The sequence below is a fragment of the Anolis sagrei genome, chromosome 5 (assembly GCF_037176765.1).
Source record: "Anolis sagrei isolate rAnoSag1 chromosome 5, rAnoSag1.mat, whole genome shotgun sequence".
NCBI lineage: Eukaryota > Metazoa > Chordata > Lepidosauria > Squamata > Dactyloidae > Anolis > Anolis sagrei.
This window is the reverse complement of record NC_090025.1, coordinates 155571489-155777633: the sequence shown is the minus strand read 5'-3', so window position 1 is coordinate 155777633 and position 206145 is coordinate 155571489. Positions and strand designations below refer to the sequence as shown.

The 206145-nt window shown below is 40.6% G+C and overlaps 2 protein-coding genes across 6 annotated transcripts; one reads left to right on the top strand and one right to left on the bottom strand.

Annotated features, from left to right (window-relative positions):
• The first annotated feature begins 251 nt into the window (after positions 1-251).
• Positions 252-119289, top strand: CDK17 (cyclin dependent kinase 17). Of its 2 annotated transcripts, XM_060777279.2 has the most exons (18): positions 252-563; positions 41739-41835; positions 51471-51619; positions 69193-69357; positions 73665-73798; positions 87680-87805; positions 95377-95433; positions 97577-97691; positions 99325-99419; positions 101092-101154; positions 105126-105249; positions 107543-107663; positions 107972-108069; positions 108326-108431; positions 111134-111176; positions 114314-114404; positions 116080-116157; positions 117562-119289. In XM_060777279.2, the coding sequence occupies exons 3-18, from the start codon at positions 51502-51504 to the stop codon at positions 117597-117599; spliced, it is 1572 nt and encodes a 523-aa protein (XP_060633262.1). In that variant the 5' UTR covers positions 252-563; positions 41739-41835; positions 51471-51501; the 3' UTR covers positions 117600-119289. The 2 variants fall into 2 exon arrangements, with proteins under 2 accessions (XP_060633262.1, XP_060633261.1); XM_060777278.2 differs by lacking the exon at positions 41739-41835 and having other exon boundaries at positions 253-563.
• A 5234-nt stretch (positions 119290-124523) lies between these two features.
• ELK3 (ETS transcription factor ELK3) lies at positions 124524-199668 on the bottom strand. Of its 4 annotated transcripts, XM_067469132.1 has the most exons (7): positions 199182-199668; positions 181419-181508; positions 171956-172172; positions 157512-157720; positions 154693-155490; positions 142479-142601; positions 124524-127225 (listed from the first exon to the last, which is right to left on the bottom strand). In XM_067469132.1, the coding sequence occupies exons 4-7, from the start codon at positions 157716-157718 to the stop codon at positions 127127-127129; spliced, it is 1227 nt and encodes a 408-aa protein (XP_067325233.1). In that variant the 5' UTR covers positions 157719-157720; positions 171956-172172; positions 181419-181508; positions 199182-199668; the 3' UTR covers positions 124524-127126. The 4 variants fall into 4 exon arrangements, with proteins under 4 accessions (XP_067325233.1, XP_060633264.2, XP_060633265.2 ...); XM_060777281.2 differs by lacking the exon at positions 171956-172172; XM_060777282.2 differs by lacking the exons at positions 171956-172172; positions 199182-199668 and adding an exon at positions 196822-196888.
• Between the last annotated feature and the right edge of the window lie 6477 nt (positions 199669-206145).

Here is a 206145-nt window from a genome sequence, read left to right as displayed (position 1 = left end):
CCATACAGCCATGAAAACTCACAGCAGCCCAGCTAAAGTATAGACCTAGCGTGGGCAAACTTCGGCCCTCGAGGTTCCCATAGATGTACAGTCCGCCCGTGGGAGTGAAAGCGGTCCCAAGCGGCGTGCATCCCACAATGCGGAGGGCGCTTTGCAGGGCGGCCGCGATGGGCAAGGAGCTTGCCGGCCGCTAAGCGTCGCCCTGCTGCCTCTCTCCCTCCCTCCTTCCTCCTCCTCCTCTCCTCCCTCCTCGGTGTTGCTGGGCGGCCGCTGCCCCTTTGCTTCCTTCCTCCCTCCCTTCCTCCTTCCCTGGCTGGCTGGCTGGCTTCATCCGCCCCGTTTGGCGAGGCTCGGAGCGCAGCAGGGGCGGCCGGGAGTCTTCCCTTTTCGTCTGCGGCGGGGAGGCGGGGAAGCAGCCATGTTGGCAGCGCGGGGGAGAAAGTGAAGGCGGAGGAAGAGGAGGAGGAGGAGGCTGCGGCAACACCACCGTGAGGAGGAAAGGAAAGGAGAGGAGAGGAGGAGACCCGGAGCGGCACGGACCCTGCGCGGCTCCTGCTCTGCTGGTGAGTGACTGGCGGCTCCCCTCGGCATTGTCTGGCGTTTGGCGCAGGAAGGGCTCGCCGGCAGGGAGCTCAAGGGGCCACCCGGGCCAACTTGGTGCGTAGGGAGCTTGGGAAGGGGGCCCTCGCAGGCAGGACAGGGAAGGCTCCCCCCAAAGCCCCGTCCTCCTCCTCCCCCTTGGCGGCAGGAGCGGGGCGCTGCGGGGATTGTTGTGTCGCCTTGCCTCCTGTCCGGAATGATGTCTGGGGTGGCCTTCATCCCTATCTCCAGGTTGGATGCCCGTCTCGAATGCCCCCCCCCTCCACCCCCCAGTATACAAACAGCTCTTGTTTTCATGTTGATGGTTTGGGCTCCATCCGGAATTATTAGGGTGTGCGTTTAATCTGTATCCTGGGATGGATGACCATCCTGATCCTAAACTTCCTGTCCCTCTCCATGTATTTCTGTGTGTGTGTGTGTGTGTGTGTGTGTGTGTATGTATGTATATAATCCAAAACTTCCTATCCCTCTCCATGTAGGTGTATACACACACACATATAGTGTGTATATATACATCATCCTGAACTTCCTATCCCTCTCTTTTTGTGTGTGTATATATGTGTGTGTGTGTGTTTGTATGGTCTTGAACTTCCTGTCCCTCTCCATGTATTTATATGTGTGTGCGTATGTATGTATATAATCCAAAACTTCCTATCCCTCTCTATGTATTTGTATACACACAAACACAGAGACACACACACATAGTGTACATATATATACATGATCCTGAAATTCCTATTCCTCTCCTTGTGTGTATATATGTGTGTGTGTGTGTGTGTGTATGGTATTGAACTTCCTGTCCCTCTCCATGTATATATGTATGTGTGTGTGTGTGTGTGTATATATATATATATAATACAAAACTTCCTATCCGTCTCCATGTGTACATATTATATATTATAATATTATATAATATGTAGATATATATGTATATAGATATGATCCTGAACTTCCTATCTCTCGCCATGTATATGTGCATGTTTGTATGTATATATGTGTGTGAATTTGTGTATGTATGTGTGTGTGTGTATATATATATATATATGAGAGCCTGAACTTCCTATCCCTCTCCATGTATATATGTATGTATATATACATATATATGACTCTAAACTTCTTCTCCCTCTCCATGTATATATGTGTATATGTATGCTCCTGAACCTCCTATTCCTCTCCATGCATATGTGTATTTCTATGTGTATATGTATATGTGTGAGCCTGAACTTCCTACCCCTCTCCATGTATATATGTGTGTGTATATGTATATAAATATGATCCTGAACTTCCTAACCCTCTCCATGTATATGTATGTATATTTGTATGTAGATATGATCCTGAACTACCTATCCCTCTCCATGTATATAATATGCATGTGTGTGTATATACATTGTCATACACACACATATGTATGAATCTTTATTTACTTTTCTTTTATCCTGGCAAACAGTGACATGGCACAATACAGTAGTATTTAATGACAAGACAAATGCATATACGCATGAATATAAACATTAAAAAATTAAATATCTGTGTCATGAGTTGAAAACATAAAATACAATTACAATTAAAAAGCACAGCCCTCCAAAATCCTGCTCTCATACATTTCCTGTTTGCATGCTCATGGTTTTGGCTCTTATGTGGAATTATTGGGGTGTTTATTTGATCGGTATCCTGGGATGGATGTTCATCCTGATCCTGGACTTCCCATCCCTCTCTATGTATGTTTTATAAGTATATGCATCTGTGTGTGTGTGTATATCTGTATGTGTGTGTGTATGTGCGTATATATATAGATACATACATACTTTATTTTTATCCTGGCGAACAATGACATGACACAATACAGTAGTATTTAATGACAAAGCAAATGTATTGTGCATATAGTTATGATTCCCCCACCATCCAAACTTTTTGGGGTGTGCATGTTTAATCTGTATCCCAAGAGGGATGTCTATCCTGATCCGGAGCCTTCTCTGCCAAAGAATATTGGTGCCTCACCAAAGTGTATAACTCCCATAGTTCCATAACATTGAGTCATAGCAGTTAAAGTGGTGTCAAACAGCATTCATTCTACAGTGTAGATGCATCCTTTGTCAACCAGAGGAAGCTCTGGACAGTGGTTGGGTGGAGCTCCCAATTGTCGACTCTGAAAAGCAGGAGCCAGTATAGAATACAGTATAACGACACTGGCGGATTAGGAGCATTGCCCTCTCCTTTGTGTGTGGGTTGGGTGCATCTCCCAGCGGTCCAATCTGAAAAGAAGATCCAAAGAGGGATCTATTATTTCTTCGCTATAGAAATAATACAGTTTGACACCGCTTTCACTGTCATGGCTCAGAGCTGTGGGATCCTCAGAGTTATATTTTTCAAGGACTTTTAAATTCGTTGTGCCAAAGAGTGCTGGAGCCTCACCAAACTTCAACTCAATTGTGCATTAAGCATTTAGATTGGTCATTCACACAGTAATTGACTATGGCTGCATCTACACCAGTGTTTCCTCAACCTTCCTAATGCCGTGACCCCTTAATACAGTTCCTCAGGTTGAGGTGACCCCCAACCATAAAATTATTTTCGTGGCTACTGGCGTGAGCCTCCCTCTAGCCTCGCACGCACTCCCTCACCTATGCACCACGCTGCTATTTTCAGAACACGCCTGCTCTCCCCTCCCCATTTGGAGTCTCAGAAAAAGCCCTTCCCTTGGCTGAGAAGCCAGTTGAGAGGCCAGCCAATCACAGCGGAGGAGGTTTTTTTGGTGGGAGGATTCACCGTCTGTTTCCAAAAAGAAAGAGAAGGACAGGCGGGGAGATCTTCAGCCTTCTCTGCCTAAGGAGTTCCTAAGACCACCAGAAATACGTTTTCTGATGATCTTTGGTGACCCCTCTGAAACCCCCTTGTGACTCTCCAGGGGTCCCTACACCCAGGTTGAGAAACACTGATCCACACTGTAGAATGAATGAAGCTTTGCACCACTTTGACTGCCATGTCTCGATGCTATAGAATCCTGGACATTGTGGTTTTTAAGAGCTTTAAGCCTTCTGTGCCAAAGAGATCTAGTGCTCACGAAACTATAACTCCCAGATTTGCATATCGTTGAACCAAGGCAGTTTAAGTGGTGTCTAACTATTCATTCTAGAGCAGTGTTTCTCAACCTGGGGGTCAGGACCCGGGGGGGGGGTTGTTAAGGGGTGTCAGAGGGGTCGCCAAAGACCATCAGAAAACACAGTCTTTTTCTGTTGGTTGTGGGGGCTCAGCATGGGAAGCTTGGCCCAATTCTCTCATTGGTGGGTTCAGAATGCTCTGTGATTATAGGTGAACTATAAATCCCAGCAATTACAACTCCCAAATGTCAAGCTATATTTCCCCCAAACTCCACCACTGTTCATATTTGGGCATATTGAGTATTTGTGTCAATATTTTGTTCAAATCCATCAGATCCATCATTGTTTGAGCCCACAGTGCTCTCTAAAGGTTGGTGAACTATAACTCCCAAACTCAAAGCCAATACCCACCAATTCCTTCCAGTATTTTCTGTAGGTCATGTGTGCCAAGGTTGGTTCAATTCAATCGTTGGTAGAGTTCAGAATGCTCTTTGATTGTATGTGAACTATACATTCCAGAAACTACAACTCCCAAGTGACAAAATCAATTCCCCCCCAACCCCACATATTGGGTATTTGTACCCAATTTCGTCCAGTGAATGAAAATACACTCTACATGTCGGATATTTACATTACAATTCATAGCATTAGAAAAATTACAGTTATGAAGTAGCAATGAAAATAATGTTATGGTTGGGGGTCACCACAACTTGAGGAACTGGATTAAGGGGTCGCAGCATTAGGAAGGCTGAGAAACACTGTTCTAGAGTCTAGAGATGCACGCTGTAACAATGCTGGCAGATTAGGAGCGTCGCCCTCTCCTTTGTGTGCGGGTTGGGTGCTGGGGGGTGGGGTGGTGGCAGCTGATAACAAAAGGACCCTTTTTGGTAGTCAGCTCTGCTAGCCTCGATCTGGGACTTGGTGGTTGGACCGGTCATCATCGGGCAAGATTTAATTCCTCTTGTTTTGTGCAATGTGTTTCCTGATAACTGCCTCTCCAATATCTCTTGCTTTCAGTGCCCCATTCTGTCATTCTTTCTTAAATTCCAACAGTTCTTTGCCCTTCGCTCCCCTGACTTTCTTCCTGCTGCAGTTTTTAAATGACAGGATATAGGAACATTTTTTGACCCTGAACCACGGTGACCTCCTCCTCTCCCCAGGCCCTTTCCTCTTTGGGATCTGTAATGTCATAGATCAGCTTGAGCAAAAGAGCCTGTTCTGCAAGAACAGTGGAGCCTACTTGGTATGAATCACCGTTTGAACATTTGTGAAAACCAGCATGCTGAAGTGTTTTCAGAAATGAATTAGCTTCCTTTTTTGTGCTCTTTGGCTGGCCTTGTTCACCCACTTCTTCTTTCTCTTCTTGTTAAAAACATGTTTGAGTGGTTTAAAACTGAATTGGCACCTTGTTTAGGACAGTACTGTTTGGCAGTGCGGGCAATGCATGGCAGTAGCTGGAACCAAATCATTCCATTTTGCTCATTGTTTGCGTAGTACAAGGGCGGTTATGTGGATGCAGTCATGTTGAAGCCTATGGTTGTATGTCTTGATGCACAAGAATTGCATTCCTTGGCTTTCAGTGCATGATGGGCAAATACTGTCCTTTATATGGAAAGCCAGTTACTTCTGAAATTAGATTGTTCTTCTTAAGTGCGGAAAAGGGCAAGGGAGGTATGATGTTCATAATTAAGGTATATCGATTATACATTTTATGAAGAAAGTGGGCACAAGAGGCTTCCTCGCCTCAATATACAAATTTGTAGTCATTAATAAAGATAAAGGTTTTCTCTTGACATTAAGTCTAGTCATGTGGTGCTCATCTCCATTTCTCAGCCGGCGTTGTTCGTAGACACCTCCAAAGTTATGTGGCCGGCTTGACAGCATGGAGCGCTGTTTCCTTCCCACTGAAGCAGTACCTATTGATCTACTCACATTTGCATGTTTTCGAACTGCTAGTTTGGCAGAAGCTGGAGTTAACAGCAGAAGCTCACCCCGCTCCCCAGATTTGAACAGCTGACCTTTCGGTCAGCAAGTTCAGCAGCTCAGTGGTTTAACCCGCTACGCCAGCAGGGGCTCATTAAATAAGGCTAAAACAGGCATGGGCAAACTTCGACCCTCCAGGTGTTTTGGAATTCAACTCCCACAATTCCTAACACCTGAAGGGACAAAGTTTGCCCATGCCTGAGCTAAAACATGAGGAAATTGAAGGCAAAGGGCAGGAAGTACCTTTGATGGGTTGCATATTTAAACTGTTGTATTTGCTACCACAAAATGTAGGACATGTAGATGGCTTTAAGCAGGCTTTCTCAACCTGCAAACCATGCATGGCCTGCTTGCAGCTCAGGATGCCTATTAATGCAGCCCAATGCAAAATTGTAAACTTACTTACAACATTAAGTAAGTTTACATTAAGGTTTTGTTTTGTAACTTGATTTTGGAGTTCTTGAGTGTGAACTTGTAGATGACAATGGAATAATTAGAGTATGTTACATCTACAGATTAGAGTATGTTACATCTACAGATATAGGAACTTCCAATGGCACAATAGGTTAAACCCTTGTGCTTGTAGGACTGGCTGACTGGCAGGTGGCAGTTTGAATCCGGGGAGTGGGGTAAGTTCCTGTCTGTTGAGCTCTAGCTTCTCGTGCAGGGACATGAGAGAAGCCTCCCATAGGATGGTAAAACATCAATCATCCGGGCATCCCCTAGGCAATGTCTTTGCAGATGGCCAATCCTTTCACACCAGAAGCAACTTGAAGTTTCTCAAGTCACTTCTGATACAAATGACACACAAATCTACAGATATTAGAGTATTATCCATAGTTTGCAATATTAATAACAATCAGTTTATCCAGAAGACCTGCCTGACCATTTTAAAAGATCACCTGACCAGGGTGGTGCATAATTAAGATGTTATGCAATGACCTTTTTTGCTTATCTGAGGTGGTGGATATCACAAAAATTATGCACGGGGTCTTCTTATTTTTTATTATTCATCCGTTCCCATTAGTGTTCGCATATTTTTGTATGTCCCAAGACAATTCTTCTTCCAATGTGGCCCACCTCTACTTTAAAGGGTACTTAATAGACACTTGGAAGGTAGAGCTATCAGTGCTTTCATCATGATGTAAAAGTAAAGCATGTGCTTTCAAATTTCCTATCTACCTACAGCTTCTACAGGAATACTCAGAGTGAGTTTGCCATTGCCTTCTATATGCCTACAGTACCACCCTAAGCATCAGTGGCGATATACCTCTTAAAACATGATTCCAGGGAAACATGAGTCTGAGAGTGCCATTGTGCTCAAATCCTGTTTATAAGCTTCTGATATGTATTTGGTTGTATCCTGTGGAAAGAGAATGTGGGACTCAATGGCGTATTGGCCGGCTGTCATTCTCTGTTGAGTACATAGTCAATAGGCCACTCTAGGATTGTTTCATGTACTGGAAAGTTTGGAGTGTAAGTAGTATAAGACTTAATCTATATAGCTAAGCAGAGATTTGAACCTGTCTTCTTATATCAAAACTGCACATTTGTATTCTCCGCAGCATGCTGGCTCTGTGCCAAATTGTATTCTGTTTTGATGCAACATTAAGTTTGCAAAAGATGTTGGGCTGGAGATGGTCTTAAGCTCTAAAATATTTTTCTCTCTTTCTACCGTTCTCTTCATCAGTAAATGTAGATGGTGATTAGTGAAGGGAGGGTTGACCAAGCTATCGAGTAAGTAGAGCATAATGCTAAATCCTCAAATGAGAAAACTGATTGACTGTCAGTCCACTAGTGCAAGTCCCCTATTTGTTTAGGGAAAATATTGGGGACTTAGGCTCGGTTGTGTTTTAATACTTAATGGTCAATATTTTAATGTATTTTTATGATCTTGTGGGTTTACTTAATGTTACTTGTTTGTACTGTGATTGTTGTTGGCATCTAATGATTGCCAGTTGTAAGCCGCCCCGAATTCCCTTTCGGGGGTTGAGAAGGAGGGGATATAAATGTTCGAAATAAATAAATGAATAAATAAATAAAAAGAGTTGGGACAGAATTGTGAGTTGTTAACTGCGTTTTGTTCAGGAATACAGCACACTGGATTTGCTCACCAAAGCCTGCTTCCCAATAAATTATACTTTCTGTATAATATTTAAGTTACAACTTGGAATATTTAGTTCCTTGTACTACAACTCCCAGAACCCATTAGCCAGCATTCTAATGGCAAGATTTGGGGTCTTGGACAAGAAGGAGACTTTACTAAGTTCTGCTTTGCCTGAATAAACCTATTTTATATGTAATTCTCATTAATATGTTTCTTTTGGATTTGCAAGTACACAATTCCTGATTTCAGTACAATTGTTCCATGCCAGAAATTCATTTTTAAGTGATGGCAGTGTGCTTGCTTTCCACATGCCTGTAAGAGAAATATTAATTCCCCACTGTAAGTAGTGCATGTATTTAAAATGATTGTATTTAGAATGATAAAAAAATAAAGATCAAATGGAAGAAATTGGAATGCATATGCAACCATTCTCTTGTCACTCAAATACTGGCAACGTTAGTCTTTAGAGTTGATGGTTTTGTTGAGCAGCTGTATGAAACATTTCAAAAACTATAGTGCAGATAGTACTTTACAGTGCAAAGCTATGTATGTATTCTCAAACACAAGTGGGTTCAGGTGTAATTGGACTTGTATCCAGATTCTCGTAATATACTCTGCTTGCTTTGTGCCAGAATAGACTCTCTGGATGCTTTTGACCCCATTAACTGTAACTGTTATTGAAGAAAGATTATGTGGAGCTTCAGCCTTGAAAGATCTTGAGGGCCAATGTTGCCCATCCTTGTATGCACACATAGAAAGAAAAGTACATACAAGCAAACTTTTGTACTGATGAGATGTTATCTCCTTGAGGAATAAATTGGTGCATTTCTTGTTTCGACTGATCTGTGTGTAGCCGCAGGTCCTCTGCCTGAGTACGTGGTCTCAAGAAAGTGGGGCATCTGCTGAGAGGAAGTGAGTCAGAGACTTGGCCTGGGAAGAAGTTAGCAGCCACTACCTCTCTCTATAACTGCAGCCCTATTCCCTGGAGCTTAGTGTACATAATGGTACACTAGAGCCCAGCAATCGGACAAGGCCAACAGGGCTGGTTTTTGTGGGTGTGGTGGAAGAGACACCATACTGTCTCTTGCGTTCAACCTCTCCAACCCCAGAGAGCTTTCTGAAAGAGTTTGTTAGGATAAGACTGTTATGTCTGGGAAAGGCTGTTTGCCTGTGTGAACTAAGTGGAGCCTTGCTTGCTTGTATGCTTGTTATGATTTTATTTTTCTACAACACAGCTTTCCAAACTGTGTGCCGCGACATGTTCGTGCAGTGGTTCTCAACCTGTGGGTCCCCAGCTGTTTTGGCCTTCAACTCTCAGAAATCCTAACAGCTGGTAAACAGGCTAGGATTTCTGGGAGTTGTAGGCCAAAACACCTGGGGACCCAAAGGTTGAGAACTACTGCATTAGTGTGTCGGCTGCAGTATGTAGATGTGTTGTGCGAACATAACATGAAACCATTGCATCTATGTGAAATAAGTAATAAATCATATATTTTAAAGAACATGAATGAAAGGTTTTCATGAGATATGCTGTGTCCATATGCATTTTGTTATCACGATTTATATATGTGTCCGTATCTCTTTTAAGCAGTTGGTTTAACCTCTGGTTTGCTAGTACAACTGAATTACTGTGTTGCATAATTATGCATGTCTAAAAGGTGTGTCACCAACATGAAATGTTTGGAAAGCTCTGTTCTACAGTATTATGTCCTAGGGAGTTTGAGCTAAGGTGGATTGTTTGAGCTGAGTGGAAGCTTGCTTGAGGGCTCCTTAGGGTTTTGTGGGGTTTAGCTCCAGAGCCTCTGCCTGATCACATGGTCTCAAGGAATAAGGCACCTGCTGAGAGGAAGTGAGTCAGATATTTGGTTGGAAGAGGAGCTAGCAGACGTTATCTCTATATAGCTGAAATCACAGGAGTTTGGCTAACAGGTAAGACCAACATAAGTATTGTGTGGTTATTTTGGAGTGGAGACCCAAAGTTCTGATTCAGTGTCTACATAAGACTATTGAATATTGATGGTGGCGCAGCTATAATATATTTGTGTTTTTGTCAGATGACATGGGTAGCTGTATCAGGAATATGTTCAAGTTGGTGGTCCTGTTGGAAGAGAAGGTTCAGCAACTTTATGTCCATGTATCTATTCTTCAGCGTATTAGGTTGCATGAGATTTTCTTGGACACAGCGGAACAGACTGTCCTGGATGAGGAATAGGATGAGGATCTTTGAAGAGGGAATTAGGTTCCAGACTAAAAAGATAGACTTTTGGAGGAATGTGACACTTAGAAGGGCCAGAGTTATTCTATGAATTTGGAGTTACAGTTTTCTCCATTGTCATGGTGCTTACAAATAGCAACATGAATAGCAGCACCTGTCCCTAGAGACCATGCAAATGACCCTGGAAGATTCAGCACATGAAATGGTCTCTGCCAGTCCTCAGAAGAGATGTGTAGTAGTGCTAAGATCCTCCCTACTGAGAGAAACAGAAACAATGACTTGCAAGACTGATAGGATGACTCAAAAATGTGCTGTTTCCCAGGGGCAAAAAACCCATGATGTAACAGAGAGGCTGGCAAGGTTTGACAATCACTGTGAGTGTTACCCCTGGAAACCAATGACACTGTGAAGTGTCACCTTCAGGATATCACAAGGGATTATGAGGCTCTGAGAAGGAAGTTGAAGGACCTCAGTGCACAGGTTGCTATTTCACTTCTCTCAGTTGAAGGACATTTCCCAGGAAGTGAGAGGGGAATAGTGGAGATGAACGTTGACTCCACAGATGATGCCTCTGAGAACAATTTGGCTTTTGGACCATTGTCTGTGGTTTTGTGAAGATGTATTTCCGGCAAGTAATTGACATTGCATCTCTCAGCAGTTGGCAGGAACATTTTTGCTAAGAGACTCACAAATCTGATCAGGAGGGCTTTAAACTTAATTATATGGGGAGGGAGAGAGTATCCTTGAGGGCAGATATTTATTAGATGCTGGAAATAATAGCCTGCCTGTTATAAAGAGAACTGGGCCAAGTACGAGAACTCAACAATGGGAGAGAGGATCTTAAATAAGCATCTAGGATAGGCCTGCATAACCTGTGGCCCTCCAGGTGTTTGGGACTCCAACTCTCAGAATCTTTTGGGAGAATGACCAGTGGTCTTGCATGTCTCTACACTTTTGTTGGCGAACCTTTGAGAGACCAAATGCCCAAACTGAGGGGTTTGAGCACTCAAGAGATGAGGAAGGTGGCGAGTGGGGGGAGGGTTGGCAAACAGGAGCAGGTGAGCGTGTGAAAAGCGACTGGGAGGGGGGGGGCAAGCAAGTAAACAGGGGCGGGCAGATAACAAATGGGTGAGCAGACAGGGGCAGCACATGTGTCTTGACTTCACCACCACTGCTCTACACTGGTGTGGGAAATAAACAAGATGAAATTGAACTCTTCATACAACAAAGTAAACATGATACAATAGGCAACACTGAAATCTGTATCTGTGGGATAAGTATCATCACTGGACTGTAGTAGTAGAGGGGAATAACCCATTTCAGAGAACTAACCAAACAGGAAATGAGGAAGAAAAGCATTATATTTGAAGGGGTTTTTTTTTTTACATCTGTGAAAATATCCATGTCTTAACATCTAGAATCTAGGTTGAAAGAATATGGGTAAAATTAAGTGGGAAAGAAATAACAGGGATGTCATTGTGAGACGTCTGTTACACATCTCCAACCCAGATCAACATCTTGGTCGATGCCTTTTTGAAGCAAATGACCACACATTCAGAAAGGAGAGATGTTGTAATAATGGGAGATTTCAACTATTCTAATATTTATTGGAAGTCAAATTCTGCCAAGAAGATAAGGTTCAACAAATTCCACACTTGTTTTGCAGACATTCCCATTGCCTAGAAGGAAGAAGAGGCAACAAGGGCATTGGATATTTTAGATCTGATTTTAACCAATCTTGTTATGACCTTGTTATTGAGCTGGAAGTGGAGGTTTCTTAGGTGGAAGTGACCATATTCGCTTGCAGTTTGCAGTACAGGGTCAGGAATAGTAAAGGGAGTTCATGATTGGCGAGGAATCTTAAAAGTGAGATTTTGAAGGCACAGTTTTAAATAAGTTCAGTAAGGAGCAAAATGGATGGTGTCCACATAATCCAGAATGGGCATCTAAAGAACTCTCAGTGGAGCTAAAATGGTAAAACATCTTGTAAGCTTGTTTTCTGTTGCTTCAGAAACACAGACATGAAGCAATGGATTCAAACTACAAGAAGTGATTCCACCTAAACCTGAGGGAAAACCTCCTGATTGTAAGAGTTGTTCAGTAGTGGAAGATGCAGCTTCAGACCATGGTGGAGTCTTCTCTGGAGGTTTCTAAACAGAGGCTAAATAACCGTATGTCAGAAGTGCTTTAACTGTCTTCCTGCATGGCAGGGTGTTGCACTGGATCACCCTTGTAGTGTCTTCCAATGCTATGATTCTGTGTGCTGTTATCTGCACAATTACTGTTCATTTCCAAAGCCTGCCTGCATGCCTGCCTCTCTATAGGCTGCTTACTTCTGCTACTTATTTTACTTAGCTTCTCTTCATACCTTGTGGTTGTCTTCCATTGTCTTCCTTTGTGCTCTTGAAGGACTGTTGTATTGGTTACATCCCCTTAAAGTGTGTTCTGTACAGCCACTTTTCCATTGCCCTTTTGACCTGCGTGCATTCTCTAACTCAGGATTTGTATTACCTGACATGCAAGACAATGTGAGCGAACATACTTTTAAGATACCAGTCAGTATGTGCATAAGCATGTAATCCCTCTTTGATTGTCCAGATTGAGTATCCTCTATCTGAAATATTTGGGACTTAAAGTATTTTGGAATATTTATTTATTTATTAATTTTAATGCCTGCTTTTCCATATGTGGAACTTGTTTCCAAAAGGTACCAAATCCACCGGAACAAAATTTCCAAAAATTGAAAGAAACATGCTGATGACATGCATTTTTTGCTATAAAATTCAATTTTCCAAGCCTTGTCCCAAAATGATTTGATACTTTTTGATGGATTCAATCTGTACATAATATTCTACAACTAGACAGCAATGTGCTGACACCTATAATTCATTTTTCAATGTTTTTGGTATTTGGTACCTTTTGGAAACAAACTTCCATATGCCTTATATACTTGAGTATAAGCCTGGTTTTTCAGCCCCTTTTTAGGCTGAAACTCCCCCCCCCCCCCTCCCCAGCTTATACTTGAGTCAAAGTTATTTATCAGTTTACTCTGTTATTATTATTATTATTATTATTACATTTATTATTTTACTCTATAATTACTATTACAATTATTATTTTACCTTATTATTATTACATTTATTATTTTGCTCTATTATTGTTATTACATTTCCATTATTATATCTATTATTATAATTATTGTAATTATTTTTAATCATATTTATTATTTTACTCTCTTTATTATTAATGGAAGGATACACAAGCACATTTGCATTGAAGAAGGTTAGAAGAATAGTTCAGAGTTGCACAGTCTTTTCTTAAATTACAGTTTTATGTAAATATTCAAAAACATTTAACCTAATGATGCACCAACTAATGTAATTTTATTGGTATCTAGTTTTATTTTGAAATTTACCAGTAGCTACTGAATTTCCCACCCTCGGCTTATATTCGAGTCAATACATTTTCTCCAATTTTTTATGGTAAAATTAGGTGCCTTTGCTTATATTCGGGTTGGCTTATACTTGAGTATATAGGTTGGTACATAATGAGATGGCTTGGAGATGGAACCCAAGTCAAGATACAAAAATCATTTATATTTCTTATACACAGTGTACACATAGCCCGAAGGGAATTGTATACATTATTTTATTACTCTTTGGTAATACCAGACGCTTATTACTCTTTGTGGGTGTGCTTGTGTCTCTTCCTTTATTACTGCCTTTATGTAGTTTGGCACTTTAGTTAAGGAGTATACAGTTGCTTCTACCAGCTTTTTCTCTTGATGTAGTAGTGATGCAGAAAGTATTGCTCTAAGGTCACATGAAATACAGTAAATATTACTTAAAATGGGTAAGGCATCCTTTATCCAAAATGCTTGGTATCCAAAATGTTTTAAATTTCACATTCCCCCCCCCCCCCCAAAGATTTTGGAATACCTCTACTTGCATATCGATAACTATCTTGGAGATGGGACCAAGCCTAAAGAGGAATTTGTGTGGGTTTCATATACACTGTATACAATTGCCTGAAGGTAATTTTATGCATAATATTTTTGTCCATGAAATAAAGTTTGACCCATCAGAACGTGAAAGATGTCACTATTTCAGCTGCCCATGTGGATAATTTTGCATTGTAGAATATCTTGGATTTCAGTATTCTGGATCAGGGATGCTCAACTTGTCCTCAATAGCTGGAGTCTGGAGTGTACCAGGCAGATGTTTTATCACCACTTGGAGCAATAAGTAGTTCTGTACACATTCTTAGCACTATACTTACTATACATATTTCCTGAGAAATAAACTTCACTGCATTTACTTAATAAGTTAATGAATATCCTTACTAGAAAAGTGAGGGTAGCATTGTTATGTGTGCATTTAGAGCATAAATTTAACTATTAAAAACAGGTTAAGGGCTTGCTAGGTCTATGCTGAATGCAAACTGCTCTCAACCAAAGAGAGCTAGAATGTATTTAGGACTGGCCAACCATTGAATTATATGTCCCTCTGTGATACTGAACTTTTAGTATAATATACAGGATTGCAGTGTTAGAACATTTCCTAAAGGTGTCTTAACAATAGCTGTAAGACTGAAATTGACTTCCTTAATTTGTATTGAGGGTGGATGTTGGTGTTGTACTAGTTTATAATTGTGGGTTGTGGCAGAAAACAGTATATAGCTTGTACAGATGTTTAGCATAGGCTTGGAGAGAATTTAACAGTGTTTTGCTTGTTTTGTTTTTTGTGCCATATATATTACCGCTACTGTGCTTCAGTATATATACGTGTGTTGGCATGGAAAGCAGTGTTTTGGTCCAAATGTTTTATGAAAGCAGCTTGACAATGTTAACCAAGGTTAGGATAAGATTCAAGTTATGATTTGAATTGTGAAGTATATTTTGGCCCTATTCCTTCTGCCTCTGTGACAACCAGAACCCATTGAAAAGAAACCTCAGATTTGCTACGCTTTGTAATGTAATGTAATTGACTTTAATTTAGTTGGTTTGAGAAATTTAAAGATAAAAGTGCTAAATGTGTCCTAAAATATTTAGTGCATCCTGATTTTTGATATAATACTAATAGCAAATCTTTATTTATACCCCGCCACCATCTCTCCGAAGGGACTTGGGCAGCTCACAAAAGCACTCTCAAGTGCCGCATATAAACAACAATACATAAGTATATACATAGTGACATAAATATCAAAACAACAATGCACATAAAATCCCACCTAATAAAATTGTAAGAACTGTAAAAATTAAAATATATATAAAATGTCCTAAAACATAGTAGAACCTGCGAATAATTCTGGCTATTTGCAGTAACAAATCAAAGTGCAGAGTGACAGAATCAGTGGATCATTGAACTGACCATAGATTACACAGGGTCAAAGGCCTGTCTGAAGAGCCATGTTTTTAAACTTGCCCAAAGTTTTGAAGAATGGGGGTTAATCTAATATTTTTAGGGAGGGTATTCCAGAGCCAGGGAGCCACTACTGAGAAGGCCCTCTGTCTCGTCCCCACCAACTGCATTTGAGATGGTGGTGGGACCGAGAGAAGGGCCTCCCTGGCAGATCTCATTGCCCATATTGATTCATAGAAGGAGACATGGTCTCGAAGATAGGTTGGACCCAAAGTATATAATATGTGTTTTGTATGTATAAAATATGCTTCTGGTAACTTACATATTCTAGTCAAAGAATCAAGGGTAACAGGGCTAAGTGACATACTTGACTGAGACTATGAAGAGCTGCCAATAGTCCAAACAGACAGTGGAGAGATGGATGGGTTATTGCTCTGTCTTAATACATAATCAAAGTAGTTTTTCAGTCTCTTTGGCACCTCTGTTTTTAATGTGAGACTGGTGCCCTTCTAGGTATCCTTTCATAGGCAGGCAACACTTTTTTTGGTTTGTTTTGGCAGACCTTGGGAAATTGCTAAGGGGAAATAACATTTGCAGCAAAATGTGCTGGATTTGATGATGTCCTTTAATGGTTTCTAATTTTAACAGGTTTAATTTTTTTTGGAAAAGTTTAGACACATTTTACATTTTTAAACATTTCAGATTTTAGCTGTGTTTTTTGTTGTAAGCTGCCTTGAGTCCTGAGCTGAGGAAAAGGTAGACTATAAATACTAACAACAATATATCTTCATCATCGCCTTCTTACATGAGATTTACCAGATGTAAAGGAAAACCAATAACTTGGGGTTATATTTAATTTGCAGTAACATTTGTTTAAAAGGTCTGTGTGGAACCCGTTTGCAAAGTAAGAGTAGAAGTTTTAAGAAATGTGGTTCAAGTAATTTAATTAATCTCAGAACTGTTCCTTATTCTGAGGCCTGGCCATTTCCCCTTTTCCTCATGCAGCCAGGAGGAAAATTTTTGGAAAGCTTCAGCTTTTTCTTAACCCTGGTATGCAATTTTATCCAGACTGACAAACTACTTAACATTAACAGAGGCATGATTCAAAGCAAGCCAACTTCACATTAACCATACTTTGTTGGCTCAGATGAAATCAACAAATGGTAGTTAAGAGAAATGGAAAGCTTCTGAATGTCTTTTCCCAGCTACCTGAGAGGAAATGAGAGAAGCAAATGCCTGACTTTAAGACTCATGTGCCAAACTCAAGGCCAACGGATGGAATTCCACCCGCCCTATTATTTTATGTGGTCCTCCAAATGCTGGGCTGCAATTCCTGTATTCCTCATCCTTAGGCATCGTGACTAGAGATGATGATACAGTAACATCTGGAAGGCTGCAGTTTTTTCTGTGTCGTCAGGATAGTGGGGTATCCACAAGGTGTGTGGATAGGATGCCTGATTTTAAAATATCATTTACTCTTTCCACAATCCCAGAGCCACCAGTGCTTTTGGGTTGCAATTCCAATTATCCTCAGTCCACATGTTGGATAATCAAAAGTGATGGGAGTTGTTGTTCAGTAATATTTGGGGACTCAAACTGGGTAAAAACTAAAGAGAACTGCCCAATATGTAAAAAATATTACAGTTGGCCCTCTCTATCCAGATTCTCCAACCATGGATTCAGTGGTCCTTTGAAGGCAAGCATAAGGCTGATGTGGTCTTTGATGAAAATGGGTTTGACACCTCCATCTTAAGATTTGTCTAAGCCAGTGGTTCCCAAGCTGTGGGCCGCGAGATCTAAAATAAGGTCCACAGCCAGAGTGCACGCACCATTGGAGGAGAGAGAGAGAAGGAGATAAAGAGAAAGAAGGAAGGAAGGAGGCCAGCACAGTTGCTCTTGCCCTCTCGCAGCTTTGCTGGCGCCGTTGGAGAAGAGAATGAGGAGATTCCCTTGAACTTATTATTATTATTATTATTATTATTATTATTATTATTATTATTACTAGCAGCTCCCATTGCCGGACATCAGTTGTAATGGGAAAGCAGCCCTTTGTAAGACCATTTAATATCCCAAAGTTGTTGTTGTTGTTAGTTCCAACTGCCAAACACAAGAGTTGTAATGGGAAAGCAGCTCTTTGTAAGACCCTGTTTAGTCCCTAAAAGATGTTGTTTTTGTTGTTACTATTATTATTATTGTTGTTGTTGTTGTTGTTGTTGTTGTTGTTGTTGTCTTTAGAGACAGTTTCTTGGGTCTTGTGCTCCGCTTTTTGTATTTATTCAACCTCAACCTCAGCTCCCTCCCCTAACACAGCCCAACCAAAAATAAAGGTTTTTTTTCTTGGTGGCAATGTTTTTAATCCTACTCCTGGGGTTATTTGAGGTTCTGGTTCAGAAAATTGCATTGGATAGACCACATCAGCTTTAGATTATTAATTATGGTTTTCTGTGGGCAAGCAGATGGTGATTACTGTATCAGAAACTAGAGCTGATGTGGTCTGTCCCATGCAGTTTTCTGAATGAGCACCCCAAATAACCAAACCGAATCTAAAGTTCACCAAAAACTGATTTGTAACCCTTTTGGTACTAATGTTGGAGAGTGGTCCCTGGTCAAAAAAAGTTGGGAACCACTAGGCATAGTCACACCACACTAAATTGGTGTGGTCTAGGCATAGTCACACCACACTAAATTCAAGGTGAGGAAAGTGTAACCCTTAAAGCCCCTGCACACACCCCATTATTGAAGCAGAAATGCTTCGAAAAAGTAAGTCAATCCTCCTAGGGACATTTAAGAATGATGGATTAGTTAAAACACCTTCCAGATTCTGAATACTTGAATGTGGCTATAGCAGTAGCAATTTTTAGCTGCTTTTCAGCTGAAAATAGGGTAGCACAGCCTGTTTCAGCACATGGAAATAAATTGTGATTCCTTTCCTCCACAAAAATGTTATCTTATGGGTCCAGAAATGTGAAGACCCCCCCCCCCCTTCCCTACCATTGTGGAGATTCACCCAAGGTGGAGGAGTAGGAAAGGGGGGCACTTTGGGTGCGAGCCACAGTGGCTGGAAAGGGTGAAGGGGTATGCCCTGAATCCTTTCAACCTCTGGCAAGGGAACCTAGTAAAGATGACGAGTTCGGCCAGGATTAGAGCTGGCTACACTCCTTCCCCCCCTCTTTTTTTTTTGGCAAAAGGGAAGGGGGGGGGGAGGAAAATGACAGGAAGTTGGCTCTTTGTTTGCTTCCGCCCTTCCAGCCAGGGCAGGGCTCTGGGCAAATAAATCAGAGGCTCAGAGATTTGGAGCACTGTGTCTATCAAGCACCTCACCCATATGATTGCTCCGTTAATGTGGCGTCTGAGCACAGACTTTGATTCTGTCTGTAGCTCCTAATAATTAAAACAATAAACACAACATTTAAAAGGTCATGTAAAAACATGTTAGTATACTTAGTTGAGTTTCAGATTGGCTATACACCAGAGATAAGATTAGCAGTGATCATACAAATAATTTTGGTTTTCTGTTCTGCATTCAAAATAACTATGCATGTTGTTGTTCTTTCTTTCTTTCTTTCTTTCTTTCTTTCTTTCTTTCTTTCTTTCTTTCTTGAGAAATAGATTTTAACATTCATATTTTATTCCCTACTTCTAATTATATATAAGAAGAACTAGAATGAGGTAAAATGCTTTACGATATTTATGCCCTTGGATTTCCCAGTGAAATATTTTCAGGTGACAGTGTGCATTTGCTTTGCCCAGTCCAGCTTTTCAGGCAACAAATAATAGGGCTTCTGTCATTTCCTTTCAGTTCTATTTACTGGCAGTGCAAGTTTTCTTAATCCAGGCACACCCTGAGTTTCCTTTATGCACTAATCCAGTTTCAAACCTTGTCCTCTGAATGTTGTCCCTGTTTATTTTCTAGTAACTATATGCTTTACCTTGTACATACATTGTTGTTTGAATATTAATTATAGATAGCTTTGTTTAACATAAAATTGGATGACAATTATTAAGTGGTTAATCAAACCTATGGTTGTTTTGCCATTACTTTACTGAATTTTTCAAATTTAGAGTAACTATGTAGCCTCAAAGGTGGACATATTTTGTGAAGTCAGTAGTGAACATTAGAGTCACCACAGAGATAGCACTAAGGGTGCTTCAAAGCAAGGCTTTTACCATACAGTTTCACTGCCTCATTCATTTAGTATTTTAGGTTCCAAACAATGATGGCTTCCACTTCCGCCCATGTTTTCCCACCAATTCTTCTGTTTTTTTTGCTTTACAGAAGAAAAACCCATTAAGGAAGGGAAAAAGGAACAGATGCCAATTTATTGGTAGCAATAGGAGCATCATAAAACAAACAAACAAAACGTCAAAAGGTTAACAGGTGGAAAAGGCAGGGTTTGATAAAGGGACTAATTAGGATGAAGTTAAATTGAGAGCATATTTCTAAATTATGTTGATCTTGTATTACGAAGGCTTTATTTCATATTGTACATTTATGTAGTTATTTCTGTCCTTCCTTTCCGTGTGATTTTTCCAATTTACCCTATTCACTGTAAAAATTATGTGGGTGCAGATTGAATGCCAACTCCCTGTGAATCATGGTTAAAAACTAAGAACCAGTCTTGGGAATGCACGCTCTTTCTTTCTGTTCCTACTCCAGCACAATTTTAATTGAAATCTTTATACCTTGTCTAAATATCCTAAAGGAGGGGTTCTCAAACTGTGCTCCATGGAGCCACTGAAGCTCTGTGAGTGATAATGAGGGGCTCCACAACACCATGCTGCTTCTCGCCTCTTCCTCTTTCCTCCTCTTGAAAAATGCAGAGAAATTAAACGTTTGAAGCTGCCAAAACATCAGCAGCAGCAGTGTCCCCCTGGGGCAAAGATCCTTTCCCTCCTGCCTCCCTTGCTGCCCAGACTCTTTTTCTTAATGCCCAGACCCTGCTTCCCCACTTTATTTGCTTCCCATACCCTATTTCCCTCTCACCGCTCAGAGAGGGATTTGAGTGTGGTTTTCCTGCATGGCAGAAGGAAGTTAAACAGGATGGCCCCTGGGTTTTTTTTGCTGCTGTTGCTGCTGCTGTTGTTGTTACTACTACTACTACTACTACTACTACTACTACTACTGCAAAGGCTGGGTGGCCATCTGTTGTGGATGCTTTGAATTTGTCTTTCCTGCAGATCAGGAGGGGATTTATTTATTCATTTACAGCATTTTTATCCCGCTCTTTTCAGCCTGAAGGCGACTCAAGGTGATGCACGGATTGGCAACAATTAGATGCCACAACATACATACACATGTCAATTAATAACAATTAAATCACATAATAAAATCCATATAAAACCATTAAAACTATAATAATCAATGTATTCCAGATTGACTGGATGGCCTCTGGAGTTGCTCCTCCTCCTCCTCCTACTACTATTACAAAGGCTAGATGGCCATCTGTTAGGGGTGCTTTGATTGTGCTTTTCCTGCATAGCAGAAGGTGTTGGATGGATAGCCCCTGGGGTCTTCCACTGAAATACTGTTATGTTGGTTAAAATTGTTCTTCAAAAGTTTGCCTATACCTGATATATTATATTAATAATATAATATGTAAACATTTCTTGGGGCTCCACGAGAAACTTTAGCTTCAAAAAGGGCTCTGCAGCTGAAAAAGTTTGAGAACCCTTGTCCTAAAGGAACCAGATATGATCTGATCTTGGATTCTGATGGATTGATCCTGTTTAGTACATAGAGAGGGGGACAGCGAGTGAATAGCAGGTGCTGTATTTCAGAGAAAACTGCTTTGTTTTAATCCCCTTCCAAACTGGGTTATCATGTCTGTGTAGAACCGCCGTAAGAAAACCGTAAGAAAACCGGAAGAAATTCATGGGTTTATCGTAAATTAACAAGTATCTTGAAGGTGTGTGTGCTCATGTGCATATACACACAAACAATATCTCAGGAACTCAGGTCAACAAGCAGTTAAATGAGACCAACCTTCCCTTCTGTTACAGTCTTAATCACGGTTGTTTGGTGTGTACATTCCCTTTGTCTCCTGCCTTTGATTCAAGGAGTTCACCATTAAATTTCTGGATATCAAGTATGTTTGCTTATTTTGTAAGATAGGAACAGGTCGGTATTAACCGTAGCAAGTGCTAATGCAGATATGCCACTGACAACATGATAAGGTGCAAATTTATGTTTGAATGGGCCTATGCCGGAGATTGTATCTTGGCTTTATGGTCAACTTCTGGCAGACATTAATTATAAAGTTGCACTGAAGAACCTGCACGTGCCTAGAGAAATGATATCATAGAATCATAGAGTTGGAAGAGAGCTCATGGGCCATGCAGTCCAACCCCCTGCCAAGAAGCAGGAAAACCGCATGCAAAGTACCATGACAGATGGCCATCCAACCTCTGCTTAAAAGCCTCCAAAGAAGGAGCCTCCACCACACTCCGGGGCAGAGAGTTCCACTACTTTCATAGTCAGGAAGTTCTTCTTAATGTTCAGATGGAATCTCCTTTCCTCTAGTTTAAACCCATTGTTCTGCATCCTAGTCTCCAGGGCAGCAGAAAGCAAGGTTGCTCCCTCCTCCTTATGACTTCCCCTCACATATTGATACATGGCCTTCATCATGTCTCCTCTCAGCCTTCTCTTCTCTTCTGTTTTTTTTTTTTTCAATTGCATGGAGGCAGCAGTGGAGGTAGGAGGAAATAGAGTAATATGCCAGTAATCAAATCTGCTAATGCTTAACCCCCAAATGTGGTGGGATTACTGTAATTGCACTGGGGACGAATGGAAGCCCCCAGTGGCGCAATGGTTTAAACCTTTGTGCCGACAGGACTAAAGACCGACAGGTCAGAGTTTTGGTTCTGGGGAGAGCTCTGATGAGCTCCCTCTATCAGCTCCAGCTCTCCATTTGGGGACATGAGAGAAACCTTCCACAAGGATGGTTAAAAACATACAAACATCTGGGCATCCTCTGGGCAATGTCCTTGCAGATGGCCAATTGTCTCACACCAAAAACTACTTGCAGTTTCTCAAGTTTCTCCTGACCCACCCACACAAACCTGGGACCTAATGAACTACGTACATTAACTTTGATTGGATTTGTTTGTTCCAGTGAGCTTCAATGGAAGAACAGGGTTTTCAATCAAGTACTCCAGCCTAGTAATTTTTTATTTTGTTCATGCTAAAATGTACCCAGCAGTGCCCAGGTCCATACCAAAGGGGTATTTTAAATCTTTGAATTCTTATAATTATTTCTTCTAAGATCCCTTTCCCATTATCTCACGCTTTTTTAAAAACTCAGAAACCTTAATTGGCTCTTTTCCTGTTAACCTTTTTTCTGCTTCAGGAATCTCTCCAGCATTTGCTAGAGAGCCTGCTACTCATGTTTTCTAGAGATTTAAACATTATTTCCTGGTGAGTTATGCTAGTTCTCCATTGTTTTGCCTTTAGGAAGACTCCCAGACTTGAAGCTGACCAGTGTTACTTGGACATGTCTTATATGCAAACTGTGCAAGAATTAATTGTTATTATCTTCTGCCAATCAGATCGGAGTTCTTCCCCTTGCTATTGTTCCACCTCAAGTCTTTTCTCTTCCTTTCCATCTCTTTCTTTACTGTGTATAAAGTTAATGAGATTCACCTCCTGCTGTGAGTCAGCGGGAATTTGTAATTTATTCCAGAGTTCAACAGGGTGAATCAAAATGTGAATCCTGCTGCTCGGTTGCAGTGGTTGTTTCCTAGTGCTCCATATAATTGCCAAAGGTGGGAAAAAACCCCTGGTCTTGGTACTCACGACCTGCTCCTTTTCAATGCATTTTAAAATGTATTTTCTTTTATGACCAGCTGTAGGTAAAGTATCGTTTCAGACTCTTAAATGCAACTACTATCCTAGCTTGACCAGAGAGGTTAGAAAAAAGTAATGATTTTTTTTTCTTTTTCCTATTAAATGGGAGGGTAAAACCTTTTAAAATAAGAGGTCGACAACTTTAGAGATGGGTGATACATTTAAACAAAATGCATTTATTTACAAGGCTAGCTTGTGTCAATTTGGATCTCCAATAATTTTCCTGAAACAATAACAAAAAAACAAAACAAAAACCCCAATCTTTTTTAGGCTTGCCGGAGTAGCTTCCATGGGTTAGGGCAAAGGGGGAATTTTATCTTTGAAGGGCTCAATTTCCTTTAGAGAGCCACATACCATTGTTTTTGTTGTTACTTACTCACTCCTTTGCAATGGATTGAGATGTGGAGAAACATTAAAATACCATACATAGTATCAGTTCAAATATATATGTCAATCAGAGGCACCATGCTGCTCCTTCTAGCTTTTTATTACTCCTTTTTCCTTCTCCCTCTCCCTTCCTTTTTTTTACTTCGAAGGGGCTTCTGTTGAGCTTCTCAATGTATCCAGGTCCCAAAATGTTTTGGAATTTAGTATTCAGTGTTTGTTTATTTCATGTCAAAAGCATTGCATAAATAAGTATAAAACTAATAAAAATAGAGGGAACACAAGTAGTTAAATAATTTTTGACCAGAAATGGTTAACTGCGAATGCTTAAAACAATTCTTCCTCTGTGCATGAGGCAGGGCATTGTGGACAGGTGCAGAGTTGTCACAGAAGATGGAGAATATTCAGTGAAGTTGAGGTAATATTGGAGTTGATGGTTAGCTTCTAAATAGCAACTCATTCTTAGAATTATGACCAGCATTTTTTTTGAGTAGTTGCTATGTCCAGACAGCTTTCAAGGGCAGCCCTATGTATTGCACACCACAGCAGTCTAACCTGGGTGCTACCATGGTGTGCTTGTAATAACAGTTATGTTTGTCAGTGAAAACGTTGACAACTACCTACTTTTCTGCCAATATGTATCTTAATGCTGTTTGTGACTTTCAGAATATAACATTTTTAGAAAGGCATGACCTTTTAGAGACCATAACATTTTGGAAATCTCCATAGCCTTTTTGGAAGCATGAACCTTTTGGCAATTAATTGACATTCACACTATTTGGAATAATCATAACCCTTTTGTAAAGTATGATCTTTCTGAAAAGAGTTAAATACTCGTTTGAGTGAATCTTCTCCTTAATGGTAAATATCCACTAGTATTCATGCAGGGCAAATTAGGCTTCTCGGTTGTTAGACTGATATACATAGTTATCTCTTTGAACTGTTAGGAACAAAGATAAGCCAATGCACAAAATATGTAGCAGATATTCAGAAGTGTTATTTTAGTTGCCCAAAAATATCTACTCTCCCATAAAATATACTGCTTTTAAATCATGCTCTCAAGAGACCAAAAATAGGTAGACTTCGTTAAATGTAACATAGTTGATTTACTTACAAACTTCATGTATTCAGCATACAGGTACATTTCTTATTGGTTGAGAGTTTAAACAGTAACTTCTCTAAAGCATTCTGTTTCAGTCTCTTTGTTGTTGCATGCAGACTAACATTCTCTTCAGTCTAATATATTTCTTAATGGTATATTTGATTCAATAAAGACTGACTAAACACCCCAGCATACTGACACTATCTATTTCTATACTTTACTGTACTGCTTCTGATGCAGACTCTGACTTCTAAAATGGAGTCTCAGTTTGAATAGTCCCAGATCTGATCACATGGTCTGTAGTCTCTTCCACAACCTCAAACAACATAGAGTTCATGGAAAACTGCATATCAAAATATACATACAATATAGTAAGCAGTCTGTGTTATATACATACCAAATAACTAGTATAGGAGGCTTGTAGAAGGTTGCTATTTCCAACAAATATTAGCTGTTTTGCTATGGGGAAAATTCAAGAAAAGTAACTTTTCCCATTAATTGAGAGGGAAACCCAGACATTAACTGTAGCTCTTCTTCTTACTTAGGCTTAACCAGCTGTTTTCTTGATCTGTATCTGATGGCTGCTGAGTAGTTTATTTGTTCAGACAAAATTGAGAAGTGATGAATCTTCTTATCAAAGATTAGTTGTATCAAGTTCGCTTCTCTTCCTACATAAAGGCTATCTTTTTGCTGTGAGTAGGTAATATATACTGACATAGTATAGTAAGGAAATTTTCTTTTATACTCTTGTCTCTATGGAGCATGGCTGGACTTTTCTTCTAACTTTATCTGTATTTATGTTGATACTGGATACACTGACAAATGTGGAGAAGAAACTGACAGAGCAATGCTGCTGTGCCTTCTCTCTTGTTTCCGTGTGTTTGGCATGGGAGCCTCTAAACCTTCAAATGAAAAATTTAAAAGGAAGAACAGGTGCTTGGGACGTTGAAGTTTTATGAAGTCTCAAAACACCAAAGATTTAAATGATAAAAACTGTGAACCATGATGAAAACTCTGAACCAACAACATCAAAATGAAGTCAGATTAGCAGAAATTATTAACAAGGAGGTAGGTATACAAGATGAGAGAGGGAGCAATAGTTTGCTTTTGCCTGAGCTTATTGGGAGGGACAAATTTCCACCCTTTTCTTTCCACTGAATACTTTCCCATTTTGAACTCAGTTTGCAGCAATTTAAGTAAATTGGGGACAAAGGAGGAAAGTAGGAGAAGAACAGAGAAACAGGGACATTTTTAAAGCACCTGAAAAAAATGAGATAGCAAAGGATTGCTTGGGACTGTGTCTACCAAACTGTGACCACTGGAATATATGGAGATACAGTATTTCTAGTCTACTGTTCTAGTTACTGAGACTGTAAACATAGTTAAACTTTTATTTCCCAAATGGTGTGTACTGTGCTTTCGTCTGATTGTGAAATGGATTTTACAGTGAAGCCAAAGTAGGAGAAGCCAAAGTAGGAGAGTATCTTGTATAAACCAAAAACATTGACAGAAATGTCTCTGTATTGCCTATATTTTCTTTTATATACTATGGACAAAACTTTTTCTTACCATAGTCTTAAGCAGGGGTTCTCACACTGTGCTCTGTGGAGCCCTTGATAGTGCAGGGCTCCATGGTGCTATGCTGCTTCCTGCCGCTGCCTCTTTCCTCCTCCTGAGGATTGCAGGGAAATTAAAGTTTTGAGCTGCTGGAAACAACTGCACCAGCATCCTCCTGGGGCACAGACCATTTCTTCCATGCCTGCCTCGCTGCTCAGACTCTCTTTCTCGCCATCCAGATCCCCCCTTTCTTTGATTCCTATTTCCCACCCATTGCTCAAGGAGTGCTTTGATTGTGTTTTTTTATGTGTGGCAGAATGGGGTGGACTGGATGGCCCTTGGAGTTCCTGCTGTCATCATCATCATCATCATCATCATCATCATCACAAAGGCTGGATGGCCATCTGTTTTTGGGTGGTGTTTTGATTGTGCTTTTCCTGCATGGCAGAAGGGGGGTTGGACTGGATGCCTCTTGAGGTCTTCCACTGAAGTAGTGTTAAATTTATGTTGGTTAAAATAGTTCTCATTTTAAATATTGTATTGTCCTTTCTTACCATCCCCCTCCCCCACTTTTTTTGCACTCTGTGAATTAGTTCACACAAAGACTCTACATCCATCTACCACTGTCACAGCCCATGCCTGATAGATGGAAAGATATACTGTATAATAGATTATAATATATAAAGATTTATTGTGGCTCCACAAGAAACTTTTGCTGAAAAGGTTTGAGAACTCCTGATCTAAAGTGTGGCACTTGATAGAGCCAAATTGAAAATTTTCACAGAAACATTACAAACTAAAATAGCTAATTTGTTTAATAGAGACATCTCTACATTGAAATGCTTGAACACTTCTCAATTTGGAGCTGTCCTCATCAACCAGAAGCTTTGTAACCTAACAGAGTAAGAACTGAGTAAGAATATGGGGGTCCTATATGGCCATTCAATCACATATATATTTGGGCATTATGATTGTTCCCACCGAAAGGAACCAGATCTTGGAAATTAAGCCAGGTCGTTCTTAGGTTAGTATTTGGGTGGAAGGCCACTAACAAATATCAAGTGCTGTAGGCTATATTTTAGCAGAAGGGACATGCAAAACCACCTCTCATTATTCCTTGCTTATATATTCCTTGTCTATGACATTCATGGGGTTGTCATAAATCGCTAGGTGACCTAAAGGCACATACACACATAAGTTGTCAGATCACTGAAGCACTGCCCCAATGCTGCACCTCCCATCTCATTATGTGAAAAGTTAAGCACCTCTTTTACAAATTGATATGTATCGAAAAAATTTAGAAATAGACTATATTAATGCTATCCATTACATAGCTAGGTGGTCAGTCAAAAAAGTAGAAACTCTAGTGAGATAATGCAGCCTTCCACAACTGAGAGTCTTTCAAATGTGTTAGCCTACAATGTATTGTCATAGACTTTCATGGCCGGAATCATTGGGTTGTTGTGAGTTTTCCGGGCTGTATGCCCATGTTCTAGAATGTCAGGAAAGAATGCTTCTAGAACATGGCCAACTCACAACAACCCACTGTTGGCCTACAACTTCCAGAATCCTTCGGATAGTGCAGGCCAAATTAATGTATGATTTTTTGTTGTCTCAAACCTGTGAGTCTGCACTGACCACCTGATGCAGTTTCAAACTGCATTATATGGCAGCGTAGATTGGGCCTAAATATTTACTAAAGGGAAAAATGAAGTTCAGAATGTTGACTATTGGAAATTGAGAGGAAGCCTTTGAAAAAAGAACAAGAACAGCATCCGGTATTACTTAAAATGTATTTTGTGTGATGTTGGGCTTTATGCTAAGAAGCAAAGCTAGAGGTGGTGATTTGGACCTAAATTGTGACTCAGTTCAGCATAAAAATCATAGTAGACTAATCTTGAACAAGCACCAGTAACCATTTTGATGGACTGTCCCACTGATTAAAAGTATGGCCAGCCTGAAATTTCCTTGAGGGACGTTCATTCCTACATGCGTTGGTTTGTGGTCATTTTGGCCCTTATTATCACAATCTTTGCAGGGATATTTGACTGCAGTCATTTTAAAGAAAAGAGATATGATTGTCATTTAGATTCCAAACCCAAATTGGCCAGAGAGCTTTTCAGCACTTACTTTCCTCAGAAGTAGGACCTCAGTCATAAGTTGCTTAGGAGCTTAGTTTTTGTAGTTCTGATTAGGTATTTAAGACTGCATTTAAGATTGTCGGATTGAACATTTCAAAGTCCACATTATGAAATGTTTAATGAAGCAGACTAACATAACTGAATAAACTACAGCTATTGAATGCCATCTCTTATTAATGTGTAGCAAAGGAAAGCAAAGGATACATTTTGGGAGTTGATAAATAAATGATTAATATCTGGCTTCATTAATACAGTTGTCATTCATTCCCGTTGGTTTTAAGGGGAATTTGTCATTCTTGAATGGCAGCATCTCTTTGGCTTTAGTGTAAGTCTTTAGTGTAAGTTAATTAGTGTGATACTTTGATTTGCTGTCAATAGTTTTGCTAGTTACTTGAAATCTGCTGCATGAATCTGGATATCCCCATATTACTTAACTTACCATAGAATCGGGACACTTTGAATATTAGCAAACTATTGAAATGAACAACTTCATCAAGTCTCCCTATAGGATCTATAAAATTCCTAGAGAGGATCTATCTTGTCATATGTGGCTAGGTGAAACTGCAGGTACCAATCCTTCAGATATGGAGATTGTACTGAACAGTAGCATGAGAAAAAACAATGTAGAAACTTTATTTGGCTTTTGGAATTTGGAAAGGAAAAAATGTTAGCTGGCTTTATCCAAAAGGTGTGTTTGAAAAGAAGAGGCAATCTATTTTGGTAGAATTGCACCTAATAATAATTCGTTTCATGTTGCTGACTGTGAACACTGAATCATGAGTAAATGAGAAATCAGTCTGAGTTTTCGCTTTCGTCTTTGGAAGCACATGTACGAAGTGAACCCTTTCCATGGCACACTTCCCATGCTTGCTTAATGCTCACCGGGCTTGTTAAGAATTCATGTCAGGAGTTCCAGCATATGATTTATGCTGTGTAAATCATAAATACTTGATTTGGTATTTTCACTGCTCATTTAACAGAATATTCTGGCAGCACTTGAGAAGGAAACCAATCCCCTGAAGAACTTGGTGCTATCGTCAGCAGTATCTCCTCATTAATGCTGTCTGCAGTCAGGGCTGCGCTTGGTCTGCTTGCTTTTGAAATAATGTTTTACATGATGAATAAAGAATCCTCTGTCTTAGTTGTTTCCAAGTACCAGGCTTTTGTCAGAAAGTGAACAAGGGTGGCATGTAAATACGATTAAGCAACTGTGGCATTTGCTAAACTCTGTTTAACAAAGCTATTCTTCTCTTGCCTCAAACCAATATTGTTATAAACTTGAATGCTTTCAAATAAAGGTCGTGATCTGCCTTAAATTTGATATGTGAAGCTGACTCCTTTTCAGATACCAAAAAAAGTCTTTTGTTAACAAATGATTGGAATTGATTAAGTCAACAGTTAGAATTATTTTTAAGGCAAAGAATTGAAAACCGAGTACAGCAGAATCTCGCTTATCCAACCTTCGCTTATTTAATGTTTTGTATTATCCAACGCAGTCTGCTTCCCACCCAGATCTACAGCTGTTTCAATATATTGCAATGTTTTGGTGCTAAATTCGTAAATACAGTAATTACTACATAACGTCACCGTGTATTAAACTGCTTTTTCTGTTGATATGTTGTAAAACATGATGTTTTGGTTCTTAATTTGTAAAATCACAACATATTTTGACATTTAATAGGCTTTTCCTTAATTCCTTCTTATTATCCAACATTTCTGCTTGTCCAGCATTCTGCCGGCCCGTATATGTTGGACAAGCGAGACTCTACTGTAATACTTATCTTTTCTGAAAACCAGGATAACTTCAATTTATTACTCCAACTTCTAATAATACAAGCAAAGTCTGCTGAGATTGCTGATAATTACCTATTTATTAGACATAAATTTTTTAAAAGTAAATAAAATATTGATTTTATACTATTGTTTTTCAGGTTTCCATCATACATAAAGTACGGATTTCAGTTAATAAATGCATACATTATGCTAATATTCTATTTCATAAGCCAGTTACATTCCTAATCAAGTAGTTTTTCAAATTAGTTTAATGTCTAGCTGCCATTTTTTAAAAAATAACAGATTTCTTTTATTTGCAATCATTTCAATCTTGTCTACACATCCCATTTCACTTTCAATGATACTTTCTGCTGGATTGGCTATATCTCAGAGCCCTTCCAGACAGTCCCTATATCCCAGGATCTGATCCCAGGTTTTCTGTTTAATCCAGACTATCTGGCAGGACGGACTCATATAATCCAGTTTAAAGCAGAAAGCAGATCTTGGGATATAGGGCCTGTCTGAAAGGGCCTTCCGTGAGTCCAAGTCTTGTGTATTCATGTAACTTTCCAAATTTCCTGCTAATGGGCAGTTCTGACGTCTGTCAACATTTGGGGGTACAAATCTCTAGGATAATGAGTGGTTTCCATCAATACATATGTAATGTAAAGTTATGATTGGTACTAGGAGTGATAGATAATTAGAAGAAAGTGAAGAAGGGCCTTTTTGTGAGACTGTTTCTTAAGTTTACATAGACATGTGGCTAACCAGTTTACATTAAACACTAAACTAATCGGGAAATCTGCTATTGCAAGACATCCAATGAAGTGGTTTAAAACCAGTATATAAAAAAAGATTAGGAGTAAGTATGTTCCAGTCTACTTGGAATACATGAAACTCATTCCAGAAGTGTGTTTAAGAACTGGTCCCAAGAGTCCAGAGAGGCTTGACCATCATCCCACTTTCTTTGCTAAAGTTAACTTGTACCCACTATGCTTTATTATGTCAATACTAAATATCTTTTGTAGCACTTTATTCATTTATTTACAATTTATTTATTTACAATATTTATATACCACTTTTCTCAGCCCGGAGGCGACTCAGGCTGACTTTAAAGACTAACTTAGAGAACAAATTATGTTTATGCTACTAACTTTGTTGTCTGTCTTTAACATCGTGCAAAAACCCTTTGTGCATTGATATTCCAGACTAACACGGTTAAATCTTTGAATGCTTACACTGTCTAGCAGAAAATCATAGTATTTCAAGCACTGTATCATTTCCCGTTTGCTCTGTAATTTTGTCCATCAAGTAAGTGTTGGGAGGATAAAGTATTGAGAAAATTGTCCAGACGCTTCCTAGATTAGACCAGCCAGCAGGTTCAGTTGCACAGATCAGCTTGCCATTTGTAATGTGCAGTGATCTATTTTGTCATAATCAAGCCCTGCTTACATCAGACAGCAAGTTTCTGATACCTTGGATAATTTAGTGAATGACTCAGATAGCCTGGGGACATTGACAGAACTAGCATCTGTAGAAGATGAAGCGTGCAAAGGCAAAATGTTTGGATTTTAATCTCCGTGGGATTTTTAGAGTGATAAAAGGGGGAATCAGTGGCAGGCTATCAATTTTGAATATTTTGGATGGGTGGGGGAGAAAGAGAGCAAAGCCCTGGGCATAATTAAGTGATTCTTATATGCAAGATAGATCAGCTGGTTCACCAGAATAATAATAATAATAATAATAATAATAATAATAATAATAATACAGTTTTCTCTTCTGTTTTGACCTTTGAATTTTAGCAGGATATTCCCTATTTACATTCATAAAGGTAAAGCTTTCCCCTGACATTAAGTCTAGTTGTGTCCTACTCTGGGGAGTGGTGCTCATCACCATTTCTAAGCTGAAGAGCTGGTATTGTCCATAGACACCTCCAAAGTCATGTGACCAGCATGAGTGTATGGAGTGCCGTTACCTTTCTGCAGAAGCGGAACCTATTGATCTACTCACACTTGTCTGTTTTCGAAATGCTAGGTTGGCAGAAGCTGGGCTTAACAGCTGGAGCTCACCCTGCTCCCCAGATTCGAACCACCTCCCTATTGTTCAGCAAGTTCAGCAGCTCGGGTTTAACACGCGGCACCACCCCGGGGGGGGGGGGGCATATTTACATCTATATTGTTTGCATATAGAAAGACAAGAGTGCTAAGAGATCAATTTTCCTCTGTTGTACTTACCTATCCTTCCGTTAATCCGTTCCTTTTCTTTCCATTCATTTTAACTAATACTCAGTGCAGTGTCTCCTCATAATGTCTGGGAGCAGGTGCAGTATGTTTGTTTCTAACCTGCATTCAACTATTTTGTTCTGTCTTTTTTTAAATACAGTGTATGTCACTGGAGGATCTGGAAAGCTATAGCTGTCCCAGTATAAGTGGGATTGCTGTATAAAGTGGCCTAAATAAATGTGGTAGTCCTGTATAGAGAAAACCCCTTGAATTAGAGAAACTTGTGCTATAACTGACTTTTCAAATTTTCATGGATTTAGTGGAATTAGGAATTGGATTTAAATCTATGTTGTTGTTGTGTGCCCTCAAGTTATTTCTCACTTATGGTAAGCATAAAAAGACAGTTTCTCAGCGACATTTGTTCCAAATGGGTTTACCAGAGATTTTCTCTGAAGCAGCAAAAGTGTAACTAGCCCAAGGTGACCCAATGGATTTCCATGACTGAGCAGGGATTCAAACTCTGTTCTCCAGAATCATATTCAGCTTTATATCATATTATCCACTTCATCACACTAGAGAAAAAATCCACTTAAAATCCAGTGTCTGCCTCCTGCAGAATCCTGGGGTTTGTAGTTTAGTGAGGTTGTTAAAGGCTCCTCCCTAAACTACAAACCCCAGAATTCTGCAGGAGGCAGAAACCGGATTTTAAGTGGATTTTTTATCTAGTGTGAAGAGGCCCATCTAAATGGTCACATTTGTAATTTAAATAAATAAAAAGTGATATAAAGGACAGGTGTATCCTTACAAGTATTTGTTAAAGTGTATGAGAACTCCTTTGTATTTAAAAAAATCAAGCTGTTAAGTTCAAATTGGCTTTAGAAATCCTTTTTAAACTTAAAAAACAGGATAAGCAAATATGGGGAGTAGGTTGAATAGTAGTATTGAGTCCCCCTTCGGGGGGAGAAGGGCAGGGTATAAACATAGGAAATAAATAAATAAATAAATAGTATGAAGTTTATTGAATTACTTCTGCATAGGACTGAATCCTATTTGCATAAAATGTTTACCATGTGATTGTTAAAATAGGAAAATAGTGTGTGACTTTTGTTGAGCATCACTTTCCCCCCTCTTCTTCTTAGACTTTGAGATCAGAATGTTTATCAGAAATGCAGAGTAAAAAAGATGCAATATTGCCCCAACCCAGTTTTCTGGGTTGGGGCAATATTTTCTGTGGATCCCTTGTGTCATATTCCAGTGAAACCTATGTAAAACAGTAGCTTGATGTGGAATTAAAGACAACAGAGATGAGAGGTAACAAATAAATGAACATTACCAGTTACACTGGTGGCACACTAATTTATGAGACTTCTCCACAAATACATGCAAGATTATTCTAAAATCTGATATTGGCAGACTTAGTAGTAAGTCAAATATTGTAAAGAGCCCCCCCGGTGGCTCAGCGAGTTAAACCGCTGAACTGCTGAACTTGCTGACCAAAAGGTTGGCAGTTCGAATCCGAGGAGCGGAGTGAGCTCCCTCTGTTAGTCCCAACTTCTGCCAACCTATCAGTTTGAAAACATTCAAAGGTGAGTAGATTAATATGTAATGCTTCTGCGGAAAGCAAATAACACTCCATGCAATCATGCTGGCCACATGATCTTGGAGGCATCTACGGACAATGCCGGCTCTTTGGCTTATAAATGGAGATGAGCACCACCTCCCAGAGTCGAACACTACTAGACTTAATGTCAGGGGAAGGAAGCCTTTACCTTTACTAAATATTGTAAACCTTTGTTAAAAACTACATTTTTAAGCTGTACAGATTAATAAATCAACGATACTAGAAATTGTTTTAGTATATATTGAAAATGTTTCTCATATCATGTTTTTAGAAGCCATTAGGTACCTCTTAAAGTTGCATATTGCACTGCTGTAGGGTCATAGTTCTTTCTGGCTGTGCCTGGGAATTCATCTTGTGGTGATGATGTAATCAAGGCTCAAAATAGATGTGGTTGTAGTGGAATCCCAGACTTCTGTTTGACATGAGTCTCTACAACATAAGCAGGAAACTTTGGCCTCCTTGGTTTTTTAAATCCAAGCAGGGAAGAACCGTGGGAGCTCTAGTCAAAAACATCTGGAGTGTTACCCCTGCTTTGCAACATACTTCCGTTCTATATATGCACAGTCTGCCCAACATTACAATGGGCACTTTGCTAGTGTTCAGGCGATTCCATATATTCTGCCCATGGTTCAAATAAAATTTTTGCTGGTGTTCAAAACCAATTTGAAATACTTTATCAATGTGTCATATCTGTGATCAGACCACATAAGGGAAAGAGAAGACTGGCAAGCATGTGTTAGTAGCAAGGAGAATGAGGTACATTTTAAGATGCAAATAATTAGAGTTATAGGATGCCAGCTGGATACAAAGTTAGATAGAAGAAATATGAAATGCTTTTTGGGAGCTGCACATATAAACTGAAACATTCAGGTTGTGCAATACTACAAAGTGTATGTGTTCAGCATGTGAACACTCATTTATGCTGGGGTTTTTACTGTATAGTCTATAGTGAGAATATCTGTAGTTCATGGATTTCATGAGAAAGTATTGTTATGATTCCCCACTGGCAAAATATTTTTTGAGTGCTACATATCCCCCAGGATGTTGAATCATTCTCCACCATGGTTTGTTATTTTATTTATATAAGTAAGCATAGGTTTCATAACAGGAAGAAAAGAAACAAAATAAACTGATCATTACACATTTGTATTTGTTTGAAGTGGTATGAATGTGTGAAGTTTCCTGCTTGTGTTGATCCCTCCCGAGTAAATAATAGTGTTGTTATTTCTTGTTATTCCCTTTAAGTATCATTTTATTTCCCCTTTACTTACTTACTTAGGTGATCCCTTGTTGCCCGAGTAAGATTGTCCTCCAAGTCCGATGTAGTGGCGGTGGGTACGTAGGTGACTATGTAGCCCTATTCTTGACCTGCATGTTCTCCCGCAGTGAGGGCATTGGTTAGCAGTTCTGCGTTCAGGACGTTCACTATCAGTGTTTTCTATCGATGTCCGTACGTTCCATGTTCCAATGTTCATTTTGCTTTTGGGCCGCAGGGTGGTGACCCCATTGGACGCGGCAGTCCAGTCAAGAGTAAGAGAGGCAGACTATGTTTAGGGCACCTTATCTAGCCCCTTCCCCGTGGGGGGTGAGCAGAGTGGATCCTAAAAAGGGCTGCTCAGTCATTACTACTCAACTGCCTCGAACCCTGAGGTAGAACGACTGAGTCCATATCCACCACCCATGTACCAGTCTGTGACTAGGGGCGATTTCACAGACCTGCCCCCGTTGTCACTAGCTGATCACCATGGGAATTTTGTTGGTTTGTGTTTTGCCTGTGCGTGAGTTTTTTTAATGTGTGGAGGGTGGTGCACAGCCAGTCAACAAGCAATCTTCACTGAGTGAGGTCCCATCCAGTGGCATGGTTAACATGATGACCGTGGCTTCTCAGTCTGTTGCAGTCTTCTTCTGCCTTCACAGCCGCTGTAACATGTACCATGTTATCCTCCGCCTGCTCTGCTGTTGAGGTCTTTGGGTCTTCGGACTGTGCTTGGTCTGGAACCTCTCTTGCGGCCACTCCCGGGAGTGCAAGACTCCAGTTGTTGTGCCCGCAGGTTCATTGGAGCACGCAACCCCCTTCACCACAACAAGGTGACAGTCCATTGGGGGGGGGGGTCTACTTTTAATAACACTGTTCTATATCAGAAAATAATAATGAAGATTTTCTCTATCTCTGCTGTATAAAAGTAATAAATATGCCCCAGTCTTGCTTGAATTTATTCAAGGATTTCTCCTTAAACAACACGGTCAACTTGGCCATCTCAGCTAATTCACATATTTTCATGATTTTGTCCATCTCTTTTTCTATCAGCATAAATTGCAAATCTTTGTCAAGCTCTTGTATTTTTTTAGCTAAACAAATATGTTAAGGATAATTTTTTTTTAAAAAATGATACAATGCTCTTTAAAATATTTTAGAAAACTGACTAAACTGAATACAAAATCCGATCCCCCCACAAAGGATTGCTTGTAATAATAATTTAGTATTTTCCTTTGTAGTATTCTTAATTAATAAAAAAACAATGCTAAGCAAAATGATGTCAGTGGGAAGTGAAGACATTCTGCAAATGGTACAGTCAGATTGCATCAGTGACTGACATCTATAGAATGCCCTCGTTCTCTCCAAGTGCTCTGCATTTGTCTTGCAATAGCCACCTGCATATGAATGAACACATTTATCTACAGTGCAGCTGCTGGGGAGTATAGATATAGCTATTATTATAGTCAGCACTGTAAGAGAAAACAAATAAAGCACTTTTACTGTATTTGAATTGCTATGATATGTCCGAAGCTTGGCTTTAGAATTTCATTATAATGCAATTACATATACATTTTACAAATACTTACATTTTAAAAGTGTTTCCTGGATTTAGGAAAAGTCACTGTTATTCTCATCATTGTGGTTTAAAAAAAAAACTTCAAAGGCATTCTAATATTTTAATAACGGCTCCACGTGTATATTTATTTATGAAGATCTGGAGTACATTTGTCAGTTGGAGTTACTTACCTAAATGTTTGTGAACTTTGACATTTCACTTTTTTTTCCGTGTCTGGAGTGACTTGAGAAACTGCAAGTCGCTTCTGGTGTGAGAGAATTAGCCATCTGCAAGGACGTTGCCCAGGGGATGGCCGGATGTTTTACCATCCTTGTGGGAGGCTTCTCTCATGTCACTGCATGGGGAGCTGGAGTTGGCAGAGGGAGCTCAACCCACTCTCCCCAGATTTGAACCACTGACCTGTCAGTCAGTAGTCCTGCCAGCACAAGGGTTCACTGAGGGCTCCAGAATGTATTTTACTTATACACACCGGTCATTCTAAATGTCTGATTTTGTTGACACTGAAATATAATTGAACAATACCCATTTGACAACATTCAAAGGCCACTAGCAGTAGTTCATCAATACTTAACATATCTGAATGCTTGATAAAATCAAGATGAGGCTGTTGGCGTCCAGATATAAATGACAGTGTATTCTGTTAATGTACAGCTGAAATCCATTTTCACGAGAGCAAACACACTCCTGCTGCTGCCCTTTTGAGCCATCTGTAGCAGATTTTAAGGATGTGTGCGAGTCTAGAGCAAGAAAGGGAAATCCAACTCTTTCCGTTTATGAAAGTTGTGCCATCAGTAGAAGATCAACATTGGATCCGTGCTTGTGCCTGTACACAGTATTAAAGCAAAACAAACAAGATAGTTACCTTGCAGTGTGAAATAATTGAAATATGAAGTAGAAAGAACAAGAATCACCTCTGTGCTGCTTGAAAACAAATGCCTCTATTAGATGTTTTTCATGTTTTGATTGCACAGAACAGCCAAGCAGCAAATAGATGTCAGTGAAGAATTATCTGTTTTCTTCCAACAGACTGCCTGCTGATTTAGGTTACCATGTGGATAAGTCAAGTAATGCATGGATGTCAAAGTATATATTTTTGTAAGGGGTAAGGTCTTGGAGCCAGGGTTTTAGAAATATATACATATAATATTTATAATATTATAATGTAATACAATATAATTCTAATTCTAATGATATTATAATTATGTATTTATATTACATGTAATATTACCAACAATATTACAATATAATGGTATAGTACAATATAGTAATATATAATACTGATATTGTACTATGTTAATAATATAATATATTGTATGTATATATATATCTTGTAAGCCACTATGACCCTTCGGGATGAGAAGGGCAGCATATAAATGTAAATAAATAAAAATAGAAGTCTCTTTTTACAAAGCCTCTGAAAAACAATATTCTTTTTGCAACTGCCAACCCTGCTTTTTTATCTTTTGTCTAGCTCAGTGGTTCCCAACCTTTGGTCTTTCAGGGGTTTTGGACTCCCACAATTCCTAACAGCTGGTAAGATCACTGGGATTTCTGGGAGTTGAAGTCCAAAACATCTGGAAGACCAAAGGTTGGGAACCACTGGCATAGACAGAAGCATTTTAGCATCATTGTTATTGAGAGGATAGCAAATAAAGACTGGAGTAACATAGACTTTAATTGTTGTGTTGCAGCAGCCGATCTGAAGAAAATAATACAATAAAGCTTGCACTGAGAAAGAACGAGATTCTGCTGTAGACAATCCAACCTTAGCTGTATTTGACTGCTTACAACAGGCAAAATAAATAACAGCTGCCCCCAGAACTCTTTACTTGAGCATACATGAACAGCAAAGCAGATAACGTTATTTCACCAGAGGCTGCAAAACAATTTTTAAAAGCATGGAAATTTATATCTGCTGCCCAAAAAAATAGATCATAAAAATGGAGGCTAGTGAGAGAAAAAGTAATCCCTGTATGCATTTGGAAGAAGCTTTCAGGTGGTTCTATAGAAGGTTCAGAGTGTTTGTATTTATTTATGCTTATTATTTATGCTTATAGGAGCCCCCTGTGGTGCTGTAGGATAAACTGCTGACCTGCTGAACTTGCTCACTAAAAAATCGCAGGTTTGAATCTGGGGAATGGCATGAGTTCCACTGTTAGCCCCAGCTTCTGCCAACCTAGCAGTTTGAAAACATGCAAATGTGAGTAGATCAATAAGTACCGCTCTGGCAGGAAGGTAACGGCACTTCATGCAGTCATACTGACCACATGACCTCGGAGGTGTCTACGGATAATGCCGGCTTTTTGGCTTAGAAATGGAGATGAGCACCACCCCCCAGAGTCGGACATGACTGGACTTAATGTCAGAGGAAAACCTTCACCTTTACTTATGCTTAGTCTTCCCATGTTATTTCTGCCTTTGATGCCAAATTTTATTCTAAAGCAGTTATGCCCATGAACATATCTGCTTTGTTACCTAAGGTATACCCGTCATATTAAATCTAACCTGCTTCTGGTTATGGTTGGCCAATATAAAATTGAGTAGACATTAATAGATGCTGAGAGCAGTAAACAAAAATACTTCCTCCAGTAGTTCTAAATAGGGCCCCCTGGTGGCGTAGTGGGTTAAACCGCCTAGCTGCTGAACTTGCTGACCGAAAGGTTGGCAGGTTCGATTCCAGAGAGTGGGGTGAGCTCCCACTGTTAGCCCCACCTTCTGCCAGCCTAACAGTTCGAAAACATGCAAGTGTGAGTAGATCAACAGGTACCGCTTCTGCAGGAATGTAAAAGCACTCCATGCAGTCATGCTGGCCACATGAACTTGTAGATGTCTACAGACAACGTCGGCTCTTTGGCTTAGAAATGAAGATTAATGCCATCCCTCAGAGTCGAGCATGACTAGACTTAATGTCAGGGGAAACCTTTGCCTTTATCTTTAGTTCCAAGCTGGTAATTATATTTATCATAGAATAGTGTTGAATTAAAAAACAAATCAGGCAACCACATCCTATTGTAAATGAGGGTAAAACTATTTCTTAGATAAGGTGAAAATGAAAAATCTCCTGCCATTAACAAAGTGACTGGTTATTGTAGGTTTTTCAGGCTATATGGTCCTGTTCTAGAAGCATTCTCTCCTGACATTTCACCTGCATCTATGGTAGGCATCCTCAGAGTGTAAGGTTGTGAGACAGACAACCTCTGAGGATGCCTGCCATAGATGCAGGTGAAACGTCAGGAGAGAATGCTTCTAGAACATGGCTATAAAGCCCAAAAAACCTACAACAACCCAGTGACTGCAGCCATGGAAGTCTTCGACAATACAATAGAAGTGAATTTCTATTGTCATTAATGAGATGGTGACAGTTGGAAAGCTGACTAACCTTATGATACTAGCATGGAATTTCCCCATTTTCAATATACTTTAGCATATGTTCTTTAATTTCTGTATAGTTGCTGCTTCCTAACAGTTCCACGGATCACTGTGAAGTTAATTCAGATCATCAATTTAAAAAGGGGGTGAGTTGGATTGTTAATGGTTGTTAGTCCTCAAGAAATATTATTTCCCTCGATAGAAATTTACTGTCTCAATTAGCTGTGGTAGTTAGGATGATAGGAAATGCAGTCCTAACAATATCTGGAGTTAGTCATTTCTGCTTTAGGTCACATCCTAAAAAATATACAGCTTCTACATTAGCTGAAAGGATATGGGAGGAAAATGGAATTTTTATCCAGTTGCATATTCTGATGTGATATGCATTGTGACCTATGCATGCACAGCTCCCTCTGCATCACTTGGACGGTTATCACTGACTTCCTGACAAGTTTTGAAATTGAAGAAATAACCTCTTTCTACATACTGCTTATGCCACGGTGGATCTGAAACCTCCCATATGAGCCTGCCCAAAATGTGAGATCTTTCAATGATGCATGTTCCCACTCTGAAAAATTAGATTAGTGAGTTCATGAGAAAGGAATTTGTGTGTAGCAACAAACACCTGGATTGTGGAACACCTTTCCACGCCAACTCAAGTGGATTCATTCATGATGGAACGTATGAAAGGCAGGCAAAACTGTTTTATTTTGGCAGACATTTCGTTTTTTAATTCTTTGTGGTCTATTTTTAAGACTTTTTGTTTCTGTTCTGTTATTATATTGAGATTTTTGTTGCCCCTTGCTTTGTGGGCTCTGGGAGATAGAGTTAGGTGATGGAACAGCTACATTGTCTGTGCCGAAAGCTAGAGAACAGCCACATTTTAAAAATCTTTTATTCCAAAAGTAGAGTGATTTTGAAGTTCTTATAAACTCTGGCCAGTTTAATCATATTGGGAATAGGTGCATTTCTTCAGTACTAGGGATACACAAATGCAGTGGGCCTTTTCTCTTCCCCCCCCCCCCCCCCACCGGCCTTTCCCCAGCTGCTCTTGCGGATCAGGAATGCAGCCAAATGGCATAGAACAGGCGCAGGGGGGCCAGGGCTTTGGTGCAGAGGCAGCAGAAAGCATTGATTGGGAATGTCTCCCTCTTACGTAAGAGTGTCTTTGGATCCAAGTTTTTCTCTTTAGGGATTTGGAACCGTGTCACAGTAGTTTGTCATAAACCTCATTAGACCGTCTGGCAAAGGACGGCTCACCAGTGAGCTGCTGAAAGGCATCTGTTCGCTGGGAAAGAACTACTGCAGTCTCTTCAAATTGTGACATCAGCAGAGAGCCTTGCCTGCTTTCACTGGCCATTTGTTTTCCAGTGTTCTGCTGCTGACTCTGATCATTTCTGTTCCATTATACAGATATTAGCTGGCTTTAAATTACTGTTTACATGTTCCTTCTTCCCTTGTTTTTTAAAATTATTATTATTACCATAAACAGACACACAAATACCCCTAATTTTATTATTCTTTTTTAGATTGTGATATATTTGAGATCTGTCTCGTCACTGAAATGTAGGAAGTCTTGAGTATTCTTGGATACAGAAGTATATTGGATTGTCCATAACATTTAAGGTAAAGATAAAGATTTTCCCTTGACATTGTCTAGTCACGTCCAGCTCTGGGAGTTGGTGCTCATCTCCATTTCTAAACCGAAGAGCCTGTGTTGTTTGTAGACACCTCCAAGGTCATGTGGGTGGCATGATTGCATAGAGCACCATCACCTTTCCGCATAAGCGGTACCTATTGATCTACTCAAATTTGCATGTTTTCAAACTGCTAGGTCGGCATAAGCTGGGGCTAACAGCAAGAGCTCTCCCCACTCCCTGGATTTGAATCGCTGACCTTTTGGTCAGCAAGTTCAGCAGCTCATTGGTTTAACCCACTGTGCCAGCTCTTGTTTTGGTATGGAGTCCTAGATTTAGGCAGAGCTCTATCTGGCAACTAATGGGATGTTTTTGTTTCTTGTGTACTTTAAAAAAATTGTGATAAAGTTTGATCTTTTCTTTAGTGAAGGAGATCAAGGTAGAATTGGGTGCCTTTGAGGATCCCTTAGCTGTCCAGATGTTTTAGACTGCAACTCCCATAAACCTTCACCATCTGGCATGTCAAATGTGAGGCTTGTTATTCAAATGTGTCTTATTATTCGGAAATATAAATGAAAAATTCAAATCATTGTGCAAAAAATGGGGCATCACTGTTTGCAGCTCTGCACTTAATAGTAAAGTGAAACACAAAGCTTTCTTGTATGTCATTTAAACGTTGAAATTGTATGGTATTAATTCCTGTTAATAGCTGCTCTTGTTTTATAAAATTGCACTTTGTCAAATACTTGCTGCTCTTTGGTAAAACTTGCTATTTAATCGCCTGATGAATCGTGCTAAGAATCATTTGGTTCTCTTGTTAACTGTTGGCAGTTTTGCAAGAAAAAGAAATTAAATCCGTGCAGAAGAATGCAAACACTTTTCTGCAAAAGTGCACGGACTTGCATAATTGAGACTAATATCAATGCATCTCTGGTAGGGCCCCCAGAAACATTGCAGTATTTGTTGGGTGTGTGTGTATGGTGTGTGCTTGTGTGTGTGTGTGTGTGGGAGGGGGGGTACTTTTGGTTTCATAGATTTTTTTCTATCTGGAAGTTGGCTGATTTTTTGATATTATTGGAACAGGTGTCGAGTTGCAGTGTGGACATCATAAGTATTGGGTTGCTGTGAGTTTTCCAGGCTGTATGGCCATGTTCCAGAAGCATTCTCTCCTGACATTTCACCCACATCTATGGAAAGCATCTCCAGAGGCTATGAGGTCAGGGTTAGGGTTAGGTCTGACCTCACAACCTCTGGAGATGCTTTCCATAGATGTGGGAAAAATGTCAGAAGAGAATTCTTCTGCAACATGTTCATACAGTGTGGAAAACTCACAGCAACCCAGTGATTCCGGCCATGAAAGCCTTTGACAACACATCATAAGTATTGCTTCCAAACCAGCTTGAACTAATGCTAGCTTCATATAGAGAAGATTGGGCTTTCAAAGTGCATTTAGAGCTTTGGAAGTTTTTTAGTTTGTTTTCAATTAATAATACCACTCAGCCATCAGCTACAGTTTGGACTGACTACATCGTCACTAGTGTGTAGAAATGAAATTAATTTTTACCAGGAATCTATAATTTCCATATTTTGAATTTTAAAAATAAGATTAATGATAGAGAGGAGTTGTTAAACATTGCATTTGACTGTGTGCTAAACTATAATCCTATAAAAAAAGTTGGATAGGATTGCATTGCAAATTTCTAATCTTGAAGAGGATATGCATTTAAAACACATCCTATTTTAGTGCTATGTTCATTTCAGAGTGAAGACATATGACAAAATATATGTATCAAATTCTATTTCCCCTCCAATTTGTATGAATAAGATAAGTGAATAAAGTTACTTTTTGCCAGATTAGTAATATTTCTGCTGGTTTATGTGGTGACTCATAGTCCCTGTGGACGAGAATTAATCTGTTGGTGTTGTTGTAACTGCCCTGCTATTAGAGGTTAGAGGAAGCCAAATGCAAACTCCCTGTGAAGGAATCTGGCCAAGAAAACCCCATGATAGGCTTGCCTTAGGGTTACCATAGGTGGGAAGTGACTTGAAGGCGTTCGACAATAACAACAATTAAGAGTTTATTTGGAGTACATACACATTTGGATGTCACACTAAGCTGTGATAGTTGTTGGCTTTGGGCTGAAATTGTCAACTATAAAGGACTAAAACATGATTTATGTTGTTGAGGGCTTTCATGGCCAAAATCACTGGGTTGCTGTGAGTTTTCTGGGTTGTATGGCCCTGTTCCAGAAGCATTATCTCCTGATGTTTCGCCCACATCTATAGCAGGCACCCTCAGAGGTTGTGAGGTATGTTGGAAACTAGGCAAGTAGGGTTTATATATCTGTGGAATATCCAGGTGGGAGAAACAACCCTTGTTTGCTTGAGGCAAGTGTGAGTGTTGAAACTGGCCACCTTGATTAGCATTGAATGGCCTTGCAGCTTCAAAGCATGTCTGATTCCTGCCTGGGGAAATCCTTTGTTGTGAGGTGTTAGCTGGCTCTGATTGTTTCATGTCAGGAATCCTCCTGTTGTTTGGGTGTTCCTCTTTATTTACTTTCTGTTGAAATTGTCCACCTGCTTGTGGGTTTCAGTGGCTTCTCTGTGGTGGTGGTTGTTAGAGTGTTCCTGTGTCCAGGTTGGTTCATCAGATGCTCTGCTATGGCTGACTTCTCTGGTTGAATTAGTCTGCAATGCCTTTCATGTTCCTTGATTTGTGTTTGGGCACAGCGTTTGGTGGTGCCTATGTAGACTTGTCCACAGTCTTTGAAGCTGCAAGGCCATTCAGTGCTAATTAAGGTGGCCAATTGCAACATTCACACTCGCCTCAAGTGGAGAAGAGTTCTTTTTCCCACCCTGAACTCCACCAATGATGGTATTGAACCAAACATGGCATGCAGGACTCCCATGACCAACAGAAAACACTAGAAGGGTTTGGTGGGCATTGACCTTGAGTTTGTAGTTCACCTACATCTAGAGAGCACTGTGGACTCAAACAATAATGCATCCGGACCAAACTTGACACGAATATTCCATATGCCCAAATATGAACACAGGTGGAGTTTGGGGGAAATAGACCTTGACATTTGGGAGTTGAAGTTACTGGGATTTATAGTTCACCTACAATCAAAGAGCATGCTGAACTCCACCAACGAGAGAATTGGGGCAAACTTCCCACACAGAACCCCCATGACCAACAGAAAATACTTAAGGCCATCCTGTCCAACTCCCTTCACCAGGGCAAGAAAACATCATCAAAGCCTTCCTGACAAAGAGCCATCCAGCCATAGATATAGATAGATAGATAGATAGATAGATAGATAGATAGATAGATAGATATGATTCACATACAGAGAGATAATAGCATCATAGATTTGAAAGGGACCCCTAAAGAAGGACAATTATATGTTGCATGTTCCAGAGTAGGCAAACCAGACACTCTCCATATCAACACTGACAAAGAAAGAACAAGAAATACTGTTTATCCAGAAGCATAAAGAAATTTTATATATTAGAAACCAACACTTTCTCATAACTTTATTTTCCAGATCACCAGACTGGGCCACAACAGTGCGTGGCAAGGGACAGCTAGTAAATAATAAAAATGCCAATTTTCACTATGTTTGTGTTTCCAAAAAGGCCTTACATGGCTTTAAATTGGCACAGGAGACCCAAAATGAGATAGAAAGGCACATTTCAGGGTTTTAAAAAGTTGCAAAAATTATTTTTGATCCCAAGCACTTGGTCATTCAGGAACAATATTTACTTGAATTTTCATTTTGCAAAATTATTATTTATGACCCTGGGTGACCCAAGGAGCCACAAAAATGCTGAGAGGGTTGCATGCACTTTCCCCACCCTGGTTTATAATAAGACAAGAGTTCAGACAAAAGTGGTTTTTGCCAGACAACAGCATCTATGGCTTCTAATTCAAGTTTCGATCTGATTTCCTAATCATATAGCCTAGTCGCAGGGAAGGGCTCCCATTCCATGTGCACTGAAGTATATCTAGCTTCAAGTGTTCAGCTCATTAGCGTCATATCAAAAATACAACAGATTGAAAATTACAGTTAAAAAATTAGAATGTTATTGTCCCCGAAGTTGATAAAACAGTTAGTAGAAGCATGAGAAGTCACCCCAAAGATGAGTATTAGGCCAAAGACTGACAGATTTCTGATCGTGTCCAAATCATGATGGCCTAAAGTGCAACTAACCTGTCAACCTCTTCACTGCATAGATCACATAAACAAATTATTCTGTGAAGCTTTTTGTTCAACTAATAATGCAAAATAACAGAATATTATCTAGTCCTGTTTTTTATTATTATTATGTTCCTTCAAGTTGTTCCCAGTTTGGGGTGACCCTAAGGTAACCTTATCCCAGAATTTTCTTGACACTGGTTTTTCAGAGGCTGTTACTCTGAGGCTGAGAGAGTGTGACTTGCCCAAGATCATTCAGTGGGTTTCCATGGCTGAACAGGGATTCAAACTCTGGTCTCCAGTGTCATGGTCCAGCACTCAAACACAACAGTGGCTCTCGTGCCTATTTTGTCTTTGCTTTTAATTTGCTTTTTCTTTACATTAATGAGAAATAGATTTCTAATTGATTTTTATTCCATTGTTAGGTTCATGTAAAAGTACTTTGTCACCCCAAATGACTTTGTGTGTGTGTGTGCGTGCATGTATGTGGGTTTTTTTCACTGTGAGAACTCTGATCAGACAAATCAACATTTTACTAATTACATTATTACTTTACGTAATTAAATTACAAAGCTGATTCCAAATTAAGTTTTATTATAATGTTTGATACATTTTGCTTTCATATCTCATGAAGCCCTATGTGAAATACTGTCCAATTTTAAGCAAAATGATATAAGGTTGCTTTCAAAATGCTGACTAACACTTCTAGAATAGGAAAATACCTTTATCCAGCTCTTTATTACTCAATTGGTTTAATTGCTTACCTGTTGCTTGGAATGGTAGCCATCAAACTGTGGTTATAAATTAAATTTGCACTAGGCATTTGATTAATTGAAAGAGCAAGAGGGGATTTGAATCACAGTTAACCCTTTCCCTGAGTCCTATATGCATGTAGAATGTGAGAAAATGTAAGATTGCATTTTCAATAATTCCTCAGTCCCCAAAATTCCTAAGTCAATATTCCCACTGGTTGTGTTGGTAAAGAAATCATGGACATAGTTATTTAAAAAAATCCTTTGAGCTTTTACAAAGACAGGAATAGAATTAGCTATATCTTACTTATAAAGGAATAACTCAGGTAAGCTGCTAGTGTATGGGAGTTGCCGTCTATTATTTACTCTGATTGCTGAGTAAGTGTTGGGTAAAAGTTCCTCTAATCAATGAAATCTCCAACTTCTTTGATTTTTCCCTTCGGCAATTAATTCAAACATCATACCTACATGATTGTATGCATGAACTCTTCTTGTCTCTTCACCATACTTTTTACGCTCTCCTAAAACATGGTTTTGGTCTTTGTTGTATTTTATCTACCTTCGAGCCCACTTCCCATCTTAAAAACCATTGAAGTCTATCCTTTGTATTATTTTATTCACATATCACATTGAAACACCAAGCAGATGTGGAATAGAGACAGAGAACCTATTTATTTTATTTATTTATTTACTGCATTTGTTGACCGCCATTCTCAGCCCCAGGGCGACTCACGGCGGTGAACAACATATAAAAACCGTTTACAATAGGCAATATCACAACAAAACCAACATAACTATCAATAATACAATTACACTAAATCATCCGCGCCGTCTCATCGTAGAATCATAAACCAAACTTGTTATCCATATTCCGTTCCGATCATCATTGCCAATTGTTGTAGCACTTAGTCAAACGCCTTCTCAAATAACCATGTCTTTAGGCTCTTACGGAATGCCATCAGGGAGGGCGCCTGTCTGATATCTACAGGGAGGGCGTTCCACAGCCGGGGGGCCACCACTGAGAAGGCCCTATCTCTCGTCCCCGCCAGACGTGCCTGTGAGGCAGGCGGGATCGAGAGAAGGGCCTCCCCAGACAATCTCAAGGTCCTCGTGGGCTCATAGGCCGAGATGCGGTCAGCAAGGTATTTTGGGCCGGAACCGTTTAGGGCTTTGTAGGCCAGCACCAGCACCTTGAATTGGGCCCGGTAGCAGATCGGCAGCCAGTGGAGCTGGAACAACAAGGGTGTTGTGTGCTCCCTGCGTCCCGCTCCTGTTAGTAACATGGCTGCCGCGCGCTGGACTAGCTGAAGCTTCCCGGCCGTTTTCAAGGGCAGCCCCACGTAGAGAGCGTTGCAGTAGTCAAGGCGGGATGTGACCAGAGCGTGTACTACCGTGGCCAAGTCAGACTTCCCGAGGTACGGGCGCAGCTGGCGCATGAGCCTCAGCTGTGCAAATGCTCCCCTGGTCACCGCTGAAACCTGGGGATCCAGGCTCAACGATGAATCCAGGATCACACCCAAGCTGCGAACCTGTGCCTTCAAGGGGAGTGCGACCCCGTCCAGCACAGGCTGTAACCCTATACCCTGTTCGGCCTTGAGACTGACCAGGAGTACCTCTGTCTTGTCTGGATTTAATTTCAGTTTGTTCGCCCTCATCCAGACCATTACAGCGGCCAGGCACCGGTTCAGGACCTCGACAGCCTCCTTAGTAGCAGGTGGGAAGGAGTGACAGAGTTGGACATCATCTGCGTACAGATGACACCGCACCCCGAAACTCCGGATGATCTCACCCAGCTGCTTCATGTAGATATTAAACAGCATGGGGGACAGTATAGAACCCTGTGGAACCCCACAAGTCAAAGGCTGTGGTGTTGAACAGGTGTCCCCCAATAACACCTTCTGGGTGCGGCCCTCCAGAAATGACCGGAGCCACTGCAAAACAGTGCCTCCGAGGCCCATTTCCACAAGGCGCCCCAGAAGGATACCGTGGTCGACGGTATCGAAGGCCGCTGAGAGGTCCAGGAGCACCAACAGGGACACACTCCCCCTGTCTAGCTCCCGGCACAGATCATCCACTAAGGCGACCAAGACAGTCTCAGTTCCATGTCCCGGTCTGAAGCCAGACTGTGCCGAATCCAGATAATCCGTGTCTCTCAAGAATACCTGGAGTTGTGAGGCCACCACGCTTTCCATGACTTTGCCCAAAAAGGGGAGATTGGAAACAGGCCGAAAGTTGTCAAATTTAGTGGGATCCAATGATGGTTTCTTCAACAGCGGTTTTATAATAGCTTGTTTTAAGCTCGCTGGAATTTCGCCTTCCCGAAGGGAAGCGTTAACCACCACCGTTACCCACTCAGCCAATCCCCCTCTGGCCTCCTTCAGAAGCCAGGATGGGCAGGGGTCTAGGATGGACGTGGTGGGCCTCATTCCTCCAAGTATCTTGTCCACATCCTTGGGTTTCACAAATTGAAAGGAATCCATCAAAATAGGACAAGCAGGTGCTCATGTCACATCCTCAGAGACTGCATTTAACATGGTGTCCAGACCGGAACGGATCAAAGCGACTTTGTCTGCAAAGAACCGAGCAAATGCTTCGCAGCGCGTGGCCGAATTGTCAGGGCTCCCGTCTGAGGTGGCGGGGGTTAAAAGACCTCTGACAATCCGGAACAACTCCGCCGGACGGTTCCTTGCAGACGCAATAGTGGCCGCAAAGAAAGTTTTCTTTGCGGCTTTTATTGCCGCGGCATATGCCCTTAGAAAGGACACAAACCGTGTTCGGTTTGACTCGCTCGGATCCAAACGCCACACGCTCTCTAGTTCCCTCTTCCTTCGCTTCATCACTGCCAGCTCCTCAGTGAACCAAGGAGCTGGTTTAGCTCGGCTACTTGAGAGGCCCGCATAAGTCATTTAAAGTTTCGTAAGATGTCCCAAACAGTGATGCTCTTTTACTTTGCAGTCCAGGAAACAATCACACTGAGATTTCTTCCTATGAAGGCTAGATTAGGTCAGTAGTTTCCCAAATTCTTAGAGTTTGAGAATTGATGGACTAGACCACTGTTTCTTTAAACTGAGGGTCTCGGCCCCAAATGGGTCCCCTTAACTCAATGTTGGGGGCCACAAAAAATTTGGCAACAGTAATTTTTTTCTGAATGTCACCTAGTGTCTGTTTTAGACATTTACATGAATCTGTTGTGCAGTGTTTACAGTGGACTCTGCAGAAAATGCTTCAGCTGTACTTTATAAAGAAGAAAATCAGCCCATTTAGCAATAAAATAATAAAACTTTATTAATATACCGCTCTTATCTCCCCGAGGGGATTCAGGACGGTTTCGAAGTAACATCACCAAAGCATACAGAGTAAACAACACAAACATGAACAACAATATAAGCATAAAAATTATCACAACATATATATATATATATATATAAAAATAATCCCGCCTGTTCAAAGCAGTTAAAAGGGCCGGGTCGAGGCTAGTGAAAACTTTACTAGTATGAGGGGCCTGTATGAGGGGCCTTTACTAGTATGAGTTGAGTACAGTGCTCTAACAGGCAACAGCAATAGCAGGTATGGGTCTGTAGCTGCTCATTTCCAGGGCCTATTAGAGGAAGTGACTGGGGTAGATAGGTAGGAAGAATAAGGCCATATTCAACATTGGCTAGGGGCTGGACTAGAGCTGGACATTCTCAAAGACTTGTTGACACCACCAGGTCTTCAAGCTCTTAAGAAAGGAGGGGGGATGGGGCCTATCTTATTTCCCTTGGAAGGGCGTTACAGAGGCGAGGGGCCACCACCAAGAAGGTCCTCTCTCTTGCCCACCAACCATACTTGTGAAGGTGGTGGGAGCAAAAGGAGGGCCTCCCTGGAAGAGTTTAGAGTTCACAAGCCTTGCAGATGCTGATTTGTCATCAATAAATGTTTGAATGTTATACCTATTTTATATACCTATCTACCCAGGGTCAAGTACACATTTTTTGGGCCGAAAGTGGTTATAAGCGGGAAAAGTTTAAGAAGCTCTAGACTAGATTGCACTCAAACTAGAATAGACCTGTTCTTTTCATCCTTGGATGTTCTTGGATCGTGACTTACACATATAGCATTGAACCTTGCCTTGTATGCTTAATGGGAAAGTGTATTGATGGGTAACAATTACATCTAGCTCGGGCATGGGCAAACTTCGGCCCTCCAGGTGTTTTGAACTTCAACTCCCATAATTCATAACAACCTACAGGTTGAAGGGAGTTTTGGAAGTTGAAGTCCAAAATACCTGGAATTCCAAAGTTTGCCCATGCCTGGTCTAGCTTCTCCCACTGCTAGAACGCAGTCTTGGAGATCCCTCCTAAATTAGATTACACCCCTGTGCTGACTTTTCAAGCCTCATTTGAAAATTTTGATACAATAAGTGCTATGTAGTTTGTTTTGCCGGAGCATTATATTATGTTAACAGTTATGCAAGTCTTGCTAGGATGGGTCCAAAAGTATTGCAGTAATATTTAAATGGATTAGAATCATTACTTCTGCCCAGCAGCAAATATTTTAATTTAGAATTCAGCTATTCTGTTAAAATGACTGAAGTTTGCAGTGGCACAAGTAAACATGTTTTCCCTGTATATTTCAAGTGCTTTCCTTTAAATTCTTAAGTGTTTAAAATATCAACTTTTTTATTTTTCCAGGCTTCCTTAAGCCAGACGTATTGCTGATAGAATGAAAAAGTTCAAGCGGAGACTTTCTCTAACGTTGCGTGGGAGCCAGACTATTGATGAGTCGCTTTCGGAACTGGCCGAACAAATGACAATCGAAGAAAACAGCAGCAAAGATAACGGTAAATCTAAACCATTTGTGAATGCTTCTGTTGAGAAAACAATGTTGTTAAAGTTACAAATAATGAATCTATATCTTCTTTTAAGAAAGTATTCGTCATACTTGCTCTTCTACTTATTTTTTGGTTTATTACAGAGTTGAAGTAAATGCTTCGGGCTATGAATGTTATATCATTAAAATACTGGGCTATAAATATTATATCATTAATATAGTGTTCATACTATGAATATTATATCATTAATATACTGGGCTGCAATAATGTGATACAGTTCATTCTTAGTAGCCCTGTAGAAGCCGGCATCTGTGTTCTTTCAAGAATAGTTAGATCAAATGTGAGGGATATCTGGCCTCTTAGACTACAGATCCTAAAAACTCTAACTAGCAATGAAATTGTTGAGAAATCATAGAACTTGTCCAGCCAAGTCTGAAGTCCGGCATAATGTCTCATTCCTTATTTAGATTTTTTTTTGAATTATGAGTTTTTGTTGCATGTACCCTCCCCTACGTTTTGTTCCATTGCAGATTAATGTTATTTTTCTTTTTAGATAGTGAAGGCTTTAGTATCAAAGTGTTATATAATAATAATAATAATAATACTTTATTTATATCCCATCCCATCACCCAATATGGGACTTGAAGCTGCTAACAATATAAAAGACAAATATTTAATGTCAACAAGTGCATAAATACAGACATAACTTAATAAATAGCATTTAAAACCCAACACCATTCAATAATTTAAAAAATCATAATAAACAATATGTTCTCTGCAACACGAATGTGTCTAATAAGCCCAATATATATGTTATTTATTATTATTTATTTATTTATTACTTGCACTTATTGACCGCCACTCTCAGCCCTAGGGCGACTCGTGGCGGTGAACAGCAACATAGAAAAGACAGTGTACAATAAATCACGACAACACATACAAACTACTACTACATAACATATACTTATGCTAAAAATCCGCTTCGTCAAATCCTGGGGTCATAGTCAATTTCATAGTCATGGTCCATTCCAGTATCGTTCCAATGATAGACACTCAGTTGAAGGCCTGCTCGAAGAGCCAAGTTTTCAGGCTCCTACGAAAGGCCATCAAGGAGGGCGCCTGTCTAACTTCAACAGGGAGGGTGTTCCACAGCCGGGGGGCCACCACCGAGAAGGCCCGCTCTCTCGTCCCCGCCAGACGTGCCTGTGAGGCGGGCGGGACCGAGAGAAGGGCCTCCCCGGATGATCTCAAGGTCCTCGTGGGCTCGTAGGCCGAGATGCGGTCTGCAAGGTATTTTGGGCCGGAACCGTTTAGGGCTTTGTAGGATAACACCAGCACCTTAAATTGGGCCCGGTAGCAGATCGGCAGCCAGTGGAGCTGGGACAGCAGGGGCGTTGTATGCTCTCTGCGCCCTGCTCCTGTTAACAACATGGCTGCCGCGCGTTGGACTAGCTGAAGCTTCCGGGCCGTCTTCAAGGGCAGCCCCACGTAGAGAGCGTTGCAGTAGTCGAGGCGGGATGTGACCAAAGCGTGTACCACCGTGGCCAAGTCAGACTTCCCAAGATACGGGCGCAGCTGGCGCACGAGCCTAAGCTGTGCAAATGCTCCCCTGGTCACCGCTGAAACCTGGGGCTCCAGGCTCAGCGATGAGTCCAGGGTCACACCCAGGCTGCGAACCTGCGCCTTCAAGGGGAGTGCGACCCCGTCCAGCACAGGCTGTAACCCTATACCCTGCTCGGCCTTGCGACTGACCAGGAGTACCTCTGTCTTGTCTGGATTTAGTTTCAGTTTGTTCACCCTCATCCAGACCGTTACAGCGGCCAGGCACCGGTTCAGGACTTCGACGGCCTCCTTAGTAGCAGGTGGGAAGGAGTGACAGAGTTGGACGTCATCTGCGTACAGGTGACACCGCACCCCGAAACTCCGGATGATCTCACCCAGCGGCTTCATGTAGATGTTGAACAGCATGGGGGACAAGATGGAACCCTGAGGAACGCCACAGGTCAACGGCTGTGGCGTTGAACAGGAGTCCCCCAATAACACCTTCTGGGTACGACCCTCCAGAAATGACCGGAGCCACTGCAAAGCAGTGCCCCCAAGACCCATCTCTGCAAGGCGCCCCAGAAGAATACCGTGGTCGACGGTATCGAAGGCCGCTGAGAGGTCCAGGAGCACCAACAGGGACACACTCCCCCTGTCTAGCTCCCGGCGCAGATCATCCACTAAGGCGACCAAGACCGTCTCGGTACCATGTCCCGGTCTGAAACCAGACTGTGCCGGATCCAGATAATCCGTGTCTCTCAAGAATACCTGGAGTTGTGAGGCCACCACACTTTCCATGACTTTGCCCAAGAAGGGAAGATTGGAAACAGGCCGAAAGTTGTCAAATTTAGTGGGGTCAAGTGATGGTTTCTTCAACAGCGGCTTTATAATAGCCTGTTTTAGGCTCGCTGGAATCTTGCCTTCCCGAAGGGAGGCATTCACCACCACCGTTACCCACTCGGCCAATCCCCCTCTGGCCTCCTTCAGAAGCCAGGATGGGCAGGGGTCTAGGATGGACGTGGTGGGTCTCATTCCTCCAAGTATCTTGTCCACATCCTCGGGTTTCACAAACTGAAAAGAATCCAACAAAATCGGACAAGCAGGTGCTTGTGTCACATCCACGGAGACTGCATTTAAAGTGCCGTCCAGCCCAGAGCGGATCAAAGCGACTTTGTCTGCAAAGAACCGAGCAAATGCTTCACAGCGCGTTGCCGAATTGTCAGGGCTCCCTCCTGAGATAGGGGGAGTTAAAAGACCTCTGACAATCCGAAACAACTCCGCCGGACGGTTTTTTGCAGACGCAATAGTGGCCGCAAAGAAAGTTTTCTTTGCGGCTTTTATTGCCGCGGCATATGCCCTTAGAAAGGACACGAACCGTGTTCGATTTGGCTCGCTTGGGTCCGAGCGCCACACGCTCTCTAGAACCCTCTTCCTTCGCTTCATCGCTGCCAGCTCCTCGGTGAACCAAGGAGCTGGTTTAGCTCGGTTACTTGAGAGGGGACGTTCCGGAGCGATCCTGTCGATTGCCCTGGTCATCTCCCCATTCCAGAGAGCGACCAAGGCTTCGACATGGTCACCTACCGAGGTGGCGGGAAACTCCCCAAGAGCCGTCAGGAATCCATTCGGATCCATTAGTCTCCTGGGGCGGACCATCTTAATGGGTCCTCCACCCTTGCGGAGGTTAGGGGGCGCAGTGAGCCTAAATCTAATCAGGAAGTGGTCGGTCCATGGCAACGGAGAGATAGACAACTCCTCCACACCGCCACCCTGCTCCCATCCCTGGCAGAAAACCAAGTCCAATGTGTGTCCAGCACAGTGGGTGGGGCCAGTTATTCGTTGGGACAGCCCCATGGTTGCCATGGCGGACATGAAGTCCTGAGCCGCTCCTGTGAGGGTTGCCTCGGCATGGATGTTGAAGTCCCCCAGCACAAGAAGCCGTTGGGACTCCACCGCCAGGCTCGAGACCACCCCCGCTAGCTCAGGTAGGGAGACTGTAGTGCAGCGAGGTGGACGGTACACTAGCAGAATCCCTATTCTGTCCCGGTCACCCACCCTCAGGTGGACGCATTCAAAATTTGTGGTCTGCGGGATGGGGCTCCTGGTTAGATGGATGGATGGATGTTAACTTGATTTTCCAATATAACATAACAGGTTATTGCGTAACAACAAAATAGTTCTGTGATATTCATTTATTACTATTTTTATTTATCATTGTTTTTCACTTGATAAATATTATCAATTATTTTTGTTTATTCTGGAGTGGCAAATTATATCCTGTTTACCTTATGCCACCTCCAAGCTCCTTGTTGCAGCTTCTACCAGAAAAATATATAAATATTTAAAAAATTTAGAAGCCAAAGTCCTATTAAATAATTTAATCTATGTTGAAGCTACAGGCAAATCCTATGATGCAGCTGGTGAGTTAGTCAGTTACTTTATCAGTCACTGACATCTGCTCACCTGAGGCCCTAAAGGCAATTCGGAATGGCATAATCATCCCTTCCAGTTGCATAAATTGGAAGACATGATGATGGCGTATTACCCTCCATCTTCACTCCTGCTTTAACCAAGGGGTGCATCTACACTGTAGAATTAAGGCAGTTTGACCTCATTTCAACTTCCATGACTAAGTTCTATAGAATCCTGAGGTGTTTAATTTAGTGAAGCAGGGAAGACTAAATACTTTGTAAAACACAAAATGAGACTACCTTAAGTAGGAGGACCTACTACTGCAGAGAACATCAACAGTTCTCTTGTGTGCAAACGATATCTTTGATTAATGGTCACATTAGATATGGTATTTTTATCACATCAACGTGGGCATATGTTGTGAGTCATGTTGCACAGTTCACCATCCAAACGGTGGTTATTTTAGAAATGCCAGGATGAAAACAGAAGAGGGTTCCAGTACTTCGAATAGTTGTGTAAAACGGGGAATTTCAGTAGATATTGTTTGTCACATAACCAGAAAACAAGCAACTCCTGCTGAATTTCCCTCTGAATGAATTGCCCATAAAGAGAGAAAGAGCTTATGTAGACATATATATACGTGTCTGGAGCAGAATAATCTTTGCTTATATGGAACATTTCCTTCTACAAACAATTCAGTATTAATACTAACCTATTTGATTTATTACACAAACAAATTCTGGTATTCACATGTGCCTTCCTTACCGGGTAACAGGCAATAAGGAAACTAAACTCTTATATATTTACTGCTTTTGAAGATAAGACATTTATTAAGTCATTGCTTGCACTATCACCCCAAACCTTTAAGAAGCAGACTCTTGCTGCTAACATTTCTTTTTAAAGTGACTCTTTGTATGTAAGAGCTAGAAGAAGAAACAAATCACTGCAGAAGGGAAGAAAATGTTCTGTGAATGTGGAAGAGTGTGTAGGAAGGAGAAAAAAGGCAGGACGGATGCAAATAAACAGTAACGCACGAGGCATAATGGCAGAGTAATCAGAAAGTGCATGAGATTCTACATTGCTTTTCCTATAGACATGATTGGGTTTTAGACCTTTTTTAAAGCAAACAGTTCAATTTGGTTTTTAAAATTCATTTTCTGAGTACAAGTTGCATGTTAAGCTTGTAAAAAGTACAGTCTATCAAATTCTTTGATAAAGGAAAGAGCAGAAGACGGGTTTTGTAAATGTATTGTCGAAGGCTTTCATGGCCGGAATCACTGGGTTGTTGTATGTTTTTTCGGGCTATATGGCCATGTTCTAGAGGACAAAGGACAAGAGGGATCCTCTCACTTCTGCAGGAGTCTACCATATATCATGTAGCTGTGGACAAGTCTACATAGGGACCACCAAACACAGCACCCAAACACGAACTCTAGAACATGGCCATATAGCCCGAAAAAACCTACAACAACCCCGTTTTGTAAATGTTCCTATTCTTTAGAGAGGGTCATATTTTATAGTTCACTATTTACCTAGCACTCCTAAGTGTTTGAAGAACTCCAGACAGTAGTTCCTACAAAGAGGCCGTTTTCACACATTTAAATAAAATCCCAGATTTTCTGCTTTGAACTGGAATATATAGCAGTGTGGACTCAGATAACCCAGTTCAAAGCAGATATTGTGGGATTTTCAGCCTTGATATTCTAGGTTATATATATGACTGTGTGGAAGGGCCCAGAGTTCCAATATAGGGATAATCCTCTATTAACTCCAGGTTACAGATTAGAGTGAATTTAGAGAAAATGTGTTTGCAGTTAACAAATGAAAATATTAGATTATTTTTTCTAATTAATATTTATCTGTAATTATTACATTAGGTTTATATTCATTTTTTTGGGTGTGTGTGTTATTAAAATATTTATGTTCTGCCCCTTATCACAAAATCTTAGGGTGGAATGTAAGCCAAATTATTTTAAGCAGATTAAAACAACATTTCTAAAAAGTGAAAACAATAGCAAAAAATGTAATATGTCTAAAACAAATTTAATATTTAATGGCCATGCAACATTACAGAACTGGACATGGAAGTTGTACGGACGTTTGGAGGTCTCATTTTAATTAGTTATGCTTATCACCATGAAGGCAATGCTTTGCTTATTCAGACTATGGATCCTAGCATACACAAAAGAGACATCATGGCAGTAGACGTCTGTACCTGTACAAAAATACAGTTTTCTACATCTGTGTCAAGCATTTATTCATTCATTGAATTTGTATTTACTGTAGTTCTTCGATTCTAAGGCACCATTGATTGTAAGATGCTCACTAATTTCAGTACCACCCACAGAAAATACCTCTATTTATGTATGTAAAAGAGCACCCACGGTTGTTAGACACACACCAATTTGCATCTTAGCCCCCCATTCCACCCCAAGGTGAGAAAAGCTGTATACAAATAAAATAAAATAAAACAAAAATAGGCCCCTTCCACACAGCTGTATAAAATCCACATTGAACTGGATTATATGGCAGTATGGAATCAATCCAGTTTAAAGCAGATATTGTGGATTATCTGTCTTGATCTTCTGGGTTATATGACTATGTGGAAGGGCCCTTAGAACTGAAGCAATACAGTATTAAAATATTTATATCCTACTCTGTAATTTAATGTTATGGGACAGATGATAAAATAATGACAGGTTATTAAAATTTTTGGTTTAACACAGTGGGTTAAACCACTGAGTTGTTAAATTTGCTGACCGAAGGTTGGTGGTTTGAAACCAGGAAATGAGGTGAGCTCCCGCTGTTAACCCCAGCTTCTACCAACCTAGCAGTTCGAAAACATGCAAATGTAAGTAGATCAGTAGGTACTACTTTGGCAGGAAAGTAATGGTGCTCCATGCAGTCATGCCAGCCACATGACCTAGGAGGTGTCTATGAACAATGCCGGCTCTTTGGCTTAGGAATGGAAATGAGCACCACCCCCCAGAGTTGGACATGACTAGACTTAATGTCAAGGGGAAATGTTTACTTTTACTAATTAAATTTTAAAGAAATTTAAGCAATTAACAGGGGTCCACAAACTTTTTAAACAGAGGGCCAGGTCACAGTCCCTCAAACTGTTGGAGGGCCGGATTATAATTTGAAAAAAACATGAATGAATTCCTATGCACACTGCACATATCTTATTTGTAGTGCAAAAAAAAAACACTTAAAAACAATACAATAATTAAAATGAAGAACAATTTTAACAAATATAAACTTATTAGTATTTCAATGGGAAGTGTGGGCTTGCTTTTGGCTGATGAGATAGGATTGTTGTTGTGTGCTTTCAAGTCATTTCAGACTTAAGTTGACCTGAGCGAGGGCCGGGTAAACGACCTTGGAGGGCCGTATCCGGCCCCTGGGCCTTAGTTTGAGGACCCCTGAATTAAGACAATGTAAGCAGCATATGCAACAACAAAAGCTCACAACTAATCAAGCTATGGCTGCTGGATCCAAAAAGCTTTGAAAAGAGACAGATATTAACCCAAAGAAGAGCCAACTATTGTTGTTCATTCGTTCAGTTGCTTCCGACTCTTCGTGACCTCATGGACCATCCCACGCCAGAACACCCTGTCGGCCATCACCTCCCCCAGCTCCTTCAGAGTCAAGCCAGTCACCTCAAGGATACCATCCATCCATCTTGCCCTTGGTCGGCCCCTCTGAGCCAACTGGCCCCACTCAAATATCCAAATGGAAAGACAATTATGGTTGGCATAAGTCTGAAACGATTTGAAGGACACTGTAGATCTTGAAGAATTACAGTGATCATGATAAAGTGAGAGCATATTGCTGGTTTTTCCCCCCTGGACAGTGTTCAGTAATCATACATAAACATACATAACTAGATACTGTCTGCCGCAAGGTAAGGAGCTGAATATATCACTATAGTCTCTTGATTGCAAACGGATTTATTTCAACATCTTACCATAAGAACTGCTTCCTGATCTTGTTTCTAAGCAACGGCTCTGAGCTGCATTGAGTGAGAACATTTTTGTTCCTCTGGAATCTGTTGTTTCTACTGCTTCCATCATCTCTTTGTTATGAGGAGAGTGTGAGCAGTGTTACCTGACTGGGTCTCTCTTTCTGCAAAATGTTCTTACTGTCTATTTTAAGCCTCCTACGGGCCATCCTGAATTGCTGCCTCCCAGAATATTTTCACTCTGATCTGAACAGATTCAATTGTGGGTAGACACCAGCCTCCTTTTAGAGGACCAGAATATCCTATTGCGGTGAGCGACTGCCAAGAAAAAGCTCCTTAGAGCTTCTTGACGCACAGAAATAAAGCTACTGCCCATTTTCCTAGATGGCTAGAATCCAAAAAAAGTAAAAAAAGTAATCTTCTGGAGTCCTTTGTGGCATTTGTGGGAAAGTAGTAAAAAGATTTCATTGTTAAAGGCAGACTGCTAAATATGAACCAAGGAATTAAATAATTTAAAAATGGGTTCAGTTCTGAGCGTGTAGGATATATCCAGGTGGGAAAAGTGGTTTTCATTATAAAATATTATAGCTGGTCAGGGGCATTGTCTTGAATGCAGCATGATGTAGCACAATGCTTTCCAACCTTTTTTTGACCAGAGACCACTTTGATCAGGGACCACTTTGATCGGGGACCACTCTCCAATACTTTAGTACCAAAAGGGTTACAAATCTGTTTTTGGTCAACTTTAGATTTGGCTTGTGGTGCTGATTCAGAAAATTGCATTGGATAGAGCACATCAGCTCTAGTTTCTAATGCAGAACATAATGCCTTGGTCAGCAAAAGGGAAGAAAAGAGCAGAAATAAAATAAATAAATAAAGAGAAAGGAGGCTCGTGGACCAGGTTTCCGTCTTCACGGCCCACTGGTGGTCCACGGCCCACAGGTTAAGACCCACTAATGTACCAGCTTTAGTTTGATGGTAAGCTAGTCAGAGACTGACAAAGGTCTGAATAGGAAACCATTATTATTAAGCATTGAAACTTTGTATGGGTTCTGTGTTGAAAGAAAGGTGAGATATACACGAGATACCAATAATGAATAAGCAATAAATCCTGTAACATATCATACATTTTTATTAAATCAAGTTTAATGACAAAACTAACAAGGTGTTTGCTTGTTTTTCCATTTGATTAATTGGGACATTAACTTGAACAGTATCATCAAAAGGTGATTGTATACAAGGCTGTTACCATGCAGTTGCTGTGCATCATTTTTGGAATTTTACAAAAAGTTGTCATCTTCCATTTATCACCCTCCTGAGTTTGCCACAGATTCTAGTCTCTTTTTTCTTACTGTAAAAAATCCCTATGGAGCGATCATCTGGATTGGTAAAGGGTAGATCAACTTGAGATCTGTAGCTTGTAAATACAGTTCATTACTGATACATGTAGATGGCAAGGAAACGCATCTTTGCAGGATTACACTGATAGTTTTACTCTCACTTGAACATTTGTTTTAACTGTTTTCTATGACGAATTCCATGTCAACATTTCCTTCATACAACGTTTTGCATATTGCCTTTTGTTGAAGATGTGCAGCAGACTTTCTGTTAACTGGCATCCATGGGGATTCATAGAAGGCAAATAAGTGGTTTCTCGTTTCTTAAAAGTTACTATTAAAATAGGCCTAACTTATACTGTACTCCATACTATACTATACCATAAACTCTATATTGACTGTATTGATATAAGGCAGTGGTTCCCAGTCTGTGGTCCGTGGACCACCGGTGGTCTGCAAGAACTAAAATATGGTCTGCAGCCATATTGTTACTACACTGTTGCAATGAGAGCAACTGGTCTTTCTAAACGCTCTTATAGTGCCAAGGCTTATTAAATATGGTTTTCTGTGGGCGAGCAGATGGCGACTACTGGATGTTTCTGTATCAGAAACTAGAGCTGATGCCGATCTAACACAATATTCAGAATCAGTATCCCAAATAACCAAACCAAATCTAATGTTGACCAAAAACTGATTTGTAACCCTTTTGGTACTAATGTTGGAGAGTGGTCCCTGGTCAAGTGGTTCCTGCTCAAAAAAGGTTTGGGAGCCACTGATATAAGGTAAGGTCAAAGACAAATTTATATATCTGCTAAAAATCTATCTTAATTTTTTTTCAAGCATTTTTTTTTTTTTTTTGCCAATTGCATAAGAGTTCTGGTTGCTTGAGTTCCAGTTAACTAAAAGACTACTGTATATGGAACAAAATTACAAATAGGGTGAAGTTGGTTTTGGGAATCCCTTTTTTCATTTTTGGTTGCAAACTTCCCAGTGGAAATGAATGTTTTCAAGTCCTCTGAAACAGCATCCCTCAAAATGATACCCTCCAGGTTTGTTTAATTACAGCTGTCATCACTCCCTACCCAGTGATCCTGCTGATTCAGTACAAAGGAAGTTTGTAGCCCAGTACTATCTTGGAGAAGGGTGGTGTAAAGAAGAAAACTCATGCTGAATCACACTGAAAGGCAATCTCATCCACCATCCTCTTTACACTCACAATGGTTCTCCATGGGGAGGCCACAAACAAGACACAACAACAACTGCATTTTTTATCTTGTATTCCCTAGAAATCAGTATTGAGAGGAGTTGTGCCTCTGTCCTGCAGTAGATAGGTAGCCTATCAGACTGCAGTCAGTCATGGCCACATTATACACAATGGCATAGTAAAACAGTGTACCTTAAATAAAATGGCAAAATCAAGGTTTGTTATTTAGATTTAGGGGGGTGGTTTCAAGCTGTAGATGATTGAATTTGTGGATAATAAATCTGTAAATATAGAGGGCCAACTGTGTATACTGTTGACTTTTGATTGTAAGTGTACAATAGGTTATCTTCCTATTTATGTTGCACATTTCTTGATATCTATCTATCTATCTATCTATACATATAATAAAAGTCAAAGTTTGTATGTGGTGGAAGTGTGGCGGTGTATGTGCCGGCTTTATGATTGGCTGCTGCTGTGGTGCTATTTGCATATGGTCTCTGATTGGCCGGCTTCAACAGGAGCCCCTGGTGGAGAAAAGGGTTCATGATAGAAACAGAGACATGAGAGAAGAAAATTTGCATATGGTCTCTGATTGGCCAGCCTCAATTCCAAGATTCCAAGATGACAAAGAGAGGAAATGAAAAGGCCAGGGGCTGTATCAGACAATTACCAATACAGACCAAACTCCATGTCTCCATGACGCACTCTACATCCTGGTGCAGTTTGAAGGAGGATGCACCATGGACGATGGGACTTGCAATACCTGCACTCCCTTCCTAAGACCATTACAACAGCCAACAATGGTTGATCAGGACCACAATTTACACAGAGAGCCCACATGACCCACTCTACATCCTGGTGCAGTTTGAAAGAATTTGACAATGGATGATGGGACTTGCAGTCACTTCACTCACTTCCTGAGACCACTGAGACCATCGCCAATGACTGATCAAGACCAAACTTGGCACACAGAGTCCCCATGACTCACTCTACATCCTGGTGCACTTTCGAGGAGGACAGACCATGGATGATGGGACTTCAACTACCTCCACTCCCTTCCCAAGACGGCTGCAACCGTCATCTAATGTCCGATCAAGACCAAACTTGGCACACAGAGCCCCCATGACCCACTCTACATCCCGGCATGGGTTGCCAGCAGCGCCGGGTGGGCGTGGCCAAGGAACGCTGGCGTTCTCTGGCCACGCCCACCCGGCGCCTCTCCGACCATCGCTGGAACCCTCTGCTCCGGCCGCTCTGGTCTCCAAGAAGGCAGGTAAACTACAACTCCAAAACCAAAGGACACTGCCCACCAAACCTTTCCAGTATTTTCCATTGGTCATGGGAGAACTGTGTGCCAAGTTTGGTTCAATTCCACCGTTGATGGGGTTCAGAATGCTCTTTGTTGTAGGTGAACTATAAATCCCAGCAACTACAACTCCCAAATGTCAAGATTCTATTTTCCCCCAAACTCCACCAGTGTTCACATTTGGGCATATTGTGTATTTGTGCCAAGTTTGATCCCGATCCATCATTGTTTGTGTCCACAATGATCTCTGAATGTAGGTGAACTACAACTCCAAAACCAAAGGACACTGCCCACCAAACCCTTCCACTATTTTCAGTTGGTCATGGGAGAAATGTGTGCCAAGTTTGGTTCAATTCCATCGTTGGTGGGGTTCGGAATACTCTTTGATTGTAGGTGAACTATAAATCCCAGCAACTACAACTCCCAAATCACAAAATCATTTTTTTGAGTGAAGGACATACATTGTGTTGTTAGGTGTCTTGTGTCTAAAATTGGTGTCAGTCGTCCAGTGGTTTTTGAGTTCTGTTAATCCCACAAACAAACATTACATTTTTATTTATATAGAAGTGTGGGTCTTTGTTTTTTGATTTTGGGGGGGGGGGGGGGGTTGCACTGCAAATAATATATGTGCAGAGTGCATAGGAATTCATTCATGTTTTTTTTTCTTCAAATTATAATCTGGCCCCCCAACAGTCTGCGGGACTGTGACCCAGCCCTCTGTTCAAACAGTTTGGGGACCCCTGCTATGGATGATGGGACTTGCAGTACCTAAACTCACTTTCTGAGATCACTCTGACCCTCATCCAATGACTGAGCAAGAACAAAACTTGGCACACAGAGCCCCCACGACCTACTCTCCATTCTGGTGCAATTTGGAGGAGGATGGACCACAGATGATGGGATTCGCAGTACCTTCACTAACTTCCTGAGACCACTGCGAGCCATATAAATAACTGATAAAGACCAACCTTGATTCATAATTCCTTTCTCAGATAACCCGGGCAGCGCTGGGTCCCCAAGCTAGTGATGAATAAAAATAGGAAGGGTGTGGAGAGTTACTAATTGACTGATACAATCTTACGTGTGCCAAGCATTCAGGATGCGCTCTGTCCTCTGCCCAAGTGTAGCAGATGTGGAATGCCTAAGAAGGCACTTCATTGCTTGCTTGAAAGAAGGGAAGGGGAACAGCTGAACATTACTATTTAATGAACCCAAATGGATTGCGGTTGAGCAATAGGATATGCCTCTTTTATTTAAAAAAATGCTGCTAACATCAGTCATTCTGTCGGAAGCTTTTCCCTGAAGTCTGTAAGTGGTTGATCACTGCTGTTACTTTATTGTGTTACACCACATGTTGTGGCGATGCCAAATATAAGACAATATATTGTTAATACTAACTACTGTATATAATCAAGTATAAGCCGAGTTTTTCAGCCCTTTGTTTTAGGCTGAAAAAGCCCCCCATGGCTTATTCTTGAGTCAAAGTTATTTATTATTTTACTAGGTGGTTATTATTTTTATTACATGTATTATTTTATTATTTTATTGACACAAAAACACAGTAGGTCACAGCAAATGAGATATATATGCTTGATTTCGTATCACAAAATCACAAGTCAAAGACTTCCCAAGCGTCTAGGACTGTGTGGTGTATTTTCGAATGATGCACGCAGATCCAAGTAAGGTGGCCTTTTGCAGTTGACAGATCATGATTTTGTCAATGTTTATTGTTTCCAAATGCTGACTGAGATCTTTTGGTGCAGCACCCAGTTACTACTACTACTACTATTATTATTATTATGACACAAATACACAGTATGTCACAGCAAACGGGATCTATATGCTGGATTTCATATCACAAAATCACAAGTCGAACACTTCCCAAGCATCTAGGACTGTGTGATGTATTTTCGAATGGTGCGTGCATCAGGTGGCCTTTTGCAGTTGACAGATCGTGATTTTGTCAATTATTATTATTATTATTATTATTATTATTATTATTTTACTCCCTATTTTTATTAGAAGAATACGTAAGCACATTTACATTGAAGAAGGTTATAATAATGGTTTAATCAGAGTTGGACAGTTGTATCTTAAATTAGTTTTATGTCAATATTCAGAAACATTTAACTTACTGATGCCTCAATTAATGTAATTTTATTGGTATCTATTTTTATTTTGAAATTTTCCAGTAGCTGCTGCATTTCCCACCCTTGGCTTATCCTCAAATCAGTACGCTTTCCCAGTTTTTTTTTTGTGTGGGAAAATTAGCTTCAGCTTATATTTGGCTTGGCTTATACTCGAGTATATACAGTATGTGCTTTCTGAAACTGCTTAGACAAGTGGAGTGCTTTGATGCTTTTGACAGGGTTCTTTGTTTCTGTCCTTTCTTTCATAAATATCTGATAGTTTAGAGGTTTGGGAGAAATCCAAGGTAGGTGGATGGTGATGAGAAAAAGAAGGGAGGCTTACAGCTTTCCTTCAGTGTGTGCGACTGAGCCATTGTTCCTAAAGAGTTTCCCATTCTCCTTCTCCCCTTCTATCCTCTTTGCCCTTTTTACCTTCTAGCTTCCTTGGCTTTCCTCTTCTCTTTTTCTGGGCTCATCCTCTACTGGCGCCTCTGTAATAGACAGATGAATCTATTGGCAACTGGAAATTTTAAGCTTGGAAGGCTTTTTGCAGCCTGAAGCTAATGGCCTGACTTTGCGCACGTCTTTGTTAGGTGCTTAAGGGATTCTATGCAGTAAGCCAATGGGTTATCCAGGTGAAGTCTTCCTTCCAGCAATCTATGTTCTGGGGAGAAGTATGTACTGATAAGATGCCGTTAAAACTGTAATAATACCATGATGCTACCAACATTTGATTTTTGCTCAGATAAAGCCACTCAAGTTTGTAAATCCAAGCTTTTAGAATATAGGAGGAAGGGATACCCGTATCATCTAATCATATAACTTGTTGTACTAGGTGATTCATACATCCGTATGGGGAAGAGGCATTAACATATGTAGAAAAGGCATTTCACTTTCCTAGAATACCTAATCATATTGATAAGACACAAGGGCCCTGAGTTCAGGGTTACACATTTTGTAAAAAAAAATAGCTAAAATTACAAGCTGTTCAGTGCATTGCAATATTCCACAAAGGAGTAATTACCATCTTGAAAATAAGTTGTCTATGTAGTGTAAGTATGTGTGCGTTGCTGAAGGTAGGCAGATTGCAGTACACAATTGTGTCCTTGTATGGGAAAAAATATAGCTTGTGAAGTAGCACATTTACTGTGAATGAGAAAGTGTTTCTGCATTCATTAGGAAATTTTAGTTGATTATCTTAATTATAGGCTTTCAATCCAGAGCTCACACACGAACATACTGGGAAGCCTCAATCCTATGCATATTTTCTTGCACAGTAGAACTTTACCTTCAGAGATTTATACAATTAGACTATGACTGTTGGCAAACTTTAAAAGAAAATATGTACCTGACAATGTAGGGTTATTTTTCACCAATCTTTTTGGCATTCCTTTTTAGTTTTAATTAGAGGTTCTTAATGGGTATGTTAAAATTACTTAGCACTGCACATTATTTAATGATGGAATACATCTGTGTAATTCAATATAACATGAAAAGCTTTAGAATTCCTACTACTTGATGTTTTCTGTAAACTGTGATTTTTAAGCCACTTGATGACAGATCTGTTATCAGAGTCCTCATAATGGTGTATCCCAACTTGATGCCCTCAAGATATTGTCCGCCACTGTGCCATTCATCGCAAACCAACAAGGGCATTAGATATGCTAGGTGGGGTAAGGGAGTTCCAAGCCAGAACATCTGGGAGTTTAAAGGAGATTGGTTTTTTTTTTTTTTTTTACAGAAGGCAATCTACTTTCACACCAGGTGTATGATTAATTTTATGGGTAGAGCCTCCACAAATGGTCCAGCTGGCAGGGCTTTCAGATATCACCGATCAAAGCACAGGAACCAACACAATTTCCCAATTCTCTTGCCTGAGGGTAAGAGGTGGAAGGTGGGGCTACATGCATCCTATACTCTGGATGTTAAATGTTCTGTAATTGACATTTCTGCATCAAATGATGTCATATGTTATATGGAGATGTCTCTACCAAGAATATCTGAATTTTGCGGCTAGTAAATTTGCCGTTTGAGTAACTCCATACACTTTCCCCTTTGCCATATATTTCCACACCACTCTTTTTAGTAGCAGCTTTGCATTAGTAAGGTATTTCTATTTGTAAAAAGTAGGACCTTCATACATTCCTCTCTTCCATATTCATTACTTTCCCAAGATGTCTCCTAACTCATTTCTACTCATTCACAGACTGAAAGGTGCTGTGTTTCTTCCTGCTTGTTATCTATCTATCTATCTATCTATTCATCAATCTTTCTAATCTGTATATCCTTCCTTTCTCCTGAAATAGGATCCAAGGTGGCTTTTCAGAAATCAACCAGATGTGTATACATTTATTTATTTTATTTATTACAGTAGCAGATTTGCATTAGTAAGGTATTTCTATTTGTAAAAAGTAGGACTTTCCTACATTCCTCTCTTCCATATTCATTACTTTCCCAAGATGTCTCCTAACTCATTTCTACTCATTCACAGACTGTGTTTCTTCCTGCTTGTTATCTATTTATCCATCCATTCATCCATCTTTCTAATCTGTATATCCTTCTTTTCTCCTGAAATAGGACCCAAGGTGGCTTTTCAGAAATCAACCAGATGTGTATAAATTTATTTTATTTTATTTATTACACATATCTGTATCCCACCCTTCTAACCCTAAAAGAGGACTCAAGGTGGCCTTACAGCAGGCAGTGATTTGATGCCAATACATATAAATATAAAAATAAACATTCAATTAAAACCTTACAATTAAACATAAATTATTAAAACATCAATTACAATCATGTAATCCAGATCGTAGTCCAAGGCCTGTTCAACTGTCAATTCTATTAGTCCGTTATGCTTATTACACTATTTACTGGTTGAATGCTTGGTCCCACAGCTACATCTTAAGCTTATTCCTGAAAGACAGGAGGGAGGGAGCTGACCTGATTTCTTTGGAGAGGGAGTTCCATAGACAAGAGGCCACCACTCAGAAGGCCCTGTCTCTCATCCCACCAATTGCTTTTGCAAAGGTGGTGGGATCAAGAGCAGGACCTCCCAAGATTATCTTAAATTCCGAGGTGGATCATAGAGGGAGATAAATTCAGACACGTAAGCAGGTAACAGCTGGTATATATAACCATATGGATTACCTACCCCATTTTTTTAGCACTTTGAGGGTGTTTTTTAGAGAGGATGATTCATAATCCTAAAAATCAAAAGGCAATGCATAGCTATCCCATCTTTCATTCAGTAAGATAATTTTCTTTGAAAAGAAATATAATGGAAGAAAAGTAAAGAAACACAACAGGCTTATAAATGGGAAATGGTCCTTTCTACTTCTCATTTCTTTAACACAACTAAACCTTCTTAAATTCAATGAATAAAGTACACTGTTTATATGTTAAGTTCCTTAGTGGTTGCTGCCTAGCTGGTTTACTGTTTAATTTTCTGGCTTCCAGTTTGGGGGGGGGGGGGGGAGTCTGTGCCTGAATCTAAGTGTATTTGGGGACATAAAGATGATGAGTCTTGTTTCTTTGCATTTGTTCTATGTGATATTTTTCATTGTTGATTATCTGCTCTTTCATTTGCTGTAGACCTGTAAGACTGTATGGTAACTCTGTTTTTTCCCTCTCTTGGCATGTTCCTGGATTTCCTGCTTTGGGAAACAAACCAATTGGTGCGGACAAATTATAGAGCCCATTGTGAAGAATGGCAGACCTCCAACGTCTCATAGTATGCACTCATTCCTTCATCAGTACACAGGATCCTTTAAAAAGCCTCCACTACGAAGACCACACAGCGTCATCGGCGGAAGCCTTGGCTCTTTCATGGCAATGCCAAGGAATGGGAGCAGACTAGGTAATGACCATTTATGTTTGTTCAATATATTTATGGCTTTCCTGCAATAAACTCGAGATGCCTCCCTTCCACTTCGCCTCATGGGAACCTGTAAGGTAGTTCAAGCAAAGAGAGTGAGTGCCATCCTTTATCCACAATGAGTTTCATGCTTCTGGAATAGAGAATATGGCTCTCCCAATTCCCGGACCACCTCTGTATAACTTAGATCATATTGACTCATCAAGTGAATACATTATTTCGGCGCTCTCTTTTATCTCATAAAAGCAGTCATACAGTGTTTTCATCAGAGCCATAGAATCAAAAGAAGTAGATAACTAATTATTTTGAATTTGTCTTATTTATACACCAGTAGTTCCCAACCTGTGGGCCTTGGACCACCAGTGGTCCACAAGAACGAAAATATGGTCCGCGGCCTCACCATTACTACACCATTGCCTCAAAACCATGCGGCAATGAGAGCGACTAGTCTTGCGAAATCCTCTTATAGTGTCGAGGCAACAGATATGTCGCGAGGGGAGAGGCTGACTACCCACGAAAGAATACTACTACATAGATTATTAAATATGGCTTTCTGTGGGCGAGCAGATGGCAACTACTGGATGGCATATGTTTTTTTATCAGAAACTAGAGCTGATGTTGTCTTTCCAATGAAATAATCTTAATCAGCCCCCCTGAAGGAAGCAAAGTTAGAAAAAGCAGGAGTATTCCTTCCCATTCAGGAAGGAGCAATGCGTATTGTGTCTTCTTGTTTATCTTTCTTAGTGCCTAATTTGGTAGAATGCAGAGGTGAAAGTAGAAGATTTATAATGTGACCAAATATGGGAAATTTGACCTAGGCTAGAACTGTGACCTGAAGACGTTCACAAGGAGGTATAAAATCCCTCCAGAATGTGTTTTGTCTGCGGTGGTTTCCAGTTTTGAGCTGAGCTGGAGCTGTTACCGTCCTCCTTCACAGCTGTGAATAAAGTTTCTTTACAAAGCCACAGTGGGTTCTGTGAGATATATATTACATCCTGCCTGCTCTTAACTGTACCAGTTTTTGTAACAAAAATATTCCTTTCTGTCCCTGAGCCATGAAACTCTTGCTGGTGAGTTGTGAAGCTGTCACATGCAAGCTAGTCGTTCTTCGATAGATTGGCAACCATATGAATTTTAGCATATTACCTATTAAAATAGTGGGACCGAGGGATTGAAAAGACTAAAGCCCCACTTTGGTGTCCCACTCATGTGATCCTTAATTGCATGGGAGAAGAACCAATCGGGGCTTAAAAGGCCCATATTCAAAGGCAGGATGCACGCGGCTTTGACAGAGACCCTCTTATTCCAGATGATTCTGACAAACATAGAGCATGTGGACACCCTTAAGGTGTCAGACAAAGAAAGGCTTCTTCATAAGCCCAAAGACATAGCTCCTATTGTGTATCGTTTCATTTTTTATGAGGAAAGTATATTTACTGTTATCTCCCTTTGGACTCCCTTTTTGAAATGGGGTTCTTGTGTAAGATGAAGGTTTTAGTTGTTCAAGCAATCCAAAATAAAGATTATGACCAGTGAGTCACCATGATAAAATATTCAGGATTGCCTATCCTAAGTGAGAAAAAAGATTATGCCAACTTGAGCTCATTGGGCGGAGATGAAAGCTATGCAGACCTTCCTTTCTGTTTCCGAAGGCTGTCAGTGAGCTGCCCTTTTGCAATTATTTCCTTGTCTGAATCAATTACATGCTTTTATGTTACTGAATCCTTGGAATATTGCTTAAATATTCATGAGGTCTTTCCTTCCTTCTTCACAGAGAAATTAACTGGCAGGCTTGCCTGTTCTTTGTGTCTGCAGAAGTGAATTAGGTGTCCCAGAGGTGTGATTCTTATGTCAATAAACTCTTGATACAGAATATATTTTTTTTTGCCATGAACAGAGTACTGTTTTGTCTGATAAGCAGAAAGGGATTTGAAGCTTGGAATGGACCTTTCCTTGCATTTGTCACTAATTAACCCAGGGTTCTGTATTTAATTCATTTGAATGATACCTTTTGCATGTTTCAATCGTCTGTTATTCAGGACTTTGCATTAATCAAAAAAAGTGTACTTTTGTTGTGTTTGCAAGTGGAATCTAGAAATTATATTTAAAGTGAGAAAAATAAACTGTAAACAGAAACAAATCCAGCTTAGCAAACAACAGCAGTCATTATACTTAACTTCTGCGGAATTGGAAGCTTCAGAATTCTAATTGCCAAAATGGATGCCATTAGTCACAGAAGAATCTTTTGTGTTCATAAAAACTGAAAGAAAGATTATTTTCTTGTCTGATGTTCTGAGGGCAATGTGATACGTTGCTGGTAACATTCTCAAGTTATGCCTCCATCTTCTTAATCAGCACTTTTTCATTTTTCATCAGTCATTAAAGTAACCGTGACAATGCATATACAAACTTACTGCACTAGTTTTAGATGCAATTCCCTTTAAATATTATACTAGAAAACGCCACTAAACTGTAATTTTGATTACTGGAATATACCAAGGGCAGCTGTAGAATCTCTTCTCCTAGTAGTGTTTTACAGAATCCATTATTACATTCTATATTGGTATATAGAATAGGAATCTAGTGTTTCTAGACCTCACAATTCCTTCCCTTAGTTATCAGTTTTAATGTGGGAAATATTCAAGTAATGCTTGCTTTTTGCGTTTTATTTAAATAGAAAAGTACATGCATTTCATATGTGGGACAAAACCTGTAGTAGCAGCATGGAATGAGATCAGTGTGTCTGAATCCATATGTGTTGGGCATAATATGTGAATTATATATTTTACATATTTCCCATTAAAAAATGTTGAAGATTATTTAGTCCAGAAAGAGGACTATCAAGATAGAAGTATTTAAAATTAGGTGTAGTGCGTGGGAAATCAGTAGACCTATCCAGTGAAATATATCAAAGTTATATATTGTTATATAATATTATATATCAATAAGTCGTCTGGGGAGGGAGAGCAGGATATAAATAAACATTATTACTGCTGTCCCAAATCTCCCACCGTTCTGGTTCCCTGGGAAATCGTATCGTGAAGGACATCTAATGAAAATACATGATAATAATTTTGAGAGAGATGTGGAAAATCACAAAATTAATAATCCTCATGGAATTCACAACTTACAAAAGGCAAATTTGTGGATGGCGTGACTATTAATGACTACTGAGCACAATTGCTTTGTGCCACCTCCAGGAGAAGAGGAACCACTGAAGATCAGCCACAGGGACAAAAGTAGAAGAAGGCACTGCTTTGATTTTGTATTGAGGCTTCCCATGGGCACCTGGTTATGGGATGCAAAATACTGTGCCAGATAGTCCTTTGATCTCATCCAACACTTCTGTCATTTTGTTTCCTACACGTATACATCAGTTAGTTGCACGTGTAGGTCAGGTGATGCATCTGACCGACCATACATTCATTCTGTACATTTAGCCTGCAATGTGAGTAGTGCTAAAGTGGGTTTTTAACAAAACCAAGCATGAAGACATACTTCCAACTTGCATTGTTAGTTCATACCCTAGAACAATTTGTTTAATTGTGTATTTGTTCCCAAAGATAATTTTTAGTCAGTCATCCTTAGCAGCACATTTCTGTGTTGTTATTATGTGTCTTTCAGGCAACTCTGACTAACAGTGATCCACTTGTAGCGCTTAAATGGCAAGATTTGTTCAAAGAAAGTATGCCATTTCCTTTCCTCTAAGACAGAGCAAAGATATGAACCATCATCTGCTCGAATCCTAAACAATCCTTAAACAATTTGCTCTCAATCCAGTGTCTATTCCTTTACCTACATGCCTATTCAGAGGTTTATCCCATTCTAATAATTTTTCTCATGTATAGGTTTGTACCTACACAGAGATGAGTATGAACTTGCAGCCTCAAAATAGTTAGGTATATGTTCTTCTTAATTAGGAAAATGAATCCAATCTGTTTGAAATCAGCATCTGTTAAGGAAGACTCTGTATAATATTTCCAGAAGAGTTTGATTCTGCACCCTTTTCACCAAATCAGTATTCTTTTTCTTGCTATCTCAACTACATCTTTGTACCTTTGGTATACACAGAGCCACAGTGGAAATATTTCCATTAAAAATAGAATCCGTGCACATTGAGGCTAACAAGGTTGTGCTAGTCAAGTATTGTTCTACATTTAGAATGTGCTACGTGATGGACACAATCTTAGTCATAAAATGAGTATCATTCAGCTTTTCCTGATAATTAAAAGCAGACTGTATTCTTAATTAGGAGTTAGTAGAATAATATTTGGTTTTGTTCAATTTAGATATTGTACACGAAAATCTGAAAATGGGATCAGATGGTGAAAGCGATCAAGCTTCCGGAACGTCATCTGATGAAGTCCAATCCCCTACAGGTGTTTGCCTCAGAAACCGGATACACCGGCGGATTTCCATGGAGGTAATGTAGTTTCCCATGAGGAGACATTATACTAACAAGACCCTTGGGATTTTCTTACTTGTTTCAATTACTTTTTTGTCTGTTAGATCATTTTACAGTAAATCCATTGATGTTTGTAGCATAGCTGAACCTTAATTGCTGAAATATAAACTTTTTGTGCTAAAACATTTAAGAAGCTAAGTGATCTTTGGCATTATTGTGAAAATCTTTTAGATACAGTTTTGTAAATAAGCTCCACAAAGTTACTAACTTTTTGAGAACATTGCTAGTTTGCTGGAGGCTGAAAAATAGGGAGGGGTAACAGATAGTTTTCTATCTGCATTGAAAGAACAGGGCATTGTTTCTATGCAGGTCATAGAAGCTGGACAGCCACCATCCATTAACCTGCTTCTTCACTTGCGTGGACGTTATATTCAACATTTTGGAAGATGTACTATATTAGGAGAGTTATCACATTATTATTCTTCTTTGGGCCGACAGATTTGAATACCCTCTTTTAGGTAGAAAGGCCCGAAATTCAACAGAGTACCAGTATCTAACTTAAGAACTAAGGGCCAAATTCAACCTACCATATAATTTTATATGGATCTCTAGATGCTGGACTACAACTCCTGTATTCCTCCTCATTAGACAACAGAACTAGAGTTGATGGGAGCTGATAAAGTAACACCCAAAAGGCTGCAGTTGGTTCTGTTTAGTCAGGATCGTGGGGTTTGAATTTTAGATTTTTGTTCGGAAGCTTCAGGTATTCCAAAGGGAGGTAGTCAAGTTTCTAACTGGAGCAGCACACAAGGAGCATACAATCGCACAGTTGAGCCAGCTCCACGGGCTGCGGGTTGGCTACCAAGCACAATTCAAAGTGCTGGCTTTAGCCTATAAATCCCCAAATGGTTCCGGTCCATCTTAGCTATTTGAACACATTTACCTTTATGAGCCAATTAGAGCATTAAGGTTGGCTGAGGAGGACCTACTCTCGGTTCTGCTGCTTTCGCAGGCGCGACTTGTGGGGACGAGAGACAGATCCTTCTCAGTGTTGGCCTTCCCCAGCGAGATTACATCAGCCCTCTCCCTCCTGATGTTTAGCAAACAACTTAAAACATGGCTTTTCAAGCAAGTATTCAGGGAGTGAGATCAAGTAGTCAAGATATCTTCGGGATTGGTGCAATGTTGAATGTTTTAAATTTTATGTTGATTATGTCCAATGTTTTATAGTTTATAGGTTTTAATCTATTGTATATGCTCTTAGTCGTGTGATGTATTTATAATTTGTAAGGCATTGTAGTTTGCCTTTTACTTTGTTGTGAACAGCTTTGAGACCCCCGCCAGGGGTGAGAAAAGCGGTATATAAATGAAATAAACAAACAAATAGACAAAAGGCTTGAGGATATGATGGCTGGATGTTAAAATGTTATTTAACCTTTCCCCAACCTAAGAACCATAAATGCAGTTGGGTTGCAATTCCCATTATCCCCAGTCCATATCTTGAATATGGATAATCAAAAGTTAGTTTTGCTAGGTAAAAACTAAATAGCACTATGTAAAAATATATAGTTGACCCTCTGTATCCAGGAATTCTCTGTCCGTTGATTCAGCTGCCCTTTGAAGGCAACCATAAGGCCAATGTGGCTCTCGATGAAAATGAAATGGGTACTCCTGCAGTAGAGGGAACAGTCTCCCTCTTACTATTTGGATTGATGCAAAGAAGGAATAGAATAAATCATGTGGATCAGTCAGAGGAGGAGAAAATGGTCAGACCTGAAAGCACAGAGGAGAGAGATTTGTCTGTTGCTGTTTTTGACCTTTCCCCCTGTCAAACCTTCAGAAATAGTCACTGTCAACATTTTGCCATCTCCACTAAGGAAAACGGGGCATTGTAGGCCTGAAAAGGCTGTTTTCCCCCTTTCCTGATCCTTTCTATTTGTTAGCACTGACAGATCAAGCTGCGAAAGTGTCACTAAATTATGACTAGAACAATGAGAGAATGGGTATTTTCCAGATTGCATTCAATTTTCCTCTTTATTTATTTAGCAAAATTTCTGAACTGCTTTGATGAAATCTGTTTTTAAGGAGATATGTAAAAAAAAAAGCAGTAAACATCAACAGCATTCACCTGAAAAGCATAAAACCCAGAAACAAGAATTAAGCAAGAAACTGAACAAAGATGTTTTAGGAGGCACGTTTGAAACTAATAAATAAATAAATATTTATATTCCACCCTATCTCTCCAAGGGGACTCAGACCGGATTCCAACATAACAATAGCAAACATTCAATGCCTACATTAAACAAATGATAGTAACATATAATCCCAGGAAAACCCTACATATAGAAGTAGCATTAAAACCTAACATCAAATTAAAAAACTAACATCAGTAAATTAAACCTGACATCAATAAAATAAGCTACATGTAGTCAGACAAAATTTTACAATAACATAAATCTAAACAAAACATCCACATTTGTGTACAACAGCCAGCAAGGGTTCACAAAACGGCGTGGGTTGGTTATGTAGTCAAAAGAAGTCATTCGGCTGGTGTGGACCAGGAAGCCCAAATACAAATAGTTCTCAGTCAGAGGCCTGGCAGTGATCTCCCAACCATCTAATCCTCCTCTTCTCCATATGCTAGTGAGCAAAAGTAGGTTTTCAGTTGTTTTTTAAAGGAGAGGAGAGAGGAGGGCAGCTTTATTTCTTTAAGGAGGGAGTTCCAGAGGTGGGGGGCGACCATGGGGAAGGTACTCTCTCGTTCCCACCGTCCGTGCTTGATATGGGGGTGGGACCGAGAGCAGGGCCTCCTCCGATGATCTCAGTGCCCGGGCCGGTTTGTAAAAGGAGATGCGATCAGTCAAATAACCTAGTTAATCCCTTCAATGTGTCAGAAAGTGTGTTCAAAATACAGACACTCTGACAGAAAAAACTAACTTCTGGGCTACTGCACACAAAAAAAGTCATTAGACTGTGGTGTTATAAGCAATATAAATTATGTTAAATTTGCTTGCTGCCCTTGTGGGAATATGTAAAGGAGAAAGCAGTCTTTTAGATGATGTATTGGCAATTGATATGACTCCTTAAAGTGTGGCAAGAATGGATGGAGTCAAAGTACTTCCCATATCAAACTTATGGAATAATCTATAAATACAAGCTACTCAATATTCCAAAACATATGTCCTAGCCATGAGGTAGGATGGATTTAATAATTTGATTAGCTTGAATAATTTTTTTGGTGTCCTACAGTTGATATTCTAGGCTATCGTGCTTTGCTCTTAAGCAAAGAAAACTTACTGTGACTTCTTTGAAAATATGGAATTTAACATTTAAAATTGGCTTTGAAATATCAGTATAATGACTCAAAATTGTGTGCTTAATAAGAGTTCAGAACATTGGTAAACATGTTGCAAAACCTTTGTTTTCTGCGTCTGGATTTCAGTGCTGTGAAATGAGAGTGGAGGGATTTTTCAGCAGTCCGGAAATTGTGGATTATGGTTGAGAAAATGAGGATGCTGCGTGGTATGCATAACCTCTAGAGAGATTTAGTGTCATACTCTTACTCATATTTAAAGCTGCTGACTAATCTGCCTAACACTTCAGAAGCTAAACACAATAGAAGTGCTCTTCATTCCTCCAGCGTTTCTCTATTCCTGTTTTAACCAGCGGAATTGTGTATGAACACAAACAAAAAGAGGAAAGAACACCTAATTTCCTTCATTTATAAAACTCTGTATACGTGCCAGCCACCTTATCATATACTGAATTGAAACAGCAGAAGGACCAGATGCTATTGTTGAGTGTGTGTGTGTGTGTGTTGAAATATAATGTGCTTTTGATTAATTGGTACATCTATTGACTAGGTCACCCTAGCTCTAACTTATTGTCTGGTTCTGTAGCACTTTATTACCAGCCCCGCCCTTACAGCTGTATTGCACTAGCCCTTGCCCCGCCCTCCTAAATCTGAATACACACACTGTTCTTGGCTTCTAGTTGATGCTTATTGGTGTTCTTATGTTTTTATGATGTTTGTTGCTCGATTTTATTATTTTAATTATTGAAATGCAATGTATTTTAGTTGTGTCATTTCTTTTGTTTTTGCTCAGCTTGGTCCCCGTGTAAGCCGCCCTGAGTCCCTTCGGGGAGATGGTGGCAGGATATAAAAATAAAGTTATTTTATTATTTTACTGACACAAAAACACAGTATGTCACATCAAACGAGATATATATGCTGAAATTCGTATTACAAAATCACAAGTTGAACACTTCCTAAGCATCTAGGACTGTGTGATGTATTTTTGAATGATTCGCACGGATCCAAGTAAGGTAGCCTTTTGCAATTGACAGATCGTGATTTTGTCAATGTTTATTGTTTCCAAATGCTGGCTGAGATCTTTTGGCACTGGTTTATGCCAGAGCCTTTGCAATTTGATTTTAGGTCCTGATAATGGCAGAGTTTTTCCTGTTGTTTTCCTTCAATGCGACTGTCACCTGGTATGGCAACATCAATAATCCAAACTTTTTTCTTTTCCGCAATCGTGATGTCTGGTGTATTGTATTCCAAAACTTTTTCAGTCTGGATTCGAAAGTCCCACAGTATTTTTGCGTGTTCATTTCCCACTATTTTGCAGATCCCACCAGTTCTTTACTACTGGCATGTGGTCCTCCTCCTCCTCCTTATTATTACATTTCATGTGCTGTACATTTTTAAAACATTTTTGTCCTAAATAATATTAGAGCTTGTGAAAAGCAGTGATATTTCTGCATATTACTGAATCCCATCCTGGGTGGAAGGCGGGGCATTAATTCCTCAAACAAATAAAAAGTTTGATTTTGTTAGCTTTTAATATTTGAATTATAACGGGATTGTAAAGAACGTATCAATGCCACCAATAAAATGTAAAGACGTGGTGTTAATCCCACCCAATGGGACCACCAAAAATGTAAAGAAGTTCTTAGACTGCTATTAAATTAAACTGCCACCAATAAGTTTAGAGACGCTGGTCTTAAAGTCTCTATTTATCCCTATTCGCGTTGTGAGGTAACTTTGGTAGAGTGGAATGCACCGAACGTAAAATCAATGGAGGAGGCAGATTTAAAATACAAAGAGAACAAGTTTATTATTAAACAAAGCGTAATTGTTGCAATATTGAGATGTTCAGCTTGGCATATGCTTGATGGTTACAAAATGGCTTGGTTGAGATACATTCAGGCTTTAGATGTTACAATCTTATAAACTCCTTCTTCAGTGAAGTGCTTTATTATTTCAGTGTTCCCTGTTGTGAATATTCACACTGTTTGTCCTATACCGGATCAAACCACTGATCTCCAGTCTTCCACTACTGGCTATCCTAAAACCCCCTCTACATATCTCTACAGGGATGAAAGTAATGTAATTTCTCACTATTTCAGCTATTATTTAAATATTTGTGCTGAGAAAGTAAAGAGTGGTTTTGGCATTCTGTTAAGTCTGGATGACAACAGAAAGAGAGAAGAAGAAAGAAAAAGAATAAAATTTGTCTTTTTTCTCTCAATATTACACATTCTTATTTTAAAAGATCTTACATTTAGCAGTTCATGTAACCATTCCATTCGTCATAGCAACACTGGCAATATTTTCTTTGTAGTCTGTCAATTCCCTTAGGTTTTTGTGTCTTTCTTTGAATTCAAAATTCTTATTTGTAATGCTATTGAAACCAGGATGACATGATTTGATTATGTCTCTGTTGGCTAGCACACTCAGTAATGTCAGGGCTGGCAAGATGTTGGTGTCTGTGGAAAAAAAATGAGGCTCTGCTCTTGAAATTTTCCACTGAAGAATTTGAAATGGCAAAGATAAATTTGAAACGTGACTAGTTTCTAGAATTATTTTATTGTTTTATCGATTTCTTTGAATTGTGAAGCCCTTTGTTGAACCACAGCATTCTCAATCTGCGGTATGTAAAAGAGTTAAAAAGATTTTCTTACCATGCCAGTCAAAAGAAATGTCACATACCCTGAGTGACATAGCTAAGTACCACCTTTGTAAAGTTAATTGCAGCCCTTGTAAAAGAAAGAGTGCTTTCTGTCTCCTGATGCATGAAAACAAATGACAGAAGCTGGGTCAGAAAGGTCCACTAAACGGTTTGTTCATTTATGTGTGAAAGTTTATGGTAGGACTAGCCTGAGGGATGGAATTAATATTGTCCTTGGTGAAAGCCCCAAATAGTTTCCAGTTCTTGTCACTACACAAGGTGAGATCACAGGAAACATTAATCAATATGCTCCTGCAGCCATACTTGCCCTCCACACTTTTTCTGGTGTGGACTGGGTTACACAGAGGCCTTAAAAATACTTGTGCATAACAGAAATCCTAAAGGACCGGAATGGAATATTGTTTCTGGATCCTGGAATGAAACTGTAAAAAAGCAGCATGACGTCTGTGTTGCATGCAACAGTATTTGTGATCCTCATGCTGCTGCTGAAAACCTATATAATCCTGCTTTGCAGCATTCTGTTTTTACAGGGTAGGCTGTGCATCCTGATTATGATTCTGAGATTTATATTACAGCTGTTTCAAGATTTTTCATTGGTTGTTAAACTACTGGTGATTCCAGTTCTCTTTTTATATAAAAAAATCATACAGCTACATACATTCTTATGTCTATATCTAATTAAATGATTTACTTTTCTCCTCTTCCCAGTACTCTCTAAACTTGACAGTTTCAGTCTGACAGTAATCCTTGTTTTTGTTTGATAATACCATGCACTTTCGAAAATAGAACATAATCTTTCTAATGTGTCAGCTTTTTCATGTATCCTATTTGGAAGTAGTTTTTCTAGTTCATTGTTTATATTTTATTTCTTATTATATAGCCAAAGCAAGTCACTTAGGTTTTCGTCCAAAACTTTAAATTCACTAACGGTTTTAATAGCTAAATGTTATCTTTATATGCTTTTAGTACATTGTGAGGTAATGATTTCTCCATATGTGTATTGTAACATGCTCTCGCGGCAGAGTTCAGTAGTTAATGCTTATTGACCTTTCTGAGATGTAGCCTTCTGTGTTGGATGTATTGGGAAATTAAGTTTATGCGAAATAAACCAGCTGGAGAAGCGTGTATGCTTTGAAATGGCTACCAGCACCGTGAATAACAAGATTAGTTCAACAGGCAATCTGTTCCTTTGATCAGTGATGTTATGGTGGGTTTCAGGAGCAGGGAGAACCAATGATACCTGGCAGGGGCTCTGAAGTTCAAAGGGCAAAATGGTTCGCCTACAGACCAAACCAAAGGGACTTGCCTCCCAGCAGTAATGTTTTAGTGATACTGCCACCCAAACACCGTGTTATAACCATGGATGCTGCAAAGAGAAAGAGAACACATGGGAGATTCAAGCCAAAGCAGTTTCTCTCCCCTCTGCCTTCTTCCTGGGTTTAAGAAAGGGATCTGAGGCATGTCTAGACCATGTAGTTTAGTGCTGTGTAAAAGGATGTTTGTTCTGAATCTAGGAACATTGCCCCACTAGGATGTCATCTCTTCCATGGCACACCATCCAAGCTTTTGGGTTGTTGTTGTAGGCACCCCTTTTGTTGTCAGAACAGGGTGCTGAGATAATCAGGGAATGGCAGCAGCCAGGAGTATTGGTAGTGGTGTTTTGGCCACTTACTTTCCTTGTGCTCAGGAGTTCAAGGAAGGGGTAATGGCTCTGGTGTCTAATTGGGGTGAATCCTCACTGTTTAGAACAGCGTTTCTCAACCTGGGGGTTGGGGCCCCTTGGGGGGTCATGAGGGAGATGTCACTGGGTCACCAAATACCATCAGAAAACATAGTATTTTCTGTTGGTCATGGGGGTTCTCTGTGGGAAGTTTGGCCCAATTCTATCGTTCAAGAGGCTCTTTGATTGTAGGTGAACTATAAATCCCAGCAATGACAAGGTTTGTTTTCCATAAACTCAACCAGTGTTCACATTTGGGCATGTTGAGTATTCATGCCAAGTTTGGTCCAGATCCATCATTGTTTGAGTCCACAGTGCTCTCCGGATGTAGGTGAACTACAACTCCAAAACTCAACATCAATGCCCACCAAACGCCTCCAGCATTTTCTGCTGGTCATGGGAGTTCTATGTGCCAAGTTTGGTCCAAGTCCATCATTGGTGGAGTTCAGAATGCTTTTTGGTTGTAGGTGAACTAAAACTTCCAGCAACTACAACTCCCAAATGACAAAATCAACCCCCCCACCCCAGCCCACCAGTATTCAAATTTGGACGTGTTGGGTATTTGTGCCAAATTTGGTCCAGTGAATGAAAATACATCCTGCATATCAGATATTTACATTACGATTCATAACAGGAGCAAAATTACAGGTGTGAAGAAGCAACAGAAATAATTTTATGGCTGGGGGTCACCACAACATGAGGAACTGCATTAAGGGGTCGCAGCATTAGGAAGGTTGAGAACCACTGATCTAGACTTCTCTTAAGGCCCCGGATAGTCTGAGGATTCTGATGCTTTCAGAATATCCCCTGATATCACTAAAAGTTGGATTAAACAAAAAAAAAAAAAACCCTCTGCAGTACTCACTTGTGTGTCATGGGGATAGCCAACAGTCTATTTGGGGTGGAACTCCAGAGTTTAGGGCTCATCTACACAAGCCAAGAGATAGCCTTCTGAAGCCTTCATCTAGTGCCTATATTGTAATAAAGGCCCTGTCCATATATTTTTACACAGACTGAATTGTTACACCAAGCTCTGTGCAAGCTTCCAGAACTGAAGAGATCACTTTTAATGCCTTTCTAGAATCTGAGCAGTCTTAAAAACTCTTATCTTCAGCTTTAATTCTTTATTATGAAGTTCTTTGTTCCTTGATCTTTCTTAGTCAGCCCCATGCCTATCATAGGTGGAAGCAATGTTGGCAAGATTATTATTCAACCTACCAGGAACACAAATAGAGGTGTGCACTGTTGGAAGTTTAACTATTTAACATAGGAGATTTTACAAATCTATATATAGTTTGAAGGATTGGAATAGATATAGGAGTCTCATATCATTTAAATGATATGATATGGTTGCTTTTGGAAGGAAAAGAGCTGTAGGATTTGATCCTCATCTCCCCCCCCCCCCCATTTCAGCAGAACATTAAAAAGTAATGTACAGTGACAACAACTACTTGTAAGTCATTCTTTGTGGCAGGAAAATTAGCTTCCTTTATGAGACAAGTGTTACTCATTGCCATTAGCTGAGTGTGTTCTGACACACTTGATGATAACAGAAAGCCAACAAAAGGAATAATGATTCATGTTTGAAAATTGTCTGCTTTCTACACCTAGATGAGTATTACTGCTTTAATGTCTTTATATGGGCATCTTATTTATTTAGGTTACCCATTGCTTTTTATCATTGCCAAGTCTTGTATTCAAAACTATAATATTTACCCTTTTAAAATTCCATGATGGATTAGCAGTCACAACAAGCATGTGGAGATGTCACTTTATGTAATGGTTATTATATCCTGTGTATTAGAGCTATGCACAAGGTAGGACAACCAAATGGAAGCTTTTGCTCTTATACCATTGGCCACAGTTTATTGTGAGAAGAATGAGCCTCAGCGAATCTTGGGCCTATCTCCTCCCCCTCTACTTCACCTGGGAGCATTGATTTCCACTTTAGTAAAAGCAAAGTTTTCTCTTTTATCTTAACCAGGCATAGGGAAACTTCTGCCCTCCGGGTGTTTTGGACTTCAACTCCCACAATTCCTAACAGCCGGTAAGCCAGCTGGGATTTCTGGGAGTAGACTTAATGCCAGGGGAAACCTTTACCTTTACCTTGAGAACATTGGGCATGATACAGGCTTCAACCCGTTTTTGTAGCCACCCAAAGTCCTCCAACCCTCTATTTTTTTAAAAACCCCAAACCACTAGAAAACTGCACCCAAATGCAGTGGTTATGTTGATTCCTCACATCCTTTATCATCTGCCCAAGGAAGGATTCGGACCCTGGGGTCCTCTTAGCTCTCCAATGCCAGAGTCAGTATTGAACACAGCTTGTTCCAGATAACACAACAAATTTCAGTTGACTAAAAAAGATCAAAGCTGTCAAATTTCTCTTCTTCCTACTAAACAGCCTCTGGCCACAGCTCATTTCCATTATAAACCCTGACTTATCATGAGGTCCAAAGACAGCCAGTTGTATAAGCCCTTCTTGTACATGCAGTTCTTGAAACAGTACTAGAGAGAACTTGCTCACAGCTTGTTGACTCCAACTTAATATCATCTCAAGAAGATTTAAATAGAAGTAGTGTGTAAACACATATGACCCTGAGAAGCATAATTCATTTTGAACAAGTATTTGCCTCCTAAATTTCCACTTTTTTATTTTTTGAAGTGAGTGTTAGGCATGTTTACTGGAACTCACGGAGAAAAGAGTCTTCATGGATAGGGCCCAAAGATCACTATTTGTATGCATAAAGGTGTTTATATTAACATAGGTTGTAGGAAAAAGGCTACTGCAGTGTAATCATTTATGAGACTCACAGCCAAACCAGTTGACTAATGCAACTGATTCAGTTTAAAAGAGTATAAAACTATGCAAATAACAGAAAGCATGTGCTCCCTTTTTTGTTTTGTTTAAGGTGCTAGATCATGAAAGGTTATTAACGGATTGAAAGGCGTGTTAGAGCCTTTATTCCCATCTCACCAGACGTGCCATTTTAGGACAGTGAGTTTGAAAAACTAATTTGTAGACAGAATAATAAGTTTAGAATCCTCAACAGGACAAACATATATTAAGGAAGTACATTCTTTGTCAGCAAACGAATATGAAAGAGAAAAGTTTGAGATGGATATATCTTGTGGTATATCCTCCCCCGTGAGTCCCTGGTGGTGCAGCGAGTTAAACCACTGAGCTGCTGAACTGGCTGACCGAAAGGTTGGCAGTTGGAATCCGAAGAGCAGGGTGAGCTCCCAATATTAGCCCCAGCTTCTGCCAACCTAGCAGTTGGCAGAACCTGCGAACCTAGCAGTCTAAATGACTGTTTTATGGTATGATGAAACTTGTCAGGAATACACATTTAGCATCAACTTGGAGATGTATTTGAGGAAAAGCAGATTCATTGCTATTTCAGCTTCTCAACCACAGGTATTTCAGATTACCCAGTGAAATTTAGCAAAGGCATAAAGGATTTCCTCATCACAGATATGAAGTTAGCATCCCCCGGCGACACAGTGGGTTAAACCGCTGAGATGCTGAGCTTGTTGACCGAATGGTCGCAGGTTCGAATCCGGCAAGCGTCGTGAGCTTCCATTGTCAGCCCCAGCTTCTGCCAACCTAGCAGTTCGAAAACATGCAAATGTGAGTAGATCATTACCTTCCCTTTGGAGGGAAGGTAATGGTGCTCCATGCAGTCATGCCAGCCACGTGACCTTGGAAGTGTCTACAGACAACACCGGCTCTTTGGCTTAGAAATGGAGATGAGCACCCCCCCAGAGTTGGACATGACTGGACTTAATGTCAGGGGAAATCTTTACCTTTATCTTTACCTTTACATCGTCCCCCATCAAAGAGCAAACAGGAAGATAATTGAAAAACCTGAGACCCTAATTTGTCTCTGTCTAAGTCAGGGCTTCTTAAACTTTTTCAACTTGCAACCCCTTTTTACCCAAGGAATTGTTATGTGACCCCAAGTGGCTCCCTACCCTTAATGAGGTCCTCTTAGCTCAGTGTTGGGATTCCCCCCAAAAAAATCTTAACGTCACCTACTGCCTGTTTTAGACATTTACACAAATCTATTGTGCAGTGTCTATAGTGGGTCCTGCAGAAGATGCTTCAGCTGTATGTCACAAAAAGGAAAATCAGCCTGTTTATCAAACCTTGCAAATGCTGATTTGTTATCAGTAAATGTCTGATTTTTATACTTATTTTATATAGCTGGGGTCACACAACAATTCCTTGGACCGAAAGGGGTCCTGAGAGGAAAACTGTAAGAAGCCTGAATCTAAACCAGTGGTTCTCAACATGTGGGCCATGACCCAGCAGTGGGCCACGAGAATAAAAATCCAGTCCATGAATTTACTTTCTCTTTATTTTTTATTTTATTTCCGCTCCTTTCCGCAGAGCTGACCAGCCCCACCCCTTTTGGTAATAATGTTGGAAAGTGGTCCCTGGTCCAAGTGGGACCTGGTCAAAATGGACCCTTGTCAAGTGGGCCCTGGTAAATAAAAGTTGGGAACCACATATCTAAACCATTCCATCCCTAGTGTTCAAGAGAGCAGCAGAACAAGCTGTTTCATCCAACAGAAGCTGCTGTTTCTTTCAACATTTTTATATGGCTAAAGTAGCAGCAATATGAGAAGTAAGAACCTTGTGGAAATTAGGATTGTCAGAAATACTAGAAATAATTTGGAAGGGAAAACAATAAATGGGAGAAATTAATCCTATTTCCCAACAATTAAGTGTGGGCTGAATGTTCCCAGTAGGTACAGAATTTTAATTGTTTGCAAAGCTTGAAAATCCAGCCAGAAAAGAAATGTAGGAGAATATCTAGGGGCAAAAGTATGGCTGGCCAGCTTATTAAATTGAATATTGAACAGCAACATTCATGTGGCAGCATTTTATGGATGTTCTGAACTTATTATTCAGAAATACTGGGTTTGAAGATGTACTCTGTATTCGTTTGGCTATGAGTGCTCCAGTTCTGTCATTTTGCAAACATCCAATGTGATAAGACAGTTTTCAAGGAGGAAAAAAATCTTTTTGGAAGTGGAACAAGGAGCTGATGCAGTAAGCCTTACATAATACAAGTATAGTCAGATACGCACCTGTTTCTGATATGAGTATGTATGGTAGTTTCTTGTTATTTGAAAGATTCAAGTCAAATAGTACATAAGTTGCATGTTTATTTGTAAGGCCTTTTGGGTCAGCTTGTCAGGAAATTAAACTGAGCAGAGGATGGCACGTTGAGCAAACAAACCACATTAAGTGCCCTTCGCTGATCAGCCTGCTGTAACTTATTAGCAAACAGCTTGTGGCTGTCGCTGACATAATGTCTTCCTGATGCTTGTTCAAGCCAGCGAGATAGCTGATTCGGGCTGATACTTAGACAGGAAAACAAATCACTTTCATCTAACCTATAATGGACTATTTGGGCAATCAAAATGACATCTACAGGCTCTGAAAGCACAATTCTCTCCTTCCTTTTCCCGACCCTTTGCCTTTTATTGGTGAAGTTATGAGGTCTTGATGGCCATGGCAGGTGGATGTGGCACTAACCTATTCCCGCTCTGCTTGGTGACATGTTGGCAGTTTAAATATTAATCACGTCATCATGATTTCTTATGTGCTTCACAACTAGTTTGGGGAACCTGGAACAATTATCTCAGTTTTTTTTCTTGGTGTTTAGTAATTGGTACTTTCTCGGTCTCTCATGAAATCAATCTATGTCATTGATGCTTATTCTGTTTTCTAATCCTTTCTGTCCTCTTTGGTGTCATTTGCTGCCTTCTGCAGTCTTCATGAATGTGTTTGAGTCCATCATAACTTTATTTGCAGCTGTATATTCCTCGACTCCTTTTTCCTGGCAGTTGAGAAATGCATTGCTAGATTATGTATACAAAAAAAAAAGGAAAAAAAGAAATCCATTAACATATGAATCATCAACTACAAGACTTGTTAGTAAATTTCATAAATACACTGACAGTGAATTCTTTGACATCTTAAAACAGTAGCATTTTTTTAAAAAAAGCTGTTTAATGTGGAAAATCCCAAACATCATTTGCCATTCAGATTTTTTTCCTTAAGCAGATTTCCAGAACTATGGCATAAATTTTAATTACAATGTACTTCTTTAGTTACTGAATTATTCTTTTAATTTACTCTATTTCTAAGTTGCAAGGGACCCTGCAAACAGTTGTGGCTTACTTTTTCAGGACTTGAACAAACGTTTGTCGCTACCTGCAGACATCAGAATACCTGACGGGTATCTTGAAAAGCTGCAGATAAACAGTCCACCGTTTGATCAGCCAATGAGCCGACGATCTCGGAGAGCATCGCTGGTAAGTTTCTCCTTTTGCTTTTCCTCTACAGTTGAGAGATAAGCTGATTGCTCATGTGCATAGGTAATGTTTGCATTACAGTCCAGCTGTCAGAGGTGTACGAGTGTTACAGCAAAAACAACCATGTGTCTTGGAGCTACTGAGTTTGCATTATGACATAATTATTTTGATTATATCTTGCATTTACTTCTGTTCCACATCATATGTTGACACATCTTCTGCTATCTTGAAACTGCTTGACCTTTTGCACTCACTTCCTAGAAAAACAACCTCTCCTCCTTCCCTTTTTTCCTCCTCCTCGGTTTCCCTCCTCTTTGTACTCAGTATGCCTGGCTACTTCATATAGTATAGCATAGCATAGCATAGCATAGCATAGAATAGCTTTATTGTCACTATGCTATTGCACAACAAAATTAAATGCCTTCCCCAGCACACATCACCAAACAACACACCCATCCTTCAACACCACAACCACCACTGCACAGCTCCTAATGCCACATCAGTACGAAACCATGAAGTTCAACACAACCACAGCTCGAGGATAAAAGTTATCTCTCAGTTTGTTTTTCCTTGTCTTTGTGCTATTTCCAAAGCAAATCAGTTTTGTTTAACAAAAATTAGGCATAAAATTGTAACTTATTTGAAAGCATGGCATTCTTTTATTTTTATTTTCTTCATCATCCTTTAAACACATTCCAAAAACAGGTCTCATTAGTCAGATTTAATTTAATTTGATTGGAGGACTAAAACCATATGTCAATGCACTCTAAATTTGTATTGCCTCTTGAAATACCAGTTCTGTTTTAGAAATCCATTTGGCTTACTGGGTTAATGATTCCTTCTCAACTTTACAACTTCCTGAAGGCTCTTCTTTTATAGCAGCCTGGCAAAAAGGATGAGGACACTTTCGTGGAATAAGATTAAATCTTCTCCCTTATATGCCCTTTCACTGAAATACAAAGTTTGAACAGTGAAACATGACAAATCATGACCCTATACATGCATGCATGCATGCATGCATACATGCATACATACAGCTGGTCTAAAAGGGTAACGAATTGTTGAACTTTTGGAGTCATAGCAAACCCTTATCAGTTCAGTAAAATGTTTATGTGGAACGAAATAACTACTACAGAGAGTTATTAGGGTAAAGATAAATAAAACAGTAAGTACTGTGTTGTCATAATATAAATCATGGATGGACAACTTTGGTTGATCTGTCTCACACCTTGGTAGTTGTCATGGACCATAACATACCACTGGAATTTGCCATAAAATCTTGAGAACAGATTTTAGTACACATCAAAAAAAAAAAGCCTTTAAAACCAGCAGGAAATGCTTCTTTCAATGGGGAGCTCCAATTTTTTCTTTAGACTTCTTCCTGTTTCAGTAAATGTCTTCTGTATGATTCAGTCATGTTTTTGAGGCACAGGTTTCCAATGGAACTTGATTGGCTTCATTTCAGTTTTCTCTTGTCAAACAGTTGGATTTAGGCGAGACTGAGTGTAGGCTTTAAAATCATAATGCTTTCTTGGACTGTAGTCTTTCTTGAAGGCATGATGCATTATGCTGAGGTACAGATATATGCATGCATACACAGAGAGAGAGACACACATTTAGGTGGCCACCAAATTGGAAGCGGATGTGGTCAAAGCAAAACAAATTGCAAAAGATGCAGGTGACAGCAGTCCCTAGTTAACCATGTCAATTCAGAGAATCGTTGTTGGGGTTATCATATAAAATCCCTACCATTTATGTGATAATTATCACATGTTGTGTGATTTTTTTAAAAAAATAGGAAGCTTTGTTAAGATTAAAGCCGTGGGTGATAGAAATGAACCTCTTAATCATTATAATTCTTTAGTTTCGTATTATAGCCTCCCTTTGAAATGCTTTTCAATTACAAGATGTTCTGCAAGACTGAAATCTTGTCCTGCTGTTTTTTAAATAATACAGTCAGCTCTGATGTCAAATTTGTGCTAATTTACTATTACACTTAGCTTTACATTAAAGACTAATAAAAGGAGGTATGTTACACAATACATGACCAATTTATGGGATTTATTGTCCAGAGATGCAATAGATAGAAGCAAAGCTATGAAGGACAGAGCTGAGAATGGTACGTAGTTATGATAGCTAAATGTAATCTCCATGTTCAGAAGCAATTTGCCTCCAAGTAGCACATACTGGAGACTGACAGCAGGGGAAAGCTGTTGACTTCCCATCACCCTTACAAGCTTGCTAGGAGCATCTGCTTGGCACCTATTAGGCTAGGCCAGTGTTCCCCATCCTGATGCCCTTCAGACATGTTGGTCTGCAGTGTGCAGAATCTGTCAGCCAACTGTGCTCTTCGAAGATTGTAAGACCTGCAGCCAACACACCTAGAAAGGCATAACATTCAGTAAAACTGGATTAGATGGAAGTCAAATCAGGGAAGTTCTGTAAATAACACATTGCCACCATCATTCTTTGTCTCTCCCTATTTGTATACTGTTATTTCTGTCAGGATGTGCAGACTTTGTCAGTCCCCAGTGTTTCCTGTGACCAGGCTTCAGCCATGATCTCATCCACAGTACCTCATTCTCAAGTTTCTCTTGTGCCTCCAAGAAATATAAATTGTGAAATGACCTGTTCATAATGTATGCGTATTGTATGAAAACATTTCTAAAATAAGCAAATTGAAACACCACTAGCAGTCTGTTTTTATATAATAGTAAAGGCAATATTCTACTCAGAGCATTTGTGTCATAATACTAAAAGATCTGATAAAATGCAAATCTCTTAATGTGAGTTTAATCTGAGATTAAAATTTGGTTAATCGGTTATACCAACCACAAGCAGAGGTCAAATTCTAGCATCACGTCAGTATTTGATTGCTCATGCCATAGAACATATCTCCCTTCCTTTCTTTCACTTATAGCACTCCACACCACTTAAAAACGGCTTTCACTGAGTCTTTGGAGCTGCTCTTGTGTGTACATGAGGACCTGGGCTAAGAATTGCCAGAAACCGTTCCATATCTAGATCAGACAGACTTTTTTTAAAAAAGGATTTCACAAAGAAGCCCTCTGCAATGTAGCAATGGCTGTTTCTGGTTTGCATCCAAAGCTAACTGATAATTCAAGAAGCTTTGAACAGCAAGCACAATATATGAATGCACTAGTTTCCATAGGAATGCTAATCTTGGTCAGTTGTAGCTAAAATACAATAACTGTATCTGTACGCTGTGGCACTGTGAAGATTAACAGTTGTATTATAATATGGTTATTGTGCATTACTGCCCACTTCCTCAATGGTATTTCCCTGACTTTTCCAAGCAAGTGATCCATCAAGTGGAACTGTTGCATGTATATCTTTATATATATAGCTGAAACATCCCACAAGTGTTGTAAGTTCCTAAAAACACATATATATGACATTCACCAATGGTTTGCTAAAAGAAACACCAATTTAACTCTAATGTACATGCCCTAGCCAGCTTTCTCATATAATTGTTTTCTCCTTTTCATGCTCAAACCTTGTTTCTTAGAGTTCTATTCTAATGTTCATGTTCGGGACTCATATTGGCCATATGTTTTTGCTAGTTTTCATACTTGGAAGTCATGTTGGCCATGGTATGTCACAACAGGATAAATACTTTTATTTCTTATTTGATTGAATGTATAAGAAGCAAGGTATGAAATATTATTTTCTTTTACCAATGTGAGGTGGCTCTTGTTTAATCAAAAAGTTATCCCCAGTATACTGTATACTTGAAATTTTATCATCAACATAAAAGGGCATCATGAGAATTGTGAACAGATCTGAATGCAAGTGTTGCAGTGTAAGCTGCAATCTGTTCAATTAAATGCATTTAATTACACAAGTGATCCATTTAAAGTCGGTCTGTTAAGAAGTTAGGCAAAGGCGGAGTGTTTTTTTATTACTGATTTGTGCCTTTGTGCTGAGAGATAAAGAGTGTGTTTGACTATTGCTGTTGAATTCCAGATGGTAACTTTCAAATCATTAGTGTGAGTTGCCTTGGACTAGAAAAGAACAGAAAGTAAATAAATCTGATTACCACCATAGGAATGTTATTTACTACAAGGAAAACCAATAGCTGGAGGTTTCCATTAAGGTCCTTTCTGTGGCAAAAAGTTTGTTTTGTTTGAAAGGGATATTGTTTTGTTTGAAAGGGATATCAAGTTTGCTCTTGTATCAGCACACTTAAAGAAACCTTAAATAATGTGCTTGTGAGTAGGTTGTACCTAATTTTATCTCAAGCCATGCTTGTTTCTAAGAATTAGTTTTGAGGGACTACAGTAGGAAAAGTAGCACCTTTTAATACAGGCATGGACAAACTGTTTTGTCTTGGGGCTGCATTGCGAGCCAGCCTGTGGGGGGGGGGGGGGGGGGACCAGGCACATGCCGGGTGGGGTGGGCCTTGGAGGGGGCAAGGGCAGGAAAGGGCCTGAGTCATCCTCAGGTTGTCCTCCTAGCATAAGGGTGGGGCTGCTTGCTCTATCCTTATGCCGAGAGGAAGGTGGGACATGTAGTGACTGCTCCGATTCTCCCCAACCCTTAACCCCCCTCTCCATCCCCCTCCCCCAATCCTCGGGCTGTCCTCTTGGCATTATGCCCGGAGGAGGATGAAACAGGCAGTGGTTGAGACTGCTCCAGAGGGCTCTCAGCTTCTGTGTGCCTTCTTCGAGCCATTCTCCCAGCATACAGAGGGGACCACTTGCACTATCCATATGCAAGGAGGTTGAGACACACAGTGGCTGAGAGTGCACCCGAGGGCTTTCAGCTGCTACATGCCTTGCTCCTTCATCTTTTTGGCAGAAGGACACAGTGGACCACCATGTCCTTCTGCCAAGAGGACAGGGAAAATTAGGAGGGCCTGACATAAGCACCCAGGGGGCTGAATCCGGGCCTCAGCCCTTAGTTTGCCCATACCTGCTCTAATAGATATAATTAGGTTGAAGATGGACCAACCCATACAAGGTTCGTCTTCTGTATCCCTCCTACAGTCTACATTTTAAAGATACACTTTATAAACAATGTTCAGGTGGCTGTGTTTGGGCTGGCAAGAGTACCCATTCTGCTTGCCAGCCCAAACACAGCCATCAGATCAGTATCTTCCTGTTCTGTCAGTCTGTGGTGCTTTTCTCCAGAGCCATTTTGTTCCATCAAAAGACAATGATGGCTTGGGCACATGGCCTTCAAGCCTGCTCGAAAAGAACACAGATGTACTACAAACCTTGTTTAGAAGAAATAAAGAGTCAGGAGATTTTTTTTATTATTATAAAAAGCTTAATATCAGTTATTTTGCGGCACTGATTGACTACTTATGAATACTTTGACACTGAAATTATAGCTTAATAGAGAAAGTATTCACCCAGTTTAGAGATACTGACAAGTGTGGTATTGTGTTTGCAATAATGCGTCATCTTGGCACACCTATTCAATCAGTCATTTTTCAAAGAGAGTATGCTTTACATTTTAATCATGCAATGCTTATAAAATCATTTTTACTAATCTAGTACTGTGGCCCACTAGATTCCAAAAGAAATTAGAGGGAAAAAGGTGAGATGTGTTTACTGATGATGTTCCACATGTGCAAAGCCTCCAATGCTGGTGGAAGCCCCCTTTTTACCTTTGTGTAAATATTAAATTTCTCAGAGTGAAAGTAGACTCTATTCTGTATGGAAGGGATAGAAAACCAGCAACTCTCTCTGAATGTTGGTGCACTGCCATTATCTCCTTTTATATGATAGAGCCTTGACAGTTTAAATGGTTTCAGTGCTGAATAACTCTTTTCAGTATTCCTTCATTAATAGAAATGTCATTGGTAGGGCCAGATGAAAGGTCTCTTCAGATACAGGCCCTAAAAAAGATGAAACAGTCTGAACAGTGGTACCGTTATATGGCACTTGTGCTCTTCCCATAGCATCTAGTCCTATTGTTCAAACACAGTGATAGACTGGGAAACCATTGATATGATCCTTCAGCAGAGCTTTCCAAACTGTATGTGACTACATGCTTGCGTGTAGTCACATACAGTTTGTGCAAACATAACAGAAAACCTCTGAGTCCATGTGAAATAAGCAACAAATCATATATTTTAAAATTAACAATGGAATGCTTTGGTGAGGTATGTTGTGTTCCCATACATTTTGTTTGTATCTCTAAGGGGTTGACGTTTAACCTCCAGTTTGCTAGAAAAGCTGAATTACTGTGTCGCGAAATGATGCATGTCTAAAAAGTGCGTCACCAAAATGAAATGCTTGAGAAGCTCTGCCCTACAGGGTGCTTACTCCAATCTTATTCTTGTTCATTCTTGTGAAATTCCAAGTATTGACTTATATCTTGTTTTGCATCAGAAGGCATTTGTTTCCTGTTATCTTATCCTTTGATGCAGCAAGTAGGGCACACTAAAAATCTACAACGCAGTGCAATCTTCATCGTATTTTGTATTATCTTAAGCTTGCTTTCTAAAAGTAAAGCTCTCTACCTGTTTCAATCACGTATCCGTTAGGATTGTGCACTGATTTCTGCTATAAACCTAAGCACTGATAAAACTGTATTTTGCAGAAATAAAGTTCTAGAAAGACTCAAAGAACTGCATTGTGTATGTTTGGATGCTATAAAATGTGAAGAAGTGGTAAAGGAACTACAGTTCTTTAATAATAATAAATAATACATAAAGAGACACTCAAGGCAGTAATAATGTTTTGAACCAATACAGCTTTCTTTTGTTTTGTGTAATTCCAGAATGTAGCAGCTGACATACAAGATAGGGAGTATCAAAATTGTTGAAGATAAATGAGTTCATATTTGTTTATTATAGTGGTAACATTCATAGAAATTTTGAAGTTTGAAGGCTGTTTTTATCTTAGGGGGAGATGCTGCATTTTGACTTTTACAGTTTTAAGAATCATTGTTACTTTTGGAACATAAAACTAATGATATATAACTTGTCATATGAATAGTATGTTTAACATACTGTAAATAATTACAGATAAGGCACTGGACCTAGCCTTAAATAAAACTGCCCACTATCTAGTTTTTTTTAAAAAAAAATAATGTATGTGTATTGGGGGGGGGGGGGGAAATATATGAATCCCATCTTAAATATGTTATTCAGCATTCTAAAGGAAAATATTCCTCCCCCCCCCCCCTCCTCAATTTTTTTCAGGGGGATAGACTTCAGTGAAAAACACATATTTACTCATTTCCCCCCTAAGCATATGCATCTCTAGTCCTAACATCATCATGGAAATGGAAGCTTGGATTTAGAGGAGTGTGATGAGACTGCTTGAACAAGGTGGCATTTCTGTTTTCTCCTCTCTACTAGAGTCCCTTTACACTTGGAGAAATTCCTTTTGTGAGCCACAAGTTTTGTTATGGTCATAACACACATTTCTTGCCTCTTTTGCAGCATCAAAAATATCTGTTTCTGCCCTTCCAAATTTGTTTGTGTACCTTTGGAAATATAATGGTGCTTCTTTCTTTTCCAAACAGAAGATCTGTTTTTTGCAAATACCTTGCATATCACAAAATCTTTAAGTGAATTTCTTCTTTATTTGCAGTCAGAAATTGGATTCGGAAAAATGGAAACCTACATCAAATTGGAAAAGCTTGGTGAGGTACGTGTATTATTTTGTTATCAATAAGTTAACATTTGGCTGTTGGAACGATAAAGCCATAACATGGTCAAATTTATTCACTGTAGCAAAGTCTGAGACTAAAATTATATCAAATATGTTTTGTTAATATCTTCAAAGGGATAGGATAGATTAGAAAACTCATAAAAGCTTCTTGCTTGCCAAAAGCATAGGATTTTTCTGGATTTTTTTTGTGTGTCAGGAGTGACTTGAGAAACTGCAAGTCGCTTCTGATGTGACAGAATTGACCGTCTGCAAGGACATTGCCCAGGGGACACAGATGAGTGATGTGGGAGGCTTCTCTCATGACCCAACATGGGGAGGTAGAGCTGAGACAGGAGCTCACCCTGCTCCACGGATTCGAATTGCCAACCTGTTGGTCATCAGTCCTGCCAGCACAAAGGTTTAACCCATTGTGCCACTAGGGACTCGATTTCTTTGGATAATTGGTGCATACACCTTTTGTCCTTTTTAGCCATTGTTATAGTGATGTCCATTTGTTAACACATGGAAGCATGATCAAAAGCTGCTCGTTACAGTTGAGTCATCTAGATTGGGAGATACCTTCTGTATATTCAAATATTATGCAGCAGTTGATACATCAGACACTGTTCTAGGTAGATATTGCAATACAAAATATTGCCTTCTTATATGAATGGGTATATTCTTTGAGATAGATATATATATATATATATATATATATATATATACACACATACATACATACACACACACACAATTATATGCAGTGTTGTAATTTAGGATGGGAATGATCTAGTGCAGCTTGTCTACTTGAAAAATAAGAATTAAATTCCTTGAATGGGAGCAATATTTTAAAAAAATCTAATAGATCTGGGGGTTTTTTTGTTCAATTATAGCAAAAAGAAGTGTGTATTTCTTTTTCCTGTTCTGGAATATCATGAGTCATGATAAAAAAAATGAGATCTTGTAGGCAAGGATGATGCACTGGTAAAACTTCCAATCTCTTCACTGTGGAAAAACAATCCTATGACTGGTCTCCTGATGTGATCAATCCCTCTTCTCCTTTAGTCTTTTTAAGAGGTTCAGTTCCCTCCGCTGCCTTTTGTAATGATTATGTGTTTGTTTGACATCAGGGTTGCCCGGCATTCTGTCTTAACCCTGTTTTTAAATAATAAATCCTGGTTGCAAATCCTGCTTTAAACTCTGGCTAGCTGTATGCACAGTTTATGGCTGCATTTGGATGAGCATAGTGAAACAGGAATGAGACCTATTTGTAGGTGATTTCCTTCTAGGAATACCTGAATGCAATGTGAATGTTTATCTTAAATACAGTTTATTGTTTTGTGCAAACAAGGAGGCTAATAATTCATGTATACACCTAGCTGTGTATATACTGCCCCCAAATGAAATTTTCTGGACAGTTCACAATTTAATTGACATAGGGTTGTTGTAGGTTTTTCGGACTATATGGCCATGTTCTAGAAGCATTCTCTCCTGACATTTCGCCTGCATCTATGGCAGGCATCCTCAGAGGTTGAGAGGTCCCTGAGGATGCCTGTCATAGATGGAGGTGAAACGTCAGGAGAAAATGCTTCTAGAACATGGCCATATAGCCCAAAAAACCTACAACAACCCAGTGATTCTGGCATGAAAGCTTTCGACAATACATTAATTGACATAATTGGGAAGTGTTGAATCAAGTTTGGTTTTAAAACCAACATTAAGGTTTTAAAATCTTGATGTAAACAATTCTAATGCAAATATCTGTACTCAGTATAATGCACTTTCCCAAGAGCCTATAAACCAGAGCATAGGACTGCTTAAGATTTTTATATATGTTGATATATATATTCACTTTCAATAGACAAACCTTTGAAATTACTATTCTTATTTTATAACAGAATTGTAGTACATTAGCAAATCGGCTTCAAGTCCTGTAAAAAAATTCTATTTTATCTCAGTCTACTATATAGCATTTTTTTAAAAAAATCTGTTTTGTTTTTGTTTTGTTTTAAAGTAATTGTTGCCAGACTGCTAAAAGTCTGGTGTGATTTTTTTTTCACATGTGTTTTTTTCACATGTGTTCAGATAAAACCTGGAAATGATTTTAATATGTGTGTTTCTTTCTTCATTTGATACCCAGGGCACCTATGCAACCGTATATAAGGGAAGAAGTAAGCTGACAGAAAACCTGGTAGCTTTAAAAGAAATCAGGTTGGAGCATGAAGAGGGGGCCCCATGCACAGCCATTAGAGAAGGTAAGCAACGGTTATCTCCTTTTAAAATGTTGTAACAATTAAAACTTAAACAACTCGATCGTCATAATTTCCATTTAAAATAGACAACAGACCAACTCTGGTAATAATGTTGAGGTTATTGATATTAGGGGCTGTCAAGTGGACTCTGACTTTATGGCAGCCCTATGATACAGATCGAGTCTTGTAGACCCAGATCTGTGGCCTCCTAGTTTGAGTCTATCCACCTGAAATGCAGTCTTATGCTTTTATACTTCCTTCTGTCTTATGAAACACGGTTGTAGTTGTTGTGAGTTTTCCAGGCTGTATGACCATGTTCCAGAAGCATTCTCTCCTGATGTTTCACCCACATCTATGGCAGGCATCCTTAGAGATTGTGAGGTCTGTTAGAAACTAGGCAAGTGAGGTTTATATATCTCTGGAATGTCCAGGGTGGGAGAAAAAACTCTTGTCTGTTTGAGGCAAGTGTGAATGTTGCAATTGGCCACCTTGATTAGCATTGATTGGCCTTGCAGCTTCAAAACCTGGCTGCTTCTTGCCTGGGGGAATCCTTTGTTGGGATGTGTTAGCTGGCCCTGATTGTTTCTTGTTTGCCATTCCCCTGTTTCTGAGTGTGGTTCTTTATTTACTATTATGATTTAAATACTGGTAGCCAGATTTTGTTCAATTTTCATGGTTTCCTCCTTTCTGTTGAAATTGTCCACATGCTTGTGGATTTCAATGGCTTCTCTGTGTAGTCTGACATGGTGGTTGTGAGAGTGGTCCAGCATTTCTGTGTTCTCAAATAATATTCTGTGTCCAGGTTGGTTCTTCAGATGCTCTGCTATGGCTGACTTCTCTGGTTGCATTAGGCTGCAGTGCCTTTCATGTTCTTGGGTTTGTGTCTGGGCAAATCTGCATTTGGTGGTCTCTATGTAGACTTGTCCACAGCTTCATGATATACGGTAGACTCCTGCAGAAGTGAGAGGATCCGTCTGGTCCTTTGCTGAACGTAGCATTCGTTGGATTTCCTTAGTAATTCTGTAGATAGTTTTTAGGTTGTGTTTCTTCATCAGTGGTTCCCTTGATGTACGGTAAGAACACTTTTCCTTTGGGTGGATCTTTGTTCTTTACTCTTGTGGCTTGAAAATACAAACATGGTTGTATTTTCTTGTGAGTCATATCTTCTCATGATATGTTCAAAGCATGACAGTCTCGTTTTAGCCATCTTTGCTTCTAGGGAAAGTCCATGCATTTCCTCTATTTCAAATAAATTGTTTTTTCCATAAGAAATCACTAGCCAGCTTTCACAACCATACATAGACATTGGAAATACAATGGCATGGACAGTTCTGACTTTATATTCAGTTATGTCATTTTATACTTCAGGATCTGGTCTATTCCTTTATAGCTGTTCATTCAAGGGTAAAAATGTGCTGTTCTGGATGCTTGGTTTGAGCTACAAAAGAACATAATATTTCTTCTTGGTTCTTTAGTGCATGAGGCAAATGAATTGCATGTAAAAATAATGAAATATCTTTCTAGTTGGAACTATTTTTAGTCCACTACCCATTTGACATAATAATATATATGCAGGTAAAATTTCCCATTCACTTACCTGACTTAATGCTGACTTCTGTTTTTCTTTCTTTTGCAGTATCGTTGTTGAAAGATCTAAAACATGCAAATATTGTAACGTTACATGATATTGTCCACACAGACAAATCATTAACTCTGGTCTTTGAATATCTGGTAAGTCGTGTGCGGCTTTCTTTCGGTTGTCTTCAAACATCTTGACTCAAATATTTAAACTCTTGTTTGTCTACAGCAGAGAAAGCCTTTGATAATGTGATAGTAGATATAAATGTCTAGTGAGTCATGAAGATAAGACTCTCTTTACCAGATAAATAGTTGTTTTTCATGTGTTAGACTGAATGCATTTGCCTTCCAGAATGTACATGGAATGGATTCCAGTTGTGATTCTGTCCATTACAAATGTATATTTTTTTCTTACACTCTGACAAAGAGAGAACTGTTTTGTGCCCTAGATGAGACTAATTCTCCCATTCTATGAGTTATTTTATGACCCCTAATGCTAATTATTTGCAAGATTTTATCTGTTCGGTAGCTGAGATAAATTTTGTCCTGGCCCCAAGGAGAAGAAAAAAAAGAACAATGTCATTTCAGCACTAACACAGACTATTTATAGCTTTGAGCTACCTTGCATTGTTCTGGCACTGAAAAAAGAATTATGTGGTCAATCTGCTTAGGTTTGGTGTCTGGTAGGTATGCCTGACAATGATCCCAAGCACAGCTTTGCTGTATTGAGAGAAGTTTCGGTCAGTTGGTCACATCTTTGTACAATGAGTATAAAGTAAAGACCTACCAAAAGGCTGTTTCAATGTTAGTGATGAGGACAAGAAATGTTAGCTGTTTGCAATAGGATTTAGATAATTGGCAAGGCTTGCGATCGGAGCAGGTGGGAAAAAGAAAAGGGTAGAGCAAGAACTCAGTTTCAGCCTGCCATGGTGATTCAGATATGCAAGGTTAAGATGTTTCCATATCCATTGTTTATCCTGTATTGTTCAGATTTCAGTACAAGTAAAGTACAGGTAAAGGTAAAGGTTTTCCCCTGACGTTAAGTCTAGTCATGTCTGACTCTGGGGGTTAGTGCTCACCTCCATTTCTAAGCCAAAGAGCCGGCGTTGTCTGTAGACACCTCCAAGGTTACATGGCTGGCATGACTGCATGGAGCACCATTATCTTCCCATCAGAGCGGTACCTATTGAGCTACTCAAATTTGCATGTTTTTGAACTGTAAGGTTGGCAGAAGCTGGGGCTAACAGTGGGAGCTCACCCCACTCCCCGGATTCAACTTGCCGACCTTTTGGTCAGCAGGTTCAGGAGCTCAGTTTTCTGCCTTTTCTCCAGCCCTGTTTTAAAGAAATAAACAGCAATCTAAGCAATAAACTTGTATTAGATCAATACAAAAGTTTTTTTTCCCTTTTGAATTAAATTAATGGGGGGCCCTGGTGGTGCAGTGGGTTAAACCACTGCGCTGCTGAACTTGCTGACTGAAAGGTTGGTGGTTTTAATCCGGGGAGTGGGATGAGCTCCCACTGTTAGCCCCAGCTTCTGCCAACCTAGCAGTTTGAAAATATGCAAATGTGAACAGATCAATAAGTATCACTTTTGCAAGAAGGTAATGGCACTCCATGCAGTAATGCTGGCCACATGACCTTGGAGGTGTCTACAGACAAAGTCGGCTCTTTGTCTTAGCAATGGAGATAAGCACCAACACCTAGAGTCAGACACGACTAGACTTAATGTCAGGGGAAACCTTTATCTACTTTTATTAGATCAATAGGACAACTTATTTCTCAAGTTATGTAAAATTAACAAGACACATTTTTTCTTTTGTCAGGACAAAGATCTAAAGCAGTATATGGATGACTGTGGGAACATCATGAGTATGCACAATGTAAAGGTGAGGCCGAATTTCCAATGTTTTTGCTCTCTTTAGATGTATCAGATTTTCCTAATAGTCATAATCTTTCCAGCATCTGTTTCTAAGACTATTTCTATCAGAATAATTCTTCCTTGATAAAGTGAATTAATATATTAAAACATAATATTTATGTTGACAAACTTGGCTTAATTGAAGGCATAAGGAGTACATCTTACTGCCAGCATTTTGAGTTATGTAATTTTGCACATAATTGCTTGCCTTTCAGTAGACCAAACATTTATGTACTTTCAAAACAGAGGAAGTGGCTTGTTTGATGAACAATAGCTGATGGAATAAATGTGGTTGACAATATAATGTGCTGGAACACATGAGATTTGGCCTTAATAAATGTTCCAACGGCTTTTGTGCCTGACATGTAAATGTAATAATGTTGAGTCCTTCTTTTCAGAGGCGTTTCACTACTTGGTGTAGTGATTCTCCTGGGGTTTGTCCATAGGAAAATAAATGAACCTCTTAATGAATGTGGGTAGACTGGTTTATCCAGTTGTGGAGGAGGCAGCAAAGAACTCTTTAGAGACCACTGTGTAAGAGAGAGGAGTGACTATTTGAACACTTAAATACTTTCATATGTATACTACAGTAAACATGAAAATCTGAAAGAACCAGCCTACCCCTTACTTCAGCAAAAATACAATAACTATTTTCTGAAATCTACAACATGGTGGTATGGTTGAAGAGGGCACAGAGTGCAAACCTGATTCTTAGACTTATCACTCAGCCCTTTTCTAAGGTTTTCTATAATATTATTCACCTATATTAATCTGTATCCCTTCATGTGGGTGCAAGGAGGCATCTCCAAAAAACCCGCTGGGGCTGTATTCTCCTCCTATCTCCGCAGTTCACAAGCAACATGCATCTGTTCTTTCCCTTCTGCCTCTGTCCTTGCTTAGACTCAAAAGCAGGTTGGATTTTACAGAAGAGACCATGGAGAACTACAGAACATGGGAGCCACTGTTTATCAGAGTGGACAGTCTGTCGATAAAATGGCAAACAATATGCAGTGGCATGTGCAGGTTCCTGTGTTAATAATCCAGTCCTCTGTGCCACTGTTTGATAGTGGACTGCAGAGTTTGGAAAAAATGTCTAGTAGTATGGCGACGTAATGCTAATTTCGGAGTATTAGTTTGAGAATCAGGACATTCATAGGGATACCAAGATGTTGTTTATAAAGCGATTGTCCTTCCAACTCTGTTGTACATCTGCAAAACATGGGTCATCTACAAATGTCACTCTCAACTTCTGGAAAGTTTCCATCAGCATTGCCTTTGAAAAATCCTTCAAATCTCTTGGGAAGTCTAGTGAACAAACATCAGCATTGAAGTCATGGTTCTCCACAATCGATTTCACTGGACTGGCCACGTTGCCTGAATACCCGATCACTTTCTCCCAAAGCAGTTTCTTTACTCTCAACTCAAGAACAGAAAACAGAATGTTAATGAACAACAACAAAAAATTCAAAGATGGGTTTAAAGCTTACCTTAAAAATGTGGCATAAACACCAAGAACTGGGAAGCTCTGGCCCTTGAGTGTTGTAACTGGAGATCAGCTCTTGCCAACAGTGCTATGGATTTTGAAGAGGCACAAATAGAGGGCAAAAGGGAGGAAGGCACGTCAAGTAAAATCTTGTTGGGACTGCCTTTCATCTGGAAAACTGTATCCTCATTGTGACAGACCATGCAGGTCAAGAATATGTTTCCACAGTGACTCACAGACCCACTGCCAAGACTCTGTCCTTGGAAGCCAATCATATTTGGCCACAAGCGATCACCTATAGTATAGGACTAATCCATATAGGCCCACTTAAGTCACATAAGGCTCATGGATCCAGACTGATTCTTGGTGGTTTTTGAGGATTTTCCTTTGCTGGCAATTCTGTTGAAGCTCTGGCTGACCTCTGGACTGGGAAAATGACCAGAGCTGTGGACACAATCTCCTCTGAGCATACTCCTTTACAGAATAGATCCAAACCAGTCCCCTAGTTTTCCAGGTTGTTGGTGGTGATGAAGTGAGCGAGATAGTGACTAGAGTAATGTTGGCAGAAAAGTAAACTGCAAAGAGAGAGAGCAAAGAGACCAAGGGATGCTGTACTGTTTCTAAGGCTTTTTTAAAAAATTGTTTTATTCCTGTATTGGTGTCTTGAATTATTTTAATACTGTAAATAGTTTAATTCTATTTTACTGTTTCCTTTTTTATATATTTTAAATGTTTTGTTCTTCTACATTTCAAGCTGCTTTAAATTTTCTGGGAACATGTTGTTGTTGTTGTTATCACCATCATTATCATCCAGCAGTGAGAGCTAATGTATCCTCTTGGTGTGATAAATAAAGAATTGGGAGACCCAAGCTCAAATTTCTTGGGTAATTTATTTCAGTGTCTCATTTGCATATATTAAAATGCAGCTGGAGGCAGCCTAACAAAGCATTTGTGCAGTAGATGCCATTGGCTTGAATATTTGAGCTTGAGTGTAGGAAAGCTGGATTCAAAATTTTGCAACTCCCTATTACATGTCCTTGGGCAATTTGCTGTTATCATGGCACTCAATTTACCTCATTTGTTGCTGTTATGTGTATTCAAGTCCAACTTAAAGGAATGCTACGATCTGGTTTTCTTGGAAACTTTTGTTCAAAGAAGATTTGCCATTGCCTTCCCCTAAGGCTGAGAATGTGTGCTTTGCCTCAGGTCACTCGGTGGGTTTCCTTGGCCAAGTAGAGATTCAAACTGCAGACTCCTGGAATCCCAATCTGTACCCATACTGGCTATAATTATTGGATGAATAATGGCTAAGAATTAAAATCAGTTCCTGGGTTTCTTGGATCAAGGTGAAAGTATAGAGGTGATAGATTATACACACACACACACACACACTCCAGATACTCTGCAAATGAGTAATATTTGCTGTAAAAGGTAGCAATCATTGGGCGGATTTTTACCTTTGTCTTCTTCTGATGCCACATGATGGGTAGACAATGGGATAGAAAAGCATTAATACATAATATATTTTGGGGGTGGGGATAATTCCAGATGTCTGGGTTGACATTCCCGGTGCACTGAAGGATGGTTGCAAAGCAAGATAGCCCAATGGGAATAGATAGCACAATGCCATAAAAAAGCACTGAGAAAATAATTATTTTTAAAAGCCCTTTTGAAAAAAGGTTTGCCAGTCTGCGTGAAGAAATATCAGCTCTTTGTGATTTCAAGAACCATTCTCCAAGCAGTTCAGTAACTGAATTCAGCACAAAAATGCATGGCAAGATGCCAGGGCATTGTGTGCGCATTTCTCAGTCAGTCGATGAATAATAATAAGGCGGTGTTGACTTGCTTTTTGTTTGAAGAAATATCTGTATGAAGGCATTTCTGTTTCAGTGCAGATGGTTGTTGCTTTTAGGTTGTTAGCCAGACATAAAAACATGGGGAGGAAAAATGTGGAGGATATGAGAGATTGGATACAGGAGGCAAATGAAAGAGAGGAGGAAGCATAATGGAAGTGCTCCTGGGGCTATTATAGTATCTAAATACAAGTTCTCATGATCGGGCTAGTATGGCAAATGTGATTAAAGATACATCATTTTGTTTTGTTTATTGTTTGGTTGGCTTAACCTGCAGCCTGCTATTTTGCTGCATTTTCAAATAGATGTCTGCAGCCTACAGCGGAAGGTAACAAGATGCCGTAAAATATTCATGTCAATGCAAAGACAGGGAGGTAAACATTGATAAAATAATCCATTTGATTTCCTTTTGTAGTAAGGATACATTTGCTGAACTCTTAACGATATCCAGCATCTAGAAACAGTTTTCAGTTTTAGCAGATTTTGTTTTCATGTTTATATATACTTCAGGAGGTTTTCACCCAATGATTGCATTCCGGTAATCGGTCATATAATGTCAAATCTGAAAGTCTCCATTCTCTTTTTCCCCTTCTTCTCTTCCAGTTATTTTTATACCAGATTCTGCGTGGTTTAGCATACTGTCACCGAAGAAAAGTGCTACATCGAGACTTAAAGCCACAAAACCTACTAATTAATGAAAGAGGAGAATTAAAGCTAGCAGATTTTGGTATGACTAGGAAAATATTATTAATTTGCTTCTTATGTTCATTCCATTCATTTTCAGAATTGTGGCGATGTATGCCCTGTTCCAATAATGCATACTTTAGCACTGGGTTTGGAAGAATCCCATTTTTGTACCACAGATTCTGAATAGTCATGCTAACTGGGGGATTCTGGGAGCTGTAGTCAAAAAGAGGGCCTTAACTTGTTTCTGCTTCAACTCATTTCTTTTGTCAAACAAGTTCAGGGACTGCATGCATACTTCCCATGGGCCAGGAATTTGCCCGTGGGCCACTAGCTGAGGCACTACAGAATTCCTGAGTGCTCTTTCTGCAATAAGAAACACCTTTTCATAGAGTTAAAACCCTCTGATTGATGTCCTGTCCCTGGGCAAAGCAGGTAAACACTTCTGTGTTTGGGTGATTTATTTAGCTGTTGATGAAAGGCTTTCTGGTCTGTCACGCAAATTGCAACACGATTACTGAAAATCATGTAAATGGCACTCAGCTCTAATTCTTATTCTCGGTGTCCTTTCGACTTCCTTCTCTTCTAATGAAGTGTCCCTCATTTAATTGAAGTGAGAGATAATTATATGGAGCCCTGTAGCACTTGACAGGGCTTTCCCTCCTGGCTTTTCCTAGTGCTCCAAGCCCTCTGCTAATAGTATGCAATTCAGTTGGCTAGAAAAACATTTCTCTAGTGCTCTTTCAATTCATGTTTGGTATTAAATGGCATTTCTTCCTTATATTTGCCACTTCCATTCTGTGTCGTACTCAAGCATTTTGTTTAAATTCCTAGGTTTTAGCATTTATTTCTAACCATCAGGCGAGACCAAACTCTGGAGGGGAGGTGGGCAACTCCATAGTAAAGATAAAGGTTTCCCCTAACATTAAGTCTAGTTATGTCCGACTCGAGGTGGTGGGGTGGTGGTGCTCATCTCCATTTCTAAGCTGAAGAGCTGGCATTGTCTGTAGAAGCTTCCTAGGTCATGTGGCTAGCATGACTGCATGGAACACTGTTACCTCCCCGCAGAAGTGGTATCTATTGATTACTCATATTTCCACATTTTCAAACTGCTATGTTGGCAGAAGCTGGGCCTAACAGTGGGAGCCCACCCCGGTCCCCGGATTCAAACTGCCAGTCTTTTGGTCAGCAAGTTCCGCAGCTCAGTGGTTTAACCTGCTGCACCAGCAGGGGGCCCTTTTGGGCAACTCCATGGGTTACTGGAATAATAAAACAGAACCCCTGAAGTGGCTGCATGTCTCCTTTTGAATCACAAACTGGGTACTTTTGATGTCACACTTTACAGGGGTCCTTCACTCTATTTAAAAATTAAACTGCTTCATCTGTAAGCTTCCAGAAGCAGCAGATTCTTCTTTTTTTTTTACAACAAAGGTCATTTTGGAGATTCTGGAGGTGTCAAGGACCTACAAGTGGTCCAGAGTGAAACTTCGCTTATTTATTTTCCAAAGAGAAGGAAAATTTGATGGAAATATATATTAGACAGAGATAGGAAACTGGGAAAGGAAAGATGGAGAAAGAACATGGAAAGTGTGTTTTGCTCTCCTTTTGTCAGCTTTAGCTTCATAGAATTGAGTCAGATTACTCTGGATCTCATGACAGCGGTCATTTAAAAAAGCATTCTTACGTCTTCTGCCTCCTCCTCCTCCTCCTCCTCCTCCTCCTCCTCCTCCTCCTCCTCCCATGCCCCAAATTGTGATTGCTCCACAGAATCAGTGTATGTTCGCTTCCATGTCAACTGGAAGAGTGACTCGTTTTTAGGATTTAATCCAAACTTTTTTTTTCTGATTTGTTGAAAACTATCTCTGTAAAGGTTCAGTACTATGAAGACTAATGAAGCAGTTGCTTGGTTGTGTAAGCATCACTCCCTCCTTTTTCATCCAACTTTGGATATGGCGCAAGCAATTGCAGTGGTAGCCCATATTACTCAATAATTGTCCTCCCTGCAAAAATTTTCTCCTACCATCAGAGGACTTTTTTGCAAGTGTCATATTTGCACAGTTCATATTTCCAACAAACATATGACATTACAGAAAATGTAGGTGAGATCACCCAGTTTTTTTAACGAGCCATTCTTTTTTTAAAGTGCTAAACTCTAGAAAAATGGTCTTTTAAGGTTATTCATATATTCCTAATTTTCAGCAACATTTGATATTTTAAATGTTCACTTGATCTTTCTGTAGAGGCAGAAATGAAACCAAATACATGTGTATATAATATGAATTGGAGAAGGCTTCTATAGAGCTCCTGGAAGGTAATTCTGTACTTTATTTTTGAAGGTTTGGCTAGAGCAAAATCTGTCCCTACAAAGACCTATTCCAATGAAGTTGTCACATTATGGTATCGGCCACCTGATGTTCTGCTAGGATCATCGGAATATTCAACACAAATTGACATGTGGTACGTCTGTCTTAAGCAGTAATTTGTGTTTGCTTTCAGTCAAATTATAAATTTGATGTGTGATTTTGTCTAGTTTTTTTTGGAAGATTTACTGTGTTAATAAACATTCAAAGCATATTATCTTGCCTCTGATGGAAAAGGGCTAACGTCCATGAAAGCTCGGGTTACAATGCTTTGTTAGTTTTTAAAGTGCTACAGGACTCTTCCTTGGACTTCCTACAACAGAGTAATATGGTTGTTTCTTTAGAGATGAATATATGTATGCTGTCCCCATTTTAAAAAAACATTTTAATTTTTCTTTTCTAAAGGGGCGTTGGATGTATATTTTTCGAAATGGCGTCTGGAAGACCTCTCTTTCCTGGATCAACTGTCGAAGATGAATTGCACTTAATTTTCAGACTTCTGGGTAAATAGATTATCCTTCACTTACAGTTATTGGGTTGCCTTCCTCTTTTAAAGAAGATTCTGAAAGTGTGTCTGTTCATGAAGGGAGGTATTTTTAGTATTACAAATTAATCTGCAGTTTCACTATATTAAACTAAAATAGTTCGTTTTCTGTTTTGTGCGGCTTTGCATTCAAATACTGTTTTTGATTGCAGTGCTATCATATAGTAACGTAGTTCTCATTGTCTGGTTGTAATTTGTGGAATCTCTCAACTCAGGAACTCCATCACAAGAAACATGGCCGGGCATTACTTCCAGTGATGAGTTTAGGAACTACAACTTTCCAAAATACAAGCCCCAGCCATTAATCAACCATGCTCCAAGGTACTGCATGTTAAAGCACTAAAGCTGCTGTTTTATCACTTGCTTATACGAGAACTCACTAAGAAAAATGAATATATGTGTAGCATTTGTTGTTGGTGGTGTGTGCCTTCAAGTTGTTCCCACCTGTGGTGACCCTAAGGTGAAACTTTCTTAGAGGTTTTTTGGCAAGATTTGTTTAGAAAGGCCTTCCTCTGAGGCTGAGAAATTCTCATCTGCTCAAAGTCAACCCAGTGTATTTAATGGCCAGCAGGGGATTCAGGCACTGGTCTCCAAAGTCATAGTCGAATGCTCAAGCCAATTTAACATTGGGTTGCTGTAATTATTTTTAAGATGTATGACCATGTTCCAGCAGCATTCTCTCCTGATGTTTTACCTGCATCTGTGGCTGGCATCTTCAGAGGTTCTGTTGGCAGTGAGGCAAGTGGAGTGTATATATATCAGTGGCATATTCAGGATGGGAGAAAGAACCCTTGTCTGTTTATAGTGTTAATATTGCAGTTAACAAGCTTCAATTAGCATTTGAGTAGCCATAAAACTTGCAAAGTCAATCACTGAGAGTACACTCCACTTGTCACACTACCAACAGAAGCTCTGAAGATGCCAGCCACAAACGTTAGGAGAGAACACTTGTTGGAACATGGACATACAGCCTAAAAACTCACAGCGACCCAGAGATTCTGACCATGAAAGTCTTTGACAATACAATTTAACATTATATAACATTATGCAGCATGGGTATATAAAATTAAATTCTAGTAATATAAAATTAAATTAAATTTTCTTATTCCTGGGGTAGTTATTGTGTAGTTAAGTGAAGCACATATGTGTTGGCAAAAGTAGGTAGGGACTACATTTATAACATTTCTGCTTACAATCCTGACTACGATGACAGGTAAGCAACTCATATTTCTTTCAGTGATCATCTGTGAACACAACCAAATAGATTTTTCACACCTGTACATTGTACCATTCCGAACCTTCTAGAGCTGTTGTGTAAGTGTTTTGGCAGTGGCCCCTCCTTTAGTGGTTGAGATGATCAGACTGATTTCCACGCAGACACTCAGTTCCCTGGATGATATTGCAGGAGAGCAAGACAAAATGTGGGCATTGTGTGAGTTCACAGATGACCACTCAAATGACAGTAACAGGTAAACAACCCATCCTCTTCCTTTGTAGTATCTGTAACTTACTCTAATGGGCAACATTTTTCGATGCTGCTTCTGCTTTGAACTGGGAATCTGGCTGGCCACAGGGATCAGGGCAGGAAGGCCTGATGCCAAAATGCTTAAATAACAGCTGTAGAAGGTCCCGCTGCTCAGGTGCTGTAAACCCATTTGTGTGTGTTACAGGGACTCACCCAGTAAATCCATTATAAAGTTGGGAATAGACTTTTCCAAGAATCTGACATAATCATTAAATCCTGAAAATCCATTATAGATCATTCATATATGACATCTTTTACTTCATTTGTTGTCATTTTTAAACCGCACTGTGCAAGCCCATTTTTACACCAGGCCTTGGACTAGATGCCCCATGTCGTCTCTTCCAACTCTATGATTCTAAGGTTAAATAGAAATTATTTATTTCTCATATTTATTTCCCATACTTGTACTACGACCTTTTCACCCCAAAAGGGACTCAGGGCGGCCTCACAACCAACAATTCGATGCCCAATAAGCAAACATATTCCCAAAAACAACAATTACAGTTAAAACAGCAATTAAAATCATGCAAGTTCAAAATCACATTCCAGGATCAGTCCATTAGTCTGTCACTTTAAGAGATCTCAATTATTGCATTGCTATAGTTACTGCTCGAATACTTGGTCCCATAACCATGTCTTAAGTTTTGTCCTGAAAGGCAGGATGGAGAGGGCTGTTCTGATTTCATTAGGGAGGGAGTTCCACAGACCAGTCGCACTTGTGAGGGTGGTGAAAGTGAGAGCAGATGATCTTAATCTTCACAATGGTTCATAGGAGGAGAAACATTTGGACATATTGTGGAAAATATTTGGGAGTCATGATTGCTCTCCATATCTTATTTACCTTCAAAATTCAAAATATTTATTTCGGTCATTGACCAGCACAACTTATTTACCTTATAGAAGTATATGAAGGCAGACCCAAAGTGAAAGTTTAACATTAGCTTTATATAAGGAAGACAGCACCTTTATTGCAGTATATTTTCCTGCTCATGAGCATACCATGATATAGCATAGCCCTAACATATGTATTTGGATCCTATAATTCCAGCAGCTCTCAGCAACATGATTATAGGCGCCCATTTTGGTGGGTGAAAATGATGACATCTCTCTACATGTTATGTTCCTTTTTTGCTAATTTGGAAATAAGTACACAGAATACCCATACAAAGAAGTTTTTATCTGTTAATTATGGAATCAGGGATGAAAAACCTTTTGATTACACAAATTAGGGGATCAGTGGGCGTCTTGTGGATTACATGGACATCCTCAAAATCCACACAATTCCCACCCCTACTTCGAAGTTGGAAGGAAACAATTGTCTTTGCATATTGTTGCTTTTCAGTGAAGATATAGAACTGTGGTTCCACACCCGTAGTATATTATCAGATTGCTATTTCTATCAGTTCATGATGATTTGCATTTACATTGTTAGCCTCTACTTTGAGGAGCAGAATTTATGTACACATCACTACTAAATGCCAAACTTATTTCTTCCTAGGCTTGACACAGAAGGAATTGAACTAATAGTAAGATTTCTTCAGGTAAGCTGTTCTTTGCTTGTTGTTTTGCTGTTTACAAAAAAAGCATGTATGTGTGTTATAGATAAACACTAAAAATTAAAGTCAAGAGTATTCTTGGTAGCCGATGCAAAGACAGAATTAAGTGCAGTGCACAGGCAGTCCCATAGCGCTGGCATTAGATCCAAGTATAAACTCTCTGAATGTTGATTCTCTGTTGCTTTTATTTTTAAGGTCAGTTTTCCCCTATTAATGGTTTCATATAACAAAATGCTAAAATCTCCCTAGATTCACGGAAGACTATAATTGGAGCAACACATATTTTTGTGTTATGCAAGCACTTATTTTGGTACCTTCTGCAGATTTCACCTCCTTCTAAAAGCAAATGTTCTAGCTATAATGGTGTAGTGGGAAAAATAATGTGAGGGCAGTGATAACATTCAAGAAAAAGATCAAAATTCACAAAGGCTGAGGGAAGTGAGCCAACTCCATCCTTCATCATTGCTCTCCTCATCTGAAGAACTGACACTCTGAAGAGGCAAACCTCCACTTCACATGGAGGGTCATCGTGCAGAAGCTCTTCACATAGAGACTATCTGTCTTCACATTTGACAAGTAGCAACAGGGAATTATGGGTTAATGCACTTCTCACATATTGATTTTAGTCCCTTTCAGAATGCCTTAAAAGGATTTGACTAGTACGGGCTGAATATCCCATACTTCTAAATCTGAAATGCTCGATATTACCTACTTGCGTGACTAGATAGTTGCACCTTAACATTCTGATGGTACAATATATACAAATTTTGTTTCAAGCACAAAATATTGTGTATAAAATTGCCTTCAGGTTGTAACACATCTATGAAAGATAAATTTATTTTCTGTTTAGACATGGGCCTCTTTTTCAAGATATTTTAACAAGGTAAAAGTAAATGTTTCCCTTTGACATTAAGTCTAGTTGTGTGACTCTGGGGGGTGACTCTCATCTTCATTTCTAAGATAAAGAGCCGGTGTTGTCCATAGACGTCTCCAAGGTCATGTGACCAACATAACTGCATGGAGCACCGTTACCCTCCCGCTGGAGCGGTACCTATTGATCTACTCACATTTGCATGTTTTTGAAGTGCTAGGTTGGCAGAAGCTGGAACTAACAGCACACCCCGCTCCCCGGATTCGAACTGCCGACCTTTTGGTCAGCAAGTTCAGCTGCTCAGCAGTTTAACTCGCTGTTCCACCGGGGGCTCCTTAATATTTGTATACACATATCTTAATATGTGTATGCAAATATTCCAAAATCCCAAACAGCATTTATATGCCGCCCTTCTCACCTCGAAGGGGACTCAGAGCGGCTTACAATATATATTTTCATACAATATATTATTTTATTAGCATAGTACAATATCAGTATTATATATTACTATATTACACTATACCATTATATTATAATATTATTAGTAATATTAGATGTAATGTTTGTGTATATATATATAATTATAATTATAATGTATTATTATTACTAGTATTATATTGTATTACATTATGCTATTATAAATATTATATGTATATACAATATACTATATTATATTATTAGTAAAGACAAGATGGAAATGTCTTCTGCTCCCCTCTGTCTTCGCTCTGGCCAGAGCAGCAGAGATTAACTGAGAATAATAACTGAGAGAATAACTGAGAGAATAACTGAGAATAGAGCAGCAGAGAGCTAACTGAGAATAGTCTTCCCAACAAGTGGTTAGTTCTCAGATAGTTTCTGAGTACAATTCACTGTGTTGGAACCTACCTCTACGTCTATAAATGGCTGGGATACAGAGAGCCAGAAAGCCTGCCTTGTGCTTAACGAACCTTCTCAAGTATTATGATTATCCCTTGCCTTGTACGCATACACATTTAGCAATGAGGTAAATAGTGACCAAGGATAAGAGTCTTTTCTGCAATGATGCCCCAGTTCCAGAATGCTGTTCCATAACTTGATGAGCTTGACATCATTCAGTGCCAGGTGATACTATTGTGCCCAAGGTCCATAACTATAACACACCCTTATTTACTTACTTGCTTTATTTATTTGAGCTCCAACCTAAAGCACAGTCCTGCTAAAATAACTATAAATACAAAAGTCAAAACACAATTACACCTGAGGTTTTTTTTTAAAAAAAAAACACCCAATAAAACATAATAAAATACTAACACAACCCTCCCCTCCATTAAAAGCATCGTTTGCCACAGCATATTAAAATTCAATTACCTCCCTAAGTGAAAAGGTCTTTACCTGCTGACAAAGAGCAAGGAGGGAGGAGGCCAACCAGACCTCCCAGGGAAGGGAGTTTCCCAACTTGGGAGTAGCCTCCAAGATCGTCTTTAGTGAATTTTTAAAAATGATGTTTCATTTTTCAATTATTTAAGCCACATTGACTGAAAAGTATGGTGCAAAATCTTGTAGCAAATAACAATAATGTCAAGGCAAAAGTCACACATGAGAGAGTAGGTATAGAGCACGAATAGCAAAGAGACATCCTGTGTTTTCCATGGTGGGCTTCAAAGCCATTTTGAGGCTCCAGTAGCGCCCCCCCCCCCCAGCCTCTAATATGTTGGCACAGCAGGTTAAACTGTTGAGCTGCTGAACTTGCTGACCAAAAAGTTGGAGGTTCATATCCGGAGAGTGAGGTGGGCTCCTGCTGTTAGGCCCAGCTTCTACCAACCTAGCAGTTTGAAAATATGCAAATGTGAGTAGATAAATAGGTACCACTTCTGCAGGAAGGTAACGGTGCAGTTATGGTGGCCACATGATCTTGAAGGTGTCTACGGACAACGTCAGCTCTTTGGCTTAGACATGGAGATGAGCATTAACTTCCAGAGTTGGACACAACTAGACTTAATGTTAGGGAAAACCTTTACCTTTACCACTAATATAAACAATACACATATAATCTGTTCTGTGTTCTTCACCCTGTGTGTTTGGGCATTTCATTGAAAGATTGATTCTCTTGATTTCATCTGGCTGCTTTGAGAAGCTTACACGGGACATTTTAGGAGCCCTTTTCTCTGAATTTATTTATTGCTAGAGTTGATTAGTAATGAGCAAACCACTGTTATGTCCTCTCCCACTGAACGATGGTTTAATATATTATATATCTTTTTTGGTTTCACAGTATGAATCCAAGAATAGAGTTTCAGCAGAAGAAGCTATGAAGCATGCATATTTTAGAAGCCTTGGAACAAGGGTGCATAGTATACCAGAAAGTAAGTCCAAACATCTGTCATTGATACTGCTGAACATCTTGTATGGATCAAGAGATATTTGACTTTGCTTAAGGGTTAGCAACCTCTGGTTCCCAAATGCCCAAGCTGATGAGAATGTGTCTAAAATGTCTGGCCGGAAACAGATTGCACCATGCGGTAAACCCCTGGCTGGAATGTCCCCTGGTCACTGTGCATGAAACCATAGTGACTTTCCACAGATGGCATTTAATTTTTTAATTTATCTGTATATCTATCTACTTTAGCTCTTTGTAATGTGAATTTCCCAACATGGTTCAGTTACTCCCTCATCAGGACTCCCTGACTCAAAATATTTTGGACCAGAAGTGTTTTTAGATTTGGGTATTTTCCCCCCCAGATTTTGGAATATTTGCATTATACACAATTAAATATCTTGGTGGTGAGACCCAAATCTAAACATAAAATACTTTTATGTTTCATATACACCTTATAAACATATCTTGAAAAAACTTCAGACTAGAAATGTTTTAGATTTCAGGGTTTTTCTTCTTCAGGTTTTTGAAAATTAAACAGTATTTGCATATAGGTACATATCCGGGAGATGGAACTAAGCCGAAATATGAAATGTGTGTATGTCTCATATATACGATATAATATACCATATATACTTGAGTCGAAGTTATTTATTATTTTACTCTATTGTTGTTGTTGTTATTATTATTATTATTATTATTGCATTTACTATTTTATTCTATTATTATTATTACATTTATAATTTACTCTATTTTATTGTTGCATTTATTATTTTACTCTTTATTATTGCTACTACATTTATTATTTTGTGCAATTATTATTATTATTACATTTAATATTTTACTCTATTATTATTACTATTATTATTACATTTCCATTATTATATTTGTTATTTTACTCTTTATTATTAGTGTTATTACATTTATTATTTTACTCTATTATTATTGGAAGGATATGTGAGCACATTTACATTGAAGAAGGTTAGAATAATGATTTAATCAGAGTTGGACAGTCTTATCTCAAATTACAGTTTTATGTAAATATTCCTACTGATGCCTCAGTTAATGTAATTTTGGACCCTATTTTTATTTTGAAATTTAGCAGTAGCTGCTGCATTTCCCATCCTCCGCTTATACTCAAGTAAATCCCAGTAAAATTAGATGCCTTGGCTTATATTTGGGTTGGCTTATACTTGAGTATATATGGTAGTTTGAAAGTAATTTTATGCACAATGTTTTAAATCATTGTATGCATTTAAACAGTTTCAGTACATTGAACTATCAGAAAGCAAAGATGTCACTATCTCAACCACCCAAGTGGACAATTTTAGATTTCAGATTTCCAGATAAGGGATCCTCAACCTGTATGAGTTTCACAGTTCGTTAGTCAGTTGGGCTGTTTGTAATTCCTGCTCTTCTTCAGCATGCAAGTTGGGATAGGTAATAAGATCATCATTTTTTCCTCGTCTTTCTCAATTCATTGCAAATTTAGGCGTTCTGACTGTATAGTTCCAGCACTTCCCTGTGCTTCCTTTAAATGTCTTTATTTGTCCTTCTGTTTGCCTCTGTTTTATATATTTTGTTACCTATTTTGGTTTGTTGCAGATTTTAAGCACAGTGTCCCCTTATTTAGAAGGAAAAAATAATTTCTTATATTATTTCAGGTGTATCAATATTCACTTTGAAAGAGATTCAGTTGCAGAAAGATCCTGGATTTCGCAACTCTACTTATCCAGAGACAGGTGTGTAAGCGTCGTAAGATTTCTATTCTCCCTTAGGTTTACACTAGCTACTTGACACCTTGTAAGTGAATAGTTGGGATTGCTGAGATTCCTCATACACATATAAAACATTTTGCAAGTGTAGAGTTTCTGCTCAGGGCTAAACAAGGAAGTACGCCGAGAAAGACAGGTACTGCTGCATAACTTGACGTTGCTGCATCTTGCCCTGTTGCCTGGTTCATTCCCTAGAAAGATTACAAAGAGGTTGTTATGGGGATAAGTCACCAAAGAATCTGCTTTCTTTCTCTAGTCCAGTGATTCTCAACCTTCCTAATGCCGTGACCCCTTAATACAGTTCCTCATGTTGTGGTGACCCCCAAACATAAAATTATTTTTGTTGCTACTTCATAACTAATTTTGCTAATGTTATGAATTGTAATGTAAATATCTCATACTCAGGATGTATTTTCGTTTACTGGACCAAATTTGGCACAAATACCCAAGTCGCCCAAATTGGAATACTTGTGGGGTGGGAGGGGGGAGGATTGATTTTGTCACTTGGGAGTTGTAGTTCCTGGGATTTATATATAACCTAAAATCAAAGAGCATTCTGAACTCCACCAATGATGGAATTGAACCAAACTTGGCACAAAGAACTCCCATGACCAACAGAAAATACCAGAAGGGTTTGGTGGGCATTAACCTTGAGTTTTGGAGTTGTAGTTCACTTACATCCAGGGAGCATTGTGGACTCAAAACAATGATGGATCTAGACCAAACTTGGCACAAATACTCAGTATGCCCAAATGTGAACACTGGTTTATTTATTTATCGTGTCAGGGGCAGACCAGACAGTTGCATTGCATTTTTTAACAAACAAACAAACCACAAAGTTTACAAGCTTGCTAGTTGATTAAATGTCCTTTGACCAGTAGCTGGCTACTTGGAGTGCCTCTGGTGTTGCTGCAAGAAGGTCCTCCATTGTGCATGTGGCAGGGCTCAGGTTGTATTGCAGCAGGTGGTCTGTAGTTTGCTCTTCTCCACACTCGCATGTCGTGGATTCCACTTTGTAGCCCCATTTCTTAAGGTTGGCTCTGGGGAACACTGGTGGGTTTGGGGAAAATAGACCTTGACATTTGGGAGTTGTAGTTGCTGGGATTTATAGTTCACCTACAGTCAAAGAGAATTCTGAACCTCACCAACGATAGAATTGGGCAAAATTTCCCACACAGAACTCCCAAGACCAACAGAAAATACTGTGTTTTCTGATGGTCTTTGTCGACCCCTCTAACACCCCCTCACGATCACCCAGCGGTCCCAACCCCCAGGTTAAGACACGTTGCTTTAGTCACCTTGTTTATTGCACTGTATGAACAAAAGTGGGCTATGTGCTTCCTTAACCCAACTTGTGTTTTATGTCTTTAGGACATGGGAAGAACAGACGGCAAAGCATGCTTTTCTGAAGCCTGGCAATACAGCTTCAAGCCCAAGGTTGGCTTTCATCCATCAAGGACTGTATTCGGAAGGCAATTCCCTCCTTTGGTGGACTTGAAATCTGTTTGTCTACACTGTCCTCCTCACAGTGCAGTCTTTTTATTTCAGACCTGCTGGTTACGTTTTTATATTTGTTGTCACAGTGTGACAAATTTTTGTACAGTCGATTTTAAGGTCTCCTCTGCCATTAGAGCCAGTAGGTTACAACGGTTAATGTTAACAGTAGCTGCAATTTTTGTGCAGGACTGAGAAACACAGTGCATTATTTATTGCGGAATCATTGCTGCTAAATAACTACTGTCTGTATAGTTAACAAAACAATTGAATGCCTGCAAAAGTTGCAGTGGCTTTATATAATATGTGAATGCCTCTGTTTCTCTTCATGAATTATTGCTGCAGTTTTATATCTTCTTATTTTTTTTAAACTGCAATGTTTCTTGGAATGTAAAAAAAATAGCTTTCTTGACTGTTAAATAGGTAAAATTGTCTTTAACACACTTTACGTTCTTGGCCCATAAACTTCTTATTTAACGATAGATGTAAAGTAATGAAAATATTACTGAAATACCTTTTTTAAAGCACTTAGTCCAGATTCTGACAGGTGAAAAATGCATTCTCCATCACATGCAACCAGGGTCCCATGATATTGAGGATTGGCTTATATACATTTAACAGGCTTCGCTCTCTTGGAAGAAATGCATGCATGTGACTCCTAATGTGGCCACATTCCCCATGTACCCTTTTTTCTAATCTACTATCTGTTTTTTTTAAAAATCCAACATTTTGTATACATTTTCTGAGTTGTTTTGGAGACACGGTGTGTTTTCTTGATGTGCTCAGTGACTAAAGATAAAAAGTATAGGAGCAGCAAGTCCTCGGTTTCCATCCCAATGCTGTTCATGGCTTGTTCTATGATGACATATTCATTGGAAACCCACTGGAAGAATGCAAGTCTGCAGTGAAAGATGACATCATTCATGTGCTTCAGGCTTTGTGGAGCATGAGAAGTTGGAGGGCTTTAAAGATCTTCGATGTTATCTGTTTATTGGAGCTAGGCAACATGTTACTACGCTTATGCATCTCAGTATCATAAGTACCTCCTGGTGATAGTAACAGTATTTTTCAGCAATTGTGTTTACCTTTCTTGAAACTATTTGTTTAGTGCATCTTCAAGAGGCTGTAAATCTTTATTGGTATATTTTGAAATGGTTATGTAAATCTTTGGCTGATATATCATGAAAAATAGTCATAGATAACTTAATTTTTTTCCTGATGTTCACTGTTAAAACATTCAGGGGTCCTACCATTTCTGTTCAGGAAATCTTGTAGTTTTTATTATTGTTATTTAACAGTATTAAGTGGAAAAAATGTATGTTTCTTTAACTTTATTTGTGAATAGTGACTGTGGCATGTTTGGGGATGTTTTATTAATATTTCATGAATACTAGTAAGTTGAATTTGGGAACTTTTTTATTTTCTGAAAGAGATGATAAATTAGTGTGTAATGGTGACATTTGGACCACTGCTGCTTTTCAGCATTTGTGAGCTTGTTTTACCTTGAAAGAGGCCCCATAGAGCTAACAAACTGCTGTTATTTCTAACTGATGGACCTGTATTAATATTGTACTTTTGAAAGTATAAATATTATGGAAATCCTCATTTGTGTTTGGACATTTTATAACTGCCATACTTCTCATAGCTCTGAGTAAAGTAGTGAATCTTTTTGTGCAGCAACTAGCTTGCATTTGGTGATCAGCTCTAACAAGGATTACTGTTTTGAGCTTTCTTTATAGCACTGCTTCTTCAACTGTGGGTCCCAAAGACCCCAAATGGGGTCTTAGCTCAGTGTTGGGGTCCCAAAATTTGGCAACAAATTCATGGCAAAAATTCAATGCCTTACAACATGTTAAAAACCTAGTATAAAAGCAACTGTAACATATAACTATAAATTAAATTAAACCATATTAAATAGAGAAACAATAACATCTAGACATTTAAACATGGACTTAAAACATATTGATATAAAACATTAAAATCGTATAACCCAGAAGCCGAAGCCTGAGGCCTTTCCAAGTGTCAATCGCATATAATCTTCAATGTTTTTTGCATTGCTTACTGCCCAAAGGCTTGGTCCCACATCTATGTATTTACTTTCTTTCTGAATACCAAAAGGGAGGGCACTGATCTAATTTCGGGAGGGAGTTCCACCGATGAGGGGCCACCACTGAGAAGGCCCTGTCTCTCGTCTTCACCAGTCGCACTTGTGAACGAGGTGGGACCGAGAGCAGGGCCTCCCCAGACAATCTTAACCTCCTAGATGATACATAGAGGGAGACACATTTGGACAGGTAAGCTGGGCCAGAACCATACTTCATAAAAGAAAAATCAGCAAGTGTCAATTTGTTATTATTAAACATTCGATTTTTACACCTATTTTAAATACCTGAGGTCACAGAAAAATTCCTTGGACAGAAATGAGTCACAAGTAGAAAAGTTTAAGAAGACCTACTTTAAAGGACTGATAGACCTGATTTAGACTATGGTTTGTTAGTTTGGACATACATGTACAACCTAGGTTTGTAGGGCCCTTACCCTGATTCAGATGTCTCATCCAGTAAAGTATGGTTTGACAAATTTGTGCATATCCACTAAAAAAAACTGCAGGTGAGATCCTACTGAATACGTAACTACATGGTATCACCTTGCCTGACTCCCCCACTTACCTTAAGAACCATTGGCCACAATCAGCATAGGAGATCTATTCTGCTGTTGATCAGACACAGCAGAATGATGTTTCCAGTGAGAAACTATTAGGAAGAACTTCCTGGCAGTAAGAGCAATTTTACAGTGGAATATGTTGCCTCAGATTGTGGTGGAGTCTCATTCTCTGGACATTTTAAAGCAGAGTCTGGATGGCCATCTTTTGGGAGTGCTTTGATTGGGTTTCTTGCAGAGCAGAATGGGGCTGGACTGGAAGACCCATGCTGTCCCTTCCAATTTTATGAGAAAGGCTGCGACAATCAGAAGCAGGCCCCTTGCCACAATCCCTAGTTGCAACCACACTTACTGGTCCGAAGAGACTGGTTAACACCAGTCTGCTACACTCCAATAGTAACAGGACAGCCTTCCATTGCTCAGTACAGCTGTTGACTGCTATGGTAGAATTGAAGGGGGCGTATAAGATTGTGGCACTATTGCTACGATTGTGACTACATAATATTATAAAATAGCACAGTTACAGATCAATAACTCTAGGTCTGTAAATACAAGACAGGATGTCAGCCTGCATTTTTTCCTTGTAGAATTCCTTGAAGAATTATACAGGCAATGTGGAACATTGTCACCTGAACGATTACAAACATTTTCTCTGAATAGTAGCTATTTGCCAGGTTTAGAATTTTACAAACAAAAAGCTGACGGGACCAAAAATTTCTCAAACTAATCTGTAATTTTTTTGTCATTGGAGTACTTTAGTCTGTATTGTTTACCCCCTCCACCAGAAAGCATGCTGTTTTTAACCAAACGACAACGTGACATGCTGGAGTTGTGAGTAGGTTCACCCCATTCCAAGGAACACTGAGATTCTCACTGGAGTCAGGAAGTACACAAAATACTCATCATACTCTAGCCTTAACCTTGAACGTAATCAAAATCCAAACCTTCATTATTCTGATAATAAAATGTCAGATGACTCATTCGCTACAATTTCTCAAATAAAATCTTATTATTGAAGAAGGCAGAGAAAGAAGAAAAAAATAGGACAAGGGAGGGCATAATATTTCAATATTGGAACAAACCATCATTTGCAGAGCGCAGAGTCAACAAAATATAGCTTGATGTGTAGTCCTCTCTGCTGTGTAATCCCAAAATGCAATTCTGACTGGAATTTCTAATGACAAAAACCAAAAACCTTTACAACAGTGGTTCTCATTTTTCCTAATGCTGTGACCCCTTAATACAGTTCCTCATGTTGTGGTGACCCCAACCATAAAATTGGCATATGGGAGTTGTAGTTCACCCACATCCAAAGAGCACTGAACCCAGCATACGATGGATCTGGACAAAACTGGGCACACCGACCCAACATGGCCAACTGAGAATACTGGTGGGGTTTGGGGAGGACTGACCCATGATTTTGGGAGTTGAAGTTCACCCATATCCTTATGCATTTTTGAATGGGAGCACTAATAAAAGCAAAAATACTTTTTTCTAAAACAATGTGTTACAAATTACCTAAGCTACTGCTGCTCCTGCTCATGCTACTGGCCCACTCTCCGTCCCAAGTCATGCAGGTGCTTTTCCCCCAGCCTTGACAGGACTCGTTGGTATGAACCTCCCTCCAGGCTCACACGCTCTCCCTTGCCCTTGCATGCGCACCATGCTGCCATGAGCCGAGCACGCCTGCTATCCCCTCCCCACTTGGAGTCTCAGAAACAGCCCTCCCCTTGGCTGAGAGGCTGGCCAGTTGCAACAGGAGGAGGGTTTTTGGTGAGAGGATTTGCCATCTGTTTCCAAAAAGGAAAAGAAGGACAGGCAGAGGGACCTTCAGCTTTCTGTGCCAAAGGGGTTTTCTAATGGTCTTTGGTGACCCCTCTGAAACCCCCCTCACAACCCCCCAGGTTGAGAAACACTGTTTTATAGTCAGTAGAAGGGGGTGGGGGATGAGATAATGGTTATTACACATAACATTTTAAAGATGTTACCAACTATTGCAACACCTTATCAAGGAATTCTGCTCTATAAGCAACAGTGGAGCTGAACTGTTTTGGCTTTCAATAATTCCACTTGCCATATGTGTATGTAATTTTTTAATTTTTTTCTAAAGCATTGTACAAATATCACTGATCCTCACAACAGCCCTGTGAGGTAGGTTAAGTAAATAACTTGAAGATAATTCCAATGTTTACAAATGCAAAGAGTGAATTAAAATAACCAATTAAAATAAACCACAGAACTTCTCAGATTTAGAGAATCTATGTCCTGGAGAAGCAATATTGTTGAATGAATATTTTGACCTGTTAATACTTTGCTCAATCCAAACTAAGTACAAGGATGCCTTTAAAGATCCAAGAAATGGAACTTGTAACTATAAACATTGTTTCCCCCCCCCCCCCATATCTTTGACTTTTTTTTTACCCACAGTATATGTTAACATGTGCTCAGATAGATATTTTAATTCATTAAGATTCTTAAAATATTGTAATCAATAAATTCTTATTTTGCACCATTTTCCAGCAGAAAAACAACTGCAGTTCAGAACAGTGGAAAGCATCATCAACTTACATGTAATTTACTTTTGTTACTTTCTTTTCTTCCATGTTTCAGCATGAAGTTGAATACTCCGAGAGAGGGTGAACTCCAGCTTTTTATTTTAAAACAGTCTCAACAATGAATGTTATATTACATCCACATTCCTTCCTCATGTTTCCTTTCATGATCTATCTCAAAAGTTGGGAAAGTTGTGTATTTGGTCACAATAGTAGCTTGGGAATCTGGGAGCTGTAATTCAAAAAGTAATTTCCACGCCCTGTTTCTCTCCAGCCCTAGAAAACCTGATCTTTACACAATCAAGCAATAATCACAGCTATTTTGGTGTACTTTGATATTTCACTCAAGAAGTGCATGTTGAGAAGACTGTGCCTTTATTCTCAGTCACATGGTACACATGGAAAGACAATAGTAGTGTATTACCAAGTGGTACAGCTTCTTGTTAGGAATTTCTACTCCACAAGTAGCAATTTAGTCTTGAATGAGACCACTTGCCACATAATGTAATCTCTCTCAACTTTTCACTCTGGCAGTCTCCCCATACACATCATTTTGGTAGACTTTTTGTCTGAAGCTCAGCATCTGTTCATATGCCATATTTGAACATTTTACTGTAAGATTTTGTAAAGAAAAGGTGATACTAATAACTGAGTTAGTAAATATCCCTTCACCCAATTGGCACTTTAGATCAGATCAAAGGATTGTAGGAGACAAAACAGTGAGTTCTCTGAGCTCTCTAGTTCAGTACAATAATCATGAGCTTTAGAAGAGAAGAAGGTGAGGTGCAGCCTTTAAGAGCAACCAAACATTTATGCAGGTCAATAAACTGAGCAGGACTTCATCTGGTTAGTACAGTGGTTCTCAACCTGTGGGTCTCTAGATGTTTTGGCCTTCAGTTCCCAGAAATCCTAACTAAACTGGCTGAATTTCTGGGAGTTGTAGGCCAAAACACTTGGGGACACACAGGTTGACAACCACTGGGTTAGTATTAGAGGAAAGACAATGAGAGGGTAAGGATGGCTCTGAGTTATTAGGTATGTTTCCTGACCTTTACAAAGTTTACATGATAATGCTGGTGATAGTATTAATGTACAGGTGTATGTTTAGAAATAAACACAGCCTTGGTGGGTTGTACAAAAAGAATTGGGTTACAGTTAATACATAAAAGAAATAGCCCAGATGATTTGAATGGGAAGGAACCTCACCAAATTCCATACACTATTTGATGTACACATATTTGAACTGAAGAATGAAGCCTTGCGTTTATCATTTGTGACATTTATTTCAGAAATCAGTCTAGGGATTATTGATCTTTTCACAAGAGTTTTTGATGCACAGTGTTTCGTTGTGTTTAGCTTTCTCTCTATAGTTGATTTTAATGTACATAAATGCATAGCTCATGTGATCCATTCATTTATTTACAAACTATTCCATATACAATTCCCAGAGCTTCTAGAATAACTGATCTACAGTTTTTCCTTTTTGGAAAGATTAAGCTCTATAGACCATTCATACTAGTACAATTCCTAGTATGTTAAAGGCTGTGTAGCAAGCATCTAATTTATGCTGATATTGCCAAGGCTTTAAGATAGTTCTCGATTTAAAAAACCAGAGGCAGAAAAGGATGGATTTTATGTTTGGTCTTTATTCTTACAGAGATCCTTTTGTTTGGTCCTTTACGAAGTTCAATGCTACCTCATTAATTTAAGCATATTATAACAACTAGATGGCTGTTTTAACAACTTTATGTATTCCATGTTTGTAACAGCAGTTTTGGTTCCATTATAGATTGAAGAATATGACTCCACTGTATGAAAATAAATGTAGGACTACAATTTAAAATACATTGGGAAGGAAAACGACAATCTGGATCAAGATGGAAAAATATATACTTTCCAAATACTCCCAGTAATATGTCAGTAGAATTCTATGTATGAAGGAGAAGGGAATATATTCAAGTAGTGAGTGTTTTTTCAGGTACATGAACTGGTATCTTTGAATTAAAGCATTCTGCAAGGATGAAAGAGGGTGCTGAACATATGCTGGCAGGTAATTGTATACGCTTATACAGCCAGACCCCCACATTCACTGGGATTAGGAGCATGGGGCCCCCATGAAACTGAAAAACTGAACACTCATCCAGGGGTGCTTTGAATGTGATTTTCCTGCTTGTCGGCAGGGGGTTGGACTGGATGGCCAATGAGGTCTCTTTCAACTCTATGGAGCCCCTGGTGGCGCAGTGGGTTCAACCCCTGTGCTGGCAGGACTGAAGACCGACAGGTCGCAGGTTCGAATCCCGGGAGAGGCGGATGAGCTCCCTCTATCAGCTCCAGCTCTTCATGCGGGGACATGAGAGAAGCCTCCCACAAGGATGATAAAAACATCAAATCATCCAGGCGTCCCCTGGGCAACGTCCTTGCAGACGGCCAATTCTCTCACACCAGAAGCGACTTGCTCCTGACACGACAAAAAAAACAACTCCTCCTCTATGATTCTATGAAGGTCTAGGTCTTTCAGTGTGACTTTATGTCAACTTCCAATGTCAACTTACACTGAAGGACCTAGAGAGGACACAGAGATTCCTAGTGAAAACATTTTAATGAACTTCACAGAGTTAAACCCACAAACGTGTAAGGCAGACTGTACAATACCACAAAAGCTAGAGTAGAGAAAAATCAACTCCTTCAAATGGCAAATGTTCCAACAAGGAGAGTAGACTTCACGACTTCAAGCAAGGAAAGTACAGTGAGAATAAATGATGTTTTGTAGTTTCATTCAAAACAAGAGCATCAATACCCACAGAGGTTTAAATTTTACAGCCGAGAAGACCAAACATTCATCACTTCAGTGATCATAACAGTGATAAGAGTCTCTAGATTTTTCCAGGTCAACAGAACCAGCTTTTTTCAAGCCAAATTTCATTACATTGTACATACAGTAGCCCATCAAAGTTTACATCCATTCTTCAGTTAACAGTGAGAAAATGGCACAAGTCGGAATGCTTCAATGTTTTCTATATTTAGTTACAAGAAGTTCATAAAATACATATGAGATAGGATTTCATTCAAGTTACTGGTGATGAACATGAAACCACTTGCACTTATATCATCCTACATTTGTGTTTCACTTTTAGGAAATCATTTCATGGCATTCTAGAAAGTGGCAAGCTTATTCCGCCTGCCTTCAGAAATCTAGGTTTTGTTTGTTTGTTGTTAAATCAAGTTCTACATGGTGTCTATTTTTTTAAACCACACATAGAATCCTAGAGTTGGAAGAGACCTTGTGGGCCATCCATTCCAACCCCCTGCCAAGAAGCAGAAAAATCGCATTCAAAGCACCCCCAACACAAATGTTTTCGCACTGCAAAAGTGGAACCGCATGTGCTCCTGTCCGAATCACAAAGCTCATTGAAACTTTACCTGTACAATGAAGTAAACCATGATCAGTATATCTCTTCTAACAACCTGACCAAGAAATGAAATGAAAACGAATGGAACTGAGTAAGGTTATATCCTCTAATGCCCTTAAAATATGTTATAAATATTTTAAAGCCATTTTCCTCTTAACTCAGAGAAGAATTCAAGCACCTAGATCTAAATAGTGTTCTAGTCTTAAACACACTTACTGGCCAAAACATTCATTATGGCCTCTCAATTCAGCATGGAATTAGGAATCTTTATATAATGGAAAAGCACTTAATTCAAAATTACATTAATACAAGGCACCATATGGCCTACTGCAAGGGAAATACTGAAATACTAGCATAGGGGGTTGTTGGGTCCTTTTCAACTTTCATCTTAATACTGGAAAAATATAAATCATTTATATAACATTATGCAAAAGAAGGCACAGCCGGTTATAGTTTACACATAAGCATGATGCATAATATGCAGAAATACAAGATTAAAAAGTTTCACATCCTTTAGATATTGTTTTGAAATCTACGAAGAAAGGTATTTCAGTAAGAAACAGTGTTCAACACTTAAGAGAGCAAGAATATAAAAAATTATAACTCATTTTAATGCACAACAGAATTCTTCTAAAAATGCTGTTTAAAAATGCTAAATAAACATCATACAAGTAGATCATCCATGTAATGAAAAGTGCAAACCATAGTAAAAAAGGAGGGGTTTCATCATGTCCTCCTGGCATCGCCAGAAAAATGAAACTCATCAGAATGGCTGTGTAATAATCCAGTTTGTTAGTGAGTCCTTCACTTGCTGAGATATCAGGATTTATGAGCATTTGGAGAGAGGAGGACTGGAGAAGAGGCCCGATCCAAGCTGGGAATTTGCATTGGGATGTGGCCGTTGAGCAAAGTCGGGAACTGCAAGAGGAAAAAGAGAACAAAATAAAGAAGAGAGAAAAAAACATTAAGCGTAAAGTTATGTTAGATTTCTTATGACAAACAAAAATGGTTTTCTCTTTGAAAAGGATCATATCCCATTGCAAACTTTCAAACAAACCATACTTTGGCCTTCCACTTATGCAAGCAAGAAAACCACACTTTAGCCATTGCTTCTTCTTTTGTTTCCTTTGTGTTCAGCCTCATAATTCATTGCTACTTTATCAATGCAGTAAATTTTGGAGATGGACCTGTGGCTGTGTTGGTTTATCAGTTCATGCATTACATCATACTATTGTTTGCCAATTCAACTATTCTATCAGAATGTCGTCAAATATGTGCGATGATTTGAACTAAAACAATATTTTTTGTGTTTGAAAGGATGTTTGCCAAAGGTTTATGTATTTTTCATATAAAAAGAGATTTTTTTTACATTTGAGTCAAGTTTTAAATATAAGCTCAAGGAGAACTCAGTTCAATACAACTCAGTACTTTGGGTTAGCGCTAGTGTAAATCATAGCTCCGATTTGATTTATTTATTATTTACTTCATTTATACCCCCGCCTTTCTCACCCTGCAGGGGACACAAGGTGGCTTACAGACTCTGGCAAAATTCAATGCTGCATGTGAATATAGCAATAAAAACATATCTCATCAACTATAAAACAATTAGAACACATGAGCAAATAAACTCAAATAACAATAAAAACTGATTAAAACATATGAAGTGCTTGATTCCATTCATCCACAATCCTTATTCACCTGTGTCAAAATCCATAATGTCTTATTCTCCAAATACCTGTGTACAGAACCAGGTCTTTAGCTTTTTTCTGAAGGCCAGAAGGGATGGGGCCTGCCTGATGTCGCTGGGGAGGGAGTTCCATAGCTGATGGGCTGCTACTGAGAAAGCCCTGCCTCTCGTTCCCACCCATCGCGCATGTGAAGGGGGTTGGTCCAAGAGCAGGGCCTCCCCAGCAGATCTTAAAGCTCTAGTTGGCTCATAAGGGGAGATGCATTTGGACAGGTAATTTGGACCAGAGTTTAGATATAACAGTAAGCTGTTATAAAATCAAAAATAAACATAGAAGCTTTCACTCTTTTCATCTTGTATGCAAAAGGATATGCACAAGTATTAATTTTTAACAAGAAAAGCTGCCTTGACATTCTGAGACAGCCTTTTAAGAATTCATTAACCCCTACAAGATTTTCACCTGCAGTATGATTGAGACAGTGAATGCTTGTTTTTCTTTTGATTTTTCTGCAATTTACACAAAAATCTCTGAAATCTGTGTGCCTGTTCCCTTTCTGAAACAAAACAGAGCTGTACGCCAAGCAGAGAACTGTCTGACAGATCCAAATGACATCATAATGAAAATGTCCTTGCAACAAGGAAGCAGTTAGCTTAACGAATGTACAAACTCTGAAAACCAACAGAAAACGACTTGGAAGAAAAGAATATTTCTTAGCATGATTTCTTGTTCTTACATCCCTAGTGTTTGGAGAACAGGAACTATGCAGGAGTTTGTTCATCATATCAAATATTATCTGAATCAAGCTCATGAGATGGGTGGCTTCCTGTTAGTGGGTCTGAATAAAGTAAATCCAAATTACACTCTATGTGGAGCAATATTTGGAAATACTCTCTACGCCTGCAGTATAAACTACCATTCTTAAGAATGTTATGATAGTATAATATAGTATTGGCATGATTTGTAGGACATCCCTTAAACTTGTAGTGTTAATAGAGGAATATAGACACTGGAAATCTGTAGAAGCGAAAGAGGTTTGTGGCCAATGCCCAGGTGAATTCTGGGAACATTTCATACCTTGTATTCCAAGAAGGCAGAATAGAAACGTAAATGTTCTAGAATGCTCTACAACATGGCCATATAGCCCGAAAAAACCTACATCAACCCAGTGATTCCGGCCATGAAAGCCTTTGACAATACAGAAACGTAAATAATAATACAATGATATGACAGATTATTATTATTATTATTATTATTATTATTATTATTATTATTAGACCCTTGCCAATAATGGAGATCTATCAGATTCAGGTATCATCAGTTTGTAGACTGCATTAAGAGCCACTGCACAATTATCTCTCGGAGATGCTTTCCTTTTGGTAGCCATTGTGAAAAAGAGAGATTTCAGTTGTTTGTGAAACTTCATTCTAATAAAGACTTTCTTTACTTGCTTTTATATTTCAACTCCCTTGACTTCTATGTCAACTGACTTTTGCATCAAAACTGCAACAACCACCACCACCACAACATTTTATTTATATTCCGCTCTATCTCCCCGAGAGGACTCAGAGCAGATTACAACATACACAGATAGACAAACATTCAATGCTTTTAATACAGTGGAATAACAATGATGTACAAATACACAGAACAAGGGCAAAGACTTCCCCTTTCATCTCTGGCTTTCTGGAGGTGGTACTCAACTCTGGCCATGGAGAGGTGTTCTTGTTCCATTTCCAAACCGAGGAGCCTGTTGTCTGTAGACACCTCCTGGTTTTGTTTGCTGGCATAGATGCATGGGTGCCTATTAATCCACTCACATTTGCATGTTTTTGAACTGTTAGGTTTGCAGGAGTTAGGGCTAACAGTGAGAGCTCACCTTAACCCATGGCTTTGAACAGCCAATCTTTAGGTCAGCAGATTCAACAGTTCAACAGTTCAACCCGTTGTGCCACCACGGCAATCAAAGCATATCCACTTTTTCCATTTCATCTCTAAAATAGGGATAATCCTTTTAGAGGTGTATGGAGCGATTTCTTGGTTCTACGTTAAGGCTCCATCAAAAGCTTTCTTAAAACAAAAACTGGGTATTGTTTGCTAAGGTGGTCCTATGGTTTGAAGGACAAATTTTCACCTCTGACATTTTTCAAAAACAGTTACAGAGCTCTAGTGTAAAAGTGCAGTTTCACTGATCCACTGATGCACTATAACTCTAAGAGAAAGGCAAAGAAAGGAGCAAATATACCTACAAGTAGGAATAAATGTTGCTCGTGGTACAGAGAATTGCCCCCCCCCCCCAAAAAAAAAAAAATTCTGGGACAACAGAAATGTGGTCTGGATTTTTTTAAAAAACTTTTAAAATAGCAGAAAAATACAGCAACAGACAAAAGAGAGATTGGGGCTTACCATACTAAATTATACAGCAATTGGAGACTGACAATGGACATATACAGACTATCTACAATATGGCAAATTGTCCTCAGTTGCCTAGTAAATAATTGTTTATGTATATCATAGGCTTATCTCACACAATTTCCACTTCCCGTGTATTATCACATTTTTTGCTCTGAATGGGTTTTGTCTGTGTGTGTATTTGTGTTTGTCCTGTAAAGATCCTGGTTTGAAACCAACCAGTTCAGCCATATGATGTAAACACTAGCACTCAATAATTGCGTATGAGTTCTGGCTCCAACTCAGTGACATGTTTCAGATGTCTGAACTCCAGTTGTGTTTTCTTGCTATTGTTTAGGCTTCTATTACAGAGTAAACTGCAGCTCAAAACAAGTCTCTCAGTGTCCTAATTATGCTGCAAGCTTTCAAATCCAGAGCAAGTTAATTATATTCCCCAAGAGGCTCTGCCAATTAACCTAAGCCACTGTGAAGTAAGAGGGCTGTTGCAGGATTGTCTCCTGTCCTTATGCTGGGAAACAGAAGTTGTTTTACCTGTATACCAACTTGAGAAGGACTGTTTCACCGGTCCCAATCCGTCTCCTTATGTGCCAAAACAAGGTGTTTAATTTTCCTGTAACCTCCACCCTTTTGGAAAATGAAGAGTTTCAGTGAGAAGGCAAGCAAGTAGCAAATTGCATTACACTGAGCCTCATTTGTCACTTTCCAGCCCTAGTTATCATTGCTATTTAAATCCCATGACTTCCATTTTTGGAAGACTGAGGATCATGCTTGGGAATAAACAAGCTGTTAAGGATGTTTTCTCTTCACTCCCTTTACCTTCTTCATTCCACGTGCGTGAATGAGTGTTTCACTCATTTTCCATACTGCTATTTAAAATGGTGCTGCCTTACAGGATTACACTGGACTTCAAGCAAACTCAAGCCCCATCTACATTGCCATATAATGCAATTTCAGAGTGCAGTTTAACTGTACCGAATTGCATTATATGACATTGTAGACGCATTCAATGAAGATAAACTGCATCCTGAAACTGCATTCTTTAGCAGTGTAGATCCAGCCCCAATCTGCAAGTCACTTTAGATGTTGTTGCTTTTTAAATCAATACTATTGTAGTCCCACTATATTCTAAGCTGATCAAGCCTCACTTAGAGACCTGTATTTAGTTCTGGGCACTTCATTTCAAAAAGGATAGAGACAGCTTGGAGCGGGTTCAGACCAGAGCAACAAAGATGATAAAAGGCATAGAAAATAAAACATGTGAGAAAAGCTTTAAAGAGCCTGGGTTGTTCAGCCTGATTAAAAGAAAACTGTGGTGTGAAATAATTGGGGTGGAGTGTTATCAGTATGCTTATGACACCTAAATATATTTCTCCATGACTTCAAAAACAGCTTCAGCTAAGGAAAGTGTGTCTTCTCTGAATGAATGACTGGAGGTGGTAATGGGCTGGAGGAAAAACAAACTGAAACTGAATCCAGACAAAACAGAGGGGTTGCCAACAAGGGTCCTAATCTGGGGATGGAGGTGTGTCAGTCAGTTCTGGATGGGGTTGCACTCCCCCTGAAATACTTTGTTCACAACTTGAGAGTACTCTTGTATCCTTCTCTCCAAATGTCAGCCCGAGTAGATGCAATGATCAGGAGTGCTTACTATCAGCTTTGGCTGATCCGCCAGTTGTGCCCCTTCCTAGATTTGGAGTGCACGCACTGGTAATCTCAAAGTTAGACTTCTGCAATGCTCTCTCTCTATTTATTTATTTATTTATTTATTTGCTTTGTTTCAAATCCTGCCCTCTCTCCCTCGTTAAGGGACTCAAAGAGGCTACCATACAGCAACAATTCGATGCCATTCCACATAAACATACAAAAATCAAAATACAAAAATCTATACAACGAATTAAATACAATAATATGAGATATGACATTATTAAAACTATCTAGAATTAAAATAAAAACCACTGTCTAATTGCCAGATTCCACAACCATTGCACTTAACCCATCTCAACCTTTCCTTCCAAAGGAAATTTTTTATTTGTTTTCTAAAGGATAACAGGGAGGGAGCCATTCTGATATTCTTTGGAAGGGAGTTCCAGAGATAAGGAGCCACCATCAAGAAGGCTCTCTCGTTCTCACCAGCTGCACCTGAGATGGGAGTGGGATCAAGAGTAGGGTCTCTCTAGCCGAACATAGGGCTAGAGCAGGCTCATATCGGGAGATGTAGTTGGATAGATAGGTTAGGCTAAAACCAGCACCTTGAATTGCGCCTGGAAGCACACTGGTGGAGCTGCCATAACAAAGTGGTTCTTCGCTCCCTGTATGGCATCCAGTAAGCAGCCTGGCTGCAGATCTTTGAACCAGCGGAAGCTTTTGAACAGTCTTCAAGGGCAGCCCTATTTAAAGCACATTACAGTAATCCAATCTGGATGTGACAAGGGCATGGCCAGATCTGACTTCACAAGGTTTACATTGGGCTACCCTCGTACCAAGTTCAGAAATTCCAGCTGGTTCAAAATATGGCAGCAAGACTGGTTACAGGAACATCTAGGAGTGAGCATATCACACCTATCCTAAAGTCACTCTACTGGCTGCCAACTAGTTTCCAGGCAAAGTATATGATGGGATGGTTTTGACCTTTAAAGCCCTACATGGTTTCAGTCCAGGTTACCTACAAGATCGCCTTCTCCCATACAATCCGCCCCACACACTTTCGGTCTTCTGTGAGGTGTCTCCTCCAACCAGCCAGAACCCAACTGGCAACCATCATTCAGGGGAACTCTTCATCAGCCACCCCAAGGTAGAGCTCCAACAGCTAACAGCTAATCAGCTGTCAGAATTTAAGACACAAGTAAAAACCTGCCTCTTCTGGCAGGCCAACCCAGACAGTCTTTAAACACAAATATGAATTTTAATGCATGTCCTTTGCAATATCTCGAACAACGAGGAGAGGCGGGTAAGAAATAGAATTATTATTATTATTATTATTATTATTATTATTATTATTATTATTCTCTAAATACTTGAAGGTCTGTCCCAGAGTGTTCTCTGCTACCTCAAAACATAAGACGAGGTTCAATGATATGAAGTTAAAAGTGGAGATTTTGACTGAACATCAGAAGGAGCTTTTTGACAAGAGCAGTTCAGCAATGCAATCAATAGTAGGATCTTCTCCGTTAGACACCTCGATGGCCCCTGAAGCCCCTTCAAATTCTATGATTCTTTATAGTCTCCAGCTGCCAAATATGTGTCTACAATATGTATTTTGCCCTCGAAACAGCTTCGTTTAAGGAAGGTTTTATCTGTAAGGACAGAAAAGAACTGACAGTTCTTAGCATTTCTTTGCAGTGAAATACTTTCTGAGTTGGGTCAGGTTTAAGTTCAGCTGCTTTGCCACTTCTTGTCCAATTCACACAACAGGCCCCCTTTCCTATGCTAATAGATTTGTCATCTTGTCCTTTTTATGAACTACCTATTAGTCAAATAAGGCCCCTTGACAAGATGGATCTGGATCCCCTTTTCATTTCCAGTTACTACTAACAGTTGCTGGATGCACTTGACTCTCACTACAAGGCAAGTCATGGATGCTTCTATCTGATCTTCGTTGGATGTGTTTGATCAAGTAGAAATTATGAAATGCTAAAAATAAAAGAGTTTATCTGAGGCAAACCAGACCCTCGGGATTACTACATAGAAGGTCATGTGGTAAGTAAGAACAGCTTCTGTAGCTCAGTGAAGATATATAGCAACCTGGATGCTGGAAGTCTTAAAGAACTCAGATCCAGTAGCTAAGCTGTCCAAGATGGAGTCCAAGTTGGTTTGGGTTGACAGTGTCCATCTCCTTCCGTGTTTGCAGGGTCCAATATACACTGTATGCTTATTCTCTCCCTGGCTTTCTCTCATGTCATTTTGTGTAAGCATCTGTATGTGAATTCACACTTCTGCAAGTATGTTACAAGTCTTGTAGACTCACTTTTTTGCACTACTCGCGATGCTATCAAAGACACTATTATGCTTCTGTTGTGAATATGAATATTTACCTTGATAAAACATATATTGTCTATTGGGGAAATGGTTTTCCCTTTCAAGGATTTTCCCTAAACCTTCCCTTTTTGATTAAACACTATCCAAATTCACTAAAGTTCTTCTGGACGGTTTTTCGACTGTAGTTAAGTATCTTCAGCAGAAGGGAAAACAATCAGACCAACAATCAGACCAACATTTGGATGATGAAGTGCCTTACAATATACAGTGATTGCAAGTTCAGGTATACACTTTTTGAAGGAAAGAGAGATGTTAGCAATATATCCCTGATCTGACTGTGAGCAGTAAACAGCTGCCAGATAACCCTTATTAATCCCTTACTAATATAAGTCATTTTTTTTCAAGGGCACAGGTGAATTCTCCCTCCCATGACATTTTCCTCTGCCTCCAATGTTGTGCATTGTAGTAACTTAAAACTTCAGATGGGCATTTAGAAATATTGTTCAGGCATCCAAGAAAACAAGCTTGGCAAAGCTACCAAGGGCTTTCCATTCTTCTTGATGTTTCTATGTATTGGTTTGTTGTAAAGCTAAGGTTAATGTGTCCATTTTGGCCACTTCAAAAACTTTTGTAATCTAACCTTCTGGTGTTGGTGTGTTTTGTTGTTTCCGTGGAAGGCAAGCACAGTAAATGTGAAAGTACTATATTTTTATAATTATCCATGTTCTACTCCCTACAACGCCAAAGTTTGACTTTGGAAGGCAAAATTCATATTTGGAGGGTAATTATTTCATTCCAAACCCCTTATATAAGCACCTCTGTATTTTTCAAATGGGAATACAGAAGAGATTACCAAGTCAACGCATGTAATTACTTACAGTCACAGAATACCAAAGGAATGTTACAAATGATTAATTTTAAGAGCTGCATATTTTGCAACAAAGTTCTTGACCATGGTTATGCATCCACAGACAATTATTCAAGAATACTGATACCTTTCTTCCCCCCTCATTTCTAACTCCACGGTCCTGTGGCATGGTAACGGCAGTTACATCTTCTCCACTTATTCCAGGTGCTTCCCTAACATAAATCTGCCCATGTTTCCTGTTATTAGTAAGCAAGTTTTTCCTGCATCATCCAACTGATTTCAGAGGCCAAATTCTGAGTGATGGTGCTAACACTTTTATACTCAAAATCCTTTCTATTTTTTGGCATAAGCCGAGAGAAAGAAATGTCCCTTTGACCACTAAGAACATACTGATAGTATGGACCACCATTCTAGACCAGCAACTTAGTTATGGAATTAATTAATGGAGTTAAGTACCAGTGTCCCGCTCCCTTGAAACTTACCAGACAGCAGCCACTATAAGAAAAAAGAACTGTTTTTCTGTTGGTTGGGATGCAGTGGATTCACATTTCTATTCATTCCAATAAATGATCACCAGCGTGAAAATCAGAAGCAGGATCCTTGTTGCACCAGAGACCGCTCATGGGAGAGGGTAGTAATATCAGTCTGCTGTATCATAGGGCACTTATAATAATAAATAATAATAACTTTATTTTTACACTCCGCCTCCATCTCCCCGAAGGGACTCAGGGCGGCTTACAAAGGGACATGCCCAACAAAACAGCATCAAATAATAAGCAATGTCCAACATCAATAAGGATCAAATAACAAGCAATGTCAACCATCAATAAACATAAAATCAGACAACATTATAAAAAAACGATTAAAAGCTATTGTGGCTGATCAAATAAAGTGCTGGGTTTGGTTCATAATTACTAAGTGCAATGAATCCTAAGTGGAGCCAGGGTAATGCGACAATCGGAGGGCTGGGCTAAGAGGCAAATGTCCTTAGGCTATTAAAGTGTTAGAAGTGCCAGAAAGGGACCATGTCAAAGTGGTCCCTTCCACACAGCCCTATATCCCAGAATATCAAAACAGGAAATCCCACATTATCTGAGTGTGGACTCAGATAACCCAGTTCAAAGCAGATACTGTGGGATTTTCTGCCTTGATATTCTGGGTTATAGGGCTATGTGGAAGGGCCCTTAGTTGGACAGAATTGGGGAACTGTTATTATCCCCGTGTATTCTCTACATCATTGCTTTCCAAATTCTGGTTTTCCAGGTGTTTTAGACTTCTGCTCCCAGAATCCCTGATCATTAGCTAAAGGTAAATGAGGATCTGGGAGCTGAAGTCCAAAACACCTAGACAAGACTTTGAGAATCACTGACCTATACTATCAAATATGTAAGGATCATGAATACGAACCAGTCACAAGTGCGTAACTCTAAGCTATGCATTCATAATTGTGATTGTGAATTCCAACCATAATTTTTAATGCTTCCCAATTTTAAAAAGTCCTTCAAGTACTCTTCTAATATAGTTTCATATAGGACACATTAGTTCTTGGAACAATTTTAAAGACTCTTTGGGCCCTTCCAGACAGGCCCTATAGCCCAGGATCTCATCCCAGGTTTTGTGTTTATCCCAAATTATCTGGCAATGCTGACTCATATAATCCAGTTTAAGACAGAAAAGCTGGGATCAGATCCTGGGATATAAGACCTGTCTGAAAGGGCACTAAGGCTGACTTCTCTACTGGCTATTCCAGATTTTCTACTAGCTGTGTGTCAGACAAATTTCCTGTGTAATCATTATGACCTCATATTTCAGGTGAAATGTCAGAGGTGCTGTTTGGTCATGCACGGGCAATGCTGGCATTTGTACTGTCACTAGCTGTAACAAGAATACAATACACCCATTTATTGGTACAGAGACCCCAGCAAGGTAGTTGTGTTCCTGAGCATTGTTTCCTTAGCATAAAGTTTGGTACAGAGGGGGGAATGACATGAAAAGAATTAGGATAGTTTCCTACACCACAAACTGTTCACTATATTTCAGCAAACTTTTATTCCATATTAAGAAGAAAACATATGAAACTGAACAACCAACCAGGTAAGTATTGGATAACTAAACAAAAATGTACAGAGACCATTTGAAGGACTCTAAAAAGGCATCAAGGGATTGCTGTTTTCTCTCTTCAGCCTCAACTTTCCTTACAATTTCCATTTTAGCTTCTAAACTTGTAGATCTATGCTTTTTAACATCCTAGAGATAGTTAGTGTAGCAGAGTTATATGCTTTCCCCTTTTATTATTTATTTATTTATTTATTTATTACTGTGCTTATATACCGCCGTTTCTCAGCCTAAATCGGCGACTCAACGCGGTGTACAACACAACGACAAGCAACAATATTCCATTAAAAAGCATAAAAACATATACACAATACACAATATTATTGGGCCACCAATAAAATCCAATGCATCTCTTAATTGTAATCGCCATCCAATTTCGTCGTCTGTGATTAACCAAACCTTGTTCATCAGTTTCGTTGCACCAGATTAATCGAATGCTTGTTTAAACATCCATGTCTTCAACCTTTTTCGAAATACCATCAGCGAAGGGGCTGATCTCACCTCTATGGGGAGGGCATTCCAAAGCCGAGGGGCCACCACAGAAAAGGCCCTGTCTCTCGTTCCCGCCAGCCGCACCTGTGAAGCAGGCGGGATAGAGAGCAGGGCCTCCCCAGAAGATCTTAGGGTCCTGGTGGGCTGATAGGCCGAGATATGTTCGGATAGATAAGTTGGGCCAGAACCGTTTAGGGCTTTAAAGGCCAGCGCCAGCACTTTGAATTGGGCCCGGTAGCAAATCGGCAGCCAGTGGAGCTGGTACAGCTGAGGAGTTGTATGCTCCCTGCGCCCCGCTCCGGTTAGTATCATGGCTGCCGCCCGTTGGACTAGTTGGAGCTTCCGAGCCGTCTTCAAAGGCAACCCCACGTAGAGAGCGTTGCAGTAGTCGAGACGGGATGTAACCAGAGCGTGGACTACCGTGGCCAAGTCAGACTTCCCAAGGTATGGTCGCAGTTGGCGCACAAGTTTTAACTGTGCGAATGCTCCCCTGGTCACCGCCGAAACCTGGAGTTCCAGGCTCAGCGATGAATCCAGGATCACACCCAAACTGCGAACCTGCGTCTTCAGGGGAGTGTGACCCCGTCTAACACAGGCTGTAACCCTATACCCTGTTCGGCCTTGCGACTAACCAGGAGTACCTCTGTCTTGTCTGGATTCAATTTCAATTTGTTCGCCCCCATCCAGACCGTCACAGCGGCCAAGCACCGGTTCAGGACCTCAACAGCCTCCTTAGTAGCAGGTGGGAAGGAGTGACAGAGTTGGACATCATCTGCGTACAGATGACATCGCACTCCGAAACTCCGGATGATCTCGCCCAGCGGCTTCATGTAGATGTTAAACAACATGGGAGACAGTATTGAACCCTGAGGAACTCCACAAGACAAAGGTTGTGGGGTTGAACAGGAGTCTCCCAGTAACACCTTCTGAGACCGACCCTCGAGGAATGAGCGGAGCCACTGCAGAACAGTACCTCCAAGACCCATCCCCGCGAGGCGTCCCAGAAGGATACCGTGGTCGACGGTATCGAAGGCCGCTGAGAGGTCAAGCAGCACCAACAGGGACACACTCCCCCTGTCGAGCTCCCGACACAGATCATCCACTAAGGCGACCAAGGCTGTCTCGGTACCATGCCCCGGTCTAAAGCCAGACTGTGCCGGGTCCAGATAATCCGTGTCTACCAAGAATACCTGGAGTTGTGAGGCCACCACACGTTCCATGACTTTGCCCAAAAAGGGGAGATTGGAAACAGGCCGATAGTTGACGAATTGAGTGGGGTCCAGTGATGATTTTTTCAACAGCGGTTTTATCACAGCTTGCTTTAAGCTGGCTGGAATTTTGCCTTCCCGAAGGGAGGCATTAAACACCACTTTCACCCACTCGGCCAATCCCCCTCTGGCCTCCTTCAGAAGCCAGGATGGGCAGGGGTCTAGGATGCATGTGGTAGCTCTCATTCCTCCAAGCACCTTGTCCACATCCTCGGATTGAACCAATTGAAATGAATCCATCAAAACTGGACAAGCAGATGCTCGTGTTACATCCTCAGGGGACGTTCTGGAGCGATCGTGTCTATTGCCCTAGTCATCTCACCATTCCAGAGAGCGACCAGGGCATCAACAGGATCACCTACCGAGGTGACGGGAAATTCCCCAAGAGCCGTCAGGAATCCATCCGGATCCATAAGCCTCCTGGGGCGGACCAGCTTAATGGGTCCTCCACCTCTGCGGAGGTTAGGGGGTGCAGTGAGTCTAAAGCTGACCAGGTGGTGGTCGGTCCATGGCAACGGAGAGATGGATAACTCCTCAACACCGCCACCTTCCTCCCATCCCTGATAGAAAACTAAGTCCAATGTATGTCCAGCACTGTGGGTGGGGCCAGATACCTGCTGGGACAACCCCATGGTCGCCATGGTAGACATGAGGTCCTGAGCCGCTCCCGTTAAGGCAGCCTCGGCATGGACATTGAAGTCCCCCAGCACAAGCAGCCGTTGGGACTCCAATGCCAGGTCCGAGACCACCCCCGCTAGCTCAGGCAGGGAGACTGTAGTGCAGCGAGGTGGGCGGTACACTAGCAGAATCCCTAATCTGTCCCAGTCACCCACCCTCAGGTGGACGCATTCAAAATTTGTTGACTGCGGGATGGGGGCCCTGGTCAGAAGAATGGAATCTCTATAGACCACCGCAACCCCGCCTCCCCGCCCTCCGGATCTCGGTTGGTGCTGCACAGAGAAACCTGGCGGGCAAAGCTGGGTCAAGTTTACACCTCCCGCTTCGTCCAACCAGGTCTCTGTGATGCACGCCAGATCTGCCCGTTCATCCAGGATTAAGTCCTGGATGAAAGTTGTTTTACCATTGACAGATCTGGCGTTCAACAGCATCACTTTCAATCCGGAGGGACCGCCATCCTGGTTACACCAACTTACCATATCAGGAGACCGATTTGGAATTACTAATGTTGTTCCACAGTCCCTAGGCCGAATTAAAGGTCTCCTTTTCCCGTATCTCCCCCTCCCCACCACGACTTCTATGGGGGCTCCCCGGTTAACGGAAGCCTCTCCCTCCTCCATGACGCATTCAGCAGCCAAAGTATTATCCCATGAACCATTATTGGCTGTTTGGTATGTTACAACTTCAGATTGCCATAGTCTTGCTTTACATTCATTTCTCGCTCCTGCTATATTATAAGCGGGTCTTTCTGAGCTACTCTGTTCCCTCTCTCCACTATAAACAGTTAGCAGCAAGATTAACAAATGCCAGGGAATGGGTAGTGACATGAATGATAGTTGTTAAACACTGTCAGAAGAGTTCACTAAAGTTCTTAAAGTGCAGATAGATAATTATATCAGCATACACAATGGTATAATTGATTAAAGTGCAATAGCTTGTCAATGGCTCTAAGGTGCTAGATGAAGTGCGTCATGGAGGACTTCACTTAGTTGTTCACATGCTCTCCAAGAGGGGCACTGCTGCTTAGACTGCCTTTCTGAATGATGTGCCAAGCACAAGCAGCTACAATTGGCTCAGTTAGCATAAAATCCTGTTCTTTTCCAGTTCAATATTTATTGCTTCATTTACAACAGGCACACTACCACAACCTGATAACGAAAATCCAAGTTCTGCCAGTCTTTTTTTTTAACCATCTTCCCAATGGGATACAGTGTTCCCTCACTTATCACGTGTGTTACATTCCAGGACGACCTGCGAAAAGTGAAAATCTGGAAGTAGGGACGCTATATATGTATATTGCATTCTGAGGGTGAGGCAGAAGTGAGGAGAGATTTAAAGGCACAGCGCACCTTTTTTTTGCTAGCTATCTCTGCTTTACTTTGAAATCTCTCTTGATTGGCTGCCTCTTTCCCAAGGAGGAGGGTGAAACCCCCTTCCACACTCCACTGTTGCCAGGAGGTGGGATAAGAATGCTGCTCTGGGCAACAGCAACCATTCATAAACTGGGAAGCAAAAACCAGTGAAACAGCGAGTCCGCAAAAAGCAAACCGCAAAGTAGCGAGGGAACACTGTGTTGCGCTTAAGTGGAATTTAGTCTGGTCCAATGCAAAAGACACAATAACTTTGAACAAAAGCAGGAGGAAAAAAACCAGAAAACTTTACTCTTGTCAGCAGAGTCAAAACATAAACTTGCAGTGTTACATACAAAATAAACAGTGCAACAAATTTACATAGCCCTTGTAAGAAATACAGAACACAAAGAGCTTGGCTTCTTCATCTCCCTTCACATGAGCAGGGTAAAATGGTTGAGCAAAACGCTGTGAGTAAAAGACTCCTCAGAGCAAATACTTTTGAGCATAGAGTTGAACTGTATTCTAAGCCATATACAATTATACCCCACCAGGTGTGGCTCAAATCTACTTGCTGACCTAGATTAGCAGCTGCACATGATAATTAACAGTATAAGGTTTTCTTTAACACACACATATACTTGGTGCTGATCCTTTTACAACTCACCGTAACACATTGTACTTCTAAAAACTTTCCAGCTAGACAAAGGAAGGAGGGCTGGACACATCTAAAAAGAAGCTTCACCATTAAGATAATTTGTTAACTATATGTGTACTATATTGATTAAGCAGTAGTTAATGAATTAATGATTGAGCAATGCTACCTGGTGCAGTGATGACAGGGATTATTTCCCTCTAGAAAATCAAGAAGTAGCACCATACAACCTGGAGCACACCAATGTGCTCTGTTTTCAGAAGCTAAGAGAGTCAGCTCTGGCCAGTACTTGGCTGGGAGATCTCTAGGCAATATCAGGGATCTCTGGAAATGGCTAGAAAAGAATCTTGCTTAAAAAACAATACAATCCTCACCAGTCAAGAGTTGAAAATCCTGGGCTAGATGAGAATCCATGGCATACGTTAGTACAAGGCAACTTCCTTTGTTCCTATGTCCAAGTCCTATCTTTTGGAAACTAATTTGTCTTGAAGTTCTTGTTCACCAGGAAAAGTTGAGGTATTTCATTTATTCATTATTTCATTCATTTCATGCAATGCAGCTGGTTTTTTGTACATATTGGTTGACACCATCCTGAAAATTTTCATTAGCTTATGTGGTTACCTGCCCAGAGACATCAAGCTTGGAGACATATAGCCATCATTGGACCAACCTACCTGGAACAAGGTGTTGGGTCCTTGCAGCCTGGCAGGACTCAAAGGAGCAACAGGACTCAGGCTGCTCCAGAAGTGAATGCTAGAAAGCAGCGGACTTGGGGTCAACAGCAATCCATTGGGGGTCTGCAAGAAAGAAGAAACCAAATAGATGTTGCATCATTCATCATTCTTCCACTTAGTCATTTCTTGATGCACATTGCAATGTGAAATGATATAAGGTTTTTTACTTCTCAAAATATTTTTAGCTTTCTTGGGAGTGTGTTGAAAAGAGGCTTCCTTTCACAAAACTTCAGAATTTACCTGACTACTTCAGAGGAGGAAAATGAAATTAATCTAAGCAGGTTGCTTTTCTTATGCAAGTGGAAGAATGAGAAGCATTATAGAACAGTGGTTCTTGACCTGTGGCCATGATGTCTTCACAAGGGATCCACGAAGGCTTGAAGAAATTTTATGAGCTCTTACAGAAATAGAAAAGCAAGATCGGGGCGTGGGTTCATAAAATACCACAAACATGCATTTTGCCCCCAATTGTTTCCCTTCAAATAAACCCCTCCTATTTGTTTTTGTCAGCCCTTGATAAAGGGGTGGAAAACCCCAGAATGTGAAAAAGAAGAGAAAGAAGGAAGGTGTAGTGAAAAGGCAGATGGCAGTGCATCCTGCTTCATATGACTGTGCAACTCAGGTGCAACCAGAAAGAGAATTGGCTAGGAAGATTGGCATCCAGACTGTTTTCCATTTACTTTTCTACTTCGTGGCCACCAGTCCCAAGGGTGACACCTCTGCCCCTTGAGCTTTCAACTCTCCTCCTTTTGCCCTCTCAAGACCTGTTGGGCTCCGCCTCACACAGAAAAGTGATGAGGTAGAGAGAGAGGAGGAAGAGAAGAGAGAGCTGCCTCTCTCTTCTACACAGTCATTAATGTGTTGTGCAGAATGGCAGGCTCTCGAACTGCTAGTATGTACAGAATTGAAATGGAGAGAGCAAGAGGAAGGAAGGTGGGTTGGCTAGGACACTTAGCCAGTGATGGATAGTGGCAACAGAAGGGTCCAGGCTTTAACACAGCTGGTTAAACACCAGCAGCAATAGATCTTACCAATTAAAAGGTTGGTAGTTCGAAACCCGGGTCAGGGTGAGCACCCAACCTTTGGCCCAACTTACTGTCTACCTAAGCAGTTTGAAGACAGCTGTGAACTGTGAGTAGAGAAATTAGGTGCCACTTAAGCGGAGAGGTATTTTACAGCACCATAAAGGAAATATCAGAAAATTCCGGTGATCAAAGGAAGGAGGAAGTCTGTAATCAAGGGCTCTTTTTCATAGAGGATGACATGACAACACCTCCATGTGGCCAGAATAGAACACAACCTCCAGGACGCTGAAGTTGAGAAAAATACCAACATAATACCTCTATCTGTTGTCTGTCCTGTCCGTTTAATAGCACTGCATGTTTACTGTGTATGTGTTCTGTGATTTGCCCTGAGTCCCCTTCAGGGTGAGAAGGGCAGAATATAAATGCTGCAAATAAAAAAATAAATAAATAAAGTAGCTGCAATTTTAGAACAGAGAAAGGCATGCTCTGGATGTTGGTGAGTGAGTGTATTATGTATGTGAGTGACTAGTGCATGTGCTCACACATCAATGGCTCTACATTCAGGAATCCCTGCACCCACCTTCTGTTCACATCAAAGTAGTGCATAGAGTGGAAGAATGAGAAGCGAGTTCAGTCCCTCTACATCTTAGGCCTAAACATATGCACACCCAAAGAGCAAAGTCCCAAACCACACAGCAGTGGAGATCTTCGTTGGCCAAAAAGTGCAGGGGAGGACAATGAGAGAGATGTAGTCAGCTCAAATTGCATTTTTTAAAAAAACTCTTTCCATGGTTGTCGGCAAATGTCGTCAGCTCAACAGACCCTAAAGATGAATATGTTCCACCCACGAGCTACAGCAACTTCCTGTTGCCATGGTCGCCTCGCACCAGGCTATTCAGAAAGACCAACTTCTCCTTCCCTTTGTTTTCAGTGGAGAACAATAACTACAGGGATTCTGCCTCTGGAGTAGTCTCAAATCCCATGCCAAATACAAAAGTAGGAGCAAAATCAGTTGAACTTCCATGGTTCACTTGCTTTTCCCAGCCCTTCTCCTTTAGACAGGGGTGGAGTGGGGATTCATATTGGGTATATTGGTTTGGATAGGTTAAGATTGGGTTGGAAGGTCACATTTGGCCCGATGATCATACTGACCTCATACTGACCTTCAATTATGCAGGTATCCAGGTAATGAATTTTGGATCACAATCTTCCAAACTGGGCCTGGGTGATTTTTTCTGTGCTCACTGGTTGCTATTTTCAATAGCATGACTCATGAATAAAGCTGAGATTTCTCATCCAAGCAACCCATAGCTCAGAAAACAATTGTCAGGTCATTTAAAAAAACTGCAAACTCTCAGGCTTTGTACCCAAAATAACTATACTTCCTTTTTTAGTATTGCAAAGCAAGTTGATCATTACTCAGTGTTAACTTTTCTATTCTGTGTTTTTGGCAAAAGAAGAACATAGCTCTAGCCACCCTAATAAACTAGGTATCTGAATCCTTTTGTTTTATATGGAATTTGAGCATAGATATTTTTAAGCCAAGCAGAAGTAGCTGGACTAGAACTCTAGACTGATTGTTATGTGTTCTAATCCATAGAGGAAGAATGTCATAGGACAAGGATGAGTTTCATACTTCCCTAGGAAAGCAAATGTGTGCAAATTTACAGTGTTTAACACAACATTAATTCTCCATATGGAAATCCAGAGCTTTTTCCTAATGAAAAATTTTCTTTAAATAATAATTTATTTCAGTTCAATCATGTCCATCTGTTTATAAGAGTGGTTGATTTAAAACTACAGGAAAGAAGATTCCACCTGAACATGAGGAAGAACTTACTGAATGTGAGAGCCGTTCAGCAGTGGAACTCTCTGCCCCAAAGTGTGGTGGAGGCTCCTTCTTTGTAGGCTTTTAAGCAGAGGCTGGATGGCCATCTGTTGGGGGTGCTTTGAATGCGATTTTCCTGCTTCTTGGCAGGGGGTTGGACTGAATGGGCCACAAGGTCTCTTCCAACTTAATGATTCTATGAGTCTATGAATCTGGCACACTTGAAGAAAATGTGCTTTTTCAATCTCCCTCATCTTCACCGGAGTGCTGAAATTCCAAATCCTTCCTCTCATATGTCTAAGAGGTGCTACAAACACATACTTACTTTCTTTCCAGGTAGCTATACAGTTCCCAGATTACTTCTGACATAGTTGGAACCCCTGATGAGATTTAACATTTATTCTGTGTAGGAAATGTCTCAATACACCCACATGTGTCGTGCTGACAAGCGCTTATCCTCCCATGGCCACAAAAATTACTTTTTTAGACTTTGGTTTTTACAGTTACCCAACCAGCATGCCCACATGATGGTTCCGGTTTATTCAAATGGAATTAAATGAAAAACAGAGGGTGTGTACAACTTTTGCTAAAAGCTTCATAGATAGTTGCTTGAATTTACATTAAGGTTATGTGTAACTAATGTATTTGCCACACAAAACCGGTACTGGCTCAGTATATCAGAAAATTAAGGTGGAATTAGTTTGTATGTTAATTTGTGGAACTGACCATGTTAAAGCCATAAAATTGCCATTTCACCCAGAGTCAGCTGCTGCTGCCAAGTGTGACCCAGAACCTACTCTGTCATGAACGATCATTCATTTATAATTTGATGCTATCCTTAGATGGATAGAATCAGAAACTATCTAAGTAGCAGCAGTTGAAAATATGGTATGGAAAGGACAAGTGGTCAAACAAAAATTGACCCATGTAGCATTTAGTTCTGCTCCATCCATCACTTCCAGCTACTTCTCTGGTTGTACATGTCAATCTTCTGCATCTTTGTGATTTTTCCACCCTCCAGTCCTCAAGTTGAAAATCAACAATTGATGCATAACTGGGTTCCCCAAAGAAATATAATGGCTAGAATTCTGTTAATTATGATGTCTAAGTTGCTGTGAGTGATCGCCCTACAGTTCCAAAATTTTGGGCTGCTTTCCCTTTCCCCCTCAAGATCTTCTCTGGATCCTCAAGGTGATCCCTATGTGGACCAGTAGATGTGTTGTGTTGTGTGTTCGCTGTGATAACCATAACAAGACTCTCAACTGACACACTTGTAATAAAAATAGTAAAAAGTAGAAGTTTATTAATACACAGTATAACTAATTAACCTCTGAACTATGAATCATTCACAAAACACTATTAAAGTTGTTGATGGCTTTCATGACCGGAATCACTGGGTTGCTGTGAGTTTTCCAGGCTGTACGGCCATGTTCCAGAACTATTAAAGTTTTTCACTTGACTGGCTGATCTTTCTCTATGCCATTATTCTCCTTCATGCCTTTTTTTCAGAGACAAGCTTCAATTTCGTTATCCTTTCTCCCCCATAGATCTTCCCTCTCCCTTTCACAGCATTGACTGGCAGCAAACGGGTTTGCCTAGTCCCTCCATTCACAGTTAAGACTTAGGACACCATAACTGCTTTGTAGTTCCATTTGCAATCCAGGCACTATTGCCTTGACCACAAATGACCTGAAAATCTCCCATAAAAGCCAGTCAGCCATCCCACATCAATGCTGGATGATGGGACCTCCCCCCTCCCATCAACAAGAATAGCTGCAATGAAGAGTTGTAGCAGTTTTGTTCATTGGGATAATGATATCACTTTTAAATGAGATGATTCCATTCTATAGAAACATAATATTTACAGTTTGGTGAAGAACTTAGACTTTACTACAAGAGAGCTCAAGTATTGTAGCTCAAGAAACTACACTAGAATTCTTTAGCAAAGCAATCTAAATGGCGCACCAAACTACTTGGATTTCAAAGGGCAGAGCCATGAGAGTGAAAAGTAAACAAAACTGTTATAATTATGTAGTGCAGACACAATCCAATTGCATGGAAAATTATACAATTCTATGCATCATCTACAAATTAATTCACATGAAATCTAGCTAAGAATTATACATAATAAATATGCATAGGATCAAAAAGATTTAAGAATATTGCACAAATATAGGATAAGCAGCATCTGGCTTGGAAGCAGTAGATGTAAAAAGGATCTAGGGATCTTAAGACTCCAAGCTAATCATGAGTCAACAACGTGATGCATCAACCAAAAAGCAAATGCATTTGTAGGCTGCACAAGCAGAATGTTCAGTTCAATGGAGGTAGTAATGTCATTCTGTTCTGCTTTGGTCATAGAATCATGATCAACAACAACAACAACAACAACAACAACACTTTAATACAGTCACTGACCAGCACAAAGCAGTCGGTTCTGCTTTGGTCATAGAATCATAAAATAATAGCGTTGGAAGAGACCACATGGGCCATCTAGTCCAAACCTTTGCCAGGCAGGAAAAGCACAGTCAAAGTACCCCTGACAGATAGCCATCCAGCCTTTGTGGAATCACAAACCGGAAAAAGTTACAGAAAATGAACACATCAAACTCCTCTTGGACTTCCGAATTCAGACAGACAGAGTTTTGGAGCACAATACTCCTGATCTCAAGATTGTGTTAAAAAACAAAGTATGGATCGTCGATGTCGCAATCCCAGTTGACAGGATTGAAGAGAAACAACTGGAAAAGCTGACACGATATGAGGATTAAAGACTGAACTGCAAACACTCTGGCACAAGCCAGTAAAGGTGGTCCCAGTGCCTAAAGACCTTGGCCTGCACTTAAACACAATCGGCGCTGACAAAATTACCATCTGTCAGCTGCAGAAGGCCATCTTACTGGGATCCGCACACATTATTTGCCGATACATCACACACACAGTCCTAGATACTTGGGAAGTGTCCGATGTGTGGTCAAATATAACAGCCAGCAGAGTGATCTTGTCTGCTGTGGACTCATCTTGTTGTATTTCTAATAATAATAATAATAATAATAATAAGAAGAAGAAGAAGAAGAAGAAGAAGAAGCCACCTCCAAGGAAGGAGCTTCCACCAGACTTCAAGGCAGAGAATTTCATTATTGAACAACTCTTACAGTCAGGAAGCTCTTTCTAATATTCAGATGGAAGGTCCTTGCCTGCAATTTGAACCCATTGCTCCGACTAGTTTCCAGGGCAGGAGAAAACAAGCCTGCTCCCTCTTCCTTATGACATCAGACCTTACCTGGGCCACACTGTCTCCATTTCTGGGCAGAGCAGTTTAAGAAAGATATTGACAAGCTGAATCATGTCCAGAGGACAGCAACCAAGATCATCAAAGGCATGTAAACCAAACCCTAAATGGAACACCTTAGGGAGCAGGGGTTATGTTTAACTTGGCAAAGAGGAGATTACATACTAGATGAATCATCTGTAAATATCGGAAGGGATGCAATGAGGAAGATGGACTCAGCATGTTTTTGGCTTCTCCAAATACTAACAGGAATCAATGGATTAAAATAACAATAAAAGAGTTTCCAGCTTTTCTTGTAACATTACAAGTTTCCTGACAGTAACAGATACTTAACACTAGAATTGACTGCTTTGGAAAATAGTGGACTCTCCTTTGAAAGTTTTTAAACACAGATTGGATGGCCATTTTTCAAGAATTGTTTAATAATTTATTTCTGCATAGCAAGATGTTGGACTGGATGGCCCTTGTCCCTTCCAAGCCTGGAACTATGATTCTTTGATTCAACAGTATTCTAAAAATGCATATTCATGTTATTATATTAAACCTATTTGGCTGAAGCTCTCTGTTAAATTTTTCTCACCACCAAAAAGCAAACCCAATATGCAGTAGTTTTCTAGTGTACTAGCCAGTTGCCATAGTTAGTACAAGTAGAATTGCTTGGGATTCATGACAGAAGTTCCCAAATTAAAGCCACTGAATGCTTAAACCACTAAGCTGCAGAACTTGCTGACCAGAAGGTCAGCGGTTCGAATCTGTGGGACGGGGTGGATTCCCTTTGTTAGTCCCAGCTTCTGACAACCTAGAAGTTCTAAAACATGCAAATGTGAGATAAATAGGTACCACTTTGGCGGGAAGGTAACGGTGCACCATGCAGTCATGCCGGCCACATGACCTAGGACAGTGGTTCTTAACCTGTGGGCCATGGACCCCCAGTGGGCCGCGAGAACAAAATTCTGGTCCGCAAGCCTCCTCCTCCTTTCTTTCTTTCTTTCTTTTATTTATTTCATTTCCACTCTTTTTGAGATGCCTGCCACCCTTTCCCTGTTGCTGACCACAACACATGTTCTGTATCAGAAACTACAATGGTTGTGGTCTAGCTAATACAATGTTCTGAATCAGCACCCCAAAAATGGATTCATAATCCTTTGGGTACTAATGTTGGAAAGTGGTCCCTGTTCAAATAGTCCCTGGTCAAGTTGTCTCTTGTCAAAGTGGTTCCTGATCAAAAAAGGTTGGGAACCACGGACCTAGGAGATGTCTGCAGACAATGCCAGCTCTTCAGCTTAGAAATGGAGATGAGCACCACACCCTAGAGTCAGACTCGACTAGACTTAATTTCAAGGGGAAATCTTTACCTTTAATGCTTAAACCAACAGAAAAAGACAGCTGTATATACACTCAGTCTACCCTTAAGAAGTCAACTTTTCTTATTTGGAACACTAGAAAATACTTAGTGATTAAAGAAAACAACTTGACCTAAACATGTCATTTCATATTTTGTTTGAGAAAGGCCACAGTGTCAGCAACACACAAAAAATGTAATTAATCTTCTAGCAGTCTACACTGTTTTGACAGTTGCCAACTAGTTAAGATTTTTTAAAAATAGCCTGACCTGGTTTATATTTTCTTTTAAAGGCAATTAGAAAGCAAATGTATTCACAACATGAGTTGACAAACTGCTGTAATTGAAACTGTCGTTTGTAATCTCTGCTATTGGGGTCAGTTTAAAATTGGTAACGCTTAGATATTAGATATTGGCAAAGATTTAAATTACTAACAATAACTCCATTATTCCCATCCCCTCCTTTATATATATTTTTTCTTTTTTCCTTTTCTTTTCCACTTCACTTTTCCACTTCTTTGTGTTTGTGTGAAAAAAAAATGAAAATGTTTAGTAATAATAATAATAATAATAATAATTTGGTAACTCTTCGCCTCTGTTATGTCTGAACTTACCACTTCAAAGCAATTTAACTACACCACAGCCTCTTTCTGTGTTAATTTCCATACTGGGACACTTGGATATCATGACAAGCCAGAAACTAGCTGTCACTGCCACCGATAGGAGGAGTACTTCAAAAAAAAAGAGAGAGATTTTCATGTGCTATCCAGACGCTTTGCTTGCGTCTCTCTGTACAACGTAAAGAGAGATCTCAGGACTTGTTTTAGGTTTGGGGAATCACATTTAGCGAGTCATAGTCTGAAGATCGACGAATCATAGAATCATAGAGTTGGAAGAGACCTTGTGGGCCATCCAGTCCAACCCCCTGCCAAGAAGCAGGGAAATCGCATTCAAAGCACCCCCAACAGATGACTATCCAGCCTCTGTTTAAAAGCCTCCAAAGAAGGAGCTTCCACCACACTCTGGGGCAGAGAGTTCCACTGCTGAGCTGCTCTCACAGTCAGGAAGTTCGTCCTTATGTTCAGATGGAATCTCCTTTCTTGTAGTTTGAAGCCATTGTTCCGCGTCCTAGACTCCAGGGCATCAGAAAACAAGCTTGCTCCTTCCTCCCTATGACTTCCTCTCATATATTTATACATGGCTATTGTATCTCCTCTCAGCCTTCTCTTCTTCAGACTAAACATACCCAGCTTTTTAAGCCGCTCCTCATAGGGCTTGTTCTCCAGATCCTTAATCATTTTAATCACTCTCCTTTGGACACATTCCAGCTTGTCAATATTTAGAGTTGGAAGAGACCTTGTGGGCCATCCAGTCCAACCCCCTGCCAAGAAGCAGGGAAATCGCATTCAAAGCACTCCCAACAGATGGCCATCCAGCCTCTGTTTAAAAGCCTCCAAAGAAGGAGCCTCCGTCACACTCCAGGGAATAGTTTATCCATTTCTACTGAAAATGCGAAGACCTAGACAGTATGTGTCAACAGTGGCAGATGGCCCTGATGGCCCCTTCCAACTCTAATAGACTCTATCATGCTGTGACAGGGAAGACATCCTATGGGATGTCACCATACATATGGCTCTGTCCCTATGCCTACTTCCAAGACATCCTCCAGTGTCCCCAAGCACTACATGGTCAAGCCAGTGGTGAGCAGCATGAAAAAACATGGATTTAGAGGAGGATTACTTGTTCTGTGAAAGAAGCTGAGAATTCCAAGCTCCTCAATGATCAAAAGAGTGAGTTAGATAGAGATAAGTTAGATGCACCAAGGCGCCAGTCAGTACTATATGACATTTTATGACTTCATACTATCTAAGAACTTTTACAACTTCATATTATCTATGATGTTTTACAGTTGGCTGCAACCCTATGTGAATATGATCTAAGGTGCTGCAGTCATTTGAAATTACGTTTTTAAGATGCTAGCAGATATCCAAACATAGTGACTCATTTGCTGTGGCAAGGTATTAATTAAGCATCATTCCTCTCTATGCTTGTGGTATAACCCCAGACCATCCCAGAAGATCTTGATCTATGATATTAGAACTAACTCCTTTGATCCAGAGGGAATCACTTGAATAAGGCATGATAAATAGTTTTAATAGAGCATCTGTAAAAGACAGAGGCTGCAATCCTACGGGAATATATCAGGAAGTAAGCACCATTGAACTCAGTTGAATGTATATTGTTTTGCAACAGCAACTTTTCGATTGTGTGTAATATACTTTCATTCCATTCTTTTTATCACATAATTTGGACTATATGAACACAAATTAGCACAGGCGACAAGCACTAAACCAAATGTTGCTAGTAAGCTTTTAGAATATAGTTCTAAACTATAGTCAATTTATGCCTGTATATACCTGCCTGAGGACCCTTCCATACTGTCCCTATATCCCAGGATCTGACCCCAGGTTAACTGCTTATCCCAGGTTTTCTGGCAGTGGAGACTCATATAATTCAGTTTAAAGCAAATAATCTGGGATCGGATCCTGGGAAATAATGGCTGTGTGGAAGAGTCCTGAGAAATGATGTGACCCACAAGTGGGGGCAACACCCTGTGGAAGAGTGTTCTGTGTTGTGGCACCATGTACATACAATACCCCCCTTTTAGAAGCCTGATTGGTGCCAACACTGATGTCATTCCAATACCAAATGAAAACACAGATTGTTACTAAGGCCCTTGGGATCTTCCTTGTTTACATCCAAATAATGACACCTGTTTGGCTTTAAGTTGTTTTAAATAGTCTTGGTTAAACTTGTCAAAATGTTTAATATGATTTACAGTAGTTGGTTTCAATTCTTCTTACTATTTTGAACTGTTTATATTAATTATATCATACGCTGCCCCTGAGATCCTCAGAAATTGTGGCTGGGTGGCCCTTGAGGTCTCTTCGAATTCTATAATTCTTTGTTGATGATGATATAATGATGATTTCTTTAGTAATGAAGTCTAACTTCATGATTTCTTAATCTAGCACTACTAACTCTAAAGGTAAAGGTTTCACCTTGACATTGAGTCTAGTCGTGTCTGACTCGGGGTGGTGGTGCTCATCTCCATTTCTAAGCTGAAGAGCCGGCATCATCCATGGACACTTCCAAGGTCAGTGGTTCTCAACCTGTGGGTCTCCAGGTATTTTGGCTCCTCTCAGAAATCCCAGCCAGTTTGCCAGCTGTTAGGATTTCTGGGAGTTGAAGGCCAAAACATCTGGGGACCTACAGGTTGAGAAACACCGACTGCATGGAGCACCGTTACGTTTTGATCCTCCAAAATCTTTGAAACGGAAATAGGTTTACAAATCCTTCCTTTAAAACTATTTATGTGATCTGCTCTATAAGCTAATAAAAGGTAACCTTTTATAAGTACATATAGTACCAGAAAAAGTAGTCAAGCATTCTTCAGTGTATGACTTATTTATTTGTTCAGCCTTCTGAATAAGCTCAAACTACTTTCAATAAGTTTACACTAAGGGCTATCTGGGTTTATTTGGTTTACAATCCTTCTGGCTACTGTAGTTACTTTACTCCAACTTTCCACATCCTCTAGATGATCTGGAATATAACTCTAATAAACTGGCCTTTCATTCACTGGAGTATATTAGAATAATAGACCAACACACTGGAAAGTATCAAGTTGGGGAAAACTGTTTTATTCTGATCAGGCAGGGAATGCCTTGAGAGTTTTTCAGGTAAGCAAGGCTAATGGTGCCCCTCTTTAGAATATCCTTTCCAAGCAGATTTAAAACTCATTTAGGCTAAACCCTTATTATTATCTATGGTTTGGATGTGACTATGCTTCGCAGTATTGCTCACTTAACAGATTTTTATTGATGCCTTCTGTAACGTTTTTGCTGTTGAGGCTATTTGTTTTATTTGTGATAACGATGTTCTTAATTTTTATTGTTATGTACCGTAGTCTGATAGTTTATGATTGTGCAAAACTTGGAGGATTTTAATGGAAAAACTGCCCATAAGTGTATGTGTGTGTGTATATATTATTTAAAACATTTATACCCTGTCCTTCTCGACCTCTGTGGAGAGACTCCAAATAGCTTCCAAACAGGCAACAATTCGATGCCAAACATAGTATAAAACACATAATAAATACATCCACAAAATTAAAATAAATCTAAATATACATTAAGAATTTGCTCGTCAGATTAAAATCGCCAGAATTAAAATCATCATCCAAAGCAGTCCAAGTCCGGTCCAATAAATCTTGTCTTTCCCAGTAAACAAACTATTCTGTGAACCCTTGATCCCATAACCAGGATTTAAGCTTCTTCCGGAAGGTCAGGAGGGCGGGGGCAGATCTAACCTCATTGGGGAGGGAGTTCCACAGCGAAGGGGCCACCACAGAGAAGGTCCTGTCTCTCATCCCCACCAAACACGACTGTGATGGCAGTGGGACTGAGAGCAGGGCCTCCCCGGATGATAAGTATTGGTGTATGGTTAGTATTGCTCTTTTAGTTTCAAAGCACTTTTGGCAAAGGTCATAGCATATGCCTGAAGAAGCAAACAGAGCATAACAAGAGAACTAACAAAGAAAAACTTCCCACTTAGAAAAAAAGCTGGGGGGATGAAGAAAGTCACTGGAAATGTTCAGGACTTACCTGGGCAGTGAAAAAAGCAGGAGTCAGAGATCCCGAAGGGAGGGCAGGACTGTTGAGGGCAATAGAGCCAAGGTCAGTGCTTGAGAGAACCATTGGAGGTGCTGAGATCTCCAAACCTTTGGGTTTCTTAGCCTTTGGAGGAAGAGAATGAGATTTCACTTTGGATCCTGATGAGAGATTCAGTGGCTCAAGTGAATCAGAATCCTGGCAGCTGGACTCCAAAAAGATGTTTCTGTGTTCTGAAGGGAGGGGTGAAGTAGGAGACAGAGATGGCGACCGAGAGGAAGACGGTGAAGCTGAGGAGATGCTGGCTGCATTGGGCAACATTAACGATGATATTTTTGCAGAGACAGAGGATGCCAAAAAAGCCGAAGCAGCAGCAGCCTCAGAGGTTGACGGCAATGACACTATGGGCCTCATGACTTGCTTGTCTGTTTTGTTGGTCACAAATCTTATGACAGTCCGGACTTCTTCCAAGGGAGTTGTGGCCTCTTCCAATTTCTCCTCCATCTTTTCTGTTTTAATTTGCTTGAGGTTTTCTGGCTGGTTTTGCAGGGAATTGATGGTGAATGAAGAATACAGCCCTGAATGGATATATTCATTACGGCTTGTGCTTTTCAGGACTGACAGCCCATGCTTGTGTTGTTCTCTGTTCTCCAGAGGTATATTGCAGTCGCTGTCCTGCAGCAAAAGGCTCTCCCTGCTGAACTCCACAGCATGAGGATCCATCTTTAAAATGTCAGGGAACGACACAAACTTGTACACAAACTTCTGCCCAATCACCTTCTTGATGATGTTCTGCATAAAACAGCAAATCAAGATGAGGGAGGGAACATGGACTTAACAAAGTAGCAAAGCACACAGCTTATCATGCAGAAGGAAAGGGTTCAATCCCTAGCAATCCATTTTAAAAGATCTGATTGGAAAGATCTGAGCCCAAAATTATGAGGAGCCGGGTTCCCCTTATCAGAGATCTGAGCCCAGGAGACAGAAACTATGGGAAGTCAAGGGAAGTTCACTGGGAGATCTTGGAGAGCTGCAATCCTGCACTACATGCCTCCAAAGGAAAAAAATGCAACAAGTGTCCTTGAGGCATGAGGATCATTTTTACTATATCTCAGCAGACATAACCCTGGAGATTTTAGGCCCAGAAGAAGTTTCTTTTTTTAACAAAGGAGTGAAAGTCACATCCTGTTCACCTCTTGCTTGACATACCTCTGGAGCAGTGGTTCTCAACCTGTGGATCCCCAGAAATCCCAGCAAGTTTACCAGCTGTTAGGATTTCTGGGAGCGGAATGCCAAAACATCTGGGGACCCACAGGTTGAGAACCACTGCTCTAAAGACCATTTGAGGACCACAAAAACAGCCCTGGGGCTGCATGACGCCCTTAGGATGTACTTTGCCCACTCTATCAGAGCCTGAGTCCAGGAGACATAAGAACTACAGGGAGAAATACCACTGATACATAAATGACAGTGCCATTTGTGGATCTCTGTACGCAGTGAATAAATAAAACTTAGCACATCCACAGGTTGAATGTACCTCTTATAAAGTATTAATGTGTGAAATTATTTCAAAAGCTGAGTGTTGAAATCATTCAACCTCCAATTCAGGCAGTGAGGAATTGATGTTGAAAATACATTTCTTGATGTTGAAAATGCACCCTATCTACAGCTACTTGGTGTTGAAGTGCAATTGAAGCATCACACCCAAAACAATTAAGGGATTCCTTTGCACAACATATCTACTTTGCTTCTACTTGCTCTTTTCCATGTCAGGAGAGATTAGAGAAACTGCAAGTTGCTTCTAGTGTGAGAGAATTGGCTGTCTGCAAGGATGTTGCCCAGGGGACGCCCAGATGTTTAATGTTTTACCATCCTTGTGAGACTTCTATAATGTTGTTACATGGAGAGCTGGAGCTGACAGAGGGAGCTCAACCCACTCTCCCCAGATTGAAACCACTGACCTGTTGGCCAGCAGTCCTGCCAGCACCGGGGGCTCTGCTTCTATTTGCTGAGCCGAGACTAAGGCTATCAAGCCTTGAGAAATCCAAACCCCTCCCAGACTAGGGAAATTAGAAATGGCTTAGGAATACCATCAAGTCTAACTTTGTGTCTTCATCGTGGCTGTATTTCTGTTGTAGAGAAAGGTGCATCTGATCTAACCTTTTTCCCTTTTGCCCCACCATTTATCTGCCTTTTTTCTCCTTCTTTTGCCAACAGGGCAGTTCTGCCAGCATTCTGTCAGGAGATCTTTGAAGTAAGCCAAGGGAAGAACATTTCTGCCAGAGGAAAAGACCTGTCCCTAATTCAAATCTCTTACATCTGGCACGCCTTTGAATCACAGTTGCACTGACAATCTCTAATAACTCTTGTTTCTTACTTGTTTCAGATTCCAAGTGAAAGAAATTGACAGAGCCTAGGATTCAATAAGCTGGTTCCTCTGACAGAATTGCTTCTGACAGCAAATCCTCTCCACTTACAGCCTGTTCTGCAAACCCAAAATCAGTGAGGGACTGGGAAACCGTTCAAATCTGCTTTCCGAGTGGTGTTAAGAAACATGGTGGAAAAGAAAAGGCATCCTAATCCTCCCAATAGCATAATATTGAATGTAGATCAAATATTTGAAAATAGGCACTTTAATCAAGGAGCAAACTAATACAAGAGGAAATAAATATGTTTACATTTCTTCAGATGTTCCATTTTCTAAATGACAGGCATTCTCAAGGGGGGACATTTGAAAATAACTTCAGTATTCAATATACAGAGTCAATGGTTTGGGTTTTTTGGGGGAAACTACTCGAATTTTGAATATATACCTTATCATAATAGTATCTCAGAGCTCTGCTCAACTTGTCGTAGTTCATATTAGTTTTGTTTTTTCTGAGTCCCCACAACTTTGCCACTTCTTCTGCCTTAAGCAGCTTGAATTCACCATCATTGGATGTCCAGCAAATCAGATGCTCATGTTTCTGGTCAAGAAGCAACTGCAACAGGAACTGCCACAGTGTGATTGCACTCTCCATGCCTGCATTGGACACAAAGCGGGGAGAGAAAGGCATCTTAAAACACTGAAAATCTATTTCTATGAAAAATCCAAAAAGCAAAAAAGTCAAAATAATGTTCAAAGTGCAACATATTCCAAAATACAGTAGCTCACTTTTCAAATGATCAAAATGCAAGGCTCGAATTCTTTTCAAGTCTGTTCATGTTATGCATATATATATACACCACTAGATGGCATAAAGCTTCCTTGCAATGCTTTGGCTTTAAAAAAAACCCACATTTTTTTCATACAAAATCCTAACTACAACTTTAAGATCACAGGATACAAGGAACAGTTTGGAAAAGTTACTTTTCAAGATTAATCTCCTGGAAAATGGTCATTGGCCAAACTGGCTGGGCATGCGTAACAAAAGGGTCCCTTTGTATAATTTTAGTGTCAATAGTCTTTAGTGCGATATTCCAAACAGAATTCCCAAACTGTTGTTCTAATCTAGGCATGGGCAAACTTCAGCCCTCCAGGTATTTTGGACTTCAACTCCCACAATTCCTAACATCCTACCGGCTGTTAGGAATTGTGGGAGTTGGAAGTCCAAAACACTTGGGAGGGCCGAAGTTTGCCCAAGATGAATTACCAGAGAAAAATCTTTAACTAGAATATTTGAACCACACACATAAACATTCATGTTTATTGGTCTGAAGATTTTTCAAATATCAGATGTGCACAATTACCTTATTAAGTATAAAGTCCGTTTGTTCCCATAATCACAACCACCTTGTCAAATGGATTGCTACTAGCCGCCCTGAGTCCCCCCGGGTGAGAAGGGCGGGGTATAAGCAACCGTAATAATAATACTATCACTATCCTATCAATGAAAAAGAATTTCCAAGGATGTCAACATGGAAGTGCCCTGGGGCCTTAGCTTTTTCCACCTGCCCTGCGCTCTTTTGAGAAAGGTCAATAGAAAAATTGAAGCTGTCATTGCTGTCGCATTTATTTGTGTATTTACAATTCCCATGTCCTGATTAGCAATTTAGTTACATCTGTATAACTAAGCCCCCTTCCACCCAGCTGTATAAAATCCCACATTACCTGTTTTGAACTGGATTATATGGCAGTGTGGACTCAGATAACCCAGTTAAAAGCAGATATTGTGGATTATCTGCCTTGATATTCTGGGTTATATGGCTGTGTGGAAGGGCCCCCAAGTGACATTTCCTGGGCTGACACATACCAACTCAGCTCACCTTAAAATCTCAGGGCAGTATACAATAAAATCAACAAAACAAATTAAAATCAAAACAATACAAGATACACAGTTAAACAATATTTTAAATATAATTTTATTCTGAGTATGTACAATGTAGTCAGAATTTATTTTTGGATTTTTTAAAATATTGTCAAGTGGTGGATAAAAAAAATCTGGGTGTAGAATCTGTAGATACAGAGGGCTGCCATAATAGCTGAATAAGTCATTAGACCCTCCATATGGTTCAATAAAAATATTTTAACTTGACACCAAAATTAAGCTAACATTGGGACCAATCAGGCCTCTAAAAAGAGAGAATTCCATTGCAGGGACACTAATGACAGGGAACAGCAAGAATGACAACAGAAATTTTCAGTGTTAAATTGGTGTCTAAACACAAAAATGAATGAACTTTCTTCCCATCTTTCTTCTGAGGCTGTCCTTGCTACCTAAAAACCAGTCCCATGGGTTGTCTCAGCCATCTGGAGAACGTCTGGAGGATGTGAGATAGGACAATCTGCAGGACTGAAGGAGATTGCCCCTCTGCTCCTTCAACCAGGGCAATTCTATCAGCACAACCAGCTTACGATACTCAATTTGCTTATTCTCAATTTGCTTCTGACACAATAAATAAACAGTCAGTTTAATGGCTCCCCACATACAACAATTTTACTGTGGTCTTTACTTGCTTTAAGATAAAATGTTCAATTGACATTGCAACCTAAGAAGCAATTATGCCTATTATTTGAATCCCATCTGTGCAACACATTAAAAGTAATGTGTGGGGCAAGGCAAGGATTCATAGGGAGTCATTCCAGACTCATGAGGAAGCCCACATGAAGTTTATGTAAAATGTATTTTAGGCTCAACTAAATGTATATTTTGGCACATATAAAAGCAAAGCATTCACTTTATAATATAATGTTTTTATACACATCGTAAGTAGTTCCAGATCAATCTTGTATCCATATAAAAATTTGCCAACAGACCCTTTGAAAGAAAAAAACATGGTATTTGAAAGTGCATACTACTCCCTATATTGTTTGTCATTGTGCATGCATGTTAATTTAATTACACATTAAGTCATCATACACAGAAAGAAGAATAGATTCAGTAGACATGTGGACTATAAATTTTCTGCTTTCCACACCATATGAAGAATTCAGTACTCAATACAGCAAGACCAATACCAATGTTTTTAAAGTACTTTCTTCCTAAATTACTACAGTAGTGTTTAGGTATTAATTTATTTACTGTATTTATACCCCACCCTTCTCAACCCTGTAGGGGACTCAAGGAAACTTACATATATAGGCAATAATTGGTTGCCAAAAACACACACATAATAAAAACATAAGCATTAAAACAATCATTAAAACATAATAATACCTTTAAAGCCAATAGTTTCAATTCATGCCATTCAATATTGTAGTCTGTGGGCATTCCAATTTGTCCTTACACTGTTTCATCTTTCTTATTACACTGCTAGATTACTCATTGAATGCTTGGTCGTGCAACCATGTTTTAGCCTTTTCTTAAAGGTCAGGAGGGAGGGGGCTGATCCAATTTCACTGGGGAGGGAGTTCCATAGCTGAGGGGCCAGCACTGAGAATACCCTGTCTCTCATCCCCGCCAGACATGCCTGCGAAGAAGGCGAGATCGAGAGCAGGGCCTCCCCAGAAGATCTTAATCTCCTTGCCTGCTCAGAGGGAGATACATTCAGACAAGTTCCACTGACTTCCAAAATACACCAAATTCATGGACACTTTCATTTGGTATTTGTATTCCCCCCCCCCCCCCCAATCTTTTTTAAATAACGTCCGATTGATTGTTTGACATGGCATGTTTTCTTTTCTCTGGCTTCATCTGGAGGCCAGAGATTTCCAGTTTTGTCCTTGCTCTCCATCACACTCCCATAGCTCTACATACTAGTGCTAATACAATGCTTAACCCTTCAAAGTCAACTCAATATAGCAGGTAAATTAAAAGTAGTCCTAAACAACAACTGAAAACAAAATGAGCAGCGTTAATTTAAATGAGATGCAAAATGAGTGAGAGAGGTAAGAAACTGAAATTAGCATTGCACTTTCTTTTCGTGACTCATAATTCTATAAAAATAAAATAAAATACATGGACAATTATGAGAATATTATAGAGCAGTGTTTCTCTAACTCTGCTCCTGCAGGTGTTTTGGACTTCAGCACCAAGAAAACCCAGCCAGTTTACCAACTGTTAGGAACTGTGGGAACTTAAGTCCAAAACATCTGGAGGAGCACACTCTTAGAAGATGATGGGAAAACCGAGGGTACTTCCAGACAGCATTAAATCACAGGTTTTAAACAGGGACAAAAAGTCCCGGAACTTCAGAAAAAACTACAGACCAGTTGATCCCGGGATTTTGTCCTTGATTGTCCAGACCTGATCCTTTGTTGCGAGATTTAGAGACTCCCAAGATGGCTACTGTGGGACTTCTGCCAGAAACTTTGTGGTGTTTTTTTGTTTTTTGTTTTAGAACAAACCTCAAGAGGTGGATATACGAAGAATCATTGCAGCAAATCACTGCAATAGTTCTGGGTTTTGTCCTGACCAGAGAAACTGTGCCCTCCAGATGTTTCATGAAATTTCTGGCACACAAACAAATTTCTTGCCGTCACCTTCTTTTGAGAAACCGACCCATCAGGAACAAACATCAAAAACCCAGGAACAAACCCAGATAAAAGATCCTGTGATTTCAAATTACAGGGACATAAAGTAAAGTTCTGAATATTCGGCTCAAAACTCGATTTCTGGCACCTGGAATTTTTGTATTTTTTGCCTTTTGTAGCTATTGCTTCTGCCTTTACAGGGAATGGCATCTGGCCGCCCTCTTGTTTGCTGCGGAAGCTCCTGGGATAAAGGTACTGTCTGGATGGACCCTTAGAGGCCAGATGAGACTCCCTGAAAAGGATGCTGTGTTAAATTTCCTCCAGTCCTAAGAAGGCACCTTATTTCATGACAGTTTTTCTCAGGCCAATGTATTGTTGAAGGCTTCCATGGCTGGAATCACTGGGTTGTTGTAGGTTTTTCGGGCTGTATGACCATGTTCTAGAAGCATTCTCTCCTGACGTTTTGCCTGCTTCTATGGCAGGCAACCTCAGAGGTTGTGAGACCTCTGATGCAGGCAAAACGTCAGGAGAGAATGCTTTTAGAACATGGACATACAGCCCGAAAAACCTACAACAACTCATTTTCTCAGGCCCTTTCTTATGATTTCCCTGGAGCACACTCTGGAGATGAAGTTTTTACACTCTGTTCAGTATCCTTCAGGGAAGGTATAGTTGGACTGCAGTGTGAAGGGGACTTTTTCCAAAGAAGCCTAGCTTGACATCAGGGAAATGGGAGCTGTTTCCATTCCATTTACATGAAAGAAAGACATGCGTATGAATGACCAACTCAGAGCTCAGAAAAGTTCGTTAAGTGAACCACAGCTCTAGAAAACCACCGGCAGTGGTGGATGGATTAAACTGGCTGTTGGATTCTCGGAGTTTCAATTCACTTTTGAAAATTCTGGATGACATGCGCTTCCTCTGGGTAGACTACAGATTTACCAGTGCAAATACCCTTCCATGTGGGAAATGGGAAAAGCTCTTGCATCTATCACACATCTGACCAAAGAAGAAAATGAACTGGATGGAATAGTTTGGTGTTCATGATATCTGCAAAAGCAATCATGTCAACTCTTTCCAACTAGGAATGTGTGTCTGTGTGCACGCAACTGTCTATATGCTTACCCAGAGGAAATGCTGTGCTTTTCACACCATCTCTTTCTCAGATGGCTTAACAAAGTTCTCTGATACTGCTGTACGAATGTTCATTTATCACCACAGGATCTCAATTCTGTCTAGCAGCACTTTTTTCCTGGGCTGAATGACGTCGGGCATTGTTTCATTCTCATTAGCACTCGGCTTCCTCTATTTCTGCAGGCTGCAGGCAGGAAATGGGGAAAGGGACCAGAGGAAACCTGGCCTTCTACATCTGTCCTTGTTTGTAATATCGGCTCTGGTTTTATTTTGCTAAACAGAACACGTTTCACTTAACTCTTAAAATGCCAGTTCAGTTTCTTGAAAATTTATATTTTAAGGGTAACTTTACAATAGTTTCTTATAGATCTGGAAGGGTAACTGTACAAGTTTTTTAAGCGCTAAAAAACTAAACATAAGGCAATGTACAAAGAATATTTTTATCAGACTTCATGCCTTATTGAAAAAAGTTAACTGAACAGAATGCATACTGGTTCTCTGCTTCTATACTCATGGATTTGGGGAATGGATATGGAGAATCAACTTTCTAAAGTACCCTATATACTTGAATATAAGCCTAGTTTTTCAACCCTTTTTGAGGTTGAAAAAGTCCCCCTCAACTTATACCCGAGTCAAAGTTATTTATTATTTTACTCTCTTATTATTTTTATTACATTTATTATTTTACTCTATTATTATTAAATGTACATTATTTTACTATATTATTGATATTTTATGACATTTATTGTTTTACTCTATTTATTATTATTGCATTTATGATTTTACTCTATTATTATTAGAAGAATGCATAAGCACATTTACATTGAAGGTTAGAATAATTGTTTAATCAGAGTTGGACAATCTTATCATAAATTACAGTTTTATATAAATATATAAAAACATTTAACTTACTGATGCCTCAATTAATGTAATTTTATTGATATCTATTTTTATTTTGAATTTTACCAGTAGCTGCTGCGTTTCCCACCCTCGGCTCATACTTGAGTCAATATGTTTCCCCAGTTTTTTGTGGTAAAATTAGGTGTCTCGGCTTATATTCGGGTTGGCTTATACTCGAGTATATACGGTACCATCCATCTTAATTTCCAGATGGATGGTTATATTCATCTACTGCACTGAAAAGGTCTTATGACACTTGAAGAGCTATAATATTTATTGTGATAACAGCTTTCATCAGCTCAAATCCAATTCAACATTATTATGATTATGATTACTGATGCTGATAATACTGACTAGTCAATCATTCAATGTGTGAATAAATGGACCATTTAACAACTCCCTTTAGGTTATAATTGCCTATATAATTGCTTATGGCTCAAGAGCAGTACACGTGAAAAAGATCTTGGAGTCCTTCTGGACAACAAGTTAAACATGAGCCAACAATGTGATGCTGCAGCTAAAAAAGCCAATGGGATTTTGGCCTGCATCAATCAGAGTATAGTGTCTAGAATAGATCCAGGGAAGTCATGCTACCCCTCTATTCTGCCTTGGTTAGAGCACACCTGAAATATTGTGTCCAATTCTGGGCACCACAATTGAAGGGAAATATTGACAAGCTGGAATGTGTCCAGAGGAGAGTGACTAAAATGATCAAGGGTCTGGAGAACAAGCCCTATGAGGAGCGGCTTAAAAATCTGGGCATGTTTAGTCTGAAGAAGAGAAGGCTGAGAGGAGATACAATAGCCATGTATAAATATGTGAGAGGAAGTCATAGGGAGGAAGGAGCAAGCTTGTTTTCTGATGCCCTGGAGTCTAGGACACGGAACAATGGCTTCAAACTACAAGAAAGGAGATTCCATCTGAACATAAGGACGAACTTCCTGACTGTGAGAGCAGCTCAGCAGTGGAACTCTCTGCCCCAGAGTGTGGTGGAAGCTCCTTCTTTGGAGGCTTTTAAACAGAGGCTGGATAGTCGCGAATGATTTAGTGTAACTGTATTATTGATAGTGATGTTGTTATTGTTGTTTGTGATATTGCCTTTATTGTAAATTGTTTTATATGTTGTACACCGCCGTGAGTCGCCCTAGGGCTGAGAACGGCGGTCTACAAGTGCAGTAAATAAATAAATAAATAAATAGTCATCTGTTGGGGGTGCTTTGAATGCGATTTCCCTGCTTCTTGGCAGGGGGTTGGACTGGATGGCCCACAAGGTCTCTTCCAACTCTATGATTCTATGAAATGAATCAACAAAATGCATTTTAAATTTGTGGACAAGAACTGGAGAGCCACAGAGCTCACTTAACCCTTAAGATCTGTGGCCTAATTTACCTCACTGTTACCTTGAGGTTTTTGGAATATATGCAATAAAAGATATATAATGCTCACAATTTTTACACATGCTGTTTCTTACCGTCTTTGGATACTAGCAGCATAATGCAGTGAACATTCTCTCTACGGATCCATGCGGTACCTGTTTATACCTAGTCGGTCATTCAATGTGAGAATAAATGGACCATTTAACAACTCCCTTTAGGTTATAATTGCTTATCTTTGGCCAGAATCCTATGAATATTCACCTTAAAGTGAGCCCATTAACAGACTCCTGGCCAGATAAGTGGAATGAATGCGGTGTTAGGTGGGAAACTACTAACATGAGAAGAGTGAACAGCTTGTTGGGATTATTTGTTCATGTGGGAATTAACTTCCAAGGCTGGTTATACACATTCAGCGCATAGCATTGTTATAATCTTCACACACAAGAAGCTTCCAATCACACTGATCCATTCCAAAAAGGGCAAATCCATGTTGGATATAGATCTTGAGTACATACTCCAGAGGTGTTTGAAAAAGCAAGTGCCCCTATAAGCCTTTGGCCTGAAGATGAAAGACCAGCACGAGATGGGAGCTTAGAATGAATTGCTTCCCCCTTGTTGCAGCAGGCAGCAATCTTATCTCTTTCTGGGTTTCTAGAAAGGAAATATTTTTCAGGGTTGGTTTCACATTTGATAATATATAAGAAATAAGGCAGACAAGTGTCCAAGAGATAAACTCTCCATATGATACATGGAAATTGCACACAACTGCCACAGGACAAAGCGTCTACCACTGGTTGCATATGTGGATATCTCATCCCATTCATACCAGTAGATAAGACACTAGTGATTAGTGGGTTTTAGCAAACAGAACACATGAAATCATAGAATCACAGAGTTGTAAGAGATTACAAAGGCCATCTAGTCCACGATCAGTATTCATCTTTGTCTGATGGCTCCAGATAGCATTTCAGAAATAGAATATAGGGTGCATCTACACTGAATGAATGCAGCTTGTCACCAATTTAATTTCCATAGCTCAATGCTTATGGATTCATGGGGTTTGTTGTTTTACAAGGTCTACAACCTTCTCTGCCAAAGAGAGATGGTGCCTCACCAAACCACAACATCAAGGATTATATAACATTAAGATAGGTATTATCAAACTGCACTCATTCTGCACCTCTGGTCCATGGACCACCAGTGGTCCTCAAGAACTAAAATATGGTCCACGGCTTCACCTTTACTACACCATTGCAACAAGACTGGTCTCACAAACCCTCTTATAGTCCCAAGGCAACTGGGATGTTGGGAAAGAAGAGGCCGTCTCCCCACGAAAGGCACAACAACAAACCTCCTGACTACTGCTTCTCCTCCTCCTCCCTCACTCTGAGCAGAGCTGTTCCATGTGGCACCTGGAAGTGGGGGTGTCTTGGTGTTTTTGTTTTTAGGCCTGTTCCTGGGATTATTTGGGGTGCTGAATCAGAAAATTGCATTGGATAGACCACATCAGCTCTACATTATTAAATATAGTTTTCCGTGGGCGAGCAGGTGACAACTACTGGATGGCATACGTTCTGTATCAGAAACTAGAGCTGATGGGGTCTATCCAATGCAATTTACTGAATCAGCACCAAATTTACTGAATCAGCACCAAATAACCAAACCAAATTTAAAGTTGACCAAAAACGGATTCATAACCCTTTTCAGATAATTCTAAACAACAGTCAGATATTATTTCAGGACGTTCTACCTATCTGCACATTATCTAATTAAACTCTGTCTTTTCCTCTGCTTTCCATTTCCCCGTTTCCTCTTCATCTCTAATTTATAACAGCTATAGCCTAAATGTGACAGTGCTGTGCTACAACATTGACAGAAAGAATGGTTAAAGGTGCCGTCAAATTTTCTAAACAGCAATGCAGAGTACAAATATCTGGGCCATGCTTCCAACTAGATTTCTCAACTGAGATGTTTCAAGGATGATAAATAGGATGTGGTTGGTGAAAACCCAGTGTTTCTGCCAAAAAAAGGAGGGTGAACGTATCTGTTTATTTGCTTAGATGTGTGGTCAAACAGCTAATAAAGATGATCAGATGACTAACTTTAGTGACCTTTAACAACTTGGGCTTGCAACAACTTGGCCTTGTACTTTGACCATATTGATTGACCCATCCCTTTGAATTGATGATTCACGCAAGGGCAATATTTTTCACACTGTGGCCAGGAGACCACCACCAGATTTCCATCCACTTTCAAGTGTGTTTTCATGCCAAAACCTACCCACAGTCTCCCCCATTGCCTATCCCACACTGTGACAGAACCAGTGCCTTTTGAATCCAATATCATCAGAAGCAGCTCTCTGCATACACAGTGAAGCTTGGAGATCTGGTCAATGAATATACCCACCAAGATGTTGAGGAAGAAAAGGTGGAACTGAGTAAAACTGCCCATGAAGCAGACACTTTGGAGCATTCTCCCTACCCAGAGGACCAGAAGGACCAGAAAAGAAGTTCAGAAGAAAACATAAACACTTTTAATTTGATGGTGATGCCTTAAATCAGCGTTTCTCAACCCCAACCCCACCAATATTCAAATTTGTGCCAAATTTGGTACTGTGAATGAAAATACATCTTGCATATCAGATATTTACATTACACTTCATAACAGCAGCAAAATTACAGTTATGAAGCAGCAATGGAAATAATTTTATGGTTGGGGGTCACCACAACATGAGGAACTGTATTAAGTGGTCGCGGCATTAGGAAGGTTGAAAACCACTGCTTTAAATGGACAGTGCACAAGATGATTGATGATGCTGAAATCTGGAAACAGAGGATGTATAAACACATATACACTGTAGAGTTAACACAGTCTGATACTATTTTAACTGCTATGGTTCAACACTATGCAATCCTGGCAGCTTTATAAGGTCTTTACTTTCTCTGCCACAGTGCTGGTGCCTCACCAAACCTGGATTCCATAGCATTGAACCATAGCAGTTAAAATGGTATCACATTGCATTCATTCTACAGTGTAGATGTGCCTGGAGAGGAAGATTTAAGTAACAGAAGCTATATAGAGAAAAGTGGGAAAAGACCAGGGACAAGTTTTATATCAACTTTCAGTGATGTGGGGAGTGGAAATACAATACAAATTAAGTAAATGGACTCAAAAATATTCAGTCTTTGCCAGTGGACCTTAGAGACAGAAATTTTGGAATCCGCTGTAGTTTTGAGATACAGAACTCTTTTTTTCCCTTTTCTTTCGTAATGGACACAACATTTGGGGATGTTTTCCATACCCAGCAACTGCATCATTTCCAGCTACAATATCCTCACGTTTTCCTCGCCTATTCCCTTCCCAAAATGTTGACACTGTAAAATCTAAATCAGGACTTCCTCCTATTATACTTAGAGGCGTCTTTCTGGGAAAGGCAGATATTGGCTAAAAGGTAGGAATTCCTGCAGCACCACCCAGTGGAAACAGTTCAGAATTTGGGAAAAAATCTTGCACTTTCTAAGTTGGCTTCAAAAAAAAAAAGAAGCAAATATTTCCAAGATCAATCATGTTTTATCAGACCTTCTGATTGGGGAAGGTTTCAAATGCATTACCATGTAATAAAATTGGGTATTATACACTCTCCATATACTATAGGACCGATGTTCCCAGAAGCCCTAGCTGGAATATCCAAAAGCCAGGATGTTGAGAATTGTAGCCCTTGCTTGCAAGTTATATTGTCTGTTGTGTGGTGCCTTCTGGTTATTTCTAACTTATGACAAGTTTTCTTCAGAAGGGATTTGCTATGGCCTTTCTCTGAGGCTAAGAGAGCATGATTTGCCCAAGGTCATCCGGTGGGTTTCTGTGGCTGAGTCGATTTGAACCCTGATCGCCAGAGTCATAGTCCAAGACTCAAACCACTACACGTGCTTGATTCTCAAGGTTGCATGACTCCTGTGCTTTCCTTATACTTTGAAATAGAGAACGGGGGCCAGTTTAGGGGTTCAAAATGAGGTTGAAACTTTAGAAATAATAAAAAATACAGTTTGCATTGGAATTTAACCCTTTTTAAAATATGACAAGCCAGAAATAAAAAGATATCTGAGTCACCCAAAACACACACTTTCACAATATTAGAAGTAACTTGCTCATTGTTTACTATGATTTTATATTGTATATAAAACATTGTGAATAAAAAATCCCAGCCATTGCTACAGATGTAACTTATCACTTCTACATACGACATCTTAAAGGTGCCACATAAAATACCTGTTACTTTTCTTAATTCTTTTGTATGTTTTTACTGTTTTGCTTGCCTTATGCTGCTTTGAAGTAGGATTTTCTTAGCTCTCAAATGATGCCTCCCACCTTCTATGTCTGAAACCTCCTTATTAAGAACACTAATGTTATTCCCAATGTTGGTGTCTATATTTTCAACTTATTACCCCTTTCATTTAATTATCCTAGGAGCCCTCGGTGGTGCAATTGGTTGAAGTTTTGTGCCAGCAGGACTGCTGACCGCAAGGTCAGCGGTTCGAATCCAGGGAGCAGGGTGAGCTCCCATCTATCAGCTCCAGCTTCCTATGTGGGGACATGTGAGAAGCCTCCCACAGAATGGAAGAACATCCAGGTGTCCCCTCTGCAATGACCTTGCAGGCAGCCAATTCTCTCACAGTAGAAGCAACTTGGGAGTTTCTTGTAGCTCCTGACACACACAAAAATTCTTCCATCTTCATTTTTCAGTCGCATTCCCTCCTGAAATGTTTCATCTTCAGACATTTTATGCTTTAATGAAGAACAATTTTGAGTACTGTTTTTTTAAAAGCTCCAAGTACCCACCCAGTCATATTAATAACTGTACTACTGGGTTGTTGTAGGTTTTTTGGGCTGTATGACCATGTTCTAGAAGCATTCTCTCCTGACGTTTCGACTGCATTTATAGTAGGCATCCTCAAGGATGCCTGCCATAGATGCAGGTGAAACGTCGGGAGAGAATGCTTCTAGAACATGGTCATACAGCCCAAAAAACCTACAACAACCCAGTGATTTCGGCCATGAAAGCATTCTACAATAAACCGTACTACTCTGTGAGCAATTTTTAACGTACTTTTAAAAAACTGGATTTCTTTCATCTGTTTTTTTAAAAAACACTACACTTTCTTAAACATTACACAATGTTGCTTATTATTATTATTATTATTATTATTATTATTTACTACATTTATATACCACTTTTCTCCCCCTAAGGGAACTCAAAGTGGTTTCCAACATTACAAAGGCAAAATTCAATGATGTACATACATGTGCAAACCAAAAAATAATGGCAAGACAACAACATATAACTATAAATTAACCTAACTATATTAAAACATAAACATAAAATAACATTTAGACATAAAGCATAAAAAATAAACAATGATAATACAATAACATTTATATTAAAACCTATCAATAAACAACACGGTTTTTAAAAGTTATTAAAATCACGCCATGCAATAATACTTGGCATTATTAATCACAGATCGAGATTTTATCAGAAAAATTATCAAAGGAAACATTTTGTCATATTTCAGTTTATAAAATACTTTATTAATTTTTTTCGTGAAAGAAGTGACTTTAGAAACTGCAAGTCGCGTCTGGTGTGAGAGAATTAGCCATCTGCAAGGACGCTGCCCAGAGGACTCCCAGATGATAGATGTTTTACCATCCTCGTGGAAGGCTTCTCTCATGTCTCTGCATGAGAAGCTAGAGCTCAACAGACGGGAGCTCACCACTGAAATGTACTAATTATAGAGGTAATTCAGTAATATTTCAAAATAATCAACAGGACTGTTAATTTAATGAACTAATTAAAACCAAATTACTAAAAGTCCCCTTATAAAATATTAATGAACATAGTCATTAGTCATAATATAATACTTTCAATAGCAATTCTCCTACTGAGCGTGCTAATAATGTGTGTCTACTCAGAAGTAAATTACATTACTCTATATAATGCAATCTGACATTCATTTGCCTGAGATTAAACAAATATTACCATTGAGTAGGAAGGTATACAACTGCTTGCTTAATCACAAAACAACACACCACCACAACAAAATACACCCTAATATTCAAATGCAATAAAACATTCTGTCAAAATTCGTTGACGACATTGTTAGTCATGTTACGCTTCATTACTTAGTCATTCAATATGATAAAACATAAAACATAATTGACACCCATTGCAGAATTGCTCCAATAGCAACTCTGTTTGTCATGCAACCCAGTCAGAAAGCCAGCTCTATCAACTGAATTCACCTCTCCCTCGGAATTTGATCTTTGCTATTACAGCTCAATTAATTAATTACCAATTAGAAAATGGACATGGGGAGCCAATTTAGGAAGGATCATTCTGACTACTATAATGCTAGATGTTAAGCATGTTTGCTTGCTTACTTGCCCCTCTACAGCCATCCCATCCTGCACCAAGGTCTCATCCAAGAGGGCAGGAGATAACAGATGAACACTTGCTTCCATACTGGGACTTCTCTTCCTGTACGAAGGCAACTGTTTCCCACAGGAAGGAAATGTTGCTGTTCCTGTTCCACCTGTTCAGAAGTCTCAAAGAGTAACCACTCAGAAAAACAAAGCAAAAAAAACCCCAACCCTCTACTAGTTCCTAAAATCCATAGAAATCAAATGGACACAGGCTCTTCACACTTCCTGCCCCGCTTATAGGGTAACCATCTGTGATATGCTGGCACAGCATTTTATTGTACACTAAGGAATTCCAGTTTCAAAGGCATATTGTTATTACAGTGGATTCTCCACATTTGTTGGGGTTTAGGACTCCAGCAAAAGTGAGGGAAATGTGAATTGAAAAACACTATTTTTTTCAACCTGAGAGAACATCTCTGTAGGTATCTCTAAGGGTGCATATTAACTGTAGAATGAAGGCAGTTTGACATCATTTTACCTGCTATGGAATCATTGTAGATGTAGGTTTACAAGGTCTTTACTTTCTCTGACAAAGAGTGCGGGCACTTCACCAAACTACAAATTCCAGGATTCCACACCACTGAGCCAGTGCAGTCAAAATGTATTCATTTTACAATGTAGACCAGTCAAGTTGTCCAGTGCAATCCTTCGGTTATCTTCCATTGACAGCTGAACACAGAAACACACTGGAGGACCTACAAATGGCAAGAGAAAGGTTCCTCCTGAAGCTGACTACAGAATTGCTCTGGGGGACCTAGAAATTTATTTATTTATTTATTTATTTAGTATTTAGTATTTACAGTATTTCTATTCTGCCCTTTTTACCCCATAAGAGACTTCCACCGTCCTTTGATGGTGTACTTCTTAATTCATCTGCATGCTGCTGGAAGGTTTTATGGCACCGTAAATTAGTTAAATTAGCCTCCTCACATAAAGCGGTACCTAAATTTCCTACGTGATAGATGCAACTGTCTTTTGGGTGGCATAGGTCAACAGCAAGCTAGACTAATGGCTGGAAGCTCACCTCAAGGCTGGCTTCGAATTCATGACCTCTCAGTCAGTAGTGATTTAATGCAGCTAACTCCCAGCTAGCTGCACTACAGCCCGGTCCTGTGGGGCTAGAGCTTCCTAGAGATAACATATTAATAAAATCTGCAAAAGTCAAATCTGCAAATATGAACCTATTTCCATATGAACTGAAGTTGTATTCTCAAGTCAATGTGACAGAGAGAAAATTATTGTGCTGACTTACATAAACCTTGAGGGGGGTGTTTATTGTGTCAGAAGCAACTTGAGAAACTGCAAGTCACTTCTGATGTGAAAGAATTGATTGTCTGTAAGGACGTTGCCCAGGGGACACCCAGATGTTTTACCATCCTGTGGGAGGCTTCTCTCATGTCCCCACATGGGTAGCTGGAGCAGACAGATGAGAGCTCACCCATTTCACAGATTCGAACTGCCAACCTTCAGGTCAGCAGTCCAACCAGCACAAGGTTTTAATCCATTGTGCCACTGCAGCTCCTAAAAAACTTGAGGTGACTCCCCTTGTTTGAATATCAAACACATAGACGTGACCAAGATCAAACAGATACACTGATATAACAACTACTTGCATACAACTACTCACTTGTTCATCAAGGAATATTGCCTATCAGTGACAAATCTTTATTTTATCTAAGTTTTCTCGCTCTAAGATCCCATCACATTTATCTCAAAATGGAATTAAGTGGTATTAATGAACAGAAAATGGGATGCAAAGGGAACATACATTTCAAGACTAACATGCTTGATATATAATATAGTATAGTTTATATTCTTTAAACACATATAAACCTCTCACTGTCACTGGAAATCCCTATTTAACTAATAGGGAGGATTAAATCTTACAAAGCCACTTTCAGATTTATGTTCCAGGCTGCCAAAGCAAATAGCTCCCTTCTAATATAAACCCATTTTATGGCTGAGATATAGGTTCTCACCTATTCAGGCTCATGTCACAATACATGTGTCAGTCCTCAAGGCATCCTATGTAGGTAAATGTTACATAAGAACCGACGTCTACCCAAAGCCTGGAAATTAACAAGGAATTAAGTCATGCTGCTTCAAATCTCCAGTTTGCCTTCCCCATTTGACTGCCAATGCTGCCTATTCACACAGCACAAGCAACCAATCATTTTCCCAGTTCAGGCGAGCGCAATACATGAGAGAGCACATAGGAACAGGAAGAAACACAGTTCTGCTCTGTGCAGTTTTGGCAGAGAAGCAAATTAGGTCACTCTGCTCCACCAGAAACTCCAGACTAGACTGTGGTGGTTTCCTCAGTTCAAATCTGGGCTTAAACAGGGGTTTAGCATGGTCGAATCTATTTTAGCCTGTTTCATGGGCTGGCATGACACCCATAGGACAGTATTGTTTGCTTAATCCTGCTTGTTTTACAGAGCTGGAATTTTTGCATACTTAACATCCCCCCAAAAATAGATGGTCTGCGATACAAGCAAGGATTTAGAAAAATGCACTGGCTGACAGGAAAAAATATAGCTCGGGTTTTGCACTGGAGAAATCCGAGATTCGATCCCAGGCATATTGTAAGTGAGGAAAATCGATGTCTTGGGATGCATCTACAATAAAATAATAATAATAATAATAATAATAATAATAATAATAATAGACAAAGAAAAAACATGGCTGTGGCTCATATGGAACTTTGAAAAAAGAGATGGAGGGCCTGATTCTAGCAGCCCAAGAATTGAAAAGTCGATGACAGATCCCAAATGTAGACTCTGCAAGGAAGCAGATGAAACAATAAATCACATCCTCAACTGCGGCAAGAAGATCGAGCAGACAGGCTACAAGGAGAGGCATAACACCGTTGCTCAGATTGGAACTGGTGCCACAAATACCATCTAGCTGCGACAAAGAACTGGTGTGATCACAAGCTGGGAAAAGCTACAGAGAATGAACACGTCAAGCTACTCTGGGAGTTCCGGATTCAGACAGACAGAGTTTTGGAGCACAATACTCCTGACCACACAAAACAAAGTATGGATTGTCGACGTTGCAATCCCAGGTGACAGCAGGATTGAAGAGAAACAACTGGAAAAGCTGACACAATATGAGGATTTAAAGATCGAACAGCAAAGACACTGGCACAAGCCAGTCAAGGTGATTGGCACACTGGGTGCAGTGCCTAAAGACCTTGGCCTGCACTTAAACACAATTGGTGCTGACAAAATTACTATCTGCCGGCTGCAGAAGGCCACCTTACTGGGATCTGTACGCATTATTCGCTGATACATCACACAGTTCTAGACACTTGGGAAGTGTCCGACGTGTAATCCAATACAACAGCCAGCAGAGTGTCTGCTGTGGACTCATCTTGTTGTGTTTCAAATAATAATAACAACAACAACAACAATCTACATTGTAGTGTTAATGCAATTTGACAAACTTCAACTGCCATGGCTCAGTTCTATGGAATTATGGGATTTGCCCCCCAGTAGCACAAGGGTTCGAATCCCAGGAGAGTGGGTTGAGCTCCCTCTGTCAGCTCCAGCTTCCCATGTGGGGACATGAGAGAAGCCTCCACAAGGATGGTAAAAATAGACAGCAAACATCTGCGCATCCCCAGGGCACCATCCTTGCAGACAGCCAATTCTCTCACACCAGAAGCAACTTGCAGTTTCTCAAGTTACTCCTGACATGGGGAAAAGAGGGATTTGCTTTTAGAAGGTCTTTAACTTTCTCTACTAAAGAGGGCTGGTGCCTCACCAAACTACCACGATTCCTTAGTATTAAGCCATGTCAGTTAAAGTGCTGTCAAACTGCATATATTTGACAGTGTAGATGCACCCACAAATCCAGAAGAACCAAAATGAATCAGATTTCAGATTCAGCTATATGAATACATGATTTGGTTTAATGAAACTTCCTATGTGCACTGTGCCACTGAGCCATCATTGTGAGTTCTTCCACACAAGATAATTGTAGCACCACAATTCTTTAACTACCATAGAACATCTTTTGCAATCCTGGGATTTGTAGATTATGGAGGTAGTTAGACTTCTCACCCAGAGAGTTCTTGAGTCTCAAAAAAGCCCCTCAAATCCATTGGATGTAGTCATGGCAGTTGAAGTGTGTCATAATAGTGTAATGTGAAAATCTTGCCTCAAGTTACCATGTATTTGGGGGGCTACCGCTTTTATTATACAATTTCATTATTGTGTTTTCTTGTTCTGGACTGTTTGGCCCCTTGCAACTTTGCAAAACGATGCAGTATAAACTTTAATTGCTTTGGTTCTGTGTTCCTGCATAGCATGGGATTGGGCTGGATGGCTTTTGTGCCTCTTCCAACTGTAAGATTCTATGATAAATAAAATGCAAAACGTGTGTTTACTAGGTATCATATCCCTTTGCAATCATACAAGTGCATATGTATAGAGACTATTTCCAGCAACACACTTGGGAGGAAAAATGTTTGTGAGTCAGTGATAGATAACTTTCATATCTCTTACTAGAAATGGTTGGAAATGATCGGCCTGTGCATGTGTCCTTATGTGTATAGTGAAGAATAATATGCCTAGAAAATAATAGCAAAACTTCTTCAAATTTGGCACACATGTGCAAATTCACTCCATGTGCTGAACAGATTGATGATAAATAAGCATGCATAGATACCATAATGAGATGCTGTCGCTACCTTTGGAAAAAACTTATGTTGCAACAAAACTTCACAGATGTACTAATGTTTGAAAGAGGCACAAAACTACAAGTTTGAAGAAGAAAGCAAATCCTCTGCTATAAAGATGCACAAGGCTAGGCTTCAAAAACATCTCCATCATGTTGAGTCCATAAAAGAAAGCTCTTATAAGCATTATTAAATTGTATAAGAAGCTTTATTATTCTCTTCTTAGTATAGTGGTTCATAAATAATCAAATACTAACCATTCTAATGTATGATATGTGTATATTGGACACATATTAACCAAATCAAATAAACACTGCAAAGGAAACAAACACATACATATACATGTAATTAATGTTTATTTTAAAATTAGTTAAAGTGTGCACAGCACTGCCTGGGTCTATGCTAAACAGCCCCGAAACCAGTCCAAGTGTTTCCTTTTTTCCCCACCTCACCTCATTCCAGTCCAATCTGGCAAACCCTCACAGAGCTCTTTTGTGCTTTCCTATCTTTTTAAATTGTTTTTTAGAAGCAGTGCCTTGGCCCTCTCTTTTTTTTGGATTTTTGTTTGTCTTGGAAATTTTAGCAGCAATGCCTCGGGAAGTCCTCTCCTTGAGAGTTACACCAGGCCCTTTTTCAATGGCATACCAAAAGTGGAATGAATCTTCTTAAATGCAGGCAATAAGAGAATGCATTGCTCCAAGGACAAGAAGGAACACAGAGGAAGCAAACTGGGTTCAATTGTTGCTATAGGTCAGTGGTTCCCAACCTGTGGTCTGTGGACACCAGTAGTCTCCAAGAATGAAAATATTGCCCATGGCCTCACCATTACTACACCATTGCCTCAAAACCACGCAGCAACGACAGCGATGGGTCTCGCAAAACTCTCTTATAGTTTCAAGGCAACGGGGATGTTGGGAGGGGAGAAGCTGCCTACCCATGAAAGATTATACTACCACATCAGCTCTAGATGTGCTCCCGATGGAGCAATGGGTTAAACCCTTGCATTGGCAGAACTGAAAACCAGCAGGTCGGAGGTTCGAATCCAGGGAGAGTGTGGATAGGCTCCCTCTATCAGCTCCAGCTCCCCATTGCGGGGGCATGAAAGAAACCTCCCACAAGCATGATAAAACATTCAAAACATCCAAGCGCCCCATGGGCAAAGTCCTTGCAGATGGCCAAGTTGCTTCTCACACCAGAAGCAACTTGCAGTTTCTCAAGTCGATCCTGACACGAAAAAGCTCTAGATTATTAAATATGGTTTTCTATGGGAGAGCAGATGGTGACTACTGGGTGGCATATGTTCTGTATCAGAAACTTGAGCTGATATGGCCAATCCAATGCAATTTTCTGAATCAGCACCCCAAATAACCAAATCTAAAGCTAATCAAAAACTGATTAATAATCCTTTTGATACTAATGTTGGAGAGTGGCCCCTGGTCAAGTGGTCCCTGGTCAAAGTGATATCTGGTAAAGAAAAAAAGATTGGGAACCACTGATATAGGTAAAGGTATTATCTTCTGCCATTAAAGCTCATTTCTTCAGCCGCAGTTGCAGTTACACCATACCATTCCAATGGTAACTAAGAGGAGGCAGAGGTGCATAATTCTCTCAGTGGCTCTGGTCACATATGAGATTTGCTGTATTTCCTCCTCATCTAGAACCTAGCTACCACCAAGTCCAACAGCATCAAGAGTATGTGGTTCTTTGCCAAGCCAACAATTTGTTGAGGATTGTAACTGGCACTAGGTAATAGCATGGCAATGGAGCCAACCCCCACCCCCCACCCCTTAAACCTCCTCCACCCTTCTGACTGGTTGGCTACCCCCTCAAATGAGGCAGTGACTCCTCATACAGACTCTGCACCGCCAACTTTAAATCTCAGTCCAACCCATTGTCCACATTTATCAAAAGCCGCCCCACATCTGTCAAAAGCTCCACCACAACATGGGCATCAATTAAAAGCACTCCTTCCAATTATGAGCCACTTGCCATGTTTTCACAAGGAGTTATGACAATCGCTTTTTACTCAACAGGTGTTTTCTATTTGGAATTTCAACTGGGCATCACAACATGGGCAATAACTAAAAACATCTTGTCGGATGTTGAGGTGTGCAGCAGGATAGCTCAATGGGCATTGGCTGCCACATTTTTTATTATGAATACAGAAAAAGCAGTCAGTGGTTATCTAATTTTGATTAGCCTGGTTATATTCATTGTATGCTGGCAACAATCTACTTTTGAAATAATTGATAACCTCTGTGTTAACTATCTGACACCGAGGAGCCCCCAGTGGCGCAATGGGTTAAACCCTTGTGCTGGCAGGACTGTAGACTGACAAGTCGGAGGTTCAAATCCGGGGAGAGCACAGATGAGCTCCCTCTGTCAGTTCCAGCTCCCCATGTGGGGACATGAGAGAAGCCTTCCACAAGGATGGTAAAACATCAAAACATCTGGGCGTCCCCTGGGCAATGTCCTTGTAGACAGCTAATTCTCTCACACCAGAAGCAACTTGCAGTTTGTCAAGTCACACCTGACACACACACACACAAACTATCTGACATAGAAACATGCTCTGTTTGAAACTGAAATCCTTTTAAAAAGAAATTCCACAAAATATCAGGGAAGATTCATCATTATTTCAGAATCTACAGGTTACAAAATGAGCATTAATTAGTTTTCTCCACCACTACACTTTCACATGCATGTGTGTTCTTCTGGATTATGATACCTGTCTTAAGGATCTTACAGAAAGATAAACACTAAATGACAATTAAATTGGCTCCCTGCTTGTTTTTTTGTTCCTTGCAGTGTCTTCCATTTCCTTGCTTCTCCTTTCCAGCAGGATGCTGCGACATCCGGCAACTGTCTGTTCTCTCTGAGTGTTTGATTGTTTCAGTTATTCTGTAGTGATGAGACTGTCTCCAACATAGGATGTACACAACTCAGCCACACTTGAGTACTTGTGAATTACAACTTGTATGTCAGGAAACATGTAACATTCCCCAGGCTTAATACTCTGCTTCCATTGGTTTACTCTGCCTATTAGAAAAAGCATAAGACTTTTGTGTTTCTAGTAACTCTCCAACTAATCTAGGTTTGTCCATTTGCTAAACATATCCCTGCTTGGTCTCTTCCCATACTAGTCTGTTTTCAACAGATAAAGAAGTCTCAATGTAAACACTTGAGCAAATATTGTGCTTTTCCAAATTGCTCTATGAGTTTATATAGAGCAGTGTTTCTCAACATGGGGGTCGGGAACCCTGGAGTGGGGGTTGCAAGGGGGTGTCAGAGGGGTTACCAAATACCATCAGAAAACACAGTATTTTCTGTTGGTCATGAGGATTCTGTCTTTGAAATTTGGCCCTGTGCAGAAGTCATTGATACTATGTATGTGTTTAACTGTTAGAGTATATATTTGTGTTTGTAACAATAGCTAAAACTAGAGTTATGTGGTTTGAATCCACAGTGAGTGTTGCCAAGGAGACCAGGCAGGCTAGCTCAGGAGAGTGAGAAGTGGGCAGAGCCAAGCAGGAAAAGTTATGTGCGTCTTTGGAAAAGGGGCAGTGTGAGTGTGTGAGTGAGTGTGGAGGCTTGAAAAGCCTGGGAGAGAGGTGTGTGTGAGCAGCTGGAAGTTTTTCCAGTCTAGGAGGGCTGAAGAGAGAAACCTGGCCAGTTTCTTTAGTCAAGGAAGACTAAAGGAAGCTTGTTAAGATCCCTAGTCAAGGAAGGGTTAGAGATCAGAGATTTGATCAAGGAAAGATCAAATTGGAAGGCTATTCATAGTAGGAAACGTTGTTCACTAAAGAGCTTCACCTCAGTAAACGTTAGCCACGAGCTGTGTTATTTGGAAGGGTGGACTGTATTTCAAACCAAGTGATATTCAAAGTTCTATAAGTTATTTAACAGCCTGCAACCATATGCTTTGTACACAATAAACTTGTTATCTTTTGTTGAAGACCGTCTCATCTCAATTAATCTCGTCTGTAAAGCCAGATCTCATCGGTGGTACCTCAAATACCTCACGTTGGTGGCAGTTACCTTAATTTACAAGTAATAATTGGCCTCCTCTATAATATATTCTTATACACAATTGAGGCCTGAGATTCATTCCCTCCATAATCATCCACACCTGTACAATTGGCGCACATAACTGGACAGCCCAATTCCATCATTGGTGGGGTTCAGAATACTTTCTGATTGTAGGTGAATTATAAATCCCAGCAACTACAACTCCCAAATATCAAGGTATATTTTCCCCAAACTCTGCCAGTGTTCACATTTGGGCATATTGAGTATTTGTGCCAAGTTTGGTCCAGAACCATCATTGTTTTGAGTCCACAGTGCTCTCTGAATGTAGGTAAACTACACCTCTAAAACTCAAGGTCAATGCCCACCAAAACTTTCCAGTATTTTCTGTTGGTCTGTGTGCCAAGTTTGGTTCAATTACATCACTGGTAGAGTTCAGAATGCTCTTTGATTGTAGGTTAAACATAAATCTCAGCAACTACAACTCCCAAATGACAAAATCAACCTCCCAACCCCATTAGTATTCAAATGTGGGTGTCTTGGGTATTTTTTGCCAAATTTGGTCCAGTGAATGGAAATACATCCTGCATATCAGATATTTACATTACAATTCACAACAGTAGCAAAACTGGGTCACACAACATGAAGAATTGTATTAAGGGGTTGCAGCATTAGGAAGGCTGAGAACCACTGATATAGAGCCTTAGGCTTGGTTAATTGTCACCTCTGCATTCACTTAGTCCAGTCATTTCCACGTCTGTTTGTAGTGATTTCCTAGATTTGCACTAGGGCTCTTAAGAAAGACTATTTCAAACTAGGATGTGGTTTGTGGAAGTGGTCGTATACTTTGAAGGGCAAATGTTTTTCTTTTCTGAGTCATTGTTCAATTTTGTCATGGTACAAAAGTGCGATTTCACCAATGTGCTATAGCTTTAAAAATAATTAAATAGAAATAGGAAGAGAAGAGAAAGAGACTTGTTCGTTTTGATGCCTCTCGGAATGAAAGGGAGACCCACACAAGGATAGGGGTAAATTGTTGCAGCTTAGACTGGATATTGCAGAAAATAAGCATTTTGTTATTTTTCAAAACAAGTTAAGAACTACATCAACAGTTACTACATATTTCCAACACATATGCACTGGCTGGAGAAGCCCACAGTTACAAAAAAATTAACACAATGTCAAAATTATTTTTAAGAAAGGCATTATACAAGTACACTGCACTACTTACTTTTTCCTTTAGTGCAACACTACTCAGAGTGGTAGTCCACAAACTAGTACTGGTCCCTGAGCCATTGGCTATTGGTTCCTGATAAGTTTCCTGGAAAGAAAAAAAGAAAGAATTGCAGCCAATGGACACAAATATGGTGCTAATATTTAAGAAGAGGGGTTGTCAGTCCATATATCAGAAAACTTGAAATGCACTGGTTTAGTATTTTATTTTGACATTTATTAAGCTTGACTTTCTGTTCCTACATCTTGACATTCCACTCTAAATCATGACTAATTCTTAAGTCATACATAATTCAACAAAATCTTAAGAACAGATATGTCCTTCAAGAGCTCTCAGAAGTCTTCAGAATACTGGCTGATTCATTAAGCAAAAATCTTCAAATAAAATAAACACGCATAATTAGTCAAGTCTATGTGATAACACTATTACAGAAAATACCAAAGGATCAAAACACAGAAATCTATGGGCAACGGGGGGGGGGGGGGGGGGTGTGTCAAGAATTGGCAGAGAAATGCTTTTTTTCCTCAAAGCAAATATAGCATCATTGCCTGTTGTAAGTCATATTGGCTGTGGTTATACAGGATGTAGAGTCCGAAGCCTTTTTGGAGGGCACAACGTGGCATGTAAAAATAAAGAAATAAAAGGCCCCTTTGCTATAGCCGGGAGTCACATTTTATGGAACTATGTTGTTGTAGCACAAATAAAGCAGAGAAAACTCTCAGGTAACTTAAAAGATGAAGGCCGAAATCCAGCTAAAGTAGTATAAGGAGCCACAGTGGCACAGAGGGTTAAACTGCTAAGCTGCTGAACTTACTAAAGTTTGGCGATTCAAATCCACAAACAGGGTGATCTCCTGTTGTTAGCCCCAGCTTCTGCCAACCTAGCAGTTCGAAAACATGCAAATGTGAGTAGATCAATAGGTACCACTTCGGCGGGAAGCTAATGGCGCTCCATGCAGTCATGCTGGCCACATGACCTTGGAGATTCTATGGACAATGCCAGTTCTTCAGCTTAGAAATGGAGATGAGCACCATCCCCCAGAGTCAGATACGACTACACTTAATGTCAAGGGGAAACCTTTACCTTTTTAGTCCCAGTAAATCATTAGGAATGTAGGTAATTCAACACTTTTTGCATTCTGGTGATTCAAGAGTACTGGACTGATTCAGTAAGTGAGTGTAACTTATGTGAATGTTGACTTACCAAAGTTCCACTGATTCAGTGGGTCTCTTCTAAAAACTGGAGCTAGGCAATATAATCTGGGATGGGCAAGAAGTAACCTCGTGGCATCCACCTGCCACACAAGCCTTCTCATCCCTAACGCAAGATAGGCCCATTTAACATGGTTTTGCCCCACATTAGGCAAAGTTGAAGGACACTGTTGAACTTCGTCGAATCTCCACTGTCTCGCTTTAGGGTAGTATAAACAATTCGGCCAGTTCTAATTTGGCACTGGTGCCACAATTCAGCCATCCCACTTTCCCTGGGCTCTGTGCTATGGGGACAGAGGAGTGACACCTAACAAAACTCCAAAGAGCTCATGGCCATACCTGGGCACCATTGTGGATGTTAATAAAGACACCCATTTGACTCAGGAGAGGGAAAGTGGAGTCTGTAGACATCGGTAATGATGATCCAGGATGGCCAGGAGCACTTTGAGGCCACCACAATGAATAAGGGTGGCCATTCAGCAGGAACAAACCAATTTCAGCCATGTTGCATGGTCAGGACCCCATCCCGTTGCCACAAAGGACAGAGGCGAGCAATGAAACCATCCCCAGAGATGGTATGGAGGGACACATCCTAACTGGAACTAATGATTTTATAGTTAAACCTAAATCTAGTTTGAAAGTAACTATTGAACTTAGACCTAATAAATGTATTATAACATAACTTTCATGAAGTAGGGTACAGCTAAATTCAGATGCATAAAAATTACCCACAATTTCAGGTATAGATGTAGAATAGACATTTACAGGTAGGATTGCATGTAGATGACAGGGGCAGAGGGAAACCAAATGTACAACGTACTCACCATGATAACTGCATATTAAAATTAGCATTCATAAACCTTTGCTAATCCAATTTCAGTGCCTAATGCAATTTAGTTGCCCCACACATTAACCCTATTTAAAGCACAATAATCCAGTTTCAACAACCAGTGCAACTTAGTTACACCACAATAAATATAAATATGAAAATGACGGCAATGCTCCTCAATCTGTGTTTTATGACAAATTCTGAAAGAAATTGAACTACTAATAGAAAGAGTCTCCAAATGCACACCCAGTTGAAAAAAATTTGTATTTCTTTTTAAAAATATAAATTATAATGACTTCTTCTAAGGAACAGTTGTTTTGTTGGGATCTACAAATTATTAATGAGATATCTAGCTGCCTAACTAAAAGAAATAATGGTCTTCTGTTTGGAACTATTGACTACATAACAAATCCATTAAATCAGACCAAAAATTCATGTAGACTAGCACTGCCTACAACCAATGGGAAAACTCACAAGTAGGACACAACTGAGATAAACACTATTGTTTGCTCCTAACAGTTGGTGCTCAGGAGGCATCTGGACAGATTTAAAAGTTCCACATTCCACGACCCCCTCCCCCCCCCCCCCCCCCCCGATTTTATACTGGATTAAAATAAACCTATGGTGTTCCTGAGAGTTTTCTTGATAAGATTTGATCACAGGCTGGGTTTTAGCACAGCAGGTTAATCACTGGCTTGCAGTAAATCTTGCCAACCTAAAGGTTGACAGTTCAAAGCCTGCATCAGGGTGAGTTCCTGGCCTTTAACCCAGCTTCTGCCAACCTAGCAGTTTCAAAAACAGCAATGTGAGTTGATAAATAGGTACTGCATGATGCGGGATGACACCCATAAGAAAATGCCAGAAAAATGCTGGCAATCCGATTAGGGAGGAAGTTTACGATCAAAGCTCTTCAGCAGGGAAAGTAGAACGACAGAACCCCGCCACCCTCCATGGCCAAAACTGAACACAGCCTCCAGGATGCCAAAGATGGGAAAGCCTATATATACCTCTATCTATGTACAGTTCTTTGCCTTGTCAGTGTACACTGAATGTGTTCTGTGATCCACTCTGAGTCTCCTTTGGGGTGAGAAGGGTGGAATACAAATACTGTAAATATTGCTCTTGCCTTCCTCTGAGGGTGAGAGAGTATATCATCCACAAGGTCACACAGTGAGCTTCCATGCCTGAGCCAGGATTCAAACCTGGTTTCCAGAGCTGTACCCAAATGCTCAATTCAATGTACCATGATTGCTCTCTAATACACACTTAACTGACATATTTCCAAGAGAAGTTACTGTTAATTTTCAATTACAGATTTTAAGGACGTATTTAGCATATTGTGGCAAACACTGCTTGATTAATTTGCTTACTTTAAATCACCAACAGATGTAATTTTCTTTCAGAAGTTACTTTTCCATTAACTCCATACCTCACAGTTTGATATAATCTACCAGAATTCGCTGTGCACTTCCTGGCCATTTTTTTTAAATTTAAAAATCTACGATGGATCTTCCATATACATACACATATGCATACACGTGGATGGAATGTAAGATGATAGTTCACAAAGTTACAAGGGCCTCTACTTGGATGAGTTTGGACACAAAGGAAGCAGGGAAGGATTGAACCTGAGACTCCTTGAAAGGTTGTTCAAATCCGATCACAACGACCAAGCCATATTTTCTATGACCACCACCCTTCAAAGACTTTCAGGTCACCAGCTTCCTTCATGTGCACTGAATAGCTGCTTCCTTTCTTGCTTTTTAGGCAAACCATGGTTTGCCTTTTCCACTAAAACAGAAAATTATAGTTTCTGTTTGTCCTGAAAATCAGAATCTGGTTACTAATCCAACCTCACAGGGTGACCATGTGGCATCACTAAAGCATTAAACTAAGAAAAAGTGAGAGAACTGCCATAAATAGCTTCCGGTTCCGGTTATGGCGGTCAGCAGCAAAACGCTGAGCTGCGCCGCTTGAATAATTCAATCAGGGGGAATCCGGCCGACCCCCCCCCCCTCTCGACCATCTTGGAACGGGGAAAGAGAGACCCAAACCCCACGGGTCTGGAAGAGACCCGAGTGTTCTGGGGGGTGCCAAGGAGCCAAAGATAAGGAACCGGGAAGGCGACAGGGAGCGCCGTCACTCCAACGCGGCCGGCTCCCTTCCTCCCTTGACAAGATCACTGCCCCAGAGCCTACCGGTGAGTGCTGGAGCCCACTGTGGGGGGTCGAGCCGCAGCTGTGCCGCCGCTGGGACTGCTGGGACTGCCGCTGAGGCGGCCTAGGAGGAGACTCCATCGGGCTTGCTAGGCCTCCACAACGACGCTCCTTTCCTCCCGCCGCCCCGGGGAAGGAGGAGAAGGCAAGACCGCCGCCCCGCAATTTCATCGGGCCTGCTAGGCCTCCATAGCGACGCTCCTGTCCTCCCGCCGCCCGGGGGAGGAGGAGTAGGCAAGGCCGCCGCCCGCGATTCCATCGGGCCTGCTAGGCCTCTACAGCGACGCTCCTTTCCTCCCGCCGCCCCGGGGGAGGAGGAGAAGGCGAGGTTACCGCCCCACGACCCCATCGGGCCTGCCGGGCCTCCATAACGACACTCCTTTCCTCCCGCCGTCCCGGGGGAGGAGGAGAAAGCAAGGCCGCCGCCCCGTGATTCCATCGGGCCTGCCAGGCCTCCACAGCGACGCTCCTTTCCCCCCGCCGTCCCAGGGGAGGAGGAGAAGGCAAGGCCGCCGCCCCGCGACTCCATCGGGCCTGCTAGGCCTCCACAGCGATGCCCCACGATTCCATCGGGCCTGCTAGGCCTCTATAGCGACGCTTCTTTCCTCCCGCCGCCCCGGGGGAGGAGGAGAAGGCAAGGCTGCCGCCCCGCGACTCCATCAGGCCTGCTAGGCCTCCACAGCGACGCCCCACGACTCCATCGGGCCTGCTAGGCCTCCACAGCGACGCCCCTTTCCTCCCGCTGCCCCGGGGGAGGAGGAGAAGGCAAGGCCGCCGCCCCACAACTCCATCGGGCCTGCTACCGCCGCCCCACTGCAGGGGCTGGGCCACCGCCTGGACCATCTGAACGGCCATCATACCCTTCCATTAGGACGAAGCGACAAGACTGTGGAGGGTCTGACTGACTCGGTGCAGAACCCTGGGTAGTCACTTTGTGCTGGCCTTTCTTTGTGTAGACCTCATTTTTGCGTTGGCCTCTTTGTGTAGTCCTCTGTGTAGACCTTTGTGCTGGCCTTTTTGTGTAGTCCTCTGTGTAGACCTTTTTACCGGCCTTCTCTGCGCTAATACTTATTATGTAATACTGTGACTGACCAACTGTGACTGACCAACCGTGCTGTCCCATTGCCGAGTTGCCATCTCCGGAAGCCCCCATCTGCTTTATTCCAACCGTCCAGAGACTCCATCTGGGTCATAATGGCATCTAACTAACCTGCCATCATCTCATCCCCATAAGAAGGTGATTATATACCACCAGCGTAGTACATTCCTTGGCTATTATCTGCTGATAATGTGATATAAGTACGTAATAGAGCACTTTACGTAATAGAGCACTTTAAGGCACCTGCCATCTGCTGCTAATTGCACCAGCACTTACGCCTCTTCCCAGTCCCTCTTTGCCGCACTTTAGCTTTTTTAGCTACCGTTGAACCAGTGTTGGGTACTCATTGCACTTTAGATCTAGCATTTTATGAATACGCCCAACGGCACGTAGTTGCTGACTGAATTATTATTACTGACGGTTTTGCACCTAGGACTTGTGCACTTTACGAACCATCCTACTGGTGTGGCCAGAACATCCAACACCACCTGTATTGCTGCTATCCATGTGGTCCCCCATCCCCCTTTGTGTACTGTCCCTGTTACTATTGTATAGCGGAAGGAACAGGGGAGGAGGTGGGCTGGAGCCTGTAAATAAAAATGAGGTGGGGAGGGGGGTAGAGGGGAAGAAAGGATATTGGCAAGGACTGAAAAATCAAACAACGAACAAAGCAGAAAGCAAGATCTTGTCTTTAGACTGCGGCATGGAGGGGGGGAGGTGTTCCATTAGCCGAGGGGCCCCCATAGAGGTCGTGGTGGGAAGGAGGAGATGCGGGAGAAGGAGACCTCGAATTCGGCCTAATTCGGACCGCTTATCCATATTAACAATCCCCAACCGGTCTCCTAAGGTAAATTGGTGTAACCAGGTGAGCGGGCCCTCTGGTTTGAAGGTGGTGTTGTTGAACGCCAGATCTGTCAACGAAAAAACGACCTGGATCCAGGATTTAATCCTGGAGGAGCGGGCAGATCTGGCGTGCATCACGGAGACCTGGCTGGACGAAGCGGGGGGCGTAAACCTCTCCCAGCTTTGTCCTCCAGGCTTCTCCGTGCAACACCAACCAAGAGCCGGAGGACGGGGAGGCGGGGTCGCAGTGGTCTATAGAGATTCCATCCATCTGACCAGGAGTCCCATCCCGCAGACCACAAATTTCGAATGCGTCCACCTGAGGGTGGGTGACCGGGACAGAATAGGGATTCTTGTAGTGTACCGTCCACCTCGCTGCACTACAGTCTCCCTGCCTGAGCTAGCGGGGGTGGTCTCGAGCCTGGTGGTGGAGTCCCAACGGCTCCTTGTGCTGGGGGACTTCAACATCCATGCCGAGGCGACCCTCACAGGAGCGGCTCAGGACTTCATGTCTGCCATGGCAACCATGGGGCTGTCCCAACAAATAACTGGCCCCACCCACTGTGCTGGACACACATTGGACTTGGTTTTCTGCCAGGGATGGGAGCAGGGTGGCGGTGTGGAGGAGTTGTCTATCTCTCCGTTGCCATGGACCGACCACTTCCTGATCAGATTTAGGCTTACTGCGCCCCCTAACCTCCGCAAAGGTGGAGGACCCACTAAGATGGTCCGCCCCAGGAGGCTTATGGATCCGAATGGATTCCTGACGGCTCTTGGGGATTTCCCCGCTACCTCGGTAGGTGACCATGTCGAAGCCTTGGTCGCTCTCTGGAATGGGGAGATGACCAGGGCAATTGACAGGATCGCTCCGGAACGTCCCCTCTCAAGTAACCGAGCTAAACCAGCTCCTTGGTTCACTGAGGAGCTGGCAGCGATGAAGCGAAGGAAGAGGGAACTAGAGAGCGTGTGGCGCTCGGACCCAAGCGAGCCAAATCGAGCACGGTTTGTGTCCTTTCTAAGGGCATATGCCGCGGCAATAAAAGCCGCAAAGAAAACTTTCTTTGCGGCCACTATTGCGTCTGCAAAAAACCGTCCGGCGGAGTTGTTTCGGATTGTCAGAGGTCTTTTAACTCCCCCTACCTCAGGTGGGAGCCCTGACAACTCGGCCACGCGCTGTGAAGCATTTGCTCGGTTCTTTGCAGACAAAGTCGCTTTGATCCGTTCTGGGCTGGACGCCACATTAAATGCAGTCTCTGTGGATGTGACACAAGCACCTGCTTGTCCTATTTTGATGGATTCTTTTCAGTTTGTGAAACCCGAGGATGTGGACAAGATACTTGGAGGAATGAGGCCTACCACGTCCATCCTAGACCCCTGCCCATCCTGGCTTCTGAAAGAGGCCAGAGGGGGATTGGCTGAGTGGGTAACGGTGGTGGTTAATGCCTCCCTTCGGGAAGGCACGATTCCAGCGAGCCTAAAACAGGCTATTATAAAGCCGCTGTTGAAGAAACCATCACTGGACCCCACCAAATTTGACAACTTTCGGCCTGTTTCCAATCTTCCCTTCTTGGGCAAAGTCATGGAAAGCGTGGTGGCCTCACAACTCCAGGTATTCTTGAGAGACACGGATTATCTGGATCCGGCACAGTCTGGCTTCAGACCGGGACATGGTACCGAGACGGTCTTGGTCGCCTTAGTGGATGATCTCCGCCGGGAGCTAGACAGGGGGAGTGTGTCCCTGTTGGTGCTCCTGGACCTCTCAGCGGCCTTCGATACCGTCGACCACGGTATTCTTCTGGGACGCCTTGCAGAGATGGGCCTTGGGGGCACCGCTTTGCGGTGGCTCCAGTCATTTCTGGAGGGTCGTACCCAGAAGGTGTTATTGGGGGACTCCTGTTCAACACCACAGCCTTTGACCTGTGGTGTTCCTCAGGGTTCCATACTGTCCCCCATGCTGTTTAACATCTACATGAAGCCGCTGGGTGAGATCATCCGGAGTTTCGGGGTGCGGTGTCACCTGTACGCAGATGACGTCCAACTCTGTCACTCCTTCCCACCTGCTACTAAGGAGGCTGTCGAAGTCCTGAACCGGTGCCTGGCCGCTGTGACGGTCTGGATGAGGGCGAACAAACTGAAATTAAATCCAGACAAGACAGAGGTACTCCTGGTCAGTCGCAAGGCCGAGCAGGGTATAGGGTTACAGCCTGTGCTGGACGGGGTCGCACTCCCCTTGAAGGCGCAGGTTCGCAGCTTGGGTGTGACCCTGGACTCATCGCTGAGCCTGGATCCCCAGGTTTCAGCGGTGACCAGGGGAGCATTTGCACAGCTTCGGCTCGTGCGCCAGCTGCGCCCGTATCTTGGGAAGTCTGACTTGGCCACGGTGGTACACGCTTTGGTCACATCCCGCCTCGACTACTGCAACGCTCTCTACGTGGGGATGCCCTTGAAGATGGCCCGGAAGCTCCAGCTAGTCCAGCGCGCGGCAGCCATGTTGTTAACCGGAGCGGGACGCAGGGAGCACACAACGCCCTTGCTGTCCCAGCTCCACTGGCTGCCGATCTGCTACCGGGCCCAATTTAAGGTGCTGGTATTATCCTACAAAGCCCTAAACGGTTCCGGCCCAAAATACCTTGAGAACCGCATCTCGGCCTACGAGCCCACGAGGACCTTGAGATCATCTGGGGAGGCCCTTCTCTCGGTCCCGCCTGCCTCACAGGCACGCCTGGCGGGGACAAGAGAGTGGGCCTTCTCGGTGGTGGCCCCCCGGCTATGGAACTCCCTCCCTGCTGAAATCAGACAGGCGCCTTCCCTCATGGCCTTCCGCAAGGGCCTGAAAACCTGGCTCTTCGAAAAGGCCTTCAACTAAGTGCTATGCTTTTGGAATGACCACCGGAATGGACTATGACTATGAGATTGATTATGACCCCAAACAAGACGAAGCGGATTTTTAGTTTAATTAGTTGTGTATTAGTAAGATGTTGTGTTATGGTCTTGACCTATTGTAAACTGTTGTCTTTTCTATGTTCTATGTTCTGTACACCGCCACGAGTCGCCCTCGGGCTGAGAGTGGCGGTTAACAAGTGCAAATAATAAATAAATAAATAAATAAATAAATAAATAGAGAATGAAAGACAGGGAGAAGGGAGCATACAAGCCCAGGACTCCTTGAATATTTGTTATGATAGTAACAAATCATGGTTTAATGATTTGTTTGAATTATCTTTGTGCCTTAGTAGAAGAGTAATATAAATATTTTTGACTTCTACCTAATCTTTGTATTTTCTCACCCTTTCCTATACTTGTTTCTAGGTTATATTTGCAGAGGAGCTCCACAGATCTCTTTAACAGTGACTTGAACTGAAATAAATGGACTTTATTGCAAAACACATATAAATACAAATGCATTTCTCAGCATTTCATTCATTGTGCCCTCCAGATGTTTTAGACATATTAAATCTTCCTTCAGCATTGGCCATGCTAACTTGAGATGGAAGGACTTGTAAGACAAAACATCTGAAAGGCATCAGGTTTGGAAAGGTTGGTTCATGAGAGGCTTGAGGCCCCAAATCCCCGGGAAACTACACACCCCAATCAGGACATCTCTTCCCAAATTCACCAATTATAGCTGCAATTATGCAGCTGGAATTGCCTATTTACACCGATCAGTATGTACACAGAAAACTGCTTCATTAATGACACAGGTACCAGATCCTGGTGAAGCATCATTATAACATCAATGCACACATAAACATGGCTTATGAGGATGGAATACTGTTGGCTCTCCATATCCATGGATTCTGCAATCTCAAATTCTACCATTTGCATATTGAAAAGAAATAAACATTGATTTTGTTATTTTATTTCAGGGCTGGTATTTTACTACGCCATGGGACTTGGGTATCCATGAATTTTGTTATCTACAGAGGTATGGAAGCAAACTCCAGCAGACACCATGGGCCTTTTGGGACAGTCCACAAGACACTATTCCTTGGCCCTTTGTGCCTTTCTACATATACACCACATGCAACTTTCAAACTCTACTTCTGCTTACAGGTGAAGAGAAAAGGGAGGGAGTCAAGGGCAATTCAGGCAATGAAGGCACCATTTGGACTCCAAGAGGAAGGAAAAGGAGAGCGCCACTTCATCACCAACTCTCTTCTCCTCCAAGCTAAGACCAGCTACTTCTTTCTAATCGGAACTGCCTTTCCTTATCCCTCCTTACCATTAAGCAACAGCAATGGTCCTCCCAGGCCTTGGGAAAGGGGAGGATATCGAACCCCATGGACAGAGTGTAATGATCTGCACATTTGATGTGGATTTTTGCCCCAATTGTGGCTTTAAAAGTCCTGTTATTTATCTGATTATCAACTGCAACACCTTGTGCCAAATGTAATACAGTACTGTGTTTTCCTACTAAGTGGTAGTAATTGACCTCCAGGCTCTTGGGGATTATGTTTTTCTTTCTCACCACTATACAGCATAAATGGTAAGGGAACAGTTTTTAGATTATGCAGTTCAGAGTCTTATAAGCAAGACTGTGTCTAACACAGATTAAAAAGAGTTATCAGAATTGTGTATTCACTGTGCAAGTCAATTAAAAATAATCATTTTAAAACTTCCACCAACTTTTGATCCACTATTCTCCAAATTAACTTTAAAATGTGTATGCAATGCTGGATGAAATGTGCGAAAGTGGTAGAAGCAGTGGATTTTCCACTGACTGAGATATATCACAACTAAACCTGTGTAGCATCCATATTGTAGAATTAATGAAGTTTGACATCACTTTACCTGCCATGGCTCAATGCTATGAAAACATGAGATCTGCAGTTTTACAATGTCTTTAGCCCTCTTTGCAAAATGGGCCCCATAAAACTTGGAACTGTAACCATGCTAGGAAAAGTGATGTCAAACTGCATTAATTTTCCAGTGTAGATGCATCCTTACTCCCTCTAACTCAGTTGTTCCCGACCTTTTTATTTATTTATTTTTTGAGCAGAGATCCCTTGACCAGGAACCACTGACTAGGGACCACTTGACCTAGTACCACTTGACCAGGGACCATTTTGACCAGGGACCACTTTGATAAAGGATCACTCTCCAACATTAGTACCAAAGGGGTTACGAATCAGTTTTTGCTCACCCACAGAATCTGCTCACCCACGGAAACCCATATTTAATAATTTAGAGTCATGGACCTTCTTTTAGGTCTCATGGCCCACCAGTGAGCCACAGCCCATGGGTTAGGAACCACTGCTCTAACTGGAAGAAGTAGAATCATGACATTTTATTCAAACATTTTCACATTGGCCTCATTCATACAGGTCACATAATTAACTCCAGGGGATATTTATAAGGATGCGTCTACACTACTTGTTTGCTGATTAGATATAACTCTACTATAGACAAGCACTCAACTTCTAAGACTAGCCACCAGCTTCTAAGATATTCATGACCCAGCACCAACAAGCTCTCTACCTTAAATTGCAATTTATTAATGACTTTACCCTTCACTTGTTTATGTGCCTTCCTCTTGTCTCCCTCTTATTCCCTTGATAACTATTGGTCATTTTATCTTTTTAACAGAGGCTGGATGGCCATCTGTCAGGGGTGCTCTGAATGTGATTTTCCTGCTTCTTGGCAGGGGATTGGATAGGCTGGACCATGAGGCCTCTTCCAACTCTACAATTCTATGAAAAGTTTGGGATGTTGTTTACAGCAAGAATATATTCAGACATTTCAGACATTGCTACAAAATGACGTCGTATAATTTTGTCAGGTTTTCGGCTGAACTGGGAATTTTCTGTTATTGTTCTAATTTACAATTTATTTATTTGGCAATATCTATATTGAGATATTTGAAAAACTGTGAATTACTTTGATCTTCTTGGTAAAATGTTATTAAATAGTTTCAATAATCTTAGTTTCAATAATCATAAAATGACCTCATCATATAAACTTGGGATTGTTAATATTTTAAAATATGTTCACACATACTTAATAATGGGAGTATAACAGTGCAGAAGTATATTAACAGTATTGTTTTTCATCTAATCTACGTTCTATCCAAACTTAAACTCTAGGGATGCACACTCTTGTCATTTTAACAAGTTGTATGTGCACAGAACTAACAGTGTGGCAACTGCTGACACCAGTGTATGTACATATGTATAGTATATGTATCTTTCTACTCCTGAGAGGAGATGTTGTCATGTTTATTTATACCTCACTTTTTCTATCCACAAAGAGACTCAAAATTATAGCTTTTTCTTTAAAATAATTTAAAATGCATTATATAAGTAGCAACGCAGATGGAGTTGTCAGAAATATATGATTCTATAAACATCTTGAATGCTGCTTGCATATCTTATATAATAATCACAAAATCAAGTGTATGTGTGCTAAACTATAAGTAGTGAAATAGCGTGAACGACAGAAGAAAGAGCTATATTAGCAGCCTGGGGGAACCTTGTGTTTTACAGTAGGATTTTTTAAAAGAAGAAAAACAAAAACGGGGGAGTAAGGAAAAGACCCCAAAGCAATTTAGTCACACTAGGCATGTTCAGTAGGCACAAAATGTTATGTGCTTGACTGGCGACCGAAGAGGACAGGAAGCCAGAAAGGAAGAGAAGTGGAATGGAGCGTCAGAAAGGCCCAAACTGGCTGACTGCAATCTTGACCAGAAACATGCCACAATGCAACATCTTCTTGCAAATCACATTTATCAGTATCTTAGACATATCCTAAAGCTCCCTGGGGCAGGATGAGCCACTATTTGTGGGTCACTACGTAAAAGACTCTGCTTCATTTCACTGCTGTTGTCCAAACAGATAAGAGGCACTCAAAGTATATTTTTAAAGATCAAAACGAACCCGTTGAAGAATACACCTGATAGCAAACTGGGGCTCAGCATAGATACTGAAGAATCCATTCAGTATGGTTCTCCTTCTTCCTGAAAGGAGACGCTAGATCAGGCATGGCAAACTTTGGCCCTCCAGGTGTTTTGGACTTCAACTCCCAGAATTCCTAACAGTTGGTAGGCTATTTAGGAATTGTGGGAGTTGAAGTCCAAAACACCTGAAGGGCCAAAGTTTGCCCATGCCTGCACTAGATCATCAAGCTACTACACTTCCCAAACTTTTTTCAAAATGCTCCAAAGGACAGCACATACAACAGTCGACACTTGAAGTTACACACATGGTCAACACCTCCTTCCTAACAAACATATCAATGTAAGATTTAATTTATATAAAGAACTTCTAGCCACTACACCCATCTGGAATTCTGCAAACAAGGCTGAAATACCCATCTCATCCTGAGGTAAGCCGCCCCTTTTGGGAGTCGCTCATGTCAGGAGCGACTTCAGAAACTGCAAGTTGCTACTGGTGTGAGAAAATCAACTGTCTGCAGGGACGCTGACCAGGGGACGCCCGGATGTTTGATGTTTTACCATCCTGTGGGAGGCTTCTCTCATGTCCCCATATGAGGAGCTAGAACTGAGACAGGAGCTCACCCTGCTTCCTGGATTCAAACAAGCAACCTGTCAGTCAGCAGTCCTGCCAGCACAAAGGTTTAACCCATTGCGCCACTGGAGGCTTCTGCGATATAAATAAAGTTGTTGTTGTTGTTGTTGTTGTTGTTGTTGTTATTATTATTATTATTATTTTACTGAATTTTTAGCCCATCCCTGAACCTGGATGGAAGGCAACAAAATCAAAATTGAAACTCAAAAATCACCAGTGCCCACTAAAACACACATCTGTAATACTTGCCATGTATATGGGCTCCCTATTCTGGAATAAGAATATTTGTGCATGTAAGCAGTTTCCTAGATATCTGATCACCTTTTCATCTAAAAATATGAACTAGAAAGCAACATGTGTCCTTAAGCTTTGGACAAGTTTATCTTCAGCCATTCATAAGAAATGCATGGCTTAATGTAAATAAAGTTTGGTTGCATGCTGCAAGCCAGGGCTGATACTGAATGTGAGACTCCCTCCTGGGCACACAGAAGACTGGGCGACTTGGAAGATGCTGAACACACTACACTCTGGCACCACAAGGTGCAGAGCCAACCTTAAGAAATGGGGCCACAAAGTGAAGTCCACGACATGCGAGAGTGGAGAAGAGCAAACCACAGACCACCTACTACAACGCAGTCTGAGCCCTGCCACATGCACAATTGAGGACCTTCTTACAGCAACACCTGAGGCACTCCAAGTGGCCAGATACTGGTCGAAGGACATTTAGTATAATGCCAAGTTTTAAAACTCTGTGTTTTTAAAAATACATAACAACTGTACCCTCGGTTCACTTCTGATATGATAAATAAATAAATGTAAATAATATTCTTTAGTTGTTGATAATGGGTAGGTGGACATTTAATTTCAATAATGTCAGATTAAGACTTTAAAACTGTCACACTTTTTTGTTTGAACAAATGCAATAATACAATTATTTGCTGGATCAACATTTTGCATACTAAAAACAGCCAAGAGGCAGAAAGGAAGAGGCACATGAGGCCCAAAGGCCAAGGCCTTTGATCACTTTACATAGTTCCTCGGGAGAATGTGTGGAAATATGAACAATCTGAACATCAAAGCACCAAACCCTTAAAAAGGTTACCAAGACAAAGTTCTTCTTTCGGAGAGAAAACTAAAATGAAATCTTTGTGTCATTCTGTCGTCTGCAAAAAGCCGTCCAACATCGCATGACCCAAAGGATGCAGCATTCAAATCGGCTTAGTCCCACCCACTCCTAAAGAAAGATATAGCTTGTCTCAAAACAAGTTATATCTTTATTGAGGGGTGGCAGAAAGGCTGAGTGGACTCCACAAAACCCTCCTGTGTTAGGGAACGGAAACGCCTAATGAGATTAGTTGGTGTGTGCAGACATTACTTAGCCATGACTAAATGGGCTCTCTTCCTGCAGCCAATGGAAAATTCAGGGAACTTTTTCCTCCTGCAGCAGCATCGGAGTCCCTCTAACCTTCACCAAAACCAGATCCAAAAACAACTCTCTCTCTCTCCTTTTCTTCCCCTCCCCTCTTCTTCTGGAGCTGATGGTGTAAAAGGGATAAAAAGGGATGGAGAGAGTAAGAGAGAGAGAGTTGTTTGGTGGAGGAAAACAGAGTGAGAGTGGAGGAAATGTGCTCCTTCTCCATAGACTACAAAGGAAACTGCAAAAGAGCAAACACATAAACCTGAGAGGGAGAAAGCCACAGAGTTTCTTTGTGAGCAGCAGCAGCAGCCGTGAGTCATTTTCAAGATGTTGTCTGCTGCCAGTTTCAAACCGGAAGCGCATGGCAATTAGTCTTGCTGTTTCCAGACAAGCCAGAAACTCTCCCAACGCTCCCTTCCCCCCAGCAGCCCCCCCTTTGGGGCCATTCCTTCCTCTCCTTCCAAGCCCCCACAACCCCCAGCAAGATGCCTTGGACCTGAGCAAACTCCAGTCTTCATTCCTCGAGACTCCTTTCCTTCTTTCCTTCTCTACACAACAGCCAAAGTCATTGTCTTGGCCAGATGGTCCATGTGGTTGCTACAAAAGGGGTTTCCCAACACATGTGGACAGCTGCACGCCTGCAAAATGCACAACAGTCTCCACAACCCTCCTTGCTCCATTTCACTCCCCTTTTAGGGTGCATTCACACTAAGGAATGAATGCAGTTTGACCCCACTATTAACTGCCAGGGTTCAATGCTATGGAATCTTGGGAGTTGTATTTTGATATGCTTTGGCAGAGAAGGCCAAAGACCTTGCACAACTGCTGCTCCCCTGACTGTATTGCTCAGAACTGGGTCCTCCCTCCAAGTATTTTGGACTTCAACTCCCACCATTCCTAACAGCCTCAGGCTTCTTCCTTGTGTGGCTGAGGGAAAAAGGAAAAAGCCTGAAGCAGCTAGGAATAATGGGAATTGAAGTTCAAAACACCTGGAGGGAGGACCCAAGTTTGCCCATGCCTGGTACAGCTGCTTAAGTGGTGTCAGACTGCATACTCCTCCAGTGTAGATGCACCCTTAGAAAGTCTGACTCCACGTGAAACGGTCCTGCATCAAGGCTATAGAGTCATGGGAACTATCTTGAGCTTTCATTGCCATTTAACAGCTTTTCTCAACCTGGGGATCGGGACCCATGGGGGGGGGGGGGGGTTGGGGGATGTTAGAGGGGTCACCAAAGACTATCAGAAAACACCGTCTTTTCTGTTGCTTATGGGGGTTCTGTGTGGGAAGTTTGGCCCAATTCTATCGTTGATGGGATTCAGAATGCTCTTTGATTGCAAGTGAACTATAAATCCCAGCAACTACAACTCCCAAATGTCAAGGTCTATTTCCCCAACTCCACCAGTGTTCACATTTGGGCATATTGTGTATTCAATGTCAAGGTCTATTTCCCCAACTCCATCAGTGTTCACTTTTGGGCATATTGCGTATTTGTGCCAAGTTTGGTCCAGATTTATCATTGTTTGAGTCCACAGTGCTCTATGGGTGTAGGTGAACTATAACTCCAAAATTCATTATTAATGCCCACCAAACCCTTCCGGTATTTTTTTGTTGGTTGTGGGAGCTCTGTGTGCCAAGTTTGGTTCAATTCCATCATTGGTGGAGTTTAGAATGCTCTTTGATTGTAGGGGAACTATAAATCCAAGCAAGTACAACTCCCAAATGACAAAATCAATTCCCTTCCAACCCCATCAGAATTCAAATTTCGGCATATTGGGTATTCGTGTCAAATTTGGTCCAGTGAATGAAAATACATCCTGCATATTTACATTACAATTCATAACACTAGCAAAATTACAGTTATGAAGTAGCAACGAAAATAATTTTGTGGTTGGGGGTCACCACAAGATGAGGAACTGTATTAAGGGGTCACAGTATAAGAAAGGTTGAGAAACACTGCCATAGTGTGCTAGTGTTTCTCCCAACTAGAACTCCAAAGCACTGAGCCCTGACAGTTCAAGTGGTGTCAAACTGCTTTCATTCCACAGTGCAGATGCGGCCCCACGTGGGGGCCTATCCATACACTCAAGTGGGGGGGGGGGTCACTGTTTGCATAGAGAATCCTGGTAGATTCCACAAACCACAGAGCAACTGAGGCACACCAAGAAGGGCTTCCTTTGGGGCACTTTGGTGGGAGTTTGTTGTCTGGTCCCTGCAGTGAAACAGCAGGAAATGTCCAAAGGAGATGGGGCCATGGGTGCCTTCTCTCCTCCTTTGGGAAGCCAGGAAAACCCTTGAATGATCTCCTTCAAACAGACCACCCCCCCAATTGCCAGATGGCACTTTTGTCTGGCACCACAACCAGCTCCCTTCTTTTCCCTGGATCCTGTTTGAATGGCAAAATTATGCCATGTAGTTTAACAACCTCACGAAACTACAAACTCCAGAATTCTGCAGGAGGCAGAAACCGGATTTTAAGTGGATTTTTTCTCTAGTGTGATGAAGTGGGAACCCCTTTTTTCCATCCCACCCCAATCCCTGTCCAACTCTTCCCCACCTGCCCCCCCCCCCCTTCATCCCAGCCTTTTCTCTCCCTTCCCAACTTCCAACTTCGACCCACTTACCCAAACACTGGTGGGCTTCTTCTCTCCTCGCCGTCTTTAAAGGGAGCTGGGTAAAATCCCCTTCGTTGCCATGCTGACAGTCCTCAGCAATGAGATCCTGGTTTGTTGGGGTTTCTTTTTCTCCCCCTTTGGCTCTTTTCTCTTCCAGAGAGAGAGAGAGAGAGAGAGAGAGAAAGAGAGAGCGCAGGAAGTTGGAGCAGTCAGACAGCGAGCCGGCTCACTTCCTTTCCTGCATTATTCCCCAGGCGGTTTGCAGTCTGTGTAAACAGGCTTTTCCTCCCTTCGCCCCTCTCTTCTGGCCACTGGTGTGCGAGGCAGCATTGCTGTAACATAAGACGCGCACACGCATCGTCAAGAAGAAGAAGAAGAAGAAGAAGGGGTGAAAGGGGGGGGGGGCTCAGAGGCAGGAGGCACACACTCCCTCACCCACACACACACACACACACAAGCCAAGGGACTCCTCCAGGCTCCCTCCTTCCACCTCCACCCCTTCCTGTTCTGGGGCACCCCGGGGAGGAGCCAACTGCAGGAGCAGCACACTCCAGGCAGCAGCCACAACTCCTACAAACTCAAAAGAAGAGTGCCTTGGAGACAGATTTGCCTCCTCCAAATGTTGGGATGGCAACACATGCAGTGGGCTCCACTCTTCCTGCAAGCCTGACCTCAAAGGTGTGGAGAAAGCTCTGTTGCATGCATACAAAAATGTCTCCTTGCGTAGACCATATTTCACATCATCGGCTCCATCTACACCAGGCATGGACAGACTTCGGCCCTTCCTCCAGGTGTTTTGAACTTCAGCTTCCATCATTCCTGACAGCCTCAGGCCCTTTCCTTTTCCTTTTCTGTGCTATTCAAAGCATGATAGCATAGAGAAGGGTCCCCAGGTTGTGATCTCACAACCTGGGGATCACAACCAGATACAGTGAAGACATCTGCCCTTGCACTATGCTACTCTGCTGCTGAGTATGCATCTCACCACGCTAAAACAGTAGATGTGGCTCTTAATGAGACATGCCACATTATCACGGGATGTCTGCACCCTACACCACTGGAAAATTACACTGCTCAGCCAGTATTGCACCACCTGACTTCCGCCGGGAAGTAGCAACCAGTAGTGAAAGGACCAAGGCAGTGACATCTCTGGCCCATCCCCTGTTTGGGTATCAGTCAGCACGCCAACGACTTAAATCAAGAAATAGTTTTCTAAGATCTACAGAGACACTAGCTGGAACACCTCAGCAAGCAAGAGTCCAAAACTGGCAGGCTAAAACCCAGAACCTCAATCAATGGCTGATACCAAATGAGAGACTCCCTCCTGGGCACAAAGAAAACTGGACGACTTGGAAGGTGCTGAACAGACTGCGCTCTGGCACCACGAGATGCAGAGCCAACCTTAAGAAATGGGGCTACAAAGTGGAATCCATGACATGCAATTGAGAAGAAGAGCAAACCACAGACCACCTACTGCAATTCCATCTGAGTCCTGCTACATGCACAATGGAGGACCTTATAGCAACACCAGAGGCACTTCAAGTGGCCAGCTACTGGTCAAAGGACATTTAATCGAATACCAAGTTTGCAAACTTTGTGTTCTGTTTGTTTGTTTGTTTTTTTGGGTTTTTTATGCAATACAATTGCTTGGTTTGCTCCTGAAACAATAAATAAATAAATAAATAAATAAATGAAGAAGGGTTAACACCCCTCTGGTATTTCTTTTGCTATCTATGCCTCTGTCCAGAAGATTTCACCTTACTTTCTGTCCCTGTGATAATTGGATTTTTTTTAATGGCTTGTTGGGGAAATAAGGATTGGTGAGAAAGCTTCAGTGGAGACCACTTTTCCCCGTGATAATAACTCTTTCAGGAGCGAATTTTGCTTCCTAGAGATAGATTTCTCTCACTTCCTGTTGTCTCACCCCATTCTTAATCATGAGTCGTTTGTAAGTTGGATGTTTGCATCTTGGAGACTGCCTGTACAAATTTTGCAGCAGTTGAAGGACAAAGGGGGAAAGTGGGAGGAGGAGAGAGAAACTGGGACATTAAAAAAAAGCAGTGGTAAAAGCGGCATGTCAGATTGTTAATTGGGACTGTCCCTGCCAAAATAGGATAGCTGAAGGGCATGTTCGCTGATAGATTGTATGTTGTTGCTGTTTTTTAAAAAACACAAAACCTTCATGTAGAAAAAGTTACTGTTAAAATGACATCAGCAAATCAAAACATATCAGCTGAACAAATCAAAACATATCAGCTTTGGTCCTCCAGGTGTTTTGGACTTTAGCTCTCACAATTCTTAACAAATGCTAAGTCAGGTGGGATTTCTGGGAGTTGAAGTCCAATACTCCTGGAGGACCTAAGGTTGGGAACCACTGGTAGATGGAGCCATTGTCATAATAAGTTGAGGTGATCAACATTCGTGAGGAAAAAAAGTGCACATCCAGTATCAGCATTTCCAGTATCAGCATCATGGTTTGATAGGGAGTTCTTCAGAAGTCATCTGCACTGACCATTTAATACAGTTCAAGACTATCTTCAATCTACGATGGACAGAAAACAAATTCCCATCAAAGCATGCCACATAAAGCCCTTAATGCACACGGTGCTCTGTGGTTGTGGAATCGTCGTCCAGGTCTCAAACTGATTCCAGGAATCTTCTACACCACAAAACCCTTTCTTCAATACTGATTTGAAACTGCACTAAATGGTAAGTAAAGATGGGGCCCTGACAGTTACAGAGCGACTCTGTGGAGTGTGGCGTTAAGACACAGTAACACTAAATTTGCAGGGATTGGTCACCCTCCCAAAATGAAAAACCAAGCAAATTCCTGAGTCCATTGTCTCTCAATACAGCAGTTTAAACTACAATCCAGCACACACACACCATGAGCATCTCAGTGGGATTGAAGCATTTTAACTGTATGCAGGATTTCAATCTTGCTTGCTTGTTTATTTATATTGGAAAGTGTTTTATATATCGTGGTTCAGCCAGAATGCTCCAGAGGAGATCAGTACAAATATCACAGGTCCCATTTACACTGTCACACAATGCAATTTGAACCTAGCTTCAAACTGGCACCCAGATGTCAGACAGTTACAAAAGGCACACAAAAGAAAGTCCTTAATGCGCACCAGTGCTCTGTGGTTTGCTTAATCGTTGTTTGGTGATTAAGATCTTCTGAAGAACTTCTCAGTTTGACTTCTCAAACTGGTTCCAGGATTTCCTAAGTAATCACCTGCACAGTGAAACCACTTTCTTCAATATGATCTGAAACTCCCTTAAATGGTCCATGTAGATGGTGCCATATGGTCATAGACCAGGCATGGGCAAACTTTGGCCCTCCAAGTGTTTTGCACTTCAACTCCCACAATTCCTAATAGCCTACCAGGTGGGTTGTTGTAGGTTTTTGGGGCTATATGGTCATGTTATAGAAGCATTCTCTTAGAAGTTGTGACCTCACAACCTCGGAGGATGCTTGCCATAGATGCTGGTGAAACATCAGGAGAGAATGCTTCTAGAACATGGCCATATAGCCCAAAAAACCTACAACAACCCAGTGATTCCAGCCATTAAATCTTTGACAATACCGGGTGTTAGGAATTGTGGGAGTTGAAGTCCAAAACACCTGGAGGGCCCAAGTTTGCCCAAGCCTATCCTAGACAGATTGTGCCAAAAGCCCCAATATAGATTCAGGGAATTCACCAGATGACTGCCAAATTCTCACAAGTTGCAAGGTGGGTGTGCAGATTTAAACTCAAAATGGATTTCCACTCTATTGAATTAGACAGCATCACGGTTGAAAAATAAAGAAAGCTACTAGAAATAAGGTTTCTTGCAGGAAAACAGATGATATGTTTTGATTTGTTTTTAATTCTATTGATCAGCTGGCCCTGATTGTTTCACCTCCCAACAAAGGATCACCTCCCAACAAAGGATTCCCCAGGCAGTAAGAAGCCAGACCTTGAAACTGCTGGGCCATTAAATGCTAATCAAGGTGGCCAATTGAAACATTCACACCTACTTTGACCAGGCAAGAGTTATTTTTCCCAACCTGGACATTACACAGATATATAAATCTCACTTGCCTAACAGACCTCACAACCTCTGAGGATGCCTACCATAGATGTAGGTGAAATGTCAGGAGAGAATGCATCTGGAACATGGCCACACAGCCTGGAAAACTCACAGCAACCCAGTTCTTTAACCATTCTAATTTGTTGATCTTCTAACAAAGATATATCACACTTGTCCCTAAGATCCATCACTGCACCAGGAAACCGAAAAGCTGCCAATTTTAAAAAGAAGTCCATGGGTGAATATAAGAAAGAGCATGTCTTGCTGAAGAAGAATTTCAATGTGAGAGTCTTTTGAGAGAGCTAAGAAGCAGTGGGCAGGATGACTGTGTGTTTGAACTTTCAAAAAGTTTTTGGCAAAGTGTCTGACCTAGCCAAAGGAAAGCTGTGTTTAAATAACTCTTCCTTGAATACAAGCCAAATACAATTATTTGTTCACTTTTAACATTGTTCAGTTTGTGGAGTACCTGTGGCTTCTTTGCAACTCTTAAGGCTGGGGTGATCTCACTAAGTGGTAGAGAAAGATTGTTTCATCATGATTCAGGTGCTAGCTTGTGCTATGCCAATTGGTTGGAAAGAAACTGTGGTGTGCACTAGCAGAATTTGTGTGTTGTAGCACAGGACAGAAAATTGACATATTAGGGTGTTTTTTTTTTCAAAGTAACTAAAATAGCAACTAAAACAACATATTTAGTTACTATAGGCAACAAAGAAAGTAAATAGTTTCCCTGCTCTCACCCTCTCTTTTACTCAGTACTCTAGCCAAGGAACCAATTCATTTTTTAAAAAAAATCAGAGATCTTATCCTGCATGGACCAAATATCTTGCACAGCATACAGTTTGGCTGTCCATGAAAAAAAGAAGGCTGGTGTTTTCTTTTAAAAAAGCTTGTTTTTGGCAATGCATTCGCTCAATTTGGAGGAGAGGTAGCTAGTAATGGTATAGAACTAGACCATTATTTCTGAAGTCTGGTTGAACTGTAGTAATGTGGCCTATTTGGGATTACAACAGAAAGATACACCCCGACTCGCGGCTTTGAACTGCCAGATGATACATGGCTTACTTACACAAACTGGAATAACACACGAAGACAAATGTATTTCTCTATGTACTGTGACCTTTCAGGTGTAGCAAGGCCGTCCCTATTTTATTTTTTTTACTTCAAGCTGGGAACCAAACAGAAGACTCCAGGAAAGCTACTATAGATGGTTACTAGAAGGTCTTGCTTGGAAGGTGAGAAGATACAGGGCACACAATGGTTTTAAGTTGGAAATTACTTTACATTTTCCCCTGGATCATCTCAGTTCTCAGTTTGTTAGCTATAGGTGCATCTACACTGTAAACGTAATGCTTTTTAACAGCACATGAACTTCAATGGCTCAGTGCTATGGAATCCTGGGATTTGTAGGTTGATGAGGCAACCAACACTATTTGTCAGAGATGGCTAAAGGCCTTGCAAAACTACAACTCCCATTATTCTATAGCATGAAGCCATGGCAGTTCAAGTGCTGTCAAACTGCATTAATTCCATAATGTGACTGCACCCTATGAACATGCTACTTCTGACTACCCATGATTGGTTTCTACAAAAATGATGAGTTTCATCTAATAATAATACACTTTATTTATATCCCACTTTATCTCCCCAGAAGAGTGGATTACAATACAATACAATACAATACAATACAATACAATGAGGCAAACATTCAATACCTTTTTACACACACAATGAACAACAACGTACAACACAGACAAAGGTAAAGGGAAAAAGAGCTTCCCTTTTTTCCATCTGCGGCATCTGGAGGCAATGTTGTTCCATTTTTCCATGCCAAGGAGCCTGTTGTCCATGGACATCTCCGACTATGTTAACGGCATGTCTGCATATCTGCATGGGGTGCCCTTTTACCTTCTCGTCGAGGTGGTACTTTTTGATCTGCTAGGTATGAACTGCTAGGTTGCCAGGAGCTAGGGCTGACAGTTGAGAGCTCACCCCGATTCGCGGCTTTGAACTGCCAACCTTCCGGTCAGCAGCTTTCCCTGCAGCTAGTGGTTTAGGAGATTCATATTCAATTAGGAAATAGAACTACCTCCTTTTATGTCTTATTAAAACACACAGTTTAGAGATCATTACACTTGGTTGCACATTCTTTTTCCAGAATTACAAAATCCGAAATGCATCCTTTATGCATTGAGGATATGCTCCCAGACTTTGCACAGATACTCAGCAAACCCTATTCAAAGGAAAGACCTCTGGCCTAAGAATAACATAGGGCCATGCTGGAGAACCAAAAATGGTAGAGAGGACATATTTTGGCTGATGTAGATAAAGGAAACTGCGGGTACCAATCCCATGATACGGAGATCATACTGTACTTCAAAATTGTCCACATGGATGCTGAGCTAGTTACACCTTCATTTTCTGATAGTTCAGTGTGTACAAACTCTGTTATGTATTAATTTATGTATAAATTGTGTATTACATGTATAACATTGGTTCCCAACCTGTAGTCCATGGACCAACAGTGGTCTGCAAGAATGGGGATGTTGGGAGGAGGAAATGTCAGGAGAGAATGCTTCTAAAACATAGCCATACAGCCTGAAAAACCTACAACAACCCAGTGATTCCGACCATGAAAGCCTTCGACAATAAATATGGTTTTCTGTGCATGAGCAGATGGCGACTATTGGATGGCATATCAGAAACTAGAGCTGATGTGGTCTATCCAATGCAATTTTCTGAATCAGCACCCCCAAGTAACCAAATCAAATCTAAAGTTGATTAAAAACTGATTCGTAACCCTTTTGGTAGTAAGTTGGAAAGTGGTCCCTGGTCAAGTGGTCCCTGGACAAAAAAAGGTTGGGAACTACTGGAGTATAAGATATCCATAAAACATAAA

What these genes read in the sequence shown, in the direction of transcription:
- CDK17 (XM_060777279.2), top strand. Translation starts at nt 51,502, where the DNA reads ATGAAAAAGTTCAAGCGGAGACTTTCTCTAACGTTGCGTGGGAGCCAG. An exon ending in GATCTCGGAGAGCATCGCTG is followed by an intron (nt 87,806 to 95,376) that starts GTAAGTTTCTCC and finishes CTTTATTTGCAG; the next exon opens with TCAGAAATTGGATTCGGAAA. An exon ending in TAATAGTAAGATTTCTTCAG is followed by an intron (nt 111,177 to 114,313) that starts GTAAGCTGTTCT and finishes TTGGTTTCACAG; the next exon opens with TATGAATCCAAGAATAGAGT.
- ELK3 (XM_067469132.1), bottom strand. Translation starts at nt 157,718, where the DNA reads ATGGAGAGTGCAATCACACTGTGGCAGTTCCTGTTGCAGTTGCTTCTT. An exon ending in TGAGATACTATTATGATAAG is followed by an intron (nt 155,491 to 157,511) that starts GTATATATTCAA and finishes TGTTTTATGCAG; the next exon opens with AACATCATCAAGAAGGTGAT. An exon ending in CTGCTTTTTTCACTGCCCAG is followed by an intron (nt 142,602 to 154,692) that starts GTAAGTCCTGAA and finishes TCTTTCTTGCAG; the next exon opens with ACCCCCAATGGATTGCTGTT.